General features: G+C 38.9%; 3 protein-coding genes across 7 annotated transcripts in view; 2 read left to right on the forward strand and 1 right to left on the reverse strand.

Moving 5' to 3' along the window:
* The first annotated feature begins 4,429 nt into the window (after positions 1-4,429).
* MRAS (muscle RAS oncogene homolog) lies at positions 4,430-122,741 on the forward strand. Of its 2 annotated transcripts, XM_020986118.2 has the most exons (7): positions 4,430-4,924; positions 5,509-5,635; positions 63,738-63,948; positions 88,044-88,197; positions 100,569-100,668; positions 110,911-110,990; positions 118,687-122,741. In XM_020986118.2, exons 3-7 carry the CDS (start codon positions 63,756-63,758, stop codon positions 118,784-118,786), a joined length of 627 nt encoding a protein of 208 aa, XP_020841777.1. In that variant the 5' UTR covers positions 4,430-4,924; positions 5,509-5,635; positions 63,738-63,755; the 3' UTR covers positions 118,787-122,741. The 2 variants fall into 2 exon arrangements, with proteins under 2 accessions (XP_020841777.1, XP_078002906.1); XM_078146780.1 differs by lacking the exons at positions 4,430-4,924; positions 5,509-5,635 and adding an exon at positions 27,308-27,345.
* Positions 122,742-165,639: 42,898 nt separating this feature from the next.
* Positions 165,640-260,092, forward strand: ESYT3 (extended synaptotagmin 3). Its single transcript, XM_020986120.2, is given in 24 exon segments — positions 165,640-166,151; positions 190,795-190,836; positions 195,129-195,263; positions 199,162-199,238; positions 209,770-209,836; positions 210,697-210,733; positions 210,736-210,785; positions 213,136-213,191; positions 217,255-217,375; positions 226,170-226,340; positions 230,027-230,109; positions 231,485-231,533; positions 232,891-232,980; positions 235,519-235,581; positions 235,671-235,733; positions 237,605-237,673; positions 238,894-238,980; positions 239,181-239,330; positions 249,806-250,275; positions 252,289-252,384; positions 253,361-253,492; positions 256,189-256,294; positions 258,229-258,278; positions 259,951-260,092. Coding segments are annotated over 24 exon segments (2,604 nt in total). The 5' UTR covers positions 165,640-165,848; the 3' UTR covers positions 259,988-260,092.
* A 3,056-nt stretch (positions 260,093-263,148) lies between these two features.
* The window catches only part of CEP70 (centrosomal protein 70), a 36,924-nt gene continuing 11,714 nt past the window's right edge, over positions 263,149-288,358 (reverse strand). For 3 of the 4 annotated variants that reach the window (XM_020986123.2, XM_020986121.2, XM_020986124.2), the window contains 12 exons: positions 283,130-283,299; positions 281,066-281,125; positions 277,097-277,187; positions 276,919-277,007; positions 276,287-276,361; positions 274,423-274,534; positions 270,630-270,800; positions 268,146-268,295; positions 267,825-267,990; positions 267,136-267,250; positions 265,757-265,836; positions 263,149-264,073 (listed from right to left, as the gene is read on the reverse strand). In XM_020986123.2, coding sequence (XP_020841782.1) covers positions 264,012-264,073; positions 265,757-265,836; positions 267,136-267,250; positions 267,825-267,990; positions 268,146-268,295; positions 270,630-270,800; positions 274,423-274,534; positions 276,287-276,361; positions 276,919-277,007; positions 277,097-277,187; positions 281,066-281,125; positions 283,130-283,299 — 1,341 coding nt within the window. In that variant the 3' untranslated portion in view covers positions 263,149-264,011. The remainder of the gene's footprint in view (positions 264,074-265,756; positions 265,837-267,135; positions 267,251-267,824; positions 267,991-268,145; positions 268,296-270,629; positions 270,801-274,422; positions 274,535-276,286; positions 276,362-276,918; positions 277,008-277,096; positions 277,188-281,065; positions 281,126-283,129; positions 283,300-288,358) is intronic. The other variant, XM_020986122.2, reaches the window with a different exon arrangement.

Raw genomic sequence — 288,358 nt, forward strand, 5'->3', positions numbered from 1 at the left:
AGTAAGAGTCCAAATAAGTCATGAAAAATATAAAAGCCCTTTGGTATCAGAGGAAAGAATAAGATGGCATATCCATAGTCCATGAACACAGTCAGCAACTAGGAGAGCCGAAGTAGCTGAGGAATTAGGTGAGTATTTTTTCAATAAACCCCATGTTGGTTTTTTTGAGTCCCATCAAAGTACTCCGCCAAAAGTAAGGTCCAGATAAACAAGACTGGCAGCTAGGAATGCAAAGCAGGTGGACAAGAAACTAAAGGCAGCACTGAAGAGAGGAGCAACTACACAACACCTAAGACCACACTCATTATTCAAGTACCTCACTAGCTTAGCCTCTGGTGTCTTTATGGTCCTCTGATCTGGGTGAGAGCCAATATAAAGAGAGCCAGACACTAAAAGCTTACAGGTGATGATAAATATTTACAGCTGGTTGTAAATCTTGGCGTTGGAAGAAGCCATAGCTCTAGGGAAGATGCATTTTTCTAAGAGACTTTAAAAAGATACCTGGGATAGTTTTCTGTGGTTTTAATGAAATAACAGGGACTGGTATGGGAGACTGAAGAATATCCATAGAAAGTTTTTATGTTTTTTCAAGGGTGATTAAAAAAAAAACAACCAGAACCCAATTGGGCCAGATTTCATTGGTTACATATGTTAACACCTGTTTCATATCTACTTTTTTTACACATAATAAGCAGAAGTTTCTAGAACTGAGGGGCAATAGAGGATTTTTTTCCCCTACTGATGTTGAGGGCCAAAGGGAATATTCTCAGGTTCACTCTCAAGGGGAAAGGTGGGTCTCCATATCATCCAGTCTTCTTTGGGGGAATCCATATGGCCTGGGAGGACTTGATTGCTGTATCCAACTTGACACATAGAAGGCTTCTTTGTTTCATTAAAAACAGAAATCTTCCACCATCAGAGTAACTAGTAGGAGTAGGCTTTTGAAGCTCTCCATAAATCATCAAGGTTTCATCAATACAAGAAAAGTTTCCAAGGGTATGGTGACACTGAGAGCTCTGAAAGCTTGGGAGATGGTATTGGTATGAAGGAGTATGAGAGAAGTGATGTAGGGATTGCCTGTAATTCCCAGAATTTCAGAGTTCAAGAATTCAGCATCCACCTAGTCCAACTCATATTAGCAAAAGGATCCTCTCTACAATATGACATATGAGTAATCATTTGGATTTGCTCAAAGACCTCCAAAGAAGGAAAATCTACTACCTTCTTGTTAGAATAGCTCTAATAGCAGCTAGATATTTTAATAGCTAGGCTGAAGTCAGGAAGATGAGTGTTTCTGAGTTCAAATCTGGCCTCAGATGCTTACTAGCTGTGTGATCCTGGGCAAGTCACTTAACACCACTGCCTAGCAAGGAAAAAAAAAACGTGTGGCACCTCTCCCATCTTTCAGTCACCAACCTCGGCTCAACAATTTTATCTACCAGCTCTTTCCTTACCTGAAGATGGCATTCAGGTGGGCCAGATGGCTTGCATTCATCAAGAACAGACTGATCCTCTCTTAACTATCTGCTAACTTAGCTTGAGTATCACCTCCTCGCTGGCTATATTTGTGTTATCCTTTCCATTCCAACAATCATTTTCTTTGGCAAACAAAACAGAAGCAAAATAGGAATCGAGCACTTCTGTCTTCTCTCTCTCTCTCTCTCTCTCTCTCTCTCTCTCTCTCTCTCTCTCTCTCTCTCTCTCATCAGGTAGTCATATTATTCACATCCCCCAAGCAACAGTTCTATTGCTTTTTTGATCTTCCTCCTTTCCTTAATATAGTTTTCCATTCCCACCCCAATCTACCACCTCCACTTTCTTGTCCTCAGCTTCCCTTGCCAGCAGCAGCTCATTCTGAGCTTTAGCATTCCTGGCACTATTTTTACAGGACTATTCCACAGTTTTCTACTTATTCTCTGCTCTCTGGCCTTGCTTCATCTTCTACATATGTATTTTAAAAATCTAAGTTGGTTAATGAGTTTCCTGATCATTCTCATTGGTCTCTTTAGACAACCCCATTTCTTCCTCATAAAAAATTATTTCTCTTTGGGTCTCCAGAATTTAATTCTTGAGGGCTTCCCATTCCTCCTGGCCAGGCTTACTCTGTAGAATTATAGTGTGATGAATGCACACACCCAGAACAACCATAGATATAAACTTCCCACCTCTAATTCATCCTTTATTCAACTACCAAAATAAACTTACCAAGGCATTGATCTAATTCCTTTGCTCAAAAACCTTTGGTTGGTCCTATTGATACAAGAATAAAACAAAGACTCCTTTACTTGGCAATCAATCAGTGAACATTTATTAAGTGCTCACTGTGTGCTGGCCATTAGGCTAGGTGCTGGGGATTCAGAAAAAGGCAAAAGACAGTTCCTGCTCTCAAGGAGTTTACAGCCTAATGGGGGAAACGACATGCAAACAAATATATACATAGCAAGCTATATACAGGATAAATGGGAAACTAACAGATGGAAGGCTCTAGAATTAAGAGGGGTTACAAAAGGCTTCATGTAAAAAATGGGATTTCATTTGGGACTTGAAGGAAGCCAGGGAAGTCAGTAGAGTTGAGGGGACAGAGCATTCCAAGCATAGGGGATAGCCAGAGATATTGCTGGGAACAGAGAGAGGCACTGTCTTGTTCATTGGCATTTGAAAGCTTCTACAAATTGGGCTTCAACCTATCTCTCCATCTTAATTTGACATTAGTCCCCTTGACATACTGTAAGTTTCAGCCACACTTGACTATTGGCTGCTCCTCAAATTTGCTAGGCTTTCCCTTACCTGTGTGCGTTCCTGCATTCTATCCTCCGTGGCTGGAGTATACTCCCTCTCTAACTTCCCCTTTCACAATCCTTCTTTTCTCAAAGGCTCAGCTCAAGTATCACCTTCACTGTGGAATTTTCCCTAAAAATATTCTTAGAGTATTTTGGGGAATATATCCTTTATTGTATCACCGTGTACCATGTATGATATTAATTTGTGTTATACTCATATTTGTACTGCCCCTATTTTTGCCCTTCCTTGAAGGGAGAGAATATAATTTTTTTTTACCCCAGGATATAGGACTTACAGTATCTTAAGCACAGTAAGACACTTTATAAGTAAAGTGTAAAACATAGTAAGACAAGGTTTGTGGAACCTTGAATGGAGCCCAACAGTGAGAGTATGTGTAACTTGGTAAATAAAGGTACTAACTGGTGAAAATAGATGGCTAAGGTGAAAGTTACTAATTTGGTAGGTAGATGAATTAGAGGGTTGAATGCATAAAAGGAAAAGTAAGTCATCATTAGCAACGAGATGCCAGGATGCTGGCCAGGTTACATTTTCAAATGCGCTTTTGGCTAGCCTTTGAAAAGAATAATGCTAAAGAAATATAAGGAGCCAACCAGATTAACTTCCAAACTCATAGGTGTGAAAGAAGTAGGGCCCAACCTAAAAGAAATAAGGCTTAAATAGAAATTTTTATAAAAATGGTACACAGAACTTCTGCAATTAACAGATTTCATAGCAATAGGTCCAACAGTGGAGGCATACAGCACATTAGATATGTTTTCTATAAGTAGAAAGCAGTGTGTGCAAAATGTGGAGTTGTAATTTGACAGGATAGGGGTGTGGTGTGTGTGTGTGTGTGTGTGTGTGTGTGTGTGTGTGTGTGTGTGAGAGAGAGAGAGAGAGAGGAGAGAGAGAGAGAGAGAGAGAGAGAGAGAGAGAGATGGCTTCAGTATTGATTCAATTAAATAAATATTCATTAATTTTAAGTGCCTGCCCTAGGTGGTGCAGTGGATAACGTACCAAACCTTGGAGTGAAGAAGACGCTTCTTCCTGAGTTCAAATCTGGCCTCCGACAATTACTAGCAGTGTGATCCTGGACAAGTCACTTCACTTTTTGCCTCAGTTTCCTCATCTGTAAAATGAGCTGGAGAAGGAAATGGCCAACCCCTCACTACCTTTGCCAAGAAAACCCTAAATGGGGTCAGGAAGAGTCGGATGTGACTGAAATGACTGAACAACTGCAAGATGCCGCTATTTACAGTATTTGCAAATAATAAGTGCATAACTAAACCTGAGAAAAGTATCTTCTGGAGAAAAAAAAAACCTGAGGGCATGCAACTTAGATTTACAGCACTGACAAGGAATTTTTATTAGATTATGTTAATATGTTAATATTTGTCTTTGATTTGGAAGATCTGTGTACTTCAAGTTCTGGCCGCTTCACTTTCTTCTTTTAAGCCCTGGGGGGGTTGGGGGCACGGAGGGAATTAGAATTTCTCAGACACAAGCTTCCCTTAAGGTCCTCCTGACAAGTTTCCCACTTTTAGTCCACCTTAAAGCCTACTCACTGGAGCTCCAATGGCCGGATTGGGCTATTTGTGAGAAGAAAAGCAGGGGGGCGGGAGTTGGGAGAACGAAACCAGCTGTAGGTCAGCGTCCTTCCCCCAGCCTCCCAGCTGGACCCGAGGGTTTGCTCCTGCAACCCTGCTCTCTGGCTCGCACGTCTCTGCCTAGCAGTGGGGTGCAGAACGCCACGGTGGCGGAGGGGCAATGCTGAGCTCCCCCCGCCATTTCCATGCAGGGCTATTTTTAGCTGCTTCTGTTGCAATATAAAGAATGTTTGGCGTGGAGAGCTCTTTGCAGAGAGGGTGCGTTGTCACTTTAAGGAGGATCTGGACTTCAGGGGGTGGGGACAGTTAGCAGAGGGGCTGGGGTGGCCTGGGTTTCAACCACTACCTTGGAAAGACCGGGGTTGCGTGTGTGTGTCTGTGTGGCTAAGGACTCCTTTCTGAAAGGGTTTGCAAAAGACTCTGGGAAAACCACCATGGATTTGTTACGAGAGGCCGACTGATTTTCCCAGCGCCAACGTTGGGCAGTGACTTCACCCAGGAAGGACTGTGCGACAGCTGGCTGGCGTGGCTTGGGGGTGAGTAGCCCTTAAAGGGTGTAAAAGGGGAGAGAAAACTGTGAGAGGCAGAGAAAAGAATCCTTCGATTTCGCCCTTCTGAGGCAAAAAGGCTACGTATGAACAAGCCGCAGCATCCCCCTCTGATGAGAGCTTGTGCATTGTTCAAGGGCAGGATGGGCACCGTTCACCCTACCTCTTCCCCTTTCCCTGTAGATTGTGGTCACGCGTTTCTATCAGTGTCCTCTTGGGTGCATCTGACCACACGATTTTGCACTACTTCGAGCTCATGTTTTGATGCCTGATTTGAAAGGGGATGAGAGAGATGAATCCATCCCTCCACCCCAGCCCAGAAAGATGCTTCGTGGAGAAGCTCTAAGTTGAAAAGGTCCTCCGTGGCTTCCAGCCCTTGTAGTGCTTTGCCCAAGCTGTGAGGAGGGGTATATTTGGTAGAAGTGCTGAACCCTACAGCTCTTTTAGTAGACTGGAAGGATGCCATTTATTCTCCTCTGTCTCTGAAAGTGAAAATGTGATAAAATAATAGCTGTAATTAGCCATCCCTCAGAGTAATTAATCAAAACAATACTTTTTTTTTAACCCCATAGCACTGCTCATTTTTAAGCCAGAGAAGCATGTGGCTGGCTTTTGGATCAACTCTTTGGATGAGTGGAGCCGGTTTCATTGTCAATCCCAAAGCCTAGGTGTATCTACTGTTTGAGGAACCAGTCTGAGGTGAGACCCTGTCATTCTAGAGTTGTTGTTTCTTCCTTTCACCCTTTCTCCCCGGCATCAATGAGTTTTCATCCTCCAGAATCCACAGGCATTTATTGACAAAGCCTAAGAATTGGGGCTTGCAGGGGGTTTCCATGTAGTCACTGGAAAGAACTTTCTACCAGGAAGGTCGCTTTAAAAAAAACAAACAAATGAAAAACCACCAATGCTTCAAGTAAAGGGGGGAAATGGAGCTGCTCTTGGAGTGAATGGAACATTCCAAGTCTGGGGAAGATTAGTTGTTTGAGTTTCTAAATAGTAAATCATCTGTGGGTTAAATCCTGAAGTTCACAGTATTTTCCCTGGTTAAGAAACCCTTAGCAAGTGAAATCTTGAGACTCATTTTCCTTAAATTGCCTTCCTGCAACCTCTTCTACATCAATATATAGCTTGAACCTAGCTTTTTCCTATCACTTTTCAGTGTTGTGTATGCTTTTCACTTCAACAGTGATCTAATAAGTTTCATTTTTGTTTAGACAATTGTTTATCCTGTTTTGTAACATGAAGTTCTAAAACTCTGGTAATGGTTTTGTCAAATCCTTTACTTTTGAAGATGATGCCACTTGAGAGTAGATTATGATTTGTAGAGTCAGGTCTGGCTGAAAAGGTCAAATTAGGATCAATGTCTCCTCCTACACAGATGGCCTGGGAAGTCTCTTCTTAGATTCACAATAACAAGTCTAATAGCTTGCATTTGTGTGGCACTATGAGTCAGGAGGCTTAGGGTTTGGTTTTGGTTTTTTTTTTCCTAGCCCAAGTTACTTAACCTTTCTAGGCCTTAGCCTTCTCATTTATAAAGTGAAAGGACTGGATTGATTCCTAAGGTTCCTTCACTGTTTTATGCTTTATCTTGCTTGATCTCAGTGATGACTGTAAGGTAGGCAGTATCAGCATGATGACCCCCCCCCATTTTATCAAAGAAGCTTGGTGACTTGCTCAGGATCCTGTAAGACGAAGAGCCTTGACTTCAGCCCAGGTCTTTCGAAACCAAGCAAATTGCCCTTCCTGCCATACCACTGCAGCTTCTCTCTTAGGTGGCTGTTGCTGTTCGCAATGTAGCTGGACTGGTGAGTCAGGAAGAGCTGAGTTCAAATCCTACCTCTGATCCTTAGTAATTATGGCCATGGAGCCTTAGTTTCCTCATATGTAAAATAGGAATAATAATAATACCTAGAATAATACATATAGTGACCCATGAGCTAATGAGTAAAAAGTGCTTTCAGAACTTTAAAGCAACATAGACATGGCAGTTATTGTCATCATTATAAATCCCCAGGACCCCAGGAGGCAAAAAAAAAAAGACAAAGCAACTTCATTCCTCATGGGTACCTCTCAGCAGCTCAAGAAGAAGAGAGATCAATGACAACCAGAGAGATCACTGTCTATGGTTAGCCCACTTCAACTTACTGTACATAAGTTGCTTAGACATCTGAGCTGTTCTTTTTATAAGCCCAGCCCTGTGTGGGTGTGTTAGGATGAGTATGGTTTCAGGACGAGTGGGCTGGACATCTTCCAGGGCCTTCTTGTTGGTGAGCTTACTCCTCTAGTCTCTGGATGTTCACTATGGCTCGTAGGTGGCAACGGTGAAGCTATCCAAGAAGCCAGATGTGTTTTCTGGGGTAGGTTCAGGTCCTGTAACAGTAGATGAAGATTGAGAGCATTTCTACTTCAGGGATTTTCATTAGTCTAAGAGCTTGATGCCACGCTAAGTCCTCCAGTGGAATAGAAAGGAAAAGTGTTTATTAAGCCCTTATAATGTATCAAGCACTGTACTAAGTGCTAGGGATACAAAAAGAAAATCAGGGCAGCCTCTTCATGTTAAAGAGCTCACATTCTGATTGGAAGAGACAACCCACAAAGGGGGTTCATGTTTATGTTCAGTTCAGGGCAAATGGAAAGGCCGGGTAGTGCTAAGTTTCCAGTAGGTAAAGTAACAGCTTCATAAAGGACTTTTGAGCTTTATCATAGACTCAGAGCTGTAAGGGACCTTAGAGATCATCAAATCAAATCTCCTCATTTTACAGGTGAGGAAATTGAGGCCCAAAAAGGCTAAGTGACTTTCCCAAAATCATAATCTGTAACAGCTAGGATTAAAACCCAGGGCCTCTGAATACAAAATCAGTGATCTTTCTATGACAGCATGTAATCAGTGAGTCATTGTAAATGTGTTGCCTAGAGAAACAAATTCACTCATATTTTCAGCTCTATATTTCTAGTGAAAATCTTACCCTGGGCCTCAAGATATTTGCTTTGGCTTTAGAAGCCACACACTCTTCTCCTTTCTTCCCTCCCACCACCTCCTAGAATTTAGGAGCTTTACAGTTTTTTAGCTTTGCAGGAAAGAAATACAAAGGGCATACATTTGTTTGTTTTTTTAAAGATGGCATATTGGTTGAAGGCATCTAATTCCAACTTCAATTATAGCCCCCAGAGGTCCACAGAAGAGTTTTGAAAGATTGAGAAAGGTTCATAGCAGGGCTCATCACCTCTAGGATGGATATTTCCTGGGCCATGCCCACTGGCCCTTACCTTGCCTGGTCCAGTCCTCTTTTCCACTCCTATTATGTTTGTAGAAACTAGAGCCGAATGATGATTAAAGAGCTCTAAAGTGTGCCTTCCCTGGCTCTGTTTTCGTAATGTGGCATTGCTCAGTGTTCCAGACTTATACTTTCTAGTTATAGTTCATATAAACTTTGAGGAACCTTCTACCAACTCCCCCTGACAAGTTGGGTTCCCAAAGTTAGACTGGCTATGTCACCCTCTTGGGATTCTAGGAGTAGTCCTGAGGGGTTAGAAGGGGATCTTCTAATGCCATTGGCTCAAGTCCCCACTGGTGTTCTTCCTTCCAAAATTATCAGTTCAGAATCAATTTAGTCAGCCAGCCTTTAAGTAGCTTTTAGAAAGGGCTATTTAGTAAGGTATACAATATGAAAAGTTGGTACATAGTCTCCCACAAATACCTACATTGTCTAGAGAGATGAGGGCTCGAGCTTAGAAAGCACATTATGCTAATGGGCAGCTCCTTGCTGCTATAAGTCCTTTTCTGCCATTCTTGAGGGTCTCAGAAAGTTCCCTTTAGGCATGATGTAATCTTACTGATAAGGCTCCTTGTAGAGCTATGAATCTAGGCTGTCTATAGCTCCCGATAATGCAGATACTGCCACCAGCCAATCTAGAATATTATTTAGGATATCATGGGAAATCCAACATCCCAAGGACCTTTGGAGGCTAAAAAGGTCTTCCTCTGGTAAAAGATAGTGGAGGGAAGGTGACTTCTCCTTCTTACCAGGGAGTTCAATTAAAACTCTACACTCACTCCAATTTTTTGTTTTTTGGCTAGGCAATTGGAGTTAAGTGACTTGCCCAGGATCACACAGGTAGTAAGTACCAAGTGTCTGAGGCCAGATCTGAACTCAGGTCCTCCTGACTCCAAGGCCAGTGCTCTAGTCACTGAGCCACCTAGCTGCCCCCACTCATTCCAAATTTTGGAATTACCTTCTTTCTCATCTTACTTGATAATTTATAGACTATATGTGGTAGAGGTCAAATTTTCCCAGCCTATCCCAAAAAATCATGATGCTTATGCAGCATCATTCTCGTCAAATGACTTTTTCACACTTAATTGAAGGTCTTTCAATTTATTGACTGAGACGTGATCTCACCTGGTCAATACATCAGAGTCAAAATGGTGTAGAGTAGCTTTAAAACCCACCCCCTCCACCTCTTGCAAAATTATCATGTAGGACAAAGTAATCATGGAACTTGTAAAGGGGGGTGGTGATGGAATGGAAATATGCATGAAGAGGAAGAACTTAGTACAGTTATGTAATTTTAAATAAGATCACACTGGGTATAACAACTGCTACCGTGAAATGCTAGGCACCTGATAACTGGGAACCCAGAATTCGTTGAACCCTTCCTGAGCCTAGGTGTAAGGTGTATTGTCAGTCAATAATGCTTTACTTATTCAGCAAAGTGACTCATGAGATTCCATGTAAACTTTCAAGAGCACAATTATCCACCCAAGGCATACTCTACATGGCTGTCTTTGTGAGTTTTGATGAGCCAGTAGAATGTGAGCCCCTTAAAGGCTTAAACAGTTTCTTTTCATTTTACTACCTCTATTGTCTTGAATACAGTATAATAAATACCCAGTGAATTGTCATGAACAAACATTTGAATTGAATGTTTAAAGCTTATTATGAGTTCCCCACATGTCCAAAAACATATTCTGACTCTAACTTCCTGGTCCTATGTTCCCTGTTACATGCGCAGGAAAGGTAGAATAAGACTTGGTCTAACACCCAGCTGTGCTTTGCTCCACTGGTGTGGTAATATTTAGTCTGAAACTAATCATATACTGCAATAGTTTTAGAAAGTTAGCAAATTTCTTGAGAGCAGCTTAACTTGCTTAGTTCATTTAGTTCATAATGTCAAATGACTATTTGAAATTTATCATACATGATCTAGACATCTTAATCCTGTTCTCCATGCATTTGCTCTGTTTAATGTGTAATACATGTCTACTATATTATGGTCTAAAGCAGGGGCTCTTAACCTAGAGTACACTGACCCCAAAGGGGTCCAAAGATAGTCTTAACACATAGTCATGGACCCCAAAGGGGGCCTGTCAACTTTGATAAGAAGCAATCCATCTTTATTTTCACTAACTTCTGAGATTCAACATTTCCTCCAGTTATTTAAAACATTATTCTGAAAAGGGGGTCTATAGGTTTCACTAGGCTGACAAAAGGTTCAGTGATATACATTTTAAAAAAAAGGCTGAGAAACCCCTGGTCTAAAGCAACATTGTAGTTCTGAAGTGCCTGATTTTGAATACTGTTCACTACTGCAGGATTCCAATGAGCATCTAGCCAGCAATGGAAATCTGAAAGAAGTAACAGTTGTTTCTCATTGAAGATAGTGGTGATAATGGGGTCTTTGAAATCTTGACATTTCTTCAGTGTTCTGTATGTTTAGAAGCATGGATGAGAAGTGTGTGGGGGGGAACCTATATGATTATTGAATTATTGATTGCTTACCATGTGCTTAGAAATTTTCAAGTAAGAAAGGCTCTCAAGTGCCAGAGCTTCACTGTTCTAAGAGCAATGTCAGCCTCTCCAAAAGAAGAGTTGATGGCCAGGTTATCATACCTTGGCTGGGACTCTGTGCTTTGCAGGAAGCCCTTCATCCTAAATGGTGGAATGCCTATTGAAAAGACTATTGAACTATCACTGTCATTCCCATATAAAATAACCTCTGTCTCTTTTGAAAGCTGAGCCGTTTGTACCCAGAGATGTAGTGAAGGCATGACTATGTCCATACACAGACGTATAGACAAGTCTTTAGTTTGGTATAGCTAACTTATTCTATAATAGCAAAGCTCCTATCTCCTATGATTGTTGTGAGGATAAAACAGGGTTATATTTCTAAAGTGCTTTTTTCCCTTTCCTGTTCCCTTAATTAACTTTTGCCTCTGCTGCTACTGATCAGTATGCTATTTAGTTTGAGATGTGTGTCTTGGTGTTTTTTTTTTTAGCCAGTCAGAAAATAACATTTTCTAGCTGGTCAGAAACTAAGTTCTCTGACCAGCTAGAAAACAACATCATTTCAGCGGTTAGATATGTTGGTTGTCAAGCAGCTGCTCGTTCTCAGTGACATTCTCATTAGATCAGCCTTTGTGGCTTCATCTGACAGATTCTCCCATTACCACTGGTTAATCTGGCAGATATACCCTGTCATTCCTAGTTCTTAGAGGTGGCTACAAATGGCTGTTGAGGTGGTATTATTAAACTACTTACAGACATCTTCGTTCTTTGGGAACCTGGGTTAGTAGTATGGTGCAATGGAAAGAATCTGAGGTCAGAACATTTGGATTTGACCTTGGTTCAAATCCCTGCTCTGCCACTTATAACTGTTGTAACAGAAAGTAGATGTGCTGTGCTGGATTTTGAGTTTGAATCCAACTCTGTCTCTTACTGCTTGGGTTACCTTGGACAAGTCTCTCAGTTTCCCTGAGCTTCAGATTCTTCATCTCAAAAACAAGGGGGAAGTTGGACTAGATCAGGGATTCTTAACCTGGGGTCCATTAACTTTTTTTTTTAATAACTGTAATTCAGTGTAACCTTTATTCTGTTTCTAGTTCTTTGCTACTACTACAAAAAAATGCTGCTGTAAATATTTTAGTGTTTATGGAGACTCTGTTTTTTTTTAATCATTGATTTTCTTGGGGTAGCAACCTAGCAGTAGGTTTCTAGGTCAAAAGGTATGGGCATTTTACTCACTTTCTTACCATAATTTTAAATTTCTTTCCTGAATAATTAGACCAATTTACAGAAGAAAAAACTTCTAAAATAAACATGACCTAAGGGCAGAGGTTCTTAACCTAGAGTCCATAGAATAGAATTCAGAGGGTTAATGAACTTGGATGGGAAACAATTACATTTATTTTCAATAACCTCTAAATAAAATTGAAGGTTTTTTTGAAGTATTTAAAAACATTATTCTGAAAATGGGTCCATAGGTTTCACTAGACTTCTATGTGTTCATGATATTAAAAAAAAGAAAGAAAGAAAAAAATAATCCCTGGTCTAAAGTATAATTTGGTACCTTTCTCGCTAATGCTTCACCTTTCTCTTGTCAGCTCATTCCAACTCTTATATAGATTTAGATTGAAACGTCTCATGTTAAGACCCTATGTAGATGTGACAAGAAATTGATATATACTATAAGAAGAATACAGACCAAATGCTATGAGAATTCATAGGCTGGAGAGATCACTATTGTTTGTTTATTTTAGAGTGGGGAGGGGTTAGACTTCACTTAAGGTTACATTTGATCTGAACCTTTGAAGATGGGCAGCTAGGTGGCACAGTGGATAGAATGCCAGGCCTGGAGTCAGGAAAACCTGAGTTCAAATCTAGCTTCAGACTCTTACTAGCTATGTGACCCTAGGCAGATCACTTAACCCTGTTTGCCTCAGTTTCCTCATCTGTAAAATGATCTGGAAAAGGAAATGGTAAGCCACTCTAGTATCTTTGTCAAAAAAAACCAAAAACCAAATGGAGTCATGAAGAGCTGGACATGACTGAAACAGCTAAATAACAGCAAAAAAAAAAAAAGCATTTTCACAGGTGTAAATCGGGTTGAAGTTGGTCTCATCGGAGGGGAAAAAATAGCATCAGCAAATGCATGGAAGCAGGAAAGAAATCACATTTGGGAAAGTGAGTAGCTCAGTGTTACTTGAGGCAAGACCTCTTTTTTTTTTTCCTTTGTATCCCCAGGACCTAGCACAGTGCCTTACACACAGCAGGCACCTAATAAATGCTTGTTTCATTGGATTGGATTAGAATGTATAAAATAATACATTAAAAGAAGTAATGGAAGTTTGGAGTCACAGTTTAGGGCTGTGATGTGAAAGGCTCTGAATGTCAGACAGAGTCATTTGGACTTTTATGATTACCCCTTAAAGATAGTTCCTTCCCTCTGAGATTGTCTTCAACTTATCCTCTCTGTGTCTTGTTTGTATGCAGTTGTTTACATGTTATCTCACCCATTAGACTGAGCTCCTTGGGGCAGAGCCTGGTTTCCCGCCTTCCCCCTCACCCCAACCCCAATCTTTCTTTCTAGAACAGTACCTGGTGCTTAATAGATGCTTATTGACTTGACCTAAGCCCATTCCCTCTTGGGCTGCACATTGCCTCTCCAAAGCTAGCTCCATGTCATAGTGCAGCTGGACTCTTTTCCAACAAGCTGGCCTTGACTTCTCATTTCCCATTCTCTAGCTCTCTCCACAACCATAGGAAGAACTAGTAGGAAAGAAGAGAAAGACACAGGGTCTCCTCCCATTTTCTGCTTATCTTGTTCTTCTGTGCTGGAGAAAAAACCAAATCATGTAGTACAAATATCTTTCTGCAGAATATGAAATCCCCTGACATTGTTCCCTTAACAAGAAGGAGGTGATTTTCCACTTCATTCTTTGTAGTTTCCTGCCTCCCATTAGTTATTGGCTTTATAGCTGAAGTCAAGTATAACTTAATTGGTATGTAAGAATGTACATTTTTTCTTGAAAAAGTCTTTTGTGTTGTTGTTTTTATATCACTTTTATTACTGAATTTACCCTCCTCTGTTTCCTACCTAGAAAATTATACCTTCTAGTAAAGATTTTAAAAAGGAAGAAGAAAAAAAATCAGTAAAGCAAAACTAAGCATTGCATAAACTATATATGAGGTACATTTGCTTATCTCTTCTCCAGGGCTTAGTTTTGTCATTATAATTAGTGAGTATGAAATTTTGATTTTTTTTTGTTCTACCATGTTTTGCAACAATTCATACAATTTTTCCCATAACTCTCTGAATCCTTTGTGTTCATCTTTTCTTATGTCACAGTAATATTCCATTCACAAACACAATTTGTTTGGTCATTCCCCAGTTGATGGGCATCTACTTTGTTCTTAATTCTTTGTTAACTGTAAAACATGTTGTTCTGAATATTTTGGTGTATAGAGGACCTCTCTGTCTTTGACTCCTTTGGTGTATATGCCTATTTACTCTTTTTTTCAAATAGCTTTTGCTACTAGGACTTTATCTGAAACTTTCAACAATAGCCTCTGTTTTAAAAAATACATATATCAGAACCAGTTATCTCATAGGCCCCAGATGTATTCCTGAGTAAGAAAAGAACTTTTGGGACAAAATCTTAGTAAGAGTTTTCAACAGGCATTTACTTTGGTTTCACAACAGCATGGGTGAATAAAACCCACAGACAATCCTGAAACCTCTTTTAGTTAGGTGGCCATAGGAAGTTTTGACTACATTTTCTCTTTTCTGCTAATAAGATGTAAAGCTGACAGATCTAACTGCCTCTTTCTTTCCCTTTCCTGAGCATTTCTTTCTTCTATTCTGTAGTGAAAGTACAGCGAAGGAGGGAAAGGCAGAGAAAATTAAAGCAAAGTGACTTGGAGAATTGAGATTTGCCTTTCTTTGGAAAATGTTCTGAGATTGGGCTGTTGAAGATCATTTCCATTCATTGATATTGAATTTTAGAGATTTATACAGCAGCCCTGTACTAATGTTTAGAAACTAGATTTTTTCTTTCCCTTAAAAAAAAGTTAATGTGTATAAAACCAGTCAGTCAAGTAGCATTTATTAAGCATTGACACTGTGCTAAACCCTGGGGTAGAAAGAAAGGTAAAAGACTGCCCCTGAATATTATTGTGCTATTTTTAAAAATGATAAACTGGCAGATTTCAGAAAAACTTGGACTTATATGAACTGTTGCAAAGTGAAGTGAACAGAACCAGGGTAACACTGTATACAGTAACAGCAACAGTGTGCAATGATTGACTATGATAGACTTAGCTGTTCTCAGCAATACAATGATCCAAGAGAATACCAAGGGACTTGGGTTGGAAAATGCTATCCACATCTAGAGAAAGAACTGATAGAGTCTAAATGCAGATTGAAGCATACTATTTTCACTTTATTTTTCATGTTTTTTTTCCCTTCTATTCTTTCATAACATAACTAATATGGAAATATGTTTTACATGATTGCACATATATGACCTATATCAAATTGCTCACCATCTTAGAGAGGGGGAGGAGTGAGGGAGAGAAAATTTGAAACTCAAAATTTTATAAAAAATTAATGTTAAAATTGTTTTTGTATATAATTGGAAAAATGTTAGAAAATATTTGAAAGGGGTGGGGGAGACTGCCCCTACTCACAAAGAGCTTATAGTCTAAGAAGGTGGGGGAGGCAGACATCATGCAAACAACTATATACAGAATAAAATGGGGGTAATCTCAGAAGAAAGGCATGAGGATTCAAGAGGACTGAAAGGCTTCTTGGAAAAGGTGGTACTTTAGCTGAGATTTGAAGGGAGATGAGGAAGCCAAGAAGGAGACAGTTCTAGGCATTGAGTCCCAGGTAGTGAAAATCCTGGGAGTGAGGTCATGGAATGTCTTGTGTGAGGAACTGAAAGGAAGCAAATGTCACTGGAGGGCTGAGTATTTGGCTCCGGTCCGGGGTGGGGATGGGATTACTGTGAAAGAATACTGGAGGAAGGGGGCCCTGGTAATGAAGGGCTTTGAAAGTCAAACAAAGGATTTTATATTTGATCCTGGAGGTAATAGGGAGCCACTGGAGCTGACTGAATAGCAGAGTGATATCGTCAGATGTGCTTCTTAGGAAGCTCCATTTGATAGCTGAGTGGAGGATAGATAGACTAGAGTGGAGACAACCTTGAGACTGGTAGGCCAACAGTAATAGTACAGGTTGCAATGTAATGAGGGCCTGCACCAGGGTGGTTGAAGTGATAGAGGCGAGAAGGGGGAGGATCGTAACACAAGTCACCCAGATTAGAAGTGAAAAAAATTTCCAAATATTTGGTCTTGTGTCTACAAAGCATCTGGACAGATGATGGAAATTTTTACTTTCCTTCCAGGAGCCATCGATTCCCAGATCATAGTTTTAGATTTTAGGATGTGCCCTTGTTTCTCCAAAGTGTTATTATATACAACAACAGAACATTTTTCAATTATAACTTTAGATCACTTTAAAGCTTCCACATCCTCAGAATTTCACAATACCCCGAAGATCATTTGAGATAGCCTAAGTGTCTTAAATAGAGGCTTGGGAATCTTTGGCATAGATAACAACAGCAAAATGTGTCTCTGAGTGTATTTTGGCTTTTTAAAGTTGTCTCAGTTAGTTTCCCTTTTATGTCTTATTTCCTTTGGGGGCCCAGGACCTGGTGAAAGCTGACTCCTGTCTCTGCATAGAACTGTTCATTTAACCTTCTGTTCTGCAACATTGAATTTCGTCTCTCAAGGTCTTTTCTCAATGCTGGCTTTATTATAACCAGAAATGATGGAGGAAGGGTGGAGTTAATGTGCCAAAGCCTCAGGGCCTTAGTTAAAAAGCAATTTCTGTAAGAAATTTCTTCTTAGCCCTTCCTCATCCACTTTTCCGTCTAGTTCATCCTCCTCATTTTACAGATGGGATATTGAGGCCCAGAGAGGTTAGTAACTTGCTCAAGGCCACACAGCAAATTAGTGGGAGTAGAACAGAGACTAGATCCCAGCATTCCTGAGTATTAACCAGTCCAATCTTCTTTCTACCACTCCATATTGCTTTATGGTTGTTTTTTTTTCTTTCCTGATTTCCAGCTGAGCACATGGAATTCTCCTTTCCCACCCCCTCTCCCTCCCAATCACAGCAGACTGTGTATCTTGCTGGGATAGCAAGAAAGTCAGAGTCTACTTATCTAGGGAATGGGTGGGTGTTTCCTGAATGTTTAAAATTTTACTGAGGAAATCAAAATAAAGAAACAAAGCTTTCATTTTACCTCTGGACTCAATAAACAAGGGAGGGACCAAACAATAGAAAGGCAGGAGGAGGGAACTGGTCATTTGGCAGTTCAACAAAATAATTATGTTAATAAAACACCTTAACCACAGAAAGGCTGGTACCTGGAAAGTGAGGTGAGGAAGGTAGTTAGTATATGTAGAGGAGGTGCTATCATGGTGCATTGGGGAAAGTACTGGATTGGTTGCTGGGATGTTTTGGCTTTTGTTTCGACTCTAATGCTAGCTAGCTGTGTAATTTGGGTTGAGTCACTGCTTCTCTAGGCATCAGTTTCCTTGTCTGTAAAATGGTCCCTTTTAGCTCTAAAACTCTTTGAGGTACTATGGAGTTGCCTAACACCAAGCTGCAAACTGGAGGTACACAAAGAGATTTCTCCTGCTATCTATGAGTTGGAAGATGTAGGTTGGCATCCATTATCTGACTTTTCCTAGCCTCTATTTCCTCATCTGTAAAAGAGGGGACAGATTATAATACTTATCCTGCCCATATTTCTAGGTTGATGTGGGGAAGATGCTTTGTAAATCTTACAATAACAGCTAAATCAAAGGGCCTTTTCTCAGCCCTCTGACCTCATTGTAGCTTTTGACACTACTCTCCTAGACACTCTTCTTTGGGTTTTTGTGACCTTACTTTTTCTTGTTCTCCTCCTTCTACCTTCGTGGCCATGCCTGCTCAGTCTCCTTTCCTGGATTAATTTCATGATTCAAATCCAGCCTCAGACAATTACTAGTTGTGTGACCCTAGGCAAGTCACTTAGCCCTGTTTGCCTCAGTTCCCCAGCTATGAGGCGAGCCAAGAAAACTCCAAACAGGGACATGGAGAGTTGGACAGGCCTGAAACAACTGAACAACAACAAAACTTCATTTTCTCGCCTCTCTTCCCCCTTTATGAACGGGTGTATCTCTGGGGTTCTTTATTCCAGGCCCTTTCATTCCGTCTGAATGTCAGCTTATCAGTTGCCTAGGGCTTTATTATCTCTATGCAAATGATTCTCGTTTCTCCATATTCAGTCCTCATCTCTTTCCTGTGCTGGTATCTCCACCTGGATATTATGTTGTCTTCTCAAACACAATATCTCCAAAACAATTTCTCTTGTGCCCCTAAACCTACACCTTTTCCTAACTTCTCTGTTTTCTCTGAAGGTACCACCATCTTTCATTTACTCATGTTCAAAACTTCAGGATCATCTTGCACACTTCACTCTATTTCATCTAATAGGTACAATTAGTTACCAGGTCCTGGCAGTTCTATTTTGGCCACTACTCTTAAGTCTGTCTCCTATCCACTCACAACAACCACCCTGGTCCCAAGCTCTCCTCACCTCTCACGTGACCTGTATTGTCAAAGCCTCTGACTTAGCTTCTCTGCTTACAGCCCCACCCCTCTCCAATCCATCCTCTGCACAGCTGCCAAATGGATATTCCTAAAGCTTCAGTGACTCTCTTTGCCTTTAGGATAAAATGAAATTCCTTTTTTTTTTGCCTGAATTAAAGTCCTGGTTCCAATCTCTCTTTGCAGATTCACATTACTCATCCTCACTCATGCTCCGTTTCACCCAAATTGCCCTATGTACTATTCCCTGTAAAAAAAATTCATTTCCCACCTCCATGCCTTTGCCCAGGATGCCCTTTTTGCCTAAAATGCTCCCTCTCCTCTTCCTTATAGAATCCCTTGCTTTGTTCAAATTCCAGCTCAAGTACTGCCTTCTATAAGAGGTCTTTCGTCATCTCCCCTATTTGAAGTGCTCTTCCTCTTCCCCCCCAACTCTCCCTGCCCAAATTCATTGTACTTACACTGCATATATTTTACATACGTTTATCTGTGTACCTGTTGTTTTCTCCCAGTAGAATATAAGCTTCTTGAGGGCTAAGTCTTTTTCATTTTTTTTTATTTAGGCAATTGGGGTTAAGTGACTTGCCCAGTGTCAAGTGTTTGGTCTGAGACCGGATTTGAACTCAGGTCCTCCTAACTTCAGGGCCTGTGCTCTATCCACTGCACCATCTAGCTGCCCCAGTCTTTTTTTTTTAATATTTCTCCCTAGCACCTGGCACAGTGCCTGCCAAATAGCAGGCATTCAGTAAATGCTTTTGTTAAATCATTTCAATCATGTCCAACTCTTTCTGATTCCATTTGGAGCTTTCTTGGCAAAAATACTAGAGTGGTTTGCCATTTCCTTCTCTGGCTTATTTTACAGATGGGGAAACTGAAGCAAACAAGGTTAAGTGACTTGCCTAGGGTCATACAGCTAGTAAGTATCTCAGGCCAGATTTGAATTCAGGTCCTCTATCCACTGTGCCACCTGGTTCCCCATCAGTAAATGCTAGTTGAGTTGAATTGAAAGCCATTGTTGGGGTGAGGGTTATTTACATGGCAGTAAAGCCTGAACTGGTGAATGATTACAAAACTGGCACTTCTTACCAGGTTTCCTGATGTCAACCCCTAATACAGAAATGGGAGGCTACGCTCTGGCAGCTGTGAACACCTTTTAGTCCTTTGCTTGCTCTTGAATAACTTAATAGAGCATTACAAAGGTTAGTCCTGCTTAATGCTTTACCTTCCTGTAAGGAAAGGAAGAAAAAAAGGAAAGAATAAAGGAAGGAAGGAAAGAAAAGAAAGAGAGAGAGAAATAGAAAGAGAAAGGACAAATGAGCCAACGAGATCTAAGACTGCTTACTAGAAAGTACAAAGACCAGCCATTTCCATGAATCTACCTGAATTGCCTGGGGTTTGTAAACAGACCTACAAAAACAAGTCCAAACTGCTCACCACCATGGTTTTCAGTGACAGGTTATACAGCCTCTCTGAAGTCAAGAGCTGTGACCCAGCCCTAGTGAACAGCAAGACACATTCTCCAGATAACTCTGGCACAAGGAGTCCCTCAACCTCCAGGCCATCCTGCCCAGCCTGTGTTAATGGGAACAAACTGGTCTTCATGTAACATGCTATTAAAAACTGAACCATAGAATTTGAAAAATCCAAAGAATTGAACATGAATACTTCAGAGGGAGGGAACTTAGTGGTGTAAACAGGCTGCAACATATAACAAATAAGGAACCGTGAAGAATTGGGAGGAGTAAAAGATGTCATCGGGGTAATGTATGATTAAAAAAGATAGGGTAGGTTGAGGGGATGAGACAACATAAAGGTTCTGTTGGGATCCTCTCAATATCAAGAGAAATGGGAAAAGGCCTCTAGCACTTTGGATAGAGCCCTTATGGCACACTTATAGAAGGGCATGTACAAGATTTGCGCAGATGGGCAGGCATGGACAGATTGCAATCTGTACTGTGGGATAGAATATTAAAATTATAGATTCATTTGACTACTTTGAGAGGAAGGAAGGGAAGGAAGGAAATAAGCATTTATTAAGGGCCTACTATGTGCCAGGCATTACCCTAAGTGCTTTACAAATATTATCTCATTTGACCCTTACAATAGCCCTGGGAGGTAGGCACTATTTTATCCCCATTTTACAGTTGGGGAAACTAAGGTAGACGGAGATTAAGTGATTTCCCCAGGGCCACAGAGCTAGTAAACATTTGAATTCAGATCTTCCTGACTCCAGGCCCAGCTCTCTATCCACTGTTCCATTTAGCTGCCTGAGAATATTAAAAAGCTAGAGTCTTAAGGATCGTCAACCCCAGGGGTTCTTAACCTTTTTTGTCATAGGCCCCTTTGTCAATCTGGTTAAGCCAATAGGTCCTTCTCAGAATCATGTGTATGCTCTTTAAAAAAAATCGTAATTGAAGGAAATGCTAACTTTCTGTTAGCAGTTAGTCAAGTCAAAAAGCATTATTAAGTACCTACTATGTGCCAGGCACATATACTAGATGCTGATTGGTGAAAATAAAAGATGTGGTTTTTGCCCATCCAAGTTAATGGACCCCAGGTTAAGAACCTCTGATCTAGCTTAACCCCTCCATTTTTTCAGATGAGGAAACTGAGGCTTAGGTGAAGTAACTTACCAAGGGAATATAAAAAGTTAGTAGAGCTGTGATTTGAACTTGTCTTCCATTTCCAAATCAAATACTATTTCTTCTCTACCTTAGCTGCCTGTGGGCCATACTACCCCAAGTAGAGGAAATTGCCAGGGCAGGGATTACTGTTCTGATCAGTCTGTCCTGTAAACAGGTTATAGAACTTTTTTTCTTCTTGCCAAAAGGCTAGAACAAGTGAGGTAACTTATTGAACTCTGTATTTTGGCTGCAGAAAGGCTCTAAATTCTCCCTGCCAGCTTGGAAGTCAGCACAGGTTATAAAAGCCACTCAGCCCAGAATGAGATGGTGCTCAGGGTAACAATTGCAGAGCTGAGACTGAAAGAGCTATGTCACTAGAAGATTAAATGGGAAAACACGAACTCCTCGCCAGCAACAAATGCTCTCACACCCAACTGTGTTGAGAAATGAGGGGAGAGGAGTTATACAGAAAGAAGTTGAGATTGCAAACCATCTCAAAATAGCTTTTTTTTTTAATTGCTCAATTTGGAAAGGGAAAGACCAGGAAGACAGTGTTGCTCAGTAATCTTTACAATCAAGAGGGATGTTGTAGTTTGGGGGAGAAGCTAGAGAGAGACTCTGCCTAAAAGGAAGGCCAGGTTCATTCAGCCCTGATCAAATGGAAATATGGTTCTTACTGTGATGCAATGGTATGAACTCATCACTTGGAGTCAGGAGAGCTGGCTCTGATGCTTATGAGTTGTATGATCATGCACAAGGCTCTCTCTAAGCCTCTTTTCTCATCTGCAAAATGGAGATAATAATACTTGTGATGCTTCAGAGTAGTGAGGCAAGTGTTTTGGGAATCTTAAAATGCTATTTGAATCAGAGTTTCATTTTATTTTATTTTATTTTCTTGCACATTCGATCCATACCGAGTCATTTTGAAACTGTAAAATTATAGATTTGAAAGAGCCTCTGGAGAGGTAAGCCAATTCATGCCCTCTTTTAAAGATATAACCATATTTAAAACATTCCAGACCAATGAGAATTTGCCTTAAAAAAAAAAAGCAGACTTCCCGGGAAGATGTGCCTCAGACTCTCTTGGCAGCCCATAACAGTGCTTAAATTCTGTTTCATTTGATCTAAACTCCTTTTTTTGTCTGTTTGTTTATCTTTGTTTACTTGTGAGAAAAGGCAAATTCTTGCCAACTTCAAAGGTAGTTGGGTTCCTTATTGGATTGAATACTTGAAAAACAGAATTCAAACCCAACTTTAAACACTTGCTAGCCATGGCGCTGGGCCTGGAGTCAGGAAGATTCATCTCCCTGAGTTCAAATCTGGCCTCAGACACTTACTAGTTGTGTGACCCTGGACAAGTCACTTATCCCTGTTTGCCTCACTTTCCTCATCTGTAAAATGAGCTGGAGAAGGATATGGCAAACCACTCAGTATCTTTGCCAAGAAAACCCTAAATGGGGTCATGAAGAGTCTGAAATTTTTGGGAAAAAAAATGCAGACGACAAGTTGTGTGATGCTAGGCAAATCATTTGACCTCTCTTAGACTCAGTTTCCTCGTCTGCAAAATAGGAATTATAGAACCTATAGGGTTGATGTGAGGATCAAATGAGATAATGCATATAAGGCACTTTGCAAACCTTAACATGCTAGATACATGTTAGCCATTATTAATTCAAAAAATCCTTAATAAATGCCTGTTATATGAACCATTCCTATATTTGAAAACTTCCCTTTTCAATATTTTCTTCTCCAGACTGATTCTCCTTTCATCCACTTAAATTGCCTAAGGAGTATAAGATCATAGATTTAGTGCTAGAAGGGATGTTAGAAGATCATCTTGTTCAATTTCCTCATTTTACAAGTAAGAAAAATAAGGACTAGAGAGAGTAAGTAATTTGCCTGAGACCACACAGGTGGCAAGGGGTAAACTGAGGATATTACCTCAGGTCCCCTCACTCCAAATCCATCACCTCTCTTTAGGGGTTAGTTTTCATATACTTTAGTTAGGGCCAGAACCTAGAAAAGGAACTGGATTGTCTTGTGTATACAACTAATGTAGTGCTGTTGGAGTATAATTTTGAAACTTATTACAAGTCAGAGGTCATAGGATCATGCGAATCAAGTTAAGACAAGTCTTTTATTGTTCAGTCATTTTAGTCATGTCCAACTCTTCATTTCCCCATTTGGGGTTTTCTTGGCAAAGATACTGGAGTGGTTTGCCATTTCCTTCTCCAGCTCTTCTACAGATAAGGAAATTGAGGCCAACAGGGTTAAGTGATTTGCCCAGGGTCACTCCGGCTAGTAAGTATCAAAGGCTGGATTTTCATTCAGAAAGATGAATCCTCCTGACTTCAGGCAGGGCATTCTATCTACTGCACCACCTAGCTACCCTAAGGCAAGTCTATGACCATTTATTAAGCACCTACTATATGTCAGACAAAGTGCCAAGGACCAGAGATGCCGAGAAAGGCCCCTGCCCTCTAGGAACATACAATCTAATGGGGGAGAAAACATGCAAAGAGATATGCACAAACACTATATGTAGGAGAAATTGGAGATAAACTCAGATGGAAGGCACTAGCATTAAATGGGGATTGGGAAAATAATCTTTCCGAAGTTGGGATTTTAGCTGAAACTTGAAGGAAGCTACAGGGAAGCCAGGAAATGAAAATGAGGAGAGAGAGCATTCCAAGCACAAGGGATGGCCAGTGAAGATGTATGGATTCAGGAGATTCTAGGAAGAACAAGGAGAGCAGTGTCCATGAAAGGCCATAAGGTGTAAGAAAGATTTTGAAATGGGAAGGACCAGGGTATAAAAAGTTTTAAGAGAATTTTATATTTGATCATGGAGATGATGGGGAACCACTGGAGTTTATTGGAGTTCGTGCGAGTGTGCACGTGTGTTGGGGGTGGTGTGAGGGGGTGTTGACATGATCAGACCCAGACCTACATTCTAGGAAGATCACTTTGATAGCTGAGTGGAAGATGAACTGGATGGGGAAAGACTTGAGGCAGAGAGACAAAAGGAACTTTGGAAATATCTAGTCCAGCCCTCATGGATTTTTAATCTTCCCTTCTCCTACTCACAGAACCATTCCTTCTAACAAAAAAATTTAAAGAAAAAAATAGTTTAGCAAAATTAATGATAAATCAACTGAGTCTTATGATATATACAGTAGTGACTCACTTTTTCAATGAAGGGAGAGTGGTTTATTTTCTCAACTTCTCTTTTGATCAGTTTAGGGAGTTTTGTTTTGTTTTGTTTTTACATTTATGTGGTTATGGTAATTATTTATACTGTTTTCCTGATAATACTTCACTCACCATGAGTTTATATGATTTCTCTTCCTTCTTCCTCTCTTCCTCTTCTCTTCCCCTTCCCCCGCCCCCTCTTCTCCTTTGATCAGGATTGTGGTAACACCTGTGTAAAGCAAGCTCCATGAGCAACTTTCTCTCCAATGCAGATTAACATCTCTGTTATTTATACCCTTAAGAGATATGCCTAGGGCACTAAAAGTTTCTAATGTTCCCAGAGTCACACAGTATCTGTCAGAGGCAGTATTTGAACCCAGTCTTCCTGACTATGAAGCTGACTCTTTAGCTATTGTGTTGGACTGCCCAGATCATAATTTCTCTCAGAGCAGTAACATTCCATTACATTCATATACTACAATTTATTTAGCCATTCCTCCATCAGTGGAGGAAACATCATTGCTTCCAATTCTTTGCTATCATAAAAAAATGCTGCTGTGAATGTTTAGGCAGATAATATATGGGACTTTTCTTTCTATCTTTGCCTTCCTTTGGAGGCATATACCTATTATCACTGGGAATCTCTGAGTCAAAGGATAGGGTCATTCTAGTCACTTTCTGAGCATGATCCCAAATTGCTTTTTTGAACAGTTGTACCAATTCACAGCTCCAGCAACAGTGTATTAATGTTCCAGTCTTTCTATAGCCCTCCTACATGTACTGTTCTCATCTTTTGTTATCGTTGCCAATCTGCTAGGTGTGAATTTGAATCTCAGAGTTGTTTTGATTTGCATTTCTCTTCATGGTTATTTGGAACATTCTTTGGCATAGTTATTAATATTTGTAACTCTTCTTTTGAGATCTATTTGTTCATATCCTTTGATCACTTATCCAATTGCGCTTGGTCACATGTTTGTTTTAGTTTCCCTACATATTCTGGATATCAGACCCTTATCAGAGATATATGTTGCAAAGATTATTTTCTACAATCAACTTTCCTTCTCATCTGTCCTAATTGCATTAATTTTGTTAACACAAAAGCTTTCCAATTTTGTGTAATCAAAATTATTTGTTTTATCTTTTGCGATCATTTCTACCCCTTGTTTGGTTAAGAGCTCTTATTAACCATGAAAGGTACCCAATCTGGTTCTCATTAGTTTTTGTTTTTGTTTTAGTACTATGGTGCTTCATATTTAAGTCATGTGTCTGCCACGTAGCTGCCCCTGTTATCTCCATTTTAAAGATGAGGAAACATTGTTCCAAAAAGGAACACTGACTTGCTCAAGATACACAGGTAGTAAATAACAGAGTTGGGAATTTGAACCCAGGATCTCAGATTTCAAATCCTGTGCAGTTAGTGTTTTAGAATAAAGATACAAATACGTTTTTTAAAAGACATAGATGATGGTACATGTATAGCCTATATCAGATTGCATGCCATCTTGGGGAGGGAGGAGGGGAGGGAGGGGAAGAAATTTGGAACTCGTAATCTTATAAAAGTGAATTTTTAAAACTAAAAATTAACACATTTTTTAAAAATTAAAATTTTTTCTAAAAAATAGTAAAAGACATAGATGGGGCAGCTAGGTGGTGCAGTGGATAGAGCACTGGCCCTGCAGTCAGGAAGACCTGAGTTCAAATTCGGCCTCAGATACTTGACACTTACTTGCTGTGTGACTTTAGGCAAGTCACAACCCCAACTGCCTCAAAAAAAAAAAAGACATAAATGTCTAGACATAAAACTGATGATGGAAACATCAATTAATAAATCAGTCAACAAACATTTATTAAGTCCTTACCATGTGCCATGCCAGGCATTATGCCAAATACAAGAGATACAAAGACAAAAATGACAGTTCTTGCCTTCATGGAGCTTATATTCTATTGCAGAAAACAACATGTAGCCTTCCTTGGGGCAAGATCTCTTCACCTCAAGACATGTTATATATACCTATTTGTTGTTGTTGTTCAGTGATTCAGTCCTGTCTAATTCTTTGTAACCTAGTAGGCCATATCATATCAAGTCCGTGGGGTTTTCTTGGCAAAGATTAGAGTGGTTTACCACTTCCTTCTCCAGTGGATTAAGGCAAACAGAAGTTAAGTGACTTGCCCAGGGTCATGCAGATAGTAAGTTCTGAGGCCAGATTTGAACTCAGGCCTTCCTGACTCCAGACTCAGCACTCTATCCACTGAGCCACCTAGTGGCCTCTGCATATACCAATAAGTAGATGTTCTTTTTTGTTGTTGCTCAGTTGTACGTATCCAACTCTTTGCGACCCCATTTTGGGGTTTTCTTGGCAGAGATAGTGGAATGGTTTTGCCATTTCCTGCTCCAGCTCATTTTATAGATGAGCAAATGATGCAAACAGGATTAAGTGACTTGCTCAGGGTCACACAGCTAGTAAGTGTCTGAGGCTGGATTTGAACTCATGAAGATGAGTCTTCCTGATTCTGAGCCCAGTGCTCTATCCACTGAGCTGCCTGCTATAAGTAGATACAAAATAATCACATAGGAGAAATTGATATACCCTGAGTTTCCTTATCTCCAAATCAGGGAGATTAGAAGTCCTTTCCTGATATGGATCTTTGATTCTATGCTTTGAAGGATACCTCCTTCTTTTGGGATTTGTCGAGTAAGATAAGACCTCTCCCTATTGCTATTTTTAGGAAGAAAATGGGGGGGGCAGGTGGAGGACGGCAGGGAGAAAGGAAATGAATTATGGATCTGATTCAGAATCACAATTCAGAATTCCCTCTTCCTGACTTTCTGGACTTCAAAATCATGCCTGTACTGCTCTCTCATACTGGAACTTCCCTCCTCACCCTGGACCATCCTACCACACCTGTGGCTCACTCTGACATCTAACTCTGCAAGGGCTGCCTCCCCTTATCCCATTGATGAATTCCTCCTGGAGCCTCCATTTTGTAAAGGAGACCAATCTGGCCTTCCTTCATGCCTCTTCTGGCCCTGTTCCTGCCTTTTTGGATTTCACAGTCGTGAGCTCAGTACCTTCATTCTCCAACCCATCCTCCTCTCTTTTCAGCTTCCTTTTGTGTGTTACCTTCTTCCATTAGAACATAAGCTCCTTGAGGGTAAGTACAGTCTTTTTGCTTCTATTTGTATTCTCAGCAATTAGCATGTGGCCTGACACATAGTGAGCCCTTAACAAATGCTTGTTTCCTTCCTTCCTTCTTTGAAACAGGTAACGTTGCATGCCTTTTCACATGAAGGGAAACTGAGACCCAGAAAAATAAAGGGATATCCTCTACCACCGTATAATGTTTGGCATGGATTCACCCTTCGGTACTCTAGTTCTGAATTTTCACACTCCAACCACTAGTTCAGCAGTCCAGCCCTTGGCTTCATTTCATTCTGTACCCTTTAAGATGATGTTGCTTCAGTCGCAGCTGCTGCATCCCAGAGAATAATTTCCCATCTGGCAGGCTGCTATTGTATCTGAACTGTGAAGGGTAGTTCATCAGCTAATTGATATTTCTAAGTGTTATTCAGGAGCCCACAGGTGAACAGAAGAAGCAGTTTACCCCATAAGCACTTAAACTCCCACTTCAAAACTTGCAGAGCTCTGTCTTTTCTGTCTTTGCTCACCCCTTCCTTCCCAGGCCCTTCCTTTTTCTCTCTCTTCCATTTGTCTCTTTCTCTGTGTGTTTTTAGCCTTGTTCCCTATATTTTTCTCCTGCTGTTTATCTTAGGCTCTTTTACTCTCCTTTAACTGGCTATTACAGGGAAGGACGTGTGTGTGTGTGTGTGTGTGTGTGTGTGTGTGTGTGTGTGTGTGTGTGTGTGTGTGTGTGTGTTTGAAGGGAGTGAGATCCAGATTGGAGATGTCATTTGTATAGAGAATTCCAAGTGTGGAAATGCCCTTTACTGATGCAGCTCAGCAATTTATCTGCAACTTTTAGTCTTTTAGAGAGTTGCCTGAGGAAAGGTTAAATGACTTTCCAGTGGCCACACAGTATAGGTCAGAGTCTGGACTTGAAACCAGCTCTTATCTAACTCCAAAGCCACTCTATCCACTATGCTACACTGTCTCTCAGAGTGTGTGTTTGTGTGTGTGTATATATATATATATATACATTTACATGTATGTGCACATGTACACATTCATACTTTAGTAGGTTAAGAATCTATGATTTGGTTGCATCAGCATTGCACAGGGCAACAGATCACTCAGCAGTAGCTCTGGCTATGATCCAATCTTAGTAATAAAGGAGGGCTTCAGAGGTCATCTGCACCAGCCTCCTCCCTTCACGGTTAGTACAGGAACCATTTGGGACATTAACCTGAATTTTACTTTAAATAGATTTCTTTTCACACTTTTCTATTATGCAAATCTAAATTCTTATGTAAATGTGTTATGTAACTCCCAGGAAATTTTCTCCAATCATTACCAGCATTGTTAAAGTATTAATAGGCATCTAGGTGCCTAAAACTGAGAGGTGTTTCTTTCTTCTTCTTCTTCTTCTTCTTCTTCTTCTTCTTCTTCTTCTTCTTCTTCTTCTTCTTCTTCTTCTTCTTCTTCTTCTTCTTCTTCTTCTTCTTTTTTTAAGATGCCATTAGTTTTAAAGCTACATTCAGACAACCTAATTTCTTATGCACACTCTGATGCTGATGGGGGAGGTGTGAGAATGTGGCGTTCTGGATGGAAGAGATACAGCTAAAAGAAATTGATTCAAATCCAGTAAGATTTAGTCTAAGGAAAAAAACAGAAGATGCTATATCATTACTGACTAAAAGGGCAGTGATTAAAAAGGATGTAGAGGTAGAGAAGTTGAGGAAGACAGCTGTGGCAGACACTATAACTCATGACCTTTATAGATGTTGTACTGAGAGATGAGTCCTCTTTTAAGCCCAGGCTATGATTTTAAAATTTCATGGTGCTCAGCCTCCTGAAGTCTGCCTGTCCAACCTCATTTTACTGTAAAAGTGACCCTAACTTCATCTCTGGATCAAGAGCTTTAGAAGGCCCCATCAGATTCGAAAGACTTTGAGTACAGGACTAGTGAGGGACTATATAGCTCTCATCTGAGGACAAACCTAGTTGTTTTGGGTACAGGAACTTATGCAATCATCTGCTAAGGTATGGTGAGCATGAGATATCGGTTCGGGTACTCTCTCACTGAAGAGAGTACATTGATAGGACTTCTCTCTAATATGAATATTCTAATGTCTGAGAAGGGCTGTACTTTGGCTGAAGGTCTTCCTATACTTATCACATTTAAAATGCGTTGCCATTCTGGACATTTTCTGATATTTTATAACATCTGAACTATGGTGGGGGAAAAGAAGCCCTTCCTGCACTGATTAGACCAGGGGTAAGGAATGTGCAGCCTCAAGGCCACATGTAGTCTTCTAGCTCCTCAAGTGTGGCCCTTTGACTGAATCCAAATTTCACAGAACAAATCCCCTTAATAAAAGGATTTGTTCTGTAAAACTTGGACTCAATCAAAAGGCCTCACCCAAGAACCTAGAAGGCCATATGTGGCCTCCAGGCCGCAGGTTCCCGACCCAGTGATCATACCATTTCTCTCTAGTATGAACTCCCTGATGTTCAGCAACAAAAGACTGATGGATAACTGTTATACCACATTCATTTGGTAGACAAGGTACGTCTCCATGATGACTCTTCTGATGCTCTCAGTGGAGAGAGAACTGAAACCAATGACATTATGAATCCTTGAAATCCTGATGTGGGGTTGGTTCTGAGACTCTGATTTCATCAAATGGGCTAGTTTTTTCTGAAGTACCATCAGTGCTTGCTGAATTATTTGTTTGCTTTGTACGGGATCCAGTATCAGAATGATGCCTAAATAATAGTCACATTTATATAGCACCTCAGCATTTGCAAAGCATCTTGGGCACATTGTTGTTGTTATTATCTAGTCGGTCAGTTGTGTCTGACTCTTCCTGACCCCATTGAAGGTTTTCTTGGCAAAGATACTGGAGTGGTTTGCTATTTCCTTCTCCAGCTCATTTTACAGATGAGGAAACTGAGGCAAACAGGATTGAGTGACTTGCCCAGGATCACACAGCTAATAAGTGTCTGAGGCCAGATTGTAACACAGGAAAATGAGTCTTCCTGACTCCAGGCCTGGAGCTCTACCTACTGTGCCACCTGTATATCAATAGTGTCAAACTGAAATAGAAATGGGGGCCCCTAAACTGTGCATAAGGATTCCTTCAGGCCACATATTGATTTAAAAAACTACATATTGACATTATTCATGTTCTATTGTACTTTATTTGTTTTGTTAAATATTTAAATATAAATAGTTCAATATTTTCCAATTACGCTAGTCCAGTTTGGGCTGCCCTTGGGAACAAGGCCACATTGTTGTTGCAATGGCCACATTGCAATGTGTTGCAGGCTACAATGAAGCTCTGTCGACACATTTGTTACCTCTAGTGCACATCATTACACGTGGTCCTCACCACCATCCTGTGAGGGAGGCCCTCTGGGCGTTAGCTTCATTTTACAGATGAGGAAATAGGCTCAGAGAGCAACAGTGGCTTCCCCAAGATCAAACAGTACATATTGTAGGTGGCATTTGAATCCATACCTCTTCTGACTCCAAGTACAGTGTTCTACTTCATCACACTCTATTTCAGCTTGGAAGTTAAGTGACTTTTCCTGATGGATAGTGGTACATGGGTAGTGAGTGGTAGACCTGGAATTCAAACCTAAGTCTCCTAACTCTAAATATAAGGGTCTTTTCAACTATATCAAACCTAATTTTTCCCATTTCATAGATTAAGTCAACATCACTCTCAAAATACAAAGTCTTAGTGCAATTTCAGGTTCTTAACACTAGAAGGACCTGGCAAATCATTTGATGTATGTATGTATGCATGCATGTATGTACATGTGTCTTTGTGTGTATATGTGTGTATGCATATATACATATATGTAGAATTTTACTTTGAAATAAAAATTTTCATCATACCGCCTCTATTATCTTTTCCTTAGGAATAAAAAAATGAACTCCAGCAACTGACATAGCTTGGTTCTTCAAGGTGTTTTTAAATTCTGGTCCATCCAATGTTAAAGCCTAATCATTTTAAGCTGTGTTAAAGCTTAAACCTGCACTAAAACATTGAGGACACTCTGTATTGGAAGTTGGTGGTACGGCTGGACTTGTAAAGTAAAAAAGAACGTATCTGTGAGCTGGAAGCGACCTCAGAGATTATCTAGTATAACCTCTCATTTTACGGAAGAGAAACTGAAGTCTGGGAGATTAAATGACTGCCCAAGATCACATAGGAAGTAAATAGTAGAAATGGGACTTGAACCTAGGTTCCCTGACTTGCAGTTGAGCACAATTTCAACTGTGCCACGCTGTTCTTGTGGAGTTTATTGAATGAGAGGCCATCTGTTGTTGTTGTTTGTCTTTCATACAATGACATCATGATGGGGGGGGTCAAGGTACAGTTGTTCGACTGTGACTGATCAGACCAATAGGAGCTTGGAAGGCTCTACCACAGGTTGGGTGCAAATGTCTGTTTGAACATTTGGGATGGAGATGTCTCTAGATTTGTGCATCTCGTGTTTCCTTTGTGCTTCTGCAATTCTGCTTTGCTTATAGAGCACAGAGCCTTCCTTGTTGCAGGTATGCCATGCTGGAGGTCCTGTGCCTGTGTCTCCCATTTCTCACAATCAATACTAAAGTTCTTCAGAGAGACCTTGAGAGTGTCCTTGTGCTACTTCCTCTGACCTCCCTGTGTATGCTTGCCTTGTGCTACTTCTTCATAAAATAGTATTTTATGTAAATGTACATTTGTCATTCAAACAACATGGCCAGCCCAGTGTATGGTGCTCTCTGCAGTAGTGTTTGTATGTTGGGGGTAGCTCAGCTTAAGAAAGGACTTTGGTGTCTGGTACCTTATCTTGGCAGATAATCTTCCACCTAGAAAACATCTAAGCCATTGCCCAGCCTCTAGACAGGAGCATATTTAAAATCATGGGGAGCCCATCAGTTTTGAGGTTTTTAGTGAAGGATTCTCAATTGACGGGTGTTGATATTTGACAGTCACAACACACATTTATGTTTAATATCAACCCCTCACCACCATTTTTCAATTTAAATCCATTTCTATGGCTCTACCCTTAATGAAGATGTACAACAGTCACCACCTGTGAAATAACTTGAGCGACATTTACTGATTGGCTTTAAAAACCCTTCCTAAAGTGGCTTCAACCTGTCTTTCTCACATGCTAGGGTCCAGCCAAACTACAGTTCTTTGAATTCCCCAACACAGCCTTCTGTCTCCTGTCTCTTTGCCTTCGTACTGGTCATCATGTCTAGAACATGTTACCTTCTCACCTCTGCTTCACAGAATCCCTAACTTCCTTCAAAACACATCTCAATCATCACTTTCTACAAAATGTATCACCTCAACTACTGTATTTTCCCTCCCTAACTACCTTGTATTTAGCTGTCTTATATTTTGTATTTACTCTGCACATTTATTCTGTATACAGTATGCTTAGATGTGAGCTCACTGTCTCTTCCAATAAAATATAAGCTCTTTGAGGGAAAGGGCTGTTCTAATTTTTTTCATTGTATACCTAGAACAGTGCCTTGTACGTCACAGGCACTTAATAGATGCTTGTTGATGACTGCTGGGATGCCTTTATAAATTTCACCACCTTCTGTAATCTAGTCCTGTCCTCTAGTCTAATTATGCACATCTCCTCCCTTTCACTGTCCCCTGAATATACCATATTCCAAATGCATCTCGTGCTTCCCCACCCCAGGGCTTTTGTTTCCTCAGTTCTATCCATCTAGAATGTCCTCCTTATCCTTCCTATTCTGATCCCATCCATCCCAAGATTCCATTTAAAACACACCTCATCTAGAAAGCCTTTCCTGACTACCTGACCTTGACTGTTCTCTCCATCTATTATACTCATATAACAAAGTGTTGGCTACATTTCATTCGGAAATTAGGTTGTAGGATAATGGATTTATAGCTAAGAAGGATCTTAGAGACCATTAAGTCCAACCCCCTCAGAAAACTGAGGCACAGAGAGATTAAATGACTGGTACTAGTACTAGATTAAATTACTAGTAAGAGGCACCTGGGTGGTTCAGTGGATAGAGCTCGGGGCCTGGAGTCAAGAAGACCTGAGTTCAAATCTGGTTTCAGATTTGATTACTAATTATGTGACCCTGGGCAAGTCACTTAACTTCAGCTTGCCTTAATCCATTGGAGAAGGAAATGGCAAATCACACCAGTATCTTTTCTAAGAAAACCCCATGATTACCATTGATGTGTTATGGTCCAAAGGGTCATGAAGAGTTGGACATGACTGAATGAATAACAACATTTACTTGTACTCATCTAAATGTCTAAGGCAGAATTTGAACCAAAGTCTTCTGTCTCCAAGGCCAGTGCTAAGAAAACCCCATGATTATCATTGATGTGTTATGATCCAAAGGGTCATGAAGAGCTGGACATGACTGAATGAATAACATTTACTTGTACTCATCTAAATGTCTAAGGCAGAATTTGAACCAAAGTCTTCTGTCTCCAAGGCCAGTGCTCCATCCATTTCATCATGCTGCTTCTCAATCATGTATTGAATTCTAACATCTCTTTAGTTGAAGTCTTGAACTGCTATTTAATTTTTTTTTGTCTCAGTAACTTTTTCTGTTTGTGCCTTGTCTCTTCTTAGCAATTTTAAGTTTCTTAAAGGTATCAGGACATTTTTCTATGTCCCTTTCTTTATATTTCCCATGGTTACTAACATAGGGATGGGGACTAGTATGTACTTAGTAAATAATCATTGATGGAATTTGGTCTCCTCTTGTCTTTTCATATCCCCCATCTTTATAGTTATAAGCAAAACAAAACAGTTGTTCTATTCCCAGTCAGAACAGAAAGTGTCCTGGTGACTGAGTGAACAAGTCATTGCCTATGGATGTCCAGGGATGCTACATAAAGTTCTTGTGAGTTTGAACAAACAGCCACTGGAAAGAAAAGTGTATCTCTGAGATGCATGCATACCATGTGGGCATAGATAACAGGGAGAATAACCAACATGAAGGAAATGGCTTTGCGTTCCAAGAGCGGCCCTTCCCCTTTGCACAATTACCAGAAATGGGCAGCTTCCCCACTTTGCCATTGGAAACAAGCTCATGTGCTCAGGAAATATAACATCTTTGGCTCCACTAGGGGGTCTAGGTAATTTGAAACCTGCGTTAAAATATCCTTGCTCCTGTCCCTGAGACTTTGCTCAAATCTTCTCCTTACCTCCATTTTTAGCCCACATTCATCAAGACCTTTAAGACCAAACTCAAGAATCATCTTTTTTTTTTTTTGGCTAAGCAGTGGGATTAAGTGACTTGCCCAGGGTCACACAGCTAGTGAGTATTATGTGTCTGAGGCAAAATTTGAACTCATGTCTTCCTGAATCCAGGGCTGGTGCTCGATCCACTGCACCACCTACCTGCCCCAAGAATCATGTTTTCGAAGAAGCCTTGCCTACCTTGCTCCACCCCATTCTCATCAGTCTCTAACTTTGTCCTGGGCTCAGAATAGGGCAGATCTGCGTTTGAATTCTGACCTTGACGTTTATCACCTGGATGACCCTGAGGAGGTCATTTAACCTCTCTGAGACTTAGTTTTCTCATCTGTAAAATGGGGGTAAATAAATATACACACACACATATACATACATACATATGTTTGCATGAACACACTCATACACACACATATACATATATACCTATACATACACATACAAAAATGGAATGAAGAATTTTATAGAAGAGGCAGTATAGAGTATGTCATCAGAGATATGTATGATGTGTAAAGCAGGCTGGTCATATAGTGAGAATAAGGGAGAATCTGTAGACAGATCATGTGCTTGACTGATAGCCACATAAAGGAAGATTCCTAGTCACTGGGAGCATAAAGACAAGCATCTCACAGGATGAGATGGTGTAAATGGGTTGCAATCTACCCCAGTGGGGGAAGTAGCCAAATTGATGGTATAACAATGCATTAAAGTTATATTGTAGTACGTACATCACAGGGTTGTTATGAGGGTCAAATGCAATAAGTTGTGTAAAGCAAACATTGCAAATTAAGTGCTAAAGAAACGTCAGCTATCTATTAATATTTTTGCTTCTGTTGTTGTTTACATTCCTTCATTTTGCATCCCAGTTGGCCACCACCACCCTTGCCTCTCACTTAATTCTTTAGTTTCTGAACCCCTGTGGTTGCTGATCTTTATGTCTTTTGACTTCTCACCTCTCCTACTCAACAATCTTCAATGGCTCTCCATCTCCTGGCACATCAAATCTAAATTCCCCATCACTGGTGTACTGGGGTGGGGATGGAAGTTGGACTAAACTCTTCAGAGGGGTGACCAGGAAATCCAGGAAGAGATCTGGGCTTGACTTCGACAAGTTGGGAAGTGTGAGATGAGCCATGTGCTGTCGTCTTGGTTATCTGGGCAGAGCGAAGGAGACTGCTGGAGTCAAGATCAAGAACAAGCCAGACAGTTGTCAGTAGGCAGGTGGATGGACCAATGCTAGGAAACAGCCCACTGTCAGAGACCAAAATCCAAAGGATCAACCAAAGCTTCTTTGAACTGACATGTCTTAGAGGTCAGGGCAGGCAAGGAAGTGCCTGGAATCCAGGTAATGCTGTAGGATAATTGAGAAAAAACAATAATATATTATACAGTGAGCTCCTTGAGAGCAAGGACTGTCTTTTTTTTTTTTTAACCCTAGCACTTAGTATAGAGTCTGGCTTATTGGGGCATTTATGTCGTGCAGTAGAATGCTGAGAACCAGGAAGACCTGAGTTCAAATCCAACCTCAGACACTTACTAGTTGTGTGACCTTGGACAAGTCACTTAACCTCAATTTATTTCAGTTTCCTCATCTATAAAATGGGGATAATAACATCTACTTCTCAGGATTGTTCTGCAGATCAGTTGATACAGTATTTATAAAGCACTTAGCATAGTACCTTGCACGTAGTAAATACTATATTATGTTTGTTCCTAACCCCATAGCACCAGAAGAGACTGACAATATTTGTTTAAAAAAAATGTACTTGGTACAATGCCTAGTACATAGTAGGTCCTATATAAATGCTTATTCCCTTCCCTCCCTTATTGACCAACTATTGACTGGCAATAATCAAGGCATAAATAGGACAGAATCTGAGCCTGAGGCTAAAGGGGTTACAGATCAGGGGACAAGTCAGAGGTGAGAAACTATAGGTGGACCTGGGCCTATGTATGTATTTAAGGAGGAATGCTGCAACTGTATAAGAAAAAGGTAAGGAAACTAAGATGAGAAAATGGACCTCCCTAAACTCTTGGCGGAGATTATTTGTGGGCATGACTGTATTTCTGAACAACCATGTGTGTAGAGTACACCTATATAGAGGTTATAAACCTATGCTATTTACTTGGCATGAGGGAGGTGCCTTCTGTTATCAGGCCACTATGGGAAAATGGGTGGGACATGGACAGGTCATGGCAGTCTTATTAAGGTGTTGGTATCATGGCCACTAAAATGCTTGCACTGGGAATTTGTAGGAAGAACCAATAGTATCTCTAGAATAGATGAGAAGATAGGGGTGGGAGTCATAGAATCACATAATTTGAGAGTTGGAAAGGATTTCAGTGGTCACGTAGTCCAACAGGGGTGGGGAATCTGTGGCCTCGAGGCCACATGTGGCCCTATAGGTACCCTTTGACTGCATCCAAACTAAAGGAAGATTCCTGACAAGTGGTCATCCAGCTTATCTGGTGCCTATAGGAGACAAAGGAAACTTGCCAGCCAAGCTCTTGGTAAGTACTAGACCTGAGGATCCTGAGATGGGAGCTGAGGAAGGGATGTCAAAGATTCGGTTAACAGAAACAGGCTAGCTATTTAGGGTTATATTTAAGGGGATCTTGAGCTATGATTCTAGGAGCTTGTAAACTCTCTGGAATTTCATTCTTTTATTATTTTTAAAGCCAATTCCTTAATTGCTAATAAATTAAAGCATTTTGGAAAACCCTCCCAGATTTTCACAGATGGTTAGAAATGAGAGGGGCCTAAGAGAGCAAGGTCACCTGTCTACTGAGTAGCAAATGAGATGATATATTACAGTGTCTGGCACATAGCAGGCACCCCCAATCAAGGACTCCTGACTCCAAATCCATGCCTTTTCCGCTATGATCAATCAATAAACATTTATTAAGCACCTACTATGTTCTGGGTACTTAAGATAAAAACACAAAAGAGACCATCTCCTCGAGGGATACAAAATGTTCACTGAATACAAATAAGTACAGTATAAATACAAAATAAAAGACAAAAGTAAATACAAAATCAATACACTGTGACTGGGGAGGGGGATTAGGAGGCACTAATAATTGGGAGAATCAGGAAGGGACACTCGAAGGAGATGACTCTAGAACTAAGCCTTGAAGGTAGCTAGGAGTTCCCAGAGGCCGAGGTGAGGTGTGAGACTATTCAAAACAAAGGGAAAAGAAAGGCACTGGGGCAAGAATAGCATATTATGTTCAAGGAACTACAAGTAGGCCAGTTTGCCTGAAGAATGAAATGTAGAGAGGAAGAGAGGGGAAATAATGTGTAATCAACTAGAAAGATAGGATAGGTCCATATTGTGAAGGTCTTAAAATGCCAAACAAGGGAGTTTGCATTTTGTTGTATAGGAAATGGAGAGCCCTTAAAGGTTATTGAACAAAAAAGTGACATGGTTAGTCCTCTGCTTTAGCAATATCAGTTCAGCAAGGATTGACTGAAAAAGTCATTTTGCAGCTAGGTGGCATTGAGTGCCGAGCCTCAGTTTCCTTATCTGTAAAGTGAGAATAATAATAGTACCTCCTTCACAATGTTGTTGAAAGGATTAAATGAGATGATATGTGTAAAGTATCTTGTAAATCTTAAATCAATATATAAATGTTACCATCATTATTGGAGAAGGGAGAGATGAAGCAGGGAGAGTGCATATAAAGGAGATCTGTGCTGGAGACAATGCAATTATGAAATCACTCAGGGATTGATTCAAGGGAATCTAAGGGGAGGAAGATATAAGAGACATGGGGTGAAAAACCACATACTACATTTTTATGTATATATATATATATATATATATATATATATATATATATATATACATACACACATATACACAAACATATACATACACACATATATACATTGTTATATACATTGTATATTATATATGTTTGTGTGTATATTATATTCTCATCCACCTTTGGTATCCACCTTTCACCTTACTGTCACCTGTGGCTTCAGGAAGCTGTGACACACACAGCAACCACACCCTGGTAAAACCATCTTGGCAGACAGACTGAGGATAACCAAACCTGTTGGTGAGTTAGAGGAATGTTCACCCCAAGCATGTGAAGACTTCCCCCTATGGAATGGGTGGATAAGAACAATTTGCTCCAATGGCCATGAATGCAGCTGAAGCAGGCGCTGTGTAGTGCTTAGAGCTTGGTCAGGCATTGAAGATACCAAGGTCATTCACTGTATCCCAAGCCATCACCAGTCATCTTGACTTTAGTTTTGCCATTGGACTTTGATGACTCAGGAAGAGAGAGAGGCTGACAACTTTGTGCAACTCTGCCTCACTTAAATCCAATTCACAGCAAGTCAAGACATCCCATGATGTAATTGGTTTTCTTCAAAAGGAAGAGTGAACAACAATAGCTATGTATGTTTATATATATGTATGTACATATGTGTATACACACACACATATATATCCATACATATACAAAAAAGATGACCAAGAAAACATTAGTAACTACTAACTTAAATACCTACTTTCCCATTAAAAATTTCCATAAGAAAAATTTACACACAAACATTAAGGATACACATTAATTCTTAATGAGGGTGCTAATAATGTTCCATAGTAAACTTCATCACACAACTGACTAAAAGAGGTAGAGAATTTAATATCCCACTACACTGCTCAACTACTCCACTTGTATTGTCAAAATATCAGAAGAAAACAAAAACAAGGAAGTCTCACAGTGTGGTTGGATCAACCCTTTATTTACACTTCAAAATTATAGGAAGGCATGTACAAAACTCACACAAGTCTAGTAAACATGAATGGGCCCAGTTTGCATCATTGGAGGGAGTATCCACATTGATGAAATCCTGGGTCCATTTGAAAAAAGATTTCCTATGGATAATGAAGTCTTCTAGATGCTCTTATCTGCAATGAATCCTATCTGGTTTCATCAAGTCCCAGAACATTGCAGAGAATCCTGAAAAAACCTGCAAACTTGAAAAAGTTTGACTGAATTATCCATATAGGAAACACCAGGTGGGTAAAAATGTCTATTATCTATATTCTGATAATGTATGTGGCATTTTAAATTTTGCATCTCCTTGACATATATTATCACATTTTAGCTTCACACAAAACCTGTAAGGTAGATAGTACAGGTATTATTATTAATTGGGAATAAAAGGCTAATTCTTGGTGGATTGGAGATTTTAGTTTGTCTACCTTTCTGATTAGATGGTGCCCTTCATCACAGCTTGGGTTGCTGGTGAAGCTTTCCAACTGAGCTGAAGGGAAGAAAGCAAAAAAGTCGATCTGATCTCATTCATCACCTCTGACTTTTCACCCAACCAGCATCTTCTGACTAGATAGCTGGGCTGCTTTTATCACTGTCCCACAGATGACCCATTCTCATTTCTACCTCTGTGACATCAGTCATTGTCTATCTTTCCTGGAATGCCCTCCTGTGTCTCCATTCAAATCCTACCCATCAAGACCCAGCTGAAGTCCTGTTCCTTCCATGAAATCTTTGATAATTGCATAAACCCTCACTGATTGCCTTTTCTTTAATCTACTACATCACTGAGAGCCAATGCTGCATAATTTAGTTCAAGGAATCAACACTGAGCACTGGCTATGTGCACTATTCAGAATACGAAGGGAAATTTAGACAAAGTTCTTTTTATAAATAAGTAACTGGAAGTACTGAGGACAAGCAGCTCCCAGGTGATTTTCTACTTAGGTACTTAATGGAAATACACATGGCAACTTTGATTACTATTAGTCATTAGTTGGCTTACTATCTGAGAGTACCATTTGAATAACAGTATAATACGGATATCCGGCAATAAACTAAATAGATGTCTTCCTGAAAAATTTGTCTTAAGAAAACCCATTTCCCCACTGACCTACATCCTACATGCGGACGTTCATTCCAAGGTTGTGCAAAGTACATGCTCATAGCTAAAGTCATAGCAAAAGTACAGGGATGGGAAGGAGGGGGGAAATTCTTCCTTCAATGAAGAGCCATTATCCAAATAAATAAAAATCCTCCTTGTATCCCTAAATTGATCTTCTCTTACTGTGAGCAGCTACCTTGGGTAATCACTTCATCCCTAGGCTTTAATGTATCTACATCCTATTTTTGTAAATAAGATTTACTGATGGCTTTTGTTTTTATATTATGGTCATTTCCAAGTATATCATCTTCCTTGCCCCTCCTTACAAAGAAAAACTATTAGGGAAAAACAACCAATAAAATGACTCTCTCACACAGCATTCCACATCCGAAGCCTGCCACCTTTCTACTGAAAGAACATTCTTTTATTTTAAAAAAGCATCCAGTTGTCCGGCCTTTGGCTTCTCAAACCATGGCAACCATTGAAAAAGCCACATGTTCTAGTTGATGCCTAGTGTTTATTTCTGTTTGTATCAGAATGAATGAATTAATGGAAAAAAAATTATTAAACATTTACTACATACAAAACACTGTTAATTGCTCAGGCTACAAACAGTAAATCAAGACAATCCCTGTTCTCAAGGAACTTTTGTCCTAATAGGAGGGGAAAGGCCTTTAAGAGATTTTAGCTGCAGGTCAGATAGAAAGGCCCAATAGTCATTAGGATGCAGGGGCAAAGCAATGGTAGTGAATTTTTTGTGTGTGTGTGATCTCCATTGATAAAAACATGTCTGTTTCTGATGTTGAAACCACAAGACAGTATATAGGATTTTAGTGTCAAAAACTTTCTTTTCTGGGTTCTCAGTAGCTGTGGTTACTGAGCAGACAGTGACTTTGTCAAGGATTGGACTGATTTCTCCAAGGTCACAGAGTGAATCAATCAATGGCAGAACAATGTCTACAACTCAAGTCTTTGAATTTCCTTAGTACCACATCACATACTCCAAGTAGGCTGGTTGGATAAAGCAGGAAGAAAGAGGCTAACAGGTGGGAATGCCAAGGAACTATATGAGGCATTGGATAGTTGTATATTATCTTAAGACCTTATTCCATAGAAGTTGGGATGACAGGAATTCAAATCTCTCCTCGGATGGTTACTAGCTGTGTGACCTTGGTCAAGCCACTTAATTTCTCTCATCTTTATTTTCTTCACGTGTAAAGTGGGGATAATAATGGCATCTATGATCAAGGGTGATTATAAGGATAGATTGAATTAAGATTATAGAAATGCTAGTTATTATTATTATTATTATTCATATTATTATTATTATTATAGTGCCTTGTGACCTTGAGCAAGTCACTTCTTTAGTCTTCAGTTTTGCCTTCCATAAAATGAAGGGGCTGGACCAGATGGTTTTTATGGTCTAAATCTATGATCCTATGGGGCATAGAGAATTCTTGGGAGACATGAATTCAATTCCATCCATACAGTCATGAATTTTAAAGGATTTTTTAAAGTAAACATGCACAGATTTCATTCCTTCTATTTATGTCCCTAGCATAGTTCCTGGCACATATTAGCCACTTAATTAATGCTTTTTGAGTGATTGATACTAAGTCTACTCCTGAGTTTTAGATAGATAATGTTAGCCCCAGTTTTAGAGAGAAGTAAGAATCAATCAAAATGTGAGAGGACGGTGTAGATGATAGGAACCTGGATTCAGAGGTGGAAGGCATCAATTGCCATTGATTAGGATCCAGTAGATCACACACCCAACCTTCTTCTCACTTTGCTAACAAGGAAACTGAGAACCAGAGAAGGTGACTGACTTGCTCAAGGCCACATCAGTCTGAAGTTTCAGAGCTGGAATTTAAACCTATGTCCTCTGTCATCAAACCTAGCATTCTTTCCATTAACCCTGTTTTATGCAGCAGGATGGACTTTTTTCTGTAGCATGGTTTGGGTTTATTGAAGCCTCTGGTGGCAGCACCAGAGACCAGGATTGATTTGTCACTGTCTCTCTATCTATCCATTCATTGGTTTGTTTACTCATTCATTTGTTTATTTGATTGAGCAATTAAAAGTTTGCAGAAGAAAATAGGATCATAGACCTAGAGTTGAAAGTGACCTCACAGGCTTTCTACCCACCCTCTTATTTTACAAGGGAGAAAAGTGAGGCCCCAGTATCATACAAGTAGTAACTATCAGAGACAGGATTTGAATCCAGGTTCTCAGACTCAAGAACCAGTTCTTTCTCCACTGTTTGCTTCCTTCGTTTAGGCTGCTGGCCCTCATCAATGTAGATCCAGAATGAGCCCTTGTCACTTGGGGTACACTCATTTAACTTATCAAACATTCTACCTTGAAACTCTTTTTTTCTAAAAAGAGTCTATAGCAGAGGGAGTGCTAGTCTTCCTGGTATAGCAGTTTCCACCAGCTTCAGGCCAGATATGACTGGCCCAGCCTCACTGGGAGGAATGTATTTCATAAAAAAAAAAAAAACAAAAACAGCAGAGGATTAGGAGGGAAGGACACAAAAGATAGTGCCAAGAAGTTAGCCTGCATAAAGATTCCAAAGAATTCAGATGACTTCATTGCAAAGGTACAATAGAGAGAAACAGTCCAAAGAAAGCAAGAAACAGAGAGAGCCAGTTGCATTAAAAGATAAAAACAATGAAAATGTGTGCTATCGATCACTAGCAAATACATAGCATCTGCAGAAAGAGAATGATCTCCTTGCCTCTTACATCCACATGAGATGCCAGGCAACAACATGTGATGGAGAAGAAATGTTGTATGTTATGCAGGAGTAAGTAACTGTACTTACTGAGACTCCTCAGACAGTCAGGAATCAGTGGAAGAAGTGTTTGGGTACCACAAGAAAATGGAAGCTGGAGTTGTAGTCTTAAACTGAGCTAGTCTGGGTTTACCATTGGTGCCAACACCCAGGGCAGAAATCTTGTCTCCAAACTGTGGGGAGGGGGGAAGAAATGAAGAGTAATGCAGGTGGAAGAAATGAGAAGATGGATTAGTGTGGGTGGAAAACATGAGAAGATGAATTCATGCGAGACAAGTCTGGGTCAGAATTCACCCAGGGAAGTACCACAAAGGAATGGAGTTGGAACCTGGCAATGGAGATCACGGGGACAGAGAAAGAGACTGGTGTTGCAAACCAAGACCATTACAATTTCTGAGATATACATTCACGGAAAAAAAATTTTGACCCAAAGTGTAACAAAAATCATATTTAAGCACTAGCCTTCACACAAGGAACATTCTGTGTGTCAGTGAATGGTCTGTTTGCATTTCATTTTCCCATGTAACCCTTTAAGAAAATTTAGCCAAATGGATAATCAATCTGGATGATCTTTTGCAGATGCACTAAAATAATTATTAAAAGAAAATTAAAAGGATTTTTGTGGCTCTCCTTTGCTAACTGCATAAAATTTAATCTCCTGATCTTGGCAAAGCCCTCCACAGTCGGGCATACTGTATCTCATGCTGTTACCTTTCCCATATTCTGTGTTCCAGCTTGGCTGTATTATCTACCATTCCTTTTGCCTTTCCCTTTTTCTGTGCTCTTTTATGAGCAGTCATCTGTCTCTTTTGACTGGAATAGATGCCCTCCCATCTTTCACTGATCAGCTTAGCTTCTGTCTCTTCTATGTAGCTTCTTCTGATTTCCCTCTCCTCTATTTTCCCAGCTGTTGGTCTTGTCTCCCTCCTCAAATTTCTCATAGCATTTTGGACTCCTCCTTTGTACTTGCCACATTCTGCTCCATATCAAAGTTATTTGTATTCATGTCTTGGAGTATTGAAGTGTATATATTGTGCATGTTATATCTATGTGTGTATATTATAGAAGTATATACTGTATCTATAGATATATATCTATGTATTATGTATACTATATAAGTATATATTATATCTATATGACATTATATATATATATATATATATATATATGTAATATATAGGCACACATGTTTGCATGTATACGTGTGTGTGAACATAACCTAATCCTCCAACCAATTGGATTGTAACTTTTTTGAGGGTACCAACTATGCATTATTCATCTTTGCAATCCTATATTGCCTTGTATATGCCACATAATAATGTTTGTTAATATTATGTGCTATTTTTTAGTAATCTTTTTAATTGTGTCTAATTCTTCATAACCCTATTTGGGGTTTTCTTGGCAAAGATATTGGAGTAGTTTGCCATTTCCTTCTCCAGCTCATTTGACAGATGAGGAAACTGAGGAAAACAGGGTTAAGTGACTTGCCCAAGGTCACACAGCCAGTAAGTGTCTGAGGTTAAATTCGAACACAGGAAGATGAGTCTTTCTGACTGCAAGCCTGGCACTCTATCCATTGTGCCATCTAGCTGCCTAATATTATGTGCTACATAATAAATAAACATGTGTTGAATCTTAAGAGCACAGGATCAATTAATCAACAGCATTTGTTAAGTGCCTACTATGTGTTTGCTCAACACTTGAGAATACAGGTGTGCAGAGGAGATAACACTTGTATATGTAAAAGTATATACAAAATAAATTCTAGGTAATAGAGAACAGAAAGGCACTAGTAGCTGGGAAGAATCAGTAAAGGCCATAAGGGGAGATGAGAGGTGAAATTTGAAAAAAACTGGAGTGGTAAGAATGGCATATAGTCTGTAGAACATCGTAGATCATAGATAAGGAGCCAAAAGGGAACTTAAAGGTTATTTAGTCCACCATTCTCTTTTACAGATCAGGATAGTTAAATCCTCAGGAAAGTTGAATATTTGCCTTACATCACCCAGGTAGTGTCAGCTGGGATTTAAAACTAGGTCCTCTGATTCTATAACTGACACATTTATTGATAATACTATATAGTTAATTACCATTTCCTGAAGAATTTTACTGACCCCACTAAATATGTGAGGGGTCCCAATGATTAGGCCATAGACTCAGAACCGCTCTTTAGCTAAAAGTGCCATATTACCAGGCTTTTTGAGGTGGACTGAGACAGATGGTAAAGATGAATATGGTCTCTGTTTAAAAGCCTATGGAGAACTCAGGGAAAATGTTATCATGGCTTGATAAAGTAACTTCTTGTTATAAGTTATGTGCAACATTTCAACAAATCATTTATGTTGTTTAATAGAGCTCTTTAAGCAGAAATGGGAAAACTTTTAAAATATAGGGTCATTAACCAACAGAAAGGAAAAAAAATCGAGAGCCAAATCTAAGTCACAAACAATATAACTAATCTTAGGATTTTTAATTTTTGTGTCATAGAATAGAAAATATTATTCAGTCTTGAAATTAAGAATCGTAGAATGTTAGAATCTGATGAGACCTTGGGACTTTGTTGCAATCCCCTTTTCTTATAGATGAGGAAACTGAGGCCCAAAGATGTTAAGTGATTTGTCCAAGGTAACACACATAGCAATGGCAGAACCAGAATTTGAACCTAGGTCTTCTGATTAAAATCCAGTGCTCTTTCCACTGTGCCAGTCTCATCATGGTAAGGGAAGAGGCAACTGTCAGACTAACTGATTTCGTAGGATCACAGATTTGTAGATGGAAGTGTCTTAGAGAGTGTCAAGTATGATAATCCTCATTCTATAGATGAGGACAGTGTGAACCAGGGACAAAGGTCACTTGCCCATCATCTTTAGCCTGGGGTTTTTCCTCACCCCGTTTGGGGCCCCAGCAGTGCTTTTTGACTCCTCCCCAAGGGAAGAAGCAAGAATTTTGGGCTGGGAAGAGGGAAGGATAACCTGGAAAAAATGAATATACGTAAGACATTCCAGTAGCAGCACTGCAATGCTTTCCCAGTCTATCAGTTCTTGACTTAGAAATTGACCTGAATGAAGGTTCAAAGTGAAATTGACCTGAATTTAGCAGCTGCTCTTGTTAATGGCAGAAAGCTCTGAGAGTATTGCTTGGTAAATCCAAAATAATAAAAAATGTCAAGTCGTTTAGTTATTGATGGAAATGGCGCATGAACTGAATTGTCTTTAACTGCTTCTGACAGCCATTGCATTTGCTTAACAGAACTTTTCCCCTCTTAGCATTTAGCTCCGAGATCTCTGGGTGTAGCTACGATAACAGATTTTTCAATTATGACTGTCAATAGGAATAGGGGTGGGGACCGAATGACAAAAATTTTAAATGCTGACTTAGTTGTTGTTTTTTTAATTGAAGAAGGAAAGAAAAAGGTCAAATTTTAAGCCTCTTTAATGGATTCAGGCAGGAATAGTTTCTGGGACTTAAAATGACATTGATATTTTAGTTAAGGTGAGAACCTGTCTACCTTGTAATTCATGGAACCACAGACTCTTCTGGGGTAAAGGGACCTTATAGACCATCTAGTTTAGGACAATCAAGATCATGAATTCTTAACTTTTTTGGTGCCATAGTCCCCTTTGAGGCCCTTGGCTTCTTTGTCAAAGTGATGCTTTTAAATGCTTTTTGCCCACATTCTCACCACATACTTACTCTCTCTGCTCCTCACTAGCTATAGGTTAGCCTGAGCAAACAGCCTGGCAAATTGCTAAACGGTTATATGTCAGTTTCATTTCCTAGTTTGACTCCCCTAAATACTCTGGCTAGTTGCAGCTCCTGACAGAGGTACCAGAACAATCATCTCCAAACTTACCTAGCTATTCCCTGTAGCCTAACCTGGCAGGAAAATCTCTAAGGAACCTCATGACTGCTTCATGAGGTACCACCTAAATTCCCTTCTGTTCCTTCACTCCACAGTACTCTCATTCACCTTACTAACCTGGCAGTCTTTAGCGATTTACAGGATTTCATTTTAATGGTCTACATAGAAAGCCAGTCTTAATACCAGTACATGAAATACTTGGCAGAGTATTTTCAGTGTTGTTGGAAATCAAATTTGCAAACGATTTTCAAAATCAGCAAAGCCTTTAAGGATGTGAGATCATTGCACTCTTTCTTATGTGCTTGTGGGAGGGGAGGTCAGGGGAATGGTTCAAGCTGGGATGTGAAGATCATAAAAAACAAAATTAATTGTACTAGCAATGGAAGAAGAAAGCAAGATTAGAATGAAAGATTTCAGAAGAGCCAGAGGTCTAGGTTGCTAGCACCACCCTTTTATTGGGGGGAAACAAAAAAGTTTCAGAATCTACCCTCCAACAAATAGACACCTCACCTTGGCAAATGTCCCAGTGCAAAGCAATTGCTAGTACAGGCATACCCAGCCTAACTGGGCCTTCTTGGGATTCCTCTCACACAACTCTCAATCTCCTCAATTAGTGGCCTTTCATGGGCCATCCCCCAGGCCTGGAATGTTCTCCTGTCTCACCTTCCCCTCCTGGCTTCCTTGAAGAATCAGCTCAACCTTCCCCCACTCCCCAACCTTTTGCCTTTTGGGGGCAAAGGGATGGTATGGGGAAGGGAGGAAGAGTCTCTCTATTTCACTCATACTGGAAGTAGAGCAGCAGCTGCTCACAGGCCCAGTCTCACTGCTGATTGGCTTGCAAGCTTTGACTTGCTGGACCTAATGCAGAGTGTTGGTCCCCAATCAGCTTCAGCCCTCCTACAACTCTGAACTTTGAGACTCAAGCGATTTACCAGCCTCAACCCATGCTAGCAGGAGGGTCAAGCCTCATCTTCTACATGAGGCATTTCCCAGTTTCTTCACTGCCTGCTTCAGAGTACCCCCCTTCCCCTTGCCCCAACTATTGCTCAGTCGTTTCAGTCCTGTCCAACTCTTTGTGATCCCTTGTGGGGTTTTCCTTGTAAAGGTACTGGAGCAGTTTGCCATTTCCTTCTCCAGCTCATTTTACAAATGGGGAAACTGAGGCAAACAGGGTTAAGTGACTTGCCCAGGGTCACATAGCTAGTAAATGTCTAAGGCCAGATTTGAACTCAGGAAGATGTCACCTTGACTTCAGGCCTGGTACTCTAATATATTATATACTAACGTAGAATGTAATGTAGTATAATGTAGTATAACATGTATTATATACTGATATAGAATGTGAGCTCCTAAAGGACAAAGGCTATATCCCCTTTGAATCCCTAGCACTTAGTAAAGTGCCTACCATATAGCAAATGGTTAACAAATCCCTGTTGATTGGCTCCTGAAAAAATAAAGTGTTTGGTAAACAATGTTAAAGGATCATAGGATCATAAGAGGCAGAGCCGGAAGGTGTCTTTGAGATCACCTAGTTCACCTTGCTCATTTTACAGATAAAGAATCCAAGGCCCAGAGAGTTGCCCAAAGCATTTGGCTTTACATGGCTTAGCACTTCCATGGCATTCAATAAATGATGATTGAATTGAATAGCAAAAACTGTTATTAATGGGCCATCAGCTGAATGACATTCAAGTTCTGTTTCTTGACTTCTGGTGGGTTTTAGTTATAATATGTTAATGATGATGTTAGAAAACAATAGAATGTAGGCTCCTTGAGGGCAGTGACTATTTGGGGGAGTGGGGGGGGTGAGGGGGTGTCTGCGTAACCCTAGTCCCTGACACAGTGCCTTGCACAAAGCTGGCACTTAATGTCTCTTGAATTCATTCGAAATGGCATCCATCAGGGAAACTTTAGGTGAAGTATGCCAATGCATTTGTTCTAACACATCCATTGAGGAGAAATTTACTTTGCATATATTTTATTTATACTTATGTATGTGCATAGGAAGCAGTTAGGTGGCTAAATGGATAGAACTCTAGGCCTGGATCAAGACCTGAGTTCAAATTCAACCTCAGATACTTATTAGCTGTGTGACCCTGGGTGAGTCACTTAACTTCTACTTGCCTTAATCCACTGGAGAAGGAAATAGCAAACCTCTCTGGTATCTTTGCCAACAAAATTTCAGGGACAGTATGATCCCTGGGATCATGAAGAGTCAGATTCAACTGGTTGACTAAACAATAACGATAATAAATATATGTGTATATGTTTTTTCACTTGGTAGGCTATAAACTCCTTTCCAGAAGAGATTGTTTAATTTCTGACTCAGCATTCCTAGTACCTGGTAGGAGCATGTATCAAAAGGCGTTTGATCGATATTAAAAGGAATCAGAGTGAGGGCAAACATTGAGAGAAGCTCAAGATCAGGGATGACCCTATCTGGAATCACAAAATTCTAGGGCTAAGAGGCCTTCTGGTTTCTAGAGATCACCTACCCCCTCCTCCTGATTCTGGAAGAACAGCTGATCCATTGAACACATCTTTTCTTTTATTTTAGTAGAAACATTTATTAAATGCTTGATTGTTATCACTTCAGCTATGTGCTCAACCCTGTGCTGGGCTTTTTCATTTTCAAAGCAATACCACACTGCTCTCAGATAAGGAGAGTTCAGGGTCTAGTCAAGGAGATAAGACATACCTATGTACAGCAAGGTGGTGCAGTAGATAGAGTGCTGGGCCTGGAGTCAGGAATCACTCATCTTCCTGGGTTCAAATCCAGTCTCAGACACTTACTAGCTATGGGACCTCTAGCTCTGTTTTCCCTAGTTTCCTCATCCGTAAAATGGCTGGAGAAGGAAATAGCAAATCACTGCAGTATCTTTGCCAAGAAAACCCCAAATGGGGTCACGAAGAGTCGGACACAATTGAATAACAACAACATGCACAGCAAAAGTAAACAAAACAGACGGTCTATAATCTGTGGTTTGCTGGAGCCAGCTTTTCAGTGTGAGTATTTCAACCTTGGAAATATGCTACAAATCAGGGCTCGATTCACCATTTTGTTGATAGTCTAGATTTAAGAAAGTGATGAAACACTGATAATGGTGAATAAATGTACAGAATGTGGCATGGATGTATTTTTTCCTTTTGAGAGCTATTTGCTGTTTGTCCTCCATTCTCTAAGAGGACCATGACGTCAGGGAGGTGATGCCATGACTTGGAAGCAGATTGGATTTAAGTGAGGCAGGGCTGTGCAAAGTCATCAACCTCACTTTCTCCTCTGGAGCCATTGGGGGCCAGTGGCCAGATTTAAATTGGGATGACTGGAGATGGCCCTAGAGAGTTGTCTATTAAACATCTACCAGTATACCACTGGCTATAACAAAGTGCCAAATTGTCGGATACTATGGTCAATCCACCTATTTCTCTGTAGTTTTCTATAGAGATTTTTTAATGGTTTATTCTAGAAGTAATGTTGGCCCTTTATGAAAACAGTTTCTTGTCTGTTATAAGAAATGGCTTCAGTCTTAGGGCAATATCAGAAGTAGGATGGAAAAGGAATAGTTGCTAAGGGACCGATTATACAGTGTTTCAAAAGTTCACTTTTGTATGTCTTTTAAGAATAATTTGTGTTATAAACCTAGTAATAAGCATAACAAGCATGAATCATGTAAACAGAACATGGAATAAAATCCCAAATAAAACAAACCGAAAAAGCCAACCACAAACTCTCAACATTTGATTAAAGAAAAAGATAAAAACAATTAACAAAATGATCATAACATTACTCAGTGTCTCCTGGTCTCTTTTCAATTCTTGTACTTGTAAAGTTTGCTTGTTATTATATTTTATAATCATGTGGGTGTTGACTGTTTTTAATAGTTGTAGTCACTGTGTATGTCCTCCTACTTCTGATTTCTTCATTCTTTATCACTTTGTCTTTCAATGTTTCTTTGTATTCTTCCATATGTATCCTTTTAAGGCTGGGTTCTGTTATAGTGATACATCTCAACACATTCTGCTGTTCCCTAGTAACTGGACATTCAGATTGGTTTTAGTTTTGTTTTGTTTTGTTTTGCTGTTGAAAATAAGCCATGTGTGAGTATTTTTGCCAGATAGTTCATAGATTGTAGCTTTAGAGCTGAAAGGGACCTTAGAGGCCATTTGGTTTAACACCCTTATTTGATAGATGAGAAAATTAAAGCCTAGGGAGGTTAAGTGACTTGCTTAAAAGTTCACACAGGTTTAAAGTAAGCAAGAGAAGCAGGAGCTGAGCCAGGGTCCAAATCCAGTGCTCTTTCCTTGTTATACATTGTTTTTATCCTCCTATCAATGGGTGTTCACCCATTTAGTCCTTTTTCAGTCATGTCCAACTTTCTGTGACATCATTTGGGGTTTTCTTGGCAAAGAGACTGGAATGGTTTGCCGTTTTCTTCTACAGCTCATTTTACAGATGAGGAAACTGAGGCAAACAGGGTTAAGTGATGTCCAGGATCACACAGTTAGTAAATGTCTGAGGCTTGAGCAAATTCTTGGAGACTGGTGAGGCTAGGATATTAATAGGAATAGAGCAATCCGATTTAGCAGTCATGAAAGGGAAAGCAACAAGAGATAAAGCTGGAAGGGAACATTGGGGCCATTGTATGGAAAACCTTGAATTTGAGGATCTTGATTTTACAGTATATTTGGCAATGGGAAGCCAATGAAGGGTTTTCAGTGGAGGAATGTTGTGATCAGACCAGTACATCAGCAAAAAGTAATTGACCAGAAATGTGAAGATTGGATTAGAGAGGTGATAGCTTATAGATACAAGAGGACAAGTTTAGAGGCCATTACAATAGTCTAAGTGAGAGGAGATGGGGGTGGGGGTGGTAGTGGAAATGAGACCCTGAATGTGAGAGACTAGTGAAGTGCACTGACTAGTGAAGATTCACAAGACTTAGTAAAGTATTGATCAAAAGGGTGCAACAAAAAGAACAATTGAAATCCAGGTTATGACTTGTAAGATGGTGGTGCCCGGAACAAAGATACAGAAATTTGGAGGAAGAGCAGAGGGGAAGATGAGGAGTTTTCATTTTGGACAGGTTGAGTTTAAAGGACTGGTAGGATATACAGGTGAAAAAAATATAATTTTTGTTGTTCAGTCATTCAGTTGTATCTGACTCTTTACGATGCTATGGACCACACTGTCCAATATAACTATATATACATATATATACATATATATATATATGTATATATACATATAACTATATATACATATATATACATATATATACATATATATATATGTATATATACATATAACTATATATACATATATATACATATATATGTATATATACATATATATACATATATATATGTATATATACATATAACTATATATACATATATACATATATATATGTATATATACATATATATACATATATATACATACATATATATGTATATATATATACATATATATATATATATACACAAACATATCAACAATATAATACTGTGATTATCTTTTACCACAATGTAGAGGATCTAACAACTAGTTAATCACTGTCAAAAAATATCTTTTGTCTTAGATTCTAAGCTCTCCTCTCTCCTATTTCTTCAATTCTATTCCAAAGGCCCTTTAAAGTTTGGGGTTTTTTTATTCACAAATTCTTTGAGGTCTTTGTGGTTTTAATTGTTCACTCTGAATGCTGACATTGCTGGGAAATTGATTCTGGGATCTAGCTAGACCCATGTTTTTAGCATGTACATATTTTACATATGCTATCATTTCTGCTTTTAAAAAAAAATCTATGAGATACTCTGATATTTCTTGTTAATTGGTGTCTTTCTTCCTCCTGATTTTTGGAAGTATATTTTTTCCCTTTTTCATTGTATGTCTGAAATTTGCCAATGGTTTGCCTAGGTGAGATGAAATTTGAGTTTCCTTGTTAGTCTTCTGGGAATTCTTTCTACTTACAGAGTGCTGCTTGTTTTTGATAGTTCTGGGAAATTTTCTTGCAGTGTTTGCTGAAATATAGTCATCCAATTCTTTTCTTTTTCACAGAATAGTAGTAATTCGAGGATTTTTCTTCCATGTTCTGCCATATACATCCATCACTTTCAACAGCATTGCTTTTAAATCTTTTTCCAGTTGAGTTATTTTTGAGCTTTTTATTTCAACTGTTTCAATTCTTGTGTTAGCTTGCTTTCTATTTCTTCCTATATTAATTCTATTTCTTCCTATATTAATCTGGCTTTGTTTTATCGATTGATAAATTTTCTATAATACTTTCCATTTCTTGAGTTTTGCCATTAATTACTAAGGTATTTTAAAGATACATTCAATTCTGCCATTTCTCCTTAATTTTCTTAACTGAGTTAATTCCTTATTTTATCATATCACATGATATCTTGCTGCTTTTCATCCTTCCCTTAACTTCTTGGCTTTGTGTGTTTCCCATCTCTTAATGTCTCTCTGGATCTTGACTATATCTGTTCCTCCTTCTTGTGTTTTTTAGGTCTGCTTTGTATTGTTTTTCATCTTGCTTTTTTTTAACTTCACTTTTTTTCCCATTTTCTCAAGAAGTGCTGGCATTAATAACATAAAATGTCAAAGCTGAAAGAGACCTTAGAGATAATCTGATACCTTCATTTTACAGATGAGGAGACTGATATCAACAAAAGAGATATATCTTTTTTGAGATCACACTGGTAGCAGAGCAGGGAATCGTATTCCAAATCTAATGCTCTTTCAGACACCCTCCTGGCCTCTTAAGAAACCCAAAGCCCCCAACGAGCTACGTAATTGAGTTTTCAATAAAGTTAGGGAATTTAGATGAACTGGCTATGACGTTTCAATTTGATGTTTGGTGGACCTTCTTGTTCTGTTCTGTTCAGTTATTTCAGTTGTTTCCAACTCTTCATGACCCCATTTGGGGTTTTCTTGGCAAAGATACTGGAGCGATTTGCTATTTCCAGATCATTTTACATATGAGGAACTGAGGCGAACATGGTGAAGTGATTTGCCCATGGTGACACAGCTAATAAGTGTCTGAGGATGTATTTGAACTCATAAAGATAAGCCTTCCTGATTCCAAGTCCAGTGCTCTATCCACTGAGCCAACTAGGTGTATTTTAAGGCTCTATTTATATTCCATATGAAGGAGATCATTTTCAATTCTGAGACCTCTGAATGGTCAACAAGATGAGGCTAAAAGACATTCTAAAGGATCACTAGGATGGTGTACTCTGTTGTATTTTAAAGCTTTCCATAATTGAATGGCTGCCATCAAACATAGAGTACTAGTGGAATGAGTTCCTTGAAACCATCATTTAACAATGCAAACTGTTTTTGAAGAAGTGGCCATAAAAAATGCTAGCTGTTAATGTACTTTTGTTTGCTTAGGCCTCATGAGCCAAGCATACACTCATGTGCCCCTAGTTTCTACTATTCAATGAAACTTGGGTTATGAAGTCTTGCCAGTTCTACTTTTACAGCTCTCTAGAATCTGTCCTTTCTCCCCTCACACGACTTTTACTCTAGTTAAGCCTTCATCACCTCTCACCTGGACTGTTAAGGTGGCTTAGTCTCTTCCGTCTGGAATCTGTCTTCTGAGTATCTGCCAAATCGATATTCCTAAAATAGATCTGGCCAGGTCAGCTCCCTCCTAAAACATCTCCAGTGGCTCCCAATTTTCTCTAGGATAAAATACAGATTCCTTGGCTGGGGTCCTATCTACCTTTCTAGGTTCGTTTTGGATCACTCCCTTTCCACACACTGATCTGCTAAATGTGAACATTCCCCTACAGACAGTTCATCTCCCACCTCCGTGCCTTTGACAAAGTGCTCCCTTACAGTATTGTTGTTGTTCAGTCATTTCAGTCGTGTCTAACTCTCCATGATTTCATTTGGGGTTTTCTTGGTGAAGATACTTAGTTTGCCATTTCCTTCTCCAGTTCATTTTACAGATGAGGAAACTGAGGCAAACAGGGTTAAATGACTTGCCCAGAATCCCACAGCTAGTGTCTGAAGCCAGATTTGAAATGAGGAAGATGAGTCTTCCTGACTGCAGGCCTGTGCACTGCACTACCTAGGTCCCATCTAGCTGTTCCCTCCCTCATATATGGAATGTACTTACTTACCTCTGCCTTGTAAAATCCCTAACTTCTTTCAAAGTTTCAAACTCAGGTACCACCTCCCATCAGAGGTTTTTTCCCAATCTTATTCCTTGTTGTAGACTGGGCCTGACTCAGGACAGGATTTCATATTCAGGAACTAAAATGAATATCTATCAGTTCACAACAGAACACTATTTAGCTATAGCATGGAAAGGAGATTCAACCAGCCTACGGCATTGATTCCCTGCCTTTGTGTTGGCCATGCTGGTCTGTTGGGCAGAAACCTCTCTCCACATGTGCTTGGTCCACTAACAAGCTATATCAAAGGTTCAAGCCTAAGTCTCACCCAAAAATGATTTTTAGCACCTCTAAAGGAAAGGCTAGCCTAACTACTTTTGGGTTGGGCCCTAGGAAAAAGATAGCCCAGCCTATATGGCAGGGCCCTAGGAAATATTGCTATTAACCATTTCCCCCCACCCCCTTCCCTTCCCAGGGCAGGGACTGTGTTTTGTCCTCATTTTATCCTCAGTACCTAGCCTTGCATATAGTAGGCACCAATTAGATGTTTGTTGAATTGCAGTCTGCCGAATGTTCCCGTTAGCCTTCCTGGAAGTGGCTCCAAGAAAAAACACCAGCTGCTAAATTTTACCCCTTCACTCATTGCAGTTTCCGTTAGGTATCACTTATGATAAATTGGAAAACAGTAGCTGTAAAACATTTTACAGGGTAAATCACTTTCCTTGCAAAATTTGGTACTAATTTAAAAAAGAAAAGAAAACATAACAAATTAACTACAACAACAAAAACCCCAAACCCTCCTTTCCCTATTCCATTTTGCTGGGGAAATGTCCTGATTTTCCTTGAAATCTCTCTTTGTTTACCAAGTCTCAGAGGCAGAGGGATGATTAATATACCCTGTTCTTTTGTAGCATTGTCTCACAAATAAGATCTCTTATCTCCTAAGTAAAGGTCAATGGAAATGTTTTTGGAGACCAAGAATTAATATGGAAATGGCCAATCTGTTTGTTACCCTTCAAAGGTTCCTTAGTAATTCCACCTTTATGTTCATTCTGACAGTTTTTCCTAACTCTTTCTTCCTAGCTAGCCAGCACGTGTCCTGCCCTTAGTATGTGCTTGATAAATTGTAATATCACTCCCCCCTTTAGACCCTTTGAGATGAACTGCTTTTCAATGCTTCCTTGGCACTTTATTCAGTTAGGACCACTGTACCATATTTGCTTGTGTTTTTTTCCCTTCACACCAGTATGAGAAGAAAATAAAGGATAATGTTTTCCCCTCACCATTTCTTCCCATACAATCTCTGTGGGGCTGTAAAAACAGCACTTTCACTACTAGGGGCAGAATACTGGGCACTGAATTGGACTCATAGGTTCCTATCACAGGTTTGTACCTTGCTACTATTAAAGAACTAGATGAACCTGAATACTGTGAGTTTAGGGGAACCATCTTCTCTCCTGCTTCCAACATTTTAAAGTAAACTTTTAGGTAATTTAAAAAAAAATGGAGCCTACAGGGTTGTGCTGGTTCTATCTCAAAGGGAGTCCTCCACTATCTTAGACCTCTGATCCCACCTAGGCACTCTCCTTCCCCACTCAGATAGTTAGATGTGATTAACTACAAAAAGAATTTATCTACCAGAATAAACCTGATCTAGGGCAACTTGTGAGGCTAAGAAGTCATCGCATGGTAAAGACCCTCCCCTCCAAAATCATCTAATGTCTTGTTGCTAATACTCAATCTTTCAATTAAGGAAAGCACCAAAACTTAGCCACCTGATAGGCTAATTTAAGCTTTTCCATTTTGCTACATCTGCCATGTAGACCTCTATGTATATCATGACTGTGTAACACACACACACACACACACACACACACACACATATCTATGAGTGGTATAATATGTAATACTATATATTATACATATATACGTGTCTATATGATACATAGTATATATACATATATAGTATGTGTGTTTGTGTATATATATATATGTGTGTATATGTACATACACATATGCACACACCTTTTTTCTGTTGGGTTACCATTGTTATTCACCTGGCACCAACCCATTAGCTGGTGATTATTAAAATCCTTTATTATCTTCTAGCTTTGCCTCCTGATTTATTGGCCTCCAGTCAAATGGACCAAGTTGGGAGTAATTACTCCCTGTGTGGGTGTTTTGGACCTTTGGGTTGAGAAATTCCCTAACATAATCTGCTTGACCTCTTAGGCAAATCACTTTGCCTCTATCAGTCTTTCTCTTCATCTGTAGAACTGAGGAGGTCAATGAAGGGCAAAGAGGGGAGAGGACAGGACAGTAATTTAAAGGTATAGCAAATGGCCTATAGATGCTAACTTTGATATTTATCCAAGATCTTCTCAATGGGAGCAATCTTTCTACTGGTAGAGATAGCAGTTCTCCCTTTTTTCTTGTATGTTTTTTCCTCTTGTTGAATCCAACAATACAGCTGACAAAGAGAATCTATGTAACATGTTGGAGGCTTCCTTATAGGTCTTTGAACACTTCCTGAATATCCATACAGCATTGGGGCTACCCATTCCTCTTGGATTCATTCTTCTTCCTTGACTGGTTCACCTCCTTTTTTTGATAATATATTTTCTTAACCATGTTTTTTATGCCATGTCTTAGGTGAAAGTTCTTTGGGCCTCATTCACTTGATTTGTTTGTTTGTTTTCTGGACCACAAGGCCAATTTTTTTCTGAGTGAATCCCATTAAGGAGATGTTTTAATGTTTCATCAACCAGACAATAAAACCATTTAAGAGCCTGCTATGTTCCAGGTACTGGATTGCTGGGTGTACAAAGGCAAAAATGAAATAAATGCTTACACTCTAGCTAGGAGAGATAGCACGTATGTAAGTAATTATACGCCAAATATATACAATTAATAATAATAGCTAGCATTTATATAACACTTTAAGGTTTGTAAAGTGCATTACATATGTTACTTCATTTGAAACAAGATAATTTGAAGGGAAGGCACTCTAGTAGTGAGGGGAAACAGGAAAGACCTCATGTAGTAGATGGCTCTTGAGCTCAGCCTTAAGGGAAAGTTAGGATTCTAAGAAGTGGAGGTGAAGAGGGAGTGCATTCTAGGCAGGGAGCACCACCAGGGCAAAGGCATGGAGATGGTAGATGGAGTGCTCTGCGTTTGGCTAGAAATCATCTGGTCGCTTCTTGTTTTAACTATTTATTCCTGTTAATGATATATTAAGGTCAGTTGTTTCTTCATATATGGCCTCCAAGAAGCCTGATTACTAGAGTAGAATAATAATCCTTACAACAAACATGCTTGAAGAGAGCTTGAAGCAAACTCCATCCAAACCCTCAAAGCTTCATGTGAGAGTTGGGAGGGCTCCTAGGGACCGTCCAATCCAACTCCCTTCCTTTAAAGAGGAAGAAATGGAAGCCCTAGAGTAAGGAAAATTGTTTGCCCAAGACCACAAAGGAAAGATCATTTAACTCTTACTGAATTTGAGACTTAACTGAGGTGGAATCAAATGGAGCCCAATCTCAGACTATTAGAACTGGAAAGCATTGCAGAGACCACCTTGTACAACCTCCTCATTTTACTGAGGAGGAAACAGGCCAAGAGTTAATGTCAGGTCAGGAAATTGAACTCAGGTCTCTTGATTCCTAAACAGATAACAAAAATTAGGCCTTGTTCAGAGTTTCAGTCTTTTCAGAGGCATTCTGGCCTCATAGCCTTCTTCCTCTCATCCACCCATATTCCATCGCACTCCACATTGGGAAAAATTGAGCAGTTTGAGAGGCCAAATCTTAGAAAGCAAGAAAAGGTTCACATCTCCAACTGTATCCCTTTCTATCCAGGTCATGCTGAGAACTTGTAGTTCTGGGGAAGGAAGCATTTTTCCCTCTCTTAGGCATCCTGGTCTCTGTTCCTCTCAATTCACAGGATAGTGGACCTTACTTTCAACTTGGTTTTTCTACCCACCCTATGACATTGAGCCTCAGAAAAGTATGAGAGTCAAGAGAGGACAAAATTTTGAGGTAAAGAAAAGTCCCCTGCAATGGGGGAGGCAAAGCCCCTCAGCAGGAGCTGAGGTTGTCTTCCTTCCCCAGTCTTGCTTCATCTTAAGGGCCTCCCTTCCCAACTACAGATTTTAGTCCTTAGACTACAGCGGGCTCATTTTGTTTTAAGATGGGGCCAGAGGAAAAAAATAAAGAGAAAAGAAGCAAGGTCAGAAAAAATCACAAACAGGAAAGCTTTTACAGTTATATGATGAATTTATTATATATTTAGAGTCAAAAGCTGTACATTCACATTTTTATACAATTCTCTTTTTTCTGTTCTATTATTTATGTGAAAATGGCCTATTTCATTTGGTATTCAGAATTTTAAAAATCAAATCCTAAAATAAATAAGCAGATGAATAAATAGATGAACAAATAAATGCATTAAGACAAGTAGGAAAGGGGGAAAAATACAAGATAGGCCCAGGGGTAGTTGCAGTGAAGGGACTTGCTTACAGGGGCAAGACTGGGCTTCTTTCCCCATCCCTAAACAAGGCTAGAGCTTTGTTGTGCTGTGGTCTCCATCCTCTCTGGCCTCCCTGTTTCTTACTTCTAACCCTTAAAGAACTGGGAGACTGAGCAGGAAGTGGTGGAGCATTAGGAGCCTACCCCTACCCTCTTCCCCAACCCCTCACAGTCCCAATTATTTATTTCACCTCACTGTAGTGTCACCCAGCCTCTAAGCTCCACCTCCTGTCTTCCCTTCTTGTATTCCTATACATGGACTGTCATCATTTCTCTAAATAGCCTTTACTTGAGCAGATTCCAGCCCAGGGCAAAGCTCTAGTTTCCTTGCCCTCATTGTAGCTGGGAAAGGGGTAGAAAGGAGATATTCAAAGACCTAAGTAAGGAGGAAAAGTAGAAAAATGTCTAGAAGTGTCACTATGATGGATGCTAGAGACAAGGGAAAGGATGGCATGAACTTCAAAGAAGTTGTGGAATAACAGTGGGAAAGCAGGAGTCTGGAAGTAGAAAGGAGGCAACAAAGGGTATGCTGATTTCCCCTCCAGACCCTTTGAGGTAGGAATGAGAAATGGAGTGGCCAACATAAGAGAGGGGGACCAGAGGTGAGGAATTTGGAGGAGAAAATTAAGTTTTAGTGAATGTGAGGAGGTAAAATAAGTGTAAAAGAATCAAGGATGAAGGAAGGGAAAGCTATTAATAATGAAACAGTGGTTCCAAAAGACACAGTGGAAGGGGTGGGTAGTGGAAAATTGGACCAGGGCTAGACATGTGGTGTATAAGGATGAGACAGTAATAGGAAATAGAAATATGGCAGGTCTGGTACATAAAATGGTGAATCTGGATGCCAAATTATAGAATGGAAAGTTGTGCAGGTAGATGGAGGGGTGTGTTAGTCATGAAGGAAATGTAATACTGAGCAGGAAGAGATTCTGAATGGAGAGTAGGTAGGAGATGCCATGGTTTCCTTTAGAATGTTGGTGAGATGATTCTCTCACTAGATGACCTTACTGAAATAATGCTTCTGAAGGTATAAAGGAAGAGTTGGATGGATGCTTATATAACCTAGGTTCCTCTGGGGCACAGATTATCAAATGTTAAATGTAGAGTTTAAAAGAACATTATCCTTTTTTAAAAAAAGCATTTTGTGATATGATTTTAATCAGTTTTCAAACACATATCCATTTAGCATCTATTAGTGAGCCATTACTTAGAATTTTGTTTGCTGATTATTTTTCAGTGAGTCTGAATATAACCTTATTAATCATACTTTATGACAACCCCTCCCCTTAAATTTTATGAACTCTGATGTATCTTAGTTCTTGGCACCTTACCTTTACCCTCTGATTGGTGGAGAAGACCAGTCTGGTATTATTTGGCGAAAGCTGGTGGGCTGGAAAGGATTCTGGTAGAAATTAGTTTTAGATCAACACCTCATGCCACAGACCAAGATAAGCTCCAAAGAGATACATAACTTAGATATAAAAGATTACATCAGAAACAAATTAGAAAAGCAAGTAAGAAATTAGCTTTTGCAGCTATGGATAAGGGAACGGTTCATGACCAAAGAAGATATAGAAAGAATACATAAGATAAACTAGACAATTTTTATTACATAAAATTTAAAAGGTTTTTTGCACAAGCAAGACCAGTGCAGCTGTGATTAGAAGGGAAACAGCTTGGGAATTTGTGGGAGTGAGAAATCTTTGCAACAGGTTTCTATGATAAAGATCTAATTCCTAAGATAGATAGAGAACTGATTCAAATTCATAAAAATCAGACCCATTCCCCAGTTGATAGACTGTCAAAGTATGTGAACAGGGAGTTTTCAAAGGAAGAAATCCATGTTATCAATAGTCAAATGAAAAAAATTCTTCCAATAACTAATAATGAAAGAAATGCAAATTAAAGCAACTCTGAGGTTCTACTAGATTGTGAGAGTTGACCAAAAAAAGGGAAAACAAGAAATGTTAGAGGAGATTCAGTAAAACAGGTACGTTAATGCACTATTGGTAGAGATGTGAATTGGTCCAGCTTTCGATTCTGGAAAGGGAACCATGCCCCAAAAGTTGCTAAACTGACCCTTTGATCTATCAATAACCCATTGAAACCTATACCCACAGGTGAGCAAAGAAAGAGAAAAAGGTCTCATATCTACAAAAATGTTTATAGTAATTATTTTCTAGTGCCAAAAAAGTGGAACCCAAGTTGGTATTCATCAGTTGGAGGAATGGCTGAGCAAATAATGGTATTTAAATGTAATAGAAACTATTGTGCCATAAGAAATAATGAAAGAGACAGTTGCAGAGAAATATCAGATTCGTATGAATAGATGCAGAGTAAAGTGAGCAGAGCCAGGCAAATAATTTCTACAAAAACAACATCATAAAGACAAACAACTTTGAAAAACTTAAGAACTCTCATCAATACAATGGCCAGAGTTCCAGAGAACCAGTGATAAAGCATTTTATCTCCTTCCTGACAGAGAAGTTAAGAACTGAAGTTATAGAATAAGATATACATGCATTTATATATGATATATACATGTATAATATATATACATATGATAAACATGTATAATATATACATATGTAAAATATACACATATATTATATGTGTGTGTATATAAATATATTTTTAGACACAGTCAGTGAGAGAATTTGTTTAGTGTGACTGTGCTGTGTTAGCAAATCACAACAGATGCTGAGAAGGGGAAGATAGGGCTACTTTCCCCAGATTCACCTTTTCCTATAATTTTTGGCCCAAAAGATGAGACTGGAGTTTCCCACCTATTTGAGGTTTTTTATAGTCTAAGTTTTCATCATGCTGCAATGTTATAACATTGTTGCCGTGAAACAAATTGCTCCCATATCATCCATGGTGTTTTTTTTCTCCTGAAGTAAATTGAGTCATTAAATCCTGTATATCAGTATAGATAAATCTTTGTCAAAGCAGAAACTCCCATGGTTAGCTATCCAAAGCTCTTCTCACCATTCGCTTTAGAATTACCCAGGAATTTATCATATATTCATAATTCTCTTTAGCTTTACAGCTTGCATTTAAGATGGTTTTCCTTTTTGATATGTTCTCTTTGTGAATGTTGGCTCTGTTTCTCCCAAAGAGTCTTAATAACTAACTCAAGGATGGGCAGGAATCATGTCAATTATAAATTTCTTCTGTATTTCCTCATACTTTCTAGTATAGTCAACATGAGAGCCCCGTAGCAAATTTCCTTGTAAAGCAAAAGATTCTTTCACTCCCAATATATATTTTTAATGAATCTTGGATTATTATATATTGGGTTTGCTTAGAGTAGAATTCCCCTGCATTGCAGTGGTATCTTTGATTGTTTCTTTGGGCAGAGATAGAGAAATAAAATTAGCTATTAAGTCGTTCTTAGGTTCCAAAATAATCACCGGGTAATGTCAAGCAGAAGTTGCTAAATGAGCAAGTGAAGGTTTGTATGTGTTCATTTGAAGCTTTTTGATTCTGCTCTTTTTTCAGATTCAATGCTCTATAAATTTTACTTACTGATGTTACTGCACCAAGTAATAGTTTAATGTATCATCTTATACAACCTTAAAGAACATGCTAGGGAGAAGACAAAGGGCACATCGTCTACCAGGGACTCAATTAAATCTGCTGAGAATGGAGCTGGTAAATTTTATAGGCTAGTAGATTTTTAAAATCAAATAAAATTAAAACTGTTGTCAAAACGGGTAACTGCAATCATGTTCATTGTAGGTGTATAAATTCCTTATATTTCCTATCAAGTGCTGTGCCTTGAATGTAGCAAGTGCCCAATAAATATTTATTGATTGAGGGGTTGGTTACATTCTTGCAAGATGGCTGGCTACCCGGGCCAATTACGGGAGTGGTGACCAAACCTCTGTGTTGGATTAGCAATGGTGTAAAAACTGAGGCTGCTGGTCTCATTCAACATGTCTTGCCTCTCCAGGTCGGACTTATCAGAAACATGGCTACCAGTGCTGTACCGAGTGACAATCTCCCCACATACAAGCTGGTAGTGGTTGGAGATGGTGGTGTGGGCAAGAGTGCCCTGACCATCCAGTTTTTCCAGAAGATCTTTGTGCCAGACTATGACCCCACCATTGAAGATTCTTACCTGAAGCACACAGAAATTGACAACCAGTGGGCCATCCTTGATGGTAAGCTTGGGAAACAAAGGCTCTTCATGAGATCTCCTGGGGATGGGGGGGGAGTGGGGTTGGCTCTGAATGCTTCGGAGTCAAACTGGGATAAATAATGAATGAGAGAGAGTATAAACAATAGCCTTGCATGCCACAAGGCTTTAATCTTGATTGATTTGTACTCACTGGATTTGGACAAAGGTCCAAAGTTCAAATCCTGGCTCTGCCATTTACTACCTATGTAAATCATTTAACCTCTCTAGGACCTAAAGTTTTCTTTTTCTTTTTTCTATTACAACTATTTATTATCTTTAAAAGCTTACAAATTTGATGATCAGTTATGCTAATGTTTCCCTTTCCCTTTTCTTTTCTTCTTTTTTTTTGTCTTTAAAATCCACTATTTGTTTTATGGGATGGTTATCTGGGAGTGTAAGGAAGAGATGTCATATTCAGGGAAATTATTGTAATTTTTTAAAAAGATATCAATAAAAACTTACTTAAAAAAATTTTTTAAAGAAGCTTACAAATTTGAGATGTTACCATTTTAAGAAACAGATTCATTAAACATTTAACAAAAACTGGTTTTCTGGTTCACCACATTTCTTGTCTATGTTACCTTACTGTCTAAAACGCAGCCAACAGGGCCTCAGTTCTTTCATCTGTAAAATGAGGGAGTTGGGCTCAATGGTATCTAAAGATCCCTTTTAATTCTAATTCTGTGATGCCATAAATATACTCTTTATTTTTTAAAGATAGAGGAAAGTCTAAGGGTTTTGATTAAGATTAAAGCCACCATGGCATAGTGAAAAGAACACTTAGGGTCAGGAGAGCTAGGATTCGAAAGCTGGTTCTACTGCCTTTGTGACCTAGTTCAAGTCATTTCATATCTTTGTGCCTCAGTTTTCTCATCTATAAAATGAAGAGATTGGACTAGGTCACCTCAGAGGTCCCTTCCAGAAGTTCCTTCTCAAAGTTGTAAAAGCTATCTGATCTTGTTCTCTTTCAAAATTCCTTTTTTCCCCCTCTTTGGCAAGGCAATCAGGGTTAAGTGACTTGGCCAGGGTCACACAGCTAGTAAGTGTCAAGTGTCTGAGGCCAGATTTGTACTAGCTCCTCCTGACTCCAGAGCCACTGCTCTATCCACTGTGCCAACTAGCTGCCCCTCTTTCAAAATTCTACCAACTTTTTAGGTTATCTGTGGCTGTTACTTTGTGTGTCCCCTAGTATTAGACAATATATGATTCCTTTCTTTTGTACCAGTCTCCTTGCTTTTCCAGAGACTCATAATAATGGCTTACATTTACATAGTGCTTACTATGTGCCATAAAATGATCTAGAGAAGGAAATGGCAAACCACTCCAGTATCTTTGCCAAGAAAACCTCAACTGGGGTCACGAAGAGTTGGAAACAAAGGAAATGACTCAACAACAATAAATATTATGTGCCAGGCACTGTACTAAGCCCTTTGCAATTATTATCTTATTTGATCCTCACAAAAATATGGAAAGGTAGGTGCTAAAATTATCCCCATTTTACAGATGAGGAAACTGAGGCAAAAGGGGTTTAAGTGATTTGCCCAGAGTCACATGGCTAGAATCATAAAATCTCATCAGAGCTGTTGGGGATCTTAAAGAACATTTTGTTCAAACTCTTCATTTTTAAATTTTTAATTGGTATCTTTCATTTCCAAACATATATATTTTGATCAATATATTGATATTGATATATTGATTTTAAAAATTGATGTATTTTCATTTCTGAACATATTCCTTGCCCCTAGAACCTCTTCCTTGCCACAAAGAATAGAAAAAGAAAGGGGGAAGGCAGGGCAGTTCAGCAAAACTAACTAACACGTCAGCTAAGCCTGATAGTATATTCAGCGTTCCATACCCATAGTTCCTCACCTATGCAAAGAAGCAGGGGGGAGTGGTAGAGGACACCAAGCTTGGTCATCATAATTATATGGCATTCAATTTGGGGATTTGTTGTTGTTTCTTCTTATTATTTTGTTGAGGTTGATTTGCATATCATTTTCCCAGTTGTCTTACTTCATTCTGCATCATTCTCCCCTCAAGTGTTTCTCGAATTCTTTATAATCAGTTTCTTAGAGCACAGTGAGATTCAATCACATTGTTGCACCACAGTTTGCTTAGATAGCCTTCAGCAGATGCAGGTATACTTTACCAGTTCTCTGCTAATACTGAAAGTGCTGCTATTCATATTTTGGTGTGTGTGGGACTTTTCTCTCTGTCTTTGACCTCCCTGGGCCTATGCCTTGGAGTAGAATCTCTGGGTCAAAGGGTAAGGACATTTTAGTCACTCTTTGGAGTCATTTCAGATTGCTTTCCAGAATGCTTGAAATGGTTGACTCCTTCACCAGCAGGGTGTTGGTCTACCTGGTTTTTTCAGGGCCCCTCCAATGTTGACTTCTCTCATCTTTTGTCATTTTTATCACTTTCCTGGGTGTGCTGTGAAACCTCTAAGTTGTTTTGATTTGCATTTTTTTCTCTTATAAACAATCTATAGCAGTTTTTTATATGGTATTTGGAGTTTGACATTCTTCTTTTGAGAACTATTTTGTTCATATTCTTTGACCACTTATCCATTGGAGAATGGCTCTTGGACTTAAACATTTATGTTCCTATATATTTTGAATATGAGACCTTTATCAGAAATGTTTTCTGCAAAGATATTTCTACCAATATATAGCTTCTCTTCTCATAGGGTCACTGATTTAGAGTTTGAAAGGACCCTGGAGGTCATTAAATCTGTGCCTGTTGTTTTACAGATGAGGAAACAGAGGCCCAGAGAGGTGAAGTCATTTGTTTGATGGTGTGAAACCATTTCAGTTTCAAGCAACTGGAATTTTTTATCTTTCGTGATTGCCACTAATTTCTATCAATTTCTTATTTTACCATTGAAGACTCTGAAATCCAGACAAGTGAAATCAAAAATTTCAAGGCTGGAAGCCACGTAGACCAATCCATAGAAACATGAATCCCCACTTCAACACTCCAGAAAAGAAGTCATCCAGCCCAGGCTGCCCAAGGCAAACAACTAAGCATCTAACTGGGGACTTTCCCATTCCCAGGCCCCAAAAGAATCTTACCATGCCCTCTCCGTTTACCTATACCCTCTTCCCTTACTACAGATTACAATGAAACATCTGCAGCACAGCTCAACGTACTCCCAGATCCCCACCAAAGTACATTCCCCTGAAAAGCGATAGAGAGCAGAGCTGAGACTTATTAAATTTTCCACCCACCCCTCAGCTTTGTTTCAGGGATTGGCTGCATGATTATTTGTGTAGTGCTAGGAAATAAATGGCATCTTGAGTACCAAGGTGGGAGGGATGTCTCCCAAGAGACTATGCACAAATGATTCCTTGATTTAACAACCTAATCTCTGTGTTCTCAGAAGCCAGAGCAAAGGGACTCATATTGTAGAAAACATTTCTCCTTCATTTCTCCTCAAACTACACTTCTTATAGAATCGTGCCTAATCGTGCTAAAATGTGGAGGAAATATTAGTCAGGAAGAGGTGATCTCATGCTAATTAAAGGACTCTGTCAAAAGATCTTCATGTCATTGCTTGGCAAGCCACTTCAATCCACTTTTTTTTGTGCCTGACAGCTGGCAAAATCCATGTTTTCCATGAGCTCCGTATTTCATGGTGACCTCTCTTCCACTGTTCATTCTTTGTACTTAACAAAGGGGAGAAGAGATAGACATTTTTGATTAAGTTTAAATAAGATTTTGTGGTTTTAAAGGCAGGCATTCACAAAGAGACAGGTATTGTGTGAACAATGAGATCGCAGAGCAGGGGTGGGCTGTCAAAAATGAAGCTGATGCCCAAGACAGGCCTACTCACTCTTTTTCCTCCTCTGAAGAATGATATAATGAAAACCCTGGTGCAGCTGTCAAACAGTAATGATTACTTCAGGATGAAAAGTCTTAATGCTTTTAGAAAATCAGAATAAAAGTCATATCAACTTTACATTCACAGTGGGGAAAGTTGGCCTGCTAGTGAGATACTACTGTGAGAACATTGCATGGGGTTGACTTTGCTAATTAGCAAAAGCCCAAGATCCATCCGCATTTCTCTAGGAGATGTCATTCTAAGGCCTCTTTTCCCATTTATCAGGGCAGTTTCTTGTACATCTGGAGGCAGCAAGTTGCATATAAGTGGGTCAAAGTATCACCTTTCCAGGCAAGTAAGTTTTAATTAAATTTTTAATTCCCGTAACATTTTATTTTTTAAGAGGGGAAAAAATAGCCCTGGACATTGGCTTATTTCTTGAAAAAAGAGTAAAATATTTTTAAAGTAGTCAGGGGAGGAGGGAAGACTTATTGAACGGCCTCACAGAATGTTAGAGACGGATGGTTCAATCCCCTTATTTTACAGATAAAAATACTGAGGCCCAGAAAGATGATTTGCTGAGACAGCTACTGAACAACATTAGAGAATGTTAGAGATGAATGAGCCTTCTAGTTCAGTCCCCTTATTTTACAGATATAGAAACTGAAGCCCAGAAAGGTAAAGTCTTTTGCCTGAAGTAACCAAGCTGGTAAATGTTAGAGTTACGACTCGAATACTAATTTTCTGATTCCAAACCAAGTATTCTCTCTACAACACTACATTGTCATACAGTGTCTGTTAGAACAATTTCTTTTTCCTTGTTTTTTTTTCCTTTTTCTTCTTTTTTTTCAATGGGTGAATATTTTCTAGGTAGATTCAATAATAAAATAATAAAAGCTACAGCTTTGGGGAAAGTAAAGAGGAAGACATGTGATGCCTGGGTTTACCAAGCCTAGCTTTATTTCTTTCTAGGAACTCTGCTTTTAATTTAGGTAACCTTTTACCAGCTAGGTGATGATATCTGAATTATAACCTCATGCCATACTCTTTTTTTTTTTAGGTGTGACTTGCTTTGAAAAAAAGTACATAATCAATTCAACATGTTACTTTTATGTAACTTTTATTTTATTTTACTTTATTTTCTTTTCCTTCCTTCTTCATTCTACCATTTTCATGTTAACCAAATCAAAGATGAATATATTTTCTCACTGAGTTATAAGTGGGGGAAAAAAAGAATGTTTTATTAAAACACAAACTTTACCTAGTATACTAAATCTGTAGTTGAAAAGGTGATTCTCAATTTCAACCAAGGCATGGGAAGATAGAATTATGATATTGTTAAAGGTATAATTGGCACAATGGGATAATACTGGCCTTCATGTTGCAGGAGCAAGGTTCAAATCCTGGCTTTGGTATTTACTTGCCATGTGACATTAAACAAGTCATTTCATGTCTCTGGGGCTCACTTTCTTCATAGGTAAAATGAAGGAATTGAATTAGATGGCAGAGCTCTCTAAATCTATGATTCTATGGTCAGCATTCATGAACTTTCACCAGTATTGCTTACTCTAATTTTGGTTTTATCTCTGGCTTGAATAAACCACAACTTTCTAGCTTCCCCTAAACTTTTCAACTTTGTACCCTCACAAGTCTTAATTTCTGCACTGAGACTTTCAGACTTTTTTTTAGGAATCAAACCCCTTGTAATTTTCCCTATTTTCAGCTTATCCACAATCAGTCAATAAATACACATTTATTAAGCACTTACTAGTATCCAGGTGCTGTACTAAGGTGCTGGGGATACAAAAAAAAAAGGTAAAAGACAGTTCCTGCCCTCAAGGAGCTCACAGTCTAATGGGAGAGACAACATGTAAAGACTCATGATGGAAAATGCTATCCACATCTAGAGAAAGAACTGATAGTGTCTGAATACAGATCAAAGCATACTGTTTTTCACTTTATTTTTTTGTTTTTTTTTTCCTTTGAGTCTGTGTCTTCTTTCACAGTATGACTAATATGGAAATATGTTTTGCATGACGGCACATATGTAACCTATATCAAATTGCTTACCATCTCAGGTAGGGGGGAGGTGAAAGCTGGAGAAAGAAAATTTGGAACTCAAATTTTTTTTTGAATGAATGTTAAAAGGGGGCAGCTAGGCAGTGCAGTGGATAGAGCTTTGGCTTTGGAGTCAGGAGGACCTGAGTTCAAATCCAGCCTCAGACACAAATACTTACTAGCTGTGTGACTCTGGGCAAGTCACTTAACCCTGATTGCCTCACCGAAAACCAAAAAAAAAAAAAGAATGTTAAAAGTTGTCTTTACATTTAATTGGAAAAAAATGAAATATTTTTAAAGAAATTTTTAATTAAATATATTTTTTTTATTTTAAAAATTAAAAAAAAAAATTTAAACCACATCCAGACAAGATAGATATAGATAAAGGTAAGAGAAAGTAGAATGAAGTCAATTACAAATGAAATGCTGGAGAATTTAGAGAAGAGACCAATAAAGAGCCCCTTAGCTCACCTGCTAGTTTTCACGTTTAGCCATCAATCCACATGTATTTATTAAGCACCTGCTATGTTCCAGGCCCTGCAAGGGATACTGGAGATACAAAGGCAAAAATGAAAGAGTCCCTGTCCTCCAAAGACCTTACATTCTATGAAAGACAAAGTTTGTCTTTCTTGTTTCCTAGGACATCCCCATGAGGTATTGGTTAAGGTCACACAAGAGCTGGGGCAGAAACCCAAGTCTTTCTGATTCCAAGACCAGTGCTCTTTGCATTCAAGCATGCTGCTTCTTAAAATCCAATATTAAGTATTCAGAAAAGAGAAACATGAATCCAGGCTGGTGCAGTTGAAAGCAGCTTTTCTTTCCCTTTACCTATGTTTATTTGAGTCATCTATCTTAAGCTTTCAAATCCAAAATTAACACCTAGTTTGTGCCAAAGATTTAAGTTTACTCTTTAATTACTCTTCTGCTGATTAAGTTAGGTGGCACAGTGAATAGAGTGCCTGACCTGGAGTCAGAAAGACCTGAGTTCAGATTTAACCTCAGACACTAGCTGTGTGACCCTGCGCAAATCACTCATTCCTGTTTGCCTCAGTTTCCTCATCTGTCAAATGAGCTGCAGAAGGAAATGGCAAGCCACTCCAATGTCTTTGCCAAGAAAACCCCAAATGGAGCCATGAAAAATTTAAATACAACTGATCAACAAGAGCTTTTCATTCACTTATAGATCTATTTCTATTTATTTTTTTTCTTTAACCCTTTTTGGGTCATAGACTCCTTTCTGTCTAGTGAATTCTATGAACCCCTTCTCAGAATAAGGTTTTTAAATGCATAAAATATGTTGGATTACAAAAGAAAACAATTAGATTGAAATCAAGATGTTATTTTTTCCCCATCCAGTTCACAGCTACCCTGAAATTTATCCAGGAACCCCTTCTGTGAACCCCAGGTGAAGAACCCCTGCTGAAAGGAACCATACCTCTTCTCTAGAATTTAGGATAATTTCAACAGACCTATAAAGAGATTTCAGAAGTTTTACGAAAGTATAACATGGTCATTTTCACACGCTATTATGTTTTATTCATGTAAATTGATTACCCCCATGATGTTTTACAAAGGATTGGCTGTGAGAGATTGAATTACTAAAAGAAGACAGAAGTTGAGGGGGATTCATGAGCATACTTGGTGCTGTTGCTAAAATAACTAAACCAGCACTCTTTACACACACACACACACACACACACACACACACACACACGCACGCACGCGCATATTCTCCTTCCACCTCCCCCCAAATACTCATAGACATAGAATCTTAGAGCTGAAAAGGGTCCTTAGAGATCATCTAATCTAATGTCCTCATTTTAAGATGAGAAAACTAAGGCCTAGAGAGTTTGTGACTAGCCCAAGGTCATACAGGTAGTGAGTGTCAAAGTTGAGACAAGGACCTAAGTCTCTTGACTCCCAGTCCAGACCATTAGCTACCACACTTGATACTGAGAAAGGAGCCACTCTGAATTACCCATGGTGTTAGAGAGCGCACATACAAACATACACAGACACATACACACACACACACACTATTGGGATGGGAAAAGAATCAAAAAATCTACCCCATCAAATGAGAGCTGCTAAATAAAAGTAAACGTTTTTAGGTTTTTTTCAAAGTGAAGCATTTGTTACATTTGCAACCACTTTATAGGTTTTAGGTTACAGGGTTTGTATTTCAAATAATTTAGAAAGGGCTAGTGAATGGACATAGTACTTAGAGCTTGGTCAGACATCAAAGACACCAAGGTCATTGCTGGTCACCTTGACTTTTGTCCTGCCACTGGACTTCAATGGCACAGGAAAAGAGAGACTGACAACTTTGTGCAACTCTGCCTCACTTAAATTCAATTCATGAGTCAAGACATCATCCCGTGATTCTGCAGTTTAGGTAGTCACCACCAGATGAATGGTAATCACTGGAGTTAAGACTGCAGTCAATTCAATTTAAACATCATTTTAAAAGCACCTACTATGTACTAGATTCTAGGGATGCAAAAACAAACATAGACCCTGACCTCAGATCATACATGTCGTCTGCAAATATAGAAATTAATATAAATAGTATAAATATTTAATCACTAATTTTGATACAACATGGAATACAATTTAGATCTAGATTTAAATAAATACAGATACTAGGTATCATTAAATACCTTCCTAACTCCTTAACATCAAATGTTACTTATCACTACTAATATAATCCTGACTTAATTTTCCTTTAAAAAGGATTCATCCACCTTACCTTTCTTTCTCAGTTTCCTTTGAATCATTGTGGACCTTTTCCTCTTCTCTCTACGGTGATCTGGACAGCTCCCATGGGCATAGTTATCATCTCCATGTATATGGATCTCAAATCTACAACTCCAGCTCTCATCTCTGGATTAGAGCTCTCCTGAGCTCTAATCTTTGCATCACCAGCTGCCTGCTGTACCTCAGAAACACAATAAGTTCAAAGATGAACTCATAATTTTTTATCTGAAGCCCACCCCTCTTGTAACTTTCCTGTTTCTGTCAAAGGTGCTTTATCCTTCGTGACAGCCCAGACTTATAATCTTAAAGCCCTCCTCAGCTCCTTCCTCTCTCTCTGCCTCCATGCCAAAACAAATGGCTAGCTCTCGTTGATGTTCTTCACAGCATCTCTTGTATCCATCCCTTTCTTTCCACTCACATTAGCCAACACTTTTCTAGTTCAAGCCTATAATACTTCTCACCTAGACAACTGCAATAGCCTCCAACTTGGTCTCTTTGACTCTAGTCTCTCCCCTCTCCAATCTATCCTCCACTCAGCTGCCAATTTGATATTCCTGACCATGTTATTCTTCTATTTGAGAAGCTTTCAGTAGTTCCCTGTCTTCTTTAGGACATGATGCAAATGCCTTTGTCTGGAATGTAAAGCAATTCAAAATCTGGCTCCAACCTATATTTCTAGATTGATTTCATACCACTTCTCTTCAAGCGCTCATACCTGGAATGCTCTTTCTCCTTACATTTGCCTCTTGGAATCTCTAGGTCCCTTCAAGGAACAACTGAGGTGCACCCTCCTACAGGAGGTCCTTTCTGACTCACTAATTATTAGTATGCTCCCTCCCTCGTTTTACTTGATAAATATTTTGTATTCACTTTTGTTATTGTTGTTGTCATTTTTCAGTTGTGTTTGATTCTCCATGATCCCATTTGGGGTTTTTCTGGCAAAGATACTGGAGTGATGTGTCATTTCCTTCTCCAGCTCATTTTACACATGAGGAACTGAGGCAAACAGGGTCAAGTGACTTGCCCAGGGCCACACAGTAGTAAGTGTCTGAGGCCAGATTTGAACTCAGGAAGATGAGTGCTCCTGACTCCAGGGCTGGCACTCTATCCACTGCACCAATTAGCGGTCCCCACATTTTCTTATCTTTGTACATATAGCTTCTCTTCCCCTCTCCCCGTTACAATATAAGCTCCTTGAGCATAGAGACTATATCTCTAACACCTAGTATGGTGCCCAAAAGGCAGCAGGCACTTAGTAAATGCATCGTGAATTGACATCGCTTTCTCTCAGCAATTGTGTCTCAGACGAGAAAAAGTCCCAGGTCACGTATAGTTCTGCTTGCCCATGTCAGCTTATTCTAACCTGTTCACCCCTAGCTGCCAAAGACATGAAAGCAAGGTGATGTTTCTTAAAGCTTTTAAGGAATTTCTTAGAATTGTTCAGAGAGAAGGTGTTAATATGCGTGCTTAGCAGTCCTCACCTAGGCAGAGCTAACAGAATGTCTGACCTAGACGTGCTAACACAGTTCATGTTGCTTAGCTTTTGGCACACTCATTCTGTCTGACTCTCCAGTTCCTTTCTCTCTCTACATCTGTTTCCCCTGTGGCAAGTGGTAAACATTCATCCATCCAACAAACATTTATTAAACACTTTTAAACATTTATTAAGAACAAAGAGAAAAGGGAGATCATGCCAGTAATCAACATGTCTGCTGTCCCTGTTACTGCCCTTTTCTAATCAAGCATCTTCCTGGCAGTTAGTTTGACTAACATATGCTGCTCTTTATCTTTCCCCCCCTTTCTTCCTGCTGAATACTAAATCTCTATTGAAAAAGGCTGCATTTTTGCCCTGTGTGTTAAACTAAACCAGCAGTTTGATATCAGGTTTTGCCTGGCTATTATTTTGGTTCAGCAGTAGAAGGGGAGGAAATGCTGTGCTCAGAGTCCAGATGAAGTCCAGATGAAGCGACTGGACACTGGAATCTAAAAGTTGTTCAAGGTGAGATAACCTGAGGGTAAGGCTATCATCAGAAGCTCTGGGGCCCCAGAACCTTGGTCTCCTGATACCTAGCCCAGCACTTTTCCAAACACTATCTTTGGTTCTTTATAGCAGTTCTCTATTTGTTATATGTTGCAGCCTGCTCTTCAACATCGTCCATTTATTGATACTCATTTTTAATTCTTTCAAGACTTCATTGTTCCCTGACTCACACCCATACAAAAGTTTTTGAACACACTTCTTCCTATTTTAAGTAATTTGTTCCAACAGCCATGAAGATTAATAAAACAGGCAGGTGGAGCGCTTAGAGTTTAGTTGGGCAGTGAAGACAGCAAGGCCATCCACTGCATCCTAGGCTCCAGTCCTCTTGGCTTTGGTCTTGTCACTGGACTTCAGTGACTCAGGAAGAGAGAATAAAGCTGATTTTGCACAACTCTGCCTCACTTAAATCCAATTCACTCACAAGTCATCACCCATGATGTTACTGAACCTCTTCAAAAAATGAAGGACAAACTGCTTCAGGTTTTATTCATCCAGGCAAGGCCCAAATTTTTAATCGATTATTTATTCATTTTTAAGATTTTTTAAAAACAATTTTTGAGTTTCAAATTCTCTTCCTCCCTACCATTCCTCCCCTACCCATTGAAAAGGCAAGCAATATGATATCAATTATACATGTGAAATCATATAGAACATATTTCCATATTAGCCATGTTACAAAAAAAAAGCAAGAAAAATAAGAAAAATTTTAAAATTATACTTCAATGTGCACTCAGCGTTCCATCAGTTCTCTCTCTGGAGGTGGATCAATGCCCCAATTCTAAGTGAATTGTCCCATGAGATTCCATTAGCTGCTGAGGTCCTAGCCAAATGCATCTGGACAATACTAGGCTACTTAGTTATCTCTTTAGGTTTCATATCCTGGCCCACAAGGACACATGGGGACAAATAGTTCTGACCTCTGCTCCCACTCTTTTCACACTCTCAGGGCCCTTATTCACAAATAAAAAGGACCTATCCACCATATTAGCCATCTGAAACAGCAGCAAGGTTGTCTTCCCAAATTTTCATAGATAAAATGGTTAACAAATTATTCTCAAAAGGACAGACAGCCTGGCATCTCCTTCTTTATGAAAATATATTGAGACACCCCACTCTCTTCCCTTTCTGTGTCAATGCTCAGGATCTGGAAGGTGGTGATCCTTTATGTATCATGACTAAAGGCCTCTTGGCAATGTTGGGGAATGCTTTAGCAGATTGGATTGGCCACCAGCATTCTGTTGAGTTTTTCTTGCTTTCAGATAAATATATTAGTAGGGTTTTTTGGCTTAGTTACCTGACTTCCCGAACACTCTTTGTTTTAATAGCATCTACTCAGCATAATTACTTGTCATTTCTATATTCTGTTTACTTTGCCTGGACTCTTAAGGGGGAAGCCTACTGGAATCCAAATTCAGCAATGTCCCTGATTTCAGAGAATGTTTGAGAGAAGAGAATTATGATTAGGCTAGTGCTTTGCTACAGGATGGAAAAATATGCTTCCCTCCTTCTACCCTGCCCTCTACTATAGATTAAAGAAAAGTAAGATAGGATAAAGAAACTAGAAAGGTTAGAGAAACCTAGGACTGCTGCATCCATCATACAGTATCTTCCTAATGAGAATCCAGTTTTGTGTGCAAAATATCAGGCACACCCATACTAAAATATAAAGACTGGACCAAAGCATATCACAGATCCACATTCAAATACTTCTTGGATTACTAATCATGTTGAATTTCACATTATTCATTATAATAAGTAATGGAAAATTGGTGTTCTCAGTGCATAAGGAAGGCATGTACTTAGTTTCTTGCCACTGGTCTTTGAAATATAACCTCCAACAATAGAAAAGAATCTTAACCTCTCCTGGGGCTATCTTTTCCAGGAGACCTGTTAGTACCATTACCCTCTTTTTCCTACAAGAGAAGGGTGTTCTTTCTTCCTGGCAAACCCAGACAGGAAGTAGAGCATAATTTTAGGTAGAGTCAGTGCATTGTACCTTTATTCATTCAAATTGAGCATAGTGCTTGGTTATACAAAAAGTGAGTGCCTAGTTTATAGATTATAGTGCCAAAAGATCTTAGAAGTGGAAGGGACAGTGGGATTCAACTTGTCTAAAACCACTTTACTTTAACAGATGAGGAAATAGGCTCAGAAAAGCAAAGTGATTTGTGCAAGGTCACACAGCCAGTTCGTGGCAGATAGGACTAAAACCCCGAAGCTCAAGCCTTTTCCTTCCTTCCTTTTCTTTCTACCTTTCTTTTGGATGTTTTCAGTGCTGTCTTGAAGGGAAAGAGAAAAGAAAATTAAGAGTCCTTTGTTTCTTGTCAGCTGCTCTGGCAAAAAAAAAAGTTTGGTGGCTAAAGTTAAGTCTAACGGTAAAATGAGCTTTTTGATGAACATAATCTCTCTTCCCCCTGGGACTGTAAAAAAGAATTATTTTTTTTTTCCATGCCTGATATAGGAAGAGTAGGAGGATTTAAGATTGAGAAAACATTAGTCACCCTAGAAGAGGAGAGGTGTTCTTATGATGCCAGACTTTAAGGGAAGAAAAAAGGGGAGAGAGAGTGAGTGTATGTGTCTGTCTCCTGAAGGACTTTGCCGGTGCTGTGAAATGGATGGTTTATATTGGCAGCGAGCCCCACTCAGCACCCTCCCCACTGTGGAACTCATCCCGGAGCCCAGATATTTGTTGCATTAATGTTGGCAGGGCTAACCTCCCTCTTTTTGCCAGCAATGTTCCTGAAACAGATTTAAATTGAAAAATTGGTTCTGTGCCGACATCATTTTGACTCCAACAGAAAAAAGCACATTTCCAGGCTCCTGTTTCCATTTTGCCAGTGACTGACATCAACACCCAGCCTCACACATGAAGTTTTGAAGCTTGGAGAGGTGTATTAAAATATTCACTTTGGCACGGGCAAGGACATAGAGCAAGTCATTAGGAAGAGAAGGCCTATGGTCTAGTATGATCCTGGTTTCGCCCTTCTAACAGTCTTTATAGTGATGATGCCTAACATTTAATAGCACATTGCAGTGAACAAAGAAATTTCACAGGCGCCATTTTGTTTCATCCTTACTACAATTCTGTGATGGAAGGGAAGCTTTGCTTTTCCTTGAGGAGAAAATGGAAGCTAAAAGGTGAAGTGATTTATTGAAAGTCAGTAAACACCTGAGCACAGACTACAACACAGGTTTCCTCAGTCTCCATCCCCTTCACTTACTATTCTACAACACTGTTTCCATGGTCTGGGCATTTTAGGGGATCATCCCATGAGGGGTAGAGTCCTTTACTGATATGCCACATTAGTAACATGCCTGGTAACCCCATACTCTCTATTAGCCACACTGCTTTGAGCCTAGTATTTGCTGAAGGATATTTTCTTTAGCAATCCTACCAAAAATAGCAGAACTACTCCCTGCCTATAGAATCAATTAACCAGTCAATAAGCATTCTCTATTTTGTTCCAGGCCCTATACTTGAGCATTGGGTATACAAATACAAATCAAAACCAGTCTCTGCCCTCAAAGAACTTACATTCAAATGGAGGAAACAATGTGCATAAAAATATTCATACTGAATATTTATACTGAACAGCTGGAAAACAGTGCTGGAAACATTTTCCCCATCACTTTCTTAAGTCTTAACAATCAAGAAAACAATCAATTGAACTCTACGAGCCTGGTTTGTCAAATTTGCTCATTTTTGAGGTGTAAATATTCACGATGAACATTGACCAGGCAATTTGACCGGATCCAGAACACTCCTGATGGAGGAGTAAGACTGTAGCATCTGGAAGGAGAGGAGGGAGCATGCAGGGGAAGATGGGAGGGGCCCAGAACAGGAAAAGGCCTGCTGCACTGCTGAATCTTGAAGATACCAAATGTAAACTCCTTAAAATCTTTTCCAATCTAGCTCTATCTCCCTCTATAGTTCTCCTACAGAAGCCTTCAGTTCTAGATAGCTTGGCCTAGTTCCTGTCTCTGAAAAAAAAGCGCTGCTCAGTTTTGATTTCCAGCCCTAGGTAACACCCAGTATACAGACCCCCACCATCACTAGAGTTTAGCAACTTGTGTGGAATTTATAAATTTAGAGACTTGCTTGGGACCCTGAGAAGTTAGGTGACTTTGACAAGGTCATGCAGTCAGTATTCATCAGAGGAAAGTCTTGAACCCAGATTTTCCTGACACAAAGGCCAACACTTTATCTACTTTGACATCTTTGCATATTCATAGGTGGTGATAATAACAGTAATAGCTCACAGTTCATATAATACTTTAGAGTTTACAAAGTGCCTTCCTCACAGTAACCCTGACCCGTGGGGACACCCTAGGAGCTCCTACATTGAATTTGTCTGTTTCCTGAATATGGACATTTTTATGTCTGTCAAAATACCATACTGGGTTTTGCTCACACTAAATAAATACTTACTGAATGAATGAGTATCTTTCTCTAAAGAATGACTTATACCCTATAGGTATTTTAGCCTTGTTAAACTCCATGTTAAAATTCCATTTTGGCTTTGAGGTTAAGAGCAATAATTCCAGATTTGTGGTTAAATTGCCACATTACTAAAACAAAACAAAAAATAACACTGCTGGCATACAGAGCATCTGGCATGTGAAAGAGGCCTGAATGTCACAATTATTGATTAAAATTCAAAAATCAATGAATTTCATTAGATTAAGCATAAATAGTGATTAGGTTTTAGAGGGCAAGGGAGGGGCAGAAGCAAGTGGGCATACGGGGTGAGATATTTCCAAAAGAAAAGAACTTACTCTGACATCACCAAAGAACAGGAAATAACGAAAGCTGGACTAGTACAGGGAAACCCAAGACCAGAAAGCAAAACCTCTGAGTAGGCAGAGAACTGGAATCCAGGATACACTGGTTTGTACTTGATTCTCTCAGGTACAGAAGGGAAAAGATCCTAGCTCCCAAATACTAGATGAACTCCAATACAGAATACCTAGTCAGACAATCACTGGTAGGATAGACATTTTATGAATTACATTAACCACAATAAATCAATATTTAGAGCTAGTCAGTAGAAAACAAATGAGAACTACTGAATGAATTTCACTAAGAGAAGGTTAGGATTTGTTAGTCATTAATAGTCAACCAATGTTCCTATGTTAAGTGCATATTATGTGCCAGGCATTCTGCTAGATACCAAGGATAGTAAGGTTCAAAACAAAACAGTCCCTGCCCTCAAAGAGCTTATATTCTGTCAGGATACAGTGCTGTCAATGAAAAGAGACAAACTAGCATAGCCACACTGGGACAGAATTCGGAGGATGTTGTAGCCTTGCAACTTCTTTCTCTACCAAAGAGAGGAAGCAGGATAAGTAATTCTCTTCTTAAAAGAAGACTTTGTATGGTTTGGGCCAAATCTATGCACATTTGAAAGAACAGAATTCCTAGAAAGACCCAAGAAGCTAGAGAAAATGGTGGGGGGGGGAAGAAGGGAGAGGGAGTGACTGTAGAACTGAGATCTCAGAGGAGGTGGTAAGGTCTAGAGTAGAGGGAAAGAAGTTAGCTTTACTGGGAAAGATAGAAATCTTTTCTTCTGGGACGGGAGGGAAATATGGAGGCTAGATATAGATGCTTTATTTGTTTGTTGTCCTGGAAGTTGAAGGAAGATACGTACTAACCTTGTATGATACCAACCTACTCAGTAAAAGACATTGTGAATACATCTGCTGGAAGTGAGAGTTTTCAAGGGAGATGCTGAGCCTAGGCCACAGAGGTAGGAGATTTTAGCTAGTTCTCAAGGTTGAAAGGCAGAAGAAAAAAGGGGATTTTATTTATTCTCTTCCTCATTGCCTCATTTTCTACTTCCTTTCCTTTCCTTCTTCTTCCCTTCTTCCTTTCTCCCCCATTCTCTCATACTTATCTGTCTTTTCACCTTCTTTTCTTTTGCCTTCTTTTCATATTTTCCTTATTTACTTCTACCTTTTTAATCTGTCTCTATTTCTGTCTGTGTGTGTCTCTGTCTCTATCTCTCTGTCTCTGTGTATCTCTCTGTCTCTGTCTCCTTCCCTCCCCCCTTAGTTGGACATAATATAAAATGAATTTTTTATTATTTATTTTATGTTCTCCCTCTAAATTTAAAAAGTATGAACAGAAAGTTTTATATTTGTTTCAAAAGAAAAATCGCACTTCAGTTTTCATTGGTTTACTTTTCATTGATTTACTTTTCTCTCTTGCTCAGTCAAACTCGATTGAAAAAAAAAAAGTTCCCCATCCTCCCTAGAAGGAAGGAAGGTAGCCTTTCCAAAACCCAACCCCGATTCTTTTTGTGCCATATTTGTATCAGCTGGAGTTGTATAAAACATTTTTTATTCTGTTTTACAATGTAGAATCATAGATTCTCTGACTCTGAAGGATCCTAAGAGGTCACCTAGTCCAACCCATACCAAAGGAGAAACACTTGCATAACACCCTTGACAAATGGTCATCCAGCCTCCATTAGAGGATTTTTTTTTCCTTTTTGGTGAGGCTATCAGGGTTAAGTGATTTGCCCAGGGTCACACAGCTAGTAATTATCATGTGTCTAAGGTCGTATTTGAACTCAGATCCTCCTGACTCCAAGGCCAGAGCTCTATCTACTGCGCCACCTAGCTGCCCCTTAGCAGATTTCTAGTAGAGCAGAACCAACTACCTTACAAGGCAGGTGATTCCACTTTTAGCCAGAAACTTTTCTTCAAATCAAATAGAAATCTCCTCTCAGCAGTTTCTACCCATTGCTCCTATCTTTGCTCCCTGGGCCCAACAAAATAAATTGAATTAGATGGTCTCGAGGATCTTTTCCAGCTTTATATCCTGTGCTCCTAAGTCTAAACCCTTCCAGAAGATAGCTCTTCAGACACCTAAAGGCAGTTATTACATCCCCAGCCAAGTCTTTTCTCTAAGCTAAACAGCCAAGTGGCACAGTGGATATAGCCTGGCTTGGAGTTCAAGAAGACTATCTTCCTGAGTTCAGATCTGGCCTCAGACACCTGCTAGCTGTGTGACCCTGGGCAAGTCACTTAGTTCTGTTTGTCTCCATTTCCTCATCTGTAAAATGAGCTGAAGAAGGAAATGGCAAACCACTCTAGTATCTTTGTCATGAAAACTCCAAATGGGCTCACTAAGAGTCAGATATGACTGAACGGCAGCAAAACATCCCCAGTTCCTTCATTTGAGTCTGCTCAATTATCCTGGTCACTGACCTCTGGAAACATTCCACTTTGTAACCAGAAATGAATACAGTACTGCAAAGGCAGAACACAGCAAAGAGGTTAATGTAACCTAAAATGTTTTGGCTGCTAAATCACATTTTTTACTGGGATATTGACTTGCAGTCCATTGAAACCTCCATGCCTTTTCCACATGAACTACATCTCTGTCATCCTGTGCTGTGCAAATGATTTTTGTGATTCAATGTACCAGAATTTGCATTTATTTTTTAAATTTAATCTTATTTAAAAATGTTTAATTGTCTTATTAGGTTTGGCCCATCATTCTACCTTATCAGGATCCTGATTCATCTGGTATATTAATTCTTCTAATTTAATGCCTCCTATGCATTTGATTGGCATGTCACCTCTTTCATCACCCAAGTCATTTGATAAAAATGTTGAATGAAACAGGGCCAAAGACAAAACCATGCGGCATTCCGTTAGAGATCTCTCTCAGGTTTACATTTACCTATTAGTCACTACTTGTTATAATTGTTGTAATTCAACCAGCTCCATATCTACCTGTCAGCTAGCCCACATTTTTTGGTCTCTTTCACAAGAATGTCAGAAGAGACTTTGTCAGATCCCTTGCTAGAATCCAGGTATACTATGTGATTGGTATTCCTTTGATCTACAAGCTATCTTAAAAAGAAATATAACCTTTTAAAATTTCATTTTTATCATGGACTTTAAAAAAATCAACAAACATAAATATTTATATATACAAAGAACAAAAAAAGAGAAAGGGTTGTATATGAAACTGAACTTTTCTTACTTACAGTTTTTAAGTATATATTAAACTTAACCTACCAGTACCTAAATTGTCCTGCTTGTCTGTGTCCCCTTCTGAATGTCCTTCTACTCTTTTCTATGTACTTTTTGTATCATTGATGTGCTTTTCTTTGTACTCTTTTTTTAAGCTTCATTATTACTATCTACTCACTTCCCTCCACAATTCTCTCCCACTCTCCAAAAGAAGCTCCCTCTCCCCATGACAAATAAGTATAGACAAGCGAAACAAATTCAAACATTGATCATGTTTGAAAATGTGTGTCACCCACACCTCTCTACCAAGGTGGAGTGACAGGGCAGGGAGCATGCCTCATTGTCAGGGCATGACATGTTAGGATGCATCTATACTGACTCATATGATCATTGTTTCCCTCTCTAAATGCTCACAAACTGTCCCTTTAATACCATACTTTAGAATTTTGCCAGGATTCAAAGTCAAATTCACTGACCTACGGTTTAAATAAAGCATCTTATTTCCTTTTTGAAAATACTAAACAACATTTGCTAATCTCTGGTTTTTTAGCCCCTCTCCCATTCTTTGAGATTTATCAAAGAGCAGTGACAAACACATCCTAACGCTCTTTCAGTCCTCAGGGTGCAAGTTCCTCTGTGTCTGGTGACTTGATGCCATCAGGAAATCTAGGTGATTTCTTACTGTTCTCACTTGGGATCCCAATTTGGGGTCCCAATTCCCTATTAACCATTTTTGTCCAAGCTTTCTCAGTCCCTTGATCATCTTTGTTGGTAGAAAATACAGAAGCATAACAAGAGCCAAATAGTTTTGCCTTCTGTTTGTCATCCATTATCATCCATCAAGTTTGCTATAAGCTGTCTTATTCCTTCTTTGATCTTTTTCTTCCCAAACTAACTTTAAAAATGACCCTTTTGTATTTATTATACACAATGTTCCAGTAGGGATGTGGCCTTGACAACCATTATAATTAAACAGCCTAAGTTACGAAATTGCTACAATTTTTATAGGGCGTATTTAAAACTATAATTAATTGCTCACCATAAAATGAAAGAAGTCAAAAGGCTAATGGAACATTTGGGATAAGAACTAGACCTAATAGCAAAAGCACACTTAATTTTAGATATTTTGCTTATTTGTTAAGACAGGTGAGATTCACATCACAGAGGTTTTATTTTTAGGTTTTTCTTTTGGTTTCATTACCTGGCAAATACATTTTTCCTTTGTAGTCTTCTGTATCATCAGTGACACGCAGTGGTCTTATTATAGTGGATTACTGGAAAGAGAACTAGACCCAGGGTCAGGATTACTATAGCTCCAATTAGCTTTGTGACTATGAGGTAATTCTGTGCCCCAATTTCCCCAGATGTACAATGAACAAATTCCATTATATGAATATATGAAAGATCTTTTCTGCTCTAAAATTCCATGATCCTCTAAAGTCCCATTATTTCAGAGTCTTAAAGGTAATAGCATAATTCGTTAGTTGTTCAGGCAGTCATGTCTGACTCTTCATGCGATTTTCTTGGCAAAGATACTGGAGTGGTTTGCTACTTCCTTCTCCAGCAGATCATCTTTTGTCAGAACTCTCCACTACTGTCCATCTTGGGTAACCCTGCATGGTATAGTTGATACTTTCATTGAGCCACGTAAGCCCCTCTGCTATGACAAGGCAGTGATCCAGGAGGGGCAGCATAATTTGGAGGACCCAGAGAGATTTTGGAAACTATCAAGTGCGATGCAAAAGTAGGACGTTATAATGAACAGTATAATGGCAAGAGATCTGGGTTTGAAGAAGACCTGGGTTCAAATCTCAGGTATGCTGATGACCTTGGGAATCTCATGACACCTTCAATATACCATTTCTTTAAAAATATATTGAAGCCTTTTTCCAGGAAGCAAAGTCAAGCTCACTAATTTATAATCTCAGTAACCGAGGAATGTTATTCCCATTTTTGAAAATCCTGACCTCATCTGCCTTCTTCCAGTTCTGCCACATTTCCTCTTTGCCACTATTTTTCAAAGAGCAATAATAGTACAACAATCGAATGCACAAGTTTTCTGGTACCCTTGTGTTAATATAACATAAAAACATAGACATACATCTCCTAAACACACAGGGAACATTAGTAGAGGATTAATATCTTAACTATCAGTGGGTATAGGACTTTGATGCAGTGGATAGAGCACCAGGCCTGCAGTCAGGAAGACCTGAGTTCAAATCTGGCCTCAGACCATAACTAGCTGGGTGACCCTAAGCAAGTCACTTAACCCTGTTTGCCTCAGTTTCCTCATCTGTAAAATGAGCTGGAGAAGAAAATGGCAAACCATCCCAGTGTCTTTGCCAAGAAAACCCCACATGGGGGCAGAAAGAGTCAGACACAACTGAAAGAACTGAACAAAAACACAATATTGAACAAAGGCAATAAATCAGCAATATGCATTAACTGTCCCAGAGTTCATTTTATTTTTTTTACTGGCGGCCTTGATATGAAGCATACCCTCCTGAAAGGAAAGCCTGGAACAGATCAGAGATAAACAGTACATTCTAATTAGCTAAGGAACTACATCTCTGAAGAAATAGTTGGCTCTGTGGCCTATACTCAGGAAGCTTCTAGCTGGGGTTAACTGAGACAAAGGAGACTGGAGAGAGGAAAGAATGGGAAGTACTTCCATATGTTTGTGGGCAGTATCTATCAGTATATAACATCTCTGTGGGCACCCACAGACTTGAACTAGACCCAGAGGTATTCATAGACTGGCAAACTAAACTACACCAAATATTGATATCATGAAATATCTAATTTGCTCTATGTCTCCCGGGACCAAAGCTATAGGAATGAGAGTTTAACAAGAGCTAATAGCTTCTTCATTCTGGTCTTTGTCAACCAATCCACTCTTCTCCGTTTAATACCATGAAGTAGCTAAGTGACACAGTGGAGTGAGTGCTAGATCTGGAGTCAGGAGGGCCTGAGTTCAAATCCTACCTCGGACAAGTATCTGATCTCTATAACCCTGAGCAAGTTAGTTTCCTCATCTGTAAAATGGGGATAATAATAGCACCTATCCCACAGGGTTGTTGTGAAGATCAAATAAGATAACATATACACAGATTTTTTTTGTAACTCTTAAAGCTAGCTACTACTACTACCCTAACAAAGTTGGTTTTTATCTTAAATTTTGAAAATCATTCCCTTTTTGCACTCTCCCTCCCTTCCTTTCTCTCTTCTTCTCTCTCTATAGTCACAAAAAAAAAAGGCCCTAGGAATAATATCTATAGCAGGGGTTTTTAACCTTTTCTTTTTGTGTGATAAACCTCCTTGGCAGTCTGGTGAAACCAATGGACTCCGCAGAATAACAATTTGGGGGGGGGTTGTTTGTTTTTTAGGCAATTGGGGTTAAGTGACTTGCCCAGGGTCATACAGCTAGTAAGTATCAAGTCTCTGAGGTCAGATTTGAACTCAGGTCCTCCTGACTCCAGGGCTGGACCTCTATCTACTGTGCCACCTAGCTGCCCCTAGAATAACAGTTTTAATGCCAAAAAATTAAATACATAGACTTAGAAAGGAAACAGGTAAGTTTAAACCTGGTCTTTGTCCTCAAGGACCTTATGGTCTAGAATGGAGATGACACCAACACAAATTTGTATAATTTCACAATATTACCTGATAAGAGCATTCACAATTTTTTACCAAACAAATAACAACAACAAACCCAACCCTGCAACTCTAGTAGTTGTGCCTCATAAAATTACCACTTATCCTTATTTGCTTTTCCATTTTTCTTTCAGGAAACTCTGTTGGGGAAACTCCCAAAGCTGGGAGTTTCTTGTGGTTAAAAATAATTTTCCCTCAGGGCCAAGAACTGATCCTTTCTTCAGTATCTCTGTGTCAAAAACCAAGCATTGATTAATTGCATAGTAGCAGCCTGTGTGAATCACAGCATGGCAGAGTAGATGGAGAACCAGATTCAGAGTCTGGATGTCCTGGGTTCAAGTTCTGTCTCACATAATCTGGGTAGTACTGGGCAAATGGCCAGTTCCCCCAAACAACGCTAGTAGACTATAAATTGTAGGGTGGTTGCTAGTCCGACTTAGTAGGTGGGGCTTCCTCATCAGGTCTCTGCAGACCAAATAAATACCATATACGAGGAAATGCTAGGGTCAGTTAGGTGGAGCAGTGGATAGAGCACCAGCCCTGGAGTCAGGAGGACCTGAGTTCAAATTCGATCTCAGACACTTGACACTTACTAGCTGTGTCAACCTGAGTAAGTCACTTGACCCTAATTGCCTTTAAAAAAAAAAAAAGGAAATGCTATATGCTGTGGATTCAGAAGCAAAAATCAATCAGTCCTCAACCTCAAGGAGTTTATAATTTATAAATAAATCACAAGGCAATTTGAAGAGGGAAGGAACGTTAATGAGGGAGGAGTCATAAAAACTCTTCAATTCTCCCTGCTTACTGCCCCTATTAATATGCTTAAATTGTAACCTATAAATAAATCTTTTCTATTTGTTAGGTTTCTCTGTTATTGCAAATTCCTAGAGGACCAGAGACCTTGTTAGTGCAGTTTTCTTTCAAATAGTAGAGTTACAAATGCTTTCTGATTGCTTATTCAGTGGCTCAGGCCATTAGAATCAAAGTGAGTTTTAGAATTGAACCTCCTTACTGAGCTGCCTTTTGGTGAAGTTCACAGGGCAATGCATTGATCCCTATTGGAAGATCAATGCTTATTATGTAATTATAAGGGCTGTTTCTATCCAGCATTACTTGGGTCAGTTAGCACACTAGATGGAAACGTGTTGCAGACAAGGCCAAGGTCTAGAGTCTGATTCCCTCAGTATCAGCTTCATCTTGACTAACAAAAACCCTTCTTATTCATGGCTAAGGTCTGTATCCCTTCCTCACCTTACCCCTAGTCATCTTCCAGGTCAGCATCATCTCTGGTAAGGAATAGAGAGGAAGGGACTAGGTAAGAGACTGTGGGTACTTCAGTACAACATTGTATTGCAGAATTGAAGCTTTAAAAGGGATCTCGGCAGCAGGCTACCCTAATTGATGCCCCAAAGGAGCTCTTAATTCAGCCCTCTAGGGATAAACACAATCAGGCTTGATTCTTCATGATAGCTCCACAAACTACTTGAAGAAAGTGGTCAGATTCGCCCCTGACCTTTTCAGGGTTAAATGTCCCCACGTCCCTCCTAGCAATTGTCATATAACATGGACTCAAGGCCTGTTGGGTCAGTCACAACACCTTCGTTTTTGAAAGGTGGCATTATTTTTGGTGCATGGTAATACATTTTGTTATGGTCCCAGAAAATATGTCTGGTCCTTTTTTTGTTTGGTTTTGAGGTTTATAGTAATTGCAGCATGAGCTAACAGTGACTTCTTCCCTCCCTGTGTTTTTGTTTCCCAGTTTTGGATACTGCTGGGCAAGAGGAATTCAGTGCAATGAGGGAACAATACATGAGGACAGGAGATGGCTTTCTCATCGTTTTCTCTGTCACAGATAAAGCCAGCTTCGAGCATGTAGACCGGTTTCACCAGCTCATCCTCAGAGTCAAAGACAGGTGAGTCATGACCAACCTTGGGTTATTGGTGGGGGTAGGGAGGGAACAAGTCATGTATTAATTAATCTATTGGGCTAGATTGAAGGGATGAAACAACCCAAGGGCTCTACTGGGATCCTCTCAATATTAGGAGAAATGGAAAAAGGCCCTGTGGGGAAGCTGGGTGAGGCAGTGAATAGAGTGCTGGGCCTAGAAACAGAAGACTCATGTTTGTGAATTCAAATCTGGCCTCAGACACTTACTAGCTTGTGTGACTCTCTACAAGTCACTTAATCCTGTTTGCCTCAGTTTCCTTATCTGTAAAATGTGCAGGAGAAGGAAATGGCAAAACACGCTAGTATCTGCCAAGAAAACCCCAAATGGGGGGGTCACAAAGAGTCAACATTCCTGAACAACAGCAACAAAAAGGGCCTCTAGCTCTTTAGGTGGAGCCCTTGTGGCCAGCTTAGAGGAGGGCACGGGTATGATTTGCACAGTACGGGCAGGTGCAGAGGGACTACGATCTATACTGTTGGATGGACTATCCACAAAACAGATCCATCTGACTGTTTGAGAAGAACAAAGGAAGGAAGCGTGCATTCATTAAGCCAGGCGTTGTGCTAAGCACCTTACAATTGTTGTCCCATTTGATCATCACAACGACTCTGGAAGGTAGGTGCTATTATCATCCACATTTTACACTTGAGGAAACTGAGGTACACAGAGATTAAATAGGGTCCAGAGATTTGCCCAGGGTCACATATCTGAGTAAATATCCGAAATTGGACTTGAACTCAGTCTTCTTGACTCCAAGCTCAGTGCTATAGCCACTGCCCCACCTAGTTGTCTCCAAAGTAGACTCAGCATTAAGGACATCATTCCTTTAGCATGGGGAGACAAGAACACATTCTCCTAGGCTCTGAAATGGATCCCCGGGGATGAAGAGACTTAGACTTTCTTCTGCCAGAGCTCAGTGTAGCCAGTATCAAATTGAAACTGAAAGCATTTGTTATTGAGGGAAGTAAATATTGCCTAAGTGTATTTTGCTCTACATTGAAGAAGTAAGGAAATGAAAGTGGCTTCATAGTACTGAGGATAAAGCCTGGTAGACTTTTAGGTATGGAAGAAGCCACGTATTATCAAATATACTATCAAATATGGCCAACATGTTGATTTGTTTTCCCATCTATATTTCTCTGTTTCAAGAAAAGTTGTACTCATTGAGGTATGAGTGGGGTAGATCTAAATCATTTTTTAATATATTCTTGCCTTCTCCTACCCAATAAAGTTATAAAAAAGCCCACTAAAAAGAAAAAAGCAATTCAGCAAACCTAATCAATGCATCAGCTCTATCTGAAAGTATATGCAATATTCCACACTCTCACTTCTGCAATGAGGGAAGGAAGATACATTTTCTCAATTTTGCTCTTGGACCAGGCTTGTCATTATAATTGCACAGTATTCAGTTTCATCAATAAAATGCTTTTTAAAAAGAAGCAGCAGAAATGAGATTAAATTATTTTCTGCTATGGTAATTATTTTTCTTCTTAAAAAAAGTTTTATTGATGACTTTTGTTCTCATTCCACAGCAATTTCTGCATATACCCTTCCCCCCCAAAAAATGAACTCCTCCTCCTAACAAACAAAACACTGAGATTGTCAGTGTATCTGTCTTCTTTGCCGTATCAGTTAAGGTTGAACCATTTATAAACTAATTGTGAATGTGGTATTCTGTCCTCATGGTTCCCCATATTTCTACCAAAAGGAGGGGAGTATATTTTATTATCTGTTCTTTGTGTGATAAGGCTCACTTTTAATACAGGACAAGGCCAGCCCTAGGCAAAAATTGTGAAATAGTTAAAGTTTGTCTGGTCCTCAACCTCATCCTGAACCCTGTAGACTCATACTACACCTTTAAACCTAGGACTTATTACTACCACATTTCCCATTCTTTCACCTGTCTCCCACCCGCATTGGTTCCCACCCACCCCTCACCATTAAAATGTAACTGTGTGCATCAGTTCAAGAATACAAATTTAACATCCCCATTCATCCATATACCCAGAGAGGAAGGCCAAACTCTAAGTGGCCCATAGATCTACTTAATGTGCTGAACTGTAGACAGCTGGAAATGAATAAGGCATACATAGTTTTGAGGGTCAAAGAAGTCACTCCCCATTAAATATCACCTCATGCAAAGAAGATATCTCTGCCTGAAAGAACAGGAAGGAGACAAAGGAAGTGTTCGCACACTCTCTAAGCAAGTGTTTACCCATCCTTTCTTTTGGAGGCTATTATTTACAATGCTAACTTCATCCGCAGAGAAGATTAATGGCTACCAGGAGCTATGGATTTGATTCTTACTGTAGAAGAGAGTTCCCTACAATTCCCTTTTGGCATCAAAAGAAAGCTTTTTATCTAGCTGTCTTTAGGTAAAATCTCTTAGGAACCCAAGATAGGAAAAGTACCCAGGTCCTTAAGAGATAGCTTTCCTTTGCTGATTTTCCTATGAATGATCCCCCTAAACCTGAAAATATCAGAAGAAAAAAAATTCCTAGGTGTAAATAGGCCCTAAGCTGTTAAATTATATTCAGAGAATAGGTCATGAACCAGTTCACGGTGTACTCTTAAAAGTTTTGAATTCTGGGGCAACTAGGTGGCAAAGTAGATACAGCACCAGCCCTGGAGTCAGGGGGACCTGAATTCAAATCCATCCTCAGACATATAATACTCACTAGCTGTGTGACTCTGGGCAAGTCACTTGACCTCAGTTGACTCACCAAAAAAAAAGTTTTGAATTCTCACTTCAATGAAGACATTTCCAAGCCCCAATCAATGCTCCATTGGTTTTGAGCAATATTTGATACAATGAAATTCTGGTATAATGAAACTAATCTGGAGGTCTCTTTACATTTCAGGATTTCAACAATACCTTTTCAGAAAAAAAAATTTTAAATATTTCCATGAAATTGGTAACACAATTAGAAAACATACAAAGACAAATCTAAGGAAATGCAACAAATTATGTCCAATACTAGTGGAGTTAGGGCCAATTTTAACATATTCCTAGTTCCTCATTGATGCTCCCCACCTCCTCTCTTCCAAAACAAATACACACACACACACACACACACACACAGACACTGTCTCTCTCTCTCATACACTTATACTCTAACACACTGTCACACACATACACACTAACATACATTCTCACACTCACATACATAATAACACACCTTCACTTTCACACATCTATAACACACTAACACATACACACACACTCCCATGCACACATATACACTAATACACACTCATACACATACATACTAACATACTGTCACACACATACATTCTCACACTCACACATACACTATAACATTCATATACACACTAACATACTCTTATACTCACACTCATGCACACTAACACACTCAAACACTCTCCAGTTCATATACACATAACACACTAACACATACAGATACATATACACATATACATACACATACACTTAGAGAGAAGTCTCTTTCCTGAATTAGGACAAAGGTGAGTGTTTGGGGACTGTATGCCAAGTGGTATGACCCCATTCTCTAGCTAAACAATTTTGACTCATCATTTTAGGAGTATTTGATTTCCTCTCAGCCAGGTATCCATCACTCTCAGTGGGAACCACACACATTGCTATAATGTGGCAGAACTAGCTCCTTAACAAGGCATAGTCTTTTGCCAACACTCTTTGTTTCCTCTTAGAACGAAGTGAAGAAGTAGACCAAAGAAAATGCCAAAGAACAAGAAAAGACATCCAAGAGAGGGAACCTTGAAAAGAAAAGAGGAACAAAATTTAAAAAAATATAGAACAGAGGTCTTCAGTTGCCTGCCCTTCCCCTCAGTGTCATTTTTCAGGCTGTGGTTGGCTTTTTCTGGGAATAGCCCACAGTTAGATAACTGCCTCTCTGTGGATCCTTGTTCTAGAGTACCTCTGACAACTTACCTAAGAGGGCTATATCAAGATACCTGTTTTTTAGTCAGAAGACCTTGGGTTCAAAACCTAGCTCAGCAATTTACGTCTTATGTAATCCTGGGCAAGTTATTTAATTCTGCAGGGCATCAGTACCATTTTCTAGAAAACTAGTGTGGTTGGACTAGACCAGTGGTGTCCAACTCCAATAGAAATGGACCATTTCAGGCCCCATATTGACTAAGAGAGCCATATGTTAACATAATTTATGTAGTATTGTATGTTTATCTATTTTGTTAAACATTTCCTAATTACATTTTAGAGGCAACTAAGTGACACAGTGGATAGAGCACAGGGCCTGGAGTCAGGAAGACCTGGATTTAAATCCTGCCTCTAGAGTTAAGTGACCTGGGCAAGTCACTTAACCCTGGGGTTTTTTTGTTTGTTTGTTTTTGTTTCACTTAACACTGTTTGCCTCAGTTTTCTCATCTGTAAAATGAGCTGGAGAAGGAAATAACATGCCACTCCAGAATCTTTGCAAAGAAAACCCCAAACGGGGTCACAAAGAATTGGATATGGCTGAAAAACAACTGTCTCTGGTTTGGGCTATGATTGGTTTGATACCTCTAAACTACATGGTCTCTGAGGTACCTTCCAGTTCTAAATTTATCATTCTGTGATCCTAAAATGCTCTTCCTCCCATGCCATAATGGGTAAAGAGGGGAGTAGGTCATCGCACAGTTCATTTTTACCCTAATTACTTTTGATTACTTTCAGGTTTTGACTTTGACACTAAGACAGGTCCTACAACTTAGCCTACATAGGCCCTGACAGGAGAACCTTAGAGATCATGTGATCCAGACCATTTTACATATGCAGAAATTTGGGAATAGATGGGAAGTAAATTGCCCACAGTGACAAGACTAGTGTCAAGACTAGGGAAAGAATTCATGCCTTACAGTTTTTCCTAGGCCAGTGTTCTTTCACCTATAACCTCATTTGTCTGCACCTTTGCTTTTGACATTTGATTGGAACTATGGATTAGCAGGTAATGAGCTAGTAAATACCTTTTTATTCTTACCTTTAATTTTAATTTGTCAGTTGATGAGGCATTCATTCAGAATTCCAGCTGGCTGACTAGGTAAAACAAACAAAAAATAATCTAGTGAAACCCTAATTAGTCAAGTCCCGACTTTCCTTTCCCTTCTCCACCTCCCCATCAAGGAAAAACGCTATGTTGTGGAAAGAGTCCTGCACTTGGAGTCGGGTGACCTGAGATAGAATCGACTCTAGATCAATGATCCCATGATAAATGGAAAATGAGATAATGTGTAATCCTGGCCAAAATAGGAAACCACAAATCTCCACAAGAACTGAGTTAATGATTAGCAGGTGCAGAGCAAACTTGCATGGTGTGCAGTTTTTCTGTAACGTTGCCAGTAAGGTGTAGCAGTGAAGGTAAGGAGTCCTCTTTGTACAATGGAGAGAGGTCATAGGACCAGAGGTCAAATTTCACTACCTGTCTGACCTTGGACAAGTCACTTAACTCCCCTGGCCTCAGTTTCCCCAACTGTAAAATGAGGGGATTGGTCTAGACTTGATGGCCTCTGAGTACCCCTCCAGCACTAGATCTAGATTGTATGACCCTGTCTAACTCTGAATGATATTTCAGATGACGCAAGGAAGACTGATGTAGCTAACATGTGGGATGACAGACTCAGGATCCAAAAAGAATTTAATAGGTTACAATGATGGCTATCTTGAGTAAGATGAAATTTAATAGGAATAAATATATGAACAGCAACTAGGTGGTGCAATGAATAGAGTGCTGGGCCTGGAGTCAGGAAGACCTGAGTCCAAATCCAACCTCAGACACTTACTACCTGGGTGACCCTAGGCAAGTCACTTAACCCTGTTTGCCTCAGTTTCCTCATCTGTAAAATGAGCTGGAGAAGAAAATGGCAAACCACTCCAGTATCTTTTCTAAGAAAACCCCAAATGGGGTCACGAAGAGTCAGACAGGAATGGAAAATGACTGAATAACAACAACAAACTGTAAAGTGCTAATGTCATAGAAATGTTAGTCTAACATTACTATGTAATTGAGAGGCAACAAAGGATGGTAATTAGAGAACTGGATGCTTAGTTAGAAGGACACTAGTCCTAATTCTGTCTCTGGCATATGCTGGCTATGTGACCTTGGGCAAGTCACTTAACCTCTCAATGTTTCCGGACAGGTTTCTGAGAGTCAAGTTGATGATCTTAATTGGTAGAGACAGTTTCTTCACTGGGGAGCTCCACACAATTGCAAAATCACTAGTCATTTGAGAAATGTCTTTAAATATTAATAAGATTAGTATCTGGGTATATACTTAGCATTCAAATACTTGTTGGTTTGGCTTTTACTTTTGAAAATAAAAATAAAAAGCACTCCTTTATACTCTACAGTGAATATTTGATAATTAAATACAGCCTGAATCCTATCTGGGAAAGCATTGTCATGGAGCTCTTCCAATTGAATGCTGTGAATTCCACTGAATCCTGGTACATCCTTGGAACCTGGTGTGGTCAGTGTTTATCTGTATTTAAGGGCAATGGAATCACTGAGAAGTATTTTTTTAAAAAGATCATTTTAATGCCAACATTTTTTCTTGAGAACACATCTGTAAATTTATAACGGGAGTCATTAGACTCCATGAGAGAATTAGGAGTCTATATAAAAGAATTTCACCTTTTGCTCCACTGTTTAGGAAGGCTTCTAATACCTTTAAATAATACCTTTGGAAATGGTGTGGGAAGAAATGGAGAGTCACCTGGGTGCCTCCATGTCCTGTTCCAGGCCAAAGGAGAACTCATGTAGACAAGTTGGAAGCAGAAGAGCTGGAGAATCTGAAATCAAAGTGCTTTGGTGGATTTTTTTTTAATAGTAGGTAATAGAGAGTACTTCAAAGATGCCGTTTTTGACTATTTTGAGGCAAAACTTCCTGAAAATACTTACAGAACAGGGTGAGAGCTGGAAGGGACCTTAGAGATCATTTGGTCCAACTCCTTCATTTTCAGAGATGAACAGACTGAGGCCCAGAGGAGGGGCTTACTTCAGGCTACATGTACTTGAGTTGGTGACACGTTAGGACAATAAAAAAAATCTCAAAAAATTCACAGATGAGATTTGACAGCCAAATAAGCCTGCTTTTCTATTTTTACCACCTCTTATACCTCAAGATAGAACTTGCTTCTCAAGCCTGAGCCCTCTCCAGCCAGATCAAAACCCTTCAGTTTTTTAATACTTTATTTAGCCTTATTTTACTTTTCATTTGACCAATAGTTTATTTTTGGACACGAGAAGCCACCAGTTGGAATATTGTAGATGGAGTTATTTTCCAGTTATGGGTTGGATTGGATGGCCACTGCAGTCCCTTCCTACGTACCTGAATTTCTGTAATTCTGTTATTGAATCTATGTGTTTCTGTTCTAAAAATAGCATATTGCTCTCCTTGTTTTTCCTTCCATCCATTTATCTTTGGATCCAAGTTGATGATCATACTCACTCTTTTCTACAAGAGGGTGGATAGGAAAAGAGACAACTTTCATTAAAGAGATGGGCAGTGGGGAGGGACGGGGAGAGGGGACGGGGAGAGAGAGAAAGGGAGAGGAGAGGAGAGAGTTGGAGGAGGGGAAGGATTGGGGAGAATGCTTAAGAAAGTTAGAAAAGCTTAAGACAGAGAAAGGAATAAAGAAAAGAGCAAGAGGATGGTGGGTGGCGAGGGAGGGTAAGAAGGAGCAGTATGAGCCATTTTCGCTTGGTAGAAAAAAGTGGGTTGAAATGAAAGCCTTTCCAAAATAGCTGTTTGCCCTCCTCCCCATCCTCTAAGGTCTACTAATGGTAATGTTCAGATTCTCCCCCACCACTTCCAGTGATGATGCTTAGCTTTTTAACACGATACAGAAGAAAGAACTTTGGGAGGACAGAAGGCAAGCATGTTTCTGAAGCTAGAGGCTAGGGGGAGGGGATAGTATAGCTGATAAAGTTTGCCTGGGAGTGTAAAGTTAAACTCCTATTGTTACTGTAGGGATATGGATTAAAAATAATGATGCATTCACAAAATTCTAAGCTCCTTTAGTTTCATGAATTCAGGTTATCAGACTCCTGGAATTGTAGGTTTAGAATTGGAAAGGACCTTAGAGGTGATTTAGGCTAGCTCCCTTATTTTGCAGTTGAGGAAACTGAGGCAAAGAGAGGAAAGAGAACTTGACTAAGATCTCTCACTTAGGAAATAATATTGGCTAGATCAGAATTCAAGGCCTCTGACTCCAATCTAGAGCTTACTTCACTGTACATACTGCTCAGTCATGGCCCTGTGGACCTCTGTCCATGGAGCTTTCCTGGCAAAGAAACTGAAGTGGTTTGCCATTTCCTTCTCATAGCAATTAAGTGACTTGCCCACCGTCACACAACTAGGAAGTTTCTGAGGCTGGATTTGAACTGAGAAAGATGAATCTTCCTGACTCTAGGCCCCACACTTTGTCCACTGAACCACCTAGCTGCATAACACTGCTTCATTCACTTCATTCAAGAAGTAGACAATTAAACTTTCTGAACTACTAAATGTCCCTTTAAAACCAAGAAGTATGTGTCACTCACTCTCTGCTCTTTGGGGTATCTTGCTCTTGAACTTAGCCTGGAACGAACTTTACTAGGTTACCTGAATCAGTGGTCTGAAACTCAAATTGTATGTTTAAGTGAGTAGCACTCACCTATTGGTGCTACTTCTATGAAAATATCTCCTCTCAAAGACATGTCAATGATACATTCTACTGAACCAAGTTGTTGTTGTCGTTGTCGTTGTTGTTGTTCAGTCATTTTAGTCATGTCAAACTCTTTGTGACCCCATTTGGGGTTTTCTTGGCAAAAATACTGGAGTGGTTTACCATTTTCTTCTCCAGCTCATTTTACAGGTAAGGAAACTGAGGCAAACAGGGTTAAGTGACTTGCCCAGAGTCACACAGCTAGTAAGAGTCTGAGGCAGGCAATGAACTCAGGTCTTCCTGACTCCAGGCCAGGCGCTCTTACCCACTGCTCCACCTAGCTGCCCCAAACCAATTATAGCATACACCTATGTATGTCTATATTCATTAGTATAAATGTGTATTTATACATATGTATAATAAATGCATATACATATATATACATATATATGAATACATTCATGAATATATATGTGAGAGACAGCATAAAGCAGTAAAAAGAGAGCTGGCCTCAGAGCCAGGAAGATCTGGATTCGAGTGCCACCTTTAATACATACTGATTATGCGATTTTAAGCAAGTCCCTTAACCTCTCAATGCTCTAAGACTGTAGGGTACACAGAAGGTTCCAGCCTACATTGGTAGAGGGAGTTTCCTCATCTCTGAGTTTTCTATATCGGTGAAACCACAGTTTAAGTCCATATCCCTGTTAAACATTGACATACACATACATGCCTGTGTATATCATAACCATTTACACATGTACATTTTATATGCAGATATATTCATGTTTATATACATTATGTGCACACAAATATATACTTATATATATATAAATATACCACATATACCTTGGGAGACTGATGGCAATTCAGTGGTAAATCTGAGATCCTGGTTCTAGACGTTACCTAAACCATCCCCTGCAGATGAGTATCAGTCTTCTGGTACTGGCGGGCCCATTGGAAGTCTCTCATTGTATGTTACAGGCACACCATTCCTACCCTTTAGGGCAACATCACAGGCTTCTTCTCCAGCCCTCACTGGAAGGTGGAGCCGAAAACATTCTCATCCCAGACACATGTTTTGACATAATATTTTTTTAATGGCAGTAAAAATAGGGTGTTTCCATGGGAGCATTCCTTTCTATTCCATGGACAATAGTGCTTTAACAATGAGAATTGAGGGAGGAGGAAGCAAGAAAAGGAACTCGCTGCAGTAGTTTTTACTCCTTCTGGCACATCAAAGGAAAATCATAGATATTCCCAAAGAAGTGTGCTTAGTGAATCTCAGAAAAACTAGATCAGGCTCTATATGTTTGCTGATCATCCAAAGCATGTAGTAAAGATGAAAGGAACCCCTGAGAATCAAACCCCAGCAGTTGTTTCCCTCATGCTAATTCCCTCTTCATTTGGCTCAGGTAATAAAATGGTTTTGGCCAGGGCTTCGGTGAGCATCTGGCTTCACTTGGGATTCGTCACCAAGATCAATAAAGAATTAACCTTCCAGACAATAGAACTCATTTCTGTAAAATGAAGACTTTGGTCTAGAAGCTCTCTTAGCTCCTTTCTAGCTCTATAATTTTAATGCAAGTCAATTTTTCAGAATCAGGTTACAAGGACCAGGCCCTTATACAAGCCTCTAAAACCTGCTTTTGTTGTTGTTTACTCATGTCTAATTCTTCATGACCCCATCTGGAGTTTTCTTGGCAAAGAGTGATTTGCCACTTCCTTCTCCAGCTCATTTTACAGATGAGGAACTGAGGCAACCAGGGTAAGTGATTTGCCCAGGGTCACATAGCCAGTAAGTATCTGAGGCTGGATTTGAACTCATGAAGATAAATCTTCCTAATTCCAAGCCCAGTGCTATATCCACTGCACCACCCAGCTGCCCCTAAAAAATCTGCTGGTTATTTCTTAAAACCTCATTGTTTTAAGAGATAAGCCTTAAGATGAAAGTGCTTTCTTGCTTCCATTTAAACTAAGAGGCGAATCACAGAATCTCAAAATTGGACAGGATCTTGGGCGCCATCTGGTCCTAATGTTCCTGAGAATGAGCTCCACAACATACCTGACAAGTCTCACCTGGCCTCTGCTTGAAGATCTAGTATGAGGGGAAACCCACTACCTTCTCAGGCAACCTACTCCCTTTTTGGCACTTAGCTGCTAGGGATGATTTAGGGAACATCCAGATCCGTGATCTCAGATTCACCACTGAGTTGCCATCAATCTCCCAAGATGTATTGGCATATGCACACATGTATGTATATGTTTGTGTGCATACACACTGCATGTATGTAACATGTATATATTTGCATCTAATTGTTAGGAAATTTATCCTTACAAAAATTCGTCTAGCCAAAAATCTCTCTGCTGGCAAATTCAACTCATTGCTTCTCGTACTTCCTTCTGGGGCTAAACAGAACAAATCTAGCCTATTTTCCTATACCTGAAAGCACTTCAAATACCTGAAGACTGCTATCATGTTCCCTTTCCCATCTCCTCTTCTCAAGTAAAACATCTTCAGTTCCTTCAATGGTTCTTCACATGGGATGATCTCAAGTTCCATCACTCTTGAGATCACTGGCCTCTAGACACTTTCCAACTTCTCGGTTTCCTTCTTAAGATTTGGTGCTCAAAACTAAAGAAAATAGTACAGATCTAGTCTGACCAGGAAAGAGTGCAATGGAATAGCCCCTAACTGATCATAGGATCATAGATTTCAAAATAGAAGGGATCTTCGAAGTCATCTAGTCCTTCATTTTACAAGTGAATAAATGGAGACAAGTTAAATAGCTTATCCATGTTCACACAGTAGTAAATGGCGGAGTTGGTATTGGAAGTCAAGGCCTCTGACTCCAAATCCATTGCATCATATAGTCTGCCCAGTCCTGGGCCTCTCTCTTTTCAGGTTCCCATGTCATTTCATTCACTGACTCATATTGAGCTTATAAATTTCTTCCACTTTATAATTTTACAAGGGCTATCTCTCATCATCCCTCTACAGCTTGTGACAACCGTTTGATTCTCTTTCTGTACCTGCCTAGCTTTAAGCTCTTTCCAAGACCATGAACAGCCCCACTATAGGACGGATATAAGTAGTAAGAAGAAGAAAAAAAACTTAAACCAAAATTAGTTGAGCTTGTCTGGTTCTTTTGGGGAATCAGAGAGAATAGATGTGGTATGATAATGAGATAAAACTACAGTCCTAAATAGATTGAACTTTCTAGATTAATTTTGCATCTCAGTTTCCCATACCCTTCCTGGCTCCCAATATCCTAGGTGTTTGGCAATTTGGCCCCTAAAAATAGGTCTTGGGGAATATAGAGGCCAGCATCTCTCTCTTGTGTCCAAATATGGTTGCTTTGTGTATGACTTTACCACTGTTAGTATTATGGCAGGCTAACTAACTACTCAAACTTTTACTAGCTGTGTGGCCTGGGGCAAGACACTCAATCCTGTTTGCCTCAGTTTCCTCATCTATAAAATGAGCTGGAGAAGGAAATGTCAAAACACTCCCAAATGGAAAACCCCAAATGGAATCAGAGTTGGACACTACTGAAACAACTGAATAACAACAAACTAACCACTAGATGTGTTTGTCGTTCCTTGTCTTTCTGAGGCCAGTAATCGGTGACATTTGATACATCTGTATTTAATTGTGGTGATATGTTTTTCTTGTCCCCTTATTTCCCAGGGAGTCCTTTCCAATGATCTTGGTGGCCAACAAGGTTGATCTGATGCACTTGAGGAAAATCACCCGGGAACAAGGAAAAGAAATGGCAACAAAACACAATGTAGGTCGCATGGGTGTGTATGGTTTGGGGGGAGGAGGAGCGGTGTCTAAAAATGTCTAAAGGAAGGAATAAAGGTTCAATGATATTGGAGATATGGAGAATTCAGTTTGTGAATAAGAAATGAAACTCCAGATGCCAATTCATCCAATTAAGGAAGAATTAGGAAGGAGAATGATGGGATTTTTGGAAAATGATGATGATGATGATGATTAGCATTTATAAAGTGATTTAAGGTTATGAAAATGTTTTACAAATATCTCACTTGATCCTTACAACAACCCTAGTAAGTAGTAAGTATCTCCATTTTATAGGAGAGGAAACTAAGGCAAACAGAGGTTAAGAGACTTGCCAGAGTCATATGCTTAGTAGGAGGCAAGATTTGAACTCAAGTCTTTCTGATCTGACATGATTATACTATTTGAAATAAAAAAAAATACTTCTTGTTGGAAGGCTAGAGAAACAGAAAGTGAAGTGTTTTAACCTTGCTGTATTTCCATTTTCATTTAAAACTATAGTTAAGGAAGGTGGGAGAGGGAATTCTTAATCATTCTTCATGCTAACACATGATGTGCAGCCTCCTTCTAGGAGATCTTTTAGTAGCCTTGTAGTCACTTTGCTTTGTAGAATCACTCAGCTCCTTCTCCAGAATTTACTTTTGCTTGATTTATACAGGTGGACTATTCTGATAACAGCAGACTTGGTATAAAATTATATACAACCCTCTGTTGGAGAGGGGGTGTGATACAGTGCATGGTGCATCGGGTGGAGGAAAGTCTGGGGAGGGGGGGAAGAAAGAAAGCCCACTTGCCAAAGAATTGGAAGATCTGGATTCACTGGATGTGTGATCCTGGGGAAATCATTTTACCTCTATACTTTAGCTTCCTTATATGTAAAATGGGGGGGGAGGGGAATGATACTTGTACTACCTACCTCACAAGGCTGTTGTAAGGAAAGTATTTTATAAACCACAAAGCACTATGGAAATGTGAGTTGCTGTCATTGAGTTGAGCTGACTATGAGTGATTAGTTCAATTGGTTAGAGGGCACAGGTTCAAACCCTGTGCGAGCCAGTGTTTTCTCTGTTCTTTAACCAGACAACACACCTTCATATATGTGTATATATTCCTTTGCAGTATGTCCCTAAGATCATTCATGCCACCACCAATGCCAAATGCCAATCAGGTGTCACTATCAGGGATACAAACCCGAGTCCCCAGAATAGCAGCACCAGTCCCAGGCCACTGGTCCTGCTTCTGGCCCAATCTCTATGGACGTCATCTGAGGAGGCAAGTCTTGGGAAGATATGACCCAGCAATTGTCCCTTCAGCTCCTGTTTCCCTAACAACCATAGCTACTAAAGACCCAGGGGGAAAACATTCTCATCACAAATCCTCAGCCTGTCAAGTCTTTAAGTATCAGAAAAATATATGGTTTTATTAAAGGAAGTGACACCAAAGAAGACATTTTACCATCTGCCTTGCTGCTATACCCTAAGGAATAGTTGATCTTTCCATTTGTCTTGCAGTTGACATCTCCAATATATATCATCCTCCCCATTAGAATCTAAGTTCTCTGAGAGCAGGAACTGTCTTATTTTTCCATTTATAGCCCTGGTGCTTAGGGCCATGCTTTGCACATAGTAAGCTCCTGATAAATGCTTTTTCACTCATTCATTTCATTCTCTCACTCACTCATTCACACAGGTTTTCCTCAGTCAAAACTCAGCCAGCTTTAAATTTACTAACCAAACAATCACACACATTTCTCCATCTTTTCCACAAAAAAAATTGTTATCAACAATTCACATGTTTAATATGATTGTACATGTATAGCCTATATCAGATTGCATGCCACTTTGGGAAGGGAGGGAGAAAAAATTTGGAACTCAAAATCTTATAAAAGTGAATGTTGAAAACTATCTTTGCATGTAATTGGAAAAAATAAAATACTGTTAAGTGGGGGGGGGGGAAAGAAATCCCAGTTCACAATGTGTACAGATTCATCAGTCTCATTAGTTCTGTCAAAAAAAAAAAAGAAGGAAATTAATTTGGCATGAAAATGAAAGGATTTGACAGATAATCTGCCAAGTTCCTTTTAGTTAAAAGCCCAATGCTCCATAACTTGTCCTTAATGTATGGGTTGGCTCATACTGATTCTCTAAAGGCTCACAAATCATCTACTTACAGAATTTTGCACTGGAATCATCAAAGTAGTTACTTTGTCGTAGACCCTTGCTTTTTCACCTTTTTGAAAATCAGGCTACATTTTCTGTCCTGTAGGCCTCTACCATTTATTCCTAATCGACAAAGTGTTCAAGAGGCTTCTTTGCAAACGATGACATCCTGACATGTGATTCATTCGGACCAGGCAATTTGAACTAACCTTGAGAAGCTAGATGTTCTCTGTCTCCTTCGCTATCTGGGGTTCAGTTCTTCCACGATGAGAATTTTTTTTAACTCTTTCTATTTTAGAGATCATTCTCTTTCAGAGAGAAGACATAGGCAAAATTGGAGCCAAGTAATTTTTCTTTCTCTCTATTAACAGCTAAAATTACTTACTCTACCCCAACAGTAGACCTGTACCCCAGACATATCTTCAAAAAGCACTTTTTGTCATCCTTAACATTTTCAGGAAGCTTTAAATCATAATAGGCTTTAGCCTTCCTGTCACATTGCCTAAAATCTAAGTATTCATATTTAACTGTGTCACCACCACCCCTTCTATTTTTTCCATATATCCTTTGTAAATCTATACCTATTCTGGTCTGTTTGGATGTATTCCTTTTTGTTGTTTTTTTACTTCAGAATGAGAGACATTTGTACTTTCAGAATTTTATTATGGAAGCTTTTCATTCCTGTTGAACTATCTTCCTAGATTCATGTCTTCTTATCTTTTCTCTAAACTTCTGGAAACCTGATTTGCTAAAGTCTATGATGGTTATCAGCTCAACCTTTCCTAACTTAGCTATTGTATATTTCAAGGTGGTGTGTTCATGCTACCCTAAGGTTCCCAACATTTCTATTTCCCCAAGTGGTTCTTGCTTGCTCAGAATTAAGTCCACAGTAGCATCTATCTCTTTGTTGTTTCCTCAGCCTTGTTATAAGGTGAAATTGTCAGTAAGAAAAATCACAATTTTACTTATATGCCCTGATTTTAGCAGAATTTAGTGGATGTCAGGTAGTGGAAGTCTACCCCTACCCCATCACTACTCTATGCTGTCACTGTACCAATTTTGTGATTTATATCATCATCTATATCCTCTATCATGCTGGGTGGTCCATAGTGAACTTACAAAAATATCACTTCTGTTGCCATCCTACCTAGTTAAGGAATAAATTTAGATGACTAGTGATTTCATAGTGATACTCCAAAATATACATGTGAGGAAAGGAAGGTGTTGTGCACAACTAGTTTACCCAGCTACAGAGCCTACCTAGGACCTAGGATTTCCCAATCACCTGAAGAATCAAGACCAGCTTGATCTTTCACTCTGAGCACGCATTGATGAGGCGGGAGAAAAGATGGCAGCAACTCCGTTTATTTTTAGCAAAGCACTTACTTATGTAGTAAAATAACAGGAACTCTTTCTCAAGTTACAATGACGTATAACCCATGCTGTGCTCAAGGACAGTGCATGCACAGTCCGTGCACTTACCTACTACCAATCACAAATACACTGTTAATGACTAATGAGTAACTAGGGAAGTTAGAGATGTATAGAATGGAGCACTGAACCAGTCAACCTTCTCGCGGACCAGCACCCGAGAGGGGCCTCAGCCCTTCAGTGAGATCTCGTGAACTATCTGTGGCCCTCTACATCCTTACAGATCCCTAACAATTCCCCCTTTTTGTTTTTGCCGGAGATGGAGCATATGAAGCTCAGTCCCAAGGTCCTTTATCCAATTAGCTATGCACCTGAGCAAACACGGTCCAAAACACAGCATGGCCAGCAATAGCAAACATAATGGCAATAAAGGAGATAATAAAGACATAAGCCAATGTCCAAGTCATCAAAAGGGTTGCGGAGTTCATCTAGCCAATCAAGTGTATGTTGGGCAGTCTTATCTGGCATCAAATCTTCATCAGCCGCCTCGCAATATCATCAGCAATTTTATATAAATCATCAATATCCAATGCAACAGTAGAATTCCCAAATAGCCCATTCAGATGTCTACATATTCTCTGCCACTCCCATTGGGAGTCATTGTATTTAACATTGGTAAGGCAAATGAATTCATACCTATAATCACATTTCAAATGTGTTCTATATTCTAAAATATCCAATTCATCACCTATTTCAATAATGGTTTCCTTCATTCCCTCAAGTATGTGGTAAAATCCCTCATCTATCCTTTTTTGTGCTTGAAAACCCTTTGATACATTGCGAGCTAATTGATTCATAAAATCAGCTTGAACCATTTCATTTCTTGCAATAGATATAGATTGAGATAAAAATACAGAAGCAGGTATAATAGCTATAAGTGATACAATTCCTAATACTACACATGAAATACATCTCTTCTTCCTAACAATTGCTAATTGATTTCTTTGGTCTATTATTCCAAAAATATGATCAGAACATGACTCATACCAATCTTTGAAAATTAAACTTTACTGTAATTGACCCATTCTTTTGAGGTGTAAAATTAAATTCCTTCCCCAATCCTGCAGATGCATTCTCTTGTAAAATAACCTCAGGTATTGTCTCTCCCCATGTAGCCAGTCTTGGCCATGGTGATTTTGTCACAAAAGTCCATCTTGTTGTATTTCCTGTCTCTGCTGCTGTGCTCTGTACCACTGCTGACAATAACAAGAGTCACAGCTTGGTTACAAGTTCATGTAGTGCCTTCTTCTTATTCTTTCGAGTCCTTCGATTCCTGGCCGGTCTGTGTTTTCTTTTCTGCTTGCCTTGTCCCTTCTGAATGGATAATGCAGACATCCTTCATTCTGACCCAAAGTTCTCCATCACCTGTGAAAATAAGAACAAACCCTTGCCCCCAGGTTAGCACTTGCCCTGGGCCCTGCCAGACACCATCAACGTCTCTCCACATGACTTTCATATTGTGTTTAGGAAAAAGGAATTTGTTTGATTTAGTGGTGTCACTAGTACTGTTGTCATTTCCTGCCAGATATTTCATTTCAGGAGAGAGGTTACAACTGTTGAATTTTAAATAATTTATAGTATAGAGTGCAGTGTTTAATTGATGCCACGGGGATCCCTTAGATCCCCCTTTTTGTTTTCGGAGCACCATCTTTAATGTACAATTGGCGCATTCAACTATGGCCTGACTACGAGGATTATAAGGAAGGCCAGTAGTATGACTAATAAAGAACTCAGTACAAAACTTTTTAAAACCCTGTGAAATATATGCAGGACCATTATCAGTCTTTAAGCATTGAAGTGGGCCAGCAAAGAAAAACAATGAAGCAAATGATTAATAACATAGCGGACAGCCTCACCCGCTTGAGCAGTAGCAAAAATAAAGCCTGAATAACTATCAATAGAAACATGAACATACTTTTGTCTTCCAAAGGGAGAATAATGAGTAACATCCATTTGCCATAAGGAGTTAGGTGTAAGTCCCTTGGGGTTGTATACATCAACATGAAAAGGGGGCTGAAAAGGCACACAAGTAGCACAGCGCTTAACAATTTCATGTGCTTGTGTTTTGTTATGCCATATAAAGTTCTTAAAGACCTAGCAGATAAATGTAATTGATTATGACTATTCCTTGCTATTTCCACATTCATTGTTAAAGATTTATCAACAAAATCATTACCTTCAAAAATTGGTCCTGGAGCAAGAGTATGGGACCGAACATGCAAAACATAAAATTTTTCTGTCCTATTCTGTATATAATGTTGTATATCATGAAGCAACTGACAGATATTATTACCAGTATTTTTTTTATTGCAGTCTCTAGGTGTTTTAGGATTCCTTTTACATATTTACTATCTGTGATGATATTCATTGGCTCCTTATATTTGTGAAAGGCACAATAGACAGCATATAATTCATTCTGTTGTGTGGAGGTAAAAGGTGTATTAATCACCTGTAATTCCTTTCTTTTAGGGCACCAGATAGAAGCCTTATTCATCTTTGTGGCATCAGTAAAGACATTAATTCCGTATACAGGTTCACCTGATGTATGTGTGGGTTGTATCCAAGGCCAATTCTCAAAGATTACATGATATTTAAGGGGTTTTCCATACACAAGCTTCAAATTGATATTCACTTGCCAGTTGGGCATTGTTTGTATTGCCATTTCAATTATTTGTTGAGAAAATGGAAGGTATATGACTTCCGGATGCGTGCCACATAATTTTAAACATCTGTTATCAATTTTATGTATTAAGTCCCCTATCAGGACCATATAATTACTTAAAGTGTTTTTTGACTGAGATGGTAAATATACCCATTCTAAAAGCCTTTGTTTCTGATGTATTACTGCTGTTGGAGAATTTGGGGTGTTAAATATAGAAGCTTCCATGCTTTCATGCCTATCAATCCTGTTTGTGTGTGCTCCAACTACTTGTTCCTGAATATACAACAATGTTTGCTTTGCCTCAGGGGTCAGTATCCGGGTGAATCTAATTGAGGATCACCTTTAAGGCAATCATACAAGGGTATCAATTTATAATTTGGAATGCCAACCTGTGACCGAAGCCACTGTATATCTCCTATAATTTTCTGAAAATCATTAAGTGTTTTCAATTTTTGTAGGTCTATTGTTGGTGGATGTAAAACTATTTTCTCTTGAAGTATTTGATGGCCTAAATATTGAAATGGTGGATGTTTTTGAATCTTTTCTGGGGCTATTTGAAGCCCATGACTTTGGAACAATTCTTGTGTTTTATAAAATTTCTTCTAACACTTCAGGATTAGCATGAGTACATAAAATGTCATCCATGTAATGTATCATTTTTAGCTTTTTGTAATGGAATAGTAAAAAAGCAATCTTTTAAATCAATAACTATCAAAGGCTGGGAAGTCATAAAGCATCGTTAATTTTCCTGACTACTTTGCATAATAAAAACAGATGAATTTTAAGGAACCCAAACAAGTTCATTAGATTTCGTTTTGTATTTTGTCAGTTTTATGGATAGAAAAAGCACAAACAGTGGGCAGGAGAAATAACAGCTCTCAGTAAATGTAAAATATCGTGCCCACAAATTAAGGGGAAATGAATTGAGTTTTAGCTATCTGTTATCCTAGTAGTTTAAATTCATCTTAAAATAATTGATTAGTGGTGATTTATTAGACAAGCTAAAAGTAATTAATATCCATAAAAATTGTATGAAACTTATTAAAAATTATCAAGGAATCTTGATTAATTTGTAACATTTTGGTGGTATGCTTGTAGACTGTAGAACAATATACCTAAAGTAAGCAAAGGGTGATACCTTTTGTACCTTGTCAGGGGTAATTATAAATCTATGAGACTGAAAGGCTTGTTAAAACTTGGGCATTAATAAGGAGAGTTTGGTAGTAGTAGGACAACTGCAAAGTTTATCATCCATATAATAAATTATTTTTGTCTGGGAATATTTCTGACTAACAAGTTTAATAGTGTTATGAACAAAATTTCGGCACATGGTAAGAAACATTCCTCCTTAAAGGATCACAATAGGAAAAATGGGAAATACTGATTTAATGAGACAACTATACCCAAATTCAAACTCAAAACAAAATTAATTATAGTTCTAAGAGTCTTTTACCTCAAGCAGTAAGTTTCACTGATTATGGCTTAAAGCCAGATACAGTTAATTATTTTCATAGAAATGCAATAAGCAATAAAGATTTACTAGGTCTCACATATATAAGAAATTTTACTTAACATCCTTTCTTTCCCACATTTAAACTTGTCTTGGTGAGAAAGCCAATTATTAGAAATTATTTATATAAAGTTGCAATTTCTCGGTAAGCTAAATGAATTGTTTAGGAACTCAATAACATAAACAAATTCTTTTCTCAGAGCAGACGACCTTGGCATACAGCTGGTAGGAGCTTTTGGCAAGCTTACAAAGTTAAGGGAATTGCCTTGTGCCCCTCCTTTTCTCTCAGAAGTAATTAAAAATTCTAGGTCTTAACTTTAAAACAGTAACTTCAAATAACTTAGTTAACAATTTGGTAATTTTCCTGAGTGATAGTTAAATTGTTTTAGCTCTAAGCTGTTCTTTAATCATAGGTAAAGACAGATATACCTGATTTTCTAAATGACAGTTATAAAAAATCATAGAACAAGATTAACTGGACTTCATACAATAATTTAGCTGACTTTACACAGTTATCTTACAACCTTTCAGTTTCTTTTAGTTCACATTTTAATAACATCTAAATTATTAAAAATTGCTTGTCAGAAATTCCCTACACAAATGAAATAATACTATTTTTATTTTATTTTATCTTTTCCTTCCATGGTATTCTAAAACCAGGCAAAATCTTTCTTAAGGTTTTGGTTTTTATAAAAGGCAAAACAATCTGTAGTTGTGTAGGGCCCTCTCGTAATCCTGCTTGAGTCTATCTAACAGCTCAGGGTATGGAGAGTGTAGAGGGGGTTTTGAAGCTTCAGCTAAGTCAGGATATAACCTATAAATCTTAGGTCTGTTCTCTCTCTCAGGACAGCCTGCTCTGCTATTGTTAGGTGAGCACAACAAAGAAGTTTGAGTACAGGCAGGGAATTTTCTCTTCTCACCCTGTATGTCAGCTTGCGAGCCCATTTTTATAAGATTATATATAGTGAAAGTGCCCAGGGGAACTGATTTTGGGCCTTTGGTATTATAAAATTCTGTCAATTATTCCCCCACTATCTTCCATGGTTCTAAATCTAAACTCCCTTCCCTCGGAAGCCATGGAGATGTTACATCAATAATGTCTAGAAACCTCTCTTATTTTCTTGGGAGTGACTGAGCACCCCTGTTCCTTGATCACTTGATATATTACTCTAACATTTTGTTCCTTATCTGAGAGTTTACCTAGATTTTGCCTCATGGTAAGAAATTCTCTTACCACTCCATAGTCTTGCAACGGTATACGATTCGGAGACCTCTCACAAGGAGGCTGCCTGGCTCCAACAGACCTCGGTGTCTTGATGTGGGTGTCGCGTCTTCTTTGTCCAGTCGTGTCCCAACTGTTTCATGCAGCTGTCTTACTCTCCGTATCTTCAGTGCAGCTTCAGTGCAGCTTCACGGCAGCAGTGCAACCCCACGTTGGGAGTCAGTTTGTTGTACACGACTAGTTCACTCGTCTACAGAGCCTACCTAGGACCTAGGATTTCCCAATCACCTGAAGAATCAAGACCAGCTTGATCTTTCACTCTGAGCACGCATTGATGAGGCGGGAGAAAAGATGGCAGCAACTCCGTTTATTTTTAGCAAAGCACTTACTTATATAGTAAAATAACAGGAACTCTTTCTCAAGTTACAATGACGTATAACCCATGCTGTGCTCAAGGACAGTGCATATACAGTCCATGCTCTTATCTACTACTAATCACAAATACACTGTTAATGACTAATGAGTAACTAGGGAAGTTAGAGATGTATAGAATGGAGCACCGAACCAGTCAACCTTCTCGCGGACCAGCACCCAAGAGGGGCCTCAGCCCTTCAGTGAGATCTTGTGAACTGTCTGTGGCCCTCTACATCCTTACAGATCCCTAACAGGAAGGGAGGGAAAAGAATAAACATTTATAAAGTGCCTACTATGTACCAAGCACTATATGAAGCACTTAAAAAAATTATGCCATTTGATCCTCACAATGACCCTGCAAAATGTTATTATTATTCCCATTTTAAAGTTGAGGAAACTGAGGCAAACAGTGCTTAAAATATTTGTCCAGGGTCATAGAGCTAGTGTCTGAAGCTGAATTTGAACTCCAGACTTCCTGACTACACCACCAACTGTGTCACCAGAGGTGACTTCCTATCAATTATGCAAATATATACATGCTTATTGAAGTCATGGAGGGGTTGGTGGTGGTGTGTGGGTGGGATCAGAACTGTCATTTAATTGATATAGGGAACTCTGACTAAATAAACAGCCCCTACCGGGTCAACTTATAGTCTTAGAGAATGACTGGACACGGAGAGGTTGGATGATTTTCCCAGCCAGTGCATGACCCACATGAATTTTGAGTTAGCTATTGCTTACTAAAATGCCAAGAATCTCTGAATTAGAAAGATGCTTGATGACTCTGTTTGCATTTTTCATTTTTATAAAGCAGATCTTTTGTGTTGCAGATTCCATATATAGAGACCAGTGCTAAGGATCCGCCACTAAATGTTGACAAAGCCTTTCATGACCTTGTTAGAGTGATTAGGTAAGTTGTAATGCCTTTCTCTTGGTAAATGCCAATATGCACAAAGTTCTTTGAAAGCCTTAAAGCTATATGTAAATGGTAGCTATTGTTATTACTGTGACATTAACAAGGGCCTAGCTTTCAGATACCTACAGGACTAGAAGGTTTTGCTCCATACAGCTTCTTGGTTTTGTTTCATGTGAGGTTGGTTACAGAATTACTTTCAAAGGATATTAATCTTTAATGTTTGAATGGTATTAAGTTATGTAGGGATGTGTCTCTTAATTGACCATGAAAGGTAAATTAATAACTAAACAGTTTGCCATCCATTTGCAGAATCACCATAAAGAATTCAGCAGCATTGAACACTAGAGAATCTACCTTTCAAGATACTTACAAGGAAGCATATTCTGCATTTCTAATTACTTACCATATTATTCAGATGCTAAACATTTCATTATAACATAGGGTAATCGATATTAGAAGGCAGGAAATCTATTATCTCAATCTTCTGTACCAGGACTAGAGGGGGAGGGAGTGTGTGGTAGAAATGGAAAACCATATATTAACACCATCTGTGTCCTACTATATTTTTACTTATTTTTTTAAATATTTCCCAATTGAATTTTAATTTGGTTCTGGCCAGCTCCCAGGAGTGTTGCTGGCCATGTGTTTGAGGCCTTTGCTTTAGGGAACTCAAAATCCCTTCATATTTGGCTATAACCTTCCTTTCCAGCCTGATCTCCAGTAATTCTCCTATGTATTCCATCCACTCTATCCCCACATGCTGAACAAAACATCTCTGTGCTTTTCCAGTTCCTCACTTTGGCTCATTCCACTATTTTTGCCAAGAATGTTATTTAATGTCCTCCTTCCCCAAACTACTTTATATTCATTTTATATAGCCTTTATATACTTATATATGCATGTTGTCTCCTCCATTTGAATATAAGCTCCTTGAGGGCAGGGACTATTTCAATTTTGGTTTTGTGTCTTCAGTGTTTAGTGTAATGCCTGGCTCATAAGAGTCACTTAGTAAATGCTTGTTCATTGATTAATTGATTGTTCCAACATGAATAACAGTCCGTAGTGGCCACAGAAATTATAAAATAAAATAACTATATTTGGAACCATAAAGTTTTGGCTTCCCAACATCAATCTTTTGCCCCCTCACCCCACCATTTCCTATCTCTTTCCCTTTTCCTTTCAATCCAATTTAATCTAACATTTACTAAGTGCCTTCTATGTGCAGAGCACCATGATAGATACTGGCAGACTAGACATGTGATTTCACTGATGTAGGGAAGGCCCTGGGGAGGAAACTCCCTCTACCTTCTATGCAATTTATCACTTTATAGAATTGCCTAAGGCACTGAGAGGTTTGGTGACTTGACCAGGGTCACAGGGTCAGTAAGTGTCAAAAGCAGGATTTGAACCTAGGTCTTTGTGGCTTGTATCAAGCTCTCTATCCACCACATCTAAATAACTGAAACCTGAGATCTATAAATAAACTTGTTATGAAGCCATGTATGTAAAGTTCATTAGAAACCTTAAAGCATTATTTAAATCTAAGTTATTGTTTATAAAATACCATCCCTACTCTTTTATAGCTTATAGTCTAGGGAGGTGGGGGTAACACATATAGAGATAGCTATAATACAAAATATTACATGATCCTTGTTTCAGAGAAGTACAGAATAAAATACAATGTAAGGTCTCAAGGGGAAAAGATTATCTTTTCATAAATCGAGGGAAATCTGGAAAGGGCTTTTAAGGTCCTTTCTAAGATTAGGCATTTCTGCTATTCACTGCCCCTAGTGTTGGTTGGGGTAATGAAGTCAGTGCAGGGCTTAGACGTGGACTGCAAAATCCACCACAGGAAACCACCAAAATAAGTATTATTTATATTTGTAAAAAGATAAATATTTGTAGCCATAGAATTGTAGGCAGTTAGTTGACTTTATACACTATAATTTTAAAAAGCTGAGCCATAGCAAAATTCAGAGGAAAAACAAACAAAACTTAAATAAAAGCAAAAGAATTTGTTATAGATGTACCTTGACACGTGCCCTCTCTCACACAGCCCGACAGCTAGTTTTCACAGGCATCTTTCCTACAATGTCATGGTAATATATTCTACTTTTTTCTCTACAGTCTAAACTGCTGTTGCTTTGAAGTATTCTATACAACACATACATTTTTAACTGCCAGTACATTGCAGAGGTGGTGGGGCTGGTGGAGGAAGGACTAGATTTGGAGTCAAAGGTCCTTGGTGCAAGACCCAACTCCACTACTTGTTGCTTGGGTAACTCTGGATAAAGTCACCTAATGTCTCTGGGTCTCCATTTCCTTGTTTAGAAATAAAGAGGTTGGATTAGATGATCTTTAAGCTTCATTATACATCTAAATCCATGTTTATTAACTGGCTGACTGATCCTAATATATAATTACTTAAGGATCCATGATTTCAAGCAGTGCATCCATACCACCTGCCCTGGTGCTGACCAGATGGTTCATTAGAAAGTCCTGGTTTTAGAGACAGAGGAACTAGGATTTGACTTCTGAATAGCTCATTTACCCTGAACAAGTCACTTAACCTCTATTGGCCTCTGTTTCTCCTTTTGTAAAATGAAGCATTTGAACTAGATGATTTCAACTCTCAGGCTGTTATGATCCAGGTTAAAAGTGTTGACACAGACTCAGAGTACCTTGATAAAAGTCACACAGATAGCAACAAAATCAGATCTAAGGGTCTATATTTCCTGATTTTCAGACCAGTACTTTCCCAATACACCATGCTTCCTCAGCTATGCTTACATATTCAGATTTCAGGAAGGTCTCTGGAAGTATTATGTTTCGGAATAAGCTAACATTTCAGATTTCTTCATCTGTAATATTAGAAGATTAGTGTAGATAGATTTTAAGACCTCTTCCACCACAAATAAATATTGTTTGGCTAAAAAGGGGAAAAAATTAACCTAAAAATTTTGTATGAGCTATCTGAGTTTAGGCAGCTAGGTGGTGCAGTGGACAGAGCACCAGGCCTGGAGTCAGGAAGACTGAGTTCAAATCTGGCCTCAGACACTTACTAGCTGTGTGATCCTGTGGTCACATAACCCCATTTGCCTTAGTTTCTTCATTAGTAAAATGAGGTGGGGAAAAGAATGGCAAACCGCTCCAGTATCTTTGTCAAGAAAACCCCAAAAGGGGTCATGAAGAGTCAGGCATGACTGAAAAATGACTAAACAACAACAAAATATGAGTTTATATGTATAAAATCCAAGTAAATGTATATGTAGCCATCTCTTTTTCCATCCCCGAATAGAGACAGCTGTTCTATAAATAAAAACAAGTCCATGTAAATTATAAACCCTTTTAATATTTGAGAGACCTTTCTCATAAGGGAAGAAAAATTGTTGCAAACAAAAAAAAACTTCACTTATGAATTTACACCTTGAATTGTACCCTAAAGATGCATCTAAAGATGTTACATTCAGAGAAAAAAATCTCTTGAAATTATTCTTTTAAGTCATGTTTCTTTCTCCTTTGTTTACCCCTTGACCACTAACTTGACTTGGGCTCTCAGTTGAATCCATAACAATAGATCAGCTGTGGACCACAAAATTTCATTCTGTAAAAGGTCACTAAGAACTCTCAGCATGATCAATTTATTAGGGATATTGGTGGTCCTTAATCAATTGGGCTTAAGGCTGTCCTCATGGTCAGGGACCCTTCTGCTGGAAAAATTGCTGGGAAAGAAAATTAAGGGAATACCAGAAATAGAATGAGGTGGTACAATTCCATGATTGGTCAGGTCCAGAAGTGGGGAAATGTTCTGGTTGGCTAAAGGAAATAAATGTTCATCAATCTTAACCATTTTATGAACAGGCCTTTCATAGGTCATTAGTCACAAATCATCAACTGCAGGCCATCTCAGCAGCAGCTTTCCAAAGGTCATGAGACCCTGTTAACAACATGTTAGGGCCTTCCACAGGTCATAAGACCCTGTTAACATCTTAAGGCCTTCCAAATGCCATAAGTCCCTATTAACAATATCTCAGGGCCTTCCAAAAATCATAAGACCCTAGTGTTCGACCAACAGTATCTAGGTTTTGAGGAAGTTGTGGTTATGAAGCAAAGGTCACTAGGGAGTGGGTGGCAGTGATTCACAGGACTGAAGAGGCAAATGAACCTTATTTCAAGCACTACACTGGTAGTTGGGATGGGGATGGGGGGAAGCAGCAATTACATTCTTATCACAGATCTAACTTAATATAGTAAAAATCTAGCTGATAAATCTGATCCAATTAATATAATCATCAGTACATGGTGGATTAATATTATAACTTATAAAAACTCTTATCCTAACAGCATTAACTAACATAACTAACTCAAACTTAATCCTATTCTACTTAATTCACTAATACGTCCACTAATAACTTAGCAGATCACAATGAGTAAATGCTGATTAAATTGAGTAGGGGTATCAAAATTATCTTCACACAGCTGTCTGACTCTGGGCAACTGAGGACCTCTCTGAGCCTCATATTTTTTCATCTGTAAAGTGCACAGACTAGATGTCCTAAGGCTCCTCGTGACAGTGGAAAGAGCATTGATTCTATAATTAGAGAACCTGGGGTCTAATCCCACCTGTTCCATTTACTCCCTTTGCCATTTTAGGCAAGTGATTTAACTTACCTCTTTCCTAACTGCCCCTGTTTCCTCATCTGTAAAATGGGAGAATTATTTTTTAAAATAATGTTTTATTTTTTCCCAAATTATATGTAAAGACAATTTTTAACATTCTTTTTTTTTATTTTGAGCTCTAAATTTTCTTTCTTCCTCCCTCACCTTCTCCCTTCTTGAGACAGTAAACAATTTGATATAAGTTATACATGTGCAATCATGTAAAGCATATTTCCATATTAGTCATGTTGTGAAAAAAGACACAGACTCAAAGGGAAAAAAAACACTAACAACATAAAGAAAGTGAAAAATAGTACTCTTTGATCTGCATTCAGACTCCATTAGTTCTTTCACTGGAGGTGGAAAACATTTTCCATCATGAGTCCTTTGGAGTTGTCTTCGATCGTGGTATTGCTGAGAATAGCCAAGTCATTAACAGTTGATAATCATACAATATTGCTGTTACCGGGTATAATGTTCTCCTGGTTCAGGTCACTTCACTTTGAATCACTTCATGGTAAGTCTTTCCAAGTTTTCTGAAATCATCCTGCTCATCATTTCTTATAGCACAACAGTGTTCCATTACAATCATAAACCACAACTTGTTCAGCCATTCCCCAATTCATGGGCATCCCTTCAATTTCCAATTCTTTGCCACTACCAAAAAAAACCTGCTATAAATATCTTTGTACAAATATGTTCTTCTCCTATTTTTAAAATCTCTTTGGGATACAGCCTAGTAGGATATTGCTAGATCAAAGAGTACGAACAGTTAGGTTGCCCTTTGCGCATAGTTCCAAATTGCTCTCCAGAATTGTTAGATGACTTCACAACTCCACCAATAGTGCATTAGTGTTCCAATTTCCCCACAACCTCTCTAACATTTATCATTTTCTTTTTCTATCACATTAGCCAATCTGAGAAGTGTGAGGTGGTACCTCAGAGTTGTTTTAATTTGCATTTCTCTAATCAATAGTGATTTAGAGTATTTTTTCATGTGACTATAGATAGTTTTGATTTCTTCAAATGAAAACTACTTGTTTATATGCTTTGACTACATATCAATTTGGGAATTACTTGTATTCTTATAAATTTGACTCCATTCTCTATATATTTGAGAAATGGGGTCTTTATCAGAGGCATTTGCTATAAAAATTGTCTCCCAGCTTTCTGCTTTCCTTTTAATCTCGGTTGTATTGGTTTTGTTTGTGCAAAACCTTTTAAATTTAATATAATCAAAATTCTCCATTTTACATCTAGTAATGCTCTCTATCTCTTGTTTGGTCATAAATTCTTCTCCTTTCCATACATCTGACAGGTAAACTATTTCTTGCTCTCCTAATTTGCATATGCTATTACCCTTTATGTTTAAATCATATACCCATTTTGACCTAGTTTCAGCTATACTGTTTTCCGGTTTTCTCAGAAGTTTTTGCCAAATAATGAGCTTTTGTCCCCAAAGCTGGGGTCTTTGGCTTTATCAGACATTAGATTACCATGGTTATTTACTACTGTGTCTTATATACCTAACCTATTCCACTGATTCACTTTATTTCTTATCCAGTACTTAATAGTTTTTATGATCACCACTTTATAATACACTTTTTTGCGATCTCTTATGGTTATACTACATTCCTTCGCATTTTTTTTCATTAATCCCCTTGGTATTCTTGACCTATTGTTCTTCCAGATGAATTTTGTTATGATTTTTTTCTAGCTCTATAAAATAATTTTTTAGTAGTTTGATTGGTATGGCACTGAATAAGTAAATTAATTTAGGTAGAATTGTCATTTTTTATTATGTTGGCTCAGGCTGCCCACAAACAATTAATATTTTTCCATTTGTTTAGATCTCAATTTATTTGTGAGAAAGATTTTGTAATTGTGTCCATACAGTTCCTGGGTTTGTTTTGGCAGGTAGACTTCCAAGTATTGTATATTGTCTGCAGTTATTTTAAAAAGAAATTCTCTTTTTATCTCTTGCTGCTGGATTTAGTTGGTCACACATAAAAATGCTGATGATTTACATAGGTTGATTTTATAAATAAAATAGGTCTGAGGTCCTTTCCAATTCTAGATCTATAATCCTCTAACCATGGAAGGGCCTTGGGCAAGTCACCTTCCATTTTTGTGCTCTCATAAAATGCATTGGAATCAACAGTATTGAAAGTCTGTTCCAGTGCTTATATTTTGGGGGTATATAATTCTAAGATTTTTCCCTAGTCCTTATGTAAAAATGATGCCTCAGATGGCAAGGAATATCGGTGTCATGAATGAATAACGAAAGGATCTCTTATAGGAGATGATTTTTCCCCTTTTTAATTAAATCCTCCTTTGTTGCCAGTCTGATTTTTTTAAAGTCTAATTTCTAGTATTAGTTAAATATCCACAAACTCCATTAGGACAAGCTCCTTTTCTGACATTTAGGCATCTCTTCCCATAGACAGACATACTTCTCCTAATTGTACTTAAATGCTAACTGCTCTTAACTAATTAATTAACTAACTAATCTAAAATACTACTAATAGTGGCTAGGGGGTTTAGTGGGTAGAGCATTAGACTTGAAGTTAGGAAAACCTGAGTTTGAATCCTGCCTCAGACACCAGATATGTAACCCTGGACATAGCCAGTATATGTGAAAATCCAGATTTGAACTCAGGTTTTCCTGGCTTCTTTCAGGCCAGTTCTCTACCATTACTATCCATCAGAAAGTGGTTGTTCAGGTATTTTTCAATCTTGTCCTATTCTTTGTGACCTCATTTGGGGTTTTCTTGGCAAAGATACTGGAATGGTTTGCCATTTTCTTCTCCAGCTCATTTTACAATGAGGAAACTGAGGCCAACAAGGTTAAGTGACTTGCCCAGGGTCACACAGCTAGTAAGTGTCTGAGGCCAGATTTGAACTCAGAAAGATGAGTCTTGCTGACTCCAAGGCAAATGCTCTATCCACTGCACCCACCACCTCCCTGCTCTATGATTCATCAGACAAGCCAAGTGTTATTCTTTTCCTTCTTCTCTTTCTACTTCTGTAGGCAACAGATTCCAGAGAAAAGCCAGAAGAAAAAGAAGAAAACCAAATGGCGTGGGGACCGGGCCACAGGTGCTCACAAACTCCAGTGTGTGATATTGTGACAGGGCCTCAGAGCCTCTTTGCTGCTGTGAATGTGAACTAGAGAGACCCGGTGATGCACTCAACTGCCTAACTGCACTGACAGCTGTTTCTAACAGTGAACCTTGGCCAGAGATCTTGGCACGTTAAGGAAAAAGAAGAAGAGGGTAGGGTGGGGTAGGGTGGGGAAGGAAGGAAGGAGGGCAGGGAAGGTGGAGGAAGAGAACCTGCCCTTTTGAGGAATACTTGAACCTTGGCCAGTTTCTTCTGGAGGGAATAGGTGGGGAAAGAGAAGGATTTGGGCTGGCTTTGCCAAAAGAGTGACAAGCTTTCAAGGTCATTCACAGGATAAGTGGAAATAGCAGGTAAACAAAAGCAGCATCTAAGCCCCTTAAGTGTTGATACAATCAAGTCCCCCTTTTCCTCCTTCCTTCCCTCTGTTAGTGGGTATTTTCTTTTTTTAAAAAAACTGAATTGTGTCATTTTGATGTGGACTTGTTTATCCACACAAAAGTATGAAGTATAACAGTTTATGAAATGGCTCCTTTTTTCTTCCAGACCCAGTAACTCAATGGTTCTGCACATTGGCTTTTTCTTTTTTGGTGTTTTAAAAATTATTATTTTATTAAGGGAGCCAATGCCCACTGCCTAGTGAAATCTTTGGCACTCGTCAGACTTATATAATTCTGTGTCTGGAATATTTTTTTAAACTGAGTTCTCCTAGCAGTGCCAAAACTAAATATAACATGAAATTATGGTGGTTTGGAGATTGGAAATGAAACCTGGCTGTTGCCAGGGATTCCAAGCATTGTGTCAAACCTTGGAGGGGAGCCAACTCCACAATCCATAAACTGGAGAAAATATGATTCTTTTAGGAGAGTCTTCTCTGTTTGAGAATACAGAGGATGAGAAATAGAGTTGTTTTTTGAAAAGGGCAGAGGGTGGCATGTGCATGCCGAATTTAAACAGCATTTTCACTAAACCTGGAAATGCTTACTGTCAGAGATAAGATTATTGACTTTTTAAGAGATGTATTAATTTATTTTTAGGGCAATAAATGCTAGGTTCAGGATATTCCCCAGGCATGTGAAAGTGGCCCTTAGTTTCTTGGACTTCTGAAACCCATCTCATATGTTTCCTCATGCTTTCCTTTCATTGTCTGTTACTGACTGGAACTGCATCAATTTAAACATCTTAACCACATCTCTCCTCAAAGGAGAGGCAGCGTGTCATACTGGATAGAGAGCTGGCCTGAAAGCCAGGATGACCTTTGTTAAAGACCTGCCTCAGACACATACTGGCTATGTGACCCCAGGCAAGTCACTTAACTTCTTCAGTGCTCTAGGTAACTCTCTAAGACTCTAAATCATGGAGAAGTTGCCAGCCTGCATTAGTAGAGTTCCCTTACCTGGCATTTCCCTATACCAATGAAAGAACAGGTCCAGGCTCTCTCCCCTATCTATCTCCCTTCAAAAAAGATACATGAATTTATACTTATCGATTTGTCTTCTGTTATACATGTCTATGTATAGGCTGGCTAATGGGGACATCATCCAGAGAGTTCTGCCTAATGTGAAATCTTGGAAGAACAAACAAATGTGCAACACTTAATTAAAATAACATTGTTAAAGACCAGCAAATTTAACCCCTTAAGGTCAATGTATGCTAACTCAGAAAAGTGCAAAACCTGCTTGGTTCTTTATAGGTTTTAACATCAGTGAGACTTTCTTGGCAGATGTTTGTATTAACCTGCTAGACTATGACATATAAGAGCAAAAAATGACCATATAGGTAGTGACGTGGCTATTATTGACACATTCCTAGAGGGAGTACATTCAAAGCACTCTAAAATAATGTCCAAATCCCACTTAGCCACTTCTAATAAAGGCTGGGTAATGGTTTTATCCAATATGGAGAAAGGAAGGAGAAGGAAAGTCTAATCTAAATGGGGTAAGAAATGGTAGAGTTGGAGGGCTATAGTTCTCCTTGGAGAGAGCAACACAAGATGAAGTCAATTGCTTTTTGTCCCAAACATTTAAAATCAGGTTATGTAGGAACTAAATAGTCCCAAGTGGGTAGCCTAGCTATTCTTTGGAGAAAAAGAACTAGGGAGAGAGAACACTAGGCTAAAAGTAATAGAATAGAAGTCAGGAGACCTCCATTCTGTTTTTCATCTTGTTGTGCATGTGAACTAACTCAACCCAATCACCAGCACCTAGGGACCTAGCTTAATTCTGCCACCTAAAGAATCAGATATGAGTAAAACTTCATTTTAATGGTCCCTATTTTTGAAATCTAAAAGGATCACGAATTGCATTATCTTAGTAGTTTTTAATTTTTCTTTAACATTATGACCTTTTAAAAAAATTAGATAAAAAAGGTGCTTTTCAAAACCATGAGCCCCTTGGCTCCAAACACAATACAAGAACCCCTCTGGGTTTCCATGACAGAAAGAGATGAAATTGAAGACAACAGAATGACTTATGACGAGGAAAAGATTTGGAATGGAGAAAGAAAAGTTGTATAGAAGTGAGAGTGAGTGAGATATGTAACAGAAATAGAGCTGTAGGACCTGATGAGAGTCACTGTACACAGATAATACCAAGGATAGGACTCTGCTATCAACCAGCAGCCTTGAGCAGAAATGATGATGTTGAATGTTTGTCAAGGTGCCAAGAATGAACTTTGTTGAGGAAAGGGAATAATTGTTCATGTTTCCTGTCTAATGCTGATGCTCTGAGAAGGTACGGAGACAGGAGGTGAAGAAGGCATTCCAACATTCCTAGTGGCAAATATGGTTACTCCCAGAGTCACAGTCTACTTCTTTCAGTTTCCATACTCTGGACTCCTAATACAACTTAAACCCTCATTGCCTGAGACAGAAATTGGGTAAAAGAGGTTGTATTGATGAACTGGCTCACTTCATGGCCTCTTCATTTGCTCCAATACAGAATATACTGTGAGCTTGCACCTCCCTTTGCCTCACTTTCACCCGTCTATGAAATGAGTAAATAACACCTTAAGGGATTCATTCTGCTCTGGATACAATGCAGTGCCTTATTGAAAAGAAGTAGCTATTTGGAGCAAAAAAAAAAAAAAAGGACAGAAGGATAACATACTATCACCTTTAGCTTAGTATTTCTTCAACTTACCATAAGTTCAAAGTGATGATACTGTTAGTATTGATTTTTTTTTAATCTGGCAAGATAATCCTTGACTAAGTATGCCATTTTGACTTTTATTTCTATCTTGGTCCCCTGGTAGCTCCCCCTTGGCACCTAAGAACTCCTCTGGGTTTTCAGACTTCCTGTAGAGCAGCCTTCAGCACCATTGACAGCTCCTTCCTATAAGCTGGCTAATGTGGCCCACTCATTCCTTAGCTTCTGTTTCTCCTCCCACCTCTGGGACTACTCCTTTAATAGCTCTTCTCTGCCATCCTTTAATTGTGGGGATCCTCTGAGACATAGTCCTTAGCCTTCTCTCTATATACTCATTCACTTCCTCAGGGAATCATCCCTTCTCATGATCTCAATGATCAAGCTCTAGGTAGATGATTTCCAGAACTTTGCTCTCCATCTTTTTTTTTTGTCCTCCCATTCAGAACGTCCAATACAGCTGGGATGCAATACTGCACTTTGCCAGTAGGTGCTCCCATCTAACACATGATATACTCTAGCCAGAAAAAAATCCCTTGAGTTTGAATCTTCAGGTTAATTGTAACAAAGAAGTTTCCTATTTTATCAGTTCTATAAGTTTAAATTCTGTATATTAAGTTTACTTAGGATGAAGGATACTTGAATTATAGAAATAGAGTTCAATCCCATTTTTATGTAATACATTATTAACAAAAATGCCAGTTTTATGAAATGAACATGACTGCTAAAGAACATTTGAATGATGCTTGAGCCTTTTATGTAATTCTTTATTATGTTTTTGTGTATTCTGATTCATTAATAAAGGAAAAAGGAGACACATTGATATGGTTTTTCTCTCATCATTATTCAAATAGAATCTCATTTGCATCACATTTCTTAGGGTAATATTCCATGTTCCTTTCATTAAAAACAACAACAACAACAACAACTTTTTTAAATGACTCTCCATTAACAGGATGTTATTGTATATTAAAGAGTTCATATCCTTACTCAATTACTATGTTTTGCAGGGCCCTGTCATCTTTAGCAATAATCCCTTTCAGCTATAGATGTAAAGACTCAGGAAACATTTGAATCATAGCCTATGGGAGAAAGTGTGCCTATTAATCATAGACAGGAAGATCAAAAAAGGAGCCAGCTTTCTCCTATGATCTCTATAAAGCTATCCCACATATTCCTGCCTTGAAGCAGAAAATTTTTAAATTCTCCTTCCTTTCTTCCATTCTCCCAATACAGAAACCCATTCTGTCCTCAATAATTAACCCATCTACAATGTCCACTACTTGTTTTCTCTAGCAGTTCCAGGAGCCAGGAACATTATACATTTTAAAGACTTCTAGTCCCAGAGCTACTTCCCCCTCCCCTCACATAGACATTTGGCTGACTCTCTGCAATAAGCTGATTAAATGCCTTCATATTCCATTCATTTTAATACCACTTTGCAAAGTACTTTGCAAATGATATTGCACTGAACATGACTCACTGCAAGGAACTATAGCCCTGAGTCAGCAACATATGCTGCTACCATTAGTCTTTATCACAAGAGCATAGCCATTGTAAGCTCCTATCCTTCCTGCTGCATTAGAAATATGTGAATAGACCTCCTGCACCACCCCAGGAATTGAAGCTCCTCCCTAGGCAATACTTAGAGACTTTCTTAGTAGTAAATCATCAGCACAACTGGAAAGACTCCATTTTGTATCCTTTTCTAACCCTGGAAGCCTCTGGAGTGTTAACTTTGCAAAACTATAAATTTGCATCAAACAAAATGTTGGGGATCTGTAAGGATGTTGAGGGCCACAGGCGGTTCATGAGGTCTCACCGATGGGCGGAGGCCCCTCTGGGGTGACTGATCTCTGAGCAAAGGTCGCCTGGTTCGGTGCTCCATTCTATGGATTTTTAACAATCTTTAACTCCCCTAGTTATTGTATGGTCATTAGCAGTTTACCTGGGATTGGAGTCAGATAAGTGCACAGGATGTGCATGCACTGTCCCTAGCACAGCATGAGCTCTAGGTCATTTGAGAAGTTCCTGTTACTTTACTACTTAAGTGAATGGTTTGTTAAAATTAAAAGGAGTTGCTTCCATCTTCTCTCCCGCCTCATCAATGCGCATTTGAGATAGAAGATTAAGCTGGTCTTGTCCCTTCAGGGTTAGTATAGGATCCTTGCTCTTGTGGTAAGCTGAGCTAGTCGTAGGACAACAAAACTTTTTACTACAGACAAAAGGATTTCTTATGATACAAGTTATTGCTAGGCAGGCAATTCTAGATGAACAAAATAGTTACAGATCTCAGCTTAGGAAATGTTCTACCTGGAGCATATTTGGTTCTGGCTAATTCCTGCCTCCAGTCTTTCTGCCTGGCTGTAGAGACCTGCTCTTGTTGCTGAAAGTAAACACAATCCCTACTTTATTTGGGTTAACCAATTTACTATCCCCCTAACATGAGTAACCTGTTCTCTACAGGAACTTGGTTGGCTATACCCAAAATTGACTTCAGCTCCAGCAAAAAGCCCCGAAAAGGCTACCTGTCTGAGATGTGACTTTTTTCATTATAAAGTCTTCTTGCTGATGCTTATGCCTGCTTGCCTAGTGGCAATCCTCTGGAAAGATGTCAATGCCCCTTCCCTACCTTCTGTCATGTTGGCCTTGCCTAGACCTCCAGTACTTATGTTCTATGGTTCCTGACCATTTATCATTGCTATAACTTTCCGAAGCAAAATACCTTTCCTGGGCCACCACTACCCTATATGTTTTCTCCCCCTATAAGAAAGTTCCTTGAGGGCAGGATGTTGAAACATAGGTTCACAGATTTAGAACTAGTTTTATAGCTGAAGAGACTGAGGCTGAGATAGATTAAGGGATTTACCCAGGGTCATAAAGCTATAGAATGTAGGAGTCAGGATTTGAAGTCTTCCTCACGCCAAGTTCAGTACTCTATTTGTAAACCCATTGCTTGGGACAGTGATTGACAAATAGTACAAGGAGCAACAGACACAAGGCCTTCCTCTGACCCAGAGCCTTCCATCTTCTGCAGTGTATGCCTCCTGAGGGAAGGCTGCTAGAGGCCAGTAGAGTGACTTCCATCTGTGCCAGGACAAGGCTACTTCTCCCTCCTACCGACCGCCTATTCTCCCAGTTAGGATGTAGAGAACCTTCAGTGCAAAGAGGAGCCAACTTCCCTTTGATCTTAGGCTTCCATTTCCCACTGCACTTGTCCCTTGAGGGAAGAGGAAGAGGAGTCATTGGGGAGTTTGACATACAACTCCTACAGTGCAGACTCAACTTCCATCTCCTGCTGAGAAGTTTCCTGTGGCCTTTGGAGGGAAGAGGAAGAGTTGAAATGAGATTTCTCATCTGAGTGTCTGCTTTCCCTCTTCTGGCCCACTTGTCTCCAGCTCAATCTCCAGCCACTTCTGAGAAGAGGGGTGGCGCTGTCTGCTAAATGATGAACTTGCTCACATCTGGTCATACCAATGATTTGGAACCCCTATCACCTAAACCCCATTTCCTAGCCCCCACCACCTGATTCCTTATTTCCATACCCTTCAACCTCTCCACCACAAAGTTCCAACCAAACACCACCCACCCTGTGCCTTCTGGAATGCCTGTTCCAAACTTCCCTTCATCCCAAATCTTTTCCTCTTCCACTTTTTTCATCTTCCAGCTATTACTGAAACTTGGCTTCTCTCTGATGACACAGCCCTGGCTACCTTTTTTAGTTCTGGCTGCACCTTCTCTCATTCCCCTTGACTCACTGGTCATTGAGGAGTTGGAATTCCTTGCTCCCTATTGACACTTTCAGGTTCTCCCTCAGCCTCTGTCACTTAGTAACCTCTCCTTTAAGGTTCATGCAATTCATATCTATTACCCAGTCAAAATCCTAGTGGCTATGGTCTACAGACCTCCAGGTAACTCCCCTTCCTTCCTCAATGAGTTCAGTATCTGCCTCTCAATTCTCTTCTCCTCTCCAATTCCTGCCCTTATACATGGGTATCTCAACATACATATTGATTCTCTCTGAAACACCCTAACCAGTCAGTTCCTCAACCTACTCACTTCCTATGACCTATTCCTCCACTCCACCTCAGCCACACACAGAAAGTCATACCCTTGATCTTGCCATCACCTATATATGAATTACCTTCATGTTCAAGAATTCAAAAATTCCCTTATGGCCACTATCTATTGGCTTTCTGCTTCTCCTTCTGCCTTCCCCTATCAAAACTGGCTCTTCATCCACACTGTGACCTTTGATCTCAATCTCTCAGTTCTCTCTCAGGCCATCTCCCCTGCACTAGCCATTCTCTCCTCTTTTCCCCATCTCGACCCCTGGGTGAACCAGTTCAACTCTACACTATTTCCCTTGCTTGAGTGCCTAGCCCCCTTATCATATTGCCAATTGTGCCTTGCCAAGCCTCAGTTTTCAATCACTCCCAAAGTCTACCACTTTCACTCCTACACACATGCTGCTGAATCAAGGTGGAAAAAAAAATCATGCAGCTGTTCAGATTGGGTTCCAAATTTATTTTATGAAACCTCAGATGGGTACTCACTGCTGCTAGGCAATCCTACTATACCTCCCTTGTCAACTCACTAGTTCACTCTCCTCAGTAGCTCTTTCAAACCTTTTCAACCCTCCTCAAACCTCCCATTACTTCCCTTTCCCCCATCTTCTTAGCTAAAAACCTTGTTTCATATTTTACAGGAAAAAAGTTCACCATTTACCATGAACTCCCTTTTCTCCTCTATCTCATATCTCTCAGATGCCTTCTGCCCCATCTCCTCCTTTAATCCTGTTTCACATGAAGGTGTAGCCTTATTCCTTACACTCCTACTTCCACAAGCAATCCCATTCCATCCCATCTCATCCACACATTCCCCCCTCTGACATCCTAATATCACTTATTTTCATTTTCTGTTTATTGGCTCCTTCCCTTCTTCTTATAAATGTATAAATTTCTCCTTCCTTCCTCAAAAAGCCCACACTTAATCCTTCTATCCCTGTGATCATCCCATAGCTCTTCTGACCTTTTGGCTAAACTCCTTGAAAAAGGCAGTTTATAATAGGTGCTTCCAGTTTCTCTCCTCACTCTTTCTCAATTTCTTACTATCCAGCCTCCAACCTCAAGATTCCATTGAAACTGTTCTCTCCAAAGTTACCTATGATCTCTTAATTGGCAAATCCAATGGTCTTTTCTGGGCTTCTCTGCAGCCTTTGACGCTATTGATTACACCCCCCCTTCTCCAGGATACTCCATTCTCTCCTGGTTCTCTTCCTACCTATCAGTCTCCTTTTCTGGATCCTCATCCAGATCATGCCCTGTAACCTTAGATTTCCCACAGATCTGCTTTTCTTCCTTTATTCTACTTAACTTGGTGATCTCATCATCTCCCACAGATTTAATTACCAGCTTAATGTAATGATTTTCAACCTGTTCTGAACTCTCTGCAGACCTCCAATCTCACACCTCCAGCTGCTTTTCAGACATTGCAAACTGGACATCTAGTAGACACCTTAAACACATGTCCAAAACTGAATTCATTATCTTCTCCCCCTGCTCTTAACTTTCCTATTTCTGTGGAAGACAACACCATCCTCCCAGTCCCTCAGGCTCACAACCTAGGTGTCATCCTCAACTCCTTACTATCTCTCACCCCCGCCCCGTACATAATTTTGTTGCCTAAAAGTTGGCTTTTACCTTTGCAACATCTCTTGAACACACCCCCTTCTCTCCTCTGACCTCACCACCATTCTGTTTCAGGCCTTCATCACCTCACACTTAGAAGTTCTGATGCCTCAAGTCTCTCCTCATTATAACCCAACCTCCATTCAGCCATCAAAATGATTCTCCTAAGGCCCATTTCTGATCATGTTACCTGCCTACTCAATAAACTCCCTTGACTCCCTATCACCCCCAGGATCAAATATGAAATCCTCTGTTTGGCATTCAAAACCCTTCATAATCTAGTCCTCCTCCCCCCAACACACACACCCCTTTCTAGTCTTATAATTTACTCCCTACTACACCACATATTCTTAAACCCAATACCACTGGCCTCCTTGCTGTTCCATGAGCAAGACACTCCGTCTTTCAGCTCTAAGCATTTTCTCTAGTTGTTTCTCGTGCCTGGAATGCTCTCCTTCCTCATCTGTCTGGCTTTTGCCTCTTTTTTTTCTATCCCTGGTGCTTAACACAGCTCCTGACACATCTTAGGTGCATATTAAATGTTTATTGATTGACTGACTTTATTAACTAGTAAGTACCTAATAGATGCTTTTTTATTTATTTGTTCATTGCCTAGTTTTTGAGTCGATGTCTTGTGTTGTTGTTGACTGAGTGTGTGCTCCCTAAACCAATTGCTCACCCAGTTTTCAAATCCTTATGGCTTCCAGGCACTTTACTATTCCTGTTCCTATGGTCGGTCCCTAGTTTCTTACATACTGATGGAGTAGCTTTGTAAGGTTTTCATCTAAATCCATGTTGAGATTTGCTCAATAGATGTCTTTGTCCACATGGTTTTTCCTGTGTGAATGGATAGCCAAATCTCCTTTGAGTGAAGATAAACATATAGTTATCTATGTCATATACAAAAATAACATGTTATCCATATATATATTATATACATGTGTTTAGATATAGACATGCATATGTATAATACATGTGTATAATAGATGTAAGCAATGTGTATAAAGTTCTGCTTCTGCTCACCTTACTTTGTTTCATGTTTTCTTGGTCTTTCCATTTAATCAACATTTGGATATAAATTCTGGAGGAGGGTTTCTTTAAGTTTATAGATTACAGGAAACTCTCCCAAGTAGTAAAATGCCAAGTAGGTAGGAATATCCTTCAGGAAGTTTTTCCAGGGCCATTTGAGTGGGAAATTCTAGTCCTACATGAGCTCCCAGAAAATGTGGGGCTTTCCCCAAGGGAATAAGGATGTAAAGTCAACTGGAAGTCATCTCTCTCACCCTCAGGTGAGAAAACAAAATCGTCCTGGAAAAAAAAATTCTTCCATTATTCCCTTCAGCAAATAGGGCAATCCAACTGGAAATCAAGACAAAATCTTTCCATGTGTCCCTTCAGTATGCAGGGTACTCAAGGGATCTCTTGCACACCTAGGGTAATCTCATTGGAAGCCTTACTAAAAAAAATTCTCTCGGGTTCCTACACGTATAGGATACCAAAATTTCCTTAGTGAATCTCTACCAATGCAGAGGGCAATGCAAATCGAGCTCAAAACTCACCCAACAATACAACAAACAGAATGAATTCAAAAAGAAAGAAGACAAACGTAAATAAGCCCCATGCACGTGTGGGGTTTCTAAAGGAGAGATTAAACACCCAAGGTTGGCTGGAATCAGGTCCTCAAAATTCAAATGAGATGCTCAATCTGTAGGGCAGCAAGGTGGCACAGTGGGTAAAGCAGAGGGCTTGGAATCAGGAAGACCTGAATTCAAATCTAGCCTCAGACACTTACTAATTGCGTGACACTGAGTAAGCCACTTAATCTCTGTTTATCTCAGTTTCCTCAACAGTAAAATAGGAATGATAACACATACATAACAGGGTTGTTATAAGGACCAAATGAGATATTTATAAAGCGCTTAGCACAGAGCCTGCCATATAGCAGGAGCTGTATAAATATTTATTCCCTTTTCTTCTCTCCCCACCCTTCACATGTAACATTAAGAAGCTGCCGCTTGAACAAGGAGCTATGGCACTTGTGTCTCTCCCTTCTTCACTAAGGGACCTATTAGATTTGGACCCAAACATATTCTTCACTAAATTCAGTCCTAGGGGAGCCTGGCCTCTAATGAGAGGTGTTAGTCTCCTCTTCCTATGCTCTTTAGCTTGTTAAAGCCCCACCTTGGTGCCCCAGGAACAAATTATTAAAAGCTTAGGTTGTGGCTAAAGTCAAGGTTTCCCCAAAGGTCAGAATAAAAATATATTCAATGTTTAGTATAAACCAGGTATGTCCCAAAGAATCACTAAACATGAAAGACAGTGCGCCTTCACAGGATGACTTACAACATAATTCAGTAACTTATAACTACTATTACAATCTGCTAGGGGACTGATATGTAAACCTCATCAAAACCTATAGCAGTTTTCAGAACTGCTGATAAGACATTTCCTATTTCTTCTTGGCTCCCTTGACATTCATGTCTTCTGACAAACAGACCCACCTCCTCCTGTGAGTGCTTACCTTCTCCAATGAAGAAATACCTCTTGCTCCCAGTCAGTTTCATTCAATGGACCCACTACCTTTGAAACTTCCAAACCCATAGGGTCACTTCTAAATGTGAATACATCCACCTTGAATTTGATCATTGTTCATCTACTCAAGAAAGGAAACATAAAATAGATGAGTCAGCCAGGGACCCAAGCCCCTGTGGTGGGGTCTCCTTATTCTATTTGTCACATGATAGAAGTTGCCAGGATCCTAGAGTGGGGAAAGGGCAATTCATACCTCACCCCTCACCTAAGCTAGTATCAGCCAGAAGTTATTTTTCCTTTTAACTGACACCGTATCCTGTCCTCTTACTATTGTCTGGGGGCAGGGGAGGGAAAAGGGTTTTTTTGTTGGTTTGTTTGTTTGATTTTTGTTTTTTGTTTTGTTTGCTTCATGCCAGAGCCACCATTTCTTTCAGTGCCAGACCACTATGTGGCTGTCAGCAGCCAAAATGTCTGTAAGTCCCAAGCGTTAAATTATTATGCTCCTGAAGTTCTTAGATGTCTCAAGGGACGTTTCAGAGGTCAGCTCCCTGAGATATCCCCTATAGACCAATTCAACTTCCACTACATTGGTATTGTGAAGCAGGAGTTTTCATTGTTAAATGCACCAAAGCTAAAAGTAATGAAACTTTGGACAGAGAGGCCTGGAAGGAGACTCAGAACAAAAGCATGTTTTGTTTGTCATCTCACAATTTGTTTGGTTCCACTTTATTAAAAGTTAAGGGTTTTATGTAAGGTTTATAGTCATAATTTTGCATGTTTATTTGATCATGATTCTATTGACTAAGTTTACAAAAAGAATAAAAATAAAAATGTTAGTTAAATGTGTCAGCCCCAGAGAGCCCTTTGTTTATACTTCTCCATTCCAAAACATTGCCCACTTATTATAATCCCCTTTTGCTGGTAGTTAGTTATGTCTGACTCTTCATGACCCCGTTTGGAGTTGTCTTGGCAAAGATAATGGAGTGGTTTGCCATTTCCTTCTCCAGCTCAGTTTACAGATGAGAAAATTGAGGAAAACAGAATTAACTGACTTACTCAGGATCACACAGCTAATAAGTGCCTGAGGCCAGATTTGAACTCAGGTCTTCCTGACTTCTTGACTTCCTGACTCCAGACCTGGTGCTTTATTTACTGTACCATCTAGTTGCCCTACCTATAATCTCCTACCAGTTCTTAAATCCACAATCCCATGGATTTTTGTTTCTTGCCTCTGAATCTATTATGTAACATTGATTAAAAAAAAATTCTTCCTGATCCCATGGGAACTCAATTTCGTTTTTAATATTTGTTCTAAGACTTTGAAAGTTTGAATCATAATAGGTTTATCTGTTTATTGCCCTTTTTAGCTGTGCCCATTAAAGGGCTCCAATAATCAGGCATGATTTTCCTTGCAGACTTCATGTTGCTTTATCCCACTTACTATGCTTTCTTATCTTTTCAGTGCACCTATTCTTCATTATAGATCCCACTAGCTTTCCAGGTCTAGCAGTTGAAATTCATCAATCATTAGTCTCTAAACTCCCTTGGAATCCTTTCTATGAATAGGATCCACACTGGCTATCCCGTAGTCCTCTGACACAGCCACTATTGGCTATGATAGGCTAGAGAGACCTTTTGGCAGATGACTTCACAGTTTTACCCTTGTATTGCTCCAAGAATCTCAGATGGATCACATCCACTTTGGACTGTATGGCATAGTGGGAAGAGCACTAGCCTGGAAGTCAGGAGACCGACTATGACACTGTGTGACCTTGAATAACCCCTTTCATTTCTCCAAGCTCCAGTTTCCTCATGTGTAAAATGGGGATAATAATACTACCTCCCCTCCTGTGGTTGTTATGAGGAAAGCACTTTGTAAACCTCAAAACTTCATTTAAAAAAAGTTCCCTGACCCCAGTGTTTGTCTACATCTAGTTTGTTGATTTAGTTGAGAACACATGCATTTATTGCCACAATATAATCCGCCCCAATGACATCTCAAGGAACAAAAACTTTGGGAATAAAGTTTCTGGTTTTTAAACACTATTAACCTAGGAATGGAGGAAGCCAGAGGAAAATCAGGTCTCCTCAAGCAACATGCCAAGAAGATGATAGCTGAAGAGAGAGGCAATGGGACTGTTATACGGCCCTCAGTGGAAGACTGGAGCCTGAGCTGGCTGAGACAAGAGCCACAATTCTGGGTCTCATACAACTGGCTTATCAGAGAGAAGAGAATGTATCACCCATGTCAGAACTGCCTGCAGCTTTCCCTGGACAGAAAACCATTCTAACCAATGGGCTTGGGAACCACAAGCCTGCCTAATAGGGAGGGGGGAGTTGGGAAGTGTGTTGATGAGAGAAAAAGGTAGAAAATACTGCATGGCTTAGTAGAGAGAGTCAAGAAGACCGGAGTCAAATTTCTTCCTCAGACATTTACTAGTTGTGTGGTCCTCAGCAAATTACCTAGCCTCTCTCAACCTCAGTTTCTTCATCTGTAAAATAGGAATAATAATAGCATCTACCTAAAGGAATGCTCCAACTAGCTCTTGAGCAGATGGTTCAATTTTCAACGGGAGCACTTACACAGAAATTGTCAAATGCTATAAATTAGGTGTTGTTTTTTTGTTTTGTTGAGTGTGTAGACTAGACGATCAGTCAGCAAACTATGGCCCATAGGCCAAATCTAGCTCATTCTTAGTTCACCTATGCCAAAGCAGGCAGCAGGAGATTTGGCTCTCAGTGCCTAGTTTGCTGACGCAGGTCTAGACATTAGAAAGCAATGGATAAAATTTTAATAATGCAGATTAATCTTAGAAACACGTCATGCATGTATTGTTTTAGAGAACTGCTTGTTAAATATTTACCAGGGCAACCCTGCACTTACTTCACAGGGTTGTTATGAGGATCAAATGATGTGTGAAGTACTTTGCAAACTTTAAAGCATTATACAAATATTAGGTTTTATCATGATTATCACAATTATGATTAGGTGTGGCAAAAACTCTCCAAGTTAGAACACTTCCCTATGCCTCCTCTATTGTTTCTACTTCTAGTGTTGGTTCTCATGCCGTCCTCCTTTACTGGTTCATTATCTCCTCCTATACTCTTGGAGTAATGTACACCAAAGTTCTCTCCCCCAACACTCCTCTTGATATACTCTCTCCCTTGGTGACATGGTCTGCTACCATTGCTTTAATTAACACTTCTAAGCAAATGACTACAAAAATCTACTAATCTATATAAATATAATTATGTTGAATAGTATTCTGTGTGTGTGTGTGTGTGTGTGTGTGTGTGTGTGTGTGTGTGTGCAGTTGTTGTTCAGTCATTTCAGTCATGTCCAACTCTTCATGACCCCATTTTGGGGTTTTCTTGGCAAAGATACTGGGGAGGGGGGAGGTTGCATTTCCTTCTCCAGTTCATTTCATAGATGAGAAACTGAGGCAAACAGGGTTAAGTGACTTGGTCAGCGTCACACAGCTAGTAAGCATCTAAGGCCAGATTTGGACTCATGAAGATGAGTCTTCCTGATTCCAGGGCAGATACTCTATTCACTATACCAACCAACAGCATTATGTGTTTGTGTGTATGTGTGTGTGTGTGTGCGCACGCTTGTGTCCCTATATATCTAGTTCAGCATGTCCAACTGCCTGGTGAAAAATTCCACCTAGATGCCCCTCAAAGTCAGCATGTCAAAAACCGAACTCATCATCTTTCCCCAGAATGTACCCCTGTTTCCAACTTCTCTATTCTATTGAAGGCATCACCTTTCTCTCAGTCACCCATGTTTGAAACCTCAGAATCATTATAACTATTTCCATTTTCCTTTGCCCTGCAAATAATCAGTTGCAAAGTCCTTCAACTTTGCCTCAGTGACACCTCCTTTTGCCCTAGGAAGAGGGAAATTTGCTTGAGTAGGATATGGACAAGTTTTCTTTTTTTTTCCATTTCCCTCTAAGCAATCAAGGAAGATTGACCTTGACCCTTTGTTAACGAAATTGCCAAGGTAAAAAATTTCTGGGTACCACAAAATACAGTGTTCAAATGCCAAGTGTTTTTTTTTTAGTTTTTCAGAGTTATTGCTTCTTTGTTTATTTCAGGTTTTGTTGGCAACAAATTCATATGGTAGTTTTAAAGAAATCTAGTTGTTTCCTATCTCAATACTTTAATAGATTAGTGATTTCAGTGGTGTGGGTGGATGTAGGGACAATTAGGAATAGGACAGGAGATAATACGAGATCATGAGAACTGAGAAAATGTGATGGAAATAGAATCACAGAATTTTTGAGTTAGAAGGGACCTCAATAGGCAATCCCCATTCCAAAAGGATTCCCCACAATAACACACCCAACAGCTAGTTATCCAATCTCTGCTGCAATACTTCTGATGAAGGGGGCCCAAACTTCCAAAGAAAATCCATTCCATTTTGGACAATTCTTTGAGGGAATTATTCCTGATATTACATCTAAAATTGTCTCTGAAATTTCCGCCCATTTCTCTGATTCTGCCCTCTAGGGCCAAACAGAATAAGTCTAATACCTCTTCTACAAGAATACCTCAGATCCTTGAAAATAGCTGTTCATGTCCCCCTTGAGACTTCTCCAGGTTAAAACACATTGAATTCCTATCCTTATATGACATGGACTGAAAGCTTTTAGTATCTCAGTTTACTTCCTCTGGATATTCTCCAGCTTATTGTGACATTTAAAAAGTTCAAGAGACATAATTTCTGGGCAGTCATTTTATTAATAACGCTAGCATTTTAATAAAGGTCAGTGGCACCCTTGAATGCCAAAGACTCTCTTGGCTGTGGGCTCAAGGATTATATGGCCTTGGAAAAGTGTGTGTTCCAGAGGGTGGCAATCAACTGTGATTGGTTAACAAATAATGAGTGAGAATGAATATTATAATGAGGGTCTGAGAGTGACATTATATCATTCTTGGACACAGAGACTATCCCAATACCTAGATCACCCCTAGCCTTGGGCAATCGAGACAAAGGATCTACCTCCACCCAAGCACCTTAGATTAGAGATTTCTTGTAAGGCTGGGTGGGGTCTGATAGAAGAGAAAGTTAGTTCAACCTTGAGATACAGAGTTTTTGAAATGAGGACTTTAGAAAAACGGAGAACTCTGAATCCCCCCAAATCATTGGTTATTGATAATTATTTCTCTCATTATCAATGACTCTCTTAAACAGCAGCACCAAAATTAAAGACAATGCTGCAGATGTGGTCTTGAGAACAGTTACAGAATAATTATGTTATTTCCTGGATAACGTATATTTGGTAATAGAAAGAGGGACTAGACTTGGGATTTTATTGGTACCCTGAATTCCTGGATGAGGAGACTCCCTCCACAGACATATTTTCTCTAAATCTTTTAGTCTTGTTCAGTGGCCAAAAGCACTGAGGGGGTAAGTGACTTGCCTGGGGTCACACAGCTAATACAGGCCAGAAAAATGACTTAAACTCCAGTCTTTCTGACTCCAAAGCTGGCTCTCTATCCACCGTGCAACACTGTGTCCTATTTGGTAATATATAAGTAAAATAAAGCTTTAAGATTATATCTTCTTTTTTCTAAATAATATTTTATTTTTTTCAATTACATGTAAAGACAATTTTTAAAGACAATTTTTAACATTCATTTAAAAATCTTTGTGTACCAAATTTTCTCTCTTCCTCCACCTTTTGCCTCCCCCTCCCTAAAAAGGAAGGATTTAAAATATAGATATAATCTATATAATAGATTATATCTTTTACACAGCAGCATCTTCCACACTTTTATCAAATACAACCATCACTCTGAGTTCTATGCTGGTGGAAAAACCACTGAATGTGGAGTTATCTGCTGGCTTAACAATTTCTTAGCCGTGTGAGCTTGAGGAATTTCTTCTACTTCTCTCTGGGCCTCATGTTTCCTCATCTGTAAAATATGAGAGCTGGATTAAATGATTTAAGCTGTCTCTCTCTCTCTCTCTCTCTCTCTCTCTCTCTCTCTCTCTCTCTCTCTCTCTCTCTCTCTTCTCTCTCTCTCTCTCTCTCTCTCTCTCTCTCTCTCTCTCTCTCTCTCTCTCTCTAAGAGATCAGATGACATTTTACGATCTATGAGAGATTAGCTGACCTGTAAGTGCTCTCTTAGCACTAAACGCTAAAGGGTTAGATGCCTCTTTTGTAATGCTTTTGGCTTGAGTCCCCATCACTAGCCAGTGGCTAGTTCCTCAGTTCCATTTAACATCAAGTAACATTTACAAATGGGTATTTACTTAGAAGATACAGTAAGAACAGACATATAAATATTTCCTTCTGACACTTTGGGAGCCCCCTTTCCTCTTCACCACCTTAGTCCTTGGGGACAGCAGGATCAGACAATGCATTTGGGGGGGGGGAGTTAAGTAACTTGCCCAGAGTCACACAGCTAGTGAATGTTATGTGTCTGGGGCCAGATTTGAACTCAGGTCTCCTGACTCCAGGGCGGTGATCTATCCACCTCGCCACCTAGCTGCCCCCAACAGTGTAGGGTTTTTTTGGCCTTTTTTTTTTGATGATGCAATTGGGGTTAAGTGACTTGCCAAGGGTCACACAGCTAGTAAGTGTCACGTGTCTGAGGCCAAATTTGAACTTAGATCCTTTTGACTCCAAGGCCAGAGCTCTATCTACTGCGCCACCTAACTGCCCCCAACGATGCAATTTTTACAAAGCAACTTCATGTCCTACTGCAGTATTGATTACCAGGATAAATCCTCATCTTAGCTAACCCTTGGCTGGGTCCCATAGGTCTACGGTTGCTCCTCATTCCTTGAAGCATCCATGTTAGGCTAGCTATAGCACGCATCATCAACTTGACTCCTAGACCTCAGGTGGCTCTTTTTCCTAACCTTTTGAAACTCACAAGGTAATAGTCTCCAGATTAATCTCGTTCACCTATAGTGAAAGAGCAAATGCTGGGACAAAGATCCAAAGCCCGTATTCACAGGCCACATGTTGGCTTTGAAGAGAGAGAACCCAAGACCCATCCCTTTAAGTATCATCTCTATCTCTGACTACTGTTAGCCAGCACAAAGAGCTGAGGCTTTGGTTGGCTAGTGCCTTACGCTAGTTCTATGACCTTGGCAAGTCATTTAAACTCCATCAGCTTCATTTTCCTCATCTGAAAAATGGGTTAATAATAGCACCTACTTAACAGGGTCATTGTGAAGATCAAATGATGGGGTGACATGTAAATGTTGTGAATATTACGACATTATATAAATGCTAGGTATTGTTATTGTTACTATTATACACATTTACATAAGACTTTAATGTTTAATAAACATTTTACGAAAAAGGAAAGTAGCTAGCAATGTAATGATATAATGGATGTAAAATAGTACGTGAGGTCATCCCCAGAGTAAGAAGAAAGGGGGAAGTTGGGAATTTGGGAAAAAAAGTAAACAATTGAAGACAGCTATTTCAGGAAGTATGTTAACAATTCTTTTAATCAACTATAGTGACAAGCTGAATAGTTACTGAAGAAGAACCTGTTTGAAGTTGTTCAACATAAATGTGCAATGTGTCAGCTTAGCATAGTGAACCAGTCTTGACAAAGGTACAAGAGGGCAAAGGAGTCTCTCCTGTGGTACAACCAGAAGGAGGCTGGATGGTCTGGGTGAGTGTTCATCCTAACAATAACGAAGAATGGAGTCAGTGTTTGGGGTGAGAGAGCGACAACAGACCGAGGGAGTTGTGTTTACAGCTAGGGAACATCTAGTTTAGATCTTAAAAGTGCAGGGCTTGTTGAGATAAGGTTCTGGGTATTTCCAGTTCTCCCTGTACCTCACTGCCATTAATGCTAACTGATACTAAATTTCTTCACTCTGGTGAGTAAGGCAGGAACTGATATTTGTTTAAAGCTCTAATATTTGCAAAGCAATTTGTATATATTATTTTATTTGATCCTCAGAACAACCCTGCAAGGCACACATTGCAAATACTATTATCTTCATCTTACAGATGAAGAAACTGAGGCTTAGAAGTTAAGTGACTTGCCTGTGGTTACAAAGCTAGTAAGCGCTAGAAATGGGATCTGAAGTTAGGTCTTTCTGGCTCCAAGTCCATAGATAGATAGATAGATAGATAGATAGATAGATAGATAGATAGATAGATAGATAGATAGAGCGAGCATTTGTTAAGTCTTACTATGTACCAGGCATTGTGCTAAGCTGTGATAACTATCACAGATGTGATCTAGGACAAGATGAAGGATTGGCTTTAGAGAACATCCTTCCATTGACACTAAAAGGAAAGAAGAAAGGATATAAAAAGCAAAGATATGCTTAGAATCAAAATAAGAGGCAGAAACAAAATATTCTATGCATCAGGTTATTACAAAAAAGCAGAAGTTGCAATTATGCTTTCAGGCAAAGCAAAAATAAAAATGCACAATTTTAAAGAGGTAGACAAAGACATTACATTATGCTTAAAGGAACCACAGAAAATGAATCCGTATTGATATTAAACTTCTCCAAATGGCAAATCATCTAAATTCATAAAAGAAAAATTAACTGAATTTCAAAAAGATATAGATAGTAATGCAATAGTAAAAGGATGCTTTAATGTTCCTCTCAGTTGGACAAATCCAACATAAAGATAAACAGAAGTGAGCAGAAAATAAAATCAACAAAATAAAAAAAAATGAACAAGTAAAAATCACATCAGAACCTATAGGTACCATATATCAACTAACATAAAACACAAAAGAAATAGAGGATTCCCTTAAAAATATAAAACATCCAAGCCAAGAGAAGAGCAGACAGAAAATCAAATAATTTGATAACAAGAAGGAAATATAAGTAGCTATAAAGGAACTCCTAATTAGGCAGGAATTCCCAGTCTGGATGGATTTAGAGAAAAATTCTATCAAACCTTCAAAGAATAATTATGCCTATACTCCACAAAGTATTCTGAAAAATTGAGAAAGTAAATGCTAAGCTCCTTTATGAGACAGATATAGTCCTAATACCTAAACCAGTAAAAGATAAAGCAAATAAAGAGGATTATGGATGAATATAATTAACCTCAATTCAACATTTTAAAAATAAATTCCTGAAAAAAGGCTACAGAAATTTATTTTTATTATAATCAAGTTGGATTTATATCAGAAATGAAAAGATGGTTAAACATTAGGAAAATAGCTAACATATTAAAAACAAAAACATCCAAAACCACATGATTATCTCAATAAATGCAGAAAAAGTCTTTGGCAAAGTATAATACACACTTATACTTTTTTTGAGACCTAAAAAGTATAAGCAGAGAAGGATATTTTAATATAATTAGTATCTATCTAAACCCCCAATCAAACTATATGCAATAGGGAAATACTAGATGTTCCCCCTTTCTCCAAAATATTTGATATAGTGTTTGGACATACTAGCAATATCAATAAAACAAAAGAAATTCAAGGCATAAGAATTGGCAAAGAGGAGACAAAATTATCTCTATTTTCTGATGACATGATGGCTTATTCAGAAAATCCTAGAAATCAGCCAAGAAACTGAGATAATTAATATTTCAGTAAAGGTATATGCTACACAATAAACTTACAAAAATCCATAGCAATTCCCCAATTGATAAATGGTCAAAGGATATGAACAGGCAGTTCTCAGAAGACAAAACTAGAGCTATCTATAATCATATTTAAAAATGTTCTAAATCACTCTTGATTGGAGAAATGCAAATCAAAACAACTCTGAGGTACCACATCACACCTATCAGATTGGCTAACATGACAAAGCAGGACAATGATAAATGTTAGAGAAGATACGGGAAAATTGAAACACTAATGCATTATTGGTGTTGTGAAATGATCCAACCATTTTGGAGAGCAATTTGGAACTATACCCAAAGGGCTATAAAATTGTGCCTACCTTTTGACCCAGCAATACCACTTCTAGGGCTATATTCCAAAGAGATCATAAAAATGGGAAAAGGACCCACACGTACAAAAATATTTGTAGCAGCTCTTTTTGTGGTGGTGGAGAATTGGAAATTGAGGGGATACCCATAAATTGGGGAATGGCTGAACAAGCTCTGGTATATGAATGTAACAGAATACTATTATGCTATAAGAAATGATGAGCAGGAGAATTTAAAAAAAAAAACTTGGAAAGACTTACATGAACTGATGCAGAGTGAAAGGAGCAAAACCAGGAGAACATTGTACGCAGTAACAGCCACATTATGGGATGACTAACTTTGATAGACTTGGCTCTTCACAGCAACACAAGAATCTAAGACAACTCCAAAAGATTCATGATGGAAATTGCTATCCACACCCAGAGAAAGAAATATGGAGTCTAAATGCAGATGGAAACATTCTATTTGCTCTCCTTTTCCTTTGTTATTTTGTTTTATTGCTTCATTCTAGTGGTTCCTCCCATTAGTTCTAATTGTTCTTTATATCATGACTAATGGGAAAATATGCTTAACATGAATGTATACGTAGAGCCTATGTCAGATTGTACACTATATGGGGTAGGGGGGAAGAAATGGGAGGGGGAGAAAATTTAAAACTCAAAATCTTACAGAAATGAATGTTGAAAACTAAAAATAAATAAATTTTTAAAAGTAAAAAAATAAAAATCCATAGCATTTCTAAATAATAACAAATCCAGGAAGTAATAATAGAAAGGCAAGTCTCATTCAAGATAACTATGCAATTCATAAAATACTTGGTAATGAATCTAATAAAGTATTCTCAAAACCTGCAGTTTTTGTTACAAGATAGTCCTTAAAGAAATAAAAATAACATCTTAAATAAATGGAGTAGTCAGTGCTCATGGCTGGGCCAAAGCAATAAAATAAAAATGACAATACTACAGAAGTTAATTTACAAATTTAGTGATATAATAATTAAACTACCAAATGATATTTTGTAGAGCTAGATAAATTAATAAAATTAATTTAGAGGAGCAAAAGGTCTAGAGCAGAGTTTCTTAACCTGGGATCCATGAACATTTTAAAAAATATTTTGACAACTTTATTGCAATGCAACTGATTTCTGTTTAATTCTATGCATTTTATTTTATGCATCTAATAACATCATTCTAAGGAGTCAATAGACTTCACCAGATAATGAAAATGGTCCATGACACCAAAAAGGTTAATAACCTCTGATACTTAAAATATCAAGGGAAATAATGAAAAAGATAGGAATAAAGGAAGATTAGTATTTCCAATCTTCAAACTATATGATAAATTAGTAATCACCAAAACCATTTGGTAGTGTTAAAAAATAGAAAAGTAAATCTATAGAACAAACTAGATAAGGGAGAATCAGAAATAATAGAACTCAATAACTCAATGTTTGGTCAATCCAAAAGCATACATTACCTAGAGAAGAACTCCATATTTGATTTCTGGAAAAACAAGAAAGCAGTCCAGCAACAGAAATTAGCTTTAGACCAACATCTACACCATATTCCACAATACATTCAAAGTAGATCTGTAACATGAATATTAACAATCATACCATTAAAAAGAAACAGATTATATGTATTTCACATCTGTGGGGATGAAGTGAATTCTTAACAAGGGGTAGATGTAATTGTAAAAAAATAACAAAAATAATTGGGGGGGGCAGCGAGGTAGTACAGTGGATAGAGCACTAGCCGTTACAGTCAAGAGGACCTGAGTTCAAGTTCTGCCTCGGACACTTGACACTTACTAGCTGTATGATCCTGGGCAAGTCACTTAACCCCAATTGCCTTGCAAAAAGCCAAAACATAAATAAATAATATGGGCAATGTTGGTTATATGATGTTGATACATATTAATGTAGCTAGGATAAGAAAAGAAGTGGTCAACTGGAGAAAAACATTTTTTTTGAGAAAAATATTTTTATCAAATATCCCTCATATGAGTCTGATATTCAAAGTACATATAGACAACTCTAAGTCTATATATAAGACCAACAGACATTTCCCAATAGATAAGTGGTCAAAAGATATGAACGAAGATTTCTTAAAAGAATTGCAAACTATTAACACTCATAACAAAGAAAGCTTCAGATCACTAGTAATAAGAGAAATGCAAATAAAAACAACCCTGAACTTTTACTTCACAGCTAGAAAATCTACAAAAGATGACAAAATATGAACATAGGTAATGTTAGAAAGGCTGTGGAAAAACAGGCCCAGTAATGCTTTGTTGGCAGAGTTGTAAACTGGTCTGACCATTCTGAGAAACAATTTGGAATTACAAAAAAAAAAGTGACTAAAAGATCTAGTGATATGAGATAAGGAAGAGGGAAGAGGGAGGTCATTGTGAATGGCCTCAATTTTTTTTCTGTAAAATATGAGGCAAAGTTCTCAGCGGAGAGGGTGACTAAAATGTGTGGAGCAAACAGAACATTCCATGAGGCTGGGGGCTGGGGTGGTAGGAGCTGATTGGCACAGTGAAAGTCAATTAGGCAGCTGTTGTTTGACAGCCAGGAGAAGGAAGAACTTCTCACTTGAGAAGCTGGAGATAGGCAGCTCATTGATACCTTCTCCTCTGCGGTACTAAATGAAAAGTAATAGCAACAGTTTCCTGATTTGTTCACGAGCCATCCTCCATGCCTTTAACACTTCCCTCATCTTTACCTCCTAACTTGCTAGGCTTCCTTCAAGCCTCGGCTAAAGTCCACGTTCTGTAAGAAGCCTTTCCCACCTCCCTATCTATAATTCCAGTGCCTTTCCTCTGAGACTACCTCCAATTTACCCTGTATATATTTTGTTTCTATGTATTGGCTTTCATGTTTCCTTCATTAGACCGTGAGATCTTTGAGAGCAGGGACTGGTTTTTGCCTTTCTTTGGACAGTGCCTGGTACATAATAGGTGCTCAAAGAAAGCTTGTTGATTGACTAAAAGAAAAGCAGACTCACTAACGAATTAAGCCAAAGCAAAGCATCCCTTCCTCAATTCCCATTTATACTGAACATATAGAAGAACTTCCTAACAACGAGTAGCATAAGACAATAGCAGGGTGGTGGGTTAGTTCCTAGATGTAGGGAATCAAATGACCATGGGGCCCCCCCTTCTGGCCAGGCTAACGCATAAGTAACTGTAGTCTAACTTAACGATAACACACGTCCTTCCCTAACGAACGGAGAGCACAGGGTTCCTTTTGCTCACTAGATGGCGCTAACATGACATCAGATTCAAAGGGAAGTAAGGACACCCAGGAAAAGAACATATACAACTATTGATAGACATGGAAAGGGCTGGGGGTGGGGGAGAGAAGGGAGGGGGAAGACACACTAACAAATCTGAAAGCTGTGTAGGAAGAATGACCAAGCTTTTCCCATAAAGAATAAATTTTTAAAAATGTACATCCCTCCTTTCTTGGTAGAGTTGGAGTACTATGGGTATTAAATAATGCATGTACTATCAGCCTGGGTGGATGGGTTGGTCAATTTTGCTGAGTTGCTTTTTCCCCTCTTTTTTTTTTCTTTGTTACAAAAGGCAGATTACTAGATATAAAGAATTCCTTAGGATCATAGCTTTAAAACTGGAAGGGACCTTAGAGGTCATTTCATCCAACTCTTTCATTTTACAGATGAGGAACCGAGATTAACAGAGAATTTAATTAACAGAGAAATTAAGTGACTTGTCTAAAGTCACACGGGTAGATAATAGAACCAGACTTTCAAACCAAACAGTGTGCTGGTAAATTTAGCAAGGAAAAAAAAAGGATAAATGACATACTTTTAAGTTTAATCTCCATTTTTTATTTTATTGTGAACTTAAGAAATAAAACAAGCATAGTAGAATAGAAAAAAAAGATGATTGCACATGAAACTGAAAGTCTATTATGCATAACTTGCTATTCTTTTTAAATATAAAATAAAGGTATCATGTAACTTTTTCCCCCTTTTTTTCTTCCCCCACCAAAGGCTACCATTAGACACAAGTATTTGTGTATGTATATAATATATATGATATTATATATATATATATAAACCATTCTATACATACTGTTATTTATCCATTCTTTCTGTAGAAGCACTAATAATCTGCATTAGTAACTTTTCGATCACTTTCTTAAATCTAGTCAATTAAAAAAAACCAGTAAGTCAAGCCCTGATTTGGAGCTTGCTTATTCCCAGGCGTAAATACTGACATTTAAAATTTTACTGGATCTCCCTACCTGGTTGAGCTGGCTCCAGCTCGCTCAGGAGAAGATGGCTTCCCTCACATTATTAAAAAAAAAAACCACAGAAAGCCCATAAACTCTTACTCCTTCATCAAAGAAAATTAATTCCAACACTTGTACCCCAGTTGCAGTTTTCCTTTTTGTGATTTCTTTTCCCTTTCAAAGCTCACCCTCCTATTCAGGTTATCCACCATTAAAAACGTATTATCTTTGTGAGGGTGGGATTGGAGAGTACAGTGATTTGCCCCAGACTCTATATGACCTTTCCCTTCTCTATCCAGCCTAATAATCTAAAAGGAAGCAAGTGCTGACCTCAGAAGCAATCCAGCAGTTACTCCTTCTAACAGACTTCTATTATATCACAAATGCAAACAAAAAGGGAAGTAAAGCATTTAACAAAAGCAAGAGAATAACTAGACATTCTGAGACCATAAATTAAAATTTCTCATAGGTGCTCCTTTTCTTAATAGAAAAATAGATTTCCAAGCCCTCTGTTATTTGGGTAGTGAATCAGAGGTTCCCAAACTTATTTGGCCTACTGCCCCCTTTTCAAAAAAAAAATTGCTCAGTGCCCCCTTGGAAATCTTTCTTTAACCCTCTAATGGGTTTTTTTTTAAGTTTGCATCATTTCAAAAAATAATATAATTTTTTTTGAAATGATGCATCTTAAATTTAATGATTTATTGTAAATGTATGGTTTTTTCCTGCACTGCAATTTTGATGACACAATATTGCATCATGTAACCATGTAGTATAGTATTGTAAGCAAGTCATTACACACACATATTCCTGTGCCTGATGGACATCCCAACAATGCTTGCCTACCAATTGGTTATAACTTGAATTTTGTGTGTTTATTTGGAAAATAATGTAATCTCTATGACTTTAACTCTGTTACACAACAGATGCAACATGTATGAATGTTTTTTTTCAAATTTTTCTTCTCTTCTTTCCTTATGCTTTCACAGCCCCCTTATTTTTATTCAACGCCCCCCAGTTACCCCCGAGGCTACTACTGCCCCTCTGGATCATTCCAGCACACCTCAGGGGGTGATATCACCCACTTTGGGAATCTCTGGCTCTAGGTCAACAACCCTGGCAATTCAGGAATGACACTGAAGCTGGAGAGAAATCTATAGAGGCTACAAGGCTATATTCTTGGTCTCATCCTGTTTAATACTTTTTAATTCAATGACTTTCAAAAAGATATGTTTACACATTTAACTCAACATAAGCAAGGGGTTAATGAGTAGTAACTGAAGGTTTATTATCTTGTAAGGCTACAGTTGTTAAACGTATGGCAAGGTTTGCATATTGATGGTTCTGATTCTAGTTCTCTGTTCAGTTTAGCACCACGAACTTCCCTTGTCTCACTTTTTCTTTTTGGAGACAATGCTTAAATGGTGGCAAATATGGTCTGCTTGGAGTAGAGAATCGAATAGTCATGAGAAGGCAGAAGTTGCTTTGGTGGGTGCTTTCTATAAGTTAATAGGGACCCCAGGAACCTTATTACCAGCTCAAAGTCTTCAGTTATTCATAAAACAAAGAAACCTTTGTGATCTAGCTGCGTAAGTGGCAGGGATACTGTCCAAACAGCAATCACTAATTTCCATGTAGTTTTAATCCTATCAGCTCCACAACCTATATACCTCTCCAGTGAAATTCTATCTGCTCAAACCAGATAATTTGTACATGCCTTTCTATGACCTATCATATTCCACCCCTTGATTGGATCACGGGAAGCCAACTCATGATTTCAATAACTTTTGTTAAAATAGGACCTGGGCCTCCACACTGGAGTGAAACACTATGCTTTGGGTTAGTTGTTGGGTACAACAATCTAAGCAAAACCAGAAAAGAAGACTACAAAGCTTATTTCTGAAACTACCACTCGAAATTCTCTCTGCGTCACAAGACTTGCTCAAACCTGGATAACGTATACAGCCCCGGAGATAGCCTCCTCCACACATCCTCTGAGTAAATGCCTTTGCTATGAGCTAATTGTATCCACTGACTAACTGTTAAAGAAAGGAGCTCCTGAGCTATAGTTTTAGGAGTGCGGACTCATGAACTAAAGGGGGCTATTGGAGAATCAAGAGTCAAAGAGATGAACAGGTTAGGTAGAATGATGGGTTGAAATTATAAAATGTTAATAGGAATAAATATAAAGTTTATATAAATATAAACAAACTTTAAGTTTAAGTTTAAAAAAATAAAATACATAAGAATAGGATTGAAGTGACTAGATTTAAAGAGAATGGGTTTTTTTGACTGCAGACTCAAAGTGAATGGATGGTAATGCATGCAAAAAAAAAAAAAGATCGTACAATTTCAGGCAAGTTAATGTTTAGACTAAGGTAGATAAAACCCTATACAACCACCAAAGACACAATTAGTGCTCATCAAAAATGTTTGTCAAAGGCACTGATGCTTCCAACATTCTGCTGCATGCTCACATTATGTCTGAAGCACTTTGCTCAGTTCTAGGACCCACATGTTAAAGGCAATATTGATAAGCTAGAGTTTGTCCAAAATAGAGCAACCAGGAAAAAGAGGACTCTGGAAACTATGTTTTGTGACAAATAGTTGAAGGACTGAAGATGTCTAACCTAGAGGGGAAAAAGGCTAATGGGATTGAAAACCTTTAAATATTTGACAGCTGCTGAAGAGGCTACAGGGACAGCTAGGTGGAGCAGTGGATAAAACACTGGGCTTAAATCAGGAAAACATCTTCTTGAGTTCAAATCTGGCCTCAGACACTTACTGTGTGACCCTGGGCAAGTCACTTGACCCTGTTTGCCCCTCATCTGTAAAATGAGCTGTAAAAGGAAATGGAAGACCATTCCAGTATCTTTGCCCAAAAAAGCCCAAAAGGGGTCACAGAGGGTCAGACGTGACTGAAATGACTCAACAACAAGAAAGAGGTTATGGACTTATTTCCTCAGTGAAAGTTAAAGGAAAGCAAATACCATCTTAATCTAAGGAAAAACATTTTAACAATTGGAGCTGTACAGATATGAACTGGATTTCCTGAGAGGTTTCAATAGGATCTGGTGCAGGAATCATGTCTCTTGATCCCTGGGCATGTGCTGTGTGGTACCACTTGTATGACCCACTGGCCATAATCTCCACTGCCTCCCAGGTTTGGCCCACCTGAAATTCTTGGCAAAAGCACTGCTAGGCTCTTTCAAGGAAAATCAGAACCCTTTTGCTAAGACCAGCAGAAAGCTTCCACAGTTCCACCCTTTGAAGTTTCAGCAATATCCTTGCATCAGATTTCACTGTCTCCCAACCATCACCCCCAGGTTTGTTTCCCTAGTATAAAAGTTCTCACTCAGGCTATAGGAAATCAGGGGCATGTCCATTTTCTCTGCCAATCGTCAGCCCTGTTTTCTGACCCTTTCATATTCATATGGGCCCAGGCAAAGTCTCAGGGCCTTATCGTGATGTTGACAATGTAACCGAAGGATCATTAAATAAAATCATTCCTTTGAAAAATCTACCAAAAGAACTTACAGAATGTTCAAGTGTGCATGGGAAGGATTGCATTAAAGAAAAGTCAAGATTTCATTTTGCTCTCTCAAGCCAAATGATTTTTGGTAATTAAAAAAAAAAAGACACACATAGCAGGTCTTACATTCTTTATGTTGTTAAAATGTGGCCAGCTAAGAAGTTTACAATCCCTGGTAATTCTGGGAAGATGGCAGAGTAGGTCAGAAAATTCTACACTCTCCAGATTTCTTCCACAAGATAAAATAGCACCTCAGCATAAACAGAGTGGCAAAAATGAACAAGAGTTGGAGCAGAAAAGTAGTCCTCCTGGGACAACTATAGAAGACTGGAAGAAACACCCCAGGAACAGAAGTTCTGCCTGAGTGAAGTTCAAACACCTCCAGGCTATCTGTAGAAACAACATGGAGTTAGCTGGATTTGGAGGTAGCCTCAACCTCAGCCACAGAAATTCTCACCTCACAGACAGTGGGGTGGGGGGAAGGTCAGAGATGCTCAAATATCTAGATTGAAGAATGAAGGAAAATTGAAGGAGCCTCTGCTGCTGAGAGATGCCAGGCCCAGCTGCTCTGCCAAGATATGATCTGGACTATGGCTGAAGATGAGAAGGAACTAGCACATGCCTGGTGAGTGCAGAAGCAGGGGTGTGGGGACACTGCTGACTACAGGCACTTACAGGAGAGCTGAGTTCCTGGTTTAGTTTCAGTCCAGAGGGGAGAATGGAAGGTTACAGCCACTCAGGTCCTCAGGGAGCAAGAGCATTTTCAGCATAGGGTGTCTGGGGACCCTAGCTGTAGCTTCGAGGGAAAGAGGATGCTGAAGTTGGGCCCTGGACAAAGATGATAAAAGTAAGAAAGATCTGAGGCCAGAGGCACAATTCCCCACACCCTGGGACTAGATGTGATTATAATAATAAGTTACTAAAAATAAAAATAAGTAAGCAAAGGAGAAAGAAATCAACCATAGATAGCTACTATGGGGATAGAGAAGACCTGGATTCACATTCAGAAAAGGATACTGAAGTTTAAAAAAAAGCCTCTCCTACCCCAAAGAGCAATGTCAAATGGTCATGTGCCCAAAAAGAATTCTTGGAAGAACTTAAGAAGGAATTTTAAAATCAAATAAGAGAGTTTGAGGGAAAAAATAGGAAAAAAATAAGAACAATCCAAGAAAATCAAGAAAATTTTGAAAAGAAAGTCAATCAACTAGAAAAAGAGATCCAGAATCTTAAGGAAGAAAACAACTCCTTGAAAACTAGAATTGGGCAAGGGAAAGCAAATGATGTTATAAAATACAAAAAAAAAATCAGAAGAATGAAAAAATAGAAGAGAATATGAAACATCTCATAAGAAAAACGACTGATCTGGAAAATAGATCAAGAAGAAAAAAATATAAGAATCATTGGACTACCTGAAAGTTATGATCAAAAAAAAATCAATACAATGTTACAAGCAATAATTTTTTAAAATTGCTCTGAAGTTCTAGAACAAGAAGGGAAAGTAGAAATGGAAAAAAAATCTACCAATCACCACCTGAAAGAGATCCCAGATGGAGGGTGGGGGAGAGAAAAGGAAGGGGCCCTTAGAGGAATGGGTAGAATAAAGAATAGGAGAGTTAGGGGAGAGAATAAGAGAGAAAGTCTTTAAAAGAATGTGGATTAGGGAGGTAGTGGTTAGAAGTAAATGAAAGGAGGGATAGGGTAAAAAGAGAAACTGAGAAGGACAATAGTGAGGAAAAGTAGGATGGAAGGAAATATACAAATAGTAGTTATAACTTTGAATGTGAATGGGATGAATTCACCCGTAAAATGGAAACAGATAGCAGAATGGATTAAAAATCAGTATGTGACAATATGCTGCTCATAAGAAACACACTTTAAAATGAGAGATACACACAGAGTTAAAATAAAGGACTAGAGTAGAATGTATTATGCCTCAGCCAATGCAAAAGAAGCTGGGCTAGCAATAATTATACCAAAGTCAAAGCTAAAACAGATTTAATTAAAAGAGATAAACAGGAAAACTACATTATGATAAAAGGTGCCACAGATAATGAAGCAATATCAATACAAACTTATACACATCAAATACCATAGCATCTAAATTTTTAAAGAAAAGTTCAGTGAACTACAGGTGGAAATAGATAGTATTACTATAAGAGTGGGGGACTTTAATCTTCCCCTCTCAGAACTAGATAAATCTAGCCAAAAAGAAAAAAAAAGAGGAAAGAAATTAAGGAAGTAAAAAGAATATTAGATAAGATAGGCAGATAGATATCTGGGGAGAACTGAATGAAAATAGGAAGGAATACACCTTTTTTTTTTCTCAACAGTGCATGGTACCTTTACAAAGATTGACCATACATTAGGATACAAAAATTTTATAGCTAAAAACAGAAAAGCAGAAACATCAAATGTTTCCTTTGTGGACCACAATGCAATAAATTATATTTAGTAAGAGACCATCAAAATGGAAAAAAACTAATTGGAAACTAAACAACCTAATCTTAAAGAATGTATGGGTTAAAGAACAAATAATAGAAACAATCAGTAATGTCATTAAAGAAAATGACAATAATGAAACAACATATCAAAACCTGTGGGATACAGTAAAAGCAGTAATCAGAGGAAAATTTATATGTCTATATGCTTATGTCAATAAAAAAGAGAAAGAGGAAACCAATTAATTGGGTATGCAATTAAGAAACTAGAAAAAGAACAAATTAAAAATCCTCAATTAAACACTAAATTGGAAATCCTAAAAATTAAAGGTAAAATTAATAAAACTGAGTATTGGAAAACCATTGAATCAATAAATGAAACTAAGAACTCGTATTACAAAAAAACTAACGAAAGAGATAAACCATTGGTTAACATTATCAAAAAAGAGATAAAACCAAATTGCTAGTATCAAAAATGAAAAGGGTGAATATACCACTAAAGAAAATGAAATCAAAGCAATTACAGAAAGTTATTTTGCCCAATTATATGTCAATAAATTTAACAACTTAAGTGAAATGGAATAATATTTACAAAAATGCAAACTGCCTAGATTAGCGGAAGAGGGAATAGAACATCTAAATGGATCTTTTCAGAAAAAGAAATTGAACTGGCTATAAATGAGCTTCCTAAGGAAAAAGGACCAGGACCAGATGGATTTACAAGTGAATTCTATCAAACATTTAAAGACCAACTAATTCCAACATTAAATAAATTATTTGGAATAATAGGCAAAGAAGGGGTTCTAACAAACTCCTTTTATGAAACAAATATGATACTGATACCTAAACCAGGAAGAGTAAAAACAGAGTAAGAAAATTATAGACCAATTTCATTCATGAATATAGATACAAAAATCCTCAGTTAAATACCAGCTAAAAGATTGCGACAATATATTATAAAGATCATACATTATGACCAAATGGGATTCATACCAGAAATACAAGAAAGGTTTAACATAAGGAAAACTATTAACATAATTATATCAATCATAAAAGTAACAAAAATCACATAATAGTATTAATAGATGCAGAAAAAAAGCATTTGATAAAGCACAACACTCATTTCTACTAAAAACACTTGAGAGTATAGGCATAAATGGAGTTTTCTTTAAAGCGTTTACCTAAAACTATTAGCAAGAATTATTTGTACTGAGGATAAGCTAGAAGCCTTCCCAGTAAGATCAGGTGTGAAACAAAGATGTCCACTGTCAACAACATTATTCAATATTATATTGGAAATCCTAGCGACAGCAATAAGAAAAGAAAAAGAAATAGAAGGAATATGAATAGGAAATGAGGTAATAAAATTATCTCTTTTTGCAGATGATATAATGATATACTTGGAAAAGCCTAAAGGCCCAACTAAAAAGTTAAATGAAATAACTAATAATTTCAGCAATATAGCAGGATATAAAATAAACCCACATAAATCATCAGCATTCTTATATATCACCAATGGGACACAGCAGGAATAGATAGCTAGAAATACCCCATTTAAAATAACTTTAGACAGTATAAAATACCTGGGAATACACATACCAAAACAAACTCTGGAACCATATCAACAAAATCATAAAAATCTTTGTACACAAATAAAGCACATTTAAATAAATGGAGAAATATTGATGTTTTGTAGGTAGACAGGGCCAATATAATAGAAATGACAGTTTTTACCAAAACTAATCTATATATTCAATGCCATCCCAATTAGATTACCAAAAAATTATTTTACAGAGCTAGAAAAAATAATAACAAAATTCATCTGGAAGAACAAAAGGTCAAGAATATCAAAGGAGCTAATGGAAAAAAAAATGTAAAGGAAGGAGGTTTAGTAGTACCAGATCCTAAACTATATTATAAGGCAGTAATTATCAAAACTATCTGGTACTGGCTAAGAAATAGAAAGTGGAAATATTAGTGAAACAGAGTAAACATACAATTTACAGCAGCTAATGAATATAGTAACCTAGTACTTGACAAGCGTAAAGACTTCAGTTTTGGGGATAAGAATTCACTATTTGATGAAAATTGTTGGGAAAGCTGGAAAGCAGTCTGGCAGAAATTGGGCACAGACACATATCTTACATCATTTACCAAGATAAGGTCAAAATGGATACATGACCTAGCTATAAATGGAGATGTTATAAGAAAATTTGAAGAACGTGGAATATATTGCTATCAGATTTATGGATAGGTAAACTACTTATGAACAAACAAGAGATAGAGAGTGTTGTAAGATATAAATGGATAATTTTGATAACATTAAATGTAAAAGGTCTTGTACAAATAAAACAAATGTAACCAAGATTAGAAGGAAAGCAGAAAACTGGGGGGGGGGGAGAATTATAGACAGTTCCTCAAATGAAGGTCTCATATTTCAAATATATAAAGAACTTTGTCAAATCTACAAGAATTGGAGTCATTCCGCAATTGATGGATGGTCTAAGGATATGAACAGACAGTTTTCCAGTGAAGAAACCAAAACAATTTATAGTCATACAAAGAAATGCTAGAGCATTATTGATTAGAGAAATGCAAATTAAAACAACTTTGAGATCATTTTATAGCTATCAGATTGGCTAAAATGATAGAAGGAGAAAGTGGTAAATGTTTGAGGGGATGTGGAAAAATTGAGAGCTTAATTCATTGTTGGTGGATCTGTGAGCTGATCTAACCATTTTGGAAAGAGATTTGGAATTATGCCCAAAGAGTTATTAAACTGCCCTATACCCTTTGATTCAACAATACCACTATTAGGTCCGTTTTACAAGACAATTAGGGAAAAAGGAAAAGAATCTATATGTTCTAAAATATTTATGGCAGCCCTCTTTGTGGTGTCAAAGAACTGGAAATCGCAAGGATGCTCATGAATTGGGGAATGGCTAAACAAATTGTGGCATATGTTCATGATGGAATATTACTCTGCTATAAGAAATGATGAGCTCAATGATTTTAGAAAAGCATGGAGAGACCTCCACAAAATAATGAAGAGCAAAATGAGTGGAACCAAGAGAACACTGTATACAGTAAAAGCAGTATTGTTTTAAGAACAAATTTAGGTGTTCAAGTCATTTGACTATTATAAATAACCAAATTAACCACAAAGATCCTATGAAGAAAGATGCCATTTGCATCCAGAAAAAGAACATATTTCAGATACAGTCCTTTGTTTTTCTACCCCATTTTGTTATGGAAATGATTGTTTTATTTCTTAAGTTCAGAACAAAACAAGTAAATAAATAAAAGATGAAGTCTGAGGCCAAAAATAATTTATGAAATCCTGCCTATTTAATTCTCATATTTTTTATCAAGGATACACTTAGCAATTCTCTGCAGGTCATTCTCTTCAGAATTTTATAGAAATATTTACATTAAATAATGAAGAGTGAAATAGGTAGAACCAAGAGAACGTTTTACACTATTGTATAAAATACTTACTGTATAAAATATTGCTGTTACTACAGCAATATTGTTTGAGGAGTAAACGTGAATGACTAAGCTATTCTGAGTTATATGAATATTTAAATCAACTACAAAGGACCTATGAGGGAAGATGCTATCCAGCTTCAGAGAAAGAACTGATATGCATTGTATAGTTTCACATATAAACCTGTATAAAATGTTGGCCTTAGCCAGTGCGGAGTTGGGATGGAGGGAAAGAAAGACCTTGTAACTCAAGTTTAACAAAATTAAATAAATATTTAAAAAGAAAAAAAAGAGTTTTATAGAAATAAGAAAGGAGTATCTGAAGTAGTAATTAATGGGTCTCTCTTGGTCCTTTTTTGTTTGCTGTTAATAAATGACAAAAGATGTCTAGGCATTTGACTAGCAGCCTTCAGGAAGATCAGAGTAGAAATCAGGCCTCAGATACTTACTAGATGTATGAACCTGGTCAGTGAATTTAATCTGTTTGCCTCAGTCTCCTCATCAGTAAACTTAGGGATAATAATAACACCTACCTCCCAGGGTTGCTGTGAAGACCAAATGAAATACTATTTGTAAAGCATTTTGCAAACCTTCTATTGTTGTTCAGTCACATCCAACTCTTCATGACCCCATTGACCATAGCACACCAAGCCCTTCAATCCTCCACTATCTCTTGAAGTCTAAATGCTCTCTAATAATGCCAGCCATCACTTTTTCCAGTTGTTTGGTATCTTCCCCACTTTGAGCTAGTTTAAAAAATTTATCCCTAAGTGCTTTAAAAATTGTCATCGCCAATGTGTATATATTTTAATCTTGTTTAACTACTTGGTTTCACACAAACCTCTTTGCAGTCTCGTTATCTTCTCCATTGATTTTTGCTATTGCTTATACTTTCCTAATATCCTTTCTCTACAATGTTTTATAAAGTAGTTTGTACTCTAAATAAATTATTGACCCCGGCTGCTATGTCTCTATGCTTAAAATAGACCTCAAGATTGTGTTGAGTAAACTAGTTTCCTGACTTTTTGGCTTCCTCCATGAAGCCTCTCTGTGAGCCTTCCCTGGCCTATTAATCACAGCACCTATTTATCTGTTATACTGCTCTAAAAAAAAAATAGTGCACATATATAGTTCCCTTTATCCAGTTCCCATTTTTCAGTATCACCAGCTAATTAAGTAGGTCAGGTTGGAGGTGTGAATGACATTCAGCTGGTCTATACCATAATTACACCAAGTGTTTAGTTCTCATACTGGTCTTTGGTGTTGCTTTTGGCCTTTATTCCAACTATTTAGTAGTCTGGATGCATACAGCAACTGATTTGGAAATCACCCTCATCGTAGTAACCAGTCCTTTCCTATCAGTTAAAAGAGAGTCAATTTCTTTTCTTCCTTTTTTATTTTTTTAATTTTTGTATATGAGATATTGTTCAGTGGTTGCCATTAAATAGTACCTTTTGGCTTTTTTTTTTTTGAGAAACGGTGTACGACGCTTCTGGAAGTATAAATACAAATCTTTGACCTGTTTCATTCCCTAACTGCATATCTTATGTTCTCCATTTTTTTCAGCCCTCCTTTGTCCTCCTTTACATTTACATAACTACTGAAATATATGTTGATTTAGTTTGTAGGATTTTAGTCAAGTTTCCCATAGAATTTCATTACTTTTTTATCTTCTGTGACAGATCTTGGCACACAAACGGTAATTATAGTATCTTTCTGGGGGTCTTTTTGTCTGTTAGTAATGGTACTGTAAGAGGACCTGTGCCTTTAAGCACAAGATGAAACCATACCACCAACTCCCCAAGGAATGCAGAAGCATTATCCTTCCATGTAGCCGAAGATTCCTTATGTAGTAATTATTCTAGCCTCAGTATCTTCAACTGAGGCTGGCTTCATCTCCCTTTAGGGTCCTAGGGGTACCCTTTGAGGGATTAGAATGTCTCCTTTGACACTAACTACTCAAGCTTCAATTCCAGTATAGTTTCCCCCCTAGTGCTAACCACAAGTGACTAACATCCTAGCTCCATTTAGCCAATTAAAATTGATTCACTTCTTTAGAAAAGGGCTTTTACTTCAATGATATAGCCAAGAATAGGAGTACAAACATTTCCCACCCACCACCACTTTGGAAGGACACTAACACCTCAGTCCTTGGGGAGAGTGAGCTCGAACTTAATGCAGTTTCTACTTAGCATCAGTCCTACCAACATAGCGTCCAAATGTGCCATGGCTGCCAGATGAGCACTGGTCACAGCTACCTCAGGGAGTCAGATTTTCCATCACTGCTCAGGGCCTCAAAGCTGGACTGCTGCCTTTGTATCCCGGCATGGATTTTACTCCCAGATTTCCTGATGGCTCACTTCCCTGCTAACCTTTTGATATTCACAAGGTCATCTTCAATCGCTTTTATTTAAAACAAAAGAACAAACACCAAGGCCCATATTCCCAGGCCCTATGTTGGCCTTGGACAGGGAAGGCCAAAGCTTCACCCCTTATATCATTGTCTCCCTTCCCTTCACCAGAACAACACCAATCAGAAAGTGTCAGATATACACACAGACACACACACACACATGCAGGTTCTGGACGACTAATGCTTTTTGAATGCATTCTCAGTTCCAGCAACACAGTGATCAAAGACATTTTTCTTCACCATATTGTTACTAGACGAGAACTGGTTACAGTATGTTTACATGTGCTCCAAACTTCCCATGGAGATTACATCAGCTGAACACCTTGCATATATTTATAAGGGTCAGGCTTAATGACTACCAGTCCCCCATTACATTTGCTACGTTCTCTCAGTTTCATTCTAGCTCAAAGTGAGAGAGGGCTAGTTCCCAGTGTTTGTGAGAATATTAATATTAATGTAGCTCAGTTCCTCCAGCAGCATGACATCTAATCGGTCATGGTACAAAGACCTCCAATTTAGGGAAGTAGAAGCTAGTTAAGATGATACAAAAATAGTGTAAATCTTAACATGCTCTGTCCTTGTCTCTACACCATCCATACGTAGGACCAATGGTTACAGTAAATGGAGAAGTTTTGAATGCTACGGATAAGTTCATTTACCTTGGTAGTGTACTTTCCAGGGATGTACACACTGATAATGAGGTTGACACATGCATTGCCAGATCTAGCTCAGTGTTTGGCAGACTCTGAAGGAAAGTATGAGAGCGAAGAGGTATTAGACTGACTATCAAACTGAAGGTCTACAAAGACATTATGCTGACCTCATTGTTGTATGGCTGTGAAACCTGGACAGTATACCAAGGGCCATGCCAGGAAACTGAATCACTTCCATTTGAATTGTCTTAGGAAGATTCTAAAGATCACCTGCCAGGATAAAATACCAGATACAGGTCCTTTCTTGAACTAAACTGACAACCATTCAAACTCTGCTTCAGAGAGCACAACTCCGACAGGCTGGCCACGTTCGAATGCAAAATGTACGCTTGCCAAAAAGACTATTTTATGGAGAACTCACACAGGGCAAGCGTTCACGTGGTAGTCAAGAGAAGTGGTACAAGGACACTCTCAAGGTCTGTCTTAAGAACTTTGGAACTGATTGTGTGACATGGCCTAGCCACATCAGAGAAGGTGTTGTCCTCTATGAGCAAAGCAGAATTGAAACAGCTCAAAGGAAATGCAGAATTCACTAATTTAGAGGAACCACCCCAACTGTTCACATAGACCCATTGTACCTGACCTGTGGCAGAGCATTCTGAGCTTGTATTGGTCTGATCAGCCGTGGTTGGACACACCGAAACTTGACTCTAGCGTGGAGATGTCATTTTGGTCCACTTCAAGAACGAAGGACAACAACCAATCTGTTCAACAAGATCTGGAAGATGCTTCATCAGATTATGAAGAGGACCCTGGGTTTTCAGACATGTGACAGCAGAGAGCAGTTTCTGCCCATTTCATGGAAAGGCTTTGAAAATAATCCTGGAGACAGACTGTGCCTACCGTCTGAGGACCAGCCTCATTAAGTACAGAAAGGACCATCCCCAGCAGGCTAGCTACTAGACAATGGATTCTTTGGCCATGATAGTCTACAAAACAAAGAAAAACATGAAATGACTTGCTCAAAATATTCCCCAAATTGCTGTTTTATAGCCCTCTTAAAGGATCTGGAGAGAGAGAGAGAGAGAGAAAGCAGATTATTTCTGAAAGGGAGGCATAGGGCAGAGATTAATCTAAAACTGGAGAAGGGGAAGAGGCCAGACCAGCCAGGTTTGTACTCTTCTCCTTACCCAGGACAGCTTCCAGGTTTCTAGGCTGTAGATAGAAGATTCTGCTAATGACATTATTCCTAGGAATCCTGAGAATCATCAGTTTAGAACCACAAGTGATATCAAAAGTCTTCTAGTCCTCATTTATAGATAAGAAAATGGAGACCCAAAGAAATTAAGTGACTTATCCAAGGTCATCTAGGTAATAGCAGAGCCCGGACTTGAATTAAATTCTCCCAACTCCCAAGATCTGTGCTCATCTTTCTAATTCTTCAGTGAAAGGTTAAAGCCGTGTCTGTTATTTTTCTTCCTCTACCAGGAAAAATGCTGTGAAGTATGCAAAAGAGATGATAGAACAAGAGTTCTTAATCTGGGGTCCATAAACCACTAAGATATCTATGGATAGATTTCAGAGAGGCTGGGAACCTCAATGGAAAAAAAAATTACATCTTCATTTTTACTGTCCTCTAACTAAAAGTGAGCATTTCCTTCAGCTATGAATACAAGAAAGAGTAGGTAATCATATTAGCCATGGACCTGTGACTTTGTCACCATCAGAAAGCACAATATTTTCATATCACATTACAGTTGTCAAAGATCTCAAAATATCATTTACTTTTTTTTTGAGTGAGGCAATTGGGGTTAAGTGACTTGCCCAGAGTCACACAGCTAGTGAGTGTTATGTGTTCACCTAGCTGCCCCTACTTTCCTCACCACTTTGAAATTACTGTAGTTATTAGACCCACCATTAGATCATACATTAGTCTTTTCCTCTCTATGGACTGTATTTCAATATAATATATTTCCTTTGTAATGCCATGTATTTTATTTTATGTATTTAAAGATACTTTTTTAAAGAAATAGTCTATTATAAATATCCAAATTAACTACAAAGGCCATATGAAGGAAGACAGTGTTTGCATCCAAAGAAAGAAATGATAAATAGATGTATAGAATTATTTTACATATATATACATATTTTTGTGTAATGGAAGTCATCTCGGGGGGGCAGGGAAGGGAAAAAAGGAGGGAAAAAGAAATTTACATGATAACTTAATTATCTATTTAAAATAAATAGCAAGTTGTACATAGTAGATTTGCAGTTTCATGTGCAATCATCTTTTTTATTATACTATATTATGGAAATTCTTTTTATAGTCCATAAATTATAAACTAAAATATAAATGAATATTCATTTAGTATAAAATAATATAATAAATAAAATAAAACTAAATACATAAAATACATAAATACATAAAATGATATAAATAAATAAAATAAATACTAAATAAATAAAACAAATACTATATAATAAAATAAAGTTTAAAAAAATGGTCCATGGGCTTTATTTGATTGTCCAAGGGTTCTATGACACAAAAAAGGTCAAGTATCCCAGTTATAAAATAATTAATGTCGTTGTTGAGTCATTTCAGTCTGTGCAACTCTTTGTGACCTCATTTGGCGTGTTCTTGGCAAAGACACTGGAGTGATTTGCCATTTCCTTCTCCAGCTCATTTTATAAATGAGGAAACTGAGGCAAACAAGGTTAGCTGACTTGACAAGGATCACATAGGTAATAAGTGTCTGAGGCCACATTTGAACTCAGGAAAACGGGTCTTCCTGACTCCAAGCCCAGCATTCTATTCACTCACTGTTATCAAGGGGCAGCTAGGTGGTGCAGTGGATAGAGCACCGGCCCTGAAGTCAGAAGGACTTGAGTTCAAATCCAGCCTCAGACCAAACACCTGACACTTACTAGCTATGTGACCCTGGGCAAGTCACTTAACCCCAATTGCCAAAAAAAAAAAATGTAAGACAACTCCAGGAGAGCTGTTTCCCAGCTTGTCCTTTCAGGAGACAGGCATCCAAAGGGGAGGAACTGGAAATTGTGCCATGTGATCCCTTTATACCTGCTACCCTCAAGTTGCCAGAGCCCTTGAGCCAATCCTTCTACCATATTACACTGAGGTTTCTGTTTCAAAGCCCACCTCCAATACTTAATCCCTGGGTGACCTTGGGCAAGTCACCTTTTAACTTCCCCCAGAGTCAGTTTTCTCATGTGTAAAATGAAGGGGTTGGACTAGATGGGTCTGAGACCCCTCCTAGCACTCACTCTATGATTCTATGAATTAAAGTAAACTTAGCTCCACTTGTTTATGGAGAAACAGGAGTTGAGCACAAAGAGTTTTAGGCAATGTGCTATCTGTTCCTATAAGCATTAGAGAGGCAACATGGTATTTCCAAAGGAATGGTAGTGTGGTAACATTGACCTCCCCCACGGAGTGTGGAAGAAATTAATTAGGACCTGCAAAATGACTTGCTGGCTAATGCTTTGTAAGTGGCCAATAATGATAGCATTCCATGGCATTGTCCCACACCTTCCTTGCCTATTGTCTCTGACTGACACCCCAGGTACCATTCAGAAGCATTCAGTCAGAACATGAGCAGCTAAAACTCGAAGCTACATCATTTCCCAATGACTAATGTGGCCCAGCCTTCATTGTTAATGATAATGAAGCTTGCCATTCAGCAGGTATCTTGTGGGGAGCCAGAGTCCTCACTTGGTCATCATTTGGGCCCTGATTGGCTCAAAGTGAATGTAAACAGCATTTGTTTCTGTTTTAGCCAGAAACTCTGAGGGTCTTCCCCTCCCAGATTGATTTTTTTTTTGACACAGTAAAAGCGGCCATTCTCTGCTTCATTTCTTACCTAGCCTTAATCACCAAATGGGCATTGCCTTAGTCAAACTGGGACCCATTAAAGACCTTAACTTATAAAGGCCAAGGTCTCCCACTGCATCCGGGGCCATCTCTAGTTGTCCTGATCTGTATTTTTCAAATGGACACAGAAGGCTCTGGAAGAGAAAGTGAGGCTGGTGACTTTGCACAGCCCTCCTTCACTTAAATCCAATTCACTCACTTGTATGTCATGGCATCACCTCCCTGATGTCATGGTCCTCTTGTGTATCTAAAATTATTGACATTAATTATTCCTTTGGAATAATTCATCAGCATGAACTATTCAGGATTCCAGTAACATGGGGAAGGAGTGGTGTTCTTAGCCATCAGCATATTGCAGTATCCATTGATACGATAAGCTAGCTGTCATCTAGCATGGCCCTAAAAGAACAGAAACACTGGATGTGTAAGGTCTCATACCAGGGGGAGAAGACAATCAGGAAAGATTTGGAATATAGGACACTGAGATAGGCTACAGAATTGTGCTATAAGTCAGAGTCCTAAACTAACCAGAGGGCAGCATGCTTGTTGTGAAAGAGGAAGTCACAGACAGGGGTTATCCAACTTCTGAAGAAGTATTCATAGGGCCAGCATGGCTCCCTGTAGATTTGTAAACTCTTTAAACCTCAGAATAAATGTTTAAATTTAGAGGGTTTAATAACCAAACAAATTTCAATTAATTAACAAACATTTATTAGAACCTTATTATGTGCCAGGCAGTATGCTAAGCCATGAGTATACAAAGTAAGGCAAACATAGTCCCTGCCCTCAAAGAGCTTACATTTTGATGGTGGAGACAACACATAAATAAATAGGCAAATACATAATAAATACAAAGTAGAAGGAAGATTATCTTAGAGGAAAGGATTCTAGCAGCTTCAGGAGGAAAGGGGGGGACAAAAAAGGCCTCCTAACAGTAGGCATTTGAGTTGAGTTCCAAGGGAAGCCAAGGTCACTAGAAGGCTGAGGGGAGAGGAGAGAGCCAGTATTCCAGGCATGGGGGACAGCCAGTATACAAAGTCAAAGAAACGAGAGATGGAGAATAGTATTTAAGGAACAGCAAATAGACTAGTGAGGCTGAATTGTTGTATATATGGAGGGAAGCAAAGTATAGAAAGACTAGCAAAATAGAAAAAGCCAGATGGTACAGAGTTTTAAATGCCAAAAGACTTCTTTATATTCATTCCTAGAGGTCACTGAGAACCACTGAAGTTTATGGAGTAGGAGGATAAAATGGTCAGTCCTACATTTTGGGAAAATTACTTTGGCAGTTTGGTCGGAAGATAGATTGGAGAAGAGAGACAAATCTGAAAGACCAATCAGAAGACTATTTCAATTGGGACACTAATGTACCATTGGTGGGTTCTTGAACTGATCCAACCTTTCTGGACAGCAATTTGGAACTATAGCCAAGGGTCTATCCAACTGTGAATACCTTTGACCCAGCAATACCACTGCTAAGTCTATCCCAAAAAGATCAAAGAGAAAAAAAAGGGAAAAGGGCATATACGTACAAAAATATTCACAGAAGCTCTTTTTGTGGTAACAGAGAACTGGAAATTGAGGGGATGCCCAAGAATTGGGGGATGGCTGAATAAGTTGTGGTATATGAATGTAATGGAATACTATTGTGCTATAAGAAATGATGAGCAGGATGCTTTCAGAAAAACCTGGAAAGACTTACATGAACTGATGCAAAGTGAAGTGATCAGAACCAGGAGAACATTGTACAATGAGCAACTGTGAATGACTTAGCTATTCACAGCAAAAATTTAAGACAATTCTGAAGGACCTATGATGAAAAATGCTATCTACTTCCAGAGAAAGAACTAGTAGAATCTGAACTCAGATCAAAGCATACTGGGTTTTTTTAACTTTGTTTTTCTTGGGGATTTTTTGTCTATGGTTTTTTTCCCACAACATGACTAATATGGAAATGTTTTGCATGACTGCACATGTATAACCTTCATCAAATTGCTTGCCTTCTCAGTGATAGGGGAGGAGGAAGGAGAGAAGAGAATTTGGAATCAAAATTTAAAAAAAATAAAGATTAAAAATATTTTTATAGGTAATTGGTAAAAAAAACCCTAAAATTCAAGGAAAAATTTTAAAGGCTATTTCACAAATGGAAAATCGAGGTTCCAAGGTGGGGGTCAGTCTAGAGAGAGATAGTGGCCTAAGTGAAATGGAACTTAATCAAAAGCATTATCTTCCAAGGAAGGTTCTTAAGGTTTTCTTCTGTCCTTAAGATAGCTTTTAAGGTAAGGATAAGATAGAAGGCTATCCTGCTTTTTTTCAGAAGGGCTTGAAACAATTCTTTGGCTATCATCTCCTCTCCCCCAACATACTTCTCAACTTCTCCAAATGCAATAATTGAAACAATGCATAGAAGTTCCACATGCTTCTTCCCCTTCCTAGTCTTCCCTCATATTGCTAATAGGAACCTTAAGTGTCCCCTTTGCATCTTAATGATAATAGTAGTATCTGAGATGGGAAGAGGAATTTAGATCCGTGACTTCACTGACACAAGGAACTCTATCTACCAATTCAGATTGGCACCTTCTCTGCAATTTACAGTCTTGGTTACCTAGAACTCTGAGAGGTTAAGGGCCTTGTCCATGATCACATAGATAGTAGGTTTCAGAGTTGGGACTAGAACCTAGGTCATCTTGACTTCAGGGCCAGCTCTCTATCCACTAAACCATGAGCATCTATAGGGCATTGCCTGTGGCCACCACCACAGCAGCCTAACAATCTTCCCAGCTCTTAGGGGGATGGAGGAGTTAGTTTCATCATATATCCACAAGGAAACAAGAAATATTTCATGTCAGGTTTGATCATCTCCATTTATAGTGGTTGAATTGAGTATAAGCAAGCAGTTCCCTATGAAGATAATTTCATCTTGGATGCCAACATCTATTGCAGGTGATGAAGTTCTTCACAGAATTTCCCTACTTGACAAGATAATACAAACTAAATATACTCTAATATTCTAATATATGCTTATATTCAATTATTTCAATGTGAAAGTGGGCACAGGATGGGGCAGTGAAGACTGGTAGAGGATGAAGAAATGAAAGAGGGCAAAATCTTGTAGGATAGTTAGAAGCCTCTCTCATATACATGATGAATTCTCTTTAAGCAAAGAGTTGGAAGGTGCTAAAAATAGCAAGTACAAAAGTATACAATTTTAAAATGAAATTGATTATTTTAACAGGTCAGACATGAGTGGATAATTGTAGCTAGCAGGTTTTTTTTTCAGAATCAGCTGTCTTTATACAATCAGATGGCGGATTGATTGAAATAAAGGTCAAAGTAAACCCCAAAGCAGAAGACTTGATAGTGATGAGACATCAAACCAGACAATCTGGTTTCCATTCTTTAGATATGCTCTAGTTGTCAGTGTCAGTTATGATCTCTAGATATAGCCTAATCAACTCAGAGTACAAAGTACAGTATCACTTTTGTATCACCTAGTATCATACCTTGTTTATATATGTATATATAATACATATCTTACATTATATATATATATACATACATATATATATATTACATAAAACAGAGCCTTCTAAAAACTCATCTAGTAAGCTTTGGATGGTTATGATGTATATGGGTACAGTTCTCACACTAAGGAAATCTCACAGATTCTTGATTTATTAATATAAAATGACAATATTCTAGTTTAACTTTTTTTGTCCGTAATAGTACATTGGGTCAATGTCTGCCAAAATAATATAGAATAATCTACAGTGGCTTCTAGTTTCCTTTACTGAATCATAATTCCAATATATGTGACCATATTAAGATTCTCTGCCCCCTCCCCATGCATTATGTCCAACTTGTCAGCCCTTAATCACCTGTCAGTTATCCATCCACTCAGGCAGGCATAACCAATCTTCCTGTAGTTTATCCCTAACGCCTTAGCATTTTATGGAGAGAGCTTAACAAACTTGTATTGCTTGAATACTTTTTAATCATTAATGTTTTACTGGGCACCATCTTCACTGAACATTTATTTTTAAAAGTTAAGGAAGATAACTACATCGGGGCAGTTTAGGGGTTGCTGACACATGAAGGGCTACTTGGTATCTGATTAAAACTCCTTAGTAACTTAGTTTTGCTTTTTTTTAAACAGCCCTTGTTACTATATGATATTAAATTTAGGCAGTTGAATACAATACACATCTAACAAGTGAGGAAACTGAGGCAAACAGCTATTAAGTGACCTGCTTAGGGCCACACATTAAGTATCTGAGACAGAATTCAAATCCAGGCTTCCTTACTCCAATTCTTTATCTGCCACATTCTGTCTCTCATACGTTACTTTAACAAGGTTTTTTGAAAGTGTGAATCACCTGTATCCACAAGTATATTTGTCCCCCTAGGACGAAGTAAGAAGTTTTTTGTTTGTTTTGTTCTGTTTTGTTTTTAATTGGAACTGTCATTTCATTCATAGAAGGAGCTCCTGGTGAGGGATTTCCTTTACCAAGGAACTTATTCGAGCATGATTTACCCCGACAAAGGAAGATGTCCCAGGGAAGGGTGGAAGAAATCTTCACCCTCTTTGGGAAACCAGCAAGAGGACTGATGGTGATCTGAGAGAGCTGAGTCCTGGGCAGTTAATGGACATTACAACTTGTTGCTTAGCACCTGGCCTCTTTCGTCCAAAGGGGGCGTGTCTGCTTGTTTCTCTGAGGTGAGGTGGTCTGCACAGTGACCTACCCAGCCCCTGCTCTTCTGTGGCCCACAGCCCAGTTCTTTAAGCTACCTCCCCTCCTGGCACTTCTTTACCGGGCAGGCTCTGATAGGGCGGAGACTCGTCCCGGTGAGCTGTGCTAGGACCCAGCGCCCAGGAAGGGGAACGTCCTCCTGGTTTTGGGTGCTCTCTAATCCGCCACTGAGAGCGCACCGAGACTGCCAGTGGGCGGTGGCTGCGTAAAAGGGCTGCCTCTGAGGAGCCGCTGGAGCTCAGCCGCGACCTCCTCCAGTCCTGGTCCTCATCTTCTGGAGGAGCAAATGTACCACTGCACCAGAGCGCGCGTCCCTTCCCCTGGGTGAGCGCCAGTAACAAGAGCAGGAGACCCCGGCCGGCGGAGAGCTGTGGAGACAAGTCGCTGGGAAGATGGAGACGCAGGGGGGCCCAGCGGGGGCGGAGCCGGGAGTCAAGGAGCCGCAGCTGCCCAGCCAGCTGCTGCCCGAGCTGTACGGCTTCGTGGCTCGGGTGCTGCTTTACCTGGCGCCCGTCTACCTAGCCGGCTACCTGGGGCTGAGCCTCACCTGGCTGATCCTCGGAGCCTTCCTGTGGATGTGGTGGCGCAAGAACCGGCGCTGGAAGCACTCGCGCCTGGCTGCCGCCTTCGAGTTCTTGGACAACGAACGACAATTAATCGGCAAGGAGCTCCGGGACCAGCAGCTGCCTGCCTGGGTGAGTGAGAGGGCCTGGGGCTGTGGGGCACTGAGGTCCCGCCAAGAGAGAAAAGGAGAGCGAAGGAAGGAAGAAAGGAAGATACCAGCCTCCACCCAGGAGATTTTATAGCGTGTTAGAACTGGAAACCAACTTAGAAACCAGCTCTCTAAAGGACCTTCGAGAGGCCAGCTCTCTCTTACTTTAATCAGGGAAGGAGACTGAGGCCCAGAAAACGGGTGTGATCTGGCCAAGAGCTCGGTCTGTATAGGGAAAAATAGAAACTTGAATTTTGAGGGAAGGAAAGTGGAGGGAGCCTGCCACAGCCTCCTGTTGTTTGGGTTTCCTTCCCACTCACATCTAACTACTTCTGCTGTGTCAATTTAGTTAGCCTTTAGTTTGGTTGACTTTGCTTGCTGGAAGGGAAAGCTTTCTCCCTTACAGAACACACTTTGTATTCATTCATTACGTATCCATCAGGCATACAAAGATGTATGAGGCTCTCTGGGTTCTCAAGGAACCCAGTCTAACTGTAACAGAAAGCAGTTTCCACAAGGTATCTATTGTCAAGGCAAGGTGTGCTGGGAGATGAGAAGAGGAAGAGATTGCTCCCGGTTCTTTGGGTGACACTCCTCAACTCCTCCCTCTCTGGGAGCAAAACCTCCTCTTAGTTCTTTCAAATCTTAGGGCTTCTTCCCCATTCCTTGCTACTGTAAAGGCTGACCCCAGTGTTGTTCTCCCCACCTCCAGTTCATAGAGTAGTATTGGAATTAGAGTTTGAAAAGATCTTAGAGGTCATTTAATCCAACCACTTCATTTTTGGTATGAATAAACTGAGACCGAAAAGAAGGGAAATAACTTTCCCAAGATCATACTCAAGATCCCAAAATAGTAAGTGGAAGAGCTTGACACCTGACTTCAAATTTAGTGTTCTTTCTACTGTGCCTCACAGGCCTCTTATATCAGGCAGGAATAGGAAACTTTTGGGGGGGCCAGGGGAACTGAGGGCCTCTGGATCATAAAAGACAGAATCGGTAGTGGGTAACACTCAAGTGAAAACAACAACATCGACTTTCAGCTAAAATTATTGTTGTTTGTTTTTTTTTTAAACGGGAAATCTGAAACATTTATATCACCTGTTTAAAAAAGATAATCAGAGGAAATAGACTTTCATAAATATGACTCCCCCCCAAAAATCTCAGTTTGATGGTATAATCAATTATAGGACTGAGATAAAAATAAAGCAAAGGGAAATCTAGGTGGCACAGTGGATAGAGCTCTGGCCTTGGAGTCAGGAGGACCTGAATTCAAATCGGGCCTCAGACACATAACACTCACTAGTTGTGTGACCCTGGGTAAGTCACTTAACCCCAATAGCCTCAGCAAAAAAAAAAAGCAGAGATGGAGAGGAAGGGGATAAACGAAACACAACCCAAAGTGGGTAGCTTCAAATCTGTGGGTTTGGATGGTGGCAGGCCCATCCTCCAGGTCCAACTTCTTTTTTAAAAAAAAAATTTATTTATTTTGATTCATCAACAATCACTTCCATAAACTTTTGAGTTTAAAATTTTTCTCCCCCTCCCTTCCCCCCCCTCCCTCCCCAAGACAGCACAAAGTCTGATATAGGCTTTATATATACATTCCTATTAAACATATTTTCACATTAGTCATGTTGTAAGGAAGACTTAGAACCAGTAGGAGGAACCACAAGAAAGAGGAAACAAAACAAAACAGAAGAAAAAAGAGCAAATAGTTTGCTTCAATCTGCATTCAAACTCCATAGTTCTTTCTTTGGATGTGTATAGCATTTTCCGTCATGAGACTTTTAGAGATGTCTTGCTGAGAAGGGCTGTCTATTAAAGTTAGTCATCACACAATGTGACTGGTACTGTGTACAATGTTCTCATGGTTCTGCTCACTTCACTCATCATCAGACCATACAAGTCCTTCCAGGTTTTCCTGAAGTCAGCCTGTTCATCATTTCTTATAGCACAATAGTATTCCATTACATTCATATACCACAACTTGTTCAGCCATTCCCCAATTGATGGGCATCCCCTCAATTTCCAATTCTTTGCCACTTCAGAAAGAGCTGCTAAAAATATTTTTGTACATGTGGGTCCTTTTCCCATTTTTATGATCTCTTTGGGATATAGCACTAGAAGTACTATTGCTGGATCAATGGGTATACACATTTTTATAGCCCTTTGGGCATAGTTCCAAATTGCTCTCCAAAATGGTTGGATCATTTCACAACTCTATCAACAATGCATTAGTGTTCCTGTATCTTCTCCAACATTTATCATTGTCCTGCTTTGTCATGTTAGCCAATCTGATAAGTGTGATATGGTACCTCAGAGTTGTTTTGATTTGCATTTCCCTAATCAATAGTGATTTAGAGCATTTTTTTCGTATGACTATAGATAGCTGTAATTTCTTCATCTGAGAACTGCCTGTTCATATCCTTTGACTATTTATCAGTTGGGGAATGACTTGTATTCTTATAAACTTGACTTAGTTCTCTATATATTTTAGAAATGAGACCCTTCTCAGAGACTTTGTAAAAATTCTTTCCCAGTTTTCAGCTTCCCTCAGGTCCAGCTTTGAAAGAGAGGTATGGAATAAGGCTGAATGCTATAACCTCTTCTGCAGTATTCCACCCTCTTACCTGACACAACTGTACACTCTGTTGGGGTCCCATTGACAAGCCCAACTCTTACTTCTCACTTAAATCTTTCCCCTCAAAATGCCAAGCAAAACTCTGAGGTAAACCTTGTAAGGCCTCAGGACATGCATCTTCTCACAGAGTTGTCTTTACTGATATTTACTATAGAGATAAGGGAGTGGCCAATAGACAATTTTATATAGCCCAAGGCAAGTATTCTACAAAGGCAAAAGGTTTTCCACCCTTAAGGTAGGATCATAGCTTCAGCATCATCCAGTCACCTTTGTTTGGAGTTTTCTCCCTAATGGATCTGCCAAATAGTCCTTGGGATCATTTGTACCTTGGGCTTTGTGGTTGGGTGACTGTCTGGGTGGGACTGTGTAACCCTGAGATGTTCCTTCTTGCTGAAGTTAAAACAAATGTCTAATATCAGTATCATCCTAGGAAAAGACAGAGTCAAGTCCAGATGGCTACACAGGGCGGATTTTCCTAAACTATAATGGCCCATGTGGTCAGACCTATTTTCAAAAATATGAGAAAAAACTGATACAAGACAGACAATTGATCAGTAAACATTTATTAATTACCTGCTATGTGCCAGGCACTGTGCTAAACTCTGAGGATACAAAAATTCACAAAAGACAGTCCCTCCCTTCAGTGAGCTTACAGTCTAACTGGGGAGACAACATGCAAACAAATATGTAAAAAAGCAAACTATATACAGAATAAGTAAGAAATAATTAACAGAGGGAAAACATTAGAATTAATTAAGGAAGGTTGGAGAAACTTCTTGTAGAAGGTAGGATTTTAGTTGGGAAGCCAGGGAGGTCAGTAATCATTGGAGAGGAGGGAAAGTATTCCCTTGGGACAGTCAGAGAGAATGCCCAGAGCCAAGAGATGCTCCTAAGCTTTTGCCTTTATCTATATCATTAGAATTCTTCTAGAGGTGGATAAAGTAGCAAAAAGATAAAGTGACACCCTGGATACCCTGACCCCTGTATGATGTGATCATAGATTAAGAAAGGGAAGGGACCTTGAAGGTCATCTAGTCCAGAAACCTCATTTTACAGATGAGGCAACAAAGGCCCATAAAGATTAAGTGACCTGTCCAAGGTCACACAGGTGCTAAGTGCCAGTGTCAGAGTTCAAACCAGGTCCTCCAAACCAGGGCTTCAAATCTGCTACTTTTTCTACTATTGCATCCCATTAAAAGTTATTGATGAGGATACACATGCTCTTGGTCACCAAAATAAAGAACAAAAAGGGTTCTTTACAATGCGTGTAGAAAATGTATGGAATCCTATTCCTTAAAGAAGATATTGATGTAGAGGCCGAAAGTATAAATAAGTAGGTTCAAGAATAGTTTGGGTAAATGTGGCAATAATAGGTCTGTAATGTACACACAGTACATAAAACAAACTAGATAGAAGACGGGTCTGGAGTCAGAAAAACTCATCTTCTTGAGTTCAAATCCAGCCTCAGACACTTACTAGCTGTTGATCCTGGCTAAGTCATTTCACCCTGTTTGCCTCAGTTTCCTCATCTGTAAAATGTACCAGAGAAGGAAATGACAAACCACTGCAGCATCTTTGCCAAGAAATCCCCAAATGGGGTCACAAAGAGTAGGACATGACTGAATAACAAAAATGTATTTTTGAAAGGAAGGCCTTGAATTTTAAATACTGTTATACAAGGTAACTGAATATTTTTACTGCCTCCTATTACAGTACTGGGATGGTTATTGTCATTCAGCTCTTGATAATGTGTTTGAATCAGAGAATTTTAAAGTTGAAAGGGTCCTTCCAGCCCTCTAATTCTACCTCCTACAGAATGTGGGAATCCCCTCTGCAATAGACTTTTCTGACAAGGGATCATTCTGCTTTTCCTTGGACTTTTGGAAATGAGTATGTATTTTTTTCCATCCAACATATCTTCTTCCCTGGTTTGCTCAGGCTGTTAACATTCCTGGTAGATTTTTGCAGTTGTCCTGGAGGATATTATGATTTAGGTGGGGAGGCTGTACACACATGTGAAAAGTAAAAGTAACGATATAAGGCAATAACAGTGTCAAAGGAGTGGTGCAGTGACTAGAGGCAGAAGAGAACAGTGTAATCTGGCAGCTGTCATGGGAAGGCTTCAGTCTTAGAGCAGGTGGGGTTTGAAAGATGACTGGGATTTGGTTTGATCCAGGATGATGTCGATGCCCATATGTCAGTCTCTGAAATAATGAGGAGTTACCCAGCTAGTTTTTCTAATTTGGAAGTTCACAGGAGGAGAAAAAAACAGTAATAGCTCACATTAATATAATACTTTTCTTTTGGTGAGGCAATCAGGGTTAAGTGACTTTCCCAGGGTCACACAGCTAGTAAGTGTCAAGTGTCTGAGGCCAGGTTTGAACTCAGGTCCTCCTGACTCCAGGACTGGAGCTCTACCTACTGCACCACCTAGCTGCCCCTAGTATAATACTTTTAAAAAAGGAATTCTTAACCTGGGGTCCATGGAACTCCAAGGTGTCCACGGAACTGGATGGGGAAAAATACGTCTTTATGTCAGTATAATTGGTTTATTTTGTAATCCTGTGTATTTTATTCTATGCATTTAAAACATTATTCTGAGAAAGAATCCTTAATCTTCCACCAGACTGACAAAGAGCTTCATGACCCAAAGAAGGTTAAGGACTCCTGCTTTTAAAGGTTGCATATTAGCTCTTTTGAGTTAACAACAATCCTGTGAGGTGATTACTACAGATATTAAACTCATGAGGAACCGAGATATGAAGTGATTTGTTTCATGGTCACCAAGCTGGTGTCAGAGGTGGCATTCAAACTCAGGTCTTCCTTATTCCATATCCAGGATTCTGCCCACTTTGTCACATTGTTTCTTAAAGTCATTAGGGTAAAGCAGGATTTTTTCCCTTCTTTCTCAAATTCTGAACCTGACATGTCAAAGGTGATACTTGAACCCTGGTATTCCTTACTTGGATGGTTGCTCTCAATCTCCTGGGCTGCCTCTTGTAGACGTCTATAGTTGGGATTTTTTTAGAGTCTAAGTACAACTACCTTTTCTGTATTGAAACTTTTTACAGATGATGGCTAGAATGGACTGTGCAAGGAAAGGGACAGGCACCTCACATTCAAACTGCTCTGAACTAATAGTTACTTAGATTCCTAATGGAGGCAGGAATCAGCCCCAACCCTCTCAAAAACCAAATGTTTAGAGCTCAGGTAGAGACAGAGGTTGCATCTCAGGAGGGTAGGTATGGAGCAGCAGGTGCTCTCTTCCCAGCTCTATCATCATTGTGCTCCATCCCACAGGGCCCTGAAGCTGGACCAAGAAACTTTTAACCACAAATGAGATCATCTTCCTTTTTTGCAGACACAATGCTTCAGTCTGAGGGTGGGAAAAGAGTCTGAATTAGGGTGTAAAGCTGGGAACCAAGCACCAGTAAAAGAATGCATGCACTTAACTTATATTTTAGTTGCTTCTGGAGGTTAAGATCCCAAAAATCCCCTGTGCCTTGAATATAGTTGATGCATAGTAAGATGTTTGTTGTATTGAAGTATGAGAAGAGGAAAGGTCCTGGGCAAGCTTATAGTCTGGTTGCAGAAACAGGGTATTCAAACATGAACAATGAAAGAAATCTCTCAGAGGGAGGTTGGGGGAAAGAAGAAACAGTTTGAGTAACTGGGAGGACTTTATGGTAAAGGTGAAACTTGAAGGATGCATAATTTGGAGAGAGGATGAGGAAGAAGAAGCGTTGAAGCGGTATGAAAAAAGCTGTGAGAAAAGTTTGAAATTAGGCTACACAGGGCAGCTGTGTAGTGCAGTGGATAGAGTACCAGCCCTGGAGTTAGGAGGACCTGGGTTCAAATACTGCCTCAGACTGTACTAGCTGTATGACCTTGGGCAAGTCACTTAACCTTGATTGCCGGGAAACAAACAACCAAACTAGAATCTCTATATGTCAGTCTTAATTGAATTAAGTTCCAGTCCATTTCCCCCAGGATTGGGGGTGCCTGAAGATCAGCTATGATTATTTCTTCTGCATAGTTCAGGACCCATCAGGGATTGACAATCAGCTGGCAATGCTTTGTGGTTTTTTGCCATGCATTCTCCAGTTCTTGGGTAGATTCTCTCTGTCTCTTTCTTTCTCTCTCCCTCCTTCCCCCCCTCCATCTGTCTCTATCACTAGAACATCATAATGGGAGGTGAGATGCCTTTCAATTTTATAATCCGTACTTCTCCCCTCCCTTCAAGTAGATAAAATATTGAGTGTCTTACTTTCCCCCCAATTAAGAGTCTGAGATTCTATAGTCTGTATTTATATATGTGTGTGTGTATATATATGTGTATATATATATATATATATATATATATATATATATAGTGTGTGTGTGTGTGTATACATATATATGTATATACATACATATATATATACATACATATATATATATATATATATATGTATGTATGTATTTGGTCATAGACCTGTTATTTATTTCATCAATGTAGAGTTATTCCTAATGAGAAAATGTCCTCTACCATGGCAGACTAACCACTATTTTGTAACTTGCAGCCTCAGAGTGCGGTATTGACTAGTTAAGTGTGTGCTGGAGGCACAGAGACAGGATTGGTCAAAGGGGTGGGACCTGCACCCTAGTCTTCCTCACTTGGATGCTTGCTCTCAGTCTGCTGGACTGTCTTTTGTATACATATATGGTTGGGATTACTTGGAGTCTAAGTACAACTGCCTTTCCTGTATTGATACTTTTCTTAATTAAAGAGGAAGTAAAAACTGTTGTGGCTTTTTACTGGCCCGGTTGCTCAGCAATTAGATCTTAAAGCTAGACGCTTAGAACTCTAGGGTCTGTTTTTGAAAGGCAACAACAAAAGACCTTTCTATTTGGGGAGGCTTAGACTAGGTGTGGTTCTATTTGGAGTAAGGGAAGTGGACTCAGATGACCTGTCAAGGTCCCTGAGAGTTTATGATGAAAACTAGTTAGCTTTCAGGCTGGGTCTGTCCCCTGGAAGGGATAGGCAGCTTCAACACAGCAATTTTTTAGTTACAGCATTATAGAACTTAGGGCTGAAAGGGGAACTCAGAGATCATAGGAGTATAATAATGATGATGATGATGATGGCTAGCATTTATATAGCACTTTAAGGTTAAAGGTTTACAAAGCACTTTTAGAAAACTTACTTTATTTAATCCTCACAACTTTGGTAGTCAGGTGCTATTATTATCCTCATTTGTACAAATGAGGAAATTTAGGTAGGCAGAGGTTAAGTGACTTGTCCAGGGTCACACAGCTAGTAAGTGTAGGAGGCCAGATTTGAATTTCAGGAAGATGAGTCTGTCTGACTCCAGGCTTGGTACTCTCTCCCCTGTGCCACCTAGCTATCCAGTGTTCTACAGGCAGGAAGTAGAAGAGCTGGGATTTGAACCTTTGACTCTAAAACCAATATTGTTACCACTGTCCAATTTTCTCATCTAAAAAACTGAATGACTGAAATTCAGAGAGATTAAGGGATTTGTTCAGATTCATACAATTCAAGTTCTCACTCTTCTACTTCAAACCCCCAATCTTCTAACTCCTAATTCTAGCACTATTTTACCTATACCACAGGTTATGCAACTTTAGATCTTGCTCCTCCATATCTTATTGATGTCTTATGAAATAATCAGTACCAAGATGTGTATCTGGCAATAAATGGGATGGAATATGGACTTCCAATCCTCTGATGCCAACACCCAAGGGATTGAGACTCCTCGTGGTTCTAACCTGAGGAATGTAACTTTGCTTCTGGCTTCTACTCTTCCTACTGTAATATACTCTCAGGCAAGTTCCTTTATATGTAGTAACACCCCTAATATAATAGCTACCATTTATGTAGCAATTTAGAGTTGGTAAAGAGCTTTAGAAATATCTCATTTATTCTCACAACTGAAGAAATGGAGGTGAGGAGACCTGTTCTTGAGCTTATTATAATAGTTCAGGTAGATGGTTGTGAGTTTTTAATGAGTGCCTGTACTCAGGTAGTGATTGTGGAGACAGAGAGGAAGGAACAGTTGTGAGAAATGTTGCAGAGGTGGAATCCATAAGACCTGAGAACTGATTGCACATGGGAGGTGAGGGAGAGGAAAGAGTCAAGGATTACTTGATTGTGGGAGACCAAGTGGATAGTAATGTCACTGACAGAAGGAAAAACAGGTTTATTTTGAAAAATAATGGGCTTATATTAAATGTGCTGGGTTTGAGGTGTTGAAAGAGACATGCTGAAGGCTAAGACCTGGAGCATAATTTAGGAGTCATCTGCAGAGTGGTGGTAGAAGCCTGGGGACTGAATGAGATTGGGGGGGGGAGAGAAGACAGACCCTCCCCCCCCGAGAAACAATTATACTAAAGGGGCAGGAAGATGCTGATGTGGTAATGGACAGAAGGAAGTTAAAAGATGTAGGAAGAGGAGGAGAACCAGGAGACTGTGGTGCCTCTGATTCTGCAATATGAAAAAGTATACTTTAGAATATGTTCAGTGAAAAGGAGAGAACCATGGGACAGTAATTTGATAGGGTAGAAAAGTCAAGTCAAGGCTTAGGGAGACCTGAGCAAGTTTGTAGGCAGATGGGAAGTAGCCAATGGAGAGGGAGAGATTGAAGGTGAGAGGAGGCAAGAAAAAGTAAAATTAAGGTCATAGATGAAGGGACCGGCTTTAAGGAATTGTAGGGCTATATCTTCTGTGGCTAGAGTGAAGAAAGGAAGAGTTGATCATGATGCCAAGTTTTGAGGAAAGTTGAGCCCTGGATTCAGGACGACCTGAGTTCAAATCTGGCCTCAGACACATAACATTTACTAGCTGTGTGACCCTGGGCAAGTCACTTAACCCCATTGCCTAATCCAAAAAAAAAAAAGGAAAGAAAAGAAAGTTGAGGAAATTAATATTGGATGGTCTCAACTACATGAAGTAGGAATGTCCACTGTAAGTGTGTGGTGGAGGGTGTGGTTGGTGGGAGAGAAGAAAATGGTTTGGAATAGTTGTTTTCAAGACTGAGATAAAGAGCTGATCAGGATAGAGTTCTGCCTCCTTTTCCAGGTTTATCATATTTCTACTTCTCTTCATATACTCTGATCCAAAGTAGATTTCTCAAATGCACACCATCCCTATTTTTGTTCTGCCTTTTCTTATATCCGTGCTTTTTACTCATACTGGAAAAAGAAGGGACTCTTCACCCTCCATTCTTTAACACACTTTAGACTGGTCCATTTAGGAAAAGGAAGACATATTTATAAAGATCCAACCCAGTTGCCACCTCTTCCATGAAGTCTTCCCAGCCCTGAATCCAAAAAACCCCTCCCCAGATGAAAGTAATCTCATCCCCCTCCTTTGAATAACATTTTGACTAGACTTCTCACTGTTTTGTTTTTAGAAAGCAATTTTGGAGTATTTGGGAGGAGATATGCATAAATTCATACTTAACAGAGCACTTTACAGCTTTCCTGTAGCACTTTTCTTACAACAGTTGTGGAAGTTGCAAAGTATGATTCCCATTTTACAGATAAGCAATTTGATGCCTAAAGAAGGGAAGGTGTCATCATAAGTTTTAATGTTATAAAACATGCTTTCCCACCACCCAGCTGCAGAATTTCATGGTAAAATATCTTCTTGTGATGTGGTAAGACTAAAGATTTTGCTGATCATTTAACACAACTGTTCATATTAGCACAGTTTCAGTGTGTACTGGTAAGTGGCCTTCCCTTGTGCCTGGCAGTTCAGATTTCCCTTATTGGTCAAAAGAAATAGGTTAAAAGGAAACCTTTTTTCAGTCTGTGATTGTTCATTTATTGCATATGTATCTTTTCAATAAGCAAGGTTTAAGTCACTGTGACAGTTGCACATAGGGATGTGCGTGTGTGTGTGTGTGTGTGTGTGTGTGTGTGTGTGTGTGTGTGTGTAATCTGTGGTTTCATTGTGTAAGGAACTCAGTTGTGGAAGCTGTCTCTACTGATTCAGCATCCCCTTGGTAATTTGTAGCCTGAGAGAGATGCCTAGAACATTGAGAAGTTAAGCAATTTTCCCATGGTCCCAGCTAGGATGAGCAGAGGCAGCAAAATGCATTGGCAAGTGCACTGAGGTGGTGTTAGTGGATATGTGTTCCAATCCTAACCCTGCCAGGGACTACACGGGTGATCTTGACCTTGGGGTCTCAGGGCCTCAGTTTCTTCATCTGTAAAATGGAGAAGTTGGATTAGATGACTTCTAAGGGCCCTTCCAGCTCTAAATTCTATGGGTCAGAAGCACGATTTGAAACCACATCTTCCTGACTATAAGGGCAGTCCTCTGTGCATTACTATTCACTGCCTCTCACACTAGATTTAAACTGTGAATTCATCTATGTAACTCTGGGAACTCTGGAGAGAAAAATTCCTCTACTGGTGCCAATGAGTTCCTGCTCTGCAACAGAGTCCTAGAGAGGTTCTTGTTATATTGAGAGGTTAGGTTACTTGACCAATGTCATATAGCCTTTGTGTGCCAGAGAAAGTGCTTCTAAGCCTTCCTGATTCCAAGGCCAGCTCTCTGTTCACTATGCTACTTGTCGTCTCTCTCATGCCGGAGATACAAAAGATACAGTCTTTAACCTCAAGGGGCTTACATTCTTTTGGAAGATCACAGGCTGGACTATTTACTGTGAGTGTTTGAAATGTAGGAAAGTGGTAGCACTGGGAAATTAACATTTTTTGGTATCTATTGACACTAGTTAACATACTTCAGATGTCTCTCATTCCCAATAGCATGCCAAAATACTTTCTCCAATTCTTCAAGGGTGTGTGATTTCAGGCTCGGGGTATACTCTCTCTACAATGTAGGAACTCACTTCTCTGTGCCTTAGTCCTCTCTTTCATGAGTCCATAGAGTCATAGATTTAGAGTTTAAAGGACCATAGAGTTGGGTCCAGCTTCTCCCGTTTTATTTTATTTTTAATTTAATTTTTAAAATTAATTTTCTTTCTCTCCTACCTCACCCCACCCATTAGAAAATAAAAAAGATGGGGGAGTTAGGTGGCACAGCAGATAGAGCACCAACCCTGAAGTCACAAGGACCTGAGTTCAAATCTGGCCTCAGACCAAACACTTGACACTTACTAGCTGTGTGACCCTGGGCAAGTCACTTAATCCCAATTGCCCTAAAAAAGAATTCTTAAGTCTTTTGAGTTTTTTTTGTCTTTACAGTATTGTTTTTGTAGAAATTGTTCTCCTGGTTCAACTCACTTCACTCTATCAGTTCATACAAGTCTTCTCAGGTTTTTCTAAAACTATCCCTTTCATAGTTTCTTACATTCATTAGAATGAAATACAGTGGTATTGCCTTAAATTCATATACTATAATTTGTCCAGCCCTTACCCAGTTGATGGGCAGGTACCCCCTTAGTTTTTAATTTTTTTGCCACCACAAAAAGAGCTGCTATACGTATTGTCATATATGTGGCTCCTTTTCTTTGTTTATTGATCTCTTTGGGGTGTGGAACTACTAGTGGTGTCAATGAGTCAAAAAGTATACCTCAGTGACTTTTGGAGCATAGTTTTAAATTGTCTTCCAGAATGTCTAGACCAATACACAAGTCCACCAACTGTAATGTGCCCATCTTCCCGCAGACCTTCCAACATTTGCCATTTTTTCTTCTTTGTTAACTTTGTCAATGATGACAGCCTCTTTATTTTACAGATGAGGAAACTTAAGCACATAGAGGTTAACCGACTCACCCAGTTGTTGTCCCTTTATTACACAAGGCCAACCTTTGGGTGTTGACACCCTCCACACTTAGCAAAGCCAGTCCTCAGATGGCCAACCAAGCCAGCAGTCAAGGCCTTTCTAACCTGGAAGAACTTGCCTAAACTCCATAGATATGACCTTTTGAAATCTCAAGGCCATCTTCAGACCATAATGAGATCTCAGAGAAAGAAGTTGTGACATCATATCCTGGCATTTCCACCTATTTATTAATGTGACATTGGACAAATCACTTAAACTCCCTGGGCCTTAGTTTTCCCATCTGTATAATAAGCAGGTTGGACAAGATGACTTTTGGTTCCTTCTAGCTCTAAATACATAACTACCTATGACTTTAGTGAAGCAATGTTCGTATGTCCCACAATAGTTCCTGTCAAAAAGTCATGTTAGCCCATGTGGAAGAAGTGTTTGTTATAATGAGTGATTACCCAGGGTTTAGTCACTTTTATAATGCTCATCACAAATTGGTTTTATGCACCTGTGTATCATGGGCCAGCCCATTAAGAGTATTGCCATCACAACAGTAAGAGTCTTTGTTATATAATCTTAGGCTGATTTTAAGATGAAAAGATCTCTGTGTATGTGTGTGTTTTATAGACTATACTTTAGTGTATTAATGTGGTCTTTGTCAGAGGGAAAGACTGACTTTTTTTTTACATTGGTATTTTAGAAGTTGAAAAGCAACACAGAAGAGTCAGGAAGACCTGGATTCAAATCCTGATTTTGACTCCTAAATAGCTGTATGACCCTCCTACAGTCACTTAATCTATCAGTGTTGCAGGCAGTAATAAGCTACTTAGAAAAGAGTAGCTTATCTGAATAGTCAATGAAATCACTGGGCTAAACTCCCTTCATTACCGCCACCCCCAACCAAAATTTGAGAAATGAGGTTTTAGTACAATTAAGATATACCTTTTCTTAGGCTCTAGAACAGGGGTTCCCACTCTTTTTTCACTCCTACCCTTTGGCTTTCTGTAAAACTTCCCATATCCTCTATTCAATAGAAAAGGAAATTAATTTTGAGTTTTCCATGCGCACAAGAAATAAAAGAAAGTGATTAATTTTTATTGAATAATACAGTTGTTTACCAAATATTCACCATACTCCTAGAAAAATATCTTTTACTGCTTGGAGGTATAGGTACCCAAGGTTTGGAACCCTTGATCTAGAATGAGAAATAGAGAATGTTTGAACTAACTAAACTGTTTACATTTGTCAACAATCTTTCCATGATCTTTAATTTTGCTTGGTATAGTTTTTTAAAGAAAGAAGTAATTAGATAGTATCTGCTTTCTTCTTTTTTATGGAGAACTATAAAGGACTTTAAAATATTTCTTGTAAGAGAAGTTAGTGCAATTAGAGGAAAATTATATTAAATAATTATTGTCTTATTCGGATGGTGGTCACTGCATATAGAAAGTTGACAAGAAGAAATAGGCTTATATTAAAGGAAAGATTTTGGTTAGACTTACATGTTGAATATCTTAAATTCCCAGGTAATAAAACAGGGGAACAAATTTCTAAGAGAAACATGGGAAGTTTCTGTTTCTAAAGATTTTCAAAAATAAGAACTGCTAATGGTATAATCAAGAGAGCACAGCATTTGGGGATCCTATCTCTGCTATTGACTGTGTAATCTTGGATAAGAACCCTTCCCTTTGTGGCCTTTTATTTCTCATTTGTAAAGTAAGGGGTTTAAACTAGCTGATGCTTAATCCTTTCACCTCTAGTTCCTATGATCCTCTAGATTGGGGTTTTTTAACTTTGAGTCACATGAACCAAGGTTTCCTTTGTAATTCTATATATTTTCCTTCATGCATTTAAAAGCATTGTTCTGAGAAAGAAGGGGTCCATAGGTTTCACCAGACTCCCAAAGGGGAACCATGACACAAAAAAGGCTAAGAACCCCTGATCTAGGTCCCAGTAACAAGTACCCCACTGAGTTTTTTGTTGTTGTTCAGTCATGTTTCAGTCATGTCCAACTCTTTGTGACTCCATTTGGGGTTTTCTTGGAAAAGATACTGGAACGGTTTGCCATTTCTTTCTCCATCTCATTTTACTGATGAGGAAACTGGGGCAAACAGAGGTAAATGACTTACCCAGGGTCACACATAACTAATAATAGCTGAGGCCAGATTTGAACTCAGGTCTTCCTGACTTTAGGCCTGCCACTCTATCAGCTGTGCCACCTAGCTGCCCTTCCCACTGAGGTTATATAACATGAATTTAAAGGAGGTAAAAAAATCAGTTCTGATTCTTGACTTTGTCTAGCCATGTTCAGCAATGTGGAGCAGGTGCCAAGAAGTAGTGATGGGGATTAGTTATGCAGGAATAGTTATACACAAATAAGGAACTGGGTGGTGGAGAGAGGAATGGAAAGGATTATATTAGAGTAGCTCATTTTGGACCTTTCCTTCATCACCACCACACCCTGACTCTCCATTAAAGTGCTCAGTACCTGAGTGTGCCCTTCATCATCTGTCAAAACAAGGAAGATGCTAATAACCAGTCATTTACACTTATTTGACTGACTATGCTTTAAGCATTAAAACTTAGAGTTTAAAGGAACTCATTCAAACTGAAAGGTTTGAATTTTACCCCTTTTCACTTTTGTTAAAGTAATTTTTGTCATTCACTGCCAAGTCAGGAGGGAGGGGGCTGTCTGTTGGGAAAAGGCCAGAAATCACACTGGGTTTGATTTCATTCTTGTAGGGATACTTTTGTTTTGTATTAATTTTTTAACATTTTATGGTTTTTTTCCATTTTCTAAAACTTCTGAACTTTACAAATATAGACTAAAATAAGCACTTCCATATATGATGTAGAACAGAAAGAGAAGTATACATTAAACTGCAGATGTCTGTTATGTATATGGCTCACTTTTCTTTTCAAGTGTGTAATAAATTCAACACGTAATTTTCAAAGCTATTCTCCTTGTCTCAAATTCCTTCTGCTGTCTTCTGCGCAATTCAAAAACATGTTTCAATGACTATTTTTTTTTTACATTTTTTAAAACAACTCTGTCCCTCTTGCTGCATACTCTTTCCAACTCCTTGAAACAAAGAAAAACAAAAGAAAATATGCATAGTCAAACAAAACAAATTCCTTCATGGGTTGTATCCAAAATGTATTTCTCATTCTCCATTACCTCTATGTCAGTAAGTGGGTAGTTTGCTTCATCACTGGTCCTCTGGAATAGAGCTGTTGTCATTATCATTACTATTATCTAGTTCTCTCCACCATGTAAAGTGGAGCTCGTTGTGGGAGGTTTTAAATGCCAGACTAAGGAGTTTTTGAGCAGGAGACCGATATGGTCAGATCTGTGCATTAGAAAGATTCTTTTGCCAGCTTTCTAAAGGACAGAATGGAGAAGAGAGAAACTGGAGGAAGAATACTGGTCACTCAGGAAGCTATTAACAGTAATCTGGGGAAGAGTTAATGAGTGCCTAAACTAAGGTGGTGGCAAAAGAAGAGGCATTGAAGGAGACAATTTCTGCTGTTGTTATTAAGTCATTACAGTGGTATCCAACTCTTCATGACCCCATTTGGGGTTTTCTTGGCAAAGATATTGAAGTGGTTTGCCATTTCCTTTTCTAGCTCATGTCACAGATGAAGAAATTGAGGCAAAGAAGGGTCAAATGACTTGCCCAGGGTCATATGGCTAATGTCTGAGGCCAAATTTGAACTCAGGTCCTTCCTACTCCAGGGCCAATGCTCTACCCACTGCACCATTCAACTGTCTTGACACCCTCTTTTAAGGGAAGTTAAACTTACTGCTTGAAAAAGAAGAAAATGGGGAGGACCTTTGACATCAAATGAAGTAGCAGAAGCTGCAGAGCTGGGCACATGCTCTGGAAAAATTTTCAACTCTCTATTAAGATAAGCAAAAATTAATTATAAAAATAGTATCTGGCTCTTCATTTCCAGCTTCTTTGTAGACATCTCCACCAGCATGTCCTGCCAGCATCTCAAACTCAAATATCCAAGACAAAACAAACACCTGCCTCAATGCCAGTTTCCCTATTCCTATTGTTCCTATGACCATTGTCCTCATCATCCAGGCTCAGAACCTCAGTGGCCTGACTCTTCCTTTCCATCGCCTCCTGTGGTGAATCAGGGACCAAGTACTGCCCATTCTGTCTTAGCAGCATTTCTTATTGTGCCACCCCCTTAATTTAGGAGCTCATTACCTCTTCCTCAGATGATTCTTAATAACTTGCCTCTAATTTCTCCTTTCTCCAATCCGTCCTTTAGACAGCTGGCAAAATCATCTTTCTAAGGCACATATCTGACTGCATCACTCTCCTGCTCAAAAACTTTCAATGGCTCCTTATTGTCTGTAAGATAAAATGCAAACTTCTTAACCTGGCATTTAAAACCATCCGCAGTCAAGCTCCACTTTACCTTGTGGGGTCAACTAGATAATAATAACAACAACAACATTTATGTAGCACTTATTAAGTGCCAGATACTGTGCTAAGTGCTTTCCAAATTTTACCTTATTTGATCTTCATAACAACCCTGGGAGGTGGGGGCTATTATTATCCCATTGTACAGCTGAGGAAACTGGGGTAAACAGAGGTTAAGTGACTTGCCCAAGGTCACACTCTTAGTAACTATCTGAGATTGGATTTGAAATCAGGATTCCTGACTCTAGGTCCACTGATCTATTTATCCATTGTACCACCATACGTCCCTTCCAATTTTCCAATTCTGTGACCCAATTTTCCTGACCTTCTTTCATTCTACTTCTCTTTCATAACTCTATGTGCCAGTCAAATTGGACTTGTCACAACTCCACAATTTCATCCCGCATTCTCTTGCCTTTATGTATTCATGTAGATGAGCCACTCTCTCCATATCTCTACCTGCTGAAATCCTCATCTTCTTTCAAGGCCTAGCTCAAGTTCCAAATCCTTCATGGGGCCTCCCTTGTCTTCTGTGCCTCAACTCTCTCCTCTCTCCCTTCCGACATACACACCTGAAAATGATATCTCTCTCTTTGAATTTTGCAATCTACCACTTTGTCCAGATATCTCCCTTGTCTTTATAGTCTACCTTGTATCCTTTTTATTTGTGTACATTTCTTATATTCCCAATGAGTTCTTGGGGGGAAGAGACTGAGACATTGAAAAACTATTTTGCCCAAAGAAAAACAATGAAACAAACTCCAAAAAGAGTGACCACTAGAATAGAACGCATCAACCAAACAATAAGCATTTATTAACCAATTACTGTGTTCCAGGCATTGTGCTAAGTACTAAAGATACAAAGAAAGAGTAATAACAGAATGTTGTTAATATTGTCAAGTGTGACAAATCTATCAGGTATTTTTGCTTACCTATTTCCCTTTGTTACTAGGGAAGGTTCTTTTTTGGGGGAAGGGGTAAATTTCAAGAAATTACTTATGTAAAAACAAAAGGCAAAAATAAAATGTTTTCTAAAAAATAAGTGATTATAGAAGTTCAAAAATATAGGTACTGGAGTTAAAATTGAAAATGTGTACTCCTAAAAAAAAGGAAAAAAAAGAAAAAAAATGTACTCCTTTTCAATTCTAATTTTAGTATTTGTACTAAGCTTTATTGTGCAGTTGTGTCTGACTCTTCATGACCCCATTTGGGATTTTCTTGGCAAAGATACTAGAGTGGTTTGCCATTTCCTTCTCTAGCTCATTTTACAGATGAGGAAACTGAGGCAAACAGGGTTGAATGACTTACCTAGGGTCACAGAGCTAGTAAGCATCTGAGGCCAAATTTGAATTCAGGAAGATGAGTCTTCCTGACTCCAGGCTTGACGCTCTGTTGTGCCACCTACCTGCCCTTGTAATAAGCTAGGGGCATCTCATCATATTAATTATGATTTCAGTGAATTGGGAATAAAACTTCAAGCATATGTTTAAATACTCCTGAAGAAAAATTGAAGGAATTCATTTATTTTATTCTTTCAACCAAAGAATCTAGCTGGGAAAGGTCAGAGAAGGAGAGGAATTAGAAAAGCCTACAACTTTTTTTCCTTCTTCTGGACTCGATATTTTGGTGGCTTTTATACCCTTACTCTTTGAAGAAGAAGCAGTCTTTTTTTAATGCCCATCTAAGTCATCTGAGTTTAGCTGCTTTGGAATTGTTTCAATGTGGCCTTCTTTCTAGGCTGCTGTAGCTGTCAAAGAAACTCATCCTCCCCAGGAGCATTGATTATGTTGGCAAGTATCAGCTTGTTCCTAAGAGAATGAGTCCTTTTTAATTATAGTACTGGTTTTCAAGGGGTGTGGCTCTTTTCTAACCTTGGGCCCTCAGCCAGCCCTGTCTCTGGATCCCAAACGCAGTAATTTCCAGTATGCTAATAGGGAGTAATATTAGCACATATTATGTCAATAACTTAAAATCAGCTGTTGTGGGACCACTATACTTGGACTCTACCATCACAGGCCTCATGTGCTGAATGAGGAAGTGGAAATTAAAGGAAATAGACAGGGAAAAGCAGATGAACTAGATTAAGTAGAAGCAGAGAAAGTTTGGGCTGAAGGTGACCCAATTTTGAGGACATTGAGGGCCTGGTTCTCAAGGGAGCTGAAAGAGGGGAAGACATATAAAACATTATCTTCACCAAAAGGTGATCCAGAAGATGTCAAGAACTACTCAGCCATGCACCTACTTTCTCATTTGGTAAATCTTTATGAGGTTAATTTGCTCATGAATAAGGGTATCCCTAGAAGAAAGACAAGCAGACTTTCCCAAAATGATATGCCACAGTAGACCACACCAGAGGTGAATCTGGCTTTAACTCTTTTTGTAATCCCATGCATTCTGTAACCTCCCAGTTCCCTATTTGCTTTGTGATGAAGTGGAAATGGTACGTAAGAAATGAAAACAGGAAGACTAGCTAGACCAGCAAAGTGTATGCAGCTAACATATAGCACTTACTATATGCCAGGCACTATGCTAAGCACTTGACAATTTCTCATTTGATCCTTACAACAACCCTGGGAGGTAGGTGCTATTATTATTATTATTATTCCCATTTTACAGATGAGGAAACTGAGGCAAACAGAGGTCAAAGTGACTTGCCTAGAGTCACACAGCTGTAAGTATCTAAGGCAGGATTTGAACTCAGGCCTGACAGGCCTAGTGCTCTATCCACTGTACCACCTAGCTGAAAGTAAAATGATATTGAAAGCATTGAGGGTTGGATTCTCAAGATATCCAAAAAAGGGGGAAGATGCCAAACAAGTAGAATAAAGTGTTTTAAAAGGCAATTGAGATTACAGAAATAACTGTATATATCTACTTTCTCACCTAGACAAAATCTTAATGAGACTGAGCTATGTGTATATCAAGGGCATCTTTGGGGAAAACATGAAAAAGGGAAAGGCAAGCTTTTACAAAAAATATATATATATCTCTACAATGATACAAGTAACTAAAAGCTATAGAAAATACAAAATCCCACTGTATATTGTTTGTTGAATCTAAAAAACATTTAATGTGGTAAAGCAAAATGTCCCCTTAATAACTATATCTTTTATAAGGTGTTTCTCATGCGTAAGTTAAGAGCATATAAGACCTCCTTCATAGGTGAAATGATAGACCTAATGGTGTTGGATAATATTCTCGCTATCTACCAATCAACAAGCATTTAAGCACTTACTCTGTTCCAGGAGTTGTGCTAAGCACTGGGAGTACCAAAAAAAAAAAAAAGGAAGAGAAGAAGGGAGGGAGGGAAAGAAGGAAGGAAAGGAAAGAAGGAAGGAAAGAGAAAAGGGAAAAATTGGTCCCCACACTCAAGTAATTTACATTTGTACAAGTATTTATATAGTTAAATAATACAAGAAACATACAAAGTATGCATGAGATAAACTTCATGAAACAATAAACAAACGTACTGAAGACGTTTGTCACTGTCATAGAGATTGTCCATTGCAGAGTCCAAATGGGATTCTCTATATATTGAAAAACCATAGACTTAAGAGCTAGAAAGGACCTTGGATGAGGAGTTTGAATGTGACTCCCTCATTTAACAGATGAGGAAACTGAGGTCCAGAGAAGCTAAGTGACTTGCTCAGCATCACATAGCTAGTAAATATTAGAATGGGAATTTGAACCCAGGTCCTTCCAACTCCAGGTGCAACACTACCAGACTGCATTGTTGGGTCTTCATCTTGACCTGTGCCTTGCCATTGGAGGAGACAGAGTGAGGCTGATGACTTTGCACAGCCCTGCCTCACTTAAATCCAATTCACTTGCAAGTTAAGACATCACCCTCTTGGTGTCATTGGTCCTCTCTAGAACAAAGGACAAACAACAAGATATTCATCTGCAGATATCGTGTTGATTGTATTAAGCCCTGAAACATTGCAGTCTCCTAAATAAATCCAAAGATTTCAGCCTAACTTTCCACCTAGTAAAAGCTATGAGGATGAAAACTACCTGTTGTCTAGACTAGGGGTTTCTACTTTGGATTCCATGAACTGGAAGAAAAATTGATAACTGTAAGTCACTTTTTGATTCTGTTTTTTTTAAAATTTACATATTTAAAAGCCATAATGCTTAAGAGTGGCCCATAGGCTTCACCAGGCTGCCAATGGAGTTTATGAAATAAAAAAGGTTAACCACCCTTGCTTTAGACTACAATAAGCAGTTGGATGGACAGCTGTAGCACTAATTCAAGAACTGCAGATAGAAATTGAGATGGCCCATAGCTGAACAGGAGGAAGAGTGTCAGCTAGGTTGATTTTAGGTAACTGTATCATGCTATCATTGATCCTAGGCTTCTCCATGAAACGAAACTCAGTATTTTTAACAACGGTATTGTTCTAGTTATTCTATATGCCTGTATCATTGCAACATCAGAATTTTCAAGTAATCCAAATTGCAGATAAATCTAAAGTATGATAGGTATAAACAGGCTGATGAATAAATGATGAATTCGGTCAATTTGGAATGTGTGCTGGACCTCCTTCATGACAGTGGCAAACCCCTTTTCAAGCATGTTGACAAAGGTTTTATACTTCACTTGACATTAATTATCTGAGGATTTTCATTAAATTATCTCCATCATTTATCAAGGAATATTGTATGATAACCTATGCATGGGAGACATCTTGTTGGAAGAGAAACTTTAGAGTAGCATTTGGCTTTACCAAGCAAATGGATGGTTTTTTCTGTTTTTTCTAGTCAATAAACATCGTTTCTTCAATTCTCCATGCCTTTTGGTCAGTTAGGTGACTGTAAAGATAGGCTTTACTGTATGTACAAGATTGTTTGTGAAAGCCTACCTTTCTCACATTGTCTTCCAAGATCTCATTGATATGCATGTAGATCATTCTCATTATGACTGAGTGGAGATGAGAAAGACATTATGGGGCTGTAATTGTTATCTTATCAATTGATTTTTTTTGTAGCAATACTGTCTGATTTTTTTTAGCCATTTTGGTATCTTTCCACTCCTTTCAGGGAAAAGAAATGTTTTATGGATGCTATTTACTTGAACATCATAACCATTTCTAGACATATCTCACCACTGGAATTGAATTCTCCCTTGTAGCAAAGAAAAAATATACCTTCCTCCTTTTCAGGTATTTGGAAAATTGATTCCTCAATGCTTTCAAAACTGTGCATTCTCCAGCATGGGTTTCTTCTGTTTATACTTGCTCTGGTCCAGATGTTCTCTCTATCTTGACCATTCATAGTCTGATCTATGTAGTGGTAGAAGACACCTTACGGGCCATTGAATCTAATCACCTCATATTATGGATGAAGAAATGGAGGCCCAGAGAAGTTTGTGATTTTTCTCAAGGTCACATATAGTAAGCGACAGAATTGAGATACAAACTGAGGTCTTTCCACTGCTCCCTGATGCCCCATCTTCAGTGCTATTTCCTCTTTGTCCTGTGGCACTTCAGGAACAAAAATGTCAGAGAACCCATTGTTGTTGTTAAGTCATTACAGTCATGTCCAACTCTTTGTGACTTCGAGATACTGGAGCAGTTTGCCATTTCCTTCTCCAGCTCATTTTACAGATGAGGAAACTGAGGTAAACAGGGTTAAGTGACTTGCCCAGGGTCACACAACTAGTAAGTGTCTGAGGCCAATTTGAACGCACAAAGATGAGTCTTCCTGACTTTAAGCCCAGTGCTCTGTGCACTCCGCCACCCTGTACAGTTATAGAAAGCCTTAAGTCATCTAAGCAATGCAAATGAATAACTGACATGCTTGGATTCTGTCAGGTCTCTCTACTTTGCAAGGTAGATAATCCTGTGGTCTAATCTCATTTTCAGGCTTTAGTTCAGCAGGAGAATGATACACATAACCTAGGCAGCTGCAGAGATCTTTTGTCTGGTGAGACACAGTGTAGTCTAGCCCCAAGCCTGCTAGCCAGGGATGCCCCCCTCACAGGCTACCATTTCTCCTAAGTCTTAGGTCCCTCTGGCTTGGAAGCATGGGGATTTCACTGATTCACTGAATTTCACTGCAAAGGCAGAGTGGGGGTAGTGAGAACAGAGCTGGCCTAGGAATCCAAAGACTGGAGTTTGAATTCTGACTCTGCCACCTAGTAGGTTTATCAGGACGGGAAATTCACCAGTCTGAGCCAGTTTGCTTATTTGTACAATAAGGATAATGATACTCTAAGCGGAGAGAGGGAGAAGAGGCAAACAAAGGGAAAGGGCAAAGGAATAAGCATTTACATAGCACCTACTATGCGCCAGGCACAGTACTAATTTGTACAGATTTTATCTCATTTGATCCTCACAAGAACTCTGGAAGGTATGTGTTGTTACTACTCCCATTATACAGATGAGTTAAACTGACACAGAGATTAAGCGACTTGCCCAGGAACATACAGATAGTAAATGTCTGAGGCTGGATTTGAACTCAGGTCTTCCTGGCTGTAGGCCCAGCACTCACTCCATCTACTGAGTTCCCTAGCTGATAACCTATCTCACAAGGTTATGAGGAAAGTGCTTTGTAAATCTTGAAATTCTTTAGAAGTATAATTTGCGGTGGGTTGTTTTGTTTTGTTATGAGGAAAGTGCTTTGTAAATCTTGAAATTCTTTAGAAGTATAATTTGCGGTGGGTTGTTTTGTTTTGTTTTTTAAACTAGACCTGTTATTTCACTGGTGTTAGAAACTCCTTCTAACTGCCATTTACAGTTTTAGAAGGCTGCCTGTGGCACAGAGAAGTTAAGGAAATGACTTGTCCAGGGTCACCAGATTATTTGTATCAAATGTGAGCCTTGAAATCTAAGACTAGCTCTCAATACCTTCTACTCTATAATAGAGAAAGGAGATATTTTAAATTATAGTTTTCCAGATCAAAATAGACTACATTTTCAAGTTTGATATGAAAAAGTCAGCCATCTAAAGAGAAAACCATACTAATTTTGTCATCATCTCAGAATGAGGCCTGCAAATAGCAGTTGTAAGGCAGTGGGGTGAGATGAACAGGGTCCTGCACTTGAAGTCAGAAAGAACTCGGTTTAGTTCCCACCCTTGGGTGCTCACTAGCTGGGTGAGTGGGCAAATCAATTACCCTTTGTGTGGCTATTTCCTCAAATGTGGGCCCCCTTAAGCCCTTTCCAGTTTTAAATCTGTGATATCATTACCCTATGACCCAACACAGGAATGGGTAGATCTGCCAGTGACTTAGAATGCAGTTTCCAAAGCAAAAAAACAAAACAGCTTAGTTTACACGAGCAAAAGAGTAGCCTTCTGACCTTACCTCTTAGTCTTCTTTACCACGGAAGGCTCATTTCAAAAAGTAAATAGATATCTCGTTTCAATATCAACTTCATTTCCTAATTTGTCCCTTTTCCCTTCACCACCAAGACATCGACTTGATAATTAATATTTTTTTATAAAAGAGTAAAAAAGGTAGCTCAGGAAAAATAACTGACATGTCAACCAAATCTGGCATTATATGCCGTTTTCCGTGCCCATAGCCTTCCACTCCTGCAGAGAAAGGAAGGAGGTGCATTCTCTTATGTCTTTGAAGGGATGGGAGGTGGGGACCAAGATTGGTCATTATAAAATTGCACAGTGAGAAGACTAAGGGAAAGACAGGTCTTTGAGGCTACTAAAACTTGGAAAAGTACCTATTGAATACCGCTGAAATATTGAAATACCATTTATTATAGAAGTATACTTTTTTATCTGCTTATGTTAATTTACATGTTCTATCTCTTTTTGAAATCATTTTGTTGTTGTTTTTCCCCCCTAGATCCACTTCCCAGATGTGGAGCGAGTTGAATGGGTCAACAAGGTAAGAGCCAATTTGCATTCAAGATGGGGAAGCTGGAGCTGGAGAACCGGCTAAGGCTGCTCCAGCTGCTTTCTGACCTCCACCTCAGAACCCTTGCAAGGTCTATAATTATTTCTTAGCTACCCTCATCCTTCATGTAGGGCACACTGAGCCATGAAGAATGTAACTAGGGGGCAGGAAAAGGGGTCCACCTGTAGAACCAATTGGGAAATGAATTATATGGGAGAGGCCAGTTGGTAGAAAGTAGATGTCTTAAGTACCCAAAGCACATATTTTTGTAACTTTTATGTTATCTGCAGTTGGTTTTCTGACCTTTTCGGTGTCTTTAAGATGGAAAAAATAGCAACTTTTCCTTAAAAGAGAATGGTTTCTGATTGTCAGAGAGGCAGTGTATGATATTTGTAGTCAGGAGACTTGGGTTCAAGTCACTTAACCTCTCTGAGCCTCAGTTTCCTCATCTGTAAAATGAGGGGGCTGTCCTTGATCCCCTCTGAAGTCCCTTCCAGCTTTAAATCTAAGAGCCTGTGAACTAGGTACCCAGCTGCCACCTCTCCCTAGTTTCATGAGAATGTTTGTTTTCTTCTCCCAGAGTCTTCAAGTTCATTCACAGGTTTCTGTCTGCTGGTTTCTGTAGCCTTTAAGTAACAAACACAAAAGACAAGTGTTTGAGGTCCTTGAGGGAGGGGAAAAAAATCTAGTTTCCACCTGGCGGCAGAAACCATAGCAATTCAAAATTCTCCTGAATGCCTTTCAGAAGAGATGAGTCAGGAGTGCTGGCTTAGTTTTCAAGTCCTAGTGTTTCTGTGGGTTGTGGATGAGTTGAAAAACTGCAGGAATGTTAGATCTCTTCGGCTTTTTTCATCAGGTAATTATTGAGGTATCTCAATGTTTCATGGGGGTCTGTGCCAGTGGAATCTTTGTATGTATCTCATATAGGCACAGATGTATACATATGCTGTTTTCCTGGGTGGAATGTAAGCTTCTTGAGGATAAAGACTGTTTCTGTCATGTCTTAGTATTTCTAACACCTAGCATCTGGCACATGGTAGGCACTTAATAAATGCTTGTTGGTGGATATTTGTTCCAAAAGATACAGGCTACAGCTTTTCCATGCCTGCCCATATTATCTAACTCAGGGGTGGGGAACCTGCAGCCTCAAGGCCATGTGTGGCCCTCTAGGTCCTCAAGTGCAGCCCTTTGACTTCACAGAAGAAATCCCCTTAGTAAAAGGATGTGTTCTGTAAAACTTGGACTCATTCAAAAGGCTGCACCCAAGGACCTAGAAGGCTACATATGACCTCGAGGCCACAGGTTCCTCCACCCCTGGTCTAATTCTTGCCCAAGTCCTCCTTTAAGACCATCAGAGGGGGTTCAGTGTGCTGAGTGCCTTTGTCAGGTTTGGGGTTTTTTTACTTTGCAAGAATAATCATGCATGTGTTCAGCACCTAGTGGGTACCAGTGCTCCACTCAGAGCCCCCAGATTTTGAGAATTGGAATGAGTTTAGAGATCCTCTGATCCAAATGGCATTTTATAAATGAGGAAACGGAAGCCTTGGCCATTTGAGTACCTTGCCTGGGATCACACAGACTCAAATCCAAGTTTTCTGAATTCAAAGTCGCTTCTCTTTCACCTATTCCATATTGTCTGTTTTCATGTAGCTACTTCTGCTAGTCAGCTGGTCATTGACATGACTTCTCTCTCTTACTCCCTTTCCTCTTTTTCTTTTTTTTTCCTCCATCTATCTTATGTTACTTATTAGCCCAGTTCCACAAGAGAAGTCTCGTCATTAGGCTACCCAGGAAGGCCACATAAGATAGGGACTTCCCCCCTCCCCACCCCTGCTTTTCAGAGACAACCTTCTATCCAGTTCTCTATTTCCACTGAACACACACACACACACACACACACACACACACACCAGATAAGTAAGCCAGATACATTATTTTATATTGCATTGTTTAGCTTCATACTTTTCTGAGTGTTTCATATCCATTATCTCATTTGAATCTCATCACCTCTCTGTGTTGTTGGAGGAAAAGTGTTAATTATCTCTGTTTTATTGGTGAGAAAATGAAACTCCAGAATGATTGAGACTTGCCTAGGGTCACACAGGTAGTTAATGATAGAATCTCTGTCTAGCTCTCCTGGCTTAATGCCTACATGTGGTAAAGAGACTGAAAGCATTTATGTTTCAGAGTGTGGGATGAAAGTTAAAAATAAAAAGGCGGGGGCAGCTAGGTGACGCAGTGGATAGAGCATAGGCCCTAGAGTCAGGAGGAACTCAGTCGTATCTGGCCTCAGACACATAACATTCACTAGCTTTGTGACTCTAGGCAAGTCACTTAACCTCAATTGCCCTTTCGAAAAAACAAACAAACAAATAAATAAATAAAGAGGGGCCCTCTGGACAGATACGGGGCATTCTAACTAGTGCATTTATCTCAAGCTCACCTAATCTCTTGGTAACACAGGAGAAAAAATGAGTTCTATGTATTGAGTATTTTGACTTGTTTTCTGATATATTAACCCTAGAGCAGGGATTCTTAACCTGAGGTCCATTAACTTGTTTTTTTTATTTTATATTTTGATAACTTTATTTCAACATAATTGATTTTCTTTGTCATTCTATGTATTTTATTCATTTAAAAACCTTATTCTTTTTTTAAATTATTTTTTTCATTTTCTCTTTTCATTTTTTTTTTTATTTTTAGGCAGTTGGGGTTAAATGACTTGCCCAAGGTCACACAGCTAGTAAGTGTAAAGTGTTTGGTCTGAGGCCAGATTTGAACTCACATCCTTGTGACTTCAGGGCCCGTGCTGTATCTGCTGTGCCACCTACCTGCCCCTAAAAACCTTATTATAAAAATAGATCCATAGGTTTCACCAGATTGCCAAAGGGCAATTTTTTATTGCCATAAAAAAGGTTTAGAACCCCTGCCCTAGAGATTCCTGTATCTATGACCAGAGATTAGAGGATTTTCCCTTACTTTCACTGGTACAGTTAGTGTTGGGGGTTGAGAGAGTAGTCCTGTCTAGGAAGTAGAGTCAGAAAGGAGATGAGATTGGTAATTAAGGGCACTGGTCAAATGGAACCAAATGAAAAAACTTTTTTTAAAAAGTATGAGGAATATAAAGATTGTCGCTTATTGTATTGATAGGACTGTTGTTTAATGAGAGAAAAGTGTGTTAATAAAAGGTTTCTAGGGATACATTTCAGGAGGGACAAGAAATTGTTGTCTAAGACTTTCCATAAGTTGGATAATCTTTTCCACAGTGGAAAAAGCTCTGAATTTGGGAGTCAGAAAACATGGATTCTAATCTTGATTTTACCATTTGCTAGCCATGTGACCTAGAACAAATCACTTTATTTGTATTTAAAATGGAGGTAGGGTGGGGAATGGAATCTCCAAATTCCCTTCCAAGTTAAATCTATAATCCTTAAAAATTAAATCTTCTCATTTTCCTATTGTCCAAAGACAGGTTTTAGAGAGAGAGTTAAGTGAAAAGACTGATATGGACAGTGAAGTGGTTTCCAAAAAGAAATGCAAGATAGTTGATCCTGCTAAAGCCTGGAGGCCCTAGAAAGACCTCAGACATTTACTAGCTGTGTGACCTTAGACAAGTCACTTAACCTCTGTCTGCTTCAGTTTCTTCAACAGAAACATAGGAACAATAGCAATACCTACCTCTCAAGGTTCTTATAAGGATCAAGTGAGATAATATTTGCAAAGCACTTAGCACAATGTCTGATACTTGGTGGACATTAAATAAAAGTTAGCTATTATTGTTGCCAATGATGATTATCTAAATGGTATTTATTACTTTAAATATATTAGTCCTAGAGCAAAAGAGACCTTCACCATCATTGAATTCAATCCCCTTGACTAACATATGAAGAAATAAGTCAGGAGAGGTCAAATAGCTCACTGAAGGCATGCAACCAATAAGCCAGGGCTAGAACCCAGGTCTCTTGATTCCCAGACCATTGTTGTTTCCACTTGGTCTTGAGTTCGAACATGAACAGGGCAGCCCCTTTCCTGCTATTCAGCATTGAAAGTCCTTCAGAGATGGCCATGCTCCCTGACCAGACATGGCAGACTGTGTGAGCTGCTCCGGAGGTTTAAAAGTAATTAGATTGTTTCAGTCAATTCAAGAGACTACAGAGTGACCAATCTTGATAAGATTATTGAAGAATTAGGACCTAAATACCCCTTGACCATCAGTGAGATACAATGGAGATCTCATTCTGTGTATGTGTGTATATATGTGTATGGATTTCTCTCCTACATAGATCATATCACAGATCTGGCCCTACCTTGGCATGATCATGGAGAAGAAACTTCGAGAAAAACTCCAGCCAAAGATCAGAGAAAAGAGCATCCATCTGAAAACGTTCACTTTCACCAAGCTGTGCTTTGGGCAAAAGGTTGGTGACTTCCTCCCCTCACTCTGCCTTCCCCACCCTGCCTCCCTCCCCTCCCACTGACAACCAAAGCTTCCCAGATTCCATTTGGTCCCAGATGCACATTTGGCCTCAGCCACTCATCCAAGTGTCACTGTCCAAGTCCAAGCTACTGTCTCCTTCCCAGCTCCTCTCAGTGCCAGGGTCAGAGTTCCTCAGTGTCCACCTGCAGCAAACATACCTCATTTTGCCTTGATACTGGATCCCATGGAGAGAAAACACCTATGGAAAACAGAGGAAAGAGGTGGAGAACATCCCATCTATCTTCACTGAAACTGTTCGATTTGCTAATTTTTACTATGTGCACTGCACTGTGGGAGAGATATACTGGACAGTATTCTAGACTCGTAATCTACTTGGTAACTCTAGATTATAAAGAGATACTTAGTGTATAGGCTTCCAAAGTGAACGATACCTTCCCCCGGAGTGGGGGTGGGGGAAGGGGACTGGAACAATCCAGGGCATGGTAGTAGTTTGAAACGATGCAATTAAAGAAAAACACTAAAGGGTTAAAGAAAGTAGATTTCAAGGGTGAGGGCTGAGTAATTTTTTTTAAAAAGGGGTGTTAGGCCAGATAAGTTTGGGAACCTCTTCTCTATAATATAAAATCAGACTGGCTGGAAAGATATAAATAAAATAAGTGTACAATGCAATATATGATTTCCCTTCCAGCTAAAAGTGTTCTCTTTTTCCTCTTCCTTTCTTAGAGCATTTTGTCTGATCTCTCCTTTGCCCCATCACATCACAGATTGACAACTAAAAGGGACTCCAGAGGTCACAAGATCCTGTAGGATCACAGATCTAGAGCTGGAAGAGACCTCAGAAGCCATCTGGTCTGACCCCCTCATTATACAGATGAGAAAACTGAAGCCCAGATACCTCTAAGTGACTTGCTCAAGTTCACACTTGTAACTAAGTGGTGGAGCAAGGATTTGAGCCTAGTTCAGCCTAAATTCACAATTCTTCCTGCTATACTGCCTCCAGCCTACCTTAATTATACTTTCTCTGTGGACCTATCAGATCTCCCTCTCTTGAATCTAAGTTTCTTGAAGGCAGGAGCTGTCAGTTTTAACCTTTTAATCCCTTAATGCCTCGCATGCAGTGTATTTTTTTAATTGGCCAAAATTGTTAAATGTGCAGTTCAGATGATAAATGCTTAGATACTGAGAGGATGGATAGAGCTCTATGTATTGGCATTGTCAGGAAGGGATTTCCAGAGGGAAATAGAACTTGAGCTGAGTTTTGAATGGTGGATTAGGAAACTGATCACAAGATAACACAATTCCAGTCCTTGTGTGACTTGTAGGTGACTTCATTGCAGGTAAGGGCAAAACAAGTATAAAAGGATAGAAATGGGAACATTCATTCCATGATCTGGCCCCAATTTACCTTTCTAACCTTGGGTCCAACTGCTCCTCAGCATGAATGCTTCATTCCCATCTGGTCCATTCATTTACCCCTACACACTCCTTTCTGAGCTTTTCCCCTCTCTTAAAGTGCCCTCCCTCTTCTCTGAGTCTGTAGAAAGCACCAGAGATATAGGGACATATATTTGCTCCCTGACCCTCCCTTCTCTGTGTTGCCTCAAGACCTATCTTCATTTGAATATGCTTTCCTATCATTTTACAATTCCTGGGTTTAGAGACAACTTTTTTTAACAATTACATTTTATGCTGCCTATTTTCTGAGAACATTTTGATAAGAGCATTAAGAAAATGACTCCAAATGAAGGACTTTTAGAAAATTAGAGGTTAGAATATCAGAGTAATAACTGACATTTTTGTTGTTGTTCATTGGTTCAGCCATGATTCTTCATGACCTCATTTGGGGTTTTCTTGACAATTATACTGAAGTGGTTTGCCATTTCCTTTTCCAGCTGATTTTACAGATGAGGAAACTGAGGCAAACAGGGTTGAGTGACTTGCCCAGGGTCACACAGCTAGTAAGTGTCTGAGACCAGGTCTGAATTCGGGTCTTCCTGTCTCTAGGCCCAGCATTCTATCCACTGTGCCACCCAGCTGCCCAACTGACAACTAGATAGTGCTATAATGTTTGCAAAGGGCTTTACACATGCAAATCTCACAACAGCTTTGTGAGGAAGGTACTAAAGATATTATTAACCCCATTTTACAGATGAGGACACTGAGGCTTAGAGAAATTTTCTTGCTCAGGGTCATAGATAATTGTGGAAAGTAAGATTTGAACCTAGGTGTTCTTGACTTTAGGTCCAGTAGTGTTTTATCTACTATTTTATTCTTCCTTAAATAATTAATCTTTTTTAAAAATAATCTAATTCATGTGCCAGGCACTAGAGATACAAATACAAAATGAAAAATAGTCTCTGCCCTCAAGGAGGTTACATTCTAATCTTATTCTGAGCTTTTGGGTTCTTGTTAGCATCAATCACTGAAGGTGGCTCAGATTCATCTTCATACCATCTCCCTTTCCTGGTCTTTACCTTAGAATTGGGGCTCATCTTGTGTATCAATCTTTCTCTGTTCAGTGACTCTAATAAAATTATTGACGTAAGGTGCTTTTGGGAGATATAGTTCCTAGGAAGTAATTTAAAAACTTTCTGCTATGTCCAAGGCATTGTGCTAGACCTTGGTGAGGACAAAGATAACACACAGTCCCTTTCAAAATAAAATGAAATGAGCACATAAAAGAAGGGTAAAACAAGTATTAAGCTTTTAAAGAAAGGAAGAGTTTTACTACCTATTTGTTTAAAAAATAAGGCCCCATTGCTGTTAATGGAGATGGCGGAGAACAGAGTAATTTAAACAGAAGCAGGTATGTAAGGCTTATTCTCTTACATCAATTAAACTAGACTGAATAATGGCTTTATTTTATTCCCTGCTCCCTGCACCCCACTCTCAACTCATATTATTCTTTTAATTGGGCCTTTTTATAGCAAACATCTTGAAGAGATGCAAGGGTAGACATATGGAGGTTAGGGTAAAAGTGAAAGAAGGCAGAGCAAACAAGTGAATGAGATAAATGGAGACTATTTCCCGACACCCCAGGCCTCTCCCCAAAGGCAAATCTGGCTTGGTCCTGCCCTACCTGGAGGTAGGAGTGGGTTGGAGGAGGGCAAATAGTGAAGAGAGTATAAGATTTTGAGTAAGGAAGCCTAAGTTAAAATTCTAGCACTTTAGCTTATGTGAGCATGGACATACAACCTCTCTGACCTTAATTTTCTTCATCTGTAAGATAAAGATAATAATTATATTATTATGGCATATACCAGAAAAAGCACCTAGATTCATATCCCAACTCTGCCCTTTCCTGGTTGAGTGACTCACACAGATAACATCATACACACACACACACACACACACACACACACACACACATACACACACACACACACATATACATTCACTCACACACACATACCCTATGCCTTATTTTTCTCATCTGTTAAATGCAGGTATTAGACTAGATCTCGAAGGTTCCTTCCAACTCTAAATTCTATGACCTTATTGTCTATAAGGAATAAGGGCTGATAGGAATGTAGGGGGAGAAGGTGGTAGAACATTGGTTCAGAGAGGTCTGTCCTGTGTCATAACCAAAGGGCCTTGGTGAGATTGGGTCAGTTCTGGGTCTGAGGTGAGTCAAAAGAGTTTGAAGCAAATAAAAGGGGAAAACAGAGGAGCTGCTTTAATGTATGAATGTACGTCTATTTGTACTTCATCTGAATTGTTGGTGACTTAGGATTATTATTACTTTTATTGCCTTTTCCAATATAATGAACTTTGGTGTGGTTTCCATGGTTCCATGGGTTCCAGGTTTCCATGTGGTATCCACAGGAGGTACATCTCAGAAATCAAAGCACCAGTAACTTCTCCATGTTCTTTTTCAGTGCCCCAAGGTCAATGGTGTCAAGGTCCACATCAGCCAATGCAACAGAAGACGGATCACCCTAGACCTACAGATATGGTAATGTAGCTGGAGGCTTCTGAGAAGAAAGATGTGGTTGTTATTAGTGTTGTTGTTTTGTTTCAGTTAGGTCCAAATCTTCATGACCCCATTTGGGGTTTTCTTGGCAAAGATACTGGAGTGGTTTACCATTTCCTTCTCCAGTTCATTTTACATGTGAAGAAATGAGACAAACAAGGTTAAGTGACTTGCCCAGTGTTCCACAGAAAGTAAGTATCTGAGGCCAGATTTGAAATCAGGAAGATGAATCTTCCTGACTCCAGGCCCAGCTCTCTATCTACTAGTGCCACCTTGAAGGCATAGTATTTTACACCAAATTGAACATTATATGCTTTGCTTTGGCATTAGGCATCCAATAAGCTGATTGAACCACTTAAAAGGAGTTACATCTTTCTTCTTCCAGAGCACAATATTTTTGAGAATTGAGAAACAGCCAATCAGAATTGGCATTTTAATATGAACTGGGATAGAGATGAATGACTCATCCTAGTGGATAGCTACTGAAAGAAGAATGAGGAAACTATCCCTCTGACTTAGAATCAGACCCTGGCCCTGAGGCAATAACCCTTCTTCCAGAAAACAAATATTTAAGAGCAAGCATGGTATAGTTGGAGAGATCTGGCATTGGAGAGAGGAAGACTCAGGTTCAAGGCAAATATCCTGGCTAAGTAACTAGCTGAGCAACGCACTTACATACTCAGTGCCCCCAGGCAACAGTCTAAGACTGTAAGTTGCAGAACGATCTGATCTGCATTATAACAGGGAGTTTCCTCACCAGGACTTCCCAATACCAATGAGATCACTTGTTCCATCCAAAAAACCAAACCAAAACAAATCTATCCCTTAGCCATCCACTGGGCATTTAGCATTGGAAAGCAGAGCTACCTGGGAGAAAGGGTGGAAGGACATCCCCAGTGGAGGTGAAGGCAATATTTTCAAGACCTGAAATGGAATAAAGAGATGGAAAAAAAAATGAGGGATTTGTGGTAGTTGTAGGGAAGAGAGTTGTTTTGTAAAATTACAGTAACAACAAACACCTCTTCTCCTTTCCCATATGGTTGAAGGCCCAAATGATGAAAGTGACGGGTGGTATGTTTTTCAGACCTTTGTGTTTTCTGGGGTTTTTTTAATGTACACACCCTAGGGCAGTGGAAACCTACAGAAATCCTAAACAGTATGTCTTCTTTTATTTTTTATGTTTCTCTACAGCCTGTATTCATTTAAATCCTATGAGCTATCATGGTAATGTGACTGGCAGAGTAATTATCAAGAATAGTTGCTATATATATTGACTTTGTTGCCCGAGCCAGCAATGTTATCTTAAGAATGAATAAAAGGGGGAGTTCATTTGAACTAACAGGATTTGCACATGTTATCATAGAAGTTCATTAAGGTGCTGTGTTTAAAAAGAAGAAGACAGTATAGTGGACTTCATGCAGAAGATGGTACTTGAGTAGGATGTTAGACATCACGTAGTCTGGCCACTTGATTTTACAGATTAGGTGATTAAGCCTCAGAATGTGATTTGTCCAAGGTCATGAGTAGTAAGGAAAAGAGCAGGAGTTCCAAAATCATAGATTTTTAATTGGAAGGGACTGCAATGACCATCTGGTACAGCCATGCCTGAAAAAGAATGTGTTCTACAGCATATCTTATGGGTGGTCATCTAGCCTTTGTCCCAAGATCTCTACTGGGGAGAACTACTAATTTCTGAAGCAATGTCTTCCATTGTGAGATAGCACCCAATAGTCAGGAAGTGATTCCTTACATCAAGTTTAATTTGCTTCTTCACAACTTCTACCCATTTCTCCTTCATCCAACCCTAGGTAAAAAATCTGATCCCTCTTCTAGATTATAGCTCTTCAAATACCCAATGATAGGATAACTGTTATGTCTCCCCTAAATCTTCTCTAAGCCAAATATTCCCAGTCCTTCAACTTTTCCTCATGTGGTTTGAAGTTGAAGTCCTTCACTATTATGGTTGTCTCTGAGTGCTGGCTAGCTTATCAGCATCTGTCCCAAAATGTTCTGCTGTGAACTGAACACACCATTGTCTAAGGCAGAGTACAGTGGGACTGTTGTCTCCTTATTTCTAGAAGCTATGCCTCTCTTTGTGCAGCCTACATCAGCTTTGGGGCAGCTAGGTAGCACAGTGGATAAAGTACCAGGCCAGGAGTCTGGAAGACTCCTCTTCTTGAGTTCAAATTTGGCCTCAGACACTTACTAGCTGTGTGACCTGGGCAAATCACTTAGCCCTGTTTGTCTCAGTTCCTCATCTATAAAATGAACTGGAGAAGGAAATGGCAAACCACTCCAGTAGCTTTGCCAAGAAAATCCGAATGGGATCATGAAGGGTCAGACATCATTGAAATGACTGCACAACAAAGTCAGATTTAGCTTTCTTTATTCACATGCTGTCTCAAATTGAATTTGCAATCCTAGATATTTTTTGAACTACCTTCTAGCCATGCTTCTCCTACTTTACTGGTGAAGTTGATTTTTTGAACCCATATTAAAAATTTACATTTATCACTGTCAAATTTAATCTTATTAAACTTGGCCCAATGTTGTAGCACAGGAATAGGCAAATCATAATCTGAGGACCAAATCTAGCTTGCTGCCTGGTGTTTTTGTTTGTCTGTTTGTTTGTTTGTTTGGGTTTTTTTGCATGGCCTAAGAGCTAAGAATGTTTGTTACATTTTTAAATACAATTTTAAAATCATTTCAAAATGTAAAAACAATTCTTAGCTCTCAGGCTCTACAAAATTATATAAACCCAGGGGCTGATTTTGGCCCATAGTCCATGGTTTGCCAACCCCTTGTTCTAAGCTATCAAGATCTTTTGTCATTCAGTACTTTAGACAGACAGACAGACATGATAGATAGATAGATAGATAGATAGATAGATAGATAGATAGATAGATAGATAGATAGATAGATCGATAGATCACCAGACAGAGTGTTGAACCCAGGTCCTCTAATTCTAAATACAAGGGTCTTTCTTTTGTAGCACAATTGATTTATTATATGAGGTTCCATCCCTGCCTCATCTGTTTTGGCCACTAATTTTTACTGTTTCAAAAAGAATAAGTCAGAGATTATTTCCTTTCTTCTATGTTTTTTCCTGGCATGAAACAGAGAGTTCAGCCCAAAATTTTTGCCAGTTGTCATTCCTTTGACATTGCAGGGATCCCAAGTCTGGGATTATGAGAATTGGCATCCTACCCTTGCATAACTTGGTATGTAAATATTAAAAACAAGAATATATTCCATTCATAATGAATGGAGTCAGTGGGTTGTGTAAGAGTTACTGTGGCAGATAAGGTCAGTAATAAACTATGAGGAGGTTAAATCCAGGAAGTCTTCCTAGAACGGATGAGATCTGAATCGTCCTTATGAAAAAAAATGCCAAAGGTTCCTAAAACCAACCACTCCCTCATTTCCTGTTTTTAGCCCAGGTTACTGAATTGAGAGCACTTTGGTGGGTGGAAGGAACCAAAGCCCTAGAACATGCATACAGAATAATGTGTATGCTTATTAAACATGTGAGAATGTATGGCAGGTTAGGAATTTCTGGTTAGCGAATGCATGGGTGGGGAGCCATTAACTATCAAGATGATAGAATTTATAGTTGGAAGGCATCTTAGAAGTTGTCTAGCGCAACCTCCCACAGAGTCCAGGGATGTCTTGGACAGGACTCCTGACTGAACTACTTTGCATAAGGGCCTCTAATGAGCAACATAACCTAATAAAGCAGCCCATCCCATTGCTGGACAGCTCCAGTTAGAAAATTTTTCTAAAGTTGAAATAAAATCTTCCCTTTTGCAAAGTATATTTGTCGGTCCTCTCTTTCCTCCTTGGAAGAATATATATGGAATAAAAACAAAACTTTAACATAAGAATAAAATATAAGTTATATAACAATAGTTTTTCAGGTATTTTAAGACAGATACCATATGTCCCTTTGACCTCCTCCCCTGGTTAAATATACTTATGTAGTTGAGGTAGTTGGTGGCCCAGAGGATAAAGCACTAGGCCTGGAGTCAGGAGGACCTGAGTTCAAATCTGGTCTTAGATGCTTACTACCTGTGTGACCCTAGACAAGTCACTTAAACTCTGCCTCCCTCAGGTTCCCCAACTATAAAATGGGAGTAATAATAGCACCTGCCTCCCAAGATTGTCGTGAGGATCAAATGAGATAATATTTGTGAAACACTTAGCATAGTGCCTGGCACATGATAGGAGATTAATACACGCTTGTTTCATTCCTTTTTTCCTAGTTATTTCAGATGTTTCTTGTGTGTTGTGGTTTCCAGATCTCTCACCATCCTGGCTATTTCTATATTATACAATTATATGTGTGTATAATATATATGTAATATATAGTAGATATAATATTTATTTCTAAATAATACAGTCTAGACTATTTCTACAACTTGAAATATATATATTTTTAAAAGTGAACTATAAAGACTAGAAAATGAGAACTGAGAACTGTACATAGAACTGTGTATCCACTACTCACAGACTTTTCCTTTTAATATATTAAATTTAACGTGGTAGTGCCAACATTGCCCTTTTTGTCAGTGTCATCCTCTGGACTCCTCTCTGTTCTCTGTGGTGTATTGGTAAATTTTTCCCTGTTGCCCTTTTATTTCCTCTCTTCACCTTTTTCCTTTACATGCTTAATCCTCAGTCTTTTAACAGTGTAGTTTGTTACTGCATTGCTCAGTGTTCTTGAGTCTTTCAGAGTTGCTTATCTTTGCAATGTTTTTGTCATTATGTAAATTATTCTGATTCTGCTCATTTTGTTCTACATCAGTTCATACAGGTTTTCTCTAGTTTCTCTGACTCTGTTCTTTTGTCATTTCTTACAGCATAATAATATTCTGTGAAGTTCCTATTTGTTCATCCATTCCCCAATTGTTGGGCTGAATGATATATTCTATAAATAATGCACTCTTAGTTAGCATTAGCATAAAAATCCTAGATATTTTTCCCCATATAATTTCCAGAAAAAGTCTTTTCTAGCCTATAGTTGTGTATGTATGTATATGTATGTATCTATATGCATGTATATATATAATGCATGCATGTGTACATATGTGTTTATATGTGTGCATGTTTATATACATATATGTATATACACACATATATGTGTGTGTATATTTGTGTATATATATTTGATGTGTGTGTGTGTGTGTGTGTGTGTGTGTGTATGTATTTTAACCTTAACACAGAACTTTACAATTATCTTTGTTAACTTTGAACTTGGTAGTTTAGATCTAGGCTTGCCATTTGTTGAGCTAATTTTGTTTCTATCACGCATCATGTCCTTTACTGCTTTGTAAATTTAATAACGATGCTTTGTGTGTCTTCATAAGACCATAAACTTAGAGGTAAAAGGGACCTCAGAGGTCGTCCAGTGCAACTACTTGATTTTACAGTTGGAGAAACCGAGGGCCAGAGAATTGTCTGAGATCATGCTGCTAGCAGAGATAGAATTTGATCGCAAGTCTTCTGACTCCAAATATAACACCTCTTTTCATCTAAGTCTTTGATTAAAAATTTTGAAATAAGACAAGTTGAGAAATAGACTCCTGTTGTGTTCAATTGTATGACCCTGTTTGGGATTTTCTTGGCAAAGATACTGGAGTGGTTTGCCATTTCCTTCTCCAGCTTATTTTGCAGATTGAGAAACTAAGGCCAACAGGGTTAAGTAACCTGCCAAAGGTCACACAGTAAGTGTCTAAGGCCAGACTTTAACTCAAGAAAACCCTTCTTAACTCTTGCCCCAGCACTCTATCCTCTGTACCTCCCAGCTACCCAAAGATAGATTCTTGTGGATGTATACTAGAGACATTATGGGTAACACCACATGATTAATAAATATTTTTTGGAATTCAAACAGCTATGGGTCCACCTACTAGTTTAATCACCCAACCTATATTCACTATCTTACCTGAAAGAACATTATGATGACCTATGAAATATTTATTGAAATCAAGCTATATTATATCTATAATGCTCCACTTATTTAGCACTTACTTAAGGTATCTGTTACCTTAACGATATTGGTAATACCCCTCACAGATGCAGATCTCAAGCCCTGCTCATCTTAGTAGACAGTTTCATGAGTTACTTTGCCAGGAAAAAAAAAAAAGATCCGTCACCTGGTTGTCAACCTGGTCATAAACATCTCCAAACTTAGCTGGGCTAGTCTTTAGGACAATAAGCATGCAGTCTGCTACCAGACCCATCCTTACAGCCTTTCCGGTTTTGTAGGATCTACTAAGTTTGTGTTCTTCAAGAACTAAGAGTCACCCCCCTACCGCAATGAGGTAATGGGCAAGGATTTTAATGGAACACTAATTTATTAACCCTGCCCCCAAAATCAATTAAGTTAGTTTAATATGATTTGTTTTCAGTGAATCTATGTTGACACCTGGTGACCAATTCAGTTTTTTTTTTCTATAAGCTTGTATTCTCTTCTTCTTCCAGAGTCTTGCTGGGATCAGTGCCAAGCTTACTAGTATATAGTTTCTAGGCACCAAATCTCTTCTCCTTTTAAAAATTTGTTCAGAACTTAACTGCCTTGTGTCTTCTAAAATCACTCCAATTCTCTGCAATACCTCAAAGATTACAGATAGTTCCTTCAGCACACTAAGGCATGTATTTGAACCTCAAGCCTTGAATCCCCTTAGAGATGAATGTATTTTTATTATCCTTCTCATCCCAGACTTAAGTTCCCTCTTTATGACATTTCTTCTGTGTGTTATAAGACAAAGTTCATTTTTCTTGCTACAGAAGATGAAAACAAATTAGATGTTAGACAATTCTCCCTTCTCCCTGGCACTGTTAGCATTGTGTCTTCTTCCCCATGGAGCAAGTATTTCCTTTGCTAGTTCTTATTTAAGACATAGCTTTTGTCAGTCAAGAAGCTTTATTAAGTGTCTGTGTGCCAGATACTGTACTAAGTGCTAGGGATACAAAGAAAGGGGAAAAAACAGTTTTTACTCTCAAGGAGCATCCCCCGCCTTTTTTTTCCTTTTCTTTAGCTTTTTTTGTATGTCTCAATTCAATTTAGAGTTTAGGTCAGTGACAGATCATTCCATTTCCAGCTCTCACATCAACATTTATTTTCTCATACATTTCCATATAGATTTATCTTCTCTCTTGTATTCACTTATTTTCCCCATCAAAAAGAATATTGCCCTGAAACCAAGAGTTGTCTCCTTAGTTAGACCCAGAACTTTCTGAGCGTTTTGCCTTGCTGCTGATTCTTATGAGTGTATGAGAGAAGGTTGTTAAAAAAAAATTGAAAACAAAACAGTGGAATGATTATGGCATGGCAGAGAGGGAGGGGCTGCTCTCATAAAAGTGGGTGGATATTAGAAAGCAAACTATATCCACCCTGAAGGTCTATGTAATGCTTCTCCATAACAACTCTGTGAGATAGGTATTACAAGTGTTATTCTCATTTTACAGATGAGAGACTGAGGCTTTAAAGAGGTTAGGAATCATGCAGCTAATAAGTGTTGGAGATGGGACTTGAACCAGGTCTGTTGACTCCAAGACCAGTATCATTACTGGTTAGATCTATTATTTGCCACTTTCATTTGCTCTTCAAAGAAGTGGGATTTTATTTTATGTAACATTCTATCATTTAATGTTAGGGTTAAATGAACTTCAAAGGTCTTCTAGGGCAACCTCCTTTTATAGCATTTCTGACAGGTGGTCTTAACTCAGAGTAGGCAGGCTCAGTGATAAGGAAAAGCTTCTTGACTATCATTGGAAATCATAGGAGTTGCAGATCCCTTTAAAAGTCTGTCTTTGAGGACCGTGACCATCTAAACATATCACAAGCTCACTCAACCCATCCATCCATTCACTAGTGAATAGGTCATTGAAAGGTGAGTTTTTAGCCACAGAAAAGAGTTTTTCCCAGTTAATATCACCAGCAACCCATCCCAGACTAAGAAGAGAACACAGTATCAGAAAATTAAGTTTTTAGACTGTCATTATTATCAGCCCCAAATGCCATTTACTAGGCATCTAGGTGTGTGGCATTGTTTAGGACTGCACAAAGCCAGGGACACAGAGAAGCCATACTCTAATGTAGAAACATTGACACAGAGAGGACAATTCACATCATGTAGTAAATGCATACAGAAACAATCCAGGTGCTTATATTGAGTGTTAGGGTGATGGTGCACTAAGTAGGAAATTGAAAGAAGAGGAATATAGGTCCTTGAGAGCAGGTACCACATTCCTTCGTTTGAAAATAATCATTTTTGTGCTGATATATTTGTATTTTTACATCACCATCATTTTTGACTCTATCCCTCCCTCTTCTTCTTCCCCATAAGCCATTCCTTATTACAAAGAATTAAAAAGAAAGAGGAAATGAAGCAGTTCAGCAAAACTAACTAACACATCCCTTGAGCCTAACAATGTTCCACACCTTAATCCCCCACCACTGGAAAGGAAAGAGGGAAGCAGCACCTTCATTCACCCTTCAAGGAAGTGGGATTTTATTTTATGTAATATTCTATCATTCAATTTTAGGTTGGGTGGGACTTCAGAGGCCGCCTTTATGTTTCTTATTGGGAAAGAGATTCTTTTTCTATTTGCTAGTTCCCCTATGACACCAAGGGGCCTCATCTAGGCCAAGCACACAGCCCTTTCAGTATATACCCTCAGAGTTTCCTTCTAATCATCTAATTTCCCTCCTTGAAAAGACAACTCACCCTAATTCTTTTAAACTACTTTCTGCTGGAGAGTTTTGCGGTGTTTTGGTTTCTAGGAATTCATTTATACTAATAATGGTCACAAAACATCCATCTTCATTCTGCTCTGGCAACCTAATTAACATTCCTCTTGCCTTCATGTATATTCTATTGAAGACTTTTCTAAGAGTTTTGCCTAGCACCTTTATCCTGGTGCCTTGTATCAAATGGTGCTAAATTGTCTGGGTCCTGAGGCAGACCTATGTAGTACTGTGTTGATCATTAATTGTCCAACTCCCTTATGACATTATAATTATGAAAATGGTGGATCTCATTTCCTGTACAAATATTGACATATCTTTGTAATTAGGAGATGTGCTATTGCATAAATAACGTATATGCACTACAACTACTTTTGCATAGCTTTGCAGTATAGCCTATTCTGTATTAACTTCCCCTTTCTGATTTTAGAATATTTTACAAATAAAACTTGTACTAGCCGATCTTATTCTCCTCATTTCACTGGCTCCACTATTGTGTAAGGGGCCCCCTTCTCAGACTGGTTCTTTCCTGACAACTGTGAAGCCAATGAAGTACATTTTACTGGGCCACATATGCACAGCCTCTCATCTGCCAATTTTCTCACTCTTCCAAGTTGCCCAAGAATCACCCAGAGACTTACTCAGTTCAGCTTTTTTGTGTATTGTGATATTTAGCCAAGGAGAATGGGGAACAAAGGGAAAAGGAAAGGAATGAAGGAAGGAGGAAGAGAAGGGGAGGGACAGAGATTGAGAGCATTTATTAAGTACTTATACTGTGCTAATGGCTGGAGATACAAAAACAAGCAATCAAAATAGTCTCTGCCCTCAAGGAGCTTGTGTCGAATGAGGAAAGACAACACATAATTGGAAGCTGACTGTGGGGGGGCAGTGTGTGGAAAGTGGCATGGCAGGAGGGGTGTGCTAGAGCTATCTTATGATAGCTGATTGTTAAATTTTCAGTACAAGCACTTGCACATCAGAAATCAGCAAATGCTAATAAATCAGGCCTCAATTTATTGTTTTGTTGATTGCTTAGACTTAAGAAAATGATGAAGGAAATTTTAATAATGCAAATTAAACTTAGAATTATGCTGTTGTGTTTTTTTTTCCTGGGAGCTAGTTATTAAACATGTATAAACACACTGATTGATGCATGGAGTCTGGATCCTAGCAAGATAAGGCAAAAGCTCACCTATCAATGCTGAAGGGCCCAGTGGCAGAACCCAAGTTACTGGTGGGGAGGAGGAGGTGGAGGTGATGGTCTGAGTAGAGAAGGCATGGATGCCACGGAGACCAGGGCCTGAGGAAATAAAGGCAAAAACTTGCCTATAAGAGCTAAGGGACCTGGGCAGAGTCCAAAGGTGCTGTAAGTAAAGAAAGCATAAGCATAAAATCTTGGAACAGGAAAGAAGAAAAGGAGAGATGGGAGATGGGACTTAATAGCTATAGCTACTCTCAAGTATCTGAAGGACTGTAATATAAAAGAGGGTTTACTCCCAGAGGGCAGAAGTTGGAGCAATGGTTAGAAGGCTCAGAGAGGCAGGTTTGGGCTTGATATAAGGAAAAATTTTCTAAAATTAGAGCCAATGAGTATCCTGTCACAGGACATTTTCAAGCAAGAGACTAGATGACCTCTAGAATTCCTAATCTGAAGTCCTTTCCCAGCTCTGGTATTCTAGGATTCCATGGGTAAAACTAGAACAAAACATTCTGTCTAGCCACTGGAGTTAATGCCATATGTTCTTCCTTTTTCCCTTTCAGCTATATAGGAGACTGTGAGATCAGTGTGGAGTTACAAAAAATGCCTGCTGGGGTGAATGGTATACAGGTAGGTATTTTCTTGAGGAGGGATAAGAGAACAGGGAAGGGAGCAGAGAAGGACTCAAGTTAAAGATGAGAGAGAGAGTTTGGTTATAGAGAGAGAAGAAACTCATGTTCTGAAGATTATTCTGGGTCTGGGTCACAGAGAAGGTTTTCAGAGTCCAACTGAAAATGAGGAAATGTTCGTATTTGTTGAGGTTTGACAAATTCCTAATTTAAAAAAAAACTTTTAAAAAGTTGACTTAGGAGAAGTACTCACTGTCCATGGAGCTAGTGAGGGAGAATCCTTTTGGAGGGGAAATGACAGATTAGTTAGAAAGGAAGGTAAGAAGGAGAAAGCAGGAAAACCGAATACAAGGAGTGAAAGAAACTTGCAAAAGCCTGGACCCAATCTTGAGAGTCAATGGATTAAAAAACAAAGGCTAGTTTTACAATGTTTCTGAATCTCTATGTCATGTTCTGGGTTGAGGCTACTGTCCTGGGCCACCAGGATCCAGGGGAGGACATGAGAGTCAGAAGTAGGGAGAAGAATTGGAGAGGAGTAGATGTGACTTGGTAAAATTTCTGCACTCACCTTTCACTTGATGGGTGAGTCCCTCATGGGACTCTGTCAACATTCATATCCATTCATGGATGCAGTCCATAGGATAGGGGGCAAATGGCTTTAGATGAGTCTTTATGTAATAAGAGAGAAGCAAGAATTATGACAGTATAATACTTGTAGATTGAGAGATGGAGGCTAAGCCTGGCTAAGTTTGCAGAGGATGATGGGTAAAGGCTGAAGATTGCCTGGTGATGGCTTAAGGTGAGGGACCAGGGACCAGGTCTTAAACTCCACTTTTGAGGTTTGTTTTTTGTGTGTCGTAGTTACAGGGTACTCTTCGTGTGATCCTTGAGCCTCTCCTTTTGATAAGCCATTTGTGGGAGCTGTGACTGTATTTTTCCTTCAAAAGCCCGTAAGTTTGGGGTTAGGGAGGCGTGAGGTGGGGTGTGAATGGATAACCGAGCATGGCAAATCCTCAAAAATATCCTCAAAATGCTACATTTGTTGAGCACTATGCTAGACCTTGGAGAATACTAATAGGAAAATTAGATTCATATCTGAGCCTTCATTTCCTCACTACTAAATGAGGGGCTTGGATGAATGAATGAATGAATAACACATTTATCTAGTGTTTACTATGTGTCAAACATATGCTAAACACTGGGGATACAAGTAGAGAAACCAAGACATTCCCTGATCTCAAGGAGCTCGTAGTGTAATTGGAAAAGATCCCATATCAAAGAAAGCTAAGCTGTAGAGCAGAGGAAAGAGCCCGTAAGTTCTAAGAGTGCATCATTGAGGTGAATGGCAAGGCCCAGAGTTCCTTAGGATGCCTCAGTAGTTAAGACAACACTGATGAGAGACCACCAAGCCTAATGGACAGACAGGAAGGCCTGGTGGTCCTCCATCTCATCAGAACAAATGGAGTTGTTGACGCCCATCTCATCTAAGCCCCGTGAACAGTCATGCAGCCAGCTCCAAGGAGGGAGGCATTTTCTCACCAGCTGGCAGGAAAGTCCAGAAGTTTATTCTGGTCAGACCACATCTACAGTATTACATTCTGGACATCACTTTGTAAGCAGGACATTGATAAGCTCAGGTAGGTCTGGAGGAAGGAAGTCAGAGTAGTGAAGGGTCTTATGGTCATACTAGACAAGAATTACTTGAAGGAGCTGGGCATAATTAGCCTGAAGAAGAGAACACTCAAAGAGAATGTGACCTTTGGGTGGATGTCATGTGAAAGAGATGGGAAACTTATTCTGTATTGCTATAGGTTGCAGAATTAGGACCAGAGGAATTACAGTAAAGCAGATATCAGCATAAGGGATAAAGTCATAACAGGGATGTCCAAAATGGAACATCTTTCTTGGGAACTGCCTTCTCAAATAGTGCGTTCCTTGTCACCAGACGTGTTTGAGCAGGGACTGTATGACCTCTTGTCTAAGATATAGTATATATAGCAGGTATTAGGTATCAAATGAGATTATATTTGTAAAAGCATTTAGCACAGTGTCTAACACATAGTAGGTACTATATAAATTCTAGCTATATATTATTGTCATGGAATTGGACAGGTCCTTTTCCACTCTGAGGTTCCATTACTTTAGGCGTGACATGTTTCTTGTCCTTGAGGACCTTATAAACTAAAGAAAGTGAAACATGCTCTACTTATCCTCTCTCCACCCTGTACTTTTGGAGGGGAGTATGCTGATGGAGTCTGATACTAGAGAATTAAACTCAGTACATAGAAGATAGGAAAAGAGTAGCAGAGGAGAAATATGGATTTGGCCTAGGATACATGTTGACTTTGAACATCACAGGGGTATGATCAAAGTTGCCCTCCTGCTTTTGGAAAGGGAGGCTGAGGATATGGTTTCCTGACCCCCATCAGCTCAGTTGATGTAGTCTCAGAATGTAGTCGCTCCGTTTAAAACATCTACTGAGTCACCAGCAGTTCCTGCTCAGCAGCCAGTAAGAGGACTGGTTTAGTATCTCTGCTCTGCCCAAGTGATGAGTCACGCATCTGGTCAGCTACAAGCAGGAGGGACACTTTGTGCAGGAATCGACGCCTGTTACATGTATGGTGGAATGTTTGAAGTCTCCCTATCCTAGGACATACTGCTAATGATGTGATATCTCATGTTTTAAAGTATTCTTTTTGCACTGACGCTCCTTAAACATCTACCTTTTCCTGTGTGTGGTAGAGAGACAGTGTCAGACACGAGCTAGGCTTGTTGACTATAATTTCAATATAAAATAAAGCTGTCCAGGAGGGGATAACTATAAGAAGGGAATGATCAGGGCAAAGAATAACTAGAAGAGATTCATGGGAGCAGGAAAAGGTTATTCCAGCCTATCTCCAGGAGAAGCAAGAGTAAAAACTGGAGGAGATTTAGAAAGTGAGGAGGAAAATAAAGAGATTGGCTTCATATGACACATATTCATGTAGAAACATAGTAACTCATTCTCCATCACATGTCGAGACTACGCACCCTTTATGGAAAGTGAATGGATGAAAACACATCTATGAAGTGTCTTCTGTTTGCCATACACCATGGTAAGCACTGGGGATAAAATACAATATCAGTACTTAAGGTGAGACTCTCTCCCTGTGAGGTGTATTCGCTTGGTAGATTTAAGTTTTGCATTTGGTGTTCTGCCTCTTTCTATGGTGGTTTTTTTAAAATATTTCCCTCAGCTTAGTGAACAGTCTTTTGTCTTTATTCTCTAATGTGACTGGTTTCTCCTCTGGTCTCTTGCAGCACCTGCAAATAAACTGGACAGGCCTGATGAACCTCCTTGATGCCCCAGGTATCAAGTAAGTGCTGGTGACCTCTTAGAGAACTACTTTTCCCAGGGCCAGGAGAAAGCACACAATAGTTGTCAACACTCAGCCTGATTGTGCCAAGTTTTTCTCCAGTGCCTCCCCATTCCCACTTCACATTCTCCATTGTGCCAATTTTGAGCATTAGAGTGATGGCAGACCTCGTCCCCTTGGGTCAAGTCCAGTTATTGACTCTATAGCAACTTGATATTTTATCTTCAAGTCAACACTAACTGCCCTAATCCTGCCCCTGAAGGGAACAGGCTGTCTGGCTAGTTCTCACAGATATCTTCCCATATAGCCAGCCAGCAGTTCTAATCATCTCCACTCATGGGGAGCAGTGTAAAACCTCATATTGAGGAGTCATAGAACCATAGATGGAGTGCTGGGTCTGGAGTCAAGAGGACTTGAATTCAAAGCTGGCCTCAGAAACTTACTAACTGGCTAGTCGTGGGCAAATCACTCAACCCTGTTTGCCTCAGTTTCCTCATCTGTAAAATGAGCTGGAGAAGTAAATAGCAAAACCACTCCAGTATCTTTGCCAAGAAAACATCACATGGGGTCACAAAGAGTCAGACAAGACTGAAACTACTGAATATCAGTAGGACCATAAAATGATAGATTTAGAGTTGGATGAGACCTTCTTGGTCTTTGAGTCCTTCCCTCTCACGCTGAAGGTGAAGAAATTTAAGAAATGGAAACAAAGAGAGATTAAGTGACTTGCCTGGGGTTATCCAACTAGTAAATGTCTGAGAGAGGATTCAAAGGAAGGTTTTCCTAACGCTAAATCCAGCATTTAATCCACTACCTCACACTATTTTATAATCCAATTTGGGCTCTTGCTTACTGAAACTCCCTTTGGGCACTTTAAACATTTAGTTGGAAATAACTTTTTTTTCAAATTTCTGGGATTCAAACGGGGAAGCAGTATTACGTAGTGGGGGAAAAGCACAGGATTTAGTGTCAAAATACTTGGATTCAAGTCAGTGAGCATTTATTCATCACCCACTATGTGCTGACACTCTACAAATTGAAGCTTTATGTTCTTATCTGTAAGATGAGGGACCTGGGTGAAATGATCTTTTTAACTTATTGTCAATCCTATATTTTGTGATTTCTTGAGGTTACAGATCTTAAAATGAGGATAGAGAGCTCTCATCTATACTGTCCTAAAAGAGGACTGCATGATCAAATCTTTGGAGATCACTTCTACCTCTGATTTTGTGACTGATTTTTTGAGATTGAGAAAAGAGTGAAAAAGCAATCCCCCCAATTCCCTTTTTTTCTTCATATGAGAGATAAATACATCTAACTCCCTCCACCCCCATCCCCACTCAAAAGTCAGTCCTGAGCACCCATGAGCAGTATGACATTGGATGTCATGAAGGGATCTGGAGAAAGGAGGAAACATGGGCCCGCCCTCAAGAATCTCCATGTCTAATAGGAGAGATGTGGTCCCTGCCCCCAGCCCATAGCTTATTCACCACAAACATATGTTAGGACATAGGGGTTGATACTACAGAATGGAGTTAGGGGGCAGGAGAGATACTGGAGTGATGTCATCCCTAGGAGACTGCCACTATAGAAAATCCCAGTTGAATATCTGCTACCCTCAGACTCTCCCTTGGTAGCTAAATAGAAAAATATTGACTGCTTTATAGAAGCTGAGTAACCATTTAATATAAACATGCCTCTCTGGGAAATACAGGTTGGACTAGAACAGGGTGGAATTTGCTTACCCAGTGCTAGCTACAAATTCCAGCCTCCCCTTGGGCTGGTTCCTTGCTGCGGCTTAGGAAGCACCTTGTTGGTCAGTGAGAGTAAGAGGGATTTAAATCCTCACTGGCTTTTTAACTTTTTAAATCCATGCGAACACCCTGCCCTAGTGGGAAATCTAGCATTGTGGGCAGTTTATCTACTGAACTACAATTCATGGTGACCAGAATCACTTCTTGGTCTGAGAAACTCACATTACAGGGCAGGACCTGAATGCCATTCTGTTTCTTCAGAGATCTTGTTCTGGGTCAACACCCCTCACAAGCCTGTCTCTACGTCCTGATTTGTTCACCTCTGCCCTGTGATTTCCTGAATGTTACCTTCTGACCAATGTGCTCTATGGAGTTTAATAGGGTGGGGTTGAGCAGGAGGAGGATGAGAGAAGATGGTGATAAATGCTTATTTAATGCAGTGAAAAATATCCTTTCCTCCTTACTCTTTCAGTGAGAATCAGCCGAGATAGTTCAGGTGGGAGGAGACCCAGGGCTACCTACCTTACACAGAAGATTATAATCCCTAGGGGCTATAAATTAGAAAATGTGAATGAGACTGCCATACCATATTCAGTGAGGGGGAAGGTAACTGCTATTTCAGGGAGTTTGGATCTGGAGAAGAGAAAGAAAACAAAGCTGTTTAGATACTGCATTGCCTCCTGACTCTGCCCTTCCAGATTGCCACCTCAAAAAACACTTATTCGGTTACCTTCTCTAAATTCTTCGGTCTGTTTTGCCTGGCACAGTAGAGGAAATGCTGGATTTGAACCTGGGTTTGAATCCTGGCCCTGATTTTCACTGCCTGAGGTGTACCCTAGGACCCCATGTGTGGTTGCGACCCACAGTTTAAGAAGCACTAAAGGGACTGTGAGTGGGAAAAGTTTAAAAAGCCCTGCTCTAGACTAATCATTTATCCTCTCGGACCTCAGTTTCCTCACCTAGAAAATGAAAGCATTGAACTAAATGGCGCCAGAGATCCTTTCCAACCCTAAGTCTATGATCTTATGATTCTATGCCCAATATGTAAATCCTTTAGTCATATTACCCTCAGCCCCAAGGGTGCAACTGAGTTGTAGCAAAGTTCTGAGCTCTCTAAATTTAACATTGCCCCTAGGAGTTATCATGATGCTTGACTACTATGTTATGTATATTCACTATTTGCATGTACTTGTGTACATATTAATTAAGAGCATGCACATATGTATACACTATGCCAAGGACCTCCATAATCCCTATTCATTTTTCTACTGCTCTTTGGCATGAATCAGACCAGGTTTTGAGGAGGGAGGATGTTTAGAATTGTATGAGAACTTCAAAGAGATTGAGTCCAACCCCTCACTTTTCAAATTAGGAAACTGAGGCCCCAGTAAGATTAAATTACTTGCCAGGGGGTCATATGGACAGTAAATATGGAGGCATGGAGGATGTTAGAATAAATTTTCCCAAGGCATCTGTCTTAATATTGAACTCGCTAAAACTACTTTGGCTTAAAGTTACTTTTTCAACTATCTCTTATATAACTTTCATATTCTTAATGTCAGTCATTTTGAATATAAATAGTTCATTATCTATAGTACGGCAAACTGAGGGGCCAAATTGGAAAAATTCAAAATATTTATATTTCACTTTGAAAATTAATCTGATGCCATGCATGGTGGTACATGCCTGTAATCCCAGTTACCCAGGAGGCTGAGGCTAGCAAATCTCTGAGCTGCAGTGAGTAATATGTCGTTTGGGTACCCAGACTAAGTTCAGCATTAATATTATGAGCCCCTAGGAGCCCCCAGGTTAGCTAAGAAGAAACAAATCAGCCCAGGTAGAGAGGGAAGCAAGTTAAAATCTCCTATGCTAATCAGTAGCTAGATGGGCCCTTGAGTAGATTCTATATTTTCAGCCCAGATGAGTTAGGGAGAACTTGTCTTTCCTTTTTTTTTTTTTTAAGGGAAGACAAGTGGAAAGGAAAGAAAAGGAAGGAGAAAGGAAGGAAGAAAGGGAAAGAAAACTTAACCATACCTGTGACACAACATACTCTTTCCCCTTGTGCCCTGATGTACTCCTGTGTCTGGCCCTGTTGATTGGGCAGCTGGCTGTGTCTGTTTGGGGTAAGGGGTCACAAGGCACTACAGATAATCCACAGTTGCAGATAACTGCAAATCAATTTCATAATCGTGACAGCAATGACTGTATTTTGTTTGTAATTCAGAGGGCCGGAGGGTGTGTGGTGTTGAAAGAAAAGCGTATCACTTGTGATGGGCACCATCACAGCCTCTGTTCCTATTGCCCCCCAGTGAAGTGTCGGACAGCATGTTTGAAGACCTCATCGCTGCGTACCTCGTGCTGCCGAACAGAGTGACGGTGCCTGTGAAGAAAGGGCTGAACGTAACCCACCTTCGGTTCCCGCTGCCCTGCGTGAGTGCCCAGCTCAGGCCTTTCCAGAGAGAGGGGAAGGAGAAAGCAGGCCAAAGCCCTTTTGGCCCAAGGCTCTGCGCACAGTGGGTGCTCAGGCCAGGATGGAGTCTGGGCCAGTGGCAGGGGAAGCTGGACAGGGTTTCTCCATATGTAAATTGGGAAGACTCCCTTTTTCGTTCCTTTCTTCATGCAAGGAGTGTTGCAATTTACACAAGACACTGGAGGAGAAAAGCTTCACAAGAAAAGTACTTTTTTCCTTTTAAAAATTTTATTGCAATTTTTTGTTCTTGTATCACCTTTATTTCCCAGATATATCCCTTCATTCTCTCCTAGCTAGACAGCCATCTCTATGAAAAATGAAACAATGAAATACGGATAAAAAGAAAACAAAAAGCAGTGGAGCAGACTAACTAAGCTCATCAACTGCATCGGACAGTGTATGCAGTGTTCCACACCCATAGTCCCCTACTTCGGTAAACAGTGGAGAAAGATGGGTTTTGGCCTTTCTTCTTTTAGAGGCCAAGCTTAATCACTACTTTACAGAATTCAGTTTTATTTTTTCTTTAAATTGTTGTAGACGTATATGTGGTTTTCCTGGTTATGCTTTCTTCATTTGCATCAGTCAGTTTATCTAAGTTTTTCCATGCTTCTATGGATTGGAAGCTACCCTTTAACCTAGAGGACTTTTTTTATTATATGGCCAGAGAGAGGTCTTTCTTTGTGTGGTCATTTGTTGTTGTTCAGTCATTGTCAGTCATGTCCAACTCTTTGTGACCCTGTTTGGGGTTTTCTTGCAAAGATAGTGGAATTATTTGCCATTTCCTTTTCCAGTTCATTATAGAGATGAGGAAACTGAGGCAAACTGGGTTAAATGACTTGCCCAGGGTCACAGCTAGTAAGTGTCTGAGGCTGAATTTGAACTCAGGTCTTCCTGACTCCAGGCTCAGCACTCTGTCCTGTGTGTCACCTTGCTACTCCCTTGTGTAGTCATACTGGTATGTAAACTTGTCCTTTTCTGGCCCCTCTGATCTGCCAGCAAACATGTCTGGGAAGAGAATCTAGTGACTTCCCAGTGAGGGGGTACTGTTTGGTTCACTACCTGGTCAAATTTTAATAAGTGAGAAGCACAGCACACCTGGGCAGGAAAGGAATGAGGAAATGTCTCACAGAGCCTTAAGTTCAATCTCATCTTTCCTCTCTTTGTCCCCTGGACCTCTTTGTTGGGAGGTTGTGAGCTCTGACCCTTGGAGCTATTTAACCATCCTTATACATCCTCAGATTCACTTTCATTAGTCCAGCACAGGTCTTCTCATTCAATACCTATCCCTTGGCAAATATCTCTTTTAATCTCCTTTGCTATTCTAAAGCTACAATTTGTTTTTTTCAATGCTCTATTTACCTTCTCTCAGTCTTGATAGCTGCTTTATTTGTCTTTCTCAGGGAATTTCCTTCTAGGTATCTGAATTCTTATTGGACATCCTTCTTGTTTGTACCATCTGCCTCCTTGCCGAAAATGTGTGCAGTGAATGTTCGTCTTTGGCCGCCATTTTGCCCACTTTAAAATAGCTTTTTGAGTTGCTTCTCCCTCCTCTCAGTTCTCCCGGGTCAAAAGCTCAAGGATGTGGGAACATAATGGAAAGAGCACTAGATTTGTTATCAGAAGATATGGTTTTAAATCTTGCAATTTGCTGGCTATCTTGCCCTAAACAAGTAGTATCACCTTTCTGAGCCTTGGTTTCCTTATTGGTAACATGAAGGGGTTGGACTAGGTAATCACTAATGTCTCTTCCAACTTGAACATTTCTTGAGTATTTGTAGATATGGTTGAAGTTGAAGTCAGGGCAGCCTGAGTGAGATGCACTCCCTACATTGAAGGAGAATTGGACCAGCTGCTTTGGAAGAGGTTTTGTCACCTGCTAACCTAACTGGGTCATCCAATCAGATTCACTTAAACCAGAGAAATTAAACAGCTATCAGCATACAGCTGCTTATTTAAACACCATAGTACCACTGTCTGTTATCCAATATGACAGACATCAAAAGAAAGTTGACAACTTAGATTTTTAAAAAACTTAAGGGGAACTTTTTGAAAAATTAACAGCTTTAAATTCAAACTTCCAACTTACAGTTCTAACAATTGAGCTTAGAATTCAACTCTTCAATGTATTTTTGAGATGATCATTACCCATGTAACTTTTTATATGTCCTCATTCTATATAGCTCTTTTAAAATATATATGTATATATACATATATTTTATTTTTTCCCCATTGCATGTAAAAATAATTTTTAACATTCATTTTTTAAAAATGTTGAGTTTCAAATTCTCTCCCTTCTTCCCTTTCCTCCCCCCTCATTGAGATTCAAGCAATGAAAAATTAAAAAACAATTAAATTAAAATATATCAAGTCCAATATAGGGTGGCAAGTTAGTGTCCCACTAACAATAGGAAGTCACTCCAGGCAGCTAAGTGTCAGAAGAGACAGAATGCTAAGCCTGGAGACAGGGAGTTCAAACCTGGCCTCAGACTCTCACTAGCTATGTGACCCTGAGCAAGTCACTTAACTCTGTTTGCCTCAATTTCCTCATCTGTAAAATGAGCTGGTAGAGAAAATGGCAAACCACTCCAGTATCTTTGCCAAAAAAAAATGCAAATAGAGTCACAAAAGGTTGGATACAACTGAAATGACTGAACAATAACAACTACCCACTGCGCTGCCCATCTTACCTGTTCCAGCATTGATTCTCATTCATATGTGACATGCCACGCTCAATCATGAATTACATGAGCAGTGACCTTACTGCATTTGGCTCAAAATCATAATGATGGGAGAGGACAATATAATAACATCCCTATCTTTCTGAACTGAAATCCACCTCTATGTTTGTATGTGTACCTTCACAACCTCAAATAAGTTTAACCATGCTTGTCACTTTTTAAAGTTAAATTTTATTTTTTCAATCAGCAAAAACCTGTGTTCTCTCCCTCTCCCCACTCAACTGAGAAAGAAAGAAAAATAAAACTGTTACAAACATGTATAGTCAAGCAAAACAAATTATCACTTGTCATTTTTCCTTGTGAATAGAGGAGCAGCCATGGATTTGTGATTTATTCCACCTCTTTCCTGACAAAGATATAATAACCTTCTCTACAAGGGGAAAAAACCCAGTTTCAATTCTGCCTTTGACATTTGCTATGTGACCATAGGCAAGATATTCTGAACCAATTAGGAATATTCAAAAAAAAATTATATCTTTGGACCCAAAGAAAAGTGTTCTTTAATGTTACTGTGTTTAGCCACTTTGATAAAGATTTCTCTTTATTTAAAAGAAAAATCGTAAAGGCCATAGTTCTGATCTACATCTTAAAACTCTGATCTTTGGAATCATGTGACTGAAGCATCACCACCACCTCATGGTAGTTTACCCTTACTGCAGGCAAAATTATCTAGGAAGAAATAAACCACCACTGGCATTTTGTTAAAGTCATGAAATGCCACAATGCCATAGTGAAATGTGGTTTATGATAAAGGTCTCCTAACTAAGTCAGCCTTTTGATACTGTATCTTCAGTGTACTTCCACTTGGCAGGACAAATAAGGAAATATAAGTAGAATTGGCTGATTTAAAAAGAAATTGAATCCATTGGTTCGAAAAGTGTTGGAGGAAAGTAGACAGTCAGGGCTATCACTAGCCAAACAATCCACTCGGTGAGGTTCCCTTCACTCAAATAATAGACATTCTGCCTGAGAGCGATAGAAAAGGCTTCAGACCCCTGCCCTCATCCCCACCCCCAAGGCATTCTTTTTTGCTACTACAGTGGTCAGGCAATGTTTCATGAAAGAGATGGAATTTGGGGCAGCTAGGTGGTGCAGTGGATAGAGCACTGGCCCTGGAGTCAGAAGGACCTGACTTCAAATCTGGTCTCAGACACATAATACTCAACTAGCTGTGTGACCTTGAGCAAGTCACTTAACCCTGATTGCCTTGGGAAAAAAAAAGAGATGGAATTTGATTCAAATAAAAAATATTCATTTGGTATCTCCTATTTATAAGGCACTGAATCTGAACTGCATCTTGGATGGGAAGTATTTAGTTAAGTGTAGAAAATGGGGACAAGATCACTTTAAGGAGAAAAAATGGAATAAGGAAATAACCTTGGACATACCATGTATAACATTCGGTGGTATCAGTAATGGTACTGAACATGTGTATAGCACTTTTAGATTAAAAAAAAAACACTTAATATGCCTTTTATTTGATAGGCAGCAAGGTATTACAATGGATAGAGTGCCAGGCCTAGAATCAAGAAAACTCATCTCCCTGAGTTCAAATTCAGCCTCAGACATTCACTAGCTGTGACCCTGGGCAGGTCACTTAACCTTGTTTGCCTCAGCTTCCTCATCTGTCAAATGAGCTGGAGAAGGAAATGGCAAACCACTCCAGCACCTTTGCCAAGAAAACCCCAAATGGGGTCATGAAGAGTCAGACATGACTGAGAAACAACTGAACAACATTTGATTTGATGAACACAAGAGCCCTATGAACTAATTACTACAAGTATTAACCCCATTTTGCAGATGAAGAAACTGGGTCTCAGGTCACATAACTGCTTCACCCAACTATTAAGTATCTAAGGCAGAATTTGAACCTGGGCCCCCTCTACTTCATAGTTTTTCCCACTGTAACAAATTGCATATCAGTATCCCTTTCTATCTTTTACTAATTACATTTCAATTAGAATCTCGCTGATGTGGTCAGGGAAATATTCCAGGCATTTGAGATTTAGGGAAGCACTTCATGTCATTAACAACCAATATGGAGCTTGTAGCCTCCTATGCAGTGATTATAGTGACATCTATACTACAAGAAAAGTTGAGGGGAGGAAATGGGTTTTTAAGGGAGGCTAGTTGAAATTTAGATATGTTGAATTTGAAGCTATTCAAATAGTAATGGCCAGTGGATGCTGAAATCATAAGAGCATATAATTAGAGGCCATCTGGTCTGCCTGGTCTACCTCCTCCCTATACAAAAGAGGAAACTGAGACATAGAAATGTTAAGTAACTGGCTTATAGTCACATTGTGTGAATCGGCTTTCCAAGGAAGAAATTACGATGAAAAAAGAGCAGAGGACTAAAAAATGAACTTTGGGGTGTGCCTAGTTAGAGGTCTGGAAGAGAAAGACTGGCAGCAAAGGAGTCAGAGTGGAGGTAGAGCTAGAAGAATGTAATGTCATAGAGAAGAAGAGAGAAAGAGCTTTAAAAAGCAGTATAAAATGAGGAAAGGAAAGCACAGTTTTCATAGTATGGTTGGGATGGACAACATGGTTGGTATATATTTGTTGTTCAGTCGTTTTTCAGTCATGTCCAACTCTTCATGATCCCATTTGGGGTTTTCTTGGCAAAGATACTGGAGTGGTTTGCTATTTCCTTCCCCAGCTCATTTTACAAATGAGGAACTGATGCAAAAGTACAAATAATCACACAACTAGTATCTGAGGCCATATTTGAACTTAGGAAAATGAGTCTTTCTGACTTCAGGCTAAACATTCTATCCACAGCGCTACCTAGCGGCCGCTGCTACACATTACTCCTTTCAAAAGTTTGTCAGTGAAGAGATGGAAGAGAAACTAGTTAATAACTGAAGTGGATGAAATAAAGCAAAGATTTTTTTTCAAATAGGGAAGACCCATGAATGTTTGAAGACAGAAGGAAAGGACCAAGGATTAATATCTATGTTTTAGGAATACAGATTTGTATGTGTATGTTCTGTCCACTATAAGAGATGCCTGAGGGAAAAAAAAAAGGTGCCTGAGGAAAAATTCAGGCCACCTCGATGGTTCAGACTGTATGCTATAGGAAGACTACGGTAGATTCTCTCCTAAAACTCCCTTGGAGAATGCCAGACGGCATCTAGGAGATATAATATATCAACATGGTTCTCAAAAGGTTTGTAAACCAATACTCTGCTGTTCAAAACAGGAAAAATCTGGAAGGTGCTAAGACCCTGTTCAGTATCACTGAATTCCTTCTCTACATTAGTGGCCTTTGACTTAAGGTACCCCAGAGACATATGGAGAACTAGCAGACTAGTAACCAAGTAAGCTTTAGAGAAACTGAACTCTGAGAGAACTTTGTAGAATTTCTGGAAATAGAGTCACTTAACAGTAGGGGCTGGGAGAAAGGATAAAAGCCAGAACATCACAGAGTAATTGAGAGCCCAGGATGTTAGGTCACAAGAAGACACCACCAGGACATAGTTTTTTGCTTCACCTACCTTCCCACTCCCAGAAGCACATGGGACAAAGGATCATGGTTTCAAAGGAAGCAATCATGAGCATCAATAAATTACAGGAAGGGAGACTTCCCTGCATGATCATTTGAGAACAATGGGCCATCCCCAGTCATCAGGAGCAGTCCAAGTGCCCACCACTGGTGAAAAATCTGAGGGATGTCAGGCTAGAAAGAACTTGTGAAGCATCCCAAAATAGAAAAAAAAATGGACTGCCTCCACCCCTCTTTCATTAAATAGGACAGAGGTTCTTAAATACTTTTGTGTCATGGATCCCTTTGGAAGCCTGGTGAAGCATATAGAACCCCTTCTCATAATAATGAGTTTTAAATGCATATAATAAAATGGATAGGATTACAAAAGAAAAATTATATTGAAGTCATTATTAAAGTATTTTTAAAACCCAACTTTATGGACCATAAGAACTCCTTATTAAAGAAGGTGAGCACAAAAATTTTAATTTTTAAAAAATTAAAAATTTTAAGGTCTACACCATACAGAGAATAACAGTTGCTCCTCAGAAAGCCCTAAAAGAACCAGAAACTGGCTTAGGACTTTACTCAGAGAACCAGAAACTAAGTCTCCAAGCCCTTGGTTTTCCTCATATACATGTGATTTAGAAAAGAGCATTAAGATAACCATCAGTCAGTCAGTAAGCATTCATAAAGTGCCCACTATGTGTCAGGCACTGTGCTAAGTACTAAGGATACTAAGAAAGGCAAAAGACAACTCTGATGGAGTCAATCGGACTAGAACCAGTCTCTAACCTGTGGCTGGAGCCAAACAAAGCAGGCTAAAGACAAGAGAGTCAGGAATCAAACAGAAGTTTAATTAATTTCAGAGTGAGGAAAAGGCTGGCAAATGGAAGTGCTCCTGAGGAGGGCTTGACATGCTGAAGCAGGGGTAGGGCTTAGAAGCCTGAAAACCACAAAAAGACTGAAACCAATGCAATCATTTGAGGGTCTTGAGTAAACAGTCCCCACAGCAGGCCCATGCATGCACTATCTTTGGGACAACACAGGTGGTTCTGGGGTCCTGTGGGAATAGTCTCCAAGTTATTAGACTTGTGGAGTCTTGTAATCGTCTCAAGTTGTAGGGGTCATTGAGCCTTGTGATCATTCAGCAGGGTATGGAACCATAGTTAGCATGCCAGGAACAGGAGTGCAGCCCCTGGTTTGGTTCACTTAGCAGTTATAAGCACAGGAATTCAAGAATTGTTAGTGTGTGAGGAGATTTTGATTGATCACTTTCTGCTGTAGCGTGTTGGCTGCTTCCGGCTCTCGGGTCCCTGGGAAATAGGGTACACATATCAAAGCATTACAAAAATCATACAGTTTTGCCAGAGATGAGTGTAAAAGATTGTTGTTATGCCAAACTCAGGGCACAGCTAGCTTGCTGAGCATTAGCTCTGGAAAACAGGGTATCTCCTAGTATCTTGACAAGTTCATAGTCAGTGAGAGACAACATGAAAACAACCACAGACAAATAAGATATATGCAGGATAAAGTGGAAATAATTAACAGAAGGAAGGGATTAATGTTAAGGATGACCAGGAAAGGTTTCTCTTAGAAGGTGGGATTTTAGCTGGGATTTAAAGGAAGCCAGAAAAGCCAAGAAATAAGAGAATTCCAGGCATGGAGGACAGCCAGTGAAAATTCCTGGGAAAAAACAAGTATACATTAAGCAGTCATACTTTGCTAATTCTTAGATTTCTACATTAAGGTAGTAAATCCCCCTTTGGGTTAGGAGACAAAGATAATAACCATTATGGCCCTTTTGTATTGTAATGATAAATGTGTCCTGTATTCAACCAATTTATCAACTAGTAAACATGATATTTGACCTGCAGAAGACCCAAATAGAATCATTTTTTTCTTTCATTTTCCTATAATGTCCAACTCTTTCTGACGCCATTTGCAGTTTTCTTGGCAAAGATACCAGAGTGGTTTTCCACTTCCTTCTCCAGCTCATTTTACAGGTACGGAACTGAGGCAAAGAGGGTTAAGTGTCTTGCCCAGGGTCACCCAGCTAGTAAGTGTCTGAGGCCAGATTTGAACTCAGAGGGATGTCTTCCTAACCCCAGGCCTGGCACTCTATCCAGTGCACCACCTCACTGCCCCAAAATATAAATATGAAATATATAATCATGGAGTCATATAATATATAGATGGAAGGATTTACAGAGATGAACTAGTCCAATCTTATCATTTTATGTGAGGAAACTGAGGCTCAGAAAGTTAAAATGATTTGTCTACCATGTGATGTCTTAATTAAGTATTAAATAAGTGTTAAAATAAATTTAAAGTCCTGAAACATCAGATAATGGCCAACGTGTGCTGGAGATGTTGGGAGAGAAGCCACCCTGAGTTTAAAATTTTGCTGTGTTTTAACCACCTCCAGATATTTGAGAATTGATGTAAGAATCAAATACTGGGAGATACTTCCTAATTGCTTTGTTTTTTAAAGAGTTTCTGTCCGCTTGATGTGGGGGTGGTGTTTTTCAGGGAGTTATCAGAGTTCGCTTGTTGGAGGCTGAGAAACTAGAGCGAAAGGATGGTTTCCTGGGGTTGAAAGGCAAGTCAGATCCATACGCCCTGGTGACTATTGGCCTCCAGAATTTCCGGAGCAAGACTGTGTACAGGAACTTAAACCCTACCTGGAATGAAGTTTTTGAGGTAAGAGTGTCCTCAGAATCTTACCGTTCATCTCACTCTTTAATCTTCTAGGTCTGATTCTGTCTTTCCAGCTCTCTATGTCTTTCTGCCTCTCACTGTATCTTGCATGGGAACATCTGGCCCTTAGAAAAAGTGTAGGTGAAGTTTGCTTAGGATTCTTCCTTTCTCTCTCCCCTCTCCCATGCTCCTGATGCCCATATGTGATCCTCTATCTAATAATTATACTACTAGCTAACATTTATACAGCACCTAATGTGTGCCAGGCACTAAGTGCCTTATATTATCTTATTTGATCCTCATAACAACCCTGATTGGTAAGGGATATTATTATCCCCACTTTACAAATGAGGAAACTGAGGCTAACAGAGGTTTAGTGACTTATGAAGTGTCACACACCTAGTAAGTGGCCAAGGATGCATTTGAACTCAAGTCTTCTAGATTTCAGGTTTGATGCTATATCCACTGTGCCACCTAGCTGCCCAGTGTTTCCCAGAGGACTTGCTTTTCTGAGTTGCGTTCCATATTCTGGATCACTCCCAGATTTTTTTTTAAGTCCTTGACCCTATCCCCATCTTGCTATCCTTATAACTTTCCTAACCAATATTTAATAGCCTCAGGGTTCTGACCTCTGCTTTTCAATGTCATAGCTAGCTAATCTGATTAAACTAATGCTTGTATATTAATGGGAGAGGCCTATCCTTTCCCCCTGCGATGTTTGGACTTTACAATAATTTCTGCTTTTGTTCCCTAACCCAGAAAAATTGGACTAGGTGACCTCTGAAGTCCTAGCCAGCTCTAAATCTATGAACTTGTATAAAGAATTTGTGACCAGAGAGAAAGGTAGTAGCCAGTAGGCCAGGGACAGAGTTGTGAAGTAGACACAATTTACTTTCCTTGTCCTCTGTCTCCCCCTTTTTATTTTTATTAACTCTTTGGACCCTCTTGAGGCCACCTGCTTTTAACACTTTGTGCCCTCCTCACCATCAAAGGGTGTGATGCCTGTGTAATTTATAGCATGACTTTCATGGAGATTCACAAAGCGATAAACAACCTTGAGAGTCTGTCTGGTCCTACCCTATCCTTTCATGAGACTGGTTGACCAGACCATCCAAGAGAAAGCTAGCTGTCCTCTTCCTGAAAAGCCTCACCTCCCTCAGCCACCCAAACCACTTTCAAGCCATAAGAGTTAAGGAGTTCTTTCATGACCAGCCCAAAGCTCTCTTGCCTAAAGGAAGTTTCAGTAAGTAGGAGATGCAGGAGGACTTCCTGATATCAGAACTTTACTATACTGGATGAATGGGGCTGCTGGCTGGCCTTGGGTCAGTCTCACCAGGCTGCCATATTGTCTTTTTCAGAGGCAGGAGTAGGCCAATGTATCCTGAAGTATTGACATAGGGCCAAAATATCAAGATACTTTAGAACCAACATTTGGAGGTGACCCAAGGGGACAGGTTTGCCAACCACTGAACACCGAAAGCTGGCACAAGGGAGAGTGTGGGATCGGGGATCATTGCACAATACTGGACTGGGCTTTGACAGCTATTGTATGGTCATAAATTTGGTTTTATTTCTTCCTCATGCTCTGTGGGAATATCAAACTTCTGGAGGACACCAGCACTTTATCCCTTAAATCCTTTTGTTCTTCTCCCAAGAATTTTTGCATTTTAAGCCTCTTCTCTTATTGTAGAATGAGAGCTATTTTTTCTTGTCTAAGGAATGTCAAACATTAGCCAGTTGTTTGTTTATTATGTGACTGGTGAGAAAGCCAAGCAATATTTTGTGAAGCAGAGAGCCCTCTCTGACTGAAATCCAAGGGCACAGGGCCTTATTCAATTCAATTCCACAATGCCTACTACATTCCAGGCACTAAGTAAGTTCATGGGTATAAAAAGTTGAAAATCAACAGTCCCCCGCTCTCAAAGAGTGTATAATCTAATGAGGACAGGATACAAATGGACATGATAAAAACTAGAATGTGCTTGGGGCTAAGCAGAGATCCAGACAAGTGAAGCCAAGTCAACAAGCATTAGTAATATAAGCAGAAACAAAGACAGTCCCTGCCCTTATGTTCCGGGAAAATAATATACAGGGGCAGCTAGGTAGTGCAGTGGATAGAGCACCGGCCCTGGATTCAGAAGGAGCTGAGTTCAAATCTGGCCTCAGACACAGAACGCTTACTAGCTGTGTGACCCTGGGCAAGTCACTTAATCTCATTGCCTAGCCCAAAAAAAAAAATTTTTTTTAAATTGTTATATATAAAAGCAAGTTGAAAAGTGTGTGGAAGGTGGGGATGATAGAGAAGGTGTAGAGGATCAGGAGTGGAGCCTAGAGAGAAATGAAGACATGACTCATCTGGTTGTTTTCCTTAAAATGGAGGTTCTGAGAAGAACCAGCCAATCAGAGGAAGGGACTGCAGAGTAGTATGTACTTCCAGCATGAGAAGTCATGAATACAGTGAATTTACAGAGTGTGGCCATGTTAAAGAAAATTAAGTCTTGGGAATAGAACCTTTCTTATCCAAGAATGAGTTCATTTGATCTGACTGGAGGGAAAGGGGCAGGATTTGAATACACAAAGCAATCTGGGGCTTCTATTGATCATGCCATTAGCTATCCTACCTACCTTGCCTGTGTGGGGTGAGTCCTGCAAGTCTGTGAGGCTTCTCCCTCCTCCCACTCAGCAGATCTTGATCACTGGGGGAAATCAGCAACACAGAGACTGATTGCAAATAAATCCTCTGAGAGCTGCTATTCACTTTGTCCTCTGTGACTCTCTCATCAGCTGATAGATGACACCATCATCAGAATTTCTGATCTAGAATCATAAAATGTTAAGGCTGGACGGGACCTTAGACATCATAAGATCACAGAGCAAAACCTGAGAGGTCATCTAAGGTCCCCTAACCCCATCGTGCAGAAGAAACTGAGGCCCTGAGGGGAGGTAGATGTCCCAAGTTCAGGTAGCTAGTTGGTGACTATCCTTCCTCCTTGTTAAGATGACTATGACCCTTTTGGATACTCTCCCTTGGAAAAAAGAATCCTAGAGGGAGAGTTAGGTTACCCAATATCTCTTCCTCTCTGCCCACATCCTCCATTCTCCAGAAATAGGAACCCTCATTTTCTTTCCCCTTGTCTTTGTCATTTCTCCCCTATTCCCATCTGCAACCAGGATAGAAGTCTTCTAGAAAACAATGGGACATGGACATAGGGACATGAGAGAAAATTTGTTTCTGAGGAAAGTAATTTTTCTTCGTCTGTGTAATGAAGGGGTTGAATCAGCTGGTCCCTAAGGCCTCCACCAGCTCTAAATCACATGATCTCACTTTTCCTAGGGGAAGTTACCTGTCAGCAGTTAATTGAGCCCTAGACATCCTTACTAGTGCCTGGCATTAGAGGTAGGATACCACAGCTTTGGGGAAGGCATCTTGGTTGCCCTAGGCTGCCTTTCCAAGAAGAGATTATCTCCATATACTTTGTAAAGCATGCAGACCTTTTGTGAAATAATCATCCCAGATAAACCAAAATGGTGTTAAGTATTAATGATGAGAACTGCTGTTAGGCATGTGAGTAAGGGGTGGGGGAAGGTGAGATCTGTTTTCCTTCCACTTACCAGGGAAGTTGCTACAAATCCTGAGGATACATCATCTCTCCATTGCACTGCCAAGGAAACTTTCTCTCTTTCTGAAGTTTATAGTTTATGAAGTCCCGGGGCAGGACCTGGAAGTGGATTTGTATGATGAAGATACAGATAAAGATGACTTTCTGGGCAGGTGAGGATAACTCTAGAGTGGGCCCATAATGGCAAACTTCCTTTAATTAGGCTAACTACCACTTCAGGGGTACCAGGCTATTGGGCTGAGGAGCTCAGGGACTTAAATTTCTGCTTCCCTCTTCTGCCATTAGAAAACTATACCATCTGTGAGGCTTGGTGATTTTACTTGTAATCTCAGCTACTGGTAAAGCTGAGGCTGGCGGATTTATTGAGTCTGGGAGTTCTGGGATGCATAAGGGCTAAAGCCAATCAGGTGTCTGTGCTAAATCTAGCACCAGTATGACAAATCAGTGGGAGGAAGGAGGACACTAGGCTGCCTAAGGAGGGGCAGAAGGGCTCAGATTGGAAATAAGGCAGCTCAAATTTCCATGACAATCAGCAGGGGGGTCAGGCCCTTTTGAGGGGCCCCCTGCACTTCCAGCTTGGACAAGATAGGAAGACCTAATCTCAAAAAAATAAATAAATAAAAATCCAACCCTATAACCTTCAACTCCTGGGACGTTTCACACATCTCCAGTATCCTGTTCTCTACCTCCAAAGTGTCTTGACTTTTAAAAAAAAACCCTAAGGTAATTATCCCCTAATTTCCTGGACCTCAGTTTCCTCATCTGTAGAATGAGGGAGGACTAGGTGTCTTCTAACCTTCTAGTTCTTAGTGTATGATCCCACCCCCCTACCCTTATGCATCGCTGCTACATGAGGGTCTCTAGGTTAGTACAAATGAGTGGTGCTTCTGGCCTCATAGAAGACCTGCTTCCTGGATGCCTGTGGTCTTAAGAGTGCAGCCAACCCAGCAATTCGTTGCCAAGCCCACTTGTACATGAGGACTATTGTGTGAATTTAAATGAATATTTGTATGAAACTTGCCTGAGCTTTTATTTCACAAGCATATTTGGAGATAAGATGTGACCACTTTGCAAAATTACTTTAGCATAGTCCTTTGTACCTTCTCAGCCTTCCCTTATTTTTTTTATTTGTTCAGTTGTTTTTCAGTCATGTCCAACTCTTCGTGATCCCATTTTGGGTTTGTTTGTTTTGGGGTGGGAGCAAAGATTTCTTGGCAAAAGAAGTGGTTTGCCATTTCCTTCTCCAGCTCATTTTACAAATAAGGAACTGAGGCAGAGTTAAGTGACTTGCCCAAGGTCATAAGTTTCTGAGGCTGGATTTGGACTCATGAAGATGAGTCCTCCTGATTCTAGTTCCAGTGCTCTATTTGTGTACCACCTAGCTGTACCCTTCCCTCACTACAATCAGCCAAAGGCAGAAAGTGAGGAGTGAATCTGTGGTGAAGAGAAACTAGCAGTTTAAGGGGGAAAGGGCCAAGGTCTTCAGGAGCCTGAAATAGATCACCAAAGTTCCTTTTTGTCTTCCAGCCTCCAGATCAACCTTGGAGATGTCATGAAGAACAGTGTGGTGGATGAGGTAAAGTCTTTGTCTTGGGTCCCATGGTATGACTCAGAGTCAGGACAGGCCAGCAGCCCAGAGATAAATAACCTTTCTCCCCCTCCTCTTGTAGCCCTCCAACCTAACAGTGGGTATAGTCTTAGAAGTGGGTTATGGGGTGGGCCCAGTTACTTCAGTTTAACTGGCATGACCCTTTGCTGCTGAGACAGACACATATTTTGTCCCTATTTCCTATAAGCATAGCCTATTGCAAATAGGTGCAAAGGGTTCTTAACCTAGGGTCCATGAACTTTTTGATAACTGTTTTTCAATATAAGTGGGTTCCTTGGTAATCCTATGTAGTTTATATTATTTATTTAAAAACCTTCTAAGGAGTTGCAAGATTGCCAAAGGGGTACACAACACACACACATACACACACACACACACACACACACACACACACACAAAATTAAGCTCTGCTTTAGTAGAAATATCATTGGGAAAGTTGCCAGGAACACGTGCTCATGCTCACACTCGCTCCTTCTATTCTTTTTTTTTAATTTGAATTCCATATTTTTTCTCTCTCTCCCCCTACCAGCACCATTGAGAAGGCAAGCAATATTATATCAGTTATAGATGTGAAATCATGCAAAATATATTTCCACATTAGCCATGTTGCATGAAAAAGAAAGTAAAACAATTATCCTTCAATCTGCACTCAGAGTTCATCAGTTCTCTCTCTCGAGGTGGAGAGCATTTTTTATCTTGAGTCCTTTGGAATTGTCTTGGATCATTGTATTGATCAGAGTGGTTAAGTAACAGGGGCCATTCTTAAGTCTTGCAAAGCTCTGTGTTGAAACTAAACATAAGACAAACACAGAAACAGTTAAGTAGTTGTCATATTATATGGGAAAACTGAGACTTTGCAAAATGACTTGCCTAAGGCCACACTGGTAGTAAGTGGCTGAGACAGGATTCAACGCAGGTTCTCTGACTCTCACTCTAGTTCTTGTTCTACAGCACCATACTACCTGTGTACAGAGGTCCAAGAAGAGTGCATGTTAGGCATGGGAAGGAAGGAAAGAGCTTTTAAATTACTTACTTGCTTTACTAAAAGGAAAAGAACCTATTTAGAGTCCTAACCCTCAGTAGATTTTTTTTCCTTCTTGGGATCACAACTCCAAATCACTGAGTTGAAAGCCCTTCCTTGAAGTTGCTATAATGGGCATCTTGTTCTCTTTCCCAAGATCCTCTAGCAGAAGTCAAAGACCTCTGCCTGAGATGCAGTGGCCAGTGTATTCTGTCATTCTGTCAAGTTGGGGAGGACTCACAGCATTGATCTGGTAGTAGGAGTATCTCTGATGTGATGTATTTCCTACCCTTTTCTTCGCAGTGGTTTGTCTTGAACAACACCACAAGTGGCCGGCTGCACCTGAAGCTTGAGTGGCTTTCCCTGACCACCTACCAGGAAGTCATAGCTGAGGTGAGTGTGGCAGGTGTGATGGCTTAACTGTCTGAGCACCTAACCCCTTCCCTGCTGCACCTATCCCAGGTTCCCAACCAAGAAAACCCATGCAAAATTCAAATTTGTAAAACTTGAAAGACCATTGTCCTGGTCACCCACCTTCTAGGTAGGCTTCTGAATTTGAATCAGCCCCACTGGACAAATGGGAAGTGCCATGAGAGAGGTAATAGGATTATTATGTCCTCTAAAGATAGCATAAATTTGTAGTATTTAGAAATGGAAGGAATTTTAGAGATCAACTCACTTAGTCTCCTTATTTTACATGTGAGTAACCAAGGTCCCCAGAGGCTAAGTGACTTACCCTAGGTCACACAGGTAGTAAGTAACAAAGCTGGGAGTCAAGCCTAGGTCCTCTGACTCCAAATTCAGTGTTCTTTGTGTGTCATATTGTTTGGAAAGGACATACCCTTTGATCTCTGATTCTATTTCTTCTACCATCCCTAAATGATCTTTCCCTTTTTGAGATAAATATAATCTATTTACATAATCCTCTCCCTTGTTACTTATCATCTACTAACAGCCAAATCACACTGCCAGATAGTCTCAATCATTACAGTATTTGCTCCTGATTTTTTTCGTACTTATATCTTCCATCTTTGTTGGAGATTTCAGTTGTTCATGGTGAATAACTCTGACCACCCAATTCTTCAACCTATTTGAGTCTCCACCCCCACCCCATTGTGGCCACCTACTAGTCGGATCATATCTTAAGCTTTGTCATTTTTTGGAATTTCTCTGTTTTTCAGAACTGAAATTTTGACATTCTACTCTCTGACCAGACCTTCCTTTCCTTCCACTTCTCTCTCTCATACACACTGACCTCCTTTTTGTCCTTACTATATACCTTCAGTCCTTTGACCCACCCCTCCTCTCCCAGGTCATCTCTCCCACTGACTTCACTTAATCTCCTTAATTCTAGCAGGCTAGCTCCTAACAGGTTTAGAGAGATTAGACTCTTCCCTATTCTTTTATAAACAACTTCTACTGATACCTCTCCCTGCCCTATCCAGCAAGCCATCCCTTGTAACAAGATAATAATAATAATAATAGTAATAATTTTTAAAAGAGATCTAAACCAACCAACACATCATCTGGGTCTGATAGAAGATATAATGTTTCGTACCCGTAGCCTCCCATCACTGCAAGGAAGGGAGCAAGGTATATTTTAGTATCTATTCTCCCGGGGTTAAGTTTGATCACTGTAACACAGAGTTCAATTTTGTTGTGTTTTTTTTTTACATTGTTGTAGTGTGTGTGTGTATAACAGGGAGGGGGAAAGAGAAGTAGGGAGGCAAAGATAGAGAGAAGGAGGAAGACAGAGACAGAGAAACATTTTCCTGGTCCTGCTTAATTAATTCTACATTACTTCACATGAATCTTACTTTAATTCTCTGAATTCTTATTTTTATAGAGCAGTACTATTCCATTTCATTCATGTAACACAAACTGCTTAGCCATTCCCCAATCAGATTTGCCCTAATCTTTAAAAAAAAAAAGAGAAAAACTTGTAATATACTGTTTTAAGAGCAATGACATTTTCCCGTTTCCTGCCCAGAGAACCATTACTTACAACAAAGAATAAAGGGAGGGGGGAGACAAGGAGAATCATGTTGTTATTGTTTAGTCATGTCCTATTCTTGGTGACCCCATTTGGGGTTTTCTTGGCAAAAAACTGGAATGGTTTTCCATTTCCTTCTCCAGCTCACTTTACCAATGAGGAAACTAAGGCAAACAGGGTTTTGTGATTTGCCCAGGGTCACAGAACTAGTGAGTGTCTGAGGACAGAGTTGACTTCAAGCCCAGTGCTTATCCACTGTACTACCTAGCTGCCACCAATACATTTTTTTTAAAAAGTTTTAAATTTTAAAAAAAAGCTGTCATTATACACAGTAATCCACATCCATAGTCATGACCTCTGCAAAGAAGTGAGAGGGTGCCTTCTCATATCACTTCTTTGGAGCTAGGCTCTGTAATTATGATTTCACAACATTCAGTTTTGATTGTTTTATTGTTATTGTTTCCATTTACATTGCTGTATACATTGTGCATATTTTCATCCTGGTTCTGTTTTATTGTTAATCCATTCATGTAAGTCCTCCCCGTGGTTCTCTATTCATCAGACATTGTTGCTTACAATGCAGTAGAATCCTATTACATTCATGTGTCACCATTTGATTAACCGTTCCCAAATCAGTGGGAATTCTCTCATTTATTGAGGAAAATGCTGCAATCTCCCCTCGCCCCTGTCAGTGCTTCACAGTCCTCACTACTGGGAAGTTCTTCCTGAGTCTAACTTCATTTCCTCCATGTTTTAGCCCCCCTCTACACACACATAGAGAATAGTTGGTTATGGAGTAGCAGATACCTACAACTTCCTGATCCAAGACCCCTGCTACTAGATTAATGCCCCTTTGCAGAAGTAGCATTCTCCAGGATCATTATCTGTCCTGTTTCTTGTGTAGTTTTTCAAGAGTTACTGTTTGTCTTTGTCTACAGGACCCCAGTGGCCTCTCAACTGCCATCCTTGTTGTCTTCCTAGAAGGTGCCTGCAATTTACCAGTGAGTAAGAAAAGTAGCTGAGTGCCTTCTTTGAATATATTTTTCACACATCCATGAGGGTAACTCTTATTTTTCTACCTTCGCTGTAGAGAAATCCTTTCGAGTATATGAATGGTGAATATAGAGCCAAGAAACTGCCCAGGTGTGCCAGGGTAAGTGCTGGCATCCAGCTCTTCCTTTGAAAATGTAAAAGTTATGGATACTTTTGTTTTCCCTCTTGGCCAGAGTAAGACTGAGACCAGGATCCAATGAAGTCTTTGCTCAATCATTAAGCAGATATTTATTAAGCTTCCATTGTGTGCTCTACACTTTAGTTCAACAAACAGACATTTGTGTTTGTTATGCAGAAGACCTGTCCAGGTTCTGGGAAGATATCAAACTTTGATAAGACCCAGTCTCTACACTCCTGGAGTGTGTTGTCTAGTAGAAGGACAAAATACATGAACAGATAAATACAAAATAAGTAATACATGATAAATACATTAGAAAACTTCAAGAAAGATTGTGATATGGGATCAGAATGTGAAAGTCATTATCAACAGGGTGAGTGGGGAGGAGGGGAAATCGAGGAAGGCTTCAAGGAGGAGGCAGTGTTTGAGTTAGGCTTTAAGGATGGGTAGGAGTTGAATAGATAAGGAGGGAGGACACTCCAGGCCAGGAAACAGCATGAAAAAAAGCACAAAGGTAGAAGAATGCAGGGTGTGTTTAAAAATGAGACTGCACAAGCTTGGTTGTCTACCCATCTCTAGCTTTGCCTCCAATTCTCCAAATACTTGCCTGTCTTCTGCTCTTTTTCCTTAAGGGTCCCAGAATCCTAACTTGTCTTCAGGCTCAATAACAATATTTGCCAGGTCACTTGTAAGAGTGAAAGTATTGTTTACCTAACTGAGTGTTTGAGGAAGGAAAGACTGGGAAATTGGATAAGTCAGGGTGAAAGCAGTGAGAGCTGCTTAACAGTATTAAATGATAACTGGCTATCAGAAGAATAATTCTATAAGCTCCAGGAATGTTACCTATGGAAGACCTCAAAGATTGTCATTAACAAATCACCCTTACTTTCTCTTTTGATTTTTTTTTTAAATTTTATTGAGGCATTTTGTCTTTATGTTGGGGGGGGCACTTGGGAAGAAACATCCATCCCCCTTCCAGATTGACCCCTTCCTTTTGACAAAGAATAACAGTTAAAACCATCTCATTCAGGGACTGTATCTGAAAGCATATACAACATTTTATCCCAGATGTTCTTAGCTTTACTGCTTCAAAGAGGGAAGTATATTTAATTACCAATTTATTATCTGAGCTCTTCCTTGGTTTTTTAATTACTCAGAGTTCATTCATATTCCTTTTAGTGATCATTTACACTGTTGTAGTCGTTGTATACTGAATATTTTCATTAAGCTGGAACCAATTACCACATTTCCCATAGTTATAACTTCTGATAATGTGAATTTGAAGACATGCAACCACTTCTCGCATCAATCAAAACCTAGCTGTATTATTCTCCTGGTTCTCCTTGTTTCACTCTGCATCAATTCATAAAAGTCTTCCCATGCTTCTCTGAATTCCTTATATTTGCCTTTTTCTACTACACTACTACACTACTGTTCCATTACATTCATATGCCCTAGTTTCTTAAGCCATTCCCTGGTCTAAGGGTGCTTTGTTTCTAGTTCTTTGCTACCATGAAAAATGTTGCTATGAATATTTTGTTATATATCCAGGTGTGGGGAACCCATGGCCTCAAGACCACACAACTTAATGAAGTTTGGATTTAGTCAAAGAGCCACACTTGAGGACCTAGAGGGCCATATGTGGTCTCAAAGCTGCAGGTTCCCCACCCCTGTTTTGATCTTTGTTTTGTCTTTGACTACTGTGAGATGGTCTTTGCCTGAGAATGGATTTGTCAGAATGGACAATTTAGTCACTTCTCCTGAATAGTTCCAAATTGAAATCCAGAATGGATGGTATAATTCCCAGCTCCACCAATGTGTTTCAGAGTTCCTTTTGATTCTTTTGTTCACAGAACAAGATGGACAAAGACCCCTCTGCCTATGTCAAGATGTGTGTGGGTCAGACAACTCAGACAAGTAAGGTAGGAGTGTGCTATAGCAATTCCATCTGAGCTGGAGAGCAGAGAAGTCCATCATTTTATGCTATTCTGGCACCTAAGAACCATGATTATTTCTATGTGAGAACTGTCTGCATGAAAACAATTTTTGCCACAGAAAGGTGAATTACATCTTTACTGCAAGGTGGCTTGAAGGATTTATTTTTTCCTTTTCCTTTATTTTTTCAACTTTAAAAATATTTTTATTTAAAGCTTTGAGCTCTAAATTCTATCCCTTTCTTCCTACCTTCCCTCCCTCTTCCCTGAGATGATAAGCCATCAGATATAGGTTATACATGTGTAATTATGTAAAACATTTCCATATTAGTCATTTTATACAAGAAGACTCAAATAGAAGAAAAAAATTAAAGAAAATGAAAAATAGCACGTTTTAATCTGTACTTAAATAATATTAGTACTTTCTCTGGAGGTATATAGTAAGCTTCATCATTAGTCTTTTGGGATTGTCTTGGATCATTTTATTCCTGAGAATAACTAAGTTATTCACAATTCTTCATTGAACGATATTGCTGTTACTATGTATAACGTTTTCCTGGCTCTGTTCACATCACTATGCATCACTCAGTTCATGTAAATCCTTCCAGATTTTTCTGAAATCATCATGCTTGTCATTTCTGATAACACAGTAATATTCATTACAATCATATACCACGGCTTGTCCTTTTCCCAGTTTATGGGCATCCCTTCAATTTCCAGTTCTAAGCCACAACATAAAGAGCTGCTATAAATATTTTTGTACAAATAGGTCCTTTTCCCTTTTGTGAATGTCTTTGAGATATAGATCGAACAGTGGTATTGCTGGGTCAAAGGGTATGCACAGTTTTATAGCCCTTTGGGCTATAAACTTTTGAAATAAGACCCATATTAATCAGTCTGCCCCAGTGTTTGTCTGCAGTGGTAGACGAAGCTGAGAAGGAACATCTCAATAGATTTCGAGAAGTGTGTTTCCCAAGATCAGTGGTTGAAGATCACATTTAGGACAGACTGTTGTGGAGAGCAGGAACAGGTCAGAGGGATGCTGCTGGCAAGGTATCTCCCTTCTCACTTCACCCAGGAAATTTTGTGTCTGAAACCTATAATAGTTTCAAGAGTAGTTATGCACCTGAGCCTGGATAATCTGGAAGAGGATAGCTAAACACCTGAGTGATGGAGAGCTGGCTTGACTAGGTTTTCTTTGTTCACAGACATGTGCCAACAGCAAGGATCCTGTCTGGAGCCAGGCCTTCACGTTCTTTGTTTACAGCGTGGCGGCAGAACAGTTATATCTGAAGGTTTGCTTGGGTTTCTGCTTAGACTCTTACAGAACAAAACCAAGTTTCTGGTAATGTCATGTTTTCTGACAGCATTCTTAGAAGGGTCAAGATGCTAATCCCCATTTGTGGTTGTTCTTCTGTGTTAGGTCAATGGGAGATGACAGACTTAGTTTGGGGAGCCACTGAGAGTTGCTTTTTCTGACCACTGTTCTCTCCAGGTGATTGACGATGACCAAGAATGTGCCCTGGGCATTCTGGAGCTTCCCTTGAGCCAGATCCTCACCTATGCAGACATGACCATTGAGCAGCGATTTCAGCTGGACTGCTCTGGCCTGGATAGCCTCATCTCCATGAAGCTCGTACTTCGGGTAAATTTCCCTCTTTCCTGCTTCATCTGGACTGACATCCTGTCTATATGAGGAAGCTTTCATTGAGTGCCTGCAACATCCCCACTGCACAGCACCTGGGGAGATACAAAGAAAGCAAAATGGAAATTGCGGATCCTCAGAGAGCACCTGGTCTAGGGAAGCAGAATGGGCCTAGGCAGCAGTTCTCCAAGTATGATTCAGGATTCAAAAGTCCACAAGGTCATAACTATTTTCATAATAATCCTGAGATATTTTAATTTAAAATATGATAAATATTAATAGATTTAACTCAGGTAAACAAAAATTCTTTGGTGGGGGGATTGGGGAAGAGGATTACTCAATAATTTTTAGGAATATAAAAGGGTCCTAAGATGAAAACATTTGAGAATTGCTGGTCTGGTGGAAAGGATCTGGGGATGAGAAATCAAGATATCCTGGGTTGTAGTTTTGGCTCTATTCTACCACTATTTGCCAACAGGGTATAGAGGTAAACTTTACCTCAGTTTATTTATCTATAAAATAGACCTAATCATACTGTTTTCATGAAGCTATCTAAAATGTCCATTTAAAAAGTTGAGTTTCATACTTTCATGGATTTCCTAGCCTAATGGGGAAGACATGGTCTCTGCTCTTGGAGAGATTTTGGAACTAAATAGGAAAAATAGACTAGACACAGGAGAAACAAATTTCATTACCCTCTTTATACTATAGCTTCCAAGTTGCTGTGTAGGTAATCTTAAGTGCAAAGAGGCATCCTATTAACCAAAGGGCATGTGACCTTTGAGGATAGGGAAGATGCTGCCTCCATTTTTCTAGGAGAGTCAGAGGAATTCTTCTAACTTGAAGCTATATACTTGCCTTTCTTCCACCATTGATTGCTACCTTACCATGGGAATTCTCCAGCAGTGAACAATTTGATGCTTAGCAAGCTGAGCTCTGCTGAACAAACAGAGAAACTGCTGGAAAGAGAAGCATTTAATGAAACGAGCAGGCATATAGACTTTGGGGAAATTTTTTAGTTCCATAACAAACATACAAATTCATCAAAATTACTTCTGTAAATGACAAATATAATTCTTAATAACCTTAAAGATACAAGACACAACCATTCCTGGGAGGAAACATGTTACAGCAGGAAGAACATGGGCCCAGGGTCCTGGAGTTAGGGTAACTAGGTTCAGATCCCACTTCTGATGTTTACTATATGTGTGACCTCCCTGGACCATAGTTTCCTCATCTGTAAACAGATAGGGTTGGACTAGATGTGCTCCCTTCCAGGTCCAGAACTGTGCTCCTTTGTAGAAATGGGTTATCAGTCATAGGCACAGAGATGCCTACCATGTATCCACTACAGAAGAGCAGAAGAGCCTGGTGTCTGCCAGGAATGGGACACAGAAAAGAAACCAAGAAGATCAGTGCTGCTCTTCGGTGAAGGAGAGGAGGAAGAACTGTTGTTTTGCCTTCCAGGAGAAAGAAGACAGAAACCAAGATTAGAGCTGCAGAGCACTGATTTCTGCTCCTTTGCCCATGAGGAAAGAGAGAGAGAGCAAAAGCCAAAAAAGCTTCCACAAAAGATCTCTCTGTCTTTAAGCCCTGTCTTCTCCTATCAGTCAGGTCTGGTCACATACTCCAAATCTGGTTCTTTCTTGCTATGCCTGTTCCTCAGCTGCACTGAAGATTGGAGGCAACACCTTTATCTCTGCATTCCAAACTTTATAGCAGACACAAGGCTTGTTTCTTTTGTTCCTTGTCTTTAAGGACAAATCAGTTTTGAACCAAGGGGTCCTGCCTTGTTAACAATAGAAAACCACTTCTTGTATCCAGTTATATGACTTACTGGGATCAATCTATTATGAGGAGTGGGCTATTATGCCTTCAATTCTAAAAATCTTGAAAGAAAATCAATGCCTATTGTAATTATGTGTAGCAATGCTAAGGGTGGCTAAGTTGGCAGACTCCTAACAGCCTTCCAAGTTGTGAATGAAGTTTTGAACAGGGAGGGTCTCATATAAAAGTAGAGAGATCACAACAGTCCAGGTGAGGACAATAGTCTATATAAAGAACATAGAAACCCTCCCGTGTGTTTTAGATAGGGTAGCTTTGATGCCTAAGCTTTGTACTGCCAATCATAGAGTCTCAGTTCTGGCAAGGGATGTTTGAAATCTAGTTCAATCCTGAAATTTTACAGAAAAGGAAACTAAATCTCAGAGAGATGAAGTGACATGCCCTACAGACAGGATTTTACTTAACTACTCCATATAGATAGTATTTAAATCCTTTTGTATAACTCCTTGGAGGGCATGTCATAGTATGCTAGTTGGTACAGTGGTAGAGTATTGGACTCAGAGTCAGGATGACCTGAGTTTAAGTCTTCCTTCAGACACTTACTAGTTGTATAATCTCAGGCAAATTACCCTCTCTCAGCCTCAGTTTTCTCATCTATAAAATGGTGATAATAATAGCCCAAGGTTGCTGTGAGGATCAGACAAAATAACATATGTAAAGCTCTTTGCAGACCTTAAAATGTTATATATCTATACCATTATTATAACAGGGCTTCCTTTATGAATTGGATTAGATGATTATTGTCCCTTCCAAACTCTCAAATTCTGTGAAGGGCCTCTCATAGTTGATATAACCTGAATTCCTTCTGCTTGCAGTTTAAGCTTGCAATATAATTGAGTCTATTGTCCTTAATAGAGTTCATGAGTTGATTATCACCCCACCCTTCTCTTTCTCTCTCTCTCCCTCCCTCTCCCTCTCCCCCTCCCTTTTATACTCTAGTCCCTCAGTCTTTTCTTCTCTGTGCCTAGTCAGTGGGAGAAGTAGGAATGAGAGAACCAGAAGGTGGTATGAATGTTCCAAATGAGAAGTACAAACAGCAGGTTTTATAGGAATTAAGAAGAGAAGGAGATTCTCATGAGCTACAGCAGTCAAGGAAGGTTTCATGGAGGAGGCAAACATAGGAACCAGGCCTTTCAGATTGGGTAGGTGTTAGGTAGGCTTAGAGATCCTTCCAGGTAGAATGGAAGCTACTTGAGATCGAAAGCTATCTGGGTTTTGTCATTGAGTCTCCCATAGTATCCAGGGTGTAGGTGTGTTCAGGGATGACTAGCACCTCTGCTGTGAGGGCTGCTGAGCCCATTGCAAAGCTGCTTTCCACCTTTGTTGTCCACTCTATCTACTTAACTCTCACCTGTGGTTCTAAGAAGCTTTAGCATGCACAGCAGCCACGTCCCAGTAAACCATTTTGGCAAATGGGCAGGTTGAGGGTAGCCAAAAGGTCTTAAACCCTTCAGTGAGTTAGTGGAGTGTCTACCCCAACCATGTAAAGACTTCCTGTATTGGAATGGGTGAATGAGAACAATTTGCTCCAGTAAGCATGAAGGTGGCTGAAGCAGGTACTGTAGAGTGCTTAGAGCTTGGTTAAACATCAAAGACACCAAAGTTATCCACTGCATCTCAAGTCATCACCAGTCATCTTGACTTTGTGATGCCATTGGACTGTGATGAATCTGGAAGAGAGAATGAGGAGGACAATTTTGTGCAACTCTGTCTCACTTAAATCCAATTTACACACGAATCAAAAGACATCACCCATACCATTTTATTATTTTTACCTATCTCAAAGTCCTGTGGTGACAAGCAAGTGATGGAGCAGTAGGTGCAAATACACTTGGAGCTGTGATCATAACCCTGCACACAGATGGCCCTGGCCATAGGGTTGTCTTCTCACTGGAAGCAGCAGTGGGGATTCAGCAGCCCCCTGGGTGTCTGAGCAGCCTTTTAAGGATAGCACTGCTCACTTCCTAGTGTGAGGAAGGGTCTAGAAAAGGTTCCCTAAAAATTGTCTGCATACCCAACCCTGGCCTGATCCCCTGGCAGGGATCCCACCCTTTGGTTGAAACATAAAAGAAGTACAAAAACTTCTGCAAAGATGATTCCACTCACCATTGCTTTATGGAATGTGTGCACACTTATAGACAACACAAAATCCAGTAGATCTGAAAGACGAACAACTGTTGTTGTGAGAGAACTCAGAAGGTATCACATCCAAATAGCAAATGAAGGCCAGCTTACTGAAGTCAGAGCTAAATACACATTTTTCTGGAGTGGCTGTAGTGAAGGAACATGCTATGAAGCTGGTGTGGGTTTTGCGATCAAAACTAATCTAGTCAACAAGTTTGTATGCCAGCAAAAGGGGTGAATGACTCATGATAGTACAATTGCCACTTGCGGGAAAATGTCACGCCACTATCATTAATGCCTGTGCTCCCACCATGATAAACCCTGACGAGTCAAAGAAAAATGTTATGAAGACTTAGAAACTCTTATCATCAATGTGCCAAAAAAAAAAAGGGACAAGCTTTTAACTGTGGATAACTTTAATGCTAGAGTAGGCTCAGACTGCCAGACATGGCAGGGAGTCCTTGGGAGGGATGCAGTTGGAAACAGCAACAGCAATGGTTACTTACTACTGAAGATTTGTGTATCTCATGACCTTCTCATCATTAGCTGTCTTCCATTTGCCTAAACACAATAAAACTTCGTGGATGCACCCTTGCAACAAACATTGGCTTTTAATAGACTATGCAATTGTAAGGAGAAGAGATAGACAAGATGTGAGCATAATGAAGGCAATGTGTGGTGCAAAGTGTTGGACTGATTATAGACTTATCCTCTCCAAGGTAAATATTCACATTCAACAAAAGTGGTGGTCCCAAGGCAAAATGACTACTACAAGAATCAGTGTCAGCAGATTAAAGGGCTTCTCTGAGTGGGAACGGTTTGTCACTAACTTGGAGGGAAAGTTAAGCCAGCCAACACATAGTTGGCAACAGTGGAGCAGAAAAGGAGTGGGTAGCTTTCAGAGATTTGGTGTACAGCACTTCATTTGCCCGTCTGGGTCAGAACACTTGCAATTATTAAGATTGGTCTGATGAAAATGATGGGGGAAAACAGAAACTGCTTAATGAAAAATGAGAACTCCACAGGGTTTACCAACAGGATAGTTCATCCATTTCTAAGAAAGCAGCATTTAATTCCATCAGAAATAAAGTAAAAGCAAAGCTTAGAGAGATGCAGGATTCTTGGCTCAGTAAGAAAGCAAATGAAATTCAGTTTTATGCTAACAGTAACAATCCAAAGCACTTTTACGATGCCCTGAAGGCTATTTATAGACCAAAGACTTGCAGTGTCTCTCAACTATTCAGTGCTGATGGAGCCACATTGATTAGTGATAAGGATGTGATCCTGGAGAGATGGGCTGAAAACACTTCCATTGTATTGTCAACAGACTGTCATCAATCAATGCTGAAGCCACTGACGATTACCTCAGGTTGAAGTCAATCCCTCCCTAGCTGAAGTTCCAACTGAAGAAGAGGTTTTGAATGCAATTAGGCTCCTTTCTTGTGGCAAAGCACCTGGTACTGATTCTCTTCCAGCTTAGATTTATAAGGTGAGGGGTCCATTGCTCATACAAAATCTGATTGAAATTTTCTGGGTTATATGGCAAGAGGAGGTTATCCCCCAGGAGTTCAAGGACTCCTTCATTATATAAAAGTAAAGGAAATAGATTGTCCTATGACAGTCACAGTACAAGGGGAGGGGAGTCTCTCTCTTAGTTATTGCTGGCAAGATTCTTGCCAGGATCCTCCTTAATAGCCTGATCTTTTACATGGAATATGATCATCTACCTGGGAGTCCATGTGGCTTCAGTAAGAACCAAGGAATGGTCAATAGGATGTTTGCTGCCCGACAATTCCAGGAGAAATGCCAAGAGCAGAACAGAGGTCTGTATACAATGTTTGTAGATCTGAACAAGGCCTTTGATACTGTCAGTTGTGAGGGCTTATGGAAAATTGTATCTAAATTTGATTATCCATAGAAGTTCATCAATATTGTATATCAATTTCACAATGGCATGTTTACCTGGGTTCTGGATAATGGACAATGCTCTCATGCTTTCCCAGTCACCAGTAGAGTGAAATAAAGGTTTGTGCTTGCTGTCCTGCTTTTTAGCATGTTTTCAGCTATGTTGTCAAATGCCTTCAATGAAGATGAACATGGCATCAAGGTCAGCTACCTCAAGGATGGTAAATTCTTCAACTTGAAAAGGCTACAAGCCAAGACCAAAGTGTAGGAACGTTGGTGCATGATTTTTTGTTTGCAGATGATTGTGCACTCAATGCAGCCTCTGAAGCTGAGATGCAACAAAGTATGGATCATTTCTCTGCTGCTTATGGTAATTAACAATTAACAACAAGAAAACACATGTGCTCCATCAGCCAGCAGAACAGCATCCATACATGGAACCATTGGTTATAGCAAATGGAGAAGTTTCGAATGCTGTCGATAAGTTCACTTACCTTGATAGTGTACTTTCTAGGGATGTACACTTTGACAATGAGGTTGATGCACGAATTGCCAGAGCTATTCAGTGTTTGGGAGGCTCTAAAGGAAATGTAGGAGAGAAGAGGTATTAGACTGACTACCATACTGAAGGTTTACAGAGCTGTTGTGCTGACCTCATTGTTGTATGCCTATGAAATCTGGACAGTATACCAACACCATGCCAGGAAACTGAATTGCTTCCATTTGAATTGTCTTAGAAAGATTCTAAAGATCACCCGTCAGGATAAGATAAGATAAGATAACAGGATAAGATAACAGACACTTTCTCGACCTAAACTGCCAAGCATTCAAACTCTACTACAGTAAGTGCAACTACAATGGGCTGGCCATGTTGTTTGAATGCCAAGCATATGCTTGCCAAAAAGACTATTTTATGGAGAACTCACATAGGCAAGAGCTCACGTGATGGTCAGAAGAAGTGATATAAGGACATTCTCAAGGTCTCTCTTAAGAACTTTGGAATTGACTGTGTGGTGTGGGAGACGCTGGCACAGAACCACGCAGTATGGCATACCCCCATCAAAGAAGGAGCTGCACTCGATAAGCAAAGCAGAATTCAAGCAGCTTAAAAGAAATGCAAGATGCACGCTTCATACAGACTATTTGGGCCCGAGCATTCCAAGCTCATATTGGTCTGATCAGCCACAGTCAGATGCACTGTAACTTGACTCTAACATAGTGATGTCATTTTGGTCCTCTTCAAGAATGAAGGACAATAACCAACCAACCAACCAATCAGTTCCTACCCATTGGGCAGTACGATGTAGCACAGTAGTGTCAGACTCAACTAGAAACAGATCCCAACAGGCCGCATGTTGACTTGGAAAACTAAAGTTAACTATCTATATTGTATTTTATTTTTTATTTATTTTGTTAAACATTTTCTAATTACATTTTCATCTGGTTCTGGCTACATTGAGGTGTTTTGCTGACCACTTGCAGCCTGCTAACTGGGACCTTTGGTCTAGTCTGACACCTTTGGTGTAGCTTAGTTAGGCAGATCTGGGGTCAAGTCCCACCTATGATCTATACTGGCCATGTGACCCTGGCCAAGTATTTTAATCTCTCAGCAGCCCAACCAGCTCTCTAAGATTATAGTTGTAGAACAGCAGCAGATCTGCATTGGAGAAGGGAATTTCCTCACCAAGAGTTCCCTCCTCTGATAAAATCACAGGTCTGGTAAAAAATAATAATATAATAATAATAATAATAACACAATCAGTACCTAGGACAGTGCCTGGAATGCAATAAGTATTTAAAAAAATACTTGTTGACTGAGTTGAATTGAAATGAATTGGATTGGCAATAAGATGGTATGGTAGAAAGGATACTTGGTTTCAAACTAGGAAAGAGTAAATCCTGCCTCTGACATTGAGTAACTGTGTGATCATGGAGAGGTGATTTAGTTTTTCTGAGCCTCAGTTTCCTCATCTTCAAAGTGGACACAGTAGTACCTGTCGTAGCTACATCCAGTTGCTTTGGGAATTGCACGAAATCAAGTGTGAAAAGCGCTTTGTAAAGCTCAAAATGCTCTGTAAACATCAGTGGTTACCAATTGCAGGAGAGGGAATTCCAGTCAGGGGGAATTCCTAGGCAGCAGTGAAGAGGCAGGAATGTGCCTCTGGATATGTTTAAGGGTTCAGTGAAAAGACTAGTCTAACTGGAATGGAGAGTTCTTCTCGAGAAAGATAAGGATGGAAGAGTAGGTTGGTTGGGGGCAGATTGTTCAGACTTTATCTTGTAGGTCAATGGTTCTTACACTTTGTAGTTGTGGAATCTTTCACTTTAAATAAAAATTTTTTTGGTGGAGAACAAAGTAAAAACTCTTCAAAAAAAATTTTTTTTGAGATGCTTACTAGTAATGGTACCAGGTAGCTGAAAGCTGGTTTTAAAAAATAATAGTAATAAAAGCAAACAATTGATGTTTTCATATCCTTTCTATTCCAAATGTATCAGTGGGATGTGACTATTTGCTACCTATGTTTTATAATAGGGGATGATGAGATCATCGTGAGATATTTCATAATGTTCATTTTATCTGTGACTTAAAGATTAATAGGATTGTAGGTGTAGGGCCAGAAGGGATCATAGAGGTCATCTAATCCATCCCCCTCCTTTTACAGATGAAAAAACTAAGTTCCATAGAGGTTAGGTGACTTACCCAAGGCCACAGCTAATTAATAGCAATGATGTTTCTGGATTCGAACTCAGGTCTTCCTGACTCCAGGCCTGTGCCACTTAGCTACAGGTATCCAAACAGTCATCCTGAAGACTAAATATTTCTAGCCTTCACAACTGGGTTCAAATTCAGCATTTCTTCCACCAGATGACTCCCCCTTCTTTGTAAACCTGTATTTGGCAGGGGGAGGCTGTTTCTTTCAGGGGCATTTCACTTAACAGAACCACAAAATCTCGAAGTTGGAAGAGACTCTGGAGGCCATACACTCCAACTCATGCCTGAATAAAAATTCTGTCTACAATGTTACTAAGAAATGGCATCCATCCTTTGATTAAAGACCTCTAGGAGAGAGGAACTGCTCTATCCTGTGGCATCCCATTTCACTTTCTAGATATTCCTAATCATTAGGATCTTTTTCCTTTGTATTGAACCAAAATTGCAAATTTTTTTGCTGACTGCTCCTAGTCCTTTGCCCTGTGAGGCTGAACCCTCTGCTACATAACAGTGCTCCAAATACTCTAAGACAGCTTCTTGTCACCTTTGAATTTTCTGTTTTCCAAGTTAAACATCCTCAGTTCTTTCAGTAGAGCCTCACCATCTGGTTACTCTGCCTCTTCACAAGCTTATCAATGTCCAGAAATGAACACAATAACTGATAAATAGATATCACTTTCCCTTCTGACCTGCTGCTGTCTGTGCAACTCACAATTCTGGATCTCCTGGCGAGCCAGGGCATCATCTGGGCTTTCTTAGTTCCTTCAGCTGCAGCGTCCTCCTGATGGTTTCTCCTGGTGGTGATGCAGTTTCTCTTCTGAGAATCAGTGGAATTGTAAGAAGCAACTCCCACTGGGTCACTGAGTCAGGAACCTAGGAACTCATAAACTCACAACATAGTTGTGAAGGCTAAAAATGTCTAGTCTTCAGGATTACTTTAGCTACCTGTAGCTAAGTGGCACAGTGGATAGATTGCCAGGCCTTCCTCAAGTCAGGATGACTTGAGTTCAAATCTGTGCTCAGGCACTGCCTAGCTGTGTGACCCTGGGCAAGTCACTTAACCATGTTTGCCTCAGTTTCCTCATCTGTAAAATGAGCTGGAGAAGGAAGTGGCGAACCACTCCGGTATCTCTGCCACAAAAACTCCAAAGGGCATCGTGAAGAGTCAGACACAACTGAAATGGCTGAATGGCAACAGCAACTTAAGGAAAGAAATACAAAGCACAAGACACAGGGACTTGGGCTAAAGCTGACTTAGGCAAGCTTTCTTCAAACTGAGTTTACCCTTCATTACTTCAATCAATAAACATTTATTAAGCACCTACTATGTGTCCGGCACTGTGCTAAGCACTAGGGATACAAAGAGAGGCATGAGACAGTCCTTGACCTCAAGAAGGTCATGATCTAATGGGGGAGACAGCAAGCAAACAAATACATACAAACAAGCAATACACAGGATAAATAGCAATTAATTAACAGAAGGAAGGCACTAGAATTAAGAGGAGTTGGGAAAAGCTTTCTGTAGATGAAAAGATTTTAGTTGGGACTTAAGGGAAGCCAGTAGGTGAAGATGAGGAGGGAAAGCATTTTAGGAATGGAAGATAGCTAGGGAAAATGTGTATTTTACCAGACGATAACTTCTATTTCATAAGATATCCACTTGTAATCTTCTGCCATCCTTCTCCATATGACAATGGAAAATGAAGACTGAGAAAAGTCCTTTAGATTTCATAGAAACAAAGTTATTCTTTGAGAGAGCTGGTATGGTGAGGATAAAGACCAGATTTTAAGGGGCCAAAGAGGCAATGGGTGATAAGGTAGGTAATGGATGCCCAAGATTAAGGTAGGACAATTCCATGGATGATACTGTGGTTTGTTTTGTTTGCAGTTTCTGCACGTGGAGGATCGGGAACCAGGCACACCATACACAGGCCCGGAGGTCCTGAAGAAAGGACCTGTGTTCATCAAGAGATCCGAAATCAACCAGGAGCCAAAAGCCCCATCTCAGGAACATGATTCCACACTTCCACTTCAATCCCAGACCTCTGGAACTTGTGACACCAGTCAGGCCAACAAAAATGCCCCAGCTGAGGTCATTCCTCAGGAGAAGGGCCCAGAATTCAAAGGCAAGGGCAGTGACAGCGGGCCCCCAGAACAAATGGGAAACAAAAGCACAACAGCCGTGTTCTTGACTGTCCCTGGCTCCCATTCTCCAGGACCCATCAAGTCGCCTAGACCTATGAAAGGCCATGTGACCCCATTCTCTTGGCCACATAAAAAGATGTCTCCCAGCCTGTCTTCACTCAACTCCATGGCCTCCTCATGCTTTGACATGACAGGAAGCAGCCTAACCGTTGAGTATGCTTCTCTCTTCTTGAATATTATTTTTCATCATAGCAGCCTGAAAGAAAAGTGAAAATATCTTCACACAAGTGAAGAAAAACATATGAACACACATTTCCTTGTAATTAATTATTTCATAGGAAATATGTCCATTGGGTCTTTTGGTGGAGAGAGGACTGATCTCACAAGTTAAATAGCCTATGTTTTAGTCCCAGTTATGCCAATTAAATTGTCTTGTCATCCTGGGCCATTCACTTACCTTCAGATTCTTCATCTGTAAAATGAGACACCTGAACTAGCTGATCTCTAAGATTATGTAAAATAGAAACAGTTGCCCTGGGATTGTGCTTGAAACCTAGAATGATAGGGCTACAAAGTTATATTGAGGACACTTTCAGATCAGACTTGTCTAAGAATTTAACCAAACCGCCAAAACAAGTTTTATTCCAAATGGTTGATTCTTGCTCTCAAAGGAAGACCATTGGGTGCCTCTTTAATTTATATAATGCATTTTGTCTTAGAAAGTGCTTTCACATATATTATCTCTTATTGGTCTCAAGACATATCTGTTTGGTTGATTGGCAGCTCGAGTAGCTAACAATATTCTTCCCATTTTATGGATGGGAAAGCAGGAAGCCAAAGGTGACAGCCAACAAGCATTAACCATGTTCTTACTATGTACCAGGCACTGTGTCACTAAAGATACCAACATAAAAACATAGTCTCTGCCCTCAAGGGGCTCCCATTATAATGGGGTAGACAACATTCAAAGTACAGTAGCAGACAAGATATATGCAGGGTAGATGGAAGGTAATATCTGAGGGAAAATAGTAGTGGAGGCGATGGAAGAGATGGAGGAAGCCTCTCAAAGAAGGTAACATTTGAGCTGGGCCTCAAGGGAAGCCTGAGGCAGAGCAGAGGAGAGAGAGCATTCCAGGCCTGGGGACAACCAGTGAAAAGGCAAAGTTGAGGGATGGAGTGTTGTTATGAGTGGGGAACAGCAAGGATCCCTAGAGGGGAGTAAAGGGTAAGAAGACTGGAAAGGTGAGACTGGGCCAGGTGGTGAAAGGCTTCACAAGCCAAAGAGAAGATTTGATATTTGATCCTGGAGGTAATGGGAAGTCACTGGAGTTTATTGCGTAGGAATGTGATCTGGCCAGACCTGCACTTTAGGAGAATCTTTTTGGCAGCTGAGTGAAGGATGGACTGGAATGGGGAATGAATCAAGGAAGATTAAAAGATACTGCAATGGTTCAGGCACCAGAAGAGTGACAGAGCCAGCTCAAGACCCAGGATTCTTCTGACTGAGAGCTCCATCTGCTGGTGTAATGTAGATTGAAACGCTGTCCCAGCATACTTCTACACCTTAAAAAAAATACAGAAACAAAAAACAAGAAGTTTATTTAAATCATAAGATGTTTAACTTGAAGGAAAAACACCTTAGAAGCAATTTCATTACAGAAATTTACCTCTGCTGAAAAACAGAGATTGCTCCACACACACACACACACACACACACACAACACACACACACACACACACACACAAGTTATAAAATCATCTTGGGTTTTACAAATGCTAAAAGAAAAACTCTGAAATTATGCAAACAGGATTTTTTCCCCCAGATTTTTGAAAAGTTGTGTATGAGCTAAATGTCTGTAAATCAAACACTTTCCTATTTATTCACATCATATTTGCCGAGCATTTTGAATCATCCCTTCTGGGGACTCTTCAAATGGCAGTGGTCCATAAGCCTTTTTAAATTTCCTTTCAACTTTCTACCCTTATTATCTCATCTCTAACCATTTAAATTCACTATGAACTTGTATTTAAAGAACTGATCTGTGAATCCACTTGTAATACATATAAAACAAATAGACAAATTGTCAGGGGGTGGGATGGGGGGGTGTTTGTCAGTTCATCTTTTTTACCCACTGGACTTCTTAGGGTCAAGCACATTTCATGTCTCTCAGGAAGGTCTATGTTGTTTAAACTGGACAGAGAAATGAAAAGTCTTTGTTTTTGTAGTACTGATGGGAACTGCCAACCACTGGGAGAGATTCAGCTCAGTGTCCACTACACATCCCTTCGACATAGCCTCGTGGTTCTCATTAATGGCTGCAGGTAAAATGTTTCTAGTTCTCTGATTTCTTATCTTTTTCTTGAGAATCAGATAGTTGAAAAGCAGTTAAGGGAAGGTAGCCTGGGGAAAAGAAATATAGAGTAAGAAATGTGCATACATATGGTCCACAAAGTGAATGATCCATGGAGGGACTATAGGAGCACAGAGCTATCTAGTCTAACCAACTAGTCTAACCTCCTCTTTTTACAGATGAAGAAACATGTCCAGAAAGATTAGGTCCCATATTTAGCATAAGCATCAGAAGTGAGATTTGAACCAGGTCTTCTGACACTAGAGCCAGTTTGTTTCTTTTAACTGTCCTATGCTTCCTCCTCTATAATGAAGAGTAGACAGTTTTTAAATGCCTGCATGCTGCAGTTAACCAAGTTCAAAAATATCCTGCTTAGTAGATCCTTTCCACTGGTGCCAATGGAATCTTTGGCCAGAATTTCTGATCCCCAGGCTCTAATCAAATATAACTCCAGCAAGAACTGTTGTGTCAGATGGTAAGAAACAGCCTGTTTTCCCAAATGGAAAAATCTCACTTCCTATGAATGAAAAATATTTTGGCTCCACTAAACACAAATACAACCTTTTGGAAAAACTAATAAGTTTTATTCCCTGCCTACTTAGTCTAGTTTTATTAAGCCCCGTAGAAATAGGAGCTATATTAATAGTTATCCAAATAGCAAGATAAAGTGTTAGGTTTAGAGTCGGAGGACCCGAGTTTAAATCCTACCTCGATCATTTGCTCTCTGTGTGACCTTCAGCAAGTCACTTAACTACTGTGAACCTCAATTTTTTCATCTATAAAATGGGGAAAGAAGACTCCCTTCTAGCTCTCAATCTATGATATCTCCCCGTAAATCAACAAACCTAGCGCTGAGTAAATAATTATTGACTTGATATAGTTCTACTTTGTATTTATTACTAAAGGGCTCCTTTTCTTAAAACAAAAAATCTTTGAAATTGAACCAGGAATTTGAGACCCTGCTGTAGCAGTGGAGTCGATCCATATGTCCGAGTATACCTGTTGCCCGAAAGGAAGTGGAAAAGCCGGAAGAAGACATCGGTAAAGCGGAAAACCGTAAATCCCCAGTATGATGAAAAGTGAGTGGGTCAGCTGAGTTGCACAGGATTCTTTGGGAGATTCAGACAGTTAAAGAGAATAGCTAATATTGTTAGAAGAGTATGTCATTTACATGCTCCCTTCCTGCTGGCATTCTGGGGATTGTTGTTGTTTAGACGTTTTCAGTTGTGTCCCACTCTTTGTGACCCCATTTGGGGTTTTCTTGGCAAAGATATTGGAGCAGTTTGCCATCTCCTTCTCCAACTCATTTTACAGATGAAGAAACTGAGACAAAGAGGGGTAAGTGACTTTCCCAGGGTCCACAGCTAGTAAGTGTCTGAAGCCAGATTTGAACTCGGGAAAAGGAGTCTCCCTTACTCCAGGCCCAGCACTCTATCTATTGCACCACCTAGCTGTTTGTTCTGTAGATATTTCCCTACATAGTTTCACTTAGACAGGAGCTAAAATCTTCCTGAAATGTTTTCCTTTAACATGAAGTTATTGTACCACATGCGTAGTGGCTGGCTACATGTCAGTAAGAGAACTCATTCTGATTAGCCATTAGCATTTACTAAACCCTCCTCTCTGTAGGGTGAAACATAATCAGGCAATGTAAATTTGTCCACTAATCCCAAAACGGTTCTGGGGTTCCAGATTCTCTAATTATTAGCTCAAAGTTCTCCTGTTGGTCATATGAAGTAGATAGCTGGGAAACAAGGCACTGAGATAGACTTTGACCAAAGTAAATGCATTATTTCTTTGGATTATTTTCTTAGTGTTTTTAGTAAACATTTCCATATTTGTTTATTTATCTTTGCCCCTTTTAATCAGCATAATTGCCAGAAATATGAAAGGAACACACTCTTATATACACACAGTGATTACAATAGCATATAACGTAAGTGTTGTGGTTTACCAAGTGCTTCTATACAGTTGACTCTTACAATAGTTGTGGAACATAAATATGACTTCTGGGTTGTCATTGTTGTTCAGTCATTCAGTTATTTCTGACTCTTTGTGAACCCATGGACCATCACATGCCAATACTGTCTATGGGATTTTCTTAGCAAAATTACTGGAGTAGTTTGTCATTTCCTTCTTCAGCAGATTAAAGCAAACAGAGGTTAAATGACTCATGTACAGTCATACAGCTAGTAAGTGTCTAAGGCCGAATTTGAACTCGGGTCTTCCTGACTCTAAGCCCAGCATCCTATCCACTGAGCCATCTAACTGCCTCCTGGGCCTATAGCTAATAAGAAAAAATAAATTTCATAAATATTTATTATGAAACCCTACTCCTTTTCCTAACTGTTGTTTTATAATATGTACAGTGTCTGGCACAAACCATGTTTATCTTAGAAAGAGCTAGTGTACGTCCTAGAAGGATTGTTTCGAGGATTAAACGAAATTGTGGCTATAAAGCACTTATCACAGTGCCTGGCACAGAGTAGGTGCCCCCAAGGCGTCTCTGTATCATAGCAGAGTGTAATGATTCGTGTGTCTCTAATGATGACTCCAAACTCTCCAGGAAAGGTGGGATTACAATTTTGTAATTGGGAGGGAGGAGCAAGCTTTCACTGAAATTTTGCTTACACAAGATAGAAACATGAACTTACAGCTGGAAGGGATCTTACAGACTATCTAGGGAATCCTCCTCATTTTGCAGGGAAAGAAACTGAGGCCCAGAGAGGTTATTTGACTTGCCCAGGGTCACACAGTGAGTAAATAGCAGAGCCATGAGTCATACCCAGGTCATGTGACTCCACAATATTAAAAAAAATTTAATTCTCTACTTAGAGCCTATAACTCTAGCAGGTAAAAATTCTATTTAGAGCCTATGCCTATAGCAGGTATAACAATTCTTGTGTGATCTTTCCTAATAAAGAGTATTTCTGATACACTGGCAAAGCAGAAGCCTTCAGGTGTCAATTGCTGATAAAAACAAATAACTAACATTTGGTTGTTCTATGTGTTATAATATAGATCAACAGATACAATCCGTCAGGAGTACCTAAGTTCAGCAAGTCAAGAATTTATTAAGCTGGTACTGTGTGTCAGAGTTCAAATCCCAGTCCTTCTCTTTACTATGGTGCGGCCTTGGCCAAGTCACAGGACTTACCTGTGTGAGCTCTGGGCCTCGGTGTCCTCAGCTGTAAAATCAAGGGGTTGATGAACTAGATGAGGGAGTAGGTGACTTCTGAGTTCTGTGACAACTCTGTGGTACTATGTTATTCTGAGAGCAGTTAGGTAGCACATTGGAGAGAGCACTGGGTCTGGAGTCAGGAAGACCTGAGTTCAAATCGGGTCTCAGACACTTACTAGCTATGTGACCTCAGGCAAGATGCTTAATCCTATTTGCCTCAGTTTCCTCATCTGTAAAATGAGCTGCAGAAGATGGCAAACCAGCCCAGTATCTTCGCCAAGAAAACCCCAAATGGGGTCACAAAGAGTCGGACATGACTGAACAAGATGTCATTCTAGCTCTAAATCTATAGTACTATGGTAGTAATGGGTTTGGAGTCAGAAAGACTTGGGTTCAGATCCTGTCTCTGACACTTACTGGTTGTGTGACCTTGGTCAAGTCACTTAATTTCTACGTGCATGAGGCAGTTTCCTGGTATTTATCTGCTAAGTGAGAGTTTGGGACATGGTCTGTAGATCCGCAACACATGAAAAAAATTGATTCATATTTTCTTTGAGGTTTACCTGCTGACTTGATTATTTTATATTCTTAAAGGTTTGAATTTTGTGTCCCTATAGAAGAAGTGAAGAAAAGAACTCTGGATATTGCAGTTAAGCATTGCAGGCCATTTGGTTCACACAAAAGAAAAGAACTGGGCAAAGTAAGTATGGTAAAGCTCATAGGATTTAGATCTGAAAGGGTGCTTAAAGATTTCTTTTTACAGACAAGGAAATGTCTTCATCATTACCCAGACAGAAAAGGTGGCACAGTAAGTAGCAAAGCTGGGACCTAAGTGCTCTGAGTCCAAATCTAGGGTTCTCTCCACTGTAATCTTTGTCCCAACTTCATTTACAAGCACCTTAATATTATTGTTCTGTTCATCAACAAGGATAACAAGCCCCGTATGTTACCACCTGGAAAGAATGGCAATGGAACGAGAAGACTGAGGCCCTGGCTTCAAGATTAGGGCTGGTTTGGTTGGGGAGAGAAAAGAAGAGAGAGAATACATTAAAAACAGCACAGTTACAAAAGCAAAGTAATGTACAAGGCAAATATTGTTGGGCCAACTTCAAGGGGACCTTTTCCCTAGTTCTGTTGTCCAGGTATTTAATTATATTAAGTGAAGTACCATACAGAGCTTGAAAATCTCAATGCATGCAAATTTTTGTTATCTAGTATACAGGCTAAAGGCTCTAGCCTTGACCTAACCATTGCAGTTTGCCTGGATTTTGCTCTGTGGAAACTTGACTTTGCAGTAAAGGAAGTAGGCTCCCCAAATCTCACATTCACTGACTCATCACACCCACCCCAGCATCCTGGGGAAAGTTGCTAGTCATATATTTGTAATAGGTCTTGAAATCTAAGGGGTTTCTCAAAAAGGAAGGAAAGGAAAAATACCCAATGTACCAAACATGAATCAGGTAGGTACCTTATTCTTATACAAAAAAGAATATTAAGCAAAAGAAAATGCTAAAGAAAGGGAGGAAATGCTAAACAAAAAAAGAATCATAACATGTATTAAAGAATGTTTTGAAGAGAACTTAGGTGTTTACCTATAACGATGGTTGCAATTCACTAGATAAGTCTCATCAAGGCATAAGACAGTTTGGCAGTTCTGCTGATTTGCCATTTCAGATTTCACCTTTGGCACTGGACATTGTCCAATCACACAGCCAATTCTTAATGTCAACTCTTTCTTTGAAACTAGTCCACTCCCCCTACTATGTACTCTTTCCCTACTGCTTCTTGAAAAGATTCTAGCTATAATCACATGCTAAAGGAAGGAAACACACAAGAAAAAGAAGCAAAGGCAGCCACGGCCTCTAATACAAGCCAAACTAGTTAAATCCCCACTCCTAGTGTCAACTAGAAGGCTTCATCCAAGTTAGCTGCCAGCCAGAAGCCATTTCTTTTTCAACCAAGGGTGGCACCCAACAACATCAATGATTCTGCATTAGCGGCCAATCAGGAAGCTCAGCTAATGAATCATACATGGCCCAAAGCTAACCCCCAGCATTCTTTGGTAGTCAGCAGAGATGGCTGAGGAAGAGAAGGGGGCCTAATACATTTATAACGGGACTTCATCCACGGTACCTTAGAGACATTAATAGTGAGGGAACACCAGGGAGAAGAACGAACAGTAATTTTAGAAGTTGCTTATGTTTTTCTGTAAAATAAATTTTAAAATAAAAATATTTTCTATAACTGTTCATAAATGAAGTGGTTAAGAGGATACTTTTAAATAAATGTAGACTTCTGAACTACCACTGCTTCCACCATCAGCATTTTTCCTGTGGCTAGGCTGAGGTTGATGCTGGTCACCTGACTGTGACATTTTTAATGTGAAAGTCCAAAAGGGGTAACAATCATACCTAAAACCTACAAAGCTTCATTTTGATAACTACAATATTTTGACTTAATCCCAATGAGTTTCATTCGACTAGGTAATCTATAAATAAATACTTACTGAACATCGGCCAATATTTACTGAGCACCTCCTCTGTGCAGAGAGGTGGAGATACAAGCTACCCATTGGGTATTGTTTTGTTGTTGGATAAGTAACTGACATTCATAATGTGATTATTGTCCTGGCAGGTATTGATTGACTTATCAAAGGAAGATCTAGTCAAGGGTTTTACACAATGGTGAGTATACTTTTCCATTTGATCATTAATGTTATTCTCTGTAACATGTAATTGCATTTTTTAAAATGTCTAGCTGGTGGCAGCTTTCCAATCACACTAAAATAGCACTTTCATTCAAGATGATATACTTTGTACTGATGTAGCTTAAACCTTAAGGACTATCATAGCATGTAGTAATATTTAATTAATCTTCCCAATCTCATGAAATTGAATGGGCAGGTTTCATGGCTCAATTTTATTGAAAGAAAAGCTGAGTTGCAAGGGAGGTTTTAATTGTCATTCATAACTCGACTGGTACCCTTTCCACCCTTAGATTTTAGATTCTAGAGGTCCCCTTAACTAGAGAAATCCTCCTCTATTGCTGGGCAAGCCTCTTTGCTGCTCTCTTAGAAAGGGCAGGGACTCTTAGCCTGAGATTTACAGAATTTTCTCCAGTTTTTGTTTTTAAGCTGTTTGAGTATGAGGAGAGGCCTTTTTTTTTTTTTTTCTTTTTTGGGGGGGAGGGGGAGAGGGCTTCTTTTTCTTTTGGGGTAGGGAGGAAGGTGGGTAAATTATGAGAGGGATAAGAGTGGTAGTGATAATGATATCAAAAAGAAAAAGAAAGAAAAGAACATCAGTGAAACATTTAAAAATTGCAACAGGAAGTTCAAAAGGGGACTGAGAAGGCAGCTAGGTGGCACAGTGGATAGAGCTCCAGCCTTGGAGTCAGGAGGACCTGAGTTCAAATCTGACCTCAGACACTTGACACTTACTAGCTGTGTGACCCTGGGCAAGTCACTTAACCTCATTGCCTAGCCAAAAAAGGAAAAGGGGGGGGCACTGAGACAAGTCATGGCAGTGACTTTTCAAAATGAAGCTGTTATAATATTCACAGTGTTATATATAATCCTCTCCGCTTTCTGGAGAAGGAAATGTTTATAGTTATTGATGTTTGTCGTAATAGTAAAAAGAAAAAGCTAAAGAGAGAAATGCCCTTGTCCCCAAAAAATATTCAGGGGGCAGTAGACTCCATTTCTTTCTACTGCTCTCATTTTTTCTGTGTTCTTCCAGTTCTCATTTTTATCAAAGAGTTGCTGATTTTTTCTTCCTTCCTTCCTTTCTTTTTTTTTGGGAGGTGGGGTCAGTCATGTCCAACTCTTCATGACCTCATTTGGGGTTTTCTTTACCATTTCCTTCTTTAACTCATTTTATGGATGAGGAAACTGAGGCAAATAGGATTGAATGGCTTGTCTAGTATCACACAGCTAGTAAGTGTCTGAGGCTAAATTTGAACTCAGGTCCTCTTGACTCTAGGTCCAACACTCTGTCCAGTGTGATTAGGTGTTGGCATTAATATCCAATAGTCTCCCTTTTATAAGGAATCCTTAAATTCCTGAGTTTGAATTCTGGTTTTCTCATTTATCACTCATGTGTCACTTGGGCAATCATTTAACTTCTCTAAGATTCAGTCTCCTCCTCTGTAAAATGAGGTTGAACTAGATGGCCTCCAAAGGCCTGTCCCAGTCTAACTCTATGATGCTATGAACTGCACCCTTCACCTTAGCCAGCCAACTGGTAAATGGATAGGATTGATCACAAGATCCCCAATTATTACAGCATTTTTAAAAAATCATTTCAAATATAGGCTCATTGTCAAATAAGTTTACTCCTTAACTTGTTGTCTTCTTTGTAGGTATGAACTGACAGCAAATGGGCAGCCAAGAAGTTGATACTATTAGGATTACTACTCACGAAAGAACAAGCATGCTTTCCTTTATATAAAAATGTATATATGTATATTCTGTATTAATAACTAAGAATATTTGAGAAGTGCATACATTCTGGTGTGAAATTTATAAACTACTTTTTTCAGTGTCTGATTAATATTTAGAAAGGATAAGATGTATGAAAAGGTAAGATTTCCTGAGGCTAGATTTAATTTGTTTAAATCCCGTACTAAGGAAATTAATTGGGTGCACTGTGGATAGTAAGTTTTATATTCACAAAGAGGATTTTTTCCATTTCTAAGCAGTTACAGGTAGTCCCTGATTTACAAGCGATATATACAAAGGAATGAATATGATTAGGTTGAGGTGGGGAGGAGCAAGGGCAGACTCCAAATCACCCTTACTTTGAGGGGCAACTGTTTTCCTAGATTTGGAATACTAGGACAACTTACTTATCCTGTGCAAATGTAAAGAATCAGCAAAGTGATCAAAGTACTAAGTTCTAAATCGTGCCCCCCTCCCCATGACAATATAAGCATTCCTTGTCTTCTCCACTAGATTTTTTTTAAATGGTTATGACACTAGCAGTATTCGACTTCCCAGTACATTACCCCATCTCATGCCATATTTATGTTCTCATCCTTACCACAAGTAGCCTATTAGGACTCTAAGCTGAGGAGCACGAGAGGAGACTGTCCTTTTATCTTTGCCATTCCCAGTGCACTGAACATAGGAGCTTAATAAATGTGTGGGTTTTTTTAATTGGACTGAATCAAATTGAACTGGATTGAATTAGAGATGAAATAAGCTTTAGTTGACTGGCTGGAGAGCCATTTATGATAATATTTCTAAGGGAAAATGCATTCATTATTCATTCAAAACTATAAATTCAGGACTATATTATGTTAATATTAGAAATGGCAGTTATGGTGTGGGAACTTGGAGAATTAGTCCTTATCTTTAATAAAGAGGGGCATAATCTGTTCCCCCATTTCAAAAGATGATTTTGGTCACCAAAGTAACTTTATGCTGCTTTAAAAGCAAAATATGTAAAGTATTTGTATATATATATATATATATATATATATATATAGTAAGTGGTTTTTGCATTTTCATCTTTAATACTCTCTTTATAATTCATTACCTTAATATGCCCTACAAAACAATCTAAAACCTGGTCCTGCCCCATTGCTTCCCCTATTTCTGTTAGTAGGATTGTTGAAGCCAGACACCACCATAAACTTTACTCCTCTCTCATCCCATATCCCATTAGTAATCAAATCTCTCACTGAATCTTTTTCTTCTCTTCATTACCACTGCCACCATTTCATCTGAGGTTCAATTATGGCAATAGCTTCCTAATAGGTCTTTCTGCTTCCAGTTTCTCCCCTTTCCTAATCCACTGTGCAGATTAACTTTACCAAAACACCCCTTTCATCATGGCACTTCCCACGCTCAATCATTGGTGTGCAGATTAACCTTACCAAAACACCCCTTTCATCATGGCACTTCCCACGCTCAATTATTGGTGTAGTGGCTTCTCATCATATACGTTTAGATTCTGGGGCCCTCCACATATAGACCAACTGTATCTCTCACTATACTCCCTTCCCACTATCATATAGCTGTAATGCTTTCTTTCCTCCAACTATTCAGATCCTAGATACCTTTCAAGGTTAACTATTGTCCCTTTAGCAAAGCTTTCCTTGACAACCGCAATCCCCCATGACTTTCGCCTTTCAACTCCTACAACCCTTAACATCTTTCCACTCATCTGGCTTTTATATACTGACTTGTGACACCTCTTGCACTGCTTATTTTTATTTAACATGTATTTATCTTGTCTGCTCAACCAGAGTGTAACTTCACTGAAGGCAAGGTTTATATACTTCCTTATATTTCTCATATTATGTAACAGTACTATATCTCATAAATATGCACTAAAATTTTGATTTATGCCCAAATTTTGTGTTGTTTTGGATGGTAACAAATCAGTAAAATCATTACCCAAGTTTCCTTTAGAAACCATAATAAGCCTATGGATGAGAGCTAGTATGGCAGATACTCCCATGTCCCTCTACTCCCTCCAACACACCCACCAGTGTTGTCTGAAATGACTTTCAATCGTGGAAGGACAGCACACATGTGAACGAGAACATAAACCTTATTCTCAACTGGTAGGTATTAGAAAAAAGTTTTAGGGAATTCACACTGAGCTTTGACATTGGGTTCCTTTTAGCCCAACACAGAAAGACCCTTAGACTGATTGTCTGGGAACCTGGAGTCTTAGTTGTCAGGATATGTGCTTTCAAATTTTATTTAAAGACCTACCTTGGTGGAAGGAGTTTCCTCATTCAAGGAGTTTGCTATATCAATAAAATCACATGCCCAATTCCTGTTCCTATCCCTATCATTAATTCACTATTAGAATTAGTATAGTGCTTTGTATTGTACTGGTGGTGTTATTAGTTTAAGAACTATAATTTCAGGGACAGATAACAGTCGTTCAAATTTTAAGTTTCATCTACAGGGCTAAATTAGACTAGACTATTCAAAAAATTATCCTAAATATCAAGCTGTTGTGAAGGTGTTAATCTGGTATTTCAGTAAAAAAATACTGGCTTGAGGTCAGTTAAAAAATATTTTGGTAAATTATTACAAGGCCATGGACAACAGTGAATATCTGAGCAATAGCTGAAAAGTAATAATTACAGTAAAGCAAGAGCTCCCCTAGATTTTTTTTGGGGGGGGGGCAGTCACTGCAGGGTGACAACCTATGGATTCCCAAATTGAAGTTTTTTGATTTTTTAAAAAGTCTCTTCCGGGGGCAGCTACATGGCGCAGTGGATAGAGCACCCGCCCTGGAGTCAGGAGGACCTGAGTTCAAATGTGGCCTCAGACCAAACACTTGACACTTACTGTGACCCTGGGCAAGTCACTTAACCCCAACTGCCTAAAAAAAATTTTTTTTAAAAAGTCTCTTCCAAGACCTGGTACATTTTCAAAGTATTGTATTTAGGAGTTCTTACAAGGTCATTTGATCTGATGGGTACACATTCACATTTTACAGCTTGCCATGGAAAGTAGCTTAACCTGCAAATTTGAGGCTAATTATAAGTACAATTGCAGTCAGAGAAAACAAAAATCATCAGGAGACAACAATGTTCTGATATACTTTTATAAAATATTTATTTCGGTCACATGTTCTAAAAATACATATGCATATATATGTATATATTAAACTGAGTTCTCAAATATACCCTTTCTTGAGGTAGTTATCATCCTATTTACTTACCTCTTATCCCACAATGGGAAGAAAATTTTAAATATGTTTTTCACCTATCACCCCTGACCTTCACCCTCTAATCTGAAACTGCAACTGCTTCTGCCAACAGCAGATTATCTACACAGAATGTTGTCCCTGGCATGGCATACAAAGAGTTAAATTCAAGGAGCAGCTTGCCACTAACTGGGTTAGAGAAAAGAAAGAATGAAGCAGCATTACACCTCTACCTTCTCCTAGCTTCTTTTTGAAACCCTTTCCCTTTTCTTTCCTCCCCTGAGTTTGGGGAGATATGGAATTGTTCGCTCCCCAAACTTACTAGAGAAGTGATGTCATCAACAAGTCCAATACTACTTCCCTTGGGTCAAAGATGTTAGAGTTCTAAATTTCAGATCTCAAAGGAAATCTTAAAGCCAAATACCCCCATGCCAACACTTAATACATCATTACCCTCTGTTTCCAAAACATAAACAGCTTTCCTTAAACCTTGTAAACCAAGAACTGCTGAAGAAAAATTAGAAAACTCAAGAGTCCAATTATTCAAGCCCTCAAATGATGCTGCATAATTCTGACAGAGTGACAAATAATAGGGAATAAAAATATCAGAGACTAACTTTGTAAAGCAGATGATTAACCATGCCATTGATATTCATTCAGGATGTGAAAAAGAGGTAAATTATACAAGTAAATATAAAATATATTACAGATTAAATTTACATAGTAAAAAGGAAGGTTTCATTTTCTTCAGTTTGTAATTAGCTTTAATTTCTTTACTTCAGGAATAATGGCATCCAAGTTGTTGACTTCTGAAATGAAAAAAAAAATTTAAAAGGCTGTGAACATTAAAAATACAGTTAATAGAAAGTGCCATAAATATTAAGTCTCTTGACATAAACTGATGAAACTGTAGCATTTACTTCAAAATAGACTACCCTCACACACTGTGCCTAGCCCTGACTTTAACCTAAGATCTCATACATTTGCAAAATAGCCAATCAAAATTGGGAAAATTGGGACACAGGGAACCTATATGACCCAAACAGTGACTCGGTCTATGATTGTGATTAATCTCTTTAGCAGGGTGCTTTTTATCAACTGAGCTACTTGGCCTCAATAATGAAAATGTGACAGGCTCTTTCTGTAGTGCTGTCACTGGATGAAAAGCCTTTCGTGATGGAACACTGGGCACAGACTGTCCTCAGTGCCACTATCAAGAGTTAGAGTTAAGGACCTCTAATACAAACTCTGTAATTGATATGGTGCTCAATACATTGCTATGCCACAATAGAAATTTAAACAGTTGATCATTTTTTTAAAAAATTATTAATAATGAATAGGTGTTAAGTGATTAGCCAAATAAGGACATCAATTATTTTTAATGCAATAGCTTTCTAAAATTAAAGCCATTCCATTTTATGAAATCATGTTCTTCTATACAGAAGACAGCAAAAAAAAAGTACGCATTCATGTCTAAGCTCTTCCTGATTCCAGACTACATTTTTAACTTATTCTATTTTTTCTTATGACCACTGCCACAAACATGCGCATTCATTTTTTATTTCCTCAATACAGCATCTTCTATTCCAGCCTATTCAAGATGCTTCTATGAAACTTACTTTTCTCTTCAAATGCACTTAACATCTCAACTAATCTGTGAACTTGATTTTATAAGCACACTTCAGCTCTCATTAACTCTCATTCCCATATCTTTCTAAAGGGAATGCCTTCTTCCAATACAGTTTTCAAAATGTGTATCCTCAAGAGCTCCTTTTTAAAAAAAAAGCTAATAAAAAAATCATATAATAAGACTTTTCCAAAATAGTGTTATAAAGTAAAGAATTTTCCAATTCTGAAATGCAATCACATTTCAGTTAAGGGTTTTGTCATTAAGCATAATCACAGCAGTCGTGGGTTTTGAACAATATGCTTTTATGTACTAAAGGATGTGACTTAAGCCCTGGGTTTATCATATTCTTAAAGCATAATTGCAACACTATGTTTCTTCCTATATATTAAATAATACTTTCTCTGTAATGTGTTGAAAAATGCCATGATGCCTGTTCATATGTTATAACCTGAAGTACACCACAAAAGAGATGTCTTCAGATCTTAATAGCAAACAACAAAGTAGCAAAATTTTCTTGAAATCATAGGTCCTTTTAAAGATATCATCAGAGAAGAAAGAATAAGGATATGGTGAAAAAATATACTGAATTCACTATTTCTTGTGGAAGTGCCCCAGTCCCCTTTTCATAGAGATCTATATTGTTCTACAGAACAACCTCAAGCAACCTGGATTTCAGTCTAAGTGTTTCCACAAATGTTACTAATGGACTAGAGGAGGTGAAGTTTTGAAAAATAACTGTGTGGAAGGCAATAAGCTAATGACATAGAACTCTCTTTTTTCGAGTGCAGTGATAGTAACAGTCACTGACTTTTAATAGTTCATAAATGTTACCCCCACCAACGAGTTTAAAGCACAATCTTACCTAAAATCTGAAGTAGATCCTGTATAAAAGCCTGAAAGGCTGGGAAAAATTCATCATATTCTTCTAATTTATTAATAATGCTAGAAGAAAAGTTTACAGTTAATTATAACTCAGGATGACTATCTGACAAAGTACATGAGAGATTTTTAAAACAAGCAAAAAAAAAAAAAGGAAATCTAAATGACCACCTATTAATTTAAATATAAATTCCGCTTTTATGTACTGCAGCCATTCTTATGTCCAGATCTTGCTCTCTATCTTTTTATAGCCACTTTTCTAAGTCAAAATGCTTGTGTTATCCGGTTGGAGACAGGTTACAAAACTAAATTTATTTAGATTATATTCCCTAATAGGAAACTTCTATTTACCCATGTCTTAAAATTTCCCTTTTTTTTCCTAATGAGCTCTAAAATAATTTTTGGTATGCTTTAAGAATTTTATAAAAATAAGTTCCTCCTACATTTTAGGATTCTAGCCTAAGTATACAATTGTTATTAATCAGAAAAAAGAACACAAAGGAGAAAATAATAAAAGTGGGACTTTTTTCCTTCAGTCTAATGATTAAAAATTTCAGATCATGCAAGAGATGTTTTCAAGTGATATGCACAGTGCTATCAGCTGCAACATTGTTTTTTCAAAAAGGAATACAGGGAAAATGGCTACAGAATTTCAGTATAAAAATAAAAAAAAGAAACATTCTGCTCTAGTTATAAGTAACCAATAACCTAGTTAATAATTAATCATTTGAAATAGGTTCTTAAATAACTGAAAGTAGACAGTTAATTTTAAACTGCTAGAAAGGTCTGTACTTCTTGCTATAGATCTTATTAGAAATAGGTTGAAAACAACAACAGTTAAATGTTCCTCCCTCACCTTACACAAAGACAGGCTCCTGAAATCTGTTTCTAGCTTGTAAATGCTTTTGCATTCTCCTACTTCTTAAGGGTATGAGGCTCTTAGATTTTCAAATGGACTTCTTTAAAATAAGGGATTCCAAGAACTGATGAACTCTTGAGTGCAAACTGAAGTGTAGTTTTTTTTACTTTATTTTCCTTGGCTTTTTGTGTGTTTTCTTTAGCAACATGGCTAATATGGAAGTATGTTTTGCATGACTTCATATGTATAATTAATCTGCTGCTTACCTTCCAAAGCACAGGGGAGGGATAGGAGGAAAAGAATTTGGAACTCAAATTTTTAAAAAATGAATGCTAAAAATTTCTTAAAATGTAATTGGGAAATATTTAATGAAATAAATAAAATTTTTTTTTAATTAGGTATTGCAAATAAGGAAGACATGTAACTTATACGTGTTTAGAAAATTTAAATTCCCCCCTCAACGCACTTTTACTGCTATTTTTGTAAACATTTAAAATAAATACCTTTGGATGTCCTGGGTCCCCAGGACCTGTTGAACGTGTTTGCTCACATCTTCATTAATTATTTTACACAATTTCCCAACTGTATTCACCAGAACACTTAGTGATAATGAATTATCTAGAAAGACGAACAAATGGAACTGTTATTTTTGAAGACAGATTTGCCAAACTATAGTATGGAACAGTTTACCTTTCATGTGGTACAGTGGCTAGAGTGCTGGACCAGGAGTCAGTAAGAGATACTTACTAGCTGTGGGACCCTGGGAAAGTCACTTAACTTCGGTTTACATCAATTTCCTCATCTGTAAAATGGGGATAATAATAGCACCCTATCTCCCAGGGTTGTTAAGTGAATAATAATTGTAAAGTGCTCAGCACAGTGCTGGCACATAATAAGTGCTATATAAATGTCAGTGATGATTTTATATTACTATTATTCCTATTCTCCCTGCCATTTTCTTTCTCACACTACCAGTTTACCTACTTCTTTTTACTTTTCTATTAGTAATTCCTAGATGGGACAAATCAGTGCCAAAGAGTAGTTCAATCCCTTCCTTTTATAGTTCTCCTGAGACCCAAAAGGTGTAAGTAACCTGACAAAGGATACAAAGGTATTAACTATTAGCATGTGAGTTCAGACTCATCATTTTGACTCCAAATGCAGAGTTCTTTCTACAAGTGAATATCCTTACCTAGTTCTAGAATCTCATAGATATGTCTCACAGCATTATTCATTTCTCCAAGTCTGGTGTAAACTTCATTCATTCGAGGATAGATTCCAGACACAGATGTTACATCAAATAACTTTTGGAAGTGATTAACAATTGCTTGTAAAGTTTCAGGGCATGGCACGTCATTCTGCCAAAAACAAAAACAAAAACAACAACCCAGAGTAAACATTTTACCTATAATACAAATATAACCATAACACAGCAAAAGTACTATAAAATGATGACACTTTTTGATTTGGTTACCTTAAAATATTTGTGTTCTAAATATGGATTAATGGTTACCTTTTTCTTATGTTCAACTTCTTCCAAAATGTTATCGACAATAAATAGAAGATCTTCCACTTTAACGCCACCTTCATTCTTATCATATCGTTTCATATCATGCCAAGGCAACAACTCCTCAGACAGTTTTTCCAGGGATTTATGTAAGTCCTTTATGATAGAAGAAACTACACAGTATTACCTGTTTTAAAAACAATTCTTATGGGGCAGCTAGGTGGTGCAGTGGATAAAGCACCTGCCTTGGAGTCAGGAGGACCTGAGTTCAAAATCCAGCCTCAAGACACATGACACTTACTAGCTGTGTGACCCTGGGCAAGTCACTTAATCCCAACTGCCTCACCAAAAAATACAAAAACAATTCTTATGTTTTCAAAAACTTAATGCTAGACAATTAACAAGTCAAGTTTCCAAATGAACATACTGTTAAGTAACTGCGATTATAAACAGACTATACGAAGAAAACAGTAGCAGTAGGGTTTTCAGAAACTCTAGATCACTCAGGGGTTAACGTTTCTAAAACTATTTAATATATGATTTCTCTCTTCCACTAAAATCCTACCACTAAAGTGGCCTGGAGGTAACCCTGCATTCTTGAAGGCTACGCCTACAGAATCCAATCTTTGGCTCATCATCATTACCTAGAAAGAATTCAATTATGAGCCTAGTATGAATTCTAGACCTACCGTCCAAAGACCAGTTTAGTTGAATTTAGAGAAGCTTCCCAATAAAAGGTTGGCCAATTATGATTAATTTTTTTTAATTTAAGATTCATTACAATGATATACTAAGTTATGAGGGGTATATTGATGTGTATCAATGAAGAGTGTAGCAATATGATTTCTCTATACATTTCCTATAAGTATATGTACATTTACAAAGAAATATAAAGGAAGTATATGTACATACATGAAAAAAATCTGGCTTTAAATAGTTACAAAACTGTAGTTCACTTTTTCTTTTTTTCTTGACAATCTATGATTTATAAACTTCATAAAAAGCACTTAATTAATACTCAATAGTTTGCAACAGATTTTAGCTTATAAAAGAACTAGTCAACAAGATAATCTAACCCGGGCAGCTAGGTTGCACAGTGGTTAGAGCACCAGCCTTGGAGTCAGGAGGACCTGAGTTCAAATCTGGCCTCGGACACATAACACTCACTAGCTGTGTGACTCTGGGCAAGTCACTTAACCCCAATTGCCTCACCAAACAAACAAACAAAAGATTATCTATAGTTATCTGAGCCCTGAAATACAATCTTCATCTATCGTATCATTGGGCATAAAAATTTACAACTGTAGGACTGGCTAATTAACCAAAAATGATTAATGACCTAAAGACACTGTAATATTATTGATCAATGACCAAATATTTATTGAGCATCTACTATACAAAAGATGCCATAAGTGATGCCAAAAAGTCAGTTGCCACCTTCTCCAGTTTTCATTTATTCTTCCTGAGGTCTTCAAGGTAAGACTGGATGGGCCCTAGCTGGGCATGCTGGTGAGGAAATCTTGATCAGGTATATTTAGACTAAAGGGTCTCTGAGATCCTGCTCAGCTCAGATTCAATGATTCTGCAAACCTCCCCTTTAACAAACTTTCTCTCTTTTATCTTCCTCACTTTTTAATAAATGGAATAGCTGAAAAGTAAGAGATTTAATGACTTGACTAAAATGGCTGTAGTAGCAAAGCTCCTAATATAATCTTCACCTTACGGGTTGTGGATTCTCAGAAATCATAATGCTGGTAATTCATTCAACAAACAGAATTCATGTGATAAGCACAAAACATTGTACGAGGTAGTGAGGAAAATACTAAGATTAAAAAAACACTCTTGCCTAAAGAACCTTACAATCTATTCTTTCTGCTTTATGATACTGAGAGAGAAGAAAGAAAAAAGAGGAGACTACATCTAGCAATTTTATCCTTTAAACTTAAAGAATAATCACACACACTTTTATAGGCACATAAGGCATCTAACTACTTATTTGCTAGTCTGAACACTGCATTACTTCACATGGGAAAGTGCATCAGAAATGGTGGATTTTGATTTGAATAATATAATTTAGAAAACAGAAAGGGGAATTTCCAAATGTAATCAATGGCTGTGGCTAAAACAAGATAAATGAGGCAAAAGCATACATGGAAGACAGAGAAAAGATTTCTGGCCTATGTAACAAAGGGGAATACAATATTAGGCAGGACAATCCAGGCCCTGAAAGCCGTTGTTCTTTTCAGGGTTTTCTACAAGCAGGATGGCACATGGAGACAGTGAACAGTAAGGGGATAGTAAGGCTAGCACTAAGGAAGGCATACACTACATAAGAATAGAAGACAGAAATGTTACAGATGAAAGATTGGGATCTGAGGTTTTCAGCTTTATAGAAAATGCAGCAAATTAAGCCTCTCTCATTGAAGTCTCCTCTATCAAAGTTCAGAAGCTCTGACTCTCAAAGGTTGCAAAGGCTCCATGTTTCCTTACCTTTAGAGATGTTAGCTGGTGTGCCCACATTTCTATTGTGGGAGGAAGATGCTCAAATCCACATTCTTGACTGTTAGCTTTATTACAACTCTGGAAGGGTCCCTTGCTCTGTTTGTATATTACTACTGGAGCTCTTGGATTACTAATAATTGAGTCGATCCTGGTTAAGATCTTTAAAGCAACAGTAAGAAAATAAAGTCAAAGCATTTAGAAATGTTTACTTATGTTATTAAAAGCGTGAAAAAGAAGATCAATAATTCAATGTGACATTTTCCTTTAAGGCTATCTTTTAAGGAGATCACCACTTATAAGCCTTTTGTTTTAATTTTAATCAACAATAAGTATAGAAGTGATAACAAACAGGGTTATTCTTCACACATTAAGCAAGAGAACCTAAAAGTAAATAGGATTTGAAATTATTTATAAATGATTTACTATAGTATGTTTAAAAATGTTTTATAAAGTTAGTAATAATACTCAAAGAATACAAATAAACAACAAAACAAATAATAAATGATTAAACCACTGTTCACATTCTGATTTTAAATTTAAATTTAAAATTTAAATTTTTAAATTTTAAATTTTAATTTTAAAGTTTTTTGTCATTGTTTAATACAGTTTGTAGTCAATATGCATGTTCTTACCCTGTTCACCTCATTTCGCATCCCCCAACGCACAGGGTAAATGATTAGCTCAACTGGTGGAGTACTTAACTGGCATGGGAGAAGTACTGGGATTGATGCATGAAGCTTCCAACTTTGAGAGGCAGCATGAAGGCAGTAAATAGGAAGACCACATTAGACTCCTGCTGAAGCATATTTGCTGTGTAACCCAGGGCAAGTCACTCAACCTCTCAATACCCAAGGCAACTCTCTAAGGCTATAAATTGTAGAGGTTATCAGCCTGCATTGGTAGAAGGAGTTTCCTCACTGTAAGAGTTCCTTATGGCCAATGAAAATCACAGGTCCACGTCCTATCCCTATACAAAATTTCCAAATTTTTAAGTATTTTTGTAGCACAAGAGTACTGCATTCCTTTTTTTTTTTGGACAAAACTTCTGGTTTTATTGTTTTGGGAAATCTCACAATAAAGAAACTCCCTCTTGAAATTTGAATGGCCTAGGACAATTATAGGTTAAGTGACTTGCCCAGCATTACACAGGTAATATGTGTCAGAGCCATGACTTGAATGAGCTCTTTCTATTTTACTGCTAACTTTCTAAGTATATAACTATGCATGTGTGTTATATATCTATATTACATTTACATACCATAATCTAGTTGGCCAATACCAACTGCAGAGATACGTAAGTAGCTTCACTCCTAAACCATTACAGTAAAATAGCTATGAATATTTTTTGTTCAGATATGTCTTTTTTTCCCCATTACCATTCAGATACAGCCCCAGCAGTAGAATTACTGGGTCAAAAGTTATGATAGCTTATTAATCTTATACTATGTGGTGAAAGTACTCTCTAAAGAGCTCACACCACCTACTGCCCTGCCAACAATATAATAAAATGCTTGCTTTTCCTTTGGCCTTGACAACATTGAAATGTTGTAGCTATTTTATCAGTTGGTTTAATTTGTATTTCTTCTAATACTGGAAAACTAGAACAGTTTTTAAACTGACGGACAACAATGGGTATTCTCTTATTTGAAAACTGTTCATGTCCTTCGACCACATCTCCATTAGTGAGTGAATACTGCTCCTATTCCTTACAGATAATACACATCAGATTGTTTTATTTCAAATATTTTTCCCAATATACTTATTTGCTTTTCATTTTGAAGTCAGACCTATTTGTACTCTTGTTATTTTCATTTTCTAATCAAGCATCCATTTTACCTTCAATAATTTCTTGTTTTAGATAAACATCTTTTTTCTTCACCACAACTGAAAGGAAATACACTATTTTTCTCCTGGTTTTAAAAAGTGTGTATTTCAATCATTGATTCAAATGAAATGTGTTGTAGATATATGGTATAAAGTTCTAAGCTAAAACTATTTTTTGCCCTTCTACAATCCAATTTTCCCTTGTTTTCACTAAATAATGACTCCTTTCCTCAGTGTTTTTGAGTCTTGATCAGCCTTAATTTGTTAAATGAGAAGCAGAGTGGTATAGTGTCAGTCAGTCAGTCAACTAGCATTTACTAAGCACCTACAAAGTGCCAAGTACTGTGATACTAGCTCACAAAAAAAGGCCAAAAACACCAGTCTCTGCTCTCAAAGAGCTCACAATCTCATAAGAGAGACAACACACAAACAACTATATACAAACGAGATATATGCAGGATAAATCAGGGGTGGTCTCTGAGGGAAGGCACAAGGATGAATGAGGACTAGGTGAGGCTTCTTGCAGGAAAGAGGAATTTTAACTGAGTTCTGAAGGAAGCGAGGGAAGCTAGGAGGCAGAGCTGAGAGAGGAGAGAATGGCAGACAGTGAAAACTCTCAGAGTTGCACAGTGGATAAAATCCTGGTATTAGAAACAAAACAAACTATGCTCAAGTCTAACACACGCTGACTGTCATCCTACGCAAGTCACTTAATCTCTCAGTGCTTCCACGCATTTCTCTAAGGCTACAAGTTGCCCAGTAGGCACCAACTTGCATTTGGCAAAAAGAATTTACTCCCTGATAGTTCCTTATACCAATGAAATCATAAAGCTGGTCTAGCCTATTAAATATATTAGGTTCTGTTTCTGTTGTTCTCCCTTTTTTTATCCAGTATCCATTTTTCTAATTTACAATTTTCTAATTTACAACTGTAAAATTCCTTTTAAAATCTGCATTTCATCCATTTAATTTTTCATAGGTCCTCCTGATACTCTGGGTGGCAGGAACCACTAAACATTTTATCAAACCATCTCACATCAAGATGTAGTACCTGACAGTGCAGCTAAATAGCCACTCACTAATGATGATAGATTACAAGCTCTAACAATTTATCAACCCACACTCATCCTGTTGCAAAGATAAACATTTAGGGACTCTTGCTTAAAGTAAATTAACATAATGCAGCCATGGCACAGACTGTTGAGAAGTTGAGACAAAATATGTTTGCAGTCTACTTTTTATTAGCTATAGTCCCAACCCTTGTGTTTATTTTAAGTATCATCTCTCAAATTATTCCCATATCCTTACTAAGAGGTCAGCTTTATGGTATGGTAGTAAAAATTACTTGCTTTAAACTGCCCATTCTTATTTAATTTGATTTAAAATGTTTAGTAAGTACCTTTTATGAAAGGCAAAATGGTTGTTCAGGACACAAAGACATTTAAGACACTGTCCATGTCTTAAAGGAGTTAAGAATCAAATTTTTGTTGTTCAGTCGTTTCAGTCATATCTGACTCTTTTAATCCTGTGATTGTTGATTTTAAACTCTCATAACACTGCTTTATACTTCTCTCTCCTATCAGAATATCAACTCCATACAGGCACGTGTATTAAAACAAAATGCCATTAATTTTTTTTGTGTAACAGTAACAACTTGCCTTTACATAGTACATTATGCTTATCTATTGAAATGAACAAGAGAAAACACTAAGGCTAAAAAAGGTATGAAAGATAAGCTTTCTTAATTTTACCATCTAAGATTAAACTCTTAAAGGGGAAGAGAGAAAGAGGGAAAATTTAGGAGCAAATTTAGGAGTAAAGGAAAAACTGGTGACATCATAGGCAAGGGAAGGCAAGACAGACATACATATTTCACAAACTCTAAGTTCTGACTGTTCATTACGCAACTGTCATCATTTTGTTGAAAACTCAAATGCGTTTACTCCCTATTTAGTACCTTGAAGTATTTCTGGTCAAACAGGGCCTGGCGCTGGCTTTCTATTTTGCTGATCTCAGAATATCTGTTGTCTAAGCTCTCAGATTTATCTTCTCTGATGAGTTCCTGTAATCTATATAGAAAAAAAAAATCAGTCCACACAAAATTCCTCTAGAGGACAATTAGCTATAAAATACCAAGGTCTCTAAGAAATAAAACAATAATCAGATTAGAATTATATCACTTAGATAGTATGATTTAAAGTAAAACTTTACCCTCAAAATATGAATCTCACCACCTGTCATGTCACTTTTTGATCCCAAAGATGTTTTTCTTTAATAACTCCCTTATAAAATGCAAATACTACTGGGAAGGCCGTATCTTAAAAGATCAACAGATAGGTTGGACAACTTGATTTGCAATCACAGAATCTTAAGAGTTGGAAGTATACTTGATAAGTCATGTGGTTCAATCTCCCTGCCATCTAATACAAGAATAATCTCTACTTTATCTCCAAAAGATGTTCATCCAATCTCTGCTTAAAAGTTTCCAGTGACATAGCTCATTACTCTCAGAAGCATGCCACTCCACTGTTGAACAGTTCTTAAAAGCTATAATGTTCTTATTTTTATTGTTCTGAGCATAATTTTTTCTTTAAAAAAAATTGGTTTATGTCTTTTGTTTTTATATCCATCACTTCCCAATATGACCCCTCACACACATACACCCGATAAGCCCTCCCTTATAACAAAGAAAAATAGTTAGACATCAAAGACATAGTAACCACATCTGACAACATTCTGCACCAACTCTAACAGATGGAGGAACATGTGTTTCCTCATCTGATTGTTCTGTGGGGCCAAGATTGGACAGTACAATGACTCAGCTTCCTTTCAACATTTTTTCACTTACATTATTGGAATTGAGTATAAGTTCTCCTGATTTTGCTTACTTCACTCTGTATCTAATAATACAAATCTACCTACATTTCTCTGGTTTCCTCATATTTAACATTTCTTACAGATTAATAATATTCCATTGCATTTGTAGGTCATGACTTGTTTAGTCTTTCCAATGATAAGCACACATTTGTTGCCAATTTTTTGCTACTACAAAAAGTGCCAAGCAAAATTGCGTTTGGTTTTTTTTTTTATTTGAAAGTCTCAGTATATTCCTATAATCTCTAACAATTTTAGCCAGAATAATTGGAAATGTTTCTTGGAGGTGGGAATTTCTGTTGGGCACTGGAGAAATTGTAGGATTTGCTTTGCCAATCAGGCAGTCAATAAGCATCTACTATGTGCCAGATGCCATGTTAAGCCCTAGAGAGACAAAGGTAAAAGCAAAGTCCCTGACCTCAAGAAGCTCACATTCTACTGGGGAGACATGTAAGTAATTATGTACATACAAAATATGTAAAGAGTCTATGCAGAGTAATCTCAGAAAGAAGACACTACTGGGGGATGGAAGTAATGGAAAAAGTCTTTCTGCAGAAGGTGGGATTTAAACTGAGTGCAGAAGGAAGCTAGAAAAGCTATGAGGTGGAGTTGTTACAGGAAAATATTCCAGACATGGGCCACAACCAGGGCAAAGGCATAGAGTTGGGAAACTGAGCATCATATTCAAGCAGGCATACCTTGAAAGAGAGTATTGTCTCTTTAATAAACATAATTACCACTCCTAATACCACTAACTCTAACGAAAAAAAATTCTGTGGCCAGTATCACCTCTATTTAGTGTCATTTGTAACCCATCTACATATTTCATATCTAACATGGTGCATCTAATATGAAATCATGTAGCCACATTAGGTAAATAGATAACTAAGTAATAAAATAAAGCAAAACAAAAACATAATAAATATATTTAAGTAAAACATAATTACTTTATGTTCTTCTTAAGTGCCTTCTCCAGTTTCTTCACCTGTTGTTTATAAAGCCTTAAATCATGCAAAGAGGGCCTATTAAAAATAAATTGTAAAATATATTCAATTTTGCTAAATTAAGAAAACTAAAAAGATCAAGCCTAATAAAACATTCTGTAAATGCAACTGATTGGATATTAATAAAAGTCATTTAAAATAAAAAATAAATGTACATTTGTTCAAGATAGCACACTGTGCGGATGTTCAGAGGTGATCGAATGTGGGAAATCAAACCATGTAAATATTAGTAGCATATGACAGCTGAAAGAAGAATATCTCAAATATCACTTATCCAATATCTATACTTTACCTCATGTATTTCTCCACACCTCATACAATCAATCAATATATATTTATTAAGTGACTATACTGTGCCAGGCTCTGGAGATTCAAGTACAAAGGTATGCCTAATTCTCCCTCTCTCCTCTTTGAATTCGGTCTTCTTCAATCTGGATGCCTTCATCATTATTTCCCCTTCCCTAAATCTGAACCCTTGTTTCCCTGGATACGTCAGCAGGATCTAGGGTTGGGATGGCTGAAGAGGGAACATTCATTCAACAGATTCCAAGTCTGATAACTTACACTTTTCTCACCTGCTTTCTAAATCTTTGCGGAGATTCTGATTTTCACATGAAAGTTTATCGTTCTTGGCTTTAATGTCTCTAAGTTGATTCTGAAATGACTATAACATATATCACAGAGAGACAATAAATCTGTGAATTATTACCTAACATTTAAAGTAAACTTTCATTAGTCATGGATTCTCCATACCATGAGAAGGTTTTTATAATGTGGTGTACCATCCAGATCTACAAAGTCCTCTTTTCCTCCTTCTTCGGTATCTGTATCTTCTTTACAGTGCCTATGACACAAAAGGTATGACTCTTCTGAAAATTCTTTATGTACAAAGGTGTAATTTAGCTAATAAAAATCAAGCCAATTAAATAATAATTAAATAACTTCAATATAAATTACAATTAAATTTCAAAAAAAACATTTTCCAGTTGCTCCTGTGCAGGAGTGAGATTTGCTTTCTAATGGAGAGTTGTTACATTGCTATTTCCTTCCATGCCCTTAATTCATCATGATAAACAGCCAAATTCTTCTGGCTGACCAACAGCATCCTCAAACTAAATAGTTAAAGCCTGATTGACAATAAAAGATCAACTTAAATATCTGATACCATACTCTCGTGATTTTTAAACTCTCAAGATCCTTACACCTATGTTGTCAATTAAGGTGCACAGTAAATTGTAATGTATTAAGACAGGGATTTCCTCAAACGTATGCCTTCTACACATACTCTTCTGTTTAGTTTTGCCAAAATCTTTATAGGTTCTAATGGAGTAGGAGTTTGATTCCAAGCAGGATTTGTGTCCCTTTGCTTCCAATATAATATGGGGTTCTTACTGTTCAATACTCCTACACATTTTGCCTTTTTCCTCCACTGGCAATGTGGAAAGCTCAGTAGGTGCAACAACAATATCAGCACTTCTAACATTATGAGTAGCAATAAAGGTGCATATCACAGAAATTCTGCCTTAACTTTAACCAGGTAGATTGTGACATTTTTCCTTGGTTAAATGTCATACCCAAAGAGAAGCAAGTCAGGGGAGAGTCACAGAGGAACCCTGCCTCTCCTCCTAGAGACCATTTTACTCCTTTTTATTCCTAAAACAGTATTTTTGAACAAGATTTCCATCAAGTGCATAGCACAGAATACAACAAGTATTCTACTGAATACATTTCCTGCTAAGATGTGTCTATACCATCTCAGAATAAATTCATCCTAAGCTAATAGATTTTTTTGTTCCCATGTTATTTTTCCAATTACTTAATTTGTTTAATTCTAACAGGTCAAGGAAATATTAGTACAAACATTAGCAGCCTATCACATATAATCCCATCTACCTTCAACGGGTAAAAAGCAGGCAAAGTGACACTGATAATGCAATCATTTTACATTCTTTTTTTCCCCCTCTCTTCCTAAGCTACTAACTGTGTTAGTACCTAACTAACTGGTTAGCCCTGTGCTGACAATGTCTTTTGCCTTATTTCTGTTCTTTTCCTCAGATCACCTCATATCAAAGGTTCTTTCCCTCTTGGTGGGCAAATTCTACCTACTCTTGTACTTATCTATCAGTAGCATTCAGAGGAAGCTACTCTAAAGTTCTGTAAATTGGATATCTGTCAAAGAAGTCCTATACCTCCAAGGATCAGTGACAAAAAAAATCTTGACTTCCCAATTCTGTTAATGGTACTACTATTCTCTCAATTAACAAAGCTCAAAACTTCAGAGCTGTCTTTTATTCATCCCTATCCTTTATTCATCATATTCAATTATCAATTACTGTTGAATAGTCCTTCAAAACATCTTTTAATTACATCCTTTAATTTCCATCCTCCCTGCTGCCACCTACCTGTTCAAGCCTTTATTACCTCAGGATAGACTATTCCAATAGCCTCTTAACTGGTCTCCCTAATTACCATTTTTCCCAAAAACCTGCATATCACTATCAGATTGTTCTGATACTTTGATGGATCCATGATTATCATCAGTGTGGGTGTTCCATTCACTGGTGCTAATTACAATCCTTCCACACCTTCTGATCCTATGCAATTTTTGTCCATGTCTTCTTCCTACAAACCTCCTACAGAGGATCAACCCAATGTGCTAGAAATCTTCCTTTGGTTCTTTAAGTCTTTTTGTTGTTGTTATTTGGTTGTTTCAGTCATGTCTGACTCTTCATGACCCCATTTGGAGTTTTCTTTGCAAAGACACTGGAGTGGTTTGCCATTTCCTTCTCTAGCTCATTTTTACAGATGAGGAAACTGAGGCAAATCAGATTAAGTAACTTGTCCAGGGTCACACAGCTAGTAAGTATCTGAAGCTGGATTTAAATTCAGCTCTTTCTGACTTTAGGTCTGATGCTCCTCTGCCACTGTGCCACCTAGATCTAAGATCCACAACTCCTTTGCCACTCACATTTCTTTCATGATGACTTATAACCTGTCTTATAGACAAGTTTATTGGTGATAAGCCACAGCACACTTATGTCAACTTCCATTATCCTTTAGTCTACCTGACACTGTGATCCTTCTGAGATTGCAGGCTTTCATAATTCATGGTCATATGGTATGACTAAGAGAATACTAGCGTTCCACAGGAGAGCTTATGGTGGAGATCACTGAAAGCACTGTGTTTTCCCAACTGCAATCTAGCCCAATTTCCTATTCTTATTCACTTCTCAGTCCAGTTCATTATCTGTCTCAAGTGTCCACCACACACACACACACATACACACACACACAGAGTCATATCCAACTCTTCATGATCCCATGGAGTTTTCTTGGCAAAGATACTCGCCATTTCCTTCTTCAGTTCATTCTACAGATGAAGAAACTGAGGCAAAATGGGTTAAGTCACTCCTCAAAAATCTTTACAGTGGTTTTTGACAATCAAGGCCTTACCCCCAACCTACACTTCTTGTCTTATCTCCCAGGTCTCTCCTCTATTCCAGCTTATGTGGTTTATTACTTGCCTTCTGCTTTCCCATTCCACACCTTGTTCTTTTGTGCTTATGGCTGTACTGTTCAAAGCCAAACCCTTAAAATGCCCTTTCTCTCCACCTCCTCTATACCCTTTGAGACCCAGTTCAAATCCTCATCAAACCTTCCTTGGGTGCTCCAGCACAGAATGATCTCTCCCTCTGAACTTACTGCCTGCGCCATTTATTTGGCTATTGGGGGGCATCTTTCCATTGTTTTTTTTTTCAATCATGTATTGTAACTGTTTAAACATTTTCCACAAGTTTCTATCTTGTTTCCCCAAGTAGATTCTAAACTCCATGAGGATCTCATACTTTTTTGTATCCACTATTGTCACCCTGCACATCACCATATATACACTAAGTGCTCAACTTGAGATGAAAATCCAAATTAAGTGCAAATGAAGATATTTGATACAACACGACTTCAAAAGTGATACAGTTTTCTTGGTCAGATGATACAAGTAATTATGACTATCATTACTGTTTTCCAGGAGCCCAATGAGGTGTCAAATGACACCTCTGCTGCCATGCAGTTCAGACAAGTCACAAAATCAATGCTCTAATTGTAACATTTATAAAAAGCAGAAAATCATACCTATGGGCATGTAATGCTTGTAAAGTGCATTGATGTCCTCACATCAAAGACACTTTATGCGATACTGGCCTACAAATAGAACAGGCCCATCTCCTTAGATCATTTTTGCATTGAATATGCTTTAGTTGCTTTGAGTTGGCAAAAACACCTATTCTTTGGGCTCATTCCTTAATCAGCAATAACAATTCTGTTCATATATGCAAATCTGACTTTTCATTTTTCACTTTTGAGTTTTATCTTTATATGATACCTGTATCGTTATTAGGCATTTTGTTAAATGTCCAGTTTAGAGCTATACTTCAAATAAGCACTGAATAAAGACTGCCTGAGTATTAAAATAGATGTAACTGTGATTAAAGCCAACAAACAAAAAAGAAAAGCTTATTTTTACTATTAGCAACAGACTAGTGATTTACCAAGTATACAGAATTTAACATTACTGCATGAGACTACTCTAAGAGTATCTTCAAGAACCTTATTGTAGTGTCAAATGCTGGTCAATCTCCAAAACAAAATTTCAAAAGATAACATGAAAATGTAAGCAATCATTTAATACCTAATACTTTTTTTTCTTAAAATTGGATTTAATTCTACCTTAGTTCCTTTAGAATTTTCCTAATTTTGGATTCATAATAATCAATCAGGATAAGCAACCTGGAAAAAAAAATACATTCAAAGTTTTCCTGAATGCTGCATTACGATATGATTTTTGGTATATGATTTCAAAATTCAGTAATAATTTTGTTAACAAAGAAATATGACAGTTTGTTCTATTTAGTGTCCCATTGACAGAGCAATGTTAGATGAAAATTCGCAGTTTATACATTAACATCAACACAGAATTTAAAGCCTTAAAACCAAAATCCTTTTTAGACTTTTTCTAATCATGTTAACCTAAATCTTAAAGAAATAATGCCCATCATTTTTAATTTCATGATCACTAATGTAATTTCTAGTGTCAATTTTTCTAATTTTGAAGACATAAAATGACATGATACTTTTGACATAGAATTTTGTTGAAATGAGGCAAAGGAAAGAGTCATTTGCCTTGTTTTTAATCTTTTATATAAGACAAGCCCTTCTCAACTGTTCAAAAAATTTACCAAATTTATGTTAGCACAACACTCCCAATTAAGATTGTAAGAAGTTTAAATAAATTGTCAAATAAAGTGTCACTTATCAATTTGTTAAAATATTTTAACAAATTTATAAATTTTATACAATTTAAATGGAAATGACTAATCTTTTCTAGATACACTAAGAAAAAGTTGACAATACAACAGTATCACTTCCATAATTCATCAAATAAAAAGTAGTCTTGAGTGTCATAATTTCTAATCTAGGATTAGAAAGCTATTAGAATCGAAAATTGCTTAGAAGCCTCAAAGCTCAATGACAGAGCTACAGTAGTTATTAGCAAGATCTTAGAAACTTAACAATAATCTTTATCAATCTTGGTGCCAAAGAACAGATAACGAAACACCCCTCCTGTTGGTATAAACACTGGGGACGATGGGTACAGAACATACACACCCTGTTGGTTTCAGGTTTTTCTTTGTTACAAGGGAGAGTTCAGTGAGATGGAGAATAGAAGGCAAGGTCATGGAAACTGAGTGGGGGAACATTTATTTGTAAAAACTATGATGAAAAATAAAAGGCACCAATAAAATGTATTTGAAATAAAAAAATTAAATTTAGAATTTAAAAAATATATTCTGAACAAGTTCACCATACAATATGGAGCTTGTCTCAAACTATTTTCTTTATTATCAAATTTAAACTTTTTTTCATCTAAATTCTAGAGATTATAATGCTTTACATTATAAAAGAGAAACTTCTGACCAAAGTAGGAAATTTAACCCTCAATTCAGTCTCATTTAGCACAATTTAATGCCTATGAAACTGTAGGCTAGATGCCTCATACCCACATACCCATTCAAGGTCAATCACTAAATATTCTCTTATCAGAGAAGTAAAGGTTCTTACAAGACCACATATTTTTCCAAATGCAATATCCACGGCAGGATGAGAGAGGGTAGAAAGGTGAAGGGCAGAAAGGGGCAGTTGTGATTGGTGAGGATTCACTGTAAATCTGGCTGCCAGTATAGAGATGTTTGACCTTCTCCAAGCAGGGAGGGAAAGTGGCACCAAAAGGCCAGAGCCTAAAAAGTTGAGTCTATATAGAACAGGAAGTGAATAAGGAGGAAATGTTGGCTTTGTCCCCTCCTTTACTCTCCCAGTGTTCCTTTATTTTACTCATATTTTTTTTCATCCCTGCTTTCATTACTCTTTCTCACAATACTGATTATTTTGTCTTGCTACTAATATTTTTGTTGTTTCTTTTGCTGAATAAAATGTATTTCCTGTTCTTATTTTAAAAGCCAGATGAACTGAATATTTTATATTTACCTCTCTCTTTCAAAAATCCCTAACTTCAGTTTTCATTTACAAGTGCTCTTGGTCTGTTTTTTTTTTCCCCAGTGATCCTTGAAAGAGAAAAGTCTTTACTACTGTTCAATATAAATAGACAAACCAATTCACTTAACAGCTACCTGAAATCGAATTTTAAAAATCAAAACAGACCAAAATTCAAATCAAAGTAGATTTTAAAAATCACAATAAGGGTGACTATGTATTAATTTAACTAGAAAACTTTACTGTTTATCCACGACAGTCTGCGTTGCTTGTTTGCAAAGCCGGTTAAAAACTCTTTTCTGAGAGGCAACACGAAGTTGTTCTTCTTTCTGTAATTTGTGAATTTCCTTCTGCAAAGAAGAAAGAGTTTTTTGTTGCTCCATCCATTTTTGTTCACACTGATGGTATTTTGCCTGTAGAACAAAACAAAACAAAACAAAACAAAACCACCAATTATGGCACATATGTGATGTAGTGTTTGCAGAATGGGGTTTTCCAAAGACACCATTTCCACAGTTAATACCACCCACTTTCTCTGTATATTCCTGCTGCTAATCTAGCTTCAACTCCAAAAACATAAAATGGTTAATCACACATTCTTGTCAAAAATATTTTTTTTGTTTAAAATACAATTAAAGTGACAAAATGATAATAAGAAAATACATTAAGTGTTTTACAGAAGAGAAGGACCACAGAAGAGGAGTGAGGAGTAAGGGTGGATGCTCAGGCCCAAGGATAGGATGAAGAGAGTTTGTCAATAGTATCTACAATAAACTAGCTAGCTTAACCTTGGGTTTTCAGAATGTATCACATTATTATTCGTAATCATTTTATCCCAAAGAATAGAGACCAAGGTAATGGGAGTCCTTTTCCTTAAGGAAACAGAAAAACAAGATTTATTGGACACTCACAAAAGGAGAGCCACAAGAATACCATAAGAACAGCAGGCCGGCAGAGTACAGGTCAAGGAAACCAGAGGATGAACAGTATCTGATAATAATATGTAGCATTTATATAGCACTTTTAGGTTTGCAAAATATTTTATAAATATTATCTCATATGGTCTTCAGAACAATTCTGGGAGGTAGACAATATTATTATTTCCATTATACAGATGAAGAACCTGAGGCAAAGAGAGGTTAAATGACTTCCCCAGGGTTACACAGATTGGTGAGTAGTCTGAGGCTGGCTCTGAACTGGCCACCTAGCTGCTTAGGAGTACTACTAAAACGAGAAGTATTTAGAGGTTTCCAAAAGAGATTGGGGGACCACTTAGGATCCAGGATCTGGAGTTAGAGGTGACCTAGTATATAAAAAGTTGAGGAAACTGAGGCGAGGGAATTTAGATGACTTGCCCAAGGTCATATGAGATTGCTGTAGAAATAATTACTTGTTAGAAGACTATGTGGCAGAAGGCGCTGGCGGAGGATTTCAACTGAATAAGGAGAAAGTAATTATAAAGGTGACTAGGAGAAGACTAGAATTGTAAAGAAGGCCACAAACTGAATTTCGGAAAATTTAAGGAAAAGTTAAAGAAGCATGAGTTGATATGAAGGAGGGGGAGAAAGGCTTAATTTCAAAAACGGTTTAAAATGAAAAAGAAATACCAAAAAGAAGCTGAAGAAAATAAAGACTTAAGAAGGAGATTGATAAGACAGGGTGGTTAAGTAACAAAAACTGATAGGACAAGGGGAAAATAAGTGTAGCTGCCACACTGTTGGGAGCTTCTTAAAATAATGCCAAGATGTTAATGAGAAGAGTTGTAATCACCCACAAGCAGGTCAAATGGCAAAGAGTGATATCAGTTCCATCATACATGAACAGATGGGGAAATTTTACAGTGCTCTGCAATGAGTGTGCAATGTCTGTATTTCTGACATGGCCAATAAGGATGTATAGGGCAGTCACTCTGCAACCAACTCAGATTTTTTAAAGACATGTACAGAAGATGGAAGGAAGAACAAATAATAGATTGTAAACATAAATGTATGGAATAGCACTATACAAATAACGATAACGTCAGGAATGAACTGAGACTAGCTAAAGACAACAAAAAGGATTTTTTTTAAAGCTATAATAAGGAAAAGAGAAGGTTCACATAGGATGGAACAATAACTAACCAGAAAGGTTCTATAGAACTGTTCAATTCTTTTGTTTATGCTTTCTTTGCCAAAGACATCTTGGACTAGAAAGAACAGAATTAAATGGCTAATTGGGAGTTGATAACTAAGATAAGCAAGAAAATGGCAAGAAAGTGCCAGCTTCCCCTATGAATTTCAACTTTCTGAGTACTGAAAAAACTGGCAAATATTACTGCTGAGCCACTAGTGACATCTGAAAGATTGTGGAGAATGGGAAAGAAACCATGGCCATGGAGAAGGACAAATATCCTAATCTACAAAAAAGAGAAGTAAGCAGAGATCTTAACTTGTATTCCTATGGAATTTATCATTCACAAAAAATAAAATGGGTAATTTTGACTGCATGAAATTAAAAACCTTTTGTACAAATAAAAAATTGGGGGGGGACAATTTATATTAAATATCTCTAAGAGGTGCCTAATATCAAAAGTACATAGTATATAGGAAGCTAATGTCAGCAAACATAATGTCAGTTAAAACACATTTCTTGATGCATAGGTAGTTATGAACAAACAGTTATCAAAAGAAGAACTGAAAACCATTAGCAGCCATATGAAAGAATGCTCAAAATCACTAATAAGAAGAGAAATGCAAATCAAAACAAACAACTAAAGTTTTTATTTCATACCCAGCAATTTGACAAAGATGACAAATAATAGTACTAGTCAATGCTAGCAAGATTGTGGAAGGACATGCACTCAAAAATACTGTTGATGGAGCTGTGAACTAGACCAACTAGTCTAGGAAGCAATTTGGAATTATGCTACGAAGTAATCAAAACATCCTTTTGACACAAATATCCTATCACTAGGTATATCAAAGAAGTCAGTGGAAAAAAAGAAGGGTCTCATATACACTAAAATATTTACAGCACCACCTTCTGTAGCAGCAATGAACTAGAAACAAAGGAGGTGACTAATGAGGGGAGAATGCCTAAACAAGTTGTATTACATTGATATAATAGAATATTACTGTGCTACAAGAAATGATGAATGTGATGTATACAGAGAAGAATGGGAAGACATGAACTGATACGAAGTTAGCAGGAAAACAATACACATAATGACTACAATAAAGTAAATGGAAAAGGTAACAACAGAAGAAACTGAATTCTGTGAAACTATAATGACTAAGCTGGTCTTTAATCAATTAACAATTAATCAGCAAACATTCATTCAGGGGTTACTTACTATGTGCCTGCTCTGACATCAGAGACCTTTAACTCTCATAGCACAAAGAAGAGATGTGGAACTATTTCCTCCCTTCTTGGAAGAGGCAAAGGACAATCAATGAGCGCGGAACACTGAGTGTAAACCATGCCAGACTTAGGTGAAACACTGGTTAGTTTTGCTGAACTCCCTCTTTTTTTATCTTTTGTCATATGGAGTGGTTTACTAGAAACAGGAAAAGGAGAGATATATTGGGAAATGTAGGTGTGTAAAAATATCTTCAGGATCAACAAGCATTTACTATGTGCCAGACACTGTGCTAAGCACTAGGGATACAAAAGAGGCCAAAAATGGTCCTAGCTGACAAAGAGCTCGTATTCTAATGGAAAAGATGACATGCAAACAGTAATATACATAAAAGATATACAGAATAAGTGGGAGGTGAGTTCAGAGGGGAAGTACTAGGAGTAGCGAGAACTGAGTAAGACCTCTTCCTCTTGAAACAGTTGTAATTGGAGCTGAGAAATTTTTTTAATTATCAAAATAAAATATACCAATATGAATTTTTTTCAAAAGATTTTTTAAAAAAATAACAGTGTCCGTAACAGATTTACCAGTAAATGATCACTAAGCCATTCTCACCTTTCATAAGTTCTGTTTCCACTTTAGGGAACCAAGTTTTAAAAGAGCCATTGACAAACTAGAACATTCAGAAGAAGCCAACAAAGACAACAAGAGAACTGCAGGCTATGCCATAGAGAACTGCCTGAAGGAAATAAGGACATTTAGTTTGAAGAGGAGAAAATTTATGAAGGACATGAGAGTTGCTACCAAATATCTCAGCTTTTAAGAGAAAGAGGGATCAGACACATTCTGCTTAGTTCCTACAGCACAGAAATAGCAGCAATGGGTAGAAATTCCAGAAAAGAAGATTTTAACCAGATATAGGGGAAACTTCCTAATTGTTATATCTGTCAAAAAAAAAAACTAGAAAGGGGTCTCAGGAGATAATGGGTTCTTCATCACTGAAGGTCATAAAGCAAAGGCAGGATACCCACCTGTCAGGGATGTTACACAAGAAAGGTAACGGGGGAATTTCTGTTCATAAATAAAATAGATTAGATGACCTATAAGGTTTTATCTTCCTAGTCTATGATTATAGGGGTAAGAAAATACTGGGCATATAAATATGTATGAAAATAACACACAGGACAATGGAACTCTTTTTTTGAAATGCTAATGATAAATGAGAACAACTGTATATTAAGGGAGATAAAATATCCACCCTTTCCAAAAATGGGATACAAACTATAACTGACCAAATGAAACCACCATGAAACAATAAAACTAGACGGGCAAACTGCATTTACTTCCACTTCATCTCAATGACCAAAGAAAAGTCCAGTGCCTTCCCTATAAAAAAAAATCCCTTTTTTCATTCAAAAGGTAAAAAGCACAAGCCTTTTAACCTACATGTGTTTAAAAACTTGGAGTAAAGAAAATGACTAAAATTCAACCTTCTATGTAGATTAGAAACTTGTTATCATTTGTTGTTTTATATATAAACTTGTTATTGTCATGCGTAGATTATGTTATATATGTGTGTGTGTCTGTATATACATATATATTATATATATATATTATATATATATAATATATATATATATATATATACATTAGTAGCATCTACCTTTAAAATTCACTAAGTTTTAGTGAATTTTGGGAGGGCTTACATCTTTTCTGGGAACCACTTTAGTATTTATTCATATTTTTTTTTTGGCTAGGCAATGGGGTTAAGTGATTTATTTCATTTTCCAAAAGAAGAAAACTCTAGTTTCCCACTTTGGGCGGGGGGGGGGGGCCCTATACTGTGAGAATTTGTTTTGCATGACTATGCATATTCGAAGGCTTTGGTTTCGTTTTTTTCCACTGACAGGAGATGGGAGAGAGAGAGAAAATACATGCTTGTTAACTGGCTAACAAATAAAAGATAGTGTGCTATTAACTACAAAGGACTATTTCATGTACCAACATACTTAATTGCTATAAATTTTAGATTTTTGCCATGAAAAAAACTCTTAAAAGACAAGCAAGAGAAACAGTGTAGCACAGAGGATAGAAAGCTGGTCTTGGAGCCAAGAAGGTGTGGGACAAAATCCCAC

The sequence above is a fragment of the Phascolarctos cinereus genome, unplaced genomic scaffold, assembly GCF_003287225.1.
Source record: "Phascolarctos cinereus isolate Bilbo 61053 unplaced genomic scaffold, phaCin_HiC Scaffold_726;HRSCAF=1367, whole genome shotgun sequence".
Taxonomy (NCBI): domain Eukaryota; kingdom Metazoa; phylum Chordata; class Mammalia; order Diprotodontia; family Phascolarctidae; genus Phascolarctos; species Phascolarctos cinereus.

What these genes read in the sequence shown, in the direction of transcription:
- MRAS (XM_020986118.2), top strand. Translation starts at nt 63,756, where the DNA reads ATGGCTACCAGTGCTGTACCGAGTGACAATCTCCCCACATACAAGCTG. An exon ending in CCAGTGGGCCATCCTTGATG is followed by an intron (nt 63,949 to 88,043) that starts GTAAGCTTGGGA and finishes TTTGTTTCCCAG; the next exon opens with TTTTGGATACTGCTGGGCAA. An exon ending in AAATGGCAACAAAACACAAT is followed by an intron (nt 100,669 to 110,910) that starts GTAGGTCGCATG and finishes TTTGTGTTGCAG; the next exon opens with ATTCCATATATAGAGACCAG.